At 45.3% G+C, this 288,358-nt stretch overlaps 1 protein-coding gene across 1 annotated transcript; it reads right to left on the bottom strand.

The window, feature by feature from the left end:
- Positions 1-62,544: 62,544 nt before the first annotated feature.
- CRISPLD2 (cysteine rich secretory protein LCCL domain containing 2) lies at positions 62,545-206,121 on the bottom strand. Its single transcript, XM_085638618.1, has 15 exons — positions 205,865-206,121; positions 182,483-182,799; positions 151,413-151,531; positions 148,935-149,067; positions 146,816-146,931; positions 142,104-142,204; positions 139,108-139,260; positions 131,818-131,878; positions 123,629-123,695; positions 122,040-122,170; positions 120,767-120,810; positions 117,594-117,666; positions 116,106-116,181; positions 91,619-91,752; positions 62,545-63,749 (listed from the first exon to the last, which is right to left on the bottom strand). The coding sequence occupies exons 2-15, from the start codon at positions 182,720-182,722 to the stop codon at positions 63,695-63,697; spliced, it is 1,503 nt and encodes a 500-aa protein (XP_085494744.1). The 5' UTR covers positions 182,723-182,799; positions 205,865-206,121; the 3' UTR covers positions 62,545-63,694.
- Between the last annotated feature and the right edge of the window lie 82,237 nt (positions 206,122-288,358).

Here is a 288,358-nt window from a genome sequence, read left to right as displayed (position 1 = left end):
CACGGCTAATCCGTGCCGCAGTGCAAGTGCTCCCTAGGTAAAGTGTACCTGTAATTGATGTCCATGATTGGTTTATTGGATTTACTGTCAGTCCCCAGTAAAGTGCACCAGGGGTGCCAGGGCTTGTGAATGCCAATGCTGCTGGTGGGCTTGCAGCGCTGGTTGCGCCACCCACAGAAAGCGGCCTTGTAAAATGTGTCTAGGGTCTGCCACCGCAGACCCTGCGCGCGGTCTGGGACTGTCGCGCTGACTGCGCAAGTGCCCCCACTTGCCAGTCCCTAAACCTTCCCTTACCTACATATTAGCCACCCCTCTGGTAGGCCCAAGGGCAGGGTGCATTGTAGGCATAAGGTAGGACATGCCCTGATGTGTGTGGCATGTCTTAGTAGTGAATTACAGCCATTTTCGTTTTTCACTATTGAAGGCTACCTGCTCTCCATAGGCCAGCATGGGCTGCTGGAGTCACTACACGCTGTGACCCCAGTGGACTCAGAGAGCATGGTAGAATGTCAAGTTTAGTATGCCTGAACTCAGAATAATAAAATACTTCTTGTAGTCAAGTTTATTTTATTATCCTGGGTTTGTAAATACTACTTTTAGAAAGTTAGTATTTACTGACCTGGCCATTTCAGTCCGCCTCTGCTGTGTGTGTGTGTTCTGCCTAGCAACAGTAAGGAGCAGGGTTGGGGAATCCCCAGAGACAGGTTGGCTGCCAGGTAGTGGGTAGAGAGATGACACCAGGATGGGTGGGAGGAGTACACCTTGACTCTTGAATAGACCTGCGCTCTGCCACCACAAAGCCGGCGCCGCCCCCTGTGGAGCGGCTGATGTCTCTGCCCTGCTGCTGAAAGGAAAGAGCAGAGTCACCATAACAAAGTGCTCCAGAACTGGACTGGGCCAGGCCCAGGCCCCCTGGCGCTAAAGAACAAAAGAATCACTGTATAAAAGTAGGAGCCTGGCTCCTAAGAAATCAGAATCCTGTTTACCACAAAGAACCTCTGCCCGACTAGAAGGAGAAGAAGACGCTGGGAGGACTGGCCTGCTGCTTGCCTTGCTGAGAAAGGAGAGGAAAAGACTCGCTGTAAAGACTTTGCTACTTTGTGCTTGAACATTCTCCAAGGGCTTGATCTGAGCTTGCCCCCTGAACTGAACCCCAGGACCAGTGGGTTCTCTGTGCTTTTGCTCGTCCTCCAATTCGAGCCGTGTGTGCATCCCGCTGGAAAGAGACTGCGCCCCTCATCGCCCCTCCTAGGGCCGTGACACTCAGGAGCTTGCCTGCCTCAACCCCGTGAGAGCCCCGCTCCGTCCGGAGCCGCTCTCTGTCCCCGGCTAGGTTGCCTGCACCCCTGTCACCGCCTGCCACTGGAGCGCGCTGAACGCGCTATCACCCCTCCCGCCGGAAACCGTCCGACGACTGTGATCTACGCCGGGTCACCCAGCTGCACTGACCGTGCCCTGTGACCCCGCTTCGCTATCCCCGGACATCTCAGGCCGCGCCGCCCCCGCTGTGGAGACCCCCCCCTGCACCGCCGTGCTGAGGGTCGCTGGCCGCGCCTGCCTACCTGCCCACACCCGCTGATCGAGGACCCAAGACCACTTCCCAAGCTGAGAGTCGCACCGACCTGTGCCGACTCTCCACATCACTAAAGGAGTTCCAGTATCGGGCTCGGGGCCCGCAACGCCTTATTTCCCCGTTCGCAGGAGCCGATCTCTGTAAGTACTGGAACCACAAGTAACATTTGCAAGAGACTACAAAGTATCCATTTGAAACTACGAACAAAGAACATTTGCCTGCTTTATAACCTGGTGGCATAGCGAAAACGTTATTGGTCTTGTGATAAGTCTGCTGAGATATATATACCTATTTTTACATAAAGAAGCGTATTTTTCTACATATCCAAGTCTGGTGTCCGTTTCTGGGGGGATTGATGTATTTACTGTGTGTGTGATTGTAAGTGCTTAACCAACAACGCCTGAGGAATCGCCTTGGCTGCTCACGCCACGCACCTAGAGGGTGAGCAAGGGTCATTCACAAGGGGTTATCCTGCGCCCTGACGTAGAGGAGAGGTTTCCTGCTTGACACAAGGACAACCTTGCGCCAACCAGAGACCCCCAAGTCTAACATTGTTGGCAGCGGCTGGGATTTCGGATTTGCATTTGTAATTTGCATACAGTGAATTATTAATCACCAGATAAAGAGAGCAGACCAAGTAACGCAGCCACAGGTTTTCATTTTTGAACTTTGTTGAGACATCTGCCATTATTGCAACCATGCCTGGCTCACTCTCTGCTGGAAGAGCACACTCTGTGATTTCTGGAATGGATGAGGTGGATTGGGAGGGACTGGAAGGCTACACGATAGAGCAATTCAAAGGCTACAGTGTAAAATTCAGAGTTCCCCATACTGGATTCAAGAGGAAGAACCAGTACCTCAAGGCGTTGAAAGCCTGGAAAGAGTCAAGAGACCCACAGAATGCGGGGGACATCGTTCCACCCGACAACCTTGGGGAGCCCAGCAGAGTCCTGTCGCCAGAGGAGCTGGCAGACAGGGCAGCAGACAGGGCGCATGCAATGGAGATGGCAAAGTTGGCAGGACAAATGGAAATGGAAAAGCAGAAGTTGGCCCTGGAGGCACAACAACGCCAAATGGATCATGATATAAGATTGAAGGAGTTGGAGCTGAAGGCGAAAAGTTTGGACAACGCTCCTTCTGGTGGCAGCACTCCACCGGTGCAGGTAGAGTCCAAGGTGAACATCCCCAAAGATGTAGTAAAGGAGTATTTTAGAAAGGATGACATAGGGCAGTGGTTTAGAGCCTATGAGGTGGCCATGTCTTCACACCGGGTCCCTGAGAAAGACTGGGGAGCGGGGTTGTGGGGAAGGTTCCTTGCGGAAGGGCGTGACACACTGTTAGATTTACCCTTAGATCTCCAAGCCTCATACCCACATATGAAGGAAGCTTTAATGACCAGGTATGGGTTAACTCCTGAGCTATATAGACAGAGGTTCAGGGAGACTAAGAAGATCCCTGAGAGTACGTATGTGGAGTATGTAACTTTTTTCTGCAGAGCACTGGATGGTTGGGTGAAGGGTAGCAAGGTGAGTGATTATCAAGGGTTGCTTGATTTAATTGCATGGGAGCACTTGTCCAGTCAATGTTTTCCTGAGCTACGCCAGCACCTGATTGATAGCAAGCTGTCCAACCCGAGGAAGCTTGCTGAGGAGGCGGACCGCTGGCTCAGCACCAGGGTCCACAAGGGTCAAGTGGGAGACTCCGCCAAAGGTGGGCAGGGTCCCCAGCAGAAGAGTGGGGGGGACAAGGGTAAACAGAAAGGGTTCCAAAAAGGCCCCCAAAGTAATCCCCAAGGGAACCAGCAGAAGGGTTCTCAGCCTCCCCCACCCCCGTAGCAGAACGGGGCCCCGACAGGTAGGCCTGTTCCAAAGGGGCCCTTCAATTGTTACAGGTGTGGTGACCCGGGTCACATTGCCTCTGATCCTAAGTGTCGCCTGTTTGGTAAGACAGCACCCACTGGTGCTCCACCCCGGCAAGTAGCTAATGTTAATTTTGGGGAGGAGGTAGCAGTCCAGGGGGGTGGGGGTCCCGCGCATATGACCCTAGTCTCGCTAGGAGACAGTGAGATGGTCCCTGAAACCTACTTACCCTCTAACACTAAGAAATATGGGCAAGTAGTGACCATCAATGGAAAGAAGGTTGAGGCTCTTAGAGATACAGGAGCCAGCGTGACCTCGGTGAGGCAACACCTGGTGTCTCAAGAGCAGATTGTACCCAATGCCTACTGTAGGGTTGTCAATGCTGACAACATAGAGAGTCGTTGTCCAATGGCTCAAGTTCCCTTTGAGTGGGGGGAGGTCTCTGGTACTCTACAAGTCGCTGTGAGAACTGACATGCCTGTAGACTGTCTGCTAGGGAACGACCTGGAGAGCTCCCCTTGGGAAAAGGTGGAGAAGACCACGCATCTGAGGATGGTGGGTCTACCCGACTGGGCGTGCGTGACCACCCGGTCCATGGCAGCCAGTAGGGGTGTTGAGAGGGTCCTGGAGCCTGAGGGAGAGGTCCAGGAACCGGCCTTAGGGAGAAGGCGCAGGAAGCGCGGGAAACCGGCCCCTGAAGTTCCCACGGCCCAGGAGGAAGCAGACCCTGAGGGGGATGCTCTGGAGCCTACCGGGGAACAGATTGCCGAACTGGGAGACCTGCCTGAGCTGACCCATTGGCAGCAAGAAGGAGGTCCCTCCAGGGAGGAATTCTGCAGGGAGCAGAAAGAATGCCCTTCTCTCGTGGGTATGCGGCAGCAGGCTGCAGACCAGGCCAATGGTGTTCAGGCCAAAACACACTACGTGTACTGGGAGAGTGACCTCCTGTATTCCGAGCCTAAGGCTGCTGAACCTGGGTCAGCCCGTGTGCTGGTGGTACCCCAGAAGTTCAGAACCTTCCTACTGGGGCTGGCTCATGATGTGCCTTTAGCAGGACATTTGGGGATGGACAAGACCTATGACAGGCTTGTCACCCACTTTTACTGGCCCCAAATGCGCAAGAATTCAGATTCCTACTGCAGAACCTGTCAGACTTGCCAGGCAAGTGGTAAGAGCGGAGGGAAGCACAAGGCTCCTCTGCAGCCCTTCCCCGTGGTTGGTACGCCATTCCAGCGAGTGGGTATTGATATTGTGGGGCCTCTGGACCCCAAGACAGCCCTGGGCAACAGGTTCATCCTGGTCTTGGTGGACCATGCCACCCGGTACCCTGAAGCCATCCCTCTGAGGACAGTGACGGCCCCCGTGGTGGGACGAGCACTGATGGGAATTTTCTCCCGAGTGGGATTCCCTCTAGAGGTGGTGAGCGACAGGGGGACCAATTTCATATCCACATATATGAAATCCCTGTGGAAGGAGTGTGGGGTAACTTACAAGTTCACCACTCCTTACCACCCCCAAGGAAATGGGTTGGTTGAGAGATTCAACCGAACCCTCAAAGGCATGATCATGGGCCTGGACGGTCCAATGAGGCGTAAGTGGGACGTCCTCTTGCCATGCCTGCTCTTCGCTTACCGAGAGGTGCCACAGAAGTCTCTAGGGTTCAGCCCCTTTGAGCTTCTGTATGGTCACCCGGTAAGAGGACCTCTGAGTTTGGTAAAGGAAGGCTGGGAGCAATCTCCCAGGAAACCTCCCCAGAATGTATACAGTTACATGCTGGCCTTCCGAAACCAGACTAGGCGTTTCAGGCAACTTGCGGAGGCAAATCTGGAAGCCAGCCAGGAGGAGATGAAGCGGTGGTACGACCGGAATGCCACTCTGGTAGAGCTTCAACCTGGACAAAAGGTGTGGGTCTTGGCCCCAGTGGAGCCTTGTGGACTTCAGGATAAGTGGACAGGTCCATTTGAGGTTGTGGAGCGCAAAAGTCCTATCACCTACTTGGTGGACATGCAGTCTCCCAGGAACCCTTTGAGGGTCCTACATGTTAACCGCCTTAAGCCCCACTTAGAGAGGACCGAAGTGGGCATGCTGCTGGCCACTGATGATGGAATGGAAGAGGAGACCGAGCCTCTTCCTGACCTCTTAGTAGCCTCTGAGAAAGATGGGTCAGTGGATGGAGTTAACCTCTCACCCACCCTGACGCCCGAACAACAGGAAGATTGCCGCCACTTGCTGGGGCAGTTTCCCGATAGGTTCTCCCTGGTTCCTGGTGTCACAGATTGGTGCGTCCATGATGTGGACACAGGAGACAGCTTACCTGTGAAGCACAAGGCTTACAGGGTAACTGACAGGGTCAGAGCTTGCATCAAGGAGGAGGTCTCCAAAATGCTTGCGCTAGGGGTGGTTGAGTCCTCCAGCAGTCCTTGGTCCAGCCCCGTGGTCTTGGTCCCCAAAGCTGCTGCGCCGGGAGCCACACCTGAACTCCGGTTCTGTGTGGACTACAGAGGACTCAATTCAGTAACTAAGACTGACGCGCACCCCATCCCCAGAGCTGATGAGCTCATTGATCGGCTGGGGGCTGCCCGGTTCCTCAGCACGTTTGATTTAACGTCTGGGTACTGGCAGATCGCCTTGACCGATGGGGCCAAAGAGAGGTTAGCATTCTCTACACCAGATGGGCACTTCCAGTTCCGAGTCATGCCATTTGGAATGAAGAATGCCCCTGCCACCTTTCAGAGGTTGGTCAACCAGGTACTGGTTGGGGTGGATGCGTTCAGTGCCGCCTACCTGGATGACATCGCAGTGTTCAGTGCCACCTGGCCCGAACACCTGCGCCACCTCTGGGAAGTGTTGATGGCTCTGCGCCGAGCAGGCCTCACGATCAAGGCAAGCAAGTGCCAGATCGGGCAGGGTTCCGTGGTGTACTTGGGACACCAAGTGGGGAGTGGCAAGGTGGCACCCTTGCAACCCAAAATTGAGACCATCCTGGCTTGGGAACCCCCCAAGATGCAGACCGCAGTGAGGGCCTTCCTGGGGCTCACTGGGTACTACAGGAGGTTTGTCAAGGGCTATGGAACGATTGTTGCCCCCTTGACAGAGCCGACTTCCAAGAAGCAGCCCAGGAACGTGATCTGGACTGACACCTGTCAGAAAGCTTTCGACACCCTGAAGACTGCCATGTGCATGGGGCCCGTGCTCTTGGCCCCTGACTTCTCCAAGGAATTCCTAGTGCAGACAGACGCTTCAGAGCATGGTGTAGGGGCTGTTCTCTCACAGATGACTGAGGAGGGCTGGGACCCACCCGTAGCCTTCATCAGTAGGAGGTTACTTCCACGGGAAAGTAGGTGGAGTGCAATTGAGCGAGAAGCATTTGCTGTGGTCTGGGCGCTGAAGAAGCTAAGACCCTACTTGTTTGGGTCTCACTTCCGGGTTCAGACGGACCACAGGCCCCTCAGATGGTTGATGCAAATGAGGGGTGAGAACCCGAAGCTGTTGAGGTGGTCCATCTCCCTACAGGGTATGGACTTTACGGTGGAACACCGTCCTGGTACAGATCACGCCAACGCTGACGGTCTGTCCAGGTATATAGAACCAAACACGAAGCTAGCGGTGGCCCTCTAGAACAGCACCGGTTTTGAAAATTACCCCATATCAGTTATGGTGATATAATGAAATCACCGCAAGTGTGCAAACTTGGTCGACACCCGCCAGCACAATGTCGTTCCAAAAAACTGGAAAATACATGTACAAACACCAAAACCAAATGCACCACTTAAACACTGTAAATTAAATCATATACAAATTCTTGAGTAGTTTATGTCTTTTACAAAAGATCAACTTTTATTTTGCAATAATTTTTACACTTTAAAAGTTAAAGTTTTCACAGAACAGCCGGAACAGCCGACGCGTTTCGTCCATCAAAGGACTTCTTCAGGGCTGTAACAGATATATACAAAGACGTGTTGAAAACTTTGTTTAAACTAACAGAAAACACATAAGTTGACATTACAAAACTTGTTAAAGATAACATCTAGGTGTTATCAGGCACATATAATACTATAATCTTAAAAAGGCTACTTTAGCCCTCACAAAACAAACATAACATGCTAGGAATGAGCCATTACATGGAAAATTTCATAAGTTTACAAAATGCAACAACAATTTATATTAAAGAGAAATGCATAAAATCAGTGTACATATAATTATCTGCGTAAGGTTTGTGATCAAGAGACATTTTTTATGTGTAAGAGCACTTCTCCTACAGTGTCTCAACCCTAATATGGTTAAAATATCAGCCAATACAAAAGAGGAGATGACCAATGGGAAGGGAATAAAAGAAAAGAAAAAATAATAACAGCAGTAAGTATGAAAACAGTAAAAAAATGAAAAGAGACAAAGAATATTGAGAGTTGTGGAGAGGTCACGCAGGAGAAAACAGCCAAATGTTGGAATATCCAAAAGGCTAAACAAGCATGACGAAAATATATAAAATCTATACACACCGAGATAAATAAATCAGTGTGATGAAAAAGGTGTCTCAATCGGTAGTTCTTGATCATATGTTTGTATCACTGGTGCCGATATCCCCGGTGATGAGTTATAACGTCAAGAATCTAAGGAGACAAGTACAATGTATGTACGACCATAGTTAGATCAGATGCCCGATGGAGACATATATAAGCAAAATATGGTCATGTAACCCAGGCAAACAATACTTACTTCATATCTGGGAAATCAAAATTATGGTGATAAATCCAGTAAATCTATGGAAAAGCACATATCCAAATTTGGACCAGCAATTGATGGTCGATCGAATTCAAATAACATCCAATCAGTTAGGCTTATGTAGATAAACGAAGATACCTATAACGAAAGGTAGGAAAAATGTGTATATCCTAACGTGACCATGAAGACAAAGAAATAAAGATGAAAATTGAAAAAAATTCTAATCAATTGGAAAGTATACATATGCTCTGAGTAAGGGAGGGAGAGAGGAAGAGGTAGCAGAACGATAAAGGGACATTCCTAATGCTGAGACCGCCATCTTTATACAATCCATAGGATATTTAATGCAACAAGAAGCGGTCCCAGTATAGCGGCCGCCATCTTGGAATAGTACACGATACTTGTGCTAGTATATCTATGATCAAAATAACCTATTGTTAAGCTACACATCACGCCTTATTTCGGGGATATATAAACCAAAACAATGGAGGCACAAGCGGTAGGACCTACACACACCACCCACACGCTCATACGTCCCTTCATGCCGTTAACAAAAGCGTGTTCAGCGGCTGGGGTTATGTCAAACGCCATGACATTGTAAAGATTAAAAGACGTTCTTTGCCTATGTCTACCCAAATACACAAAAATGTTCGTGTACCCATTCGAAAAGCGTCTACTCAGCCTATGGCTGGTAAGCCTTCAGCCGAACGTTACTATTAATGGAATAATAAAAAAGTAAGTCCTAAACCATCATGCAATTGAGTAATTCGTGAATAAAAAAAGTATCTACTAAGAAATCGAGCGCTTACCAGAATCCGTATCTTAAGAGGAGGGTCCAGCATCCACCCAACCAGTCAGGTAGCCGTTAGGTCTCCAATAGGGGGGTTCCATATATATAGGCCGTGTAATTGGGCAACATTGAACGCACCTGGTTACTCAAAATTTCCACTCAAAGGTTGCCGGGCGACGAAGATAACAGAGAAGCCACCAATGTCATGGGCGCCATCTTAGAGATATCGGGACATAATGAAAGGGGATCTGTATACTCCGCAAATGTTTAAAATTATCCTTTCAACACAGATACATACTCCACCGGGGAGATTCTTATTGTAAAAAACGTAAGTCAAGCATGGCGAACGTACCCCCAGTGTATTAGCTAGACAACCAAAGGAAGTCCCTGTTAAGACAAACCACGACGCGCGGTATTATAGACAATATTAGCTCAACGATAAAGTCCATGGATGTAAACGTATGGATGGAGATGAGAATGAGAAAGAGAAATGAGTAATCACTCGTGTTATAATTTCCATAATCGGAAAGGTCTGTTGACCCAACTAAAAAAATCCCTAAATTCATGCCGCCATCTTGGAATGGCCAGTGGGTCCCTTTGGATTATAAAATAGCCCGTGTTGAACCGTCCCTCCTTGTCCCCTCGATATGGCCGTGTCCAAATTAGAACAAACCATATCCCTTAATACGAGAGGTAGAAGTGTATCCATGAAAATGCTGAGAAAAAGCGTGATGATAAGTGTATAATAATGCGAGATGCTTGCTGACAAGAATATGTATACAACGGAGGGGTCAGAAAAACGATAAACCACGTGACCCATCCCCGCGTAGCTAATATAATATGGTCAGCATAGGAGAAGTTCGAAAACTGATATCTCTTCAGATCCACCAAAGACGATAAGAGAACTACCTCATGTGTTAAGAGGGGGGTTCATGAAAGTGCTGCGTCAAATACGTCATAGTCAATGTGTGACGATACGAGTTGCCTGGTAACAAAACATATCCATGTGTACGTCGGAGGGGTCTAAACCAGATTAATCAGTGTGACCCATCCCCGTGTGAGCGATAAAGCGAAGAAAGAGAACCCCTCACAAGAAGAGAGGTGAAATGAGTTCTTGTAAGGACAGGTAATAAAGCGTCAAAAGAGTGTGGAAGGGGTTGAATTAAAGGACGAAAGAAACCATGTAGGGGTCCAAATGATAAGCACCCCATAGGCGTGGAGATAAATATCAGGTTGCAAAAAATTGCATGGGGGTTCGATAGTAATATCGATAGAAATCAGGGAATATGACATGTAGAGGGAGGTGCTCTTTAATAATATAGAAACATTCCAAAACAACACACCAACCCACTGCAACAGAGAGTTCAGACATATCACTCTTACATAAATTCGAAAGGGGAGGTGTACCCAGACTACTGATGACCAAATATGTACTCCTAAATCCTCTTGTGATGTTAGGGTGGAGGTGTCTCCAGAATGAACAGAAAAAGTTTGAGGGCATTCAGAGAAAATAGTGCATCTCTGATTCGCTATTGTGGCCCATTTCGACACAGCGGAGTTTACAGATCCAGCCAGCCTCGTTTCTTCTCAGGTGTGTGTGGCATGTCTTAGTAGTGAATTACAGCCATTTTTGTTTTTCACTATTGAAGGCTACCTGCTCTCCATAGGCCAGCATGGGCTGCTGGAGTCACTACACGCTGTGACCCCAGTGGACTCAGAGAGCATGGTAGAATGTCAAGTTTAGTATGCCTGAACTCAGAATAATAAAATACTTCTCGTAGTCAAGTTTATTTTATTATCCTGGGTTTGTAAATACTACTTTTAGAAAGTTAGTATTTACTGACCTGGCCATTTCAGTCCGCCTCTGCTGTGTGTGTGTGTTCTGCCTAGCAACAGTAAGGAGCAGGGTTGGGGAATCCCCAGAGACAGGTTGGCTGCCAGGTGGTGGGTAGAGAGATGACACCAGGATGGGTGGGAGGAGTACACCTTGACTCTTGAATAGACCTGTGCTCTGCCACCACAAAGCCGGCGCCGCCCCCTGTGGAGCGGCTGATGTCTCTGCCCTGCTGCTGAAAGGAAAGAGCAGAGTCACCATAACAAAGTGCTCCAGAACTGGACTGGGCCAGGCCCAGGCCCCCTGGCGCTAAAGAACAAAAGAATCACTGTATAAAAGTAGGAGCCTGGCTCCTAAGAAATCAGAATCCTGTTTACCACAAAGAACCTCTGCCCGACTAGAAGGAGAAGAAGACGCTGGGAGGACTGGCCTGCTGCTTGCCTTGCTGAGAAAGGAGAGGAAAAGACTCGCTGTAATGACTTTGCTACTTTGTGCTTGAACATTCTCCAAGGGCTTGATCTGAGCTTGCCCCCTGAACTGAACCCCAGGACCAGTGGGTTCTCTGTGCTTTTGCTCGTCCTCCAATTCGAGCCGTGTGTGCATCCCGCTGGAAAGAGATTGCGCCCCTCATCGCCCCTCCTAGGGCCGTGACACTCAGGAGCTTGCCTGCCTCAACCCCGTGAGAGCCCCGCTCCGTCCGGAGCCGCTCTCTGTCCCCGGGCTAGGTTGCCTGCACCCCTGTCACCGACTGCCACTGGAGCGCGCTGAATGCGCTATCACCCCTCCCGCCGGAAACCGTCCGACGACTGTGATCTACGCCGGGTCACCCAGCTGCACTGACCGTGCCCTGTGACCCCGCTTCGCTATCCCCGGACATCTCAGGCCGCGCCGCCCCCCCCCCTGCACCGCCGTGCTGAGGGTCGCTGGCCGCGCCTGCCTACCTGCCCACACCCGCTGATCGAGGACCCAAGACCACTTCCCAAGCTGAGAGTCGCACCGACCTGTGCCGACTCTCCACATCACTAAAGGAGTTCCAGTATCAGGCTCGGGGCCCGCAACGCCTTATTTCCCCGTTCGCAGGAGCCGATCTCTGTAAGTACTGGAACCACAAGTAACATTTGCAAGAGACTACAAAGTATCCATTTGAAACTAGGAACAAAGAACATTTGCCTGCTTTATAACCTGGTGGCATAGCGAAAACGTTATTGGTCTTGTGATAAGTCTGCTGAGATATATATACCTATTTTTACATAAAGAAGCGTATTTTTCTACATATCCAAGTCTGGTGTCCGTTTCTGGGGGGATTGATGTATTTACTGTGTGTGTGATTGTAAGTGCTTAACCAACAACGCCTGAGGAATCGCCTTGGCTGCTCACGCCACGCACCTAGAGGGTGAGCAAGGGTCATTCACAAGGGGTTATCCTGCGCCCTGACGTAGAGGAGAGGGTTCCTGCTTGACACAAGGACAACCTTGCGCCAACCAGAGACCCCCAAGTCTAACATTGTTGGCAGCGGCTGGGATTTCGGATTTGCATTTGTAATTTGCATACAGTGAATTATTAATCACCAGATAAAGAGAGCAGACCAAGTAACGCAGCCACAGGTTTTCATTTTTGAACTTTGTTGAGACATCTGCCATTATTGCAACCATGCCTGGCTCACTCTCTGCTGGAAGAGCACACTCTGTGATTTCTGGAATGGATGAGGTGGATTGGGAGGGACTGGAAGGCTACACGATAGAGCAATTGAAAGGCTACAGTGTAAAATTCAGAGTTCCCTATACTGGATTCAAGAGGAAGAACCAGTACCTCAAGGCGTTGAAAGCCTGGAAAGAGTCAAGAGACCCACAGAATGCGGGGGACATCGTTCCACCCGACAACCTTGGGGAGCCCAGCAGAGTCCTGTCGCCAGAGGAGCTGGCAGACAGGGCAGCAGACAGGGCGCATGCAATGGAGATGGCAAAGTTGGCAGGACAAATGGAAATGGAAAAGCAGAAGTTGGCCCTGGAGGCACAACAACGCCAAATGGATCATGATATAAGATTGAAGGAGTTGGAGCTGAAGGCGAAAAGTTTGGACACCGCTCCTTCTGGTGGCAGCACTCCACCGGTGCAGATAGAGTCCAAGGTGTACATCCCCAAAGATGTAGTAAAGGAGTATTTTAGAAAGGATGACATAGGGCAGTGGTTTAGAGCCTATGAGGTGGCCATGTCTTCACAGCGGGTCCCTGAGAAAGACTGGGGAGCGGGGTTGTGGGGAAGGTTCCTTGCGGAAGGGCGTGACACACTGTTAGATTTACCCTTAGATCTCCAAGCCTCATACCCCCATATGAAGGAAGCTTTAATGACCAGGTATGGGTTAACTCCTGAGCTATATAGACAGAGGTTCAGGGAGACTAAGAAGATCCCTGAGAGTACGTATGTGGAGTATGTAACTTTTTTCTGCAGAGCACTGGATGGTTGGGTGAAGGGTAGCAAGGTGAGTGATTATCAAGGGTTGCTTGATTTAATTGCATGGGAGCACTTGTCCAGTCAATGTTTTCCTGAGCTACGCCAGCACCTGATTGATAGCAAGCTGTCCAACCCGAGGAAGCTTGCTGAGGAGGCGGACCACTGGCTCAGCACCAGGGTCCACAAGGGTCAAATGGGAGACTCCGCCAAAGGTGGGCAGGGTCCCCAGCAGAAGAGTGGGGGGGACAAGGGTAAACAGAAAGGGTTCCAAAAAGGCCCCCAAAGTAATCCCCAAGGGAACCAGCAGAAGGGTTCTCAGCCTCCCCCACCCCCGCAGCAGAACGGGGCCCCGACAGGTAGGCCTGTTCCAAAGGGGCCCTTCAATTGTTACAGGTGAGACAACTTGACCCAGTTCCTGAGGCGGAAGCCGGGAACTGGAGGTACTCTGTTCTTTTAAAATTTCTCTGTGTGGTGTCACAATTTGATCACTTGTATTTTAAGACCTAAGCCTCATACCTCACTCAGCGCTCGCGCACAGCTGATGGAAATAGCTGCTTCGCGCCCTTCCTGGCTCTTCTAGCCTGCCGCCGCCATCACCACCGGCGTGCACACTGACTCCGCCCCTTTCTGAGGCCACGCCCCCCGCTCAGTGTATATAAACAGCCGATTCTCGAGCTGCAACCGGAAACCTTTTGACCCAGTTCCTGAGGCGGAAGCCGGGAACTGGAGGTACTCTGTTCTTTTAAAATTTCTCTGTGTGGTGTCACAATTTGATCACTTGTATTTTAAGACCTAAGCCTCATACCTCACTCAGCGCTCGCGCACAGCTAATGGAAATAGCTGCTTCGCGCCCTTCCTGGCTCTTCTAGCCTGCCGCCGCCATCACCACCGGCGTGCACGCTGACTCCGCCCCTTTCTGAGGCCACGCCCCCCGCTCAGTGTATATAAACAGCCGATTCTCGAGCTGCAACCGGAAACCTTTTGACCCAGTTCCTGAGGCGGAAGCCGGGAACTGGAGGTACTCTGTTCTTTTAAAATTTCTCTGTGTGGTGTCACAATTTGATCACTTGTATTTTAAGACCTAAGCCTCATACCTCACTCAGCGCTCGCGCACAGCTGATGGAAATAGCTGCTTCGCGCCCTTCCTGGCTCTTCTAGCCTGCCGCCGCCATCACCACCGGCGTGCACGCTGACTCCGCCCCTTTCTGAGGCCACGCCCCCCGCTCAGTGTATATAAACAGCCGATTCTCGAGCTGCAACCGGAAACCTTTTGACCCAGTTCCTGAGGCGGAAGCCGGGAACTGGAGGTACTCTGTTCTTTTAAAATTTCTCTGTGTGGTGTCACAATTTGATCACTTGTATTTTAAGACCTAAGCCTCATACCTCACTCAGCGCTCGCGCACAGCTGATGGAAATAGCTGCTTCGCGCCCTTCCTGGCTCTTCTAGCCTGCCGCCGCCATCACCACCGGCGTGCACGCTGACTCCGCCCCTTTCTGAGGCCACGCCCCCCGCTCAGTGTATATAAACAGCCGATTCTCGAGCTGCAACCGGAAACCTTTTGACCCAGTTCCTGAGGCGGAAGCCGGGAACTGGAGGTACTCTGTTCTTTTAAAATTTCTCTGTGTGGTGTCACAATTTGATCACTTGTATTTTAAGACCTAAGCCTCATACCTCACTCAGCGCTCGCGCACAGCTGATGGAAATAGCTGCTTCGCGCCCTTCCTGGCTCTTCTAGCCTGCCGCCGCCATCACCACCGGCGTGCACGCTGACTCCGCCCCTTTCTGAGGCCACGCCCCCCGCTCAGTGTATATAAACAGCCGATTCTCGAGCTGCAACCGGAAACCTTTTGACCCAGTTCCTGAGGCGGAAGCCGGGAACTGGAGGTACTCTGTTCTTTTAAAATTTCTCTGTGTGGTGTCACAATTTGATCACTTGTATTTTAAGACCTAAGCCTCATACCTCACTCAGCGCTCGCGCACAGCTGATGGAAATAGCTGCTTCGCGCCCTTCCTGGCTCTTCTAGCCTGCCGCCGCCATCACCACCGGCGTGCACGCTGACTCCGCCCCTTTCTGAGGCCACACCCCCCTTGGTCTCCCATAAATGTGCCTATACAAGACGCGCAGCGGACGAGCGCAGCGGGAGCGCCGTTTGCGCGCCGAAGGCGCGCCTAAGGCAAGCCCGTCTGCGCCCGTCCGCGACAAGACCGCGACAGGCGCAGGAAACTCTGCCCATCTCACCTCCCACATCTCCTACCATTCTAATGACCTCCTTCAACTACAGGTCACTAAGCAGTGTCCATGTATACTCGACCCAGCCGCACTTTCAGGCCCAGTCAGTTGCAAACACTGCCACTGGTCCACCGGGCTCTATTTAGCAGTTCCACCGGCCAATATGCCTCAGGCCCCTCGGCCCCCCTTCAAAGGCGGCCTGATCAACGCGCGCTCCATGTGCAAACACAACCAAGATATACACGATCTTATCTTGGAGTCCGACCTCGACTGCCTCATGATAACTGAGACATGGCTAACAGCAGACAGTAACCCTGATATTGCTGTCGCTCTTCCCCTGGGCTACTCACTCTTCAGGGAAGACAGAGCCAAGGGCCGTGGCGGAGGTGTTGCAATCATTCTCAAAGACACCTTCTCCTGCCACACCTTTAGTCTAGAGTCCCTAAAAAAGACTGAAGGACTAGGCTTCTCCATTAAACTAAACGACCATACTTCGTTCTCAGGCGGACTCATTTATCGCCCACCTGGCAACGCATCTGAGTTTCTCGACTCACTGCACGACTCTTTAGGACAACTTTCACTCAGATACCCTTTCTTCACCCTCCTTGGTGATTTTAACCTCCATCTAGAATCGACAACAGACATTCATACCATCAATTTCGTTCAAACCCTCGATATATTCAATTTTAAGCAATTTGTCACCTCACCCACCCACTCCCTAGGTCATACCCTCGATGGAGTCTGCACAAACTTCTCTCTCTTGACCACACTATCGCCCTTGCCCCAGATCTGGTCTGATCACTTCTTGATCCCATTTCACATCCTGAACGAAAACCTATCCAACCGCAACAAATCTGTTTCCCTCCCCGCCAATCACATCAATTGGAAAAAGGTCCAGGATAACATTACTCTCAATTCGTCAATACAAACTCAAGCACCCACCCTCTCCGGTAATATTGATACCGACGCCGATCTTTTTCACAACTGGATCACCCAAGAAATAAAATCCAGAATCCCGCCCTCACGCCCCCGCACCTCCCGGGGCAAAACTAAACCCAATGCCCCCTGGTTTACACCAGAACTCGCTAATGCACATCTGCTTTGTAAAAAGGCAGAAAGAAAATGGCGGAAGGCCTACGAGGTTACTTATCGTACCTCTTATATCGCAACTAGGAAAAACTACCTTTCGGAAATCAAACTGGCAAAGAAAAACTACTACATCAACGCCATAAAAAACGCAGGCCAAAAACAAAAGGCGCTGTTTGCGATAGTCAAATCATTTACGCCACCCAAGGCTCTTTTGCCTGAAATCCCCCCCTCCCAGAAATTCTGCGATCAAATTTCTGACTTCTTCGAGGAACAAATTGCCTCGATCCAGATCAACTTTCCCCCCCCCGCCACTCTCCCAGTGCCCCCCCCACTGGTCCCCCAAAGCTGTACGCTAAGTCGCTTCTCCCCTATCACTCTTGAGCAGTCGAAAAAAGCCATCCTGGCCTGTAAATCAGGCTCCCCGTCTGATCCTTGTCCTTCCAAGATACTTCACCAACTAATCGACGAGGTTAACCCGACCATCAACAACCTAATCAACTCCTCGCTTAGCTCAGGCACAGTTCCTAGCCGCTGGAAAAAAGGAATCGTCAAACCCCTTATGAAAAAGGCGAATAAACCCCCGACGGATCTCACCAACCTCCGCCCAATCTCGTTACTCCCGGCCTTGGGAAAAATCACGGAACATCTAGTCCACAATGAACTGAAACACTATCTAGATGAAAACAACCTTCTCCATCCTCAACAATCCGGATTCCGCCCCAAGCACTCGACAGAAACCGCTCTCATTGAACTATCTGACACTATAAAAACCCTGCAAGATCAGAGAAAAAACTCCATCCTCATCCTTCTCGACCTAACGGCGGCGTTTGATACTGTCTCCCACACCATCCTTATCAGCAGACTCAGGGACATCGGCATCTCTGACTCTGCCCTATCCTGGATCTCGTCTTTTCTCTCCGACCGTTCCCAAACCGTTTCTTTGGGTCCATTTCACTCCAAAGACAAACTTGTCTCCTCAGGTGTCCCGCAAGGCTCCATCCTGAGCCCTCTCCTTTTTAACGTTTACCTCATTCCCCTCCTTAATCTAATAGAATCATTCGGCATACCTGTTACCTCCTATGCCGATGACACTCAGCTCATTGTGCCGTTGGACAAACTATCTACCAAAGCTGAACTCAACCTAAAACACTGCCTGACTGAAGTATTTCGATGGATGGACAATAACCACCTGAAATGCAATTCGAGCAAAACGGAGATCCTTCCGATCGGTACAAATATCTCCTTTTGTCCAGCACTTTGGTGGCCGGACAATTCTGTTGCCCCCCCCCAGACAGTTTCGTCGGCCAGGAACCTCGGTGTTACCTTTGACTCCGACCTCTCCTTCGATCAGCATGCCAGAACCGTCGCAGGCAAATGCTTTGGAATGATCAGATCCATGAGAAAGTTCTTTGACTTTCTTCCCATCGATGCCAGAAAGACGGTGACAGTAGCACTCATAATCTCGAGACTGGACTACTGCAACGGCTTGCTCGCAGGAGCCAAAAAGAACACCATCCAAAAACTGCAGAGCGTACTACACACAGCCGCCCGTCTTGTCCTGGGCCTTCCCCGCAGATCCTCTATTTCTGCAGCACTTCGTTCACTTCACTGGCTCCCCCTTCACAAAAGGATTCTCTTCAAGATCCTGATTATAGCCTTTCGTGCCTACAACAAAACAGGCCCTAAATACCTCACCAAACGCTTCCCCCACTACCTGCCCAGCCGTCACCTTCGCTCAACCAACGACAACCTCATTCTTCTCCCCAAATACAATCTGAAAACGAAGGGTGAGAAGACCCTCAGCTTCCTTGCAACTAAAGCCTGGAACAAACTACCCAAAACCCTCAGACAACAAACCCAGGAAAAACCTTTTCGAAAACTGCTAAAGACCTGGATCTTTAATCTCCCGGACGATCACTCCAAAGCCTCCATCTAATCCTCTTGGACTGGCTCACTTAGGTTCCCTAGCGCCAAGATGCTCCCTCCGGAGCGAACGTCGCGCTCTATAAATACCCCACATAAATAAAATAAAAGGTGTGGTGACCCGGGTCACATTGCCTCTGATCCTAAGTGTCGCCTGTTTGGTAAGACAGCACCCACTGGTGCTCCACCCCGGCAAGTAGCTAATGTTAATTTTGGGGAGGAGGTAGCAGTCCAGGGGGGTGGGGGTCCCGCGCATATGACCCTAGTCTCGCTAGGAGACAGTGAGATGGTCCCTGAAACCTACTTACCCTCTAACACTAAGAAATATGGGCAAGTAGTGACCATCAATGGAAAGAAGGTTGAGGCTCTTAGAGATACAGGAGCCAGCGTGACCTCGGTGAGGCAACACCTGGTGTCTCAAGAGCAGATTGTACCCAATGCCTACTGTAGGGTTGTCAATGCTGACAACATAGAGAGTCGTTGTCCAATGGCTCAAGTTCCCTTTGAGTGGGGGGAGGTCTCTGGTACTCTACAAGTCGCTGTGAGAACTGACATGCCTGTAGACTGTCTGCTAGGGAACGACCTAGAGAGCTCCCCTTGGGAAAAGGTGGAGAAGACCACGCATCTGAGGATGGTGGGTCTACCCGACTGGGCGTGCGTGACCACCCGGTCCATGGCAGCCAGTAGGGGTGTTGAGAGAGTCCTGGAGCCTGAGGGAGAGGTCCAGGAACCGGCCTTAGGGAGAAGGCGCAGGAAGCGCGGGAAACCGGCCCCCGAAGTTCCCACGGCCCAGGAGGAAGCAGACCCTGAGGGGGATGCTCTGGAGCCTACCGGGGAACAGACTGCCGAACTGGGAGACCTGCCTGAGCTGACCCATTGGCAGCAAGAAGGAGGTCCCTCCAGGGAGGAATTCTGCAGGGAGCAGAAAGAATGCCCTTCTCTCGTGGGTATGCGGCAGCAGGCTGTTGACCAGGCCAATGGTGTTCAGGCCAAAACACACTACGTGTACTGGGAGAGTGACCTCCTGTATTCCGAGCCTAAGGCTGCTGAACCTGGGTCAGCCCGTGTGCTGGTGGTACCCCAGAAGTTCAGAACCTTCCTACTGGGGCTGGCTCATGATGTGCCTTTAGCAGGACATTTGGGGATGGACAAGACCTATGACAGGCTTGTCACCCACTTTTACTGGCCCCAAATGCACTGTGGTAAATTTAAATTACCTAGACTTAATTTATGCGGTAAAATTCAATAAGAATAACTCAGTAAAAATAAGAGGCAGAATCCGTGGTATTTGAGGTTATAAAAGGGAATTTATTCCTTACAAAGGAATTATGGTTCGAACCAGGCAATCGGGTTCCGTCACCACGAAGGTTCAGGAAGGGATCGGCAATACATTATTGACAGGTTATAATATATATAGTAAATGCATTACAGTAAAGACAGATGCAGGAGGCGTAACAGCTGATAGGAAAGATAAGAATACACATACGTAATGAAAAAGGCGTTACAGTAGGCGTGCATAGAGGCGTATACTAGAAACGTCATTAAGAGGATGTCACAGGTGGGTGGATCCATAAGAGAATCCTGCAATGTCAGCAGAAATACATGGCAGAGATGCGCGCGCAGCCGCATGACGTGTGATTGACGTGTAACTAGAGGGTGAAGGGGACTTGACATTTAGCCCTACATGAGGAGACAGAAGTCTGGGACGTCAGGACAACCTAATCCCAAATCGTATCTAATATCTTGTGTTTAAGGAACTATATTATCTGGAAGGGAAGGTCTCTCGGACAGAGTCTATTCTATACTGACTGCTAGTGCGTGTACAAGCGTCTAAGTGTCTACATGAGATGCGAGGGGGCATGGGCCTACCATGGAAACAGAAACCATGATTTACTTGCACGGAGACAGTGAGGCCGGGCCCTTTGCTCTGCAGCTGGAAGAATGTTTACCTAAACTACTAGACAGGAATGTATTGGATGAGGAGCGGAGCAGATAACTTGAAGGCTGAATACAGTCTTGGCAGGCAACAGGCCGGGCCAGGCACCGTTAGCCGCGCAGGAAGTAAGACAAAGGTCATGGATACAGATACAGGTCCAGGCTGGAGCATTCAGAGGCAGAAGGCAGGAAAAGGCTCGATGGCAGAATTCAGGGCCTACCTTGCCAGAGCTGGAAAACGTGAAAAGTATACCATATAAAGACGGTGGCAAAGCATACTTAGGAACGGAATATCTGACCCATTCATGGCAGATCTGAAAGAGGACATGTTAACGTTGGACGCACATGTATTTGCGTCTTCATAGCTTGAAGTGGAGGGAACATACATGTACTTGTAGCATGTACATGGAGCCGTTGGGGTCTAAGATAGGGGACACAATTGACCATAGAATTCATATTTCCTCATTCCCTCCTTGTCCCCTACGGACCCTTCATGAAATATCGATCCTCAGGAATCCATCAATCTGTTCATGTAACATCATTTGCTCTTCTTTCTTCTTCCGGGATTTTGAATGAGAACTTGAACGTGGAATACATGATGTGGCACACAGGCCGCAAATCGCTGGTCCACATTGTAGACACAGGCAACAACTGAATACTATGAGAAGGCCAATACCTAGGAAGGATAGGACTTTCCATCCCCAGGCTGACAACACGCTCCAGAACCAACCGGACCAAGTCCAGGTGCCTGGATTCTGGTGTATCTGGCTTACAATCTTATGAAGACGAGTTATGGCTTTGTATACTGATGGCGCGTTTTCTGGAATGAAAACACAGCAACTCGATCCGATGACCCTACAGGCTCCGCCCCTATCGGCTAGGATGACGTCAAGGACAAGACGATTTTGAAGAACAACAATCCGCATCGCAGACTGCTCCTCTGTTAAGTTGCCTAGGGCAGAGGTAGTTTCATTCACTACTGCTTCAAGGGTTCTGGTTAATCTACGTATCAGTTTACTATTAGTGACAACACCTATGTAGGGAAAGAAACCTTTATTGAAATCTGTATATTGTTCCCATGCTGTTTCAGTGTAGTCAACAATCGGGATATCTCTCTGGGGTCTATTGTGTACTAAATGGGTATTTCTATGATAATCGGGAGGGGCTAGGAAAACAGGTGGCAGAAGGAATGCAATGTAACAGGTACCATCCCAATCTAGAGGTAAGCGTATATATGCGGTATGACCACAAATGAAGTAGGAATGACGAGAAGCTCTAAATGTAGACTTGCCTTTATCACTGAATTCGATCACAGTAGTACATTTACTATGACCCAGGTGTACTGAACCATTCTTTCTTACACATAATTCACCTTTAACTGGAAATACTGACATAGCGGGCAAGACTGGTGCAGCTTCGGATTCAACATTCAGAATCATGAGGTTGAGTGTAAAGTTACCTAATCCATATACTTCATTTTCTAGATCAGTTCCTGTTCTTTTGGGGAGTCCCTCCTTGTTAGGGTAGCAGACTTTAAGCAAGACTAAGTTCAGGTTTCCCCATACCCAGTTGCTCTGGAAAACTACAGTGTTTGAATCTAAAGAATTAATCAAACTAAACCATGCTCCACAGGAACCATTATGTGTGAATGGATACGGAAAGAGGGGCAGAACTCCTTTGTATTTCTGATAGGGAGGGAGTCGGCCACATATCCAACAATTTGTAGCATTGCTGGTCTGATGGGAATGATGTAACATACTAATGAATGTGTTATTGCGCAGCGCAAATCTGTAGGACAACTCATGTGGAGGTAATTCACTAAAAGAATGTTCGGCAGTAACATTGTAAGCAGAATGAGCACGCTTAAAAATAGGATAGTACATGTGCAACAGTATGCTTGCAGCAATAATCAAAAGACTTAGAAAAAACATAATCAACAGTGTCACTATACAGTGACTATGAAGTGATTTACAATATGCACGTTTCTTGAGCTGTTTCTGTCTATCTCTCTCTCGATTTCGGTCTAGAGGATACATGTCAGAGACTAATTCAACCGATTCACCTTGGAGAGGACTTAAACAATCAAATTGTCTGACTTGTTAGACCTTAGTTTCAGTTTATAGTTTTGTGATTCGGTTTTCTCAACCAGGGGGAGTTTTGAGTCAGTCTGTGGAAGGGGGCAGGGCTGAGAGTTCAGATCAGACGGTAGTCCATGAAATTTCTTAATATGGCTCGAGTGTAGCCAACCCTTGCGACCCTCGACCTTCACTGCTGTCCTCGTGGTCAGAAGTACCAGTTTTGGCGTTTGCCAGCGAGGCTCCAACGGGCTCCTCCTGTCGAAATTTCTTATGAAGACAAAGTCTCCAGGAACCACTTCATGGGGCTTCACCTCGGTGTTGTCGGGAAAGGCTGCAGCTACCTGTGAACGGCAAGATTGTAGTGCAGACATCAAGGAAGCAAGGTAATCTGTCAGCATATTACAATCAACATCAGTGATTTTACGAGGTATAGGCGTCCCCCACATATTTGGTGGCCTACCGAAGACCACCTCGTACGGGGATAGCCCTGTGCGAGAATGTGCTACCATTCTCATGTAAAATAGTGCAACTGGTAAGGCTACTATCCAGTCGACGCCTTTCTCTCTGCAGATTTTAGAAAGTCGAATTTTCAGAGTTTGGTTATGACGTTCCACGAGACCTGCTGCCTCGGGATGCCGGACACAGTGGAATTTCCATTGATAGCCTAACAAGAGTGAAATGTGTTTCATTAGCTCGGATGAGAACGGCTGGCCGTTATCTGAGTACACGATACGGGGCAAACCATACCGTGGGAAGAATTCACGAACTAACTGTTTGGCAGTAGTCGGGGCAGTGTAATCTGAGACGGGATATGCCTCTGTCCAACGGGAAAGAGCACATACAACTACGAGGACATATTTGAATCCTCGACATCGTTCCATCTGGATATAATCCATCTGGAGGACTTCAAAAGGGTGATCAGGAGGTTGAAATCCACCCTGCTCTACAGGTACACCTTTACCTGGGTTGAACTGACAACAAATCATACAAGTACGGACTTTCTGTTTAGCTGCAGCTCGTAAGTGTTTGTTGAACCAAATGTTTTGAATACTATCTAGCATAGCTTTTTCTCCCAGGTGCGCTGGACTATGTATTGTGTTAATGATAACTTGAACCATGGAGTCGGGGAGAAACCATATAGATTTTCCCTTTGTCATCCATCCCTGATCTGTTTGGATCCCTCCTAATTCAGTCCATTTCTTTATTTCCTCTGGTGTAGCATGTGTCTGTATGTCAATTACATCAAGGGCGGGATCCTTAACTGTCATGCAGTGTGTCGATGTCGGAACTATTGTCTTGGTCACGTCCGTTGCGTGATTCCGATTCTGAGCTGTCTGTTTAGCTGTTCGGTCTGCTAGATCGTTACCCTGGGAAATAATATCGGTGACTTTTGTATGGGCTTTACACTTCATGATAGATATTGAAGTAGGCAGATGTATTGCATCTAACAGAGCTTGAATGAGGGGACCGTGTTGAATGTTGGCACCATGAGAAGTTAAATAACCTCTCTCTCGCCAAAGGACTCCGCAGTCATGGACAACTCCGAATGCATAACGTGAATCTGTATATATGTTAACTTTTTTATTTTTGGCTTGAATACAGGCTTGTGTCAGAGCGATGAGCTCTGCTGCTTGAGCTGACAAAGTGTTAATACAATTCGTTTCAATGACTTCAGTGTCTGTCGTGACTGCATAAGCGGCCACTAACTCTCCTGTACTTGTTCTCATACATGAACCATCTACATAAAATGTCAGGTCTGGATCTGATAATGGAATGTCTGTCAAGTCTTGTCTGGGTTTCGTCGTAATAGTAATGACTTCAATACAATCATGTGCCAGTGGGTCTGTTCCACTTAATGGCAAAAGTGTGGCAGGATTTAATGTACTACAACGTCTGATTTCTATGTGTGGCTGGAACAATGTTAGTTCATAACCCGTCAGTCGTGCTATAGTCAAGTGTTGTGTTTGTGTCCGGTTCAAGAGAACCTCTACTGCGTGTGGTACTTGTACTGTCAATTGATGTCCTAATACTATGGAATCGCTTTGTCTAATCGCTAAAGCTGTCGCTGCGACTGATTTTAGGCACGCAGGAAGAGCCTGAGCTACGGGATTTAATGTGCTAGAAAAGTAAGCACATGGTTTGTGTGATCCTGCTTGTTCCTGAGTGAGTACCGACAAGGCAGTACCTTCACGTTCTGTAACAAAAAGTGTAAAAGGCTTACTGTAACATGGTGTCGCTAAAACAGGTGCTTGGCATAAGGCTTTCTTTAAGTCTTCAAAAGCTTGTGTATGTTCTGGAGTCCAAGGGAGGACAGTCGATGTCGCTGCCTCCTGGGTTGTCAACTGAATGAGTGGTTTTGCTAGAAATGCGTATTGGGGGATCCACTGCCTACAGTACGAAGTGAGACCTATGAAGGCCCGCACCTCCTTTTGTGTCTTGGGTGGTGGCATGTTTATAATTAACTGGATGCGGTCAGGTGTGAGCTGTCTCCCCCCCTTGGACAGCAAGTGCCCAAGGTACACAACTTGCTGAACACAGAATTGCAGCTTCGAAGGGGACACCTTGTGTCCCTTGTCGGCCAGAAAATGTAAAACCGTCAGTGATGCTTTTTCACATTCGGGTTCGCTTCGGGCGGTGATCAGCAGATCATCGACATACTGAAGCAGGGCAGTGTTAACTGGCATGTGGATACTGTCAAGTTGTCTTTTCAGTGCTTGGCTGTAGATGCTGGGACTTTCTGTGAATCCTTGAGGTGCGCGTGCAAATTTAAAGCTTCGTCCATTTAAACTAAATCCGAACAAATATTGGCTTTCCGGATCGATTGGGACACTAAAGAAGGCGTTCTTGAGGTCAATTACAGTAAAGAACGTCGCTTCTGAATCAATAGCTGTCAGTAATGAAGAGATATCTGGGACCACGGGATATTGTGGTACAATGCATTTATTCAATTCGCGCAGATCAATAACTAATCGATATACTAGGGGTGCTTTTGGATCAGTTCGTTTAAGAATCGGAATGATCGGAGAATTACATACATTGGAGTCGGTTTCCACAACCACTCCTTGTGCAATGAGCTCGTCAATGATTTGCAGTAAAGCCACTACAGCATCTGGAGGTAACTTGTATTGTCGCATTCGTGGTAATACCACTCCTGCTTTGAGTGTGACTCGATATGGTGTAATGTGCATACAACCTACATCAGTGGGGCCTTGTGCCCATAAATGTGCAGGTAGATTCTGTGACCGGTGATCCATGTCTCTTGACACGTAGTGACCTTTAAAGTCACGTAAAAATAGTCGTACTCCGTCCGGAGAACAACATATTATAGCTCCTAGAGCTTTCAATGTCTTTATACCTAACAAGTTTTCTGGACATGACTTAGTAAGCAATAAATCTGTAGTCCGTGTCAATGGACCAACTGTAAGAGGCAGAGGTTGCGATACTTCATTAACAATAGGTTGTCCGGAAAATCCAAGGGAAACATTTTGTGAGCCTGAGAGGGGTGCCCCTGGAACCTCGTCGTGACTTATAGTTGTTCTGCTTGCCCCTGTATCAAGTAAAAACTTTCTGTCTTTCCCTAATACTTGACTCTGTACATAAGGACCCTCTTGATCTACGGGAACCTCAATAAGGGGTAAGCCAACTTCCCTCTCTAGGCTATTTCATGTGTATCGCTGATAATCTGGATAGTCATTTTGTGCATACTGGTACATCTGTTGTGTCGTGTTTTGTGTTGCGGCAATAGGCTGTGACTGTGGTACCGCTACGGTCTGTTGTGCAGCTTGCATAGGCTGTACATTCTGAGGTACTTGTTGTTGGATCTGATCCTGTCTAGGCGGACGTGGTCTCTCCTTAGTTTTACCCGTAGAGATATTATGTTTCAGAACTGCACAATCGTTTATATAATGACCTGGCTGTTTACAATAGTTGCATGTCCCTTTAACGGGAACCGCTGAATTACTGGACTGTGTCGCACCCTTTTTATGACCGTCAGCTGGAACTGACTGGGCGACGAGCATTTTCATTTTCGTGTCTTTCATACGTCTTTGTTCGTGGTCTTGTTCTTCTCTAATTCTATTCTGGTGATACTGTAACATTTGTAACCTTTGTGAAGGAGTGTTAGCTTGCCAAGTGCTCTCAACTTTCAATACTCTGTTTTTAACCTGGGGCAGGGAATTCTCGACTAGTTTTGTTACAAAAAGATGTGGATATGACTCGCTATTTGCTTTTAGGCCGCTATTAATACCAAAACATTTTTCAAATCGGGAATAGAAATCACTAGTGTCTTCATCGGGTTTCTGTTTACAAGCTGATATTGCTCCCCAGTCTTCCTTTTTCGTAGTTAATAAACGTGGCAATACTTGTACTAATAATCCTGGTAATGCTTTAATTTTGTCCCCAAGCCCTCGGCCTGCTGTTCGGGCTTTTTCTTCACTTTCTAATGCGGTCCAATCAATCTTTTGGTCTCCCACCTCCCATTCCTTTTCTTTGAGTTTCTCGTAAATACCGGCAGGCAATAATACTTTTAATATTTTCATAATGTCAGGATAGGTATAATCACCCATGAGTAACATGTCCTTTAGTTCACGGTGAAAACCTGCTGGATCTTTGTCATGGCTGGGCACTAATTTTTTCATTTCCAATAGTTCTATTTTAGTTATGGGCGTGTACACAATCACGCGCGAAAAAGAATCATCCACATTTTTAACTGGGTGTACTTCGCGTAAGGGATTCTGTCTGTCTATGTAATACATTTTTCTTTCCTTGGAGGGAGCTGGATCATGTTCTGGACATAGGAAGGCACTGTATCGATGCCGATGTTCTAGAATTTCTTTAATTAGATCGGTACCCATACCTCTCCATTTATTCGTGAGTAATTCTATCAGTATATCAGGTAGGGGACCAGGATCGGAGTGCTCGTTTTTATACAATATAAGGAGGTGTTGTATCATGTATATACCAGCTAAACGCTGTTCGTCTGGTGTGAGATTCAGAAACGTGTGTGCTAGCGCATCATCACTGTATTTTTCAGAACTGTCAGCCCATTGTACTGCTGACCTGGCTAATTCTTGTTCATCCATAGAATCGAGCACATGGTACCCCCTTCGTTCTCGGAGTATTTTATCAGTAGCCTGGAATAAGTGTTCAGGGGTCCTTGGATTTGAGATAGCTGCTTGAAAAATTCTGTTACATTCTGGACGTATCGGACGCATTGTAGTATTAAAAGATCTTCCCTTACCTACATAAGCTATCATTTCTCTAGCTGGTAATTCTAATTGTCCTGTGGTCATTTCTGACTGTTCCTCCTCCTCTCCCTCTGATTCAGTTTTATCTGCCTCTAATCTTCTTTCATGTATTCGTTCTACTTCTTTTCTGATCTTTCGGTGCATAACTTCTATACTCTCATGATGCAATCTGCATCCCATGTCCCAGCAGCGGGCCATCTCTGACTCTCTGCTAAATCCTTGGTGTAGTCCACCCATAAATCAAGATATAATACAGCATCTAGACCATGTTTATGGTACATAAAGTACCCTGGAGTGTCCCTAGGTGGAATGGGAACAGCTTCCTCGAGTATCCCTTTTCTAGTTTTTATCTGTCTTAATTTCGAGAATAGCGGCATCTTGAACCTTGCTACTTGGGTCTTATTCGGACTTGAACACAATTAATACAATAACCACAGTAATGAAGATCGAACAATCACTCATACCACGACATTTAAAACATATCAAAACATTTTAGAACGAACAATAATAATTAGAATAAAACTAGTCACTGACATAATACTAGATATACTGGATGTACTGCTAAACAGTACAGATACACTGCTGAGACAGTGCAGACCAGATCTGTGTACCCAAACCCGTCTTGACCGGCACAGACTAATGTGCACGTCTAGATGCGTCCCCAGCAACGGTACTCACCGGGAAGCACGGAACGGAAGGCCTCGGAAACTGGACTGGACTGGATCGGACTGGACTCGACTCGACTCGTGACTTAGATACTTCGGAACTTCGGAATCTGGTGGGCCTCTGTATACCTCGGATCTTGCTCTCTCAGCTAGGCTCTGGTCGGGATTCTCCGCACTCCTCACCGCCTCGTCTGGGTGTTGATCGCAGCCTCAGTCACCCCCGTTGGCCTGAGGGAGATACAGGAAATCCTGCGGGTACGCGTAGTTGTCCGTCCGGCTGTGGCAGGAGACCGGGTCTGCAACGCACCTCCGGCGCGTGGGGTGTGAGAGGTGTCCCTGTTCGGGCGCCAATTATGTGGTAAATTTAAATTACCTAGACTTAATTTATGCGGTAAAATTCAATAAGAATAACTCAGTAAAAATAAGAGGCAGAATCCGTGGTATTTGAGGTTATAAAAGGGAATTTATTCCTTACAAAGGAATTATGGTTCGAACCAGGCAATCGGGTTCCGTCACCACGAAGGTTCAGGAAGGGATCGGCAATACATTATTGACAGGTTATAATATATATAGTAAATGCATTACAGTAAAGACAGATGCAGGAGGCGTAACAGCTGATAGGAAAGATAAGAATACACATACGTAATGAAAAAGGCGTTACAGTAGGCGTGCATAGAGGCGTATACTAGAAACGTCATTAAGAGGATGTCACAGGTGGGTGGATCCATAAGAGAATCCTGCAATGTCAGCAGAAATACATGGCAGAGATGCGCGCGCAGCCGCATGACGTGTGATTGACGTGTAACTAGAGGGTGAAGGGGACTTGACATTTAGCCCTACATGAGGAGACAGAAGTCTGGGACGTCAGGACAACCTAATCCCAAATCGTATCTAATATCTTGTGTTTAAGGAACTATATTATCTGGAAGGGAAGGTCTCTCGGACAGAGTCTATTCTATACTGACTGCTAGTGCGTGTACAAGCGTCTAAGTGTCTACATGAGATGCGAGGGGGCATGGGCCTACCATGGAAACAGAAACCATGATTTACTTGCACGGAGACAGTGAGGCCGGGCCCTTTGCTCTGCAGCTGGAAGAATGTTTACCTAAACTACTAGACAGGAATGTATTGGATGAGGAGCGGAGCAGATAACTTGAAGGCTGAATACAGTCTTGGCAGGCAACAGGCCGGGCCAGGCACCGTTAGCTGCGCAGGAAGTAAGACAAAGGTCATGGATACAGATACAGGTCCAGGCTGGAGCATTCAGAGGCAGAAGGCAGGAAAAGGCTCGATGGCAGAATTCAGGGCCTACCTTGCCAGAGCTGGAAAACGTGAAAAGTATACCATATAAAGACGGTGGCAAAGCATACTTAGGAACGGAATATCTGACCCATTCATCGCAGATCTGAAAGAGGACATGTTAACGTTGGACGCACATGTATTTGCGTCTTCATAGCTTGAAGTGGAGGGAACATACATGTACTTGTAGCATGTACATGGAGCCGTTGGGGTCTAAGATAGGGGACACAATTGACCATAAAATTCATATTTCCTCAGCACAAGAATTCAGATTCCTACTGCAGAACCTGTCAGACTTGCCAGGCAAGTGGTAAGAGCGGAGGGAAGCACAAGGCTCCTCTGCAGCCCTTCCCCGTGGTTGGTACGCCATTCCAGCGAGTGGGTATTGATATTGTGGGGCCTCTGGACCCCAAGACAGCCCTGGGCAACAGGTTCATCCTGGTCTTGGTGGACCATGCCACCCGGCACCCTGAAGCCATCCCTCTGAGGACAGTGACGGCCCCTGTGGTGGGACGAGCACTGATGGGAATTTTCTCCCGAGTGGGATTCCCTCTAGAGGTGGTGAGCGACAGGGGACCAATTTCATATCCACATATATGAAATCCCTGTGGAAGGAGTGTGGGGTAACTTACAAGTTCACCACTCCTTACCACCCCCAAGGAAATGGGTTGGTTGAGAGATTCAACCGAACCCTCAAAGGCATGATCATGGGCCTGGACGGTCCAATGAGGCGTAAGTGGGACGTCCTCTTGCCATGCCTGCTCTTCGCTTACCGAGAGGTGCCACAGAAGTCTCTAGGGTTCAGCCCCTTTGAGCTTCTGTATGGTCACCCGGTAAGAGGACCTCTGAGTTTGGTAAAGGAAGGCTGGGAGAAATCTCCCAGGAAACCTCCCCAGAATGTATACAGTTACATGCTGGCCTTCCGAAACCAGACTAGGCGTTTCAGGCAACTTGCGGAGGCAAATCTGGAAGCCAGCCAGGAGGAGATGAAGCGGTGGTACGACCGGAATGCCACTCTGGTAGAGCTTCAACCTGGACAAAAGGTGTGGGTCTTGGCCCCAGTGGAGCCTTGTGCACTTCAGGATAAGTGGACAGGTCCATTTGAGGTTGTGGAGCGCAAAAGTCCTATCACCTACTTGGTGGACATGCAGTCTCCCAGGAACCCTTTGAGGGTCCTACATGTTAACCGCCTTAAGCCCCACTTAGAGAGGACCGAAGTGGGCATGCTGCTGGCCACTGATGATGGAATGGAAGAGGAGACCGAGCCTCTTCCTGACCTCTTAGTAGCCTCTGAGAAAGATGGGTCAGTGGATGGAGTTAACCTCTCACCCACCCTGACGCCCGAACAACAGGAAGATTGCCGCCACTTGCTGGGGCAGTTTCCCGATAGGTTCTCCCTGGTTCCTGGTGTCACAGATTGGTGCGTCCATGATGTGGACACAGGAGACAGCTTACCTGTGAAGCACAAGGCTTACAGGGTAACTGACAGGGTCAGAGCTTGCATCAAGGAGGAGGTCTCCAAAATGCTTGCGCTAGGGGTGGTTGAGTCCTCCAGCAGTCCTTGGTCCAGCCCCGTGGTCTTGGTCCCCAAAGCTGCTGCGCCGGGAGCCACACCTGAACTCCGGTTCTGTGTGGACTACAGAGGACTCAATTCAGTAACTAAGACTGACGCGCACCCCATCCCCAGAGCTGATGAGCTCATTGATCGGCTGGGGGCTGCCCGGTTCCTCAGCACGTTTGATTTAACGTCTGGGTACTGGCAGATCGCCTTGACCGATGGGGCCAAAGAGAGGTCAGCATTCTCTACACCAGATGGGCACTTCCAGTTCCGAGTCATGCCATTTGGAATGAAGAATGCCCCTGCCACCTTTCAGAGGTTGGTCAACCAGGTACTGGTTGGGCTGGATGCGTTCAGTGCCGCCTACCTGGATGACATCGCAGTGTTCAGTGCCACCTGGCCCGAACACCTGCGCCACCTCTGGGAAGTGTTGATGGCTCTGCGCCGAGCAGGCCTCACGATCAAGGCAAGCAAGTGCCAGATCGGGCAGGGTTCCGTGGTGTACTTGGGACACCAAGTGGGGAGTGGCAAGGTGGCACCCTTGCAACCCAAAATTGAGACCATCCTGGCTTGGGAACCCCCCAAGACGCAGACCGCAGTGAGGGCCTTCCTGGGGCTCACTGGGTACTACAGGAGGTTTGTCAAGGGCTATGGAACGATTGTTGCCCCCTTGACAGAGCTGACTTCCAAGAAGCAGCCCAGGAACGTGATCTGGACTGACACCTGTCAGAAAGCTTTCGACACCCTGAAGACTGCCATGTGCATGGGGCCCGTGCTCTTGGCCCCTGACTTCTCCAAGGAATTCCTAGTGCAGACAGACGCTTCAGAGCATGGTGTAGGGGCTGTTCTCTCACAGATGACTGAGGAGGGCTGGGACCCACCCGTAGCCTTCATCAGTAGGAGGTTACTTCCACGGGAAAGTAGGTGGAGTGCAATTGAGCGAGAAGCATTTGCTGTGGTCTGGGCGCTGAAGAAGCTAAGACCCTACTTGTTTGGGTCTCACTTCCGGGTTCAGACGGACCACAGGCCCCTCAGATGGTTGATGCAAATGAGGGGTGAGAACCTGAAGCTGTTGAGGTGGTCCATCTCCCTACAGGGTATGGACTTTACGGTGGAACACCGTCCTGGTACAGATCACGCCAACGCTGACAGTCTGTCCAGGTATTTCTGCCTTAGTGACGAGGAACCCCCTGGGCAAGGGTAGTTCTCCCCACATTTCAGCTGGAGGGGACACGTGTTAGACCTGGCACCTTGGCGTGAGTTTCCCTTCCACTTTTTAATGGTGTGCCTCGATTGTTTTGCTGGTGTTGTCCGCTCAGGGCACTGCGCCACGGCTAATCCGTGCCGCAGTGCAAGTGCTCCCTAGGTAAAGTGTACCTGTAATTGATGTTCATGATTGGTTTATTGGATTTACTGTCAGTCCCCAGTAAAGTGCACCAGGGGTGCCAGGGCTTGTGAATGCCAATGCTGCTGGTGGGCTTGCAGCGCTGGTTGCGCCACCCACAGAAAGCGGCCTTGTAAAATGTGTCTAGGGTCTGCCACCGCAGACCCTGCGCGCGGTCTGGGACTGTCGCGCTGACTGCGCAAGTGCCCCCACTTGCCAGTCCCTAAACCTTCCCTTACCTACATATTAGCCACCCCTCTGGTAGGCCCAAGGGCAGGGTGCATTGTAGGCATAAGGTAGGACATGCCCTGATGTGTGTGGCATGTCTTAGTAGTGAATTACAGCCATTTTCGTTTTTCACTATTGAAGGCTACCTGCTCTCCATAGGCCAGCATGGGCTGCTGGAGTCACTACACGCTGTGACCCCAGTGGACTCAGAGAGCATGGTAGAATGTCAAGTTTAGTATGCCTGAACTCAGAATAATAAAATACTTCTTGTAGTCAAGTTTATTTTATTATCCTGGGTTTGTAAATACTACTTTTAGAAAGTTAGTATTTACTGACCTGGCCATTTCAGTCCGCCTCTGCTGTGTGTGTGTGTTCTGCCTGGCAACAGTAAGGAGCAGGGTTGGGGAATCCCCAGAGACAGGTTGGCTGCCAGGTGGTGGGTAGAGAGATGACACCAGGATGGGTGGGAGGAGTACACCTTGACTCTTGAATAGACCTGTGCTCTGCCACCACAAAGCCGGCGCCGCCCCTTGTGGAGCGGCTGATGTCTCTGCCCTGCTGCTGAAAGGAAAGAGCAGAGTCACCATAACAAAGTGCTCCAGAACTGGACTGGGCCAGGCCCAGGCCCCCTGGCGCTAAAGAACAAAAGAATCACTGTATAAAAGTAGGAGCCTGGCTCCTAAGAAATCAGAATCCTGTTTACCACAAAGAACCTCTGCCCGACTAGAAGGAGAAGAAGACGCTGGGAGGACTGGCCTGCTGCTTGCCTTGCTGAGAAAGGAGAGGAAAAGACTCGCTGTAATGACTTTGCTACTTTGTGCTTGAACATTCTCCAAGGGCTTGATCTGAGCTTGCCCCCTGAACTGAACCCCAGGACCAGTGGGTTCTCTGTGCTTTTGCTCATCCTCCAATTCGAGCCGTGTGTGCATCCCGCTGGAAAGAGACTGCGCCCCTCATCGCCCCTCCTAGGGCCGTGACACTCAGGAGCTTGCCTGCCTCAACCCCGTGAGAGCCCCGCTCCGTCCGGAGCCGCTCTCTGTCCCCGGGCTAGGTTGCCTGCACCCCTGTCACCGCCTGCCACTGGAGCGCGCTGAACGCGCTATCACCCCTCCCGCCGGAAACCGTCCGACGACTGTGATCTACGCCGGGTCACCCAGCTGCACTGACCGTGCCCTGTGACCCCGCTTCGCTATCCCCGGACATCTCAGGCCGCGCCGCCCCCGCTGTGGAGACCCCCCCCCTGCACCGCCGTGCTGAGGGTCGCTGGCCGCGCCTGCCTACCTGCCCACACCCGCTGATCGAGGACCCAAGACCACTTCCCAAGCTGAGAGTCGCACCGACCTGTGCCGACTCTCCACATCACTAAAGGAGTTCCAGTATCGGGCTCGGGGCCCGCAACGCCTTATTTCCCCGTTCGCAGGAGCCGATCTCTGTAAGTACTGGAACCACAAGTAACATTTGCAAGAGACTACAAAGTATCCATTTGAAACTACGAACAAAGAACATTTGCCTGCTTTATAACCTGGTGGCATAGCGAAAACGTTATTGGTCTTGTGATAAGTCTGCTGAGATATATATACCTATTTTTACATAAAGAAGCGTATTTTTCTACATATCCAAGTCTGGTGTCCGTTTCTGGGGGGATTGATGTATTTACTGTGTGTGTGAGATTGTAAGTGCTTAACCAACAACGCCTGAGGAATCGCCTTGGCTGCTCACGCCACGCACCTAGAGGGTGAGCAAGGGTCATTCACAAGGGGTTATCCTGCGCCCTGACGTAGAGGAGAGGGTTCCTGCTTGACACAAGGACAACCTTGCGCCAACCAGAGACCCCCAAGTCTAACAAGAATTTTACATGAGGACCTGATATTTAATGCAAATGTAATTATGTCAGGAATTGATTCTTACCAACATAAATAGCTGAAGGCTGGTAAAAAGAGATAATCTCCAAATGTGCTTTGGCAGAGAACAAATACCCACTACATCTGAAACATTAATAAAAGTTTGTAGTGAGATTTAAAAAAAAATATTTCAAGTAATTAAAGAAACAGCTCACATTAATTGTTTAAATGAGCATGTCTCATTTACGTTTCTGTGGGTTAGCTTATTCATTTGTGTGAAAGTGAGCAGACAGTAGACCTAAAAGACTCACGGTCTAGAATTAATAATGCTTTAAATGTAGTGGAGAAAAAAGGATGCATTCTTTTTTCTGGGAATTATAAATTGATAAAACAGACCTACAAATAGAAAGTAATTCAGAACATAAGAAAAAGTTGATATATATTGTGCTTCTAAACAGTGGGGCTGAAGTGAAAAGAACAACTTGAATAGTATGTGTGGATTCACAAACAACTGCAAATTGATGCCAAAACAGTTCATGTCTTAGTCATGAGTGCACACAGGCAATTGTTGTGAGGCAAATAAAATGGTGGTACCCATGTGGTGCATGTCAAAATCAACTTGAATCAGGATTGTTTCCAATTTGGAATCTAAATGAAGAAAATAATTCTGAATGTAGCAATGTCAAAATAAATAGAAATGATTGACATACCTCATCTTCATCAACTGTGGTTCGATTTTACAAAATCAAACGTGACACAATATTCATCCATGCTATTAAGCACTACCCCGATAGAACTGTTCTTCAGTATACGGCTGATCATCTGTACTGAACATTCAAGTTTGTGCTTAGCTACCTATCAAATACAAAAGCAAATAAAAATATTAAAATTAAAGAAGCATGCTCTTCAGGCGTGTGGGTTGTGGATTGCAATAAACTCCTTGATGCCACTCTTTATTTATACATTTCATAGGATGGGCCCTAAGGTAAAAGAATAGGAAATGTTTCCTCTCGTGAAGAAACAACTCCCCGAGTATACAGTCTGTGATATGGATCTGGTACCGGGCTCTCTGAATGGGCTTTCAGGTAATGGACCCTCTAGTAGTGATAAAGAACTGATTGGCACACAATAGCCATGTCCTGAATCACTTGAGGTCAGATCAGTAATACAATACCTAGACCTCTTACCTTCCTGTTGGTTAAGCTACAACTTTGGCATAGCTCTACAACACGGGTACTCACAAACTTTCTGTCGGGGCCAAAATTACAGTGTGGTTTGTGGCCGAGGGCTGCACCGGTAGGGGTGGGGTCAGTGGGGGACAGTGTCAGTAGGGAGGCGGGGCTAGAGTAAAAAAAGATTTAACTTGTTTCAAAATATTAGACAATGCGACAATGCTGTATTTCAAAAGCAGATGTAACTACAAAGAGCACATTTTGATACTACATTTCTATTAGCAGACAATAGCAATCTTAAGAGGCATTGCTTAGCTTCATACACACTTTGACCCCAATTCCATCACAGTCTCTCTCTCTCTCTCGGTCAGTCAGTCTCTCTCTCTGTCAGTCAGTCTCCCTCACTCTAAGTCAGTCAGTCTCTCTCTCTCTCTCTCTGTCAGTCAATCTCTCTCTCTGTCTGTCAGTCAGTCTCTCTCAGTCAGTCAGTGAGCCTCTCTCTCTCTCACTGTCAGTCAGTCAATCTCTCTCTGTCAGTCAATCTCTCTCTGTCAGTCAGTCTCCCTCAGTCAGTCTCTTTCTGTCAGTCAATCTCTTTCTGTAAGTCAGTCTCTCTTTCTGTCAGTCTCTCTCTCTCTGACAGTCTCTTTCTCAGTCAGTCTCTCTCTCTCTCTCAGTCAGTCAGTCTCTCTCTCTGTCAGTCAGTCTCTCTCTCTCGGTCAGTCTCTCTCTCTGTCAGTCGGTCAGTCTCTCTCTCGGTCAGTCTCTCTCTTAGTCAGTCTCTCTCTTAGTCAGTCTCTCTTCGTAAGTCAGTCTCTCTCTCTGTCAGTCAGTCTCTCACAGTCAGTCAGTCTCTCTCTCTCTCTCAGTCAGTCAGTCTCTCTCTGTCAGTCAGTCTCTGTCAGTCAGTATCTGTCAGTCAGTATCTGTCAGTCAGTATCTCAGTCTCTCAGTCAGTCACTTTCTCTCGCTCCACTCTCTCTCTCTCCACTCTCTCTCTCTACTCTCTCTCCACTCTCTCTCTCTCTCTCTATCCACTCTCTCTCTCTCTATCCACTCTCTCTCCCTCTCCACTCTCTCTCCCTCCACTCTCTCACTCTCTCTCTCTCTCCACTCTCTCTCTCCACCTCTCCACTCTCTCTCTCTCTGGGGGGGCCATGGGACCATTACCTGCAAGGTCCGCGGGCCACCAAGGAAGGCCTACCGGGCCGCTGGTGGCCCGCGGGCCGTACTATGAGTACCACGGCTCGACAAGGTGTGCTTTCCCACCCACAGGTGAACTTGGCTCAATGCACCAATGATGAATGTGAAAGACAGATTATTGTAGCCCCGAAAAACTCTACTCAATGTGTTATTGAGGACAGGGGTATTGCTTTTGGGTTACTAACAATCCCTATGAAGGGATCAGAGGCACATGGTAACACTACCTAACCTATTTCATCATTAAAAGTATCACACACACAAACATTGAACTAAGAAGAATGAACACTTTTAGGTAAAAGTATTTATTACTACAGGAATAATCTGTTTCTTAGTACATCTAAAACAACTACACAGAGTAGTATAAAAACAGCAAAACGACAAGTCATAAATAACGAAAATAAAATGAAGTTTTGTGACATGATTAAAATGTAATCTAGACACCCTAGAGTCTACTTTTATGGGTTACACTAAGAGAACATGAAAGTGAGTGCAACTTGCAGTCTAGAGTTTCTAGGGAGAACAGACACACTGCATACCTTGTTGACAGCAAAGGTTGTCTTTATCAGCGGAGGTGTGAGGACAGTTTTCCTGCAAAGGGCAAACACAAGCTGCCGCTTCAGGTTTCAGGTGAGCTGTAGCATCTGCAAAGTGTGCTGGTAGTAGGTGGGACCATCTCAGGCAGAATCTCGTGTGAGAATTTGGGCAAAGAGACCTCTCCTTTACTACCTGTTAAGGAGCAGAATAATAGAGGCTGTGAGAAGAGGAACTCTGATGACCAGGTGCCGTATTTGAACTGTTGATGATTAAACAAGAAACTAGGGGCCAGATTCACTAGGGTTCCCCTTTGCATTTCTTAAAATACCAACTCCATAGGAATCGCTATTTAAGAAATGCAAAAGAATATGTACAAAATTTGTGATTCCCTAAAATCGATTCCTACGGATTAGGAATCGATGCTAGGGAATCGTAAATAGGAAATGCCATTGCATTCTCAACCTATAGGCGAAAAGGGAAATGGTTTGCATTTCCTAAATTGCGATTTCCTAATAGGAAATCACAATTTAAGAAATGCAAAGTCAAGGGTGCCCCTGGCCTTAAGTCCCCCCCCTGGAGGCACCCCTAATTTCCTACATATGTACTAAGGGCATATGTGCGCTTTATGTTACAATCAAAAAACAATTTTTTATTATTTTGAATATTTTTTTTTTATTTTGCACATGGTTATCATCGACTTAATGTTGATGGTAATTACATTTCTTAAATGCCCAATTCGCATTTAGGAAACACTTTGTACATGTGCTTTAGGATTCGTAAATAGGTAATCCCTATTTACGATTCGTAAATCGCAGTCCCAATTTGCGATTTCTACCATGTATAAATCATAAATTGTGATCGGTTTTGGCTTTTTGTAATCTGAGACAGATATTTAGCATTTCGAGCGAAATTTCGATTTGGCCCATTAAGAAATGCTAAATGGATTCGCACATCTGGTCCTACGAGTTCTAAAAGTGGTCCCCTTCACCGTGTGATTATTAGTGTATGAGTAGATTGTTTCTCCTTTTTTAAAATGTTTTTATACGTTTTTGTACAATAAACTAGATGTGTTTATTCAAGTGAATTTGAAATTATTTTGATATTTGCATTATTTGATATTAACTCTCACAACACTCCGCAAACCAGGATTTAAGATGCTCTCTGTTCAGTAGGCCTAACTGAGTCCCTGCGGCCAGCCTGAACTTGTGACTTTGTCCCAGTCTGGCAAAACCAGATATCCACAGTTGGCGCTTTTTGCCTTTTTAGCGCTATTTTTACCAGAATCGTTAAAATGTAATATCTTCGGTCCTGCTAATTAGATTTATGTTGTCTTGTGTTTTTTGATTGAAAAGGATTGTTTTTCTAAACTGCTGGCAGGTCCTTATTTGGTGTATTTTAACTGTGTTACTGTGTAAAGTGTTGCGCAAATACTCTACATATTGCCTCTGAATTAAGCCTGACGGCTCTGTGCCAAGCTACCCGAGGGTTGAGCACAGGTTAATTTAGGGTTGCTTGTGACTTCATCCTGAGAAGAATTGTGGTTAGTGCTTGAGAAGGACTTCACCCTCCTCAAATAGTAACCCAATTTCTTCCACGATGGTTCCCAAGAGTACAAGATACGTTCCTTACAAGTCCAATCTAGTAATTCTGGAGTAGTGGTATGTTTGGATTGCAGTATTTTGATAGTGCGATATTGAAGGGGATGGTAAGGTGGTCACTTGATCATGTTGGCAGCAGACATTTAAAGGTTTGTTGTGTTACCGGTGGTGCCAAAAATTTCACTGTTGTGTGAACAGCAGAGTGTGCTGGATCAGTGATTAGTTGTGTGAGCATAACTGTTCCAATTAAGGAAATTAGTTCCCTCATTGATGTTTGAACCAATTTTTCAAGCCATATGCACGCCCCACAGAATTCTTTGAACTGGATGCTTATACTCAGAAAATACTGAGTCACATAACATAATGTTGTTCAAATGTAAGTACATTGTGGGCGAGGATGGTAAATTCATATGAAGGAAATTGTGAAATGCGGAAAGGTTGTGTTAGACTAAGAAAGCTCATAAATTATAAATAAAGAGTATCCCTCTTGGCCTATATTTCTTTTCCGCAAGGCTTTATAAGCTCATAAGTGAGGCACAAAAAAAAACTACTCCTATTGTACACAATGTTACCATTTCTTACTTTCATATTTTATTTCTTTTCGTCATTTTTTTTAATAGCAAATTATTTTTTCATTTAAATATGTAGTTGTATGCAAAACGATACGACATATGGCAAGCTTTACAATTATACTTTTTTTTTTATATATACACAAAACATAATATGACATGTATCACTTGAAACCAACAAAGGGATATTACAATTGATTAAAATATCCAAAATATCCAAAAAAGATTTTTCCTCATAAGACCCCCATACTCATATGTACCTCATCTCACTTCACATCCATGTCACTATCACACTACACATACATACTACCCGCCCCAGAGCCAGACAACATACACAGATGAAACCATAAGGGGTGAAAAGATCAACCCTCAAATGCTGTGCTGAAAGCTCGGGCGTGTCATTCAAGCTGGTTGACGTGCGTTTCGATGGCTTGTATCACCTTGTATGCCACCTTCTTCAGGACCTGTTACTTGTAAACTTTGTAACGGGCAGGATGGGGGAGAGAAGCAGTATATATATAAAAAAAAGTATAATTGTAAAGCTTGCCATATGTCGTATGGTTTTGCATACAACTACATATTTAAATGAAAAAAAGATGAAAAAATAATTTATTTTCAAAAAATTACGAAAAGAAATAAAATATGAAAGTAAGAAATTTTAACATTGTGTACAATAGGAGTAGTTTTTTTTTGTGCCTCACTTATGAGCTTATAAAGCCTTGCGGAAAAGAAATATAGGCCAAGAGGGATACTCTTTATTTATAATTTTTGTTCTTTTTCCCCCTTTTCCCTGGCCTTCAAATCAACTTGTTCTAGGGGGTTGCCTTACTTCTCCAGACTAAGAAAGCTCTGCATTCTGTTGCTGAGAAGCTGTGCAGGTGCAAGGTGTGTGCTCCTTATGTATAATTGGAAATGCTCTAGCTTCTCATGATAATTCCATATATCCTCATGCTATTGCTTCATGTAGGATGGTGGATGGATCAGCGGATAGCAAATCTATTATTAGGTCACGTATATATAGTCGCTAAAGAGGTTGAATCTTTGATCTTTTAGCACCAAAACAGTCAATCGTCAGAAGTGTCTGTTATACATATTTTATTTTATTATTCTAATTACGTGACTTGCAGTAGCGGCCGTCACGGATCAGAAGGGGGAAGGGAGGCGGTAAAGAAAAATAAAAGTACACTTATCTCCTCGCCGCATCTCTACTCGTTGTCCCTCCGCTCCGGCTGTAAAAGGAAGCACCCAGGCTCCGCTAAGCCAATCACAACTCTGCAATGCAGCATTGTGATTGGTCTGAGCGCCGTGGTTCGGCGCTCAGACGGGGACTGGGAGCCTGGCCATGTCCTCCACCCAGGCTGTAATGCAGCCTGGGTGGGGAACTTGCAAAGTGCGCATGACTCTTTTTCAGGCCCAAGACGGCCGGCCAAACTTTCATGTGCACTTACAGAGTGCCTACCACTCCTCCCCCTGCTCATCTTGCAGCAGAGCAGCCCAGCCCTGCCCCACCGGCAAAGCTGCCACAGCAGAAAAAAAATAAAATGATGATAACATTGAGTTAGTAGTATTACATTTTTTCTTTATTTACACTGCTGAAGTGTGAGCCTGCTTCTAGTGACTTGAGATCTCAGGCTACAGTTTTTTGATTAGGAAAATAGAGTTTGAACCCCCTCGATGGTATTGAGTATAATCTAACAAATTTATAGAATATAAGTTTATACAAGATTTTGAATTTTTATGGATAGGATTAAATACAAAAAAATAGTAAATGATGTATTTTGGTAATGTATCCATTTTGTAAGCTTTTTCTTATTTTGTAAATGTTATTTCTATTTATGTGGGTTATTTTTCTATTTTTCAAACTATAAAATAAAAACAAGTTCAGTTGTCCCTTACTAATCCTTAACCTTTGAGTACTGTGCTCTCTTACTCAGCACTCTTTACTTTGATTTATTTAGTAACAGTTTTAATGCATCATAAATGGTGGGGGGATTCTGGCTTCTTAGTGCAGTACACAGTTTTTACAGAAAAAAATTTGCCCCAATAGTAGCAAATTAAACATTAACAATAGTGAAAACTAAACTATACCAGCATCATTGGGGGAATTAAGTCAGAGAGAATAAATAGGGGAGAGGTACACTGGGGCACAGGCTGGAGGATGCGTCTAGACACGCAGACGTACTGGAGAAGTGATTGTGAGTTACTCCTGATTGGTGGATGGTCAATATTCTGCAAAAGGTTGCAGGGATGGTAAGATCATCTTTTGTCTACTCTCGTTTGGATCACTCAAGGTTTTTGTCAAGCCTACCTAAAAACTTCCTTTGCAAACTTTCGGTGGCCCAGAACGTCATCATGCATGTCACTTTGAAATTCATAAGAACCAATATGCTTCATTAGGCTAGGCTGCACTTCTCATGTTAGTAGGGATCAGATTGGAGTTAGCGTGTCCAACATCTGCTTGCTAGGTGGCCACAGCTCCCACCTACCTCAGCTCTAAGAGTGTCATTCATTGAGGGCTGTGCCGTTGCTCGCGTGGAGCGGAACCATTTTGTGCTGCATCCAATGGCTTTTATAAGTGGTGGATGCTTTGCGTCTGTTTATGCCATGTGAGCAACAGCACAATACCTCAGTAAATATTAAATAACCCCTACATTTGGAACCTACATCAAAAGACTCCACAAATGAACATCCAGAGACACATTATATTGTGCATGGATTGTAAAAGCCACTGAAAACGACCAAGATGCTGCAGGATTTCTCTTTGGTGACTTCAGCATATCCTACAGCATTTGCGCAAAGGCTTATGTACTGCTTGGCTCACAGGTACTGCAGTGATGTCTAAGTAACTAGCAGTCACAAGTAAGTCTTTGGTAAACTAAAAGTTTGGTTTGCAGGCGAAGTTAGTGGCAATTGGTATCCAGATACCCATCCACCTCTCAATCTATTAGGGGCCTGTTGATCTGTCCCAAGCAAACACACAACAACCTTGATTCAGTGGCCTGTGCAGGGAGCGGCAAGGGTCCAAACAGTACAGAAACACCCACTGGAACAAAGATAGACTGCAACCTCAAGGCCTTTACGGCCTAACATGGCAGTGCAGCCTCTTGGGGATATGTCTGAGACCCCCCAACCACATACACACGCCCCTTTCTCTCTTCATCAGGGAAAATCGAAGTTCGCAGTCACGCGAGACTTCATAAATATTTTTGTCTGTATGGTTGATTCTCACGTGTGTTGTGTCAGATCAAGGATGCGGGGCCTTTGCAGTGAAGTTGGGCAAATGAAGTTCATTCTTTCTTAATGAGGGATTTCCCTTTCAGTGGTCTTTAAGGGCAAATCATCTAGAGGGGATGGAGTGGCCATAAGGGGCACAAGGAAAATCCACAGGATACTGGGGGGGTAGGACGGTAGAGGTCTGATTTCAGGGCTATAGTGCCTTGGAATTACTTAGGACATCTAGCCATGAATTGAACTCTGTGGAAGGGAGGCACAATTTTCTTATAGTCACCTACAAGATTTGCTACTGTGGCAGATTAATGCTTCCGGGTGCTGTGCCAGAGAGCTTCTGCAATTATGCCATGTGTATCTTTTGAGAAATGGCAACTTGTCTGTATCGCCTATGGTGTTTGGCCAATGCACTTAGAAAAGTGTTAGCTATTTGTCACCATTTAAAAAAAAAAAATTCTTGGGTCGTATGAACATCAACCTACCCTAAATCCTCAAAGAGTGGATAGTATTTACTCCCTACGCTGGCTTTGTCTATGTAGTATTAAGTCTGATATTGAAACTTTACCCAGGGTTGCTTTTATTGTCCAACCTAGCGTTGTACAGCAGTTTAATAGAAAGAAGTCCACTGTCTGCCTGTTTTTGACCTTTGCAATGCATGTTCCCTGCGCATTGTGTCCTAAGATTCTGGATGAGGAGATGAAATCTTCCATTCTTGGAGCAAGAGTATTCATGTGATTTCTTTGATAGTTATTTATTTTATCCATGTATTTATTTTGTTTAGTTGAAAACTGCATTCATGCAGGTGGAAGCCGGGCCACCGCACTTAGGATAGTGAATAGAGGCGGTTATAGTTGTTGATGAGAAAGCAAGAAGGCTGTTAAATATAATTCTCAATACAGCAACAAGGGGGAAGCAAAATACTCATACCTCAGTTTTAGCCAGGGAGGAGGGTCGTTGTCTGACCTGGGATCTATGATCAGACTATGCTTAATGGTTGAAGTCTCAGATCAATAGGACAGAAGTAGGATCTTTCTCATAAGTTACACACATAAATTGGGTCTTCGGCCCTTCGCAAAACTTCAGGAAGACTTTTTAGAGCCATATGAATGAATGAAAACATTTATAAGGGGAACACTACCAACCATAGGTCTCTTGATGTGGTGAATATTGGTATAGAGTAGATCCCTGTACATGAAGTGATCTAGTCCAAATCTATTATATCTGTAGGGAAGGTTATCAAGGAAGTTAGGGTTTGCTCATTCCAGATAGGCTGGGATGATTTAAAGATTGAAAAGAGATGCCCAGGTGCATGTCTGGGCAATGCCTTGTGGACAAGATATTTCCTTGACCTGTAGTGATGTGGGGTCTGGTGGTGTATGGTTTGGACACTCGGTTCAGTATGAGTTGGGCAGCATGGTTCTGTGCTCCTTTATGTTGGACACCCCCATCAGAACCAGCTCTATGTCTTGGAGGAGGATCGGCAGCTTAGGGGTACACCACATACTTGTTGCAAGACATGGAACACCTGCATAGTGGCTGCCTTGACTGATCGTAAGGAGAAAAGGTTGCTCTCGAACAAATCGTATATGTTACAAGTCTTCTGTGCTGGCATTAGAAGACGGCTAAGAGTGAAGGATCCAATGGACATGGAAACAGGATTAGAACTTAGGTCTTTTAACCATTAAGGCAAAATGAGCTGAACTTCTTTGAGTGCAGGGTGCGTTATGGGCCATTAGCCCCTCTGTAGAAGACCCTAGACCCTTCCTGAAATTTGAGGTAGATTTGGGGCAAGTATGCAAATATACTGTGGTCGATGTGGTGAGTGTCCTAGAAAGGGGCAGCCAGAATCATGTTGATTTTTAAAAAGCCTTGATGAGGTGGATCCTTGAGGTACTCCACAATCAGTAGTGGAGATGTGACACAGATGCGTGCATTACTTGACATGTTCGGTCTGATTACTCAAAAAGGATGTGAACCAGGAGTGAGTGGTCCCCCTATACTCAAGTGTGTAGTCAGATGATCAATAATGTGGAAGGCCAAGATGATTGTCAAGAATCAAAGCACAGAGGAGGAGCCTAGCGCGCAACCAAGATGGCCGCGTAGGTGCGAGGCTCCCGAGGACCTCCGCGACCTCCTGAATTAATCCTGGCGATATCCTGTCCTTGTTGAGGGGACTGTGTCGGTGAACCCGAGCTGAGGCGCCACCCGTTTTTTGGGCTCGAATCGGACCCCGAACACCGGTGGGAGCGTCGATTGAAGGTTGCGGCCTTCTCCTCGCCGGCCCCCCGGATTGGAGTAGTGGGGCGATCCGGGGACGAAGTGAATAACAGCGGCGAGCGGGGCTGGGCGACTCGCGTACCCCGCACTTTCACTTTCGCTTTTGCACCCTCCTTGCCTCAGGCGGGGTCGGGCTGCGGAGCGGGGTGCGGTGGTGTTGCCTTGTCCAGGTGCCCGGCTGACCCGCCGGCGGTGGGTTGACCCGCGGCCCGGTGGTCGCCCCCGCCCCCCCCCCCTGACACCCGTGATTTGGTGTGGCGGCCCGTTTGGAGATCTTGGCACGACGGTGGAAGGGCCAGCATGTCCACCAAACAAGATGGCGACCGGACGAAGATGAAGACAACCCGCCGTGGCACGGCGCACCAGGCCAATAGTATGGATCGCTATACGCTCCAGAAGGGTTCTCCGGAGACATCGCGGTCATCCCTGGTGGGCCCGACGGAGGCGCCTGCCCAACCGGTGGATCTGACCCTCCGGGACGTCATGGGCGCCATCGCAGAGATGAAGGCCTCAGTGGACCAGCGTTTCGATACCCTGGCGCAAAAAATTGACTCGGTCCTGGTGGATGTGGGCCTTGTGAGGGCAGACTTGTCAAAAACGAACGACCGAGTTGACTCCCTGGCCCACACCACAACGAGTCTCACGACGGACGTGGTGGCCCTCCAGAAGGAGGTGCGCCGGCTTGGCCAGGCGAGCGCCCTGATGGACCGGCGACTGGAGGATTCCGAGGGTCGGGCCCGGAGGAACAATGTTCGCATTATTGGTGTGCCGGAGGGCCGGGAGGCGGAGGCGGCCGATCTCTTCGTGGAAGAATTGATCCTGACCCATCTCCAGCCCCGGGGGCTGAGTAAGCTTTTTGCGGTGGAGCGTGCCCACCGGGTCCCTGGGGGCCGCCCTAAGACCGGTGCCCCGCCGCGGCCTATTATTGCCCGGATCTTTAATTTTCGGGACAGAGACGCCATCCTCCAGACCTCCAGGCAACAGGGACCGGTCAGGCTGGACAATATGGATGTACACTTCTACCCAGACTTTACTCCGGCGGTCCAGAAGCAGCGGCAGAGCTTTCTTGGTATTAAACGTCGCCTAAGGGACCTAAACCTCAAATACTCAATGCTCTTTCCGGCTAAGCTGAGGGTGGAGGTGGATGGCCGTACGCACTTCTTCGACCGGCCCGAGGCGGCTGGGGACTGGTTAGATACTTTGCCTGGAGATCGGGGTGGGGGGGGCGCGGCTGGCGGGGAGGGCCCGCCGGATCAGAATTGAGGGGTGACTGTATAGGCCTTGCTCGGGATATTGTTCCTTTACCATATATTGCTTTCGTATGTTCCCCTCCCATGGAGGTCGGGTGGGGTCTGCTGGGGGCTTCCCTCCTCCTCTGGGGGACTAGTTAGTACTTAGCTATGGGGCGACAGGCACACTGCACTTTGGGGGGGCTGTCTGGGCTCATGCAGGGGTGCAGGGAGGGGGGAGTTCTGTTGGGACCGGGGGGTGGGGGGGTGTGTTGTTTGTTAACACCGCAAGGCAAACCCGCAACTGTTTTGTTGTTTTTAAGATGCTCGGTGGGGGGCGACCGATTGTTTTGACGTATGATGGGGGGTAGGGATTTGATTGTGTTGTCATGGAATGTCAACGGCCTGGGGGATAGGATTAAGCATGGTGTGGTCCTGCAGTATTTAAAACGTATTTCACCAGATGTTGTCTTCCTCCAGGAGACACACCTTATAGGTAACACCTTTCATGCAATGAATCGGCGGGGATATCGTTTGGCGGCCCACTCCGGCTTCACTTCGGGCTCGCGGGGGGTGGGTATTATGGTCAAGAACTCGCTCCCGTTGGAGATTGACGAGGTGCGCCATGATGAGAGGGGACGTTACACTGTTCTGGTGGGACGAATGGAGGGTAGAGTGTTTATCTTTATATCAGTGTACGTCCCGCCTGGGTTACAAGCCACTACATTTGCGGACCTGGGGCGCCTCCTTCTGGACCTTCCGGGTGGCCTATTGGTGGTTGGAGGGGACTTTAACGCGGTTGCCTCTGGGTCTATGGATCGCCATCCCCCTAGGGACCTCCCCCGGGCACAGGCGTGGCTGCCCGGCCTTTTAGACACGCTGGGCCTGGTGGATTGCTGGCGCTTAAAGCATCCCGTATTGCAACAGTACACCTTCCACTCGGGGGCCCATGGTAGCCTCTCGCGGCTTGATTACATCCTTGTCCCGGCGGCCCATGCAGGGAGGGTGGGGGAGGTGCGCCATCTGGCACGGGGTATCTCAGACCACTCCCCATTGTTGTTGCATTTCGATGTCTTCCCGAGGGGGGATGGCAGGGTGGCCCCGATCAATGCATGGTATTTGCGCGACCCCACCATTCGTGCCGACTTGATCAAATCCTTACAGCGCTATTTCGATGAGAATGTGGGGTCGGTCCCGTCTGCCATCTCCCTGTGGGAGGCTTTCAAGGTGGTTCTTAGAGGGGAGGCCCTCTCCTTTATCTCCAATGCCCGGCGGCGCGAGCGGGAGGAGGTGACCCGGGTTGAGGCCGAGATTGCAGAACTGGAGGGTGACCTGGGGAGCGGGGTAACAGATGCTAAGTTACATGTTCTGCACCTAAAGCAGGCGGCCTATCGGGCCCTCGTCACGGAGGCGGCCAGGGGCCTCAGTAGAGAGCAGCAGGGGCGATTGTATGATGTGGGTGACAAGGCTGGCAAATTGATTGCGTGGTTGGACAAGAGGGAAAGAGCGAGCCGTGTGGTGCCTTTGATTGAGAGCGTGGATGGTGTGTGCGTCACTGAGCCGGAAGCCATTGTCTCCTGCTTCGCGGATTATTTCCGCGAAGTCTACTCCCCGGTTTCTCCCTGCTCGGAGGAAGATTCCCATGCCTTGCTTCGGGACATCGCACTGCCATCCCTTACGGTGGAGGACAGGGATTCGCTGGATGCCCCGCCCACCTCGGACGAAATTGCCTCGGCTATTCGCTCGGTTGCATCCGGCAAGGCCATGGGCCCCAATGGTATTCCCATTGAGCTATACAAGCTACGCCCGGATGTGCTGGCACCCCACCTGCGCGCGATGTTCCTTGCGGCCCACTCGCAGGGCTCCCTCCCGCCGGACCAGCGTCTGGCTACAATTGTGGTGATCCATAAGGAGGGGAAGCCCCGTGAGCGGGTCACATCCTATAGGCCGATTTCGCTTCTGAACGCGGAGCCCAAAATCCTCGCCAAGGTGTTGGCCAACCGGTTGGTTGGCGTGGTGGGCAATTTGGTCCACCAAGACCAATCGGGCTTTATACCACATCGCAACACGGCGCTTAATCTGCGGCGCTTACACGGGGTGCTCGCACGTGTCCCGTTTGTGCGGGAGCCGGCCATCTTGGCGTCCTTGGACGCCACCATGGCGTTTGATACGCTCGAATGGCCCTATATTTGGGCGATGCTGGCGAAGTTTGGGTTTGGCCCGGGCTTCGTCAGCTGGGTCAAATTGCTATATTCGGGCCCGTTGGCGCAGGTGGTGGTGAATGGGCGAGTATCTCCCCCATTTGCGCTGGGGCGGGGCACGCGACAGGGTTGTCCCCTGTCGCCTCTCCTGTTCGCCCTGGCCATGGAGCCCCTGGCGGAGTGGCTGCGGTGGCACCCTTCTATCCGTGGTCTCCGCTGGACCCCCGAGCATGAGGACCGAGTGTCCCTCTATGCTGACGATATCCTTTTGTATCTCGCCTCCCCGCGCAAGTCACTGATCGTCCTGGTTGATGTTTTGCGCTCCTTCGGTCGCAACTCAGGCCTGGTCATCAACTGGGCGAAATCCTGTGTCTATGTGCTCTCCGGGGAGGCCCCGGTCCTGCCACGGGACTGTCCGATCCAGATTGCCTCCCAGGGTTTCCGGTACCTGGGTATATATATCACTCTTGACCCGGAGGCCCGCTATGAGCGGAACTTGTTGCCCCCCCTCCAGCGTCTGCGGGAGGACGTGGTGCGCTGGTGGCGTCTGCCGCTCTCGCCGCTCGGCCGAGCGGCCTTATTTAAAATGATGTCCCTGCCGCGCTTCCTCTACGCCCTCCAGAATACCATGGACTTGCTCCCGGCACGCTACTTTCGCGAGGTGGAGGGCCTCCAGCGGCGCCTGTTCTGGGACGGGAGGCCGCGTATTGCTCTTGCTAAATTGACGCTCCCGTGGTACGATGGAGGGGTCGCCCTCCCGGACATCAAACGGTATTACTGGGCCTCCCAACTAGCTGCAATTAACCATGGCCTTTACGGGCCCGCCTTGAACCCGGCATTTGAGATGGACAGGACGCTTCTGCCCGGTGGCGATTATAATCGAGCGCTCTACTCTGGCGCGCCCGACTCCCGTTTGACGGGACCGACGCGTGTCATGGTGCGTGTCTGGCACGCGGCCAATGCAGCTATGGGGTGGAAGGACCGTTTGACCCGAGCGTCTCCGCTGTATGCATCTGAGAGGTTGGGCTCCCTGTGGACGTCGAAGGGCTTCGAAAAGTGGGACACGATCGGAATCAGCACGGTGGGAGATCTCTGGACGAGGGGGGGATTCAAAACTTTTGAGGCGCTGCAGGCGGAGTTTCAGCTGCAGGGCAGTGAGTACTTTCGGTACCTACAGGTCCGCCATGCGCTGGGCTCCGTCTTCCCGGATGTTGCATCCATTCCGGAGTCTTCCCCCCTGGAGGACAGAGTGCTAGATGGCCATGTCCCGGACAGCACGATCTCCCTCATATACAAAAAATTGATTAACGATAGATCGTGTCTGCTGAGTAGTCTCCGCGAGGCGTGGGTTGCCGACGGGCTGGAGCTGGACGACGAGGATTGGATTTCCGCGGTGGCCTCTCCGAAAGAGGTGGCCATCCCGGCTCGCCTTCGTTTCGTCCAGCTTAAGATCCTTCACCGGGTCTATGTGACGGGGCCAAGGCTTTTACGTATGGGTTTTGCCGGTGATGGAATGTGTAAGCGTGGCTGTGGTGCGTTGGCGACTTTCATGCATATACTGTGGGAGTGCCCGAAGGTGGAGCGATTCTGGCGTGGTGTGCATGAGGTTCTACGAATGGTTACGCGTGTCGCGCTGCTGCCTGAAGCGAGGAGATGCTTGCTGAATGTCTGGGAACCAAATGACTACTCGGTCCCGCAGGCGCGGTGGGTGACGCTGGGATACATGATAGCCAAGCGTGATATTGCCCAATTGTGGGGATCCCAGAGGCCCCCTGCGGTGTCTGCCTGGAAAGAACATATGGATTGGTGTATGTTTCGTGAAAAGGTGGTGTATGTGGCGAGGGGTAAGCCTGGGGCGTGGATGAAACTCTGGGGCTCCTGGAACGCCTACCGCGGGGGTATTTGTGAGCCGCCGCTGCTACCAGCGGCCTCGCCGGCTCCGTCTCCCTAGATGGTGCCCCTCCCTTGGCCGCGGGCGCGCGGTCCCCCAGTCCCTGATCTACTCCCGTCCCCCTCTTCAGAATTTTGCTGCTGGTTTGGATCCCCCACTTATGGAGCACGTGTTGTCACTTTGGATCGAGGGTTGCCTTGCGGTTGTGGTTTGTTTATGTTGTTTTGTATTAAGAAAATGGAACCGTACTGTGGGCATGGAGCTGTGAGGCCTGCACCATTGATCACTCCTGTCTTCCTACTGTGCACCGCTGAGAAAAATTTTTGCTGTATGTATGTAATATGCTTTTGATGCTCTAGCGGCCGGCCGGGTGGTTGTAGGCCCATACCTGTAACTTCTATAAACTGCAATAAACGGTTTCAAAAAAAAAATAATTTTTTTTTTTTTTTTTTTTTAGAAAAAAAAAAAATTTAAAAAAAAGAATCAAAGCACAAAACAGAACAAAGAAATAGGCAGTTAGGAATTTGTCCCTAATGTTGAGTATTGTTTTTTCTGTCCTAATGTGAGGCTATAAACATTACTGATAATTGCTTAATAGTTTGAGTAGTCTTTAACGCAAGTTAAGTTGTGGACATACCAATGTCTTCAAAGCCTTTGAGATGCATGGTAAGCCTGTGATGAGACAAATGTTTGATAGGATTAATGGGTTCGAAATGTGTTTATTATCAAGTGGATTGATGATTGCATATATGTGTTTATAAATGATGTGGCAAGAGGATAGCGAGGCATTTATGAAGTTATTAATGATGGGAGCAAGTGTAGTGACAAATACAATTATGTGTCTCATGTTGCAGACATAGATAGATGATGAGCCTTTTTGAAGGATGAGAGAAACTAGATGAGGCCTGGCTCTTGGATGAGGGTGTAGCCACAGAATGAGGGATGGCTAGATTGCTCTCTTGTTTTTCCTGAACTAGGAACAATAATTACTTGTATTGTTAACTCTTGTAATGCTTACTTTTTTCAGAAGAAGGAAATACAGTTTTCTGAAGGGCCTGGAGATCGTCAGGTAAAGGCAATGTAGGTGTTTTAAGAAACTAGCTCACTTTCAATTTTAAAGTCTTCTTTAAAGGAATCCTGTGTGCCATGGATGCAGACTTGGAAGAGTAATTTAATCCCTTGTATTTAGGGTTTTATATCCACGGTAGCGCATCTGGTAAAGCATGTGATCACTTGGTAATCCAAACTTGATCCAACTCTGTTTGTTGTGTAATAAATGTACTAATTTTAGGCATACTGTACTGCCAGTGTGTGGTTTTAGATTAGTCTTATATTGGTGCTTAGATGGTACACCTCGTAGTAAGGATTGCATTAAGAAAGAGAGAACGTCAGGGTAAAGTAAGCATAACAATGGTACTCACCATTACTACTAATCCTTTTCTTACTTATGTGTGACTCGCCTCCCAGGAGGAAAAGTACCTCGGACTTTTGGATCTTCTTCATTAGTAAGACAATTATAGGAGAAAGCGTGTGTTTCGGTCACTCTGTGAACTTGTTCGCAACACATCTTTTAAACTCTAAGTCTTTGACCTACCAACCTTAGGGTGCTATTCATCCAATCTTTCTGCCTCCACATGTTGTGTCATCTTTTTATTGCCCTTAGGTCTCTGAGGACTTTACCACTACTAACCAGTGCTAAATTGCATTTGCTTCTCCAGTAAACATGGTGACATTAGTGTATATCTGAGTGGCATATTTGAATTACTAGCTCTTTTTAAAGTGGTATAACATATACCCAGGGCCTGTATGTCAAATGCTAGCAGTGGGCCTGCAACACTGATTGTGCCACCAAAATAAGTAGCCTTTCAAACCTGTCTCATGACTGCCTATTGCAAGGCCTGCTGTGTGTGAAGTTTACTGCCACTTCGACGTGGCATTTAAAATCACTTGCCAAGCCTTAAACTCCCCAATCATTACACACAAGTCACCCCTAAGTTAGGCCTTAAGTAGCCCTAAGGGCAGGGTGTTGTGTAACTAAAAGGTAGCACATGTACTTTTAAGTTTTAAATGTCCTGCTAGTGACAAACACCTAATTAGCTTTTCACTACTGTGTGGCCTACTCCTCTCATTGGCTAGCAATGGGAATTCCTGAATACACTTTTAAGCTGCAATTCCTAATCAGAGACAAGTAGCTTTTTCATGCTTCATATCTTTGGAATGGTAATGATAAATCCTCCTCACTGGTGAAGTTGGATTTAACATTACTGTTTTAGAAATGCTACTTTTAGAAAGTGGACATTTCTTTGCACTTACTACTCTGTGTGCCTGACAGCCTGTCTCCAATACATGTCTGGGATGGGTGACAGCTACACTTTTGGCATTCCCTCTAGAAAGCCACGGCACATGAAGGATAGGTATGTCGGATACCCATCTACATACATCTACATTCTGATGGCCTTGCCTGGGCAGGATGGAAGGGAGCGGATAACACTTCACTTGATAGGCTGTGTCCTGTCCCCAGACAAAGCATTGATTACCCCCCACAGACATCCTGGCAGACAGGAAGGGGTTGAAAGGGATCATTGTGCACTTCAGCGAGTTACTTTGAAGTCACTCCCACATCAAAGGCACTTTTGGGTATAGGTACTGGGCCTCTAACCCCCTAAAATGAGATACTGCTGGACTTGTAACTGAATCTTTGCCAGAAGAACTGCTATGCTGCTTAAAGGACTCAACTAGACTGCTGATCTAGGCTGCCTGCTTTTTTATTTGTTGCTCTGCTGCTCTCTGACTCTGATGAAGGAGAGCAGGACTATGTCTTCACTCCAAGTGATCTCCAAAGGCTTGTTGGCTTGCCTCCTGTTGCCTGAGACTCAGGTAAATCAAAGTCTCTACTCCTGCTCCTGTGCTTAGCTCACTGGAAGTGTTCCAGAGACTTGCAACACGGATTTTGACCTATCTCCTGTCTGTGTGTAACAGAACCGGTGCATCTCCCCAGTTGCGAGAGTAAAAATAGCATATCGCTCAACGCCTCGAGACACCGGAACCAGTCTTTGGAACTGACGCATCTCCTTCACTGCATGGAGAAGATCGATGCATCTCATTGGTTGCAACCAGGAAAGGTACTTTGTTCACAGGGGCCTGTGTGGGTCCTGAAGCCGGCCTGTGCTTCCACGAGGTCAGCCCGAACTTTGACTTTGCCCAGGTCCAGTGCGACCTAAAGTAACCTTTTCTAGCGCTACTTGCTTCTAAGAGCATTATTGCATTTATTCCTTTAAAATTCAATATCTGAACCTCTATACATTGTATTTTTGTCATTTTGTTCTTGTTTTGTTTATAATAAAATATGCTTTTTTATAACGTGTGGAGTCTTTTTGTGGTGTATTCATTGTGTTACTGTGTGTGGGTGTTGCACAAATACTTTACACATTGCCTTTTTAGTTTAGCCTGACTGCTCTGTGCCAAGCTACCAGAAGGTGAGCACAGGTAAACTTTTAGTGTGTATCTTACTTACCCTGACTAGAGTGGTTGCTCCTGCCTGGCCTGGTTGCATACCTCAGCCAACCAGGAATCCCATTTCTAACACTAATTTAATAACGTTCCAGTCCATATTGTGCATCTACCTTATAGCAAGGTCTGTGACAAGTAAGTGTAGAAACAGAAGTGATAGGGATTACCAGAAAGTAATCTAGGTATTAGAACTCAAACCTCTGGCTCTGCAGTCACCAATTTCAGAACTAGACTACATCTGTTACACGATATGTAACTAGGTCTTCCTGGTGATCATGGATCTTCTCTGTTATATACTCAATGCACTAAATGAGGAGCCAAGGCAGGCAAATTTTAAAATTCTTTTTTTTATTTTTCAAATAATTCAGATGCGAAATAATCAAATATATATATATATATAAATGTGCATAAAAATGTATTAAGTAGAAACAACTTACAAAAGGTCCTAAAAAAGATCATGCAAGGAAAAATATAACATTTACATGAACCATTTGTACACTTTGAAGAAATAAAATACATATTTTTTCATAGAAAAAAAGCCAACACAAACTGCAGGCTGAGGTAGCCAACAGAAGACGACCAGTGTTGGCTTAACAGGAAGAGCAGAGGGGAGAAGATGCCATTAGCAGTGGGTTGGGTATGAAGAATGCTGAGCCGGCTTTACTTCACTAAATTGCTGCTCCCATGTTCATTGTTTGAGTGAGTGAAATGTCAGGATTTAAACCATTTTAGACATACATGTCAGTTGTTTCATGTCACGCAGTTGACAGACAGTCAGTCAGTCCTGACTCTTCAATCACCAGCACCAAACATGCTGGCACTTGTAAGTTCCTTTTTCCCATTCTAAGGATGAGTAAAAATGCGGCATCCCTCTTACCACTGCTGGCTTACGAAGGGCTGACTGAGATTCACCTTCATGACATGAGGCCCATTCACTTCTATGCTTGATAAGGTTTAAGAAAGAGTTGATGCCAACCAATGGAATTGAGTTTTCATTGGCATGTTAAGGTTAGCCATGGATTGGAATGAAGTGTATGTATGAAAAATGCAATCCTAGTTATAAAGCAAACAGGTGCATAGTTAAGGGGATCAGATACAATGCAGAGGAGGTTGGGTGGGTTGAGGAAGTACTTTAAAGACTGACTGCAGAAATGGGTACACATTGGATGGGGAAGAGGGCAGGGGACAGAGCAGCACAATGCAAGAAAGAGAGGCTAGCCTTATATGGAGGCGTTCAAATGAACTTCCGGGGGAGCGAGGTAGGCTGAGAGTGGAGAGGGGATGTGTATAATACTTTAAAAATACCTTTATGCAAAGTACCACTAGACCATTGTTGGTGCTCGTTTCCGTTGATACGTCTATAAAAGCGTGTCTTTGTCAAAGAGAGCAGCCGGTGGTGAGAGTTGCTCTCCAATGCTTGAAAGTACATCCCATTTAGTCTAACTATGCTTGACTGTGGGGGACCGTGCTACAATCAGTGAGGCTGTACTTGAGTAAGTAAGACTGCACTCAAATGAGTGAGGCCATGCTCCATTTGAGGGAGACCCTACTCTATCTAGTGTGGCTGTTCTCCAATGCCAGCACGAGACTGCGCCCTGTATGTCAAACATTTTGTTGCCACTTAAGGGTTAAGAGACCATGCCATAATGTCAAACACTGTTAATATCGAAGACTCCATTTTGGAGGAGTAAGAGTGGGCCTCATTGCTATGGAGGAAGCCATTTTGAGAAGTGTGTGTGTATCAGTCATGTACTGAAGAGTAGGCCCACCCATCGCTTTGGGAAGATCTTGAGTTTATGAACCAGATTACAATATCACAACAGTCAGTCCTTTTTCTCACTAATATCCAACAAATAGACACTAAAGTAGATGCATTTCTCTGACTAGTGGGGTAAATGTTTCTTCATAGGTGGGGGCAACGCACGCGTGCAGAAGGTTTGCATCAAGCTCAGAAGGTGCAGACAGCTGTTTGGCCCTCCTTCAGCTGTGGAAAATCTAATTAATACCAATCTGTCGCAGATAAACAGACTGTGTGCATACTGTTCCTGCTCATGCACGGCTGCTTTGGATTTGACTTTACGACTCTGGCACAGGCCCATGAAAATATTTCCAGAGTAACTAGAGGTGCACATTTTGTGATACTGTGTTGTCTAGGTAGTTCGCAGAAAGTTACCATGACAGTTCTCATAAATGACAACTGGTCACTTGTCACGATGGCAACGGCTCAGCAGTCCTAGTTTTGTAACCAACAGAATCCTGGGAATTGTGGTTTAACTTTTCATATTCTGCCAGAGTGTTCTATTGGACAGCATGCAGGCATGTGTCCTGAAAACAGCTTTAAAGCTTCTTGTGCTGCCATGTACCTGATGGTCTTTCTTATAGGATACAAGAAAGATATTTGCATGTGTAGCCTGTCTTGGGTCTGGTTTGAGCGGCCATCCCTGATAAATAAAAATGTCCCTTGTCATGGGACACGTTGGAATTTGCTCTTGTCCTGTGACACTACAGCCAGTTACACTCTCATTCGACTTTATTTTTTACGTTTGAGCATCTTTAGGTAAAGGCTTAAAAATCCCAGTAGGCTTAGTCTTGCTGGCTTAAATGGCAGAATTGGTGGACTAACATGGGGCATTCAGCACCTACGTGTTTACGCAGTCCTCATTGGACCAATGTTCTTCATTGTCACAGAAAACAAATCAGTAGTGCTGGGAGCCACTCTGAGCTCAAATTTCAACTCCACTGCCTACCTCTGCCTCTGTGTCAAAACACCAAATACACTGCAGGCCAGTGGCGCTGAATAATACAACCAAGCCTGCAGAACCTGTCCTGTCACTCATACTGCGGCAGCCCTCCACTGACTCCCAGTGCATGCCGCGTGACAATCAACATCCTCACCATCGCGGACTCCTAACAGGCCTTAGTTCAAATGGCATTGGCAGCCACACAGACAGAGAATACTCATCTACCCAAAGGATGTATTTTTTTCTACAGACTTAGGGCCTGATTTAGATGTGGGCGGACGGGTTACTACGTCACAACTGTGGCGGATATCCCATCCGCTGAAATACACATCCCATTAATCCCATTATATCCTATGGGATTTATATTTCGGTAGACGGCATATCCTTCCCCGTTGTGATGGAGTAACCTCTCCACCGAAATCTAAATAAGGCCCTTAATTGGTACTCGCTTTCCTACCGCAGGCGACTTTTCCAGGATTCAATCGTACAACTTGCAGATCACACACAGCTCTTAACAGAGAGTGCTCGGCTCGCTGAGCTGTTTGCTGGCAGAATATACCACTTTTCCCGCCCTTTCAAGAGGTTTTTCTCCAGTTGAGATGCAAAACTGTTTTCTTCCTTTTTAACATCTGCCGACTTACATGGTTCAGCTGCTTTTCACATTAAGAAAAGCATAATATATAAATCAGCCCAATATTCCATGCTCATAAATTGCAGACTGAAGTAGCTTGGCATGGTGTTTTATGTTTCCAGTGAAGTGTTCTTTTTTAAACATATTGCCAACCAGTTGAGGTTTGAAAAGTAAAATATTGCCCATGGTTGATGGCATGACAAATCAGGAATGTTAAACTTTTTAAAGAAGAAACTAATCGAGAATTTTTAGCATGCCCGCTGGTTGGATTGCATCTCAGCTGCTGGAGAGGAAATGCTATGCTACATTCTGTATATTAGAATATTAAAAATAGAGTTTACTTATAAATAATATTCACAGTGAAACAAATCAGGGTTGAATTACATGAATTACACTGGTGCAATTTCAATTTGGCATAATATTTGTACTGCCCAGAAACACACAAACAATATTTTGCACCAACACTTTGGTTAATTGATCCAAACGTTGCATTGTTGTTCTACCGAGACGGTTAGGTCTAAGAGGTCAGTTTTACCATAATTTAGGAGTATTCCTGGCACTACTTTTCCTACCCTTCCTGAGAGAGACAAATAGCAAACAGGGCTCTGAGAACTCAGTTCATGTTCTGCAGTTTGCACGCCTTGCCGCCCTCTAGACTCTCAGCATTAAGTAGGATGCCATTGAAGGGCTAAGGGAGGAAGTGGGAGAGGTCATCCCTGTGAGATCATCAAGGGTTCCCTATTTGGTCATCTGGGGTCAAAGGATGCATGATGCCATTTCTTTTCCAATAAAATGCCAGTTTTCTTGCTCAGCCACCATTATGGTTGCTACCTTGCCTTCCCGCCTATGCAGGGCTCCTCTCTCACTGCATTTCCCTCCCCCCAGATATAATCACTTCTCTTCAGTTAAGTTGGGACCCCCTAGGACCCAGTCATATCCTTACTCCAGCCTCTAATGTTGTGGGTCCTCCCTTGATGAATGTATGCAACTGCTTCCTTGAATACGCCACCATTCTGTCAACATTTAAGCGGGCTGTGGTCCTCACCTTTCTTAAGAAACCCACTGCTGACCCAACACTCTTAGAAACTATCTCATTCCACCTCTCCAGTACCCTGTCAGAATATTGGAGAAACATGTTAATGTCTAACTTGCACAATTTTCTGAGAAATCATGATCTGGACCATTCCCGATATGATTAACTCCCCACCCACAGCACTGCCAACCCGTAAGGGTCTCTGAAAAGCTCTGACAAACTCATGGAAGTTGGCAGCAGCACAGCCTTGATCATACTGGACTTGCCGGCTGCTTTTGATAGAATGTACCATTCCACTCTGATTTAAATGCAGGCCTTCCATTTGCTTGTCTCTTTCTCACTGATAGGTCCCAAATAGTCTCTCCCTCCCACGTTCCACCCTCACTCACAGGCGGGGTTCTGTGTTAGGCCCCCACACTTTTTTAACATTTATATATCTCCTCTTACCCCACTTGTTAACTCATTTGACTTTGATGTCGTACCCTATACCAATGATACACAGATCGTCCTAACACCTCTGCCAACCCTATCACCGCTGGATCAGCCTTTAGATCTTGCATAAATTCAATGGCAGCCGGAAGGGCCACTAACAGCCATCCGCAGAAAAGCGGAAAAACTCAAATCTATCAGAATCTCGAACAACCTTCTCTATGGTCCTCTACTGGTGGCCCTCTGAACTAGGACTTCCCCTTGCTTCGGTTTCTTTGGCCAGAAATCTAAGCTTGCTCTTTGACCATAAGTTGTCATTCACCGACCAAATCAATTGGGTGGCAAGTGGCACCTTCACACTCATCAGGATGTTAACAAAGAAAACTTTTGTTTTCTTCCTCTGGATGTGTGGAGGGCAGTCACCCACGCTTTAATAACCTCACACTTGGACTATGGCAACTCCTTATACGTAGGATGGGTTATTTTTTTATGCCTTTCAAACAGTTAAAATCCTGCAGTGCATGTCATATTACGACTACCACCTTCAGCCTCTGTATCCATCTCTCTTTACAAATTTCACTGGATCCCTCTACTAAACGCCCTGTCTATAAATCAGTCAAAAACATATGAACACAATACCAACCTTCACGCTTTCCTTGCTTCTCTTTTTGCAACGTGCTGGTCCTCCCCCGTCCCTGCCCTAGTGAGATGTGCTTCTCCTACCTGGCAGTCACATCTTGGAAGTCTCTCCCTCTAGATATAAAAAATGCACCTGACTTGGCTAGCTGAGATACCCAGCTCTTTCAACAATACTGAGACCTTTTAGTGTGCACCTTCCTTAGCGCCAAGACGCCTGTCTTACTGGCAACAGCTACGCTCATAAACTTATTAACAACTTCTTCTGCCACTGGCATTTTATTGAATCGATATCTGCAATCTAACACACATTTACCCATATTGCGTTTCTGGTTAATGCGGAGTTTACTGAAATTAGTTACAACTGTCAATCTCAATGTTAAGGTCGTCGGCGTACTTTGGCTTCTAAGTAGGCACCTTAGCATTCCTTCAGGTTGTCCTTTAGCAGTTTGAGGCCATGTTAATGACTGTGGTGGACTAGAAAAGCACTAGGACAGCACTTACATTTTGAAATGTAGAGAGACATACACTATCCTCCTACACATACTGAGCTTGGTCAAACATGACTGCGTGGCTGCCAGGGTCATTGAGCGTACGCCTTGCGCATCACAAGTCAATGGCTAATGGGAAAGCAGATAAGATAGTTAATAACTTAAAGGCATGTACTTCTGGGCTGACATGTTAAAAGAAAAGATATAATAAATTGGATAAAAATATTGGAATTTTGGGTTCAAGGCTAATTATCGGACATGTTCCCTTCATGACTTGTTGACATTGCGTCATCACGTGCCAGGGTGTTCGGTAAAGCATGACGCTGTACTCTCAGGTTTTTTAAGCTTCCTGGTTTCTAAGGAAGCTGTGACTTGCAGCAAACTATGGACTAATGGAGCAGAATTTGACTACCATTTATGGATATTTGCCTTACAAACTATACCTTTTTTTTACATGGTTTCTGTGCACTGGAGGCACTGTGAGTAGGGAAGACCACCTTTTGCGTAATAGTTTGGGGTCACTGGTGGAGGAGAGTGACATGAAAGCACAAACTCTATCCTGCTGGCCAACTGATCCACAGGCTGTCGGTAGTAAAATTCATTCATGGAGGCCAATGTGCAGTTTTTCCCACTGCGGCAGAACTTTGCAAAATGCCGACTCTTCATTTCTGGAACTAGGTTGTCTTGTAATGCTGGTGCGTGGCATTTCTACTCCTCGTTTGAGGCAGAAGCCATTAAATCTCCAGATGAAGGAAAGTTGAGAGAAAGTTAAGTTTAAAGTTGAGTTAAGTATGGTTGAGGGTGCAAATGATGTTGTGGGATATGGTAGCTGTAATACACTGAACAGTCATTCTAGTCAGAGCACCATGAGGCTTAGGAGAGGAAGGTCTTTGGTGAAACATGGGTTATGGAGGTCCAGAGAATAAACAAAACACCCAATAGCCAGAGAAGTTGGCCAGGGGGTGGAGGTTTTAAGTCTACTTTGTGTGGGTTGATTTGTTTAGCATGCAGCCAAAGCGTACCGAGATCACTGTGTTAGTCTAGGCTGAGACACTGCTGTACCAATTCTTTTTGCTGATTGCACACATGCATTAAGATGCGTGTGCATTCAGATTGGCAAACTCGACATGGGTTTTGATTAAATGATACCCATTCCAAGGTGGCCGACGATACACAAACTTGCATTGGGACTCATGCCCACATGTGCTCCATGACACATGTGTGCGCATGACAGGTAGCCATTTTTAATTTACTGTTGTCACATGACAGATAGCCATGTTAGAGTGGTAAAAGAAGAAAAAAGTGCAGTGAAACACAAAAATAGATTTGAACGGCCTGGCATTTCTTTGCAGTTGCTGAGGCTTTGTAACAAAATAATTTATAAAGAAATTATGTTCAACATGGGGAGCACTCAGGAAAAGGTTAGCGGGGAATGAAGACAGCACAGTGGAGAGACAGGAAAAATAAGGGATGATAGCAAGGAAACATGCTTGCTGCCAATGGATAGCTAAACGTAAAATAAAAAAAAGAATCCTCTCAAGTGCGCAGTGGAAGGATGCAACACATCCAGTTAGAAATCTGTGAGATTGAGAAGCTACCCAGTAGGACAAACAAAACAATAAGGAGTAAAGCCATCGAATCAGAAGCACACAACTGAGATAGACAACAGAACCCTCCAATCATAAGCAAGGGGCTGACCAAAAGGCCACCACTCTAAGTATATTGGACACAATATGTCTGCAAACAGACCGCTGAGGTTATCTGTAGCCAAGACCTATAAATACTGTGAACTGTTTCTGTTTTGGCAGTCAGCTCCAATTCAGTACATTCCTAGAAATCAGCAACATACGTGCATTGTATCAGTTTTGGCTTGGTTGAAAATAGTGTACATCTTTACAGGAACTTCCATTGCGCTTCCTTATAGAATATTATGCAATACAATCCTCACTGGGACCCTAGGTTTCAGTTTGTTTGGTAGCAGGGATGACATTCTTGTTCCTGGAAGTAAGTGGCAGGGAGCCCCAGTTCCTCTTCCACCATGTACCCTGCCAAGTTGATGTACAAGATGCCACACTGAACCCTGCAATGCCTGACACTGTCACCACGAGGCATGTAATGGCACCAGCTCTGTGGCATAGATGGGCACATTACAGAGAGCATATAGGAGCTGTTCAAGGCCAACATTAGGAAGTCTTTTGGTGGAGAGGAGGTGACAAGCTGATTTCCTATAAATGTAGATTTACTTAGTAACATTAACCTAAGCACCTAGCCATCCTCCCCCAAACTGTGGTTAAACAGGCAGAGATAGAAGTGTCCCACTGAAATGGCAGCACCACAAGGAAGTAACAACGGTATATACAAACAATCTCAAACACCCCTGCACATCACTTAAAACATTTCAATATACTGTACAAAAAGAACATGATGCATAGGGAAATCAGACAAGCTTCAACCAACACTACAACATTTAACAAAATAAGATCTGCTTTTAATCACTGCTTAACTATAGATAAACCAGCACTGCTGTATAGAATAACTTGTACAAACTGTAATAAAAATAATATAGCAACATAAATGTGAAGAATATAAAGTCGCCCCAGGACAAGAAAAAGTTGCAGTTGAATTTAGATAAATACCCCTGCTCTGACAGTGGGTGTACAGAGCCGAGAGTCACCAGATCACAGCTCTTAAGTGACACTTTGTGTGGTTTCCTACAATCCATTTTTTCTTGCCCTGTTCCAATGGGATTCATTGTATTTGGTTAGCGCTAACAAACCGGCTCTGCCAGCATAAAGCACACCTTATTGGGTTGATCGAGTAATTGATCGACTGTTTGGCATATTAGGGGATATTGGCAATACACTGAATGCCAAAATTCAAATCTAGGAAACTTGGCCTTGCAAGTTGGTCTCTGGTAGGAAAATACAATGATAACAACAGGAACGTGTAGAAGCTGCTATGCTTTTGCCACATTTTCCGCTGATGGCATACAAGTGGCCTCGCGGTAGACCATGACAGTCATACCATCTCATTCAACGGAGGGCTGCCTTCCCTAACATGGTGACTGCAGACCAACTCAAAGCCGACAAATGTCTAAAGTCATACACCCACAGAAGGACTCATTCAACATCTCCACTAAAGAAGACACTGTGTGGACAAACAACTTGTTATACATTGCATGATGGCTTCCAAAACACAAACACACCATTCAAATTACTGAGGACCACAAAGGGATTAGAAACGGTTTAGTGTCTCCAAAATATGAAGACAATCCGATCTCTTCCGCTCTACTTGGGCACATCCAGCTTTGCAGGGACCCACTGCTCCGCTGTCTTTCATCTCCTGTCTCTATTATATACAGAGTCCATGCATCGATTGTCAAATGCCCAGACACGAAAGCTGCAGCAGAATTCCTCACGAGATGTGGACAGTTCAGTCCCAACATGGCTTGTTTGGCTGGAAAAAACATTAGTGATGAAACTGATGTTAAGGAGAAGATTAAGGCTGGTTGGCAAAGATGCAGCTCATAAAAAAAGTCCTCCTCTCTGCATATCTGGTATGGAGCCCTTCTCTTCTATCTCAGGGTAAGCCGCGTCTTCTCCTGGTCAATCAGCTCTTACTGTTTCACGGCAAAGATTCTGAATGCTTTTCCTTCTGTGACTTTCTTTTTACTGTGGGGAAAAAAGAAAAGACAATTGAAATATTTGTAAGCAAGCACATCTGAAATGCTGATATTGTTGACTGGCCACAATTTTTGAACACGTTGGTGACCAACTGATGGAAGTGCTTCACCAATTAGTGTTTGCAGCCCCCAATGTACCACCACATTTCTAGAGCAAACCTTAGATGTAACACTGCGCATGTCAACAGCAGGCTCCAAACCTCTTTTATTGGGTGATTTCAATGTATGGGTCAACAGCAACTATGACAAACCTGTAAGATTTTATTCTCAGTCTAGATCAGCTATTCTAAACATTTACACAACCAGGAGGGAATATAGAACCCTAAGCAGACATTACGTCTCACCTTAGACTTGAATACACACACACCATGCTGATAGAAAACAATTAAAAGGAAGTTCTTAAAATGGACAAACTCGGCAGAAAATAAATGTAAGAACCTTTATGGGTAACGCTCATCACAAATCCATTAATTTATATGGAACAAAGAGAACCAAGGAAAATACTAACTATGTCTACAAAACTGCATATTCTAATACAGTAACACACAATGCCTCAGAAAAAGCGGATTTGGTATTAGCCACGGATTAGGATGAAATCATCAATTTAGAGAAAACACCAACTCTGAAAATTCAACAAAATCCTAGCTATCCTCAAAAGGAGAGATCTCAAACTGGAAAAAAGATAGCATGGAATGGTTAACAAGGGTAGACATAATTAATACATCAGCAAGATCATTGAACAAATAAGCAGTTAAACACATTGTTGATCCATTCTGAAAACGAATGAATGAATGAAGGAATTTGAGATTTATATAGCGCATAGTTACCCTAGGGCATCCCAGCGCTTGTCCAGGGCGACAACAAGAGCAACAGACGGGTCAGCAGCGTCAAACAGGAAAAAGATGAGTTTTAAGAAGTTTCCGAAACCGACAGGTACAAGTCTCTGAGCGCAAACTCATAGGAAGCGCATTCCACAGGTAGGCTATATTGACCGAGAATCTACGCCCACCCGCCCGAGCCCTTTTCACTCTGGGAACTTGAAGGTATTTGATTCACTTGTAGGCGTGTTCCAGCTAGGAATGTGCAAAATAAGCTTTTGCGTAATTAGGTAAATGTTTGGGAAAATTATGCATAATTATGTGGAAGGAAAAACGAATATGTGGCACTATATTTTAGCATGAAATACATCCTTGCATCTAGTTTGGATTACAGGGCCCATTTCACTGCAAAACAAGAGGACAAAAAACCACAATTGTCGCAAACAGCAGGAAGTCGCGTTCTGGTCATATGAACTGGTCGTGGGTGCTCATGCTACATTTTTGCCACGAACAGCACATAATTATGAGGCATGGCATATTAGCATAATTTCAGGAATTTTATGTAACAAGAGTAAAGTGGAAATATCAAAACTATAAGAATTGTGCCCACATCACAAGAATTTCATTCCAGCCTAGTTCTAACTATTTGCAAGGATGTGAATTGGGATGAAACACAGAATCAGAAGCTACTTCCAGCAGATGATTCTGGCTATAGCCAAGGGACTGAATTAAGTGGCTCGCAGGGTTGCTTGGAAACCACAAAAAGAAAGCATTACACAAAGCAAGAGCTCACAAAGGAGGCATGCCTGGAGAGGTTTTGAGCTATCTAGAGAGTAGAGGTGTCTTAGACGGTCTTAAAAAACAAAGTTTGTGGAGGGTCCTTAATTTGGCTGCCAACAATCTGGATGGTGTGTGAAAGGAGAACTGTATGTCTGACTTTGGATAAGAAAGACCATTTGCATGGCAAAGTTGAGGTTTTGTCTGAGAAGGAGGGAAGGAATGAATTAATCATGAGCAAGGCCAACTACATTGATGCAACCTTAGTCAAGATTGCTCATTACAAGGATGCAAATGAGGGAACTGGTTATCGTGAATGGAAGTTAAAGGCAACTCTGTCTGATATCCCGAATCTGCAAATTGACTTGTGGTGTGGATGGGTTACTTCTGCATGCCAGGTGATAGATAGTGTCAGTCTTAAAGGAGATGAGCATGAGAAGGGGAAGGGCCATCTGTGATGAAAAACCTCTCCGATAGTCTGAGATTGGAGTCTGGAGACTAGAGGTGATGATACTGAAGAGAAAAAAAGAGGCTTGTGAGTCATTTGCATAGAATGATAGAAAGTTTGAAATGAGAAGATGTGTCACTGCCTTGAGGACTCCTGCTGGTTCATGTTTGGGCAAAGTTCAGAAGTAAATAGAAATCAGTAATAGGATAGTAACCGGTTCAGCAGTGTACTGTTGATGGCTAGGGGGAAGTGGCTGCCAGGTTGAGTGGGTGATTGTGTCAGATACCACAGAGAGGTTAAGGGGAAAATGGATTGATAACAGAGAACTGTGCTGTACAGTAAGGATGAAGTTCAAATATGAGCCTGAAAGTAGCATCCATGGATTGGAGCATGAAAAAGCCAGACTTACAGGGATCTAGGAACGTGTAGGTAACGTCTGCTGAGTAAGTCATGAACACCAGGTGTTCAGGTGCCTTAGAAAAGGAAGGAAAGAAGGGAAGTTGGGATGCAGGGCCATATTTGGACAGAGGAGAGGTATCAATGACTGAAAGGAAGAATGATGGGTGTCTAACATATGACCCTTGCCAGATTTCCAGGACATCCACACCAGACCACCTGTCACTCAATTAACCTGAAATCAACACATTTATATATCCTTAGTTATCCTGAAAATATGGCAATGAACTGGCCCACCTGGACCACACTGAAAACCCCTGCCATACACCTTAGTGATGTAGAGAACTATAAAGACTATAGATCCACTGTAACCTGAAATAGAAAAGAAACATTCTGACAGGAAATGCATACACTAGAAAGCAACACTGACACATGCCTCATTCCAAAAGGTGTTGATATGCAAATATCCAATGGGAAACAAACACTTTTAGCTTCAGAGATTTTAGGCAAATTCATCTTTTTTACAGCTATGACCAACTGCTCTAATTGAATCTGCCACTGCCAAGCCAAATGTATGATTGGCTAATACAACCACATTTGAGTTTCAATTAAACAAAACCTTCAATTGCATTGTATTTTAATGTTTTAAACGCATCTATTTAGAGGGGTTGCTGGCTTGGCTCAGAATTTCAACAAGAATTTGCAGAGCCAATATGTCTTGCCTTTATAATGTGAATGTCAAGCCATAGGCTTAACAAATGTTTTCTTGTGAAGCATTGTTAAAATACAAATTGAATACAATATTTTCAGTCTTTATAAACAGCAGGGTTTGTCATTTAAATTCTTTTCATGCTGGAAACTCTGAACAGACATTTACAAAAATAAGGAAAAAAGGAAAACAGTTGCAAGACCTGATTTACTTTCCACTGGACTCAGAACTCAAACAGATGCTCCAGCCATTTGCTGCTGCCCAGGGAGCACATTTCCAGCCTCCAAGAGATAAAACATTTCTTTTTCTGTCATGCTAAGTACACCTTCAGCCACAAATGCCAGCAGAGCCAACACAGCAGCTCGCCTCCTACCCCATAAATGCTGCCTTTGTGTGAAAGGACAAGGTTTTTCATGCAACATATTAATCACAGGGGATCAAACAAAACCACCCTAACAGACTACTTTTCAGTCAAGCCTTTGCAAAAATCTACCTGTTGGTGTCTTTTTAAGTACAAGTTGGGAGGTGTGGGGAACACCACTGACAGCACGGTAAAGGGATTTTATGTGGAAGAAAAGGCGAGTAAGAGAGCACGAAACCACATGCACTCCCATGGAGTGCCCAAAAAAAGAAAAAAGTACTTATCTGTTGTGAGTCGTAGAAGGATACAAGTCATCCAATCAAAAAGATGCTAAAGAAGCTATGCACAAGAAGAGGACGGAAAGCTAAAAAAAACAAGACTGACAAAACCCCTAACAATGATAAGCAATGGGCTAAACCCAAAGCTCGCTCTAAGGACTGTATTGTACACTATAGTTCTTCAACAACAGACAGCTAAAAGCTAAACGAGAGACCTAAAAATGGTTTAATTAGCAGCGAATATATGACCAAAATCGCACCACTTCTGAGAAAAGTGTAAAAATGTTTGCACATTAACATAGAAGTGTCATTTCACTAAAATCATGAAGGTAGCAGACTTGGACTTAAACACTTTTTTACCCTCAATATGTTTAGAAAGGAGTGACATCAGATCATTTTCACCCCCATGATCTCACAATAAGTGACATCCCAGGACCTTAGACCAGGATTACGGTTCATAAGTGAATGAATGATTACAAACATTAGTAAAGTGTCAACTACTTCCAATCACTAACTGCACAAACATGTAGATAAAATACAGAAATAATATTGCTATTTACAATTAAACTTAAACACACCACAAGTGAGTTGACTCCGACATCTCCATTGTAAGTGTTATTATTATATAAGTAAATGATACTGTAGGGCAGATTTATCATAAAGTAACGCAGTGCAACAAGACAACTTCCTGTGATGTGTGACAGGAATGGGCCAAACCTACTATGATGGGGCACATTCCTGCCATCTCCTTGCGCTGGCCTAGTACTAACGCAGTCAACCTTGTGCCAAGGTGCTCTTTTCTGCACAAAAGCAATCCTTTGAGGCATTTTCCCCTTTCTATGTTTGCTTCAGAATGCAGCACAAGCAGAAAGTGGAAATAATGAGGAGAAATAAAGATTGTTCTCCTTGTTAAGCCTCTTTTGGGAAGGCATACTATTTAAATGCATTCCTGGGTTTACAAGTCTTTGTAAATCTGGGAATGTGCCAAAATCCATGGTTGGAAGCATGGGAACACCCATGCTTTACCCATGGAACTGCTTCCCAACATAGAGTGAAGCAAGGCAGCGATTTGTGTTAACTTGCATTACTCTGGAGTTACTTAGCCACACATGGTAACTCTAAGCTCCTGGAAGCCCAACAAGCTATTTTGCTCCTGATCTGGTAAAAAAAAGGTGTTGCAAAAGTTACAAGCCAGACGTATGTGGGATGCAAATGGGTCGTTCCTGTAACCGGCACCAATAGAAGAACAACCATTTGAGAGCCACTTAATTTGTTTGTTTTTCTATCAAGTGAACCTGTCCTGCAGTGAAACAAATAGCAGATGATTGTTTTATAGAGACAATGCATTTATGAGCATAAGAATTGAATGCGACAAAGTATGATGTCACTGTAGATGACTGACTTTACACTGCGTAAAATAGTCCCACATACATTTCAATTGAAGAACTTCCTAGGAAACTGAAAAGCACACTGAAAAGTCAATTGCATTAGGTAAGAGATGCATACTACTGGCTTGATCCAAGATGTGATTGATACAGTCTCAAAGCAATAGCTGATGGGAGCTGAACCACCACATAAGCCAATGGTTGTAGGTAACTGAGCTAAAACACACTCAACATCTACTGTCAAAAAACAAATGTTGCAGACAGATGCTCTGTCAAGCCAGACCTACAAATGGATTTCAATAAAGCAGGAGCCCCCTGAAGTGTAAAACTAACACAAATAGAGCAGGTACGCTGCTTTAGCCGCTGCCTTAATGTAGAGTCTGTGGCTTTTCCTTTTTCCTACTGGTGGCAAATTTCTGTCATATAATATATGTGAAATATGAATATTTGCACTGGCCCCAATCAATTCTTCGCTCAGAGGGTCAAGCCCGGTCATTTCCGCGGGCACTCTACTTTACAATTGGCAACACTTCAAAATGTACCACAAGTTAGGAACATATTACATAGAAATTGAAATAAATGTATTCGCCATGTAAATATTTCTACAATCGTGTGAAATGCACACTGTAAGGCTGCACGTGGTTTTGGAACTACATATCCGAGTGAAGCATTAAGTAAATTCCATGTGTTCTATTATGACAAATACATCAGTCATTTTTTTTTATCAAAGGAATGATGAGTTGCCAGGGTTATTGCCCTGTGTGTTGAAGTATCTCTGCAAAGCTATGATTTGGTACTAGTGCATTAAATGTAAATCACCCATACGCCTTGCAAAGAACAGAACCACCTCCTGCAGCAGGACTTGGAGACATTATTTCCTCCCCATGAACTTCTCATGCTTTCCAGAAGCTTGCCAAACACGCATGCACATGCAGGTACTTGGGATAAAGCATGATTTTCTTTTAATAATGTGGAAAAACGATTGCCCCACTTTCCACAGTTTTTTAAACACGCCAGTGGCCCAAATGAGAGCTAGCTGAATGTAGACTTGAGAAAAATGTTATCACGACACGTTTGAGTTTTTCAGATGTAATTATCTTTTATCAATGAGCCAATTTCAGGAAAGTGTGCTTGCTGTACTTAAAAACGTGTTTTTAGCTGTTAAGTGCTTGGCCAGTGCTCGCCAAATTTCAGTAGCACATGCCATTTCCATGAGGCTATTCGAAATGTAATGATCTTTTATCACAGTTTACCAAAGTTGAGGTGAAATATCCTTTTTGAGTCCCGTATAGAAATTGCAATGCAATATTACATTCTATCTGTTATTTTGAGGTTGCTTACCATACAACTGTCAGTCTAGTTTTGTAACGCTTGTAAAATGTGTTTCCAATAAAGTTTATTTGAATTGAGAGCAGAGTTGGCGGTAGCAACCTTTGAGCAGCAACAAAGACCAGTATCTCAAAGAGCTAAGCTTGTGTCTGAGAAAACAAGGTTTCTTTACAAAATGGCCCCCTGTGCGGCAGATACACATTCCACAGACTGACCAATCAAACGATGCATTGTCCAGCACATTACAGATCAAACATTGCCTGGTATTGTTCTTTCGCTCCCTTTAAATTCCGAGGCTAGACTGGGGGGTTCAGAAGTCTTGGCCAGGGCCTGCCTCGAGAGGCCTGCCTGCTCTCCACAGGCACGGTAGCAGCCAAGGCTGACGACTCTGCAGACACTTCACCTGACAGCAAGAAAATAACACAACACTGAATGCTGTGAGGTCTCTCATTCAGGGTCAGGGTAGCCTCCCGACGGCCTGGGCTGACTGGTCAGTGCGTAGGCTGTTTTTTGGGCTGCCTGTGGACTGTTTTATTCTCTACTCAGCCGGTTATTACTGTTGATGTAATAATAAATCCTATTTGTAAAGCACGAACATATCACCCTTAATGGCTGCTGTCGGGGAGATTAAGTGAGCAATATTGCCCAGAGTCACATGATGCTGAGCTGCCACCGGGGATCGAACAGTGAGCCCTGCGCTCCGGAGTTAACCGCTCTGGCTGCTGCGCCACACCGGGGATTGAACCATGAGCCCTGCTTTCCGGAGTTAGCCGCTCTGGCTGCTGCGCCACACCTCTCCCACCTGACGTCCCTGATATTAAAACAAACTTTGCCTACAGCAAGCTCAAATCAATGCAAACTTCCTTTCCCTGCAAAACATGTATACAGCGTTTCCTAACAAGTTTAAAACTGCCCTAGTTTGCAAACATGGGCCACGTTTTTAGCTTTCTAATTAACTAATGGGGGCCCAGTCCAACCCTGCTCTCAGTTCGTCTTGTCAGCTTCCATGCACATGGTTTATAGTTGGAAGATGCTGAGCATGTTGGCCCCTGTGAATGATGCCACTTCCGGATGAAAATCTGCATGCCTTAAATATGGGGTGGAATGCCACGTGAAGGTAAATGGCCAAGGTTGGAAGTGGGAGAAACAAGTTTGAATCCCTCTATGGACAGGAGCAATGTAACAGTGAGAGGATGTGGCCTAACGGCTAGGGCAGTTAACCTCGAAGCTGGGGAACCGGGTTCGAAACTTTTCAGGGATGCTCAACATCCTGTGATTTTGGGCAAATCACTTCATCTCCCCGTGCCTAACAAAAACAAATGTGTCCGTCTGTAAAGCAACTGGTGTTCGTGTAAAGTGCTCCAATACCTTCGGGTCTATTACGCGCTATTTAAAAATCCACAAAATTAAAAACAAACAGTGGGTGCTTAGTGCAAATCCCACTCCCCCCCAAGCATTACACCTCCAATATGAAATCCATAGGGAGGTGTTTTTTAGTTTGTGTGATGCTCTTTAAATGAAACAGTATGTATATTAGAATACAGTTAATTTGTGTGAGTAGTTGCCAGTGGACGCCAGTGGGACCCTTAAGTTATTCCTGCTAGCGGCGGTCCCACTCGCATTTTTAAAAAGTCAGTGGGCTTACTGTGCATTCAGGCCCTTTAATTTAGGCCACCAAGGCCCAGACCCTTGACCCTGTTTCCAGGCAGGTCGCTCCCCACGCCCGCAGCTCCACCTATCTGTGCACGTGTCCTGAGCCCAGCTGCCGCTGCTGACTGTGTTCGAGGCCCGCCTCCACCCGCAGGCTGCCACCTGCACCTCATCCCTGGTGGCCAAGTGGTAGGCCGTAGGTTCTGCTCATTGTATTGCATTTACTGTAATTGTGCTGTGTTTGTTCTCATTTGCTTCTATTGGTTCTACCGTTTTTTGTCCCCTCCTGTACTTTACTGTGCCCTTTTGCCTTCTGTTTCCCTCGCCGTTCCTCCCTCCTGCTTTCCTACCGCTGCGTCCCCTGCGGCCCCGCCCCCCGCTCGCCCATTCGTCCGATCCCAACTCCCAGCTGCTGCTCCCACCCACCTCCCCTTCTTATGGCAGCCTCTGCGCAGCCGAGCCAAAGGCGCACCTAAAGCAAGCCCGGCTGCGCCCGTCCGCGCCTGGACCGCGCCCGGACTGCGCCCAGTGCCAGAACCCCTGGCCCCCGCGACCGCCACAACACCCGACACCGCTACGATGCCAGCACCCTCCACGCACTCAACACCGGACGAACGCACACCTGCTTCCTGGCCGCCCTGAAGCGCACCCAAGGACCCTTCTCCTGCCGGAACTGCAGCTTCCCCAGCATCCGACCCGCCAATCCACCGACCAGGAAAGAACCCAACTACCTCAGATGCATTCTTCTCAACACCCGCTCCGCCCGCAAACACGCCGTTGACCTACTCGACTCATACTCCCCAGACGTCACTCCCCAGACGTCACTCCCCAGACGTCACCTTCCTGACGGTGACCTGGCTGAACCCCTCCTCGGCACCCGACATCGCCATAGCCATCCCGGATGGCTACAAGATCTCCCACAGGGACCGCACCAATGGAGTAGGAGGAGGAATCGCCATCATCCGCAGGAACACGCTCAGAGTCTCGACCAACTCCGACGACACCCTCAGCACTGCCGAATACCTGCACTTCCAGATCCACACCGATCCCAACACCACCCTCAGAGGCACCCTCGTCTACAGACCCCCCCGGGCCCCGACCTCAGTTCAGCGACTCCATCGCCGACTTCGTCAGCACACACGCCCTCTTCTCCACAGACTACATCCTCCTCGGGGACCTGAACATCCACCTCGTGAACAACAACGACACCAACTCCACCACCCTGATCGACAACCTTGCCAACCTCGGACTCAGACAACTCATCACAATACCGACCCACTCTGCCGACCACACACTTGACCCCATCTTCTCCGCAAGCTCCCACGTCTCCTTCAACCACACCACAAACTCCACTGGACCGACCATCGCTGTATCCACTTCACCTTCCGGAAACCCACCACACACCACAGCACCCAACAGATCCCCCGCCGCTGCTGGAGCAAAGTCACCGAAGACCAGCTAACCAACACCCTCGCCCGGAGCCCACCCGCTGACCCCAACACCGCCGCCCGCAACCTCAGACAGTGGGTCGATGACTGTGCCAACACCCTCAGCCTGATCAAGAAACCCTCCAACAGTCACACCAGCAAGAAAGCCAGCTGGTTCACTGAAGACCTCCAGGCCTCCAAGCAAACCTGCCGAAAGCTTGAGAAGAAATGGCACCGTGAACGGACACCGGACAGCTACGCAACCCACAAGAACACCACCCGCAGACACCACCACCTCATCAGATCCGCCAAAAGGGCCTCCTTCAAAGACCGCCTAGACAACAACGCACACAACAGCAAAGAGCTCTTCAACATCGTGAAAGAACTCTCCAACCCCAGCTCCAACACCAACGACATCCCACCCTCGCAAGACCTGTGCGACTCCCTTGCCACCTTCTTCCATCACAAGATTGCAGACATCCACGACAGCTTCAACGCCACGACTGCCCCGACAACCACTGAGACCTCCGGCCCCATGGCCACCATACGCAACGACCCCCTGCTCTCCTGGACCAACATTAACGACGACGACACCATCAAAATCATGAACACCACCCACTCCGGATCTCCGTCAGACCCTTGCCCACATCACATCTTCAACAAAGCCAGCACCACCATCTCTCCCCATCTCCGGAAAGCCATCAACATCTCCTTCGAGACAGCGACCTTCCCGGAGAGCTGGAAACACGCCGAGATCAACGCCTTACTCAAAAAACCCAAGGCTGACCACAAGGACCTCAAGAATTTCCGGCCCATCTCCCTGCTCCCGTTCCCAGCGAAGGTCATCGAGAAGACCGTCAACAGACAACTGACCCGCTACCTCGAGGAAAACAGCATCCTGGACCTATCCCAGTCCGGGTTCCACAGCAACCACAGCACCGAAACTGCCCTCATCGCTGCCACCAATGACATCAGAGCCCTGCTAGACAACGGGGAAACCACGGCCCTCATCCTCCTGGACCTATCAGCCACCTTCGACACGGTCTGCCACCACACCCTGTGCACACACCTCCACGATGCTGGGATCTAAGAGAAGGCCCTGGACTGGACCACCTCCTTCCTCTCCGGCAGAACCCAGAGCGTCCTCCTCCCCCCTCTCCGCTCCGAAGCCACCAAGATCATCTGCAGCGTACCCCAGGGCTCATCCCTCAGCCCAACACTGTTCAACATCAACATGGCACAGCTCGCCCACGTGGCCCGACTGCAAGACCTCAACATCATCTCCTACGCTGACGACACCCAGCTGATCCTCTCCCTCACCAAGGACCCACACACCACCAAAACCAACCTCCATGAATGAATGAAAGCCGTCGCCGAGTGGATGAAGACCAGCCGACTGAAGCTAAACTCGGACAAGACGGACATCCTCATCCTCGGATCCACCCCCTAGGCCTGGGACTACTCCTGGTGGCCGACCGCACTGGGAACTGCTCCAGCACCCACCGACCACGCACGCAACCTAGGGTTCATCCTCGACTCCCCCCTCTCCATGACAAAGCAGGTCAACTTCGTCTCGTCCTCCTGCTTCAACACCCTCCACATGCTCCACAAGATCTACAGGTGGATCCCCACTGAAACCAGAAGAACAGTCACCCAGGCCCTCGTCAGCAGCAGGTTGGACTACGGAAACGCCCTCTACGCAGGAGCCGCGGCCAAACTCCTGAAACGACTTCAACGCATCCAGAACGCCTCTGCATGCCTGATCCTCGACATCCCTCACCACAGCCACATCACTCCCCACCTGAGAGACCTGCACTAGCTCCCCGTCAACAAGAGGATCACCTTCAAGCTCCTCATCCATGCACACAAAGCACTCCACAACACCGGACCAGCATACCTCAACAGACGACTCAGCTTCTACACCCCCACACGCCAGCTCCGCTCCGCCGTCCTCGCCCTCACCACAGTCCCCGCATCCGAAGAGCAGCCTCCGGCAGCAGATCGTTCTCCCACCTTGCCGCCAAAACCTGGAACACCCTCCCCATCCTCCTACGGCAGACCAAGGACCTGCTAACCTTCAGAAGACTCCTCAAGACCTGGCTTTTCGAGCAGTAGCAGCACTCCCCCCCCCCCCCGCGCCTTGAGACCCTCACGGGTAAGTAGTGCGCTTTACAAATGTTCTGATGGATTGTCGTGTTAGTGGCTACCTTTATGTTGTGCCATTTGGATGGATGGAGTGTGTCACTGCACCTCTGCCTCATCAGTCTGACTCTCACACAATTGTTAATAGGATATGGGTAGGGTAGGTTGATAATGCATTGAGTGCATGAGCCTGTTTTCTGAGCGAGTCCTGCCTACATTAGGTGGTGGGTATCGCCACATTGCCTATGATAGTCACCTTGAGTCACGACACCAAGCTGCCGGTGCTGCCCACCCATCTTGATAACTTCCAGGGCCTCCACGTGACCGCAGTGGCCTGAGTCTGGACTGGTCACCATCTGAAGCCTGTACTCAACAGACCTGTGACGCTTGTGACCACTGACTGCTAGTTTCCCCCGCTGGCCAGTAAGCAGTACCATCATTGAGGGGTGGAGGAATAACCTCTAAGGAAATATTTTGGACATCAGCACATATTTATGTATTTCTTTTACAAATTAACCCCTGCTATCAGACAAGACCAGTTTCCTCATCATGTGCCCAAATGTGACTGCATCTTCAGCTGAGTGAATTTATGGTTTGACATTCTGCAAGTTAACAAGAAAGTACTTTGGAAAGATATGTTCACTTGACCAATACTAAGAAGGAACCCAGGTCTAGAAATGTCAACAACACTGAGCTTGGGGGAGCCATGTCCCCAAAGAAAGTAGAAGGAGGATTTGTAATAAGCAGCTCTGGGAAATAGATATCTTCTTACAGTGGCTGTGAGAAGGTGGTTCTGACCATCTGAGGTGCCTGGATTTTTCGCTTTTTGAACACCTGATTTTTTTGCTCTTACTGTGGGAGAGCCTCATAAGCTGGGACTCACACACAGTAAACTCATGATAAAATGGACTGCATGTGGGTTCCACTGGTGTCGGCCTTGTGACATAAGGCAGCTGTGCTGCAGCCAGGGTTAGGGGCACTGGGCTGGTTATATGTGGACATGTGTGCACACATGTGTGCACCCATGTAAGGGCTGCATGGGGGAGATTCCTGTTGTGTGCAGCCCAGGAGCTGGTACAGATAGAATGGTGTGGAAGGGATTATGCAAGGTTGGGTGGTGACATGGAATAGGCCTTATAATGTGTAGAGACACATGTAAGGGATACTCAGTGTGCTTTACTGTTTCACTTTAGGAACACTCCATTATTCTCCTATGGAGACAGGGACGACTTGGGGTAGTTTCAGTTTCCTAGGGCCTACAAACACCAAAGTACACTAAGTTGTTTGAAAAGAATTATTCCGCTGAGTCCAAAGCCATATCTGTCCTGCTTATGGGTCATCCCGAAATGTCATATTCCTCTGACTCAGCTCAGAACCAGATCCCGGCTGGGTGTGACCCTACTAGGCTGGGTTAATTACCTTCCTTCCCAAGCTGTAGCATCAGAGGCCTAGCCCTTCACTGCAATCATTCCCAAGGGCAAAGGTCTTTGAGAGATGGGGTGAAGCTGCAGAGCATCAATTAGCAGCTGTCACCCGGGGCCAGGCACTAGGCCTGTTCCGGACGTGGGCCATGAAGGCAGCAATGGGGAAAAGGGGCTTTGCAGAGACCGTGTGGCATGAGACCCCTAGATGGCGCCATCTTGAAGTATCCCAGAGGCCTGTGCAGGAAGGAGGGATCAGGGGCAGAGAGGTGATGTGTCACTGCAGGATAGGGCAGAAGTGCCTTCCTGCCAGCCCCCTCCAATTTCTCTTAAACGTCTTGCACAGAAAGAGGAGCTCTCTCTGTGGAGTGGTCTTGCTGAGGAAGACTGGTGATGGAGACTGGTGCCATGGGCAGTTGGAAGGAGGAACCCCATGACTGCCAAGGTCTCTGGACTGCGCCTTTGAGGGAGTCCAGGGCCAGTAAGAGGAAGCCCGGGGCCTCTGCGCAAGACGAAGGGAGGCCCAGGAGAGCCAGGTGAAAGGCTGGCGCCGGGAGCCAGTGAAGACAGCTCCCTGCTGAGTTCACCCTCTTGGAGCCCAGAAGGGTGAAATTGCTCCAGTTGGCTAGGGCTGGCCACCAGGAGCGAGAAGAGGCCAAGATTGGCGAAATTGGCCCCATGGGGGCCGAGATATGCCCCCAAGAAGGTAGGCGACCTTTGACTTTTATTCAGGCCTACGAAGCATGTGGGGTTCTGCCGCCGGTCTCCGATGTGCCCCCGGGGTGTGTCAGGTCCCGGGGGCTGCCCCCAGCAGAAGGTTATGCTGGGGAGTGCCCAGGTTCTCAATACTTGACCCCCGCGGAGTAAAGTCAGGGAGCGCAGTTGCGCTCCCCGTGAAATGGCCCTCAAGGGTCCAGGACCCCATCTCCGGGCCCCGCAGAAGATGAAGTCTGAAGGGGGGTGGGGCCCAGGAACCTTTCCTGGGCCCATGGTGTTGGTGGTAAGGAGGGGGGAGTGCCATCACACTCTCTCGCGGCAGGAGGAAGGAGGGGGGAGTGCCGTCACACTCCCCTGAGGCCTCACCCGACCGGCTGCCAAGTCTGTCAGAATGAAGAGCCAGCTCCCGCTGCAGCACACAAGGTTGCTGGCTAGTCCGGGAGCCAGCAAAAGCAGCCGGGGTGGGCTCCCTGAGCTGCCCTCCCACTTACCTGGATGCGAGGTGTCCGGGTGGGACCGGGCCCCCGAGGAAGCGGAGATGCTGTGTGTGGCCACCATCAGAGGCAGCGCGACTCTCACCAGAGCAGCGGGAGAGCCGCTGCTCCGATATTCATGCACTGGAAGGAAAACGCCCATAATGCCCTGCAGGGCATGGCTAAGTTTGAAAGCAAATCTGCTCATTTTCAGCATGTGGTGACCCCAGGAAGATGGGGTCACCACCACTTCATTGCCAAGGCGCAGGGGGAGCTGCAGGAGCAACGCAGACTCCCTCAGCACGAAAGTGAAAAGTTCCCAGCCTAAGTCTCAGGAGACTTAGAGGAAATAACCCCTCAAAGGTTCATCCATGTTTGCAAGCCCAACTAATGATGGAACTTTTGTTCTTCAGCCGGAACATGGATTGTCTTCGTTGGAGACATCCCATAGGGATGGAAAAGTGCAATTGCACAGGTGGTGCATTTACGCTGTTCCTTGTGGGGACTGGAGATCACAGGCAATATGTGAAGTGAGAAATAACTTGGAAATATGTTCCCAGGCATCCTAGCGAGGGTGATTTTTTGTAATTGCATAATCATGTGATCATAAATGTGATGCCTTTTAAGGGCTAAGATTGACTTGCATTGTTCATGTTATCAGATATAAGTGCCTGTCATTCTAAGTGATGCTTAGACATGTATTCTTGATACTGCATTATTTGAACAACCAAACTGTCAGCCACTGTGATTTAAGTGTGTATACTGTATAGTCAGTATGAGATGCTCTCAGTCAGGGTTATGTGTCACTATGGCAGGTGTTCCCCTTATAAATGCTTGTTGAAATAATGGGGTGGTGCCATTGGGAAAGGCCCTCACTCCAGGTTATGGTCAACCAGTTGCATTTGGGGGCAAGATGATGTTCATACATGTGAGTGCTGATCCTAGACAATGTCCAGAAGTATTTCCAACTGCTTATGTATATTTGTAAATTGATGCATAGCATTGAGTAGTGTGTGTGTGCAATAAATGTTCTCTTCCTTTTTATAAAGAAAAGTACAGACTGGACAATCAATTGTTGAGTGGTATTTCTGCGTACCTGTGAATGGCGATTACTAGCCGACACCACCTCCCTTGAGTAAGCCTCAGACTGCTCTGCAATGCTACCCTATCAGAGTCCAGCGCTACAATGAGGTGTTAAATTCCCAGTGAAGGACAAATGTAGACCCATTATTTGTGCAGGCCTCACACTAATGCCTCGTTTTCGAACTGTCACTTATTCTGGGCTGTAAGTTCATATTAATATTCTCTTCTTAATACCTGAGGACTTCGTATAGGGAAGCGGTTGGAATGGTGGGATGGTTAGGTTTGCTTAGATTGCTTAGATAGGGAGATAAAATTATCAATATGGAAGATACAGACTGGCTCGCAAGCAGATGAACAGACTGAAGGAAAACAAAGCCATACATTTACGACACAGACAGATGCATAGATATATGAATATTGACAGTAATCAAGACAAAGTCCGGACAGTAGTCTCTGGCACATGAGAGGCAGGAAGGGAGCAGCTGAGGTGACAGTGAACTCCGCTCCCTCACCCTGGCTCAGTGCTCCTGTGAAATGGTGAAATGTATTCTGTCCCAGACAGCTCTCCACCACACCTACTCTCATCCCTCCCTGAAGTGAGGGTTTCCATCCAACTGCGTCAGCAACTTATCATAAAATAGGCAAAGTGACATGAACTTGGCAAGAATTTGTTCAAAGGCATTTCAGTCTTGACTTCATAACAGAGTAAGATACAAACAATAAGTGTAAAGTGATACTCTATGACCCCGATATCAGTCGCTCCTTCTACCAGTGCGCCGGGCTAGCATGCAGAGTGTGCAACACGTTTATGGGTTTGCGTAAACCATGGTAGCATAGATAATACTGATCTAATCATCTTCAGCCGCGCCTGTAACAGCATTAATCTGTTGTGGCAAAATTGTAAATCAATCTGGTATAGACAGGATTGGACTGTCCATGGGGTACAATGAGAACTAAATCTCTGCTAGACCGAGGGGCAGAGGGCTGCTGTCAGGGCTGGAGCGGACTACTTATTTCTTTCAGCCTGGAAAGCTGCTGAGAGGAAGAAGTTCACAATATTTCAATGCAAACACATATGCTGTTGCAGAGTAACAGTGCTCCTAAATATTATGACAGGCCTTCAATTATTCATGGCCGGCCTACAGCAGGTTGGGCACAGGGCACCACCATAGGCCAGGCCTTGCTGTCAACTCTGGCTGCCCGCAGACAAAGGCTGAGTGCAGCAGAGGATGGCCACCCATGGTGGGTGAAGTAGTGTTCCGCCATGCATGGCAGGGGTTGACTAACCAAGGCAGGTGGAGCATACAACCTGGACACAGGGCAGGCCCTGATGCCAAACAACACTGTGATGGGCCAAAGGCCATGTCCAGCATGGTTCGGAATATATCATATCATAACCAATCCCCTAGAAATTCAATGACGACACTACAGACAAAACCTGAGTTATGGCTCTGGCTCAAATAAGCAAAATCTGAGTATTAGAAATTGTGTCTCTATTTGGCAGAGGTTTGCACCCTGTCCAAGTAGGGACCACAAACCAAGTAAGAGGAACTCAGATAAACAATCTAAATTAACATGTGCTCACCCACTGATATTTTTTAGCACAGTCAGGCTTAACTTAAGAGGCAATGTGCAAAGTATTTGTGCAACACTTAAATTACAGTAACACAGTGCAAACACACACAAAAAACTCCACACTAGCGTTGAACAATAGAGAATAAGTATCTGAGTAACACAAGACCAAAGTGAAAAAACTCCAATAAGTAGAAGTAGAGATATTACTTTTTAAAAATTAAATCAAAATATAGTGCTTAGAAGTTATAGCGCTAAAAGGTTACTTGAGGAATGCTAGACTGGGGTAAAAGTTCAGGCTGACCACAATGGAGGGCATGCTGGCTACAGGACTCACGCAGGGCCTGCTGAAAAAGTACCTTGATATGGAGCAAGCCTCGACGTCTCGATGAGTCCGTTCTGATTCACTCAGCCAGGTCGTGCCTGGCAGCGCTGCGTCTAAGTCGAGACTCACAGAGTCATCTTCGGATCGGTTCTGCATTGTCATTGAACATCGCAGTCAGAACCCGAGTCGTCGTCGATTTGGCACTGCATCAGAGGACAGTCCATTCATTCAGATCGGTGCAAAGGGGTTAGTGTGTCGATTTCTGCAGAAAACAGCTGCAGAACCCAGTTCTGAGGCCCAAGACCGGAGGGACAAGGGTAGGACTCACAGATGGAAGAGTTCAGCAGAACCGGCAGAGTTGCAAGAAGGCCTTTGTGACCCTGAGACTTCAGAGAACAGGAGGCAAGCCAACAAGCCCTTGGAGAAACTTTGGTTCAAGGATGTAGAGAACAGGTCCAGTCCTTCTCACTCCTAGACAAGAAGCAGCAGGCCAACACAGGAGCAAGGGCATAATACAGGCCCCCGCAGTGCGGGGGGCCCCCGAGCTGCAGGGGGCCCCCTCAGCACTGTACTCACACCAGAGAGCTCCGGATTAAATCCGGAGCGGGGGCCCCTCTGTGTACTTTGCAGGGGGGCCCCTTCAAATTTCGTTACGCCACTGCACAGGAGAGCAGGAAGCAAAGTGGCAGTCTCTCCTCCAGCACAGCAGCTCTTCTTCCAGGCAGAATGTCCTTGGTTTCAGAAAAGTTCTAATTTTGTGGGGTTCAGTACTTATACCCAAATGTGCCTTTGAAGTGGAGGAGACTTCAGAGGGAAGATTACAAGGTCCCTGCCTTTGCTGCCCTGGCTCCAGACTCACTACAGGGGGTTATGCAGCTCTTTGTGTGGGGACAGGCACAGCCCTATTCAGGTGCAAGTGTCTGCTCTTCCCTCTCAATCCACCTCAGGAAGGTCTATCAGCCTGGTGATGGGCTATCAGGATGCAAATGTCACACCCCAGCTCCCTTTCTGTGACTGTCTAGAGGGAATGCACAAAGCCCATCTGTCACTCAACAGAGACATGTATTCAGAGAGAGGCAGAGGCACAGAATGATTAAAGTATGAAAATGCCAACTTTCTAAAAGTGGCATTTCCTCACAATTTAAATTCCAACTTCACAATAAGTTGTGATTTTAAATTGAGAGTCCAGAGATACCAAACTCCAAGTCTCCGTGTTTTCCAAATTTGTGCTTTCACTTATAGGATGTTTTAAGGCAATCTCAATGTTAACCTATGGGAGAGATGGGCCTAGCAGTAGTGAAAAACTAATTTAGCAGTTTTTCACTACCAGGACATGTGAAACTCAAATGTACGTCATACATTTTAAATACATGGCACCCTGCCCATAGGGCTGCCTAGGACCTACCTTAGGAGTGACTAATATGTAATAAAAGGGAAGCTTTGGGTCTGGCAAGAAGGTTAACTTGCCAGGTGGAAAAGGCAGAATAAAACTACACACACAGGCTCTGCAGTAGCAGGCCTGAGCCATGTTTTCAATGGTTTAATGAATGGGTGGCACAATCAGTGCTGCAGGCCCACTAGTAGCATGTAATTTACAGGCCCGGGCACATGTAGTGCACTTTACTAGGGACTTACAAGTAAATTAAAGATGTCAATTGTGGATAAGCCAATGTTACCAAGTTCTGAGTACAGAGCATATGCAGTTAAGCACTGATTAGCAGTTGTAAAGTTCCCAGAATCCTAAAGCCAGCAAAAATGAAGTCAGCAAAACAGGAGGTCAGAAGGCAAAAAGTCAGGGGAAACCATGCAAAGGATGCCAGGTCTAACATCAGAAACTTGCCTCTAGTGTTGGTATGCAGTGCACACAAATTCCATAACTCACATCCCCAGCCATGTTTTCTCTTGCCAGAATATGTTTTAGATCTGGCTTCACAGTGCAGCTGTCACAAGACCTTATGAGACCAACCTAAAAGAGAACTTTCAGGAGTAATAAAGAGGGAAGCTTTGACTCCACCCACATATTGGTGGACATGGGTACAATATTTTGATTGGTGCAAACGTGTGCTTACACAGAAAATGTGCTTCTCCTTGTAGCAGCTCCTATTATTTTGTTTGTTTATCCATCTGCATGAGCCAGAAGCGTCCCGGTGCACCCACTTGGCAACGATAATTATGGTGTATATTTTTCCCTGCAGCAAGGGAGATCCCTCCTTATCCATCTTTACCTTGAGACTTCAGAGTGCAGTTGTGTGTTTGAGAGCAGTATGGGATGCCAAGGGCTAGAGTAATCCACGTGCATTTTTAGGTTTTTCATGACAGCACAACTGTCACTGAACTCTACGCGATCCACAAAAAAGAGCTTTTCAGAGTACTACAGACAGAGGGGCTTAAGGCCCTACTTACATGTTGGTTTCCCTGAGTAGAGGATTTGATTGGACCGAAGTTGTGTGCCTCTACCAAAAAACAATGTTTGTAATGCACTTTTTGATTTGTGGCAAAGCTTATACTCAATGCAGGGGGACAGAATTGGTTATGGTGGTAAGACAATAATCACAGCTATAGGTCTGATCTTTTTACTAAGAAAAAGGCATTAAGGCTGGTGTAATTATTGTGGAAAGCATATGTTAAAGTCAATATGCAATTGTGGGTGGATTGTTAGTAATATGTTTTAAAGCCTACAGATAGTTATTTTGTTATAGGACATTTCATACATTAGTGCAGGAGCCAAGAGTTTTGGTGTTGGTAACCCCGCTAACAATAGTAGGTTTAGAAGATTTCAACTGAGACAACTTGTTAAGTCCTCTTGGGAAAGATATTATTTTGCTTTTACAAAACTGCAATGTCATATACAATTGTAATTTTATGATTGTATGCCTCACGACTGGCTGCCTTGTGGGTAGACTTATGCGCAGTACAGTTGGCCATAGTTGGTTATGGTAACAAGCCAATGATAACACCTTTAGGCTTGATTTAGGCCCATGAAAATGTTATGCCAGATGCCATAGGTCATGTCTATTTATTATTAAAAGTAAACGACAAAGACAGTAGAGGCATATGAACAGCATTTGAAAAGCCAATAGTACTCAAACAGTGCATTTTTATCTAACAATGGTTTGCGTGGTGGACAGGAATTGGGCTACATTTAATCACACATACTATCATAGTAGGCAAGTATTTTAGAATTGATCAACCACTTTGACAAACCCTGGAAGTAGCAGATTTTAACTGTAATGATTCTTGTTAAACCCTATTGAGAAGGCTTGTATATTATTTTTACAATTCTGTGCATATTTGTAATTTTTTGTAACTGTATGCATGATGATCACCAGTTTATGTGCATCTTCATTAAGACTGTGTTGGTTATAGGCCTTAGTGGTTTTCTGTGAAGCGTTATATCAGATTCCTCAGGAGTCCTCTTTTTATAATGAAAAAAACAAGAAAAACAAGTAGGCCTAACTTTGAAAAACTGGTATTACAAGCAATAGGCTTTTACGGAGGGATTATTACCACACAATGCTAAGGCCTGCAGGCAGGTATTTTGTTATACTGAGTATCAATGACCATAGTAGGCACGGGTTTTGGTGACTCACTTGAACAGACCATGGGGATTTAAGATTTGCACTATGGTGATAATCAATAGGCTCTATTCGTATGGATTTTATATTGTATTCACAACTGTAAATTTATACAGTTTTTTAATGTCGTTTAGGTATAACTGATAGTTGCCTTGTGGGGAAAGCTTATGCCTAACACAGTAGTCAGAGTTGGTTACCGTGGCATGCCAATGATAAAGATTATAGGCCTAATTGTTTATAATGAAAAGTTAGGAGAAAGGTAGTAGTTCTGACATAATGATTGTGAAAAGTAATAGTTAATGTCATTTGGCATTTGAAGGTGGATTGCTAAAGCCTACAGATAGGTATTTTGTTATGTGAAATCTCACAGATTGCCTTTGTATGGAAGGATTTTGAAGTTAGTGATCTCCTCTGACAAACCCTATGAGACGAAGAGATCCACTATAATAACTTTTGCTAGAATCTCTTTGGAAGACCCAACAGGCTCAGCTGTCTACCAGTGTTTTCTGATAAAAATTCATAAAATTATACATATATCTATATGATCCCTAGACCTACATAGAGTACCTTCGGGTCAGCCTTCAACGACCATTAGTCTGCCAAAGTTTCATTTACAGTCTGCTTCTACCCATGACAGCGTACTGCCTGGGGTAATGGTTTGGTCTACATCAGACATTGGCTCTTGTCCTATGAATGATGACAGTTTCTGATCACATGTGCACATTTACCTGAAAATGGGTGCTCTTCAGTGTCAGAACTAGTTAGCCAGTCGTTTAGTTTTCAATTGTTTCCTTTTATAGATCCCTTTAATTTCTTTGCTTCTCTTTTTATTTCATTTTTTCCTAAGTGGATGCTAAAGCTCTCTCTGCAGTGCTAATGGTTTGCTTGCCTGCCACTCATTTTATCTGCAGTGTGATTCATCCCGAGTGGCCACTTCCTCTAAACAAGGAGCCATTATGGAATGCTGCTGTCCATAGTGTATCATTGTTTCACCATTCTAAGATAGCCAACATGTTGGGTCTAAATGTGGCAGCCATGTTTGAACTTTAAAACAACGATAGACTATGTTTCATACTTCTGCAAGATGGACTTCCACTGCTATATTTAGTTTCATTATTACAAGCATATGTCCGCCATGTTTAGACAGCAGAATATTTTTTTCTACTAGTATATTTTTTAACATAGCTTACAATTGATGTTAAGTGTGTGTTGTATTGCAATTGTGCCAGAGGGTGAATGCAATAATGAGTCAATGAAGCCAGACTACTGGCTTTGCCAGGGTTTACTTTTCCTCGCCATTTGCAAATGTGTCTATTGAGCATGGTAGGCGTGTGTTTAAACTCAAAACAAAACTTATTGTAGGTCAATATTTGACAGCTAAAGAATGAGTAGGTAAAAATTGGCATCTAAACAAGAAATCATAGCAGAGCATACAAGGAAGGAAAGAGTACTGCTCAAACCCTCGTAATAATAAGCTGTTTGGGTGAGCACCATCGGCAGTGTGCCGGAAGCTCTAGTAGATGCACTATAGATTGATGACATCCTTCGTAACAACAAGAAAGGGTTTCTGATGAGAGAAAGGTTCATCATGACTTGAGAGAAGATGCATGCAAGATGAAGGACCAGGACACACAGGCATGTAAGCCGCGGGGTAAAGAGAGAAAAGCGGTCCAAATACAGAGTCTAACAGAAGAGGAAGGTTGAGAATGCAAGAAATCCACATGCAGTTGAAGTGGACTTCCGGAATGACCTCGATTCATCTTTGATGGTGGCTATGATCTTACCGTGGCTCACGGTGAGCTAGTCCAAAAGGTTTTGAGCACAAAGGATTGTGTTTCAAATGAAAATGGGTAGACTACCAGCCAGCAGCACAACCTCAAGGCAATTTTGGTGCAGAGAGTAAAACCCTCTGAAACTAGTGAACTTGCAAAACGTTCAAGGATAATGTCCTTCTATGCAGATTTTCTTCACTGACTCTTGCATCCAACAAAACCTTCCATCTGATGAGGGTCTCAGGATAAGGGAGCCTTTTCTACCTCTTTTACTTTTACCATTGAGTATGCCACCATTAGCCATGGGAACCACACAGTATCAATGGGTGTTTAGAATAACCTAAAAAACCCCACCGCTTTTTAAGAGTGGCTGGTGCATATAGCTAAGCACAAACAAGGTGAAAGCATGGATAGAAAACTGACAATTTCGAATATTCTTTTTATTGTTTGTCCACACAGCGCATCTTATTTCGAGGAGGCCTTCAATCCCACATACCTGTGCAAGTCATGTCTAGTCCATTCCCTCAAAACAGTTTGGAATATGATTTCTTAGGTATTTTGTTTTAGATATTTTTTTTCTTAAAGATTATGGGGATCTTGGTTGTGGGGTAGCGATTTTTACAATGTGCCATGTGGAAAGGTCTGTCTTCCCCTAGTACCTGTGTGTATGTCCCTTTTCTCTTGTTCCAAACACTCTAATGCCGCTTGTGGTGGTGTCCAACAAAATTGGTATTAGGATGCTGTCACCCGTAGATGGACTTGTATTTATAGAAATTAAATTTGCAGCCAGATAGGCTTGTTGTTGGGTTAATGTAGAGTCTAGCATATGACTTACTCTCCTTAAGCCCACCTGCTTTCATAAAACCCATAATACTTTCCGTAAAATCATAATTTCACATTGAGCAATTCTACATCTGCTCTCTCCCACGTTAGTCTTCGATACCATTTCCTGGACATGAGAATTCCAGTTTGTCCAGATATCCTGGGTGAGTCCCTTAGTGTTAGAGATAAAAGACTTGAGCAACAATTATGCAGTGATTCAGCCAGGATAACACAAGCCGGCCCATGAAAGACTATAGGAAGGGTGTAAAAGTATATGCATCTTGGGATGCAAATCATAACTCTGTCATACAATATCAAAAACTACATTCGCGAACCTGCCATGTCGTCTCCCAGTACGTCACTTTGTGCGTACACAGAGCTTCGGTTTCACAAACCAATAAATTCAGGAAGCTGGAAGACAGTTTACTCTAAAAGCTTTTTCTTCACAGCTCTTTACAGTCATAAAATATATTCCAGTATTGTGCACAATTAATCCTTTGTGACTAATGTATGATTCATTTCTATGTTTCCAACACATGAAGTTGAAGGCCCGCTATGCAATAAAGAGATCTTTCTCGAAAAATTGAAGTAATAGTTTGGGACATACTCTAAGATTTACAGTTTTTAAATTATTAAAAAGAAAATATTTTCTCTGCTTTGAAATGAAAAAACAATGCAGATTCCCAGAGCCTAGAGAGCGGGACAGAAATGGCTGTCGTACCACACAGCTGGTGCCAGGACTCCTCGATTCTCAGAAGAGCGTGATGTGAACCAGTTTGGAAGCCCTTTCTCAGTGAAATGCTCCAGGGTTTCAGTAGGCTTGGAAAATAAGGTTCATTAGGTCGAAGCCCAACAGACGGCACAGCTGTATGGTGGGGGAAAGACCTAATAGGGACATGTCTATGGTTGACCTGGAAAGCAACTCCATCGGCTTTTTGCTTTTTCATTCTTATTTTCTTGCTCTTTGGTGGTGGTTTTAGTTGACAAAATGACACAACCACCAGCACAGGCTATTATTCCTGTTTATTAGCCATGCTACGCAGTATCATCGATGCTGTGCAGCATAACTAAAATGATTAGCAAAGCCAACGAGACCTATTGGTTTTACCAATGTTTATTTTCCACTACCGTTAATTAGGAACAACTGAGTTACTGCTGTGCCCCAAAATGAAGCATACGTGTGTGTGGGAGTGGTTGTGTACGTGTGAGTGCATCTGTGGAAGTGAGTATATGATGCATGTTTGTGTATCTTGCAACACAATTGTGCATTTGTGCAGTGTGGTAACATAGCTTCCGCAGCCCCCACGATGCGGGGGGGGGCTGAGCTCCATGGGGCCCCCTCAGCACAGTACCCTGCCTGAGACTTTTTGACTGAGTCCAGAGTGGGGCCTCTCTACACTTTGCAAGGGGACCCCTGAAGCTTCGTTGCACCACTGCATTTGTGGTTTCTAACTCATATTCATGTGTGTATTCTTTTCTGAGATTTCTGCTTCCTCTTGTTTGTGGAATCTGGTTCTACCACACATGGCAGATGTGGTCTTTCCAGGAACACCACAACATTTCATACACTCTGCGCTGGGGCTGGCTTACTCTACGAATGTACAACTGTGCACTTGAAGAGAAGCCAGCAGAATCCATGACCGCAGTCTACTGGGTGGCATCACCGAACGTAAGACTCTAAAACCTAAATAAAGCTAGAGAGAGACCACAAACAGCACAGTGTGTTCAATTAGGAAACTGGAAAAGTTTCTGAAGCAAGTAACGAAATTAATTCAAGGGGTGAAGATCTTGTGTTGTCATCACAACCTTAATTGATTGGGGAGGCTTTTAAACATATACTATAGGCATCACACCTATACTGTTCTTTGGTAAGATTCATTAAAAGGCAGCCAACGCTCAGCTCCAGCTCATAAACATTGGCCTCCTTCAGGACTACCTGCCCGTATTCAGGCCACACTCTGACTTCTATGCTGCACTAACACAGCCAACATCAAACTGGATGACAATGCACAACAGTATGCAACTTTAAATAATAGAGCGATCTGATCGGCCAGGGATCTGATGCTGCTGTGGGAGCGAAAAGCTCCTATGATTTCTGCGGGAACTAGTGCTGTGATTGGCTGGCGGCAATATGAGAAAAAATGTTGCAGCCACCATTTTAGGGTACGAGGACTTAGTGCATGTGTCCTGAAAATATATATATTTTTTAAAGTAAGGTATTAGGGGGCAGGATTAGGGTAACCTGACCCCCTGGCCCAAATTCTTTTACAAGATGGTCTTATGGGTTGCCGTGATCCCTGGACTCCCTTGCTCCCATGAGAGTACCACAGAGTGCAGGGGCTGCGCTGACTCCTGCGAGAGTCCCGTTGGACCAGAAAACCATTCACAAAAAAGGGGGAGGGGTGAGTGTCTCTGCTGGGTTAGCCGCGTATGGATGGTTGGCCCGGAGCTTCACGCACTGCTTAAAGCTGTGGGTGGTGGTGAGGTCTGCTGCTGGCAGGAGGTTGGGTCCAGGATTGGCTGAGCAGTGGGTGGGGGGTTGGGGGAGGGGTTGGGCACTGGGCCTGGTCTCATTATTTATAGCCTCACATATTAGATCACTCAAGACATTTGTATCACAATATTGATAACATCAATACGACATTAAAAATGACATTATTTTGTGTTTTGACAAAAGGAAACCGTATTGTTGGTTTGGAGTTATGTGGCCTGCACTACTGATATCTCCTGATTTACCCTTTTTGCACCGCCAAGAGATTTTTCTGTATGTATGTCATGTGCTACTGCTACTCTAGCGGCCGGCCAGACGGTTGTAGGCCCATACTTGTAACTATTTGAGATTGTAATAAACGGTTTCAAAAAAAAAAAAAAAAAAAATGACATTATTGATGGCGAGTCTGTGCATGGTAGGGCCGTGAGTTATAGTTACTTGAAATAACTATAGCTGGTGAATTTCAGTGCTTTCTTTTCACTTTAAACTGACATTTTCACCTAACTATAACCTTTGGTTTTGTCAGTGAATTTCTGAGACATTTTTAATGCAAAGTTAGATATTACCATACCTAGCTATAACGTCACTTAAACTTTGTAATATTTATATGGTATTTGTTTGTATGAACTGTATATTGCCAATCCCTCCCCCACCACCACGGGGGGTATGTTTTTTTTTCTTCAAAATTTAAAATAAAATAAAAAAAATAAAAAAAAAACTTTGTTTTATCAGTGAATATATATATCTGTCAAATTGTTTTACCCCTTCGATCCTCCTCTCATGGTAAAAATAGGACGTCATCTGAGTTTTTTTAATTATATTATTCATCAACAGTGCATTTTACAAGGACACTCGATGCGTATCGGCGTTTGCCTTCCACAGGAATATATATATATATATATATATATATATATATATATATATATATATATATATATATATATATATATATATATATATATATATATATATATATACATATATATATATATATATATATATATATAGATAGATAGATAGATAGATAGATATGTGCCTTTGAGGAGTTTTGGTAACATCTGGAGATAGCAGTATAAGACCACATGATACCAGTTACATAGTCTCTATATTACAAGTTTATTTTGGGGTAGGTAGGTTGAAAAAGCTGCTTCCTTCAAGTGTAGCTTATAATAGACATCCATTGCAACTTCCTTGAACAAATTGCTGATAACAAATGGGCAATTGCGAGGTCAGTGGGTTTAAGCAATTATTGGGCTTCAGTATTTACCTCATAATTATGAATTTACAGCATTTACCACATAATTTGTAACATTTGGATATTTCCCCAAAAAATTGTTTCTTACTCAAACTGATGAATATAGGTTTTGCAACATTTACATTTTTCTACATCAGTTAGATAACCTTACTGCTTAATTTCATTCTCCGTGCCACAAACTCCTATTAGCCCAGATAATGTTAAAGCTGCAGAGTAGTTTGGGTGCTGTCATGATGAATATATATATATATATCTCAAAACATTTAACATACAAATAAATCAACCGAGGACTCACCTGTTCTCCTAAACCCCATCCTACTACCCTTCAGAAAATAGCCTAAGGCTGATCAAACCCATCCTACAAGAATTCACAAAGCACGCTATTCTTATCCGATGAAGTCCAAACCACAAGCCTTCAGAAACCAATACAGGGCAAGCTGTTTACACATAATCCAACCTACTAGTATTTCAAAAGAAACTCAGTCCTCGTACGTAGCCCTAATGTCACAATGTCTACGCGGAGTCCAGCAGTTGCCTCTCACTAAGTTTCTTCTTTGCCCTTGTGGTAGTTATTGCAATTTTAACAAATATATTGTACAACCATCACGCAATATAACATAAAATTACTCTACCTCTCCGACCGCACTCCATTCTTGTTTGAGCCCACGTAGTTGTTCTTCTTTTCCACAGGCATTACGTCTACATAACCTCCAGTTGCATCATTGATGACGCCGGCATGCACCGCTGTCCTACAGATGCTGGAGCTCTGAAAAACAGCAGAAAGAGGGAATTGGACCACAGTGCTCTGATGAAGGCAGGACAATTCCAAAGAGAAGGTAAATGACCAAAACGTCAATGTCAGGGAATCACCGGCTCAAGCACTGGTATCTGAACTGGAGACTTTCCCTTCATGCACGATTTATATTTTCGTGGCAAGGAAATGGCTCAGATCAAATAATATATTGATCATAGATTACAATATATTGCAAGCAGCATTTCATTGAGTAATTTAGCACATTTAAATATCTCCTATTGACAAACAATAACTGCTTTTATGGGCTCCCCCTGTGGTTTATACTATATGAGATACAATATAGCACGACATGTCGCCAATGGCTGCCTCGGAGTGCCACAGCAAAGAAGGAGAAGACTAGAATAAACATGAAGACAGCAGAGATTGTGCATTCAATTGCAACCATATTAACAGTGTTTACTCAGGGAACCTTTTTATTTATTTCTGTGGTGCTTCACTTCCATTTGTATTGTCCCATAGAACCTTCAGAATCGGGGGGGTATTTAACGTTTTGGGGTAATCATGGACAGGGGTTGACGTGGTCTTTTGTCATTGTGTTTGGGTTGATTTGATTTATTGTAGGAGTGAGTTATATTCGATGTTGGCCAGGGAGGTTACAATAGTCTACGGTATTTTTAGTAATGTAGTATACTGAATGGTGGATGGCTCAATTCTTACATGGATCCGTGTGGATCATTGGGTCCATGAATGCCGGTGTCGAAGGAGATTGCCGTGCTGTTTCTGATTCTCCTGGAATGTACAATTTCCATTGATCCTTCTCGGGTGGATGTTATGTCTTGAGACATTTTTGACAATTATGTGGGTATGATGCACAGCAATGTGGGTGTGGGAAAATTAACTACATCTCTTCTGAATGGTTGATTTGTTGAATGGTGTAAGGATATGGGTGTGTTGTTGTGGTGGCAAATACTTAGCCGACTATATGGCATGGACTATAATGCTTTCCTGAATATTGTAGATTATGCTGCAGAGAGGTTTGCAAAAAATATGGAGCAAGTCCATTTTGTACCAATTTTTCTCCTTGAGTTATGAGGGATTGAGTAAACAGGTGTTACTCCAAATCATATATTATCAAATTTTCCACAAAGCCAAGAGATCGGCTCATTAAGATTACTTCTGCTTGATTGGGTGATCGAGTGAGGCTCAAGTTGCTGTAGTGAATGTGTCAACATCTGAAGCACAGAGCTCATTCAGTGTTGCCCTCCATGCACTGACTCGCTAAGTAGTCTCTTGTGTCTGGCCACTGTGGTTCGAAAAAGGCATTTAAGGAATGGCGTAGTGGCTCTCTGGCCCGCTTCTTCCTTCGAATCATAAGAAAGAAGTCAGCTCTGAATGAAGAAGTGATATTTTTTGCACCTTACTTCAAGAGCCTTAGGCAGGCTCAGGGGCAGGGTTTGTTCTTGGGTTTTATTTCATTCTTATATGGGTTTTTTCACAATGCGTTGTTCACCCAAGAGACCCCAGAGTAAGAAACACTTATCTTCAAACGTTTATTGACTCGATTAAAATCAAATAAAATGGTAGTTGAAAAATAAAATACTTAAAGGATATTCATGTTGTATAAATAGAAAACATATTAACTCATTTAACTTGTAAGTAACACTACACATTTTTTATCTAACAATTAGCAGCTACAGTATTAAGTAAGTTAATCACAGCACTGTAAAAAAACACCAGCAGAAGTGCAATAAGTTACTTTTGGGGCTACTTAGGCGTCCTAGGCAAAAACTAAGATGACACCGTAAATGGCACTAAAACGCATAAAGAATCTAATATTTACTGATTGAAAGAAAAATTCAATCAATAATGGGCCATGCGGATTTGGATGTGGGAAGCACAACATCTGTATGTTATACCCTGTTTTCCATACAATAATCTTAACTGGGTGCTGTGCTGATACAGTACAATTGATGACCTTCTGAATATATGTGGTACAATAATGATGGTGGTCTTTTCCAGACCATCCATAATCAGGGCCTGAGTCACAACATCTAAAATTCCTACACACCCGCCATCGTAAGGTCAACGGCCTCTAATATGGCGGACTCAGGATATGGATCATGCTGAAACTCCTGGACCACTTCAAGACTTCCACATAAAGACTACAAAGAAGACTTCCACGCACCACAACTGGAGTGAAAGCGACAGCAAGACTCATGGCTGGCATGAGGACACAGCAAGACATGGCACCCTTGCTTCTCGGGTTCTGCTGTCTCCACCTGAGCCAACCAAAAACACCAGTTTGAAAACATAGATCAACAATAGCCATACATCTCGAAATGTAAACACGGAAACGACCCACTGTAGTATTCACTACTTAATACTGGCAGCTGGCATTTAATCTTCGCCTCCCGAGACCTCCACTCCACCCTACTGCATACTACTAGCACACAGTAGAAACACTACAAGCAATTCATAAAGCATAATTCCTAAAAACAGATTTTAAACATATCTATAATAACCACCGAGAATGTAAAACAGCTGCACTGCTGCCCTACATGAGTCACCCAGCTGCCTCACCCCCTGAGCTCTAGCCCCCATCTGTCCCCCATGTACATGGTGTGTGCCCAGGTTTGCACTTGTTCCTGTCGGACGTGTACAACCTCACCTACTGCATAAAATCCAAAACAATGACGTCAAATAGTTCTCAGGGCTATGGAGGCCAAGAGGGTGGACTTGGGCGCAATAGCTGCAAGGGAGAGACTGGCGATACCAAAGGGGATGATGGACGGAATGTTTGAGCAAATCAAACACTCACCCCCAGCCAACTGATCTGGGTTTAATCCATCATCATTCTTTATCTCACTCCACCACCCCAGTTCGGACATGGCCATATGACATCAAACCTACTGAAATGAAGAACTGGGGCAGGTGAGAATCGACTCTGAAGAGAGGCAGGGTTGGTGCTGGGCAAGGCAACTGCCTAGTGAGGCAACAAACTGGTGCTACCTCAATCCAACGAGGTCCCTTTCTGTGGACAAGATCTTCCCTTGCTTAGAGCTCCCGTAGCCTGGCACCAGCCATGAGCAGCGGTGTGGGGCACGGGTATCAAAGCTGTGGCCTGTGATTGGAGCCTGACAAAGCTTCTCTAATCAACCATGTCCTCTAAGTCCCGCACTGCCTTTGGTCTGGGCCCGTGGAGGCATATGTCTGAGCCTGGCCTCAGCCCACTTCCCACACAGCGCTCGCTTTGCATGGCCTATCTCTTGGCAGCCTTCGAAGTTGCAGTTTGCAGTTGGACTTTGTTTCTTTATATGGTCATGGTAACAGGGGAGTGCTATATTTGGAACTACACATCAAAAAGCTTTTTCGTAAAGTGCAATCTGTACCTCTAAAATTGGCTTCTCTCATCTGCATCTATGGGAAAGACGTCTTTATTCTAAGTACTTCGTATCCAGTGAGATCTGCGGGAGTGGCACGCTGTCTTCTTGCTGCTAGGAATCCTTTGGCACTCGTCTGCATGCTCCCTCTGTTACCCATGTGCAGAGTGAAGCCACTGGAGTATCCCTACACTTAGCTGATAATAGGACAGGAGTATCAGCACATTCCATGGTAGGACGCATTCTGATGCCCCTGGGGTATATTTCCCCACATGCATCAGAAGGGCAGTGGAGTACTGATCAGTGCATTCGACAACAGGGTGCAAAGTGATGCCACTGGAATTCACTGCATGCATCCAACATCAGGGCAGTGGAGTACTGATCAAAGCATTCAACAGCAGAGTGCAATGTGAGGTCACTAGAATGTCACTGCATGCATCCAATAGCACAGTGCCATCTGATGCCACTGGAATGTCACTCCAGGCAGCCAATAGCAAAATGCAGTGTGGTGTCACTGCATGCATCCAATAGCATAGTGCCATCTGATGCCACTGGAATGTCACTCCATACAGCCAATAGCAGAGTGCAGTGTGATGTCACTGCATGCATCCAATAGCATGGTGCAATCCGATGCCAATAGAATGTCACTCCACGCAAGCCAATAGCATGGTGCAATCCGATGCCAATAGAATGTCACTCCACGCAAGCCAATAGCAGGGTGCAGTAGGATGAAATGCAATGTCACTTCAAGTGTCTAATAGCAGGGTGCAATGTGATGCCACTTGTTTGTCGCTCCATGCATCCATCAGCAGGGTGCAGTGTCATGTCACTGGAATACCAGTGCATGCATCCAACAGCTTGGTGAAATCTGATGTCACTGGAATGTCACTGCATGCATCCAACAGCATAGTGCAACCTTGTGCCACTGGGATGTCACTGCATGCATCCAACAGCATGGTGCAATATTATGCCACTTGAAGGTCACTGCATGCATCCAACAACATGGTGCAATCTTATGCCACTTAAAGGTCACTGCATGCATCCAACAGCATGGTGCAATCTTATGCCACTCAAATGTCACTGCATGCATCCAACAGCATGGTGCAATCTGATGCCACTGGAATGTCACTGCATGCATCCAACAGCATGGTGCAATCTGATGCCACTGGAATGTCTCTGCATGCATCCAATACCAGGGTCCAATGTAATGTTGCTGGAATGTCACTCCATGCATCCAATAGCAGGATGCAGTGTCATGTCACTGGAATGTCACTGCGTGCATCCAACAGCATCGTGCAATATGATACCACTGGAATACTGCTCATACATCTGATAGCGGGAGCAACATGATGCAGCGGGTCTATCATTCCACGCATGCGATATTTGTGCACATTTTGATGGCGTGTCGCCACATGCATCCAATAACAGGGTGCAACACGATGCAATGGGAATATGATTCCATGCCTGTGACACTTGTGCACATTGTGATGCCATAAGAGTATCAATACATGCATTCAATGACAGGGTGCAATATAAATGTTGCTCCATGCCTCTGATAGTTGGGCACATCTTAATTCCACTGGAGTATCAATACATGCATTCAATAATAACAGGGTGCAAAGTGACACAATGGGATTAAGGCTCCACGCATACAATAGTTGGGCACATGTTGACGCCGTAGGAGTTACCAATACATTCATCTAATAACAGGGTGCAACGCGACGCATTGGGATATTCACCTCAGGAATGTGGTACTTGGCCTCGTTTTGATGCCACTGGAATATCACTATACATATCCGATGCCAGGGCGCATTGTGATGCAACTAGATGGCGGCTCTATGGATACGATAGCAGCGTGTACTGTGACGTCACTACAGCATCCCTCCATGCATCCAATAGCACGGCACATTGGAATGACAATGGAGTACAGCTCCATGCATATGACAGTGGGACACATTGTGAAATTAAAGCAGGTCCTGTCTGTCACAGCACTTCGCCAACTTACATTAAAAATCCGCCTGAATACCCGTCCAGCAGAATAAACCAGCTGTTCCAGTGACAAACCTCTGCACAAGTCAAGGAGGTGCACTCAGTTTACACTTCCAGGGGAGGAAGGGTTGGCTCCAAGTATTCATAGAGTGACGTAACTGCTGATTCTAACAAACTATCCAGTGTCATTAAAACCAACTCTCTGGACCTATGGGGCCAAATGGGGACCCGTTGTATGGATGCACCAGATGAATGAGTGGCCTGCATGGATGAATTCATGGACTGAATGTACACACATAATGAGTGAATGAATTGGAAGGATAAATTAGAGGAATTGATTAGAGAACTCAGTGGATTGAGTGGCTTCTTGGAACTGAATAGAGAAATGGATTGGAAGACTTTATGGATTGAAGGAACGGGTTGCCGATGGTTACAGGAAAAGACTGAGAAGAGGAATGTGCTGGAGAAATGGATGGATTCCAGGAACTAGCTGTAGAAACAGAGTGAAGGAATGGATATTTGAGTGGAGAAGATGGATTTCAGGAATGGATGACAAGCATGGATAGCCGGGATGGAGCAGAGGTTCCAGAGTGGTGCCATAAATAGATGGATTGATGTCACGTATCACAGAGCAATGTGAAGTACTTCACTTCTGGTTTGGAGCAGTGGGCGTGCAGCGAGATCAGAAATGGTAGGCCTTGAGGTTTTTATTATTTTATTTATTTAATGATTTTTGTAAAGCGCGTAGTAACTCCGAAGAGCATCCCAGCGCTGATCTGCTTCTCCAGGGGTTTTAGCCAACTAGTGAGATTATATTTGCGGGAAAAGGAGGGTCTTTAAGGTTTTTCTGAACTGGAGATAGTTCGGTTCTGTCCTGAGTTTTCGGGGTAAATGGTTCCATCGTTTGGCCGTGTGAACCGAAAAACGACGGCCACCGGTCTTGGCTTTCCTCACTCTAGGGACTACAATGAGATTTTCTGTATTGGACCGGAGATTTCTCTCTGCTTTGTATGGGATTAGAAGTTCTCTCAGAAGTGGGGGACCGTTGTTGTTGAGGGTTTTTTGGGCCAGACAGAGGGCCTTGAAAACGACCCTTTCTCTGACTGGGAGCCAGTGGAGAGAGTTGAGGGCCGGCCTGGCGGAGGATCTTCCGGGTGTGCCCGTAAGTAGGCGGGCTGCGGCGTTTTGGACTTTTTGCAGTGAGTTCAGGGTGGCTTCAGGGGCTCCCAAGTATATAACGTTACAGTAGTCTAATCTTGCCAGGATTAGACCCTGAATGAGGAGCCTCCTTGCGGTATCCGGGAGCAGGGGAAAGATCTTCCTGCAGGCTCTAAGTAGCCCAAAGCATGTCCCTGCGGTTCTTTTTGCCCGGGTTTTAAAACTCATGTCCTTCTCAATCCACACACCAAGGCTCTTGACCTCTTCCTTGGGTGCGGGAGGGTCCCCTAGGCACTTAGGCCAAAGGTGAGATGGTATAGAGGGCCCATTGTGGCCCATCAGGAGGATCTCAGTCTTGGACCCGTTCAATTTTAGTGAGGAGAGATTGATCCATCGGTGGACTTCGGAAAGGCACTATAAGGTGATTATTCTGAGTGTTGGTCGATATAGGGAAGATGGTCCACCATCAAAGTCCTTGTATTCATCTTTCCTGTTCGAGGTCAGTGCATTTGGGAGACCTGGAGTAGGACTTTGTTGGATGAGTGTAGGACGGCTCATGAGGCAAGGCACTGTACCGTGGATGTGTTTATGGGTGGGGCAGAGATCCTGGTTAGTGTCCACTTTCGTAATCGGGGAGATTTTAACACCAGCAAGTCCACTACAGACATGTAGTAACCGATGGGAGCACTGCACGAGGGAGACGGATGTTTCCAACACCCAGTTTGTGGGACAAGCATTGTGGCATGACTTATTGAAACGTTATTGACACTACCCCTGCCCGAACAGACTTTTATAAGCATCATCTTACAGGGAACAGCCCAAGTTTCCAGCTGCCCAGTCTGGCTCGGTGCAGGACGCCATTTCGATGCAGCTCTCCGGGTACAGGGTGTGAGCACAGTTCACCCCATGCTTCGAATAATGATGAACTTTCGCTCCTGTCAGTATCTACAAGCCTCTGCTTGGGCTTGGTGCTTTAGTCCAGTTTCAGGATACATTATCCAGGATCCAACAATGCTTCATCCAGAACAGTTCTCCTTACATCAGAAGCAACTCTTCGATGAATTAGGTGACGTCCCTCTTCGACAAACCGACTGCAGACATTTGGGCCCAGTGTCAAGCTTCCCAAACAAGCTGGAGGCCAAATTGCTCGACCGCGGAGATGCTGCCGCGTCCGTGTTCTCGGTGCCTAGCAAGATGTGTTGACTCAAATGAAGAGTCGACTTATCATTGGTCAATGTGCCAAACTCACCCTCTTGGAAAGAAAACATTGTTGATCCGGGGCCCATATGTTCTTCCATTTGCTGCTTGAATATCAAGGTCCTAAACCTTCATGTTTTAATAAATTTTTATTGAACTAATGAAAATTGCTTCTAAAGTGGTAACTGTAGTGTAGGGGCTTCCAGTGACCCACAGAGAGCAGGCGAGATGGACTTCAAATGCTTCTGCACTTTAATGGAAGCATTTTTATGAACACATGGTTCTATTCTCAAAATAAAGTAACATCAAAAATGACTCACTCCGCTCACTGGAGCATGTAATATGGAGGCAGATCAGGTTAAAGATGTTGTGAAACATCAGGCTGCAAATGCATCCCGTTGTGTATTGGATGCAAATAACTCGTGTTGTTTAGCTTGCTTGTTAATGGTTAAACTTTTGGCAGAAATAGGCACGGAAACATTGGACGAAAAAGTGTTTTGTCTAAGATAACACATGTTGACCACATGAGGAAGCTGGGATTCGAACTCGTGCTCGCTAATTCCAGAGTCAACAATGTAGTTTATAGACCACGTCCTCATCCCCAGGGGATCCATATGCATGACTGGAGACTGGAAACGATGCACGACTGACAGCTCCGTGAATCCCCTTGAACTGCCTAGGCACAAGAGTCAAGTCTAGCGCGTAGGGCCGTAGGGCCGTAGCTATCACTAGTGCAGCAGGTGAAGTGGCACCGGGGCACACCTCATCCCAATTAGAGCGTTTTTCCATATCTGGCGGGGGAAGCAAGGTGAACCCTTTTTCCTTTCTTGCATCAGAGCCCACAGCACCGCTGCTTGAGAGCTTGCCTGAAAATACCAAGAGCAGGAGATGCAGGCTGGACCAATAACCAAGATGCTAACACAAGTGGAGAAATGACCATGTTCTCTCAAAAAGAACAGCAGAACAGTAAATTTAAACAGCTTGCGGGAATGGTATGTACGGATGTATAATAATAATAATACTTGGATTTGTGTAGCGCGGCTAATAACCCGTGAGGGTCTCTAGGCGCTGTCCTATCTGTATGTATAGTGCAGCCCTAGCCAACAGGCCGTGAAGTGCCGTACAGGGTCAAAGGCAAAAATAGAGTCACCGAGCGAGAGGACGGGGCGCATTGGGATGCAGTGATCTCTAATGGCGCGGGAAGATCCTCTGAGGGATAAATATGGGACAGAAGCAGCCTTTTAACCAAAAAGTCTCACAATATTAGCGCATGTTTCATGAAGTGATGTTCAATGTCATAACAGCGAATAGAAGAGATTGTCCACCTAGAAGCAAGTTTTAAGATTAAACTCCACCCACGGCCTCAAACTAACCTCTCGCCGCCCCTAGGAATGGCGCGGTAAACTATTCTATTCCCCAGACAATATGACAGGGGTGCCAATCCAGAATGAGGAATAACTCTTGTAATTGCTAATAGATAATTGCTAATAGATAATTGTGAATAGCTTGTATTCCTGTGATCCAATAAGCTGGTGACGTACATGTCACAAAGGAACAGCTCAAGAGTCTGAATCAATATTGCCCTGGCCCAACTGGGATATAAGTATTACAGTTCCCAGACCAACATGGCGGTGATGCTGTTCCCAAGGAATGAACAGCATCTATAATCCCTAAACCAATATGATGTTAGTGCATACTCCAACTGAGGAACTGTTCTAACAGTGCCCAAAAACATTATGGTGCTGGCGCCTAGTTCGATGGGGAGTAACGTGTACAGTCCCAAACTAATATGATGCTTGTTCGGTCCGGTGAACAGTACATACTATCCCTTGACAAATATGGTGGCACATGATCTGTCCGGTGAACAGTTCCTACAATCCCTGCAACAATATAGTGGTGTGAATAGAATAAATTCTGGAGCAATATGGCGGTGAGAATTGGGTCATCTGTCTGGTCACAGGAGAGGACCACTGAACATTCACCAATAGCAAATCACTAGTTGCATGAGCATATTGTAGTGTAAAGCCAACAACACAATGCATGCCAAGCAGTGTAATGCTCATGCAGGAAAGGATTGGCTTTAATGAGAATAAGAAAAAGAGGAAAGTTGGTCCTATCTGCATTAGCAAAAGACCCACTGCATGTAAACAAGACGCTATATATCCAAATAGTAGTCAGGCTTGAGATCATGTGTTGGTACTTAGAAGAGCATTAACATTGATCCCAAGAGGTAGTAACACAGACACTGAAAGGCGTGCTGTCTGGCTTGGGAAGGAGGATGACCCATGGATGCATAAGCGTACCCTGTTTTAGACACTGGAAGTGAAGTGATGGAGTAATACCCACCCAATTAAAGACTTGGCTATCTCATTCAGCCTTGTGTAGTGATATATTGTACAATGCACTTTCCAAGTGTCTGTTCTCAGATTTTCCTAAAAACCGAATTGAGTCTCATGACCCAGTGCCCTAATTTCTGTCCAGGACTCAGTGAAAAGTAATCTCTCCACTTGAAATCATTTTATGGGATTCTGAGCTATTTGGCGGGTATTTTGGCTGTTTTTATCCAATGCATGTTTTTTTCCTCTCCACACCCCAGGCGTCCATTGGTAACACACACATCTGTTCCATTTTATGGTGTAAATTGGATTCATTGGCTTTAAAGATCAAACCAGTTTTTCAGGTGTTTGCACCATCTGTATTTCCCGAATATTCCTTGGCTCAAATCCTTAGGCTTGTGAAAGCTTTAGATTTGGGCCACATCGAGGTTCATACTGCGCTGCAAGCAGATATTTTACTTTATGTATTCAGCATTTGCCACCTGTGCCTCTCATCAATCACTGTTTATTGATATTTTCCAGCCTAAAATTTCCAATATTGTATAAAAGTAAAGCATGTAATATCTCTGCCATTTGAGTTCAAGGGCATTTGACATTAAATCCTCTGTTTTCCTCAGGGTAGCAAAGGTCAGGTGATGCGGCTTCTGATACTTTGAATGATGTAATGAATTAACATCTCTGGGAGCTTCGTCCCTGCATCCAAATGGTACCTCAATCCTCATTCCCTAGGCACATACCCAGCCTCTCAGTGTGGTCACGCCTTGAAATACCTTTAATATGCAGGCTCTGTTTGGGCAACTTTTCTACCAATGAGAGAGTGACACAGGTTTGATGCATTAGATATAGGAATCTAGACCTGTAAAGGGCAAAACCCACTGACTAATTTTAGCAACTGCTTGTGCTTTTGATCTAGATTAAGAGGGATAAAGGCGGGAAATGGATAAAGAAGGAGAAGGAGAAAGGAAAACAGTGCCAAAGGGAGAAAGCAGGGATAAAAAGCGCCTGCAAGAGTGAGATAAAGAGGCAGGAAGTAGGGTGACAGAAGAAAGAAAAATTAAGTGGGGTCAAGACTAGGCCGCCTTTGTATTTGACAGCCCTTGCTTCTATAAACAAGCATTTGTAATGCAATAGGTCTCGCATTTATGCGAGTTTGAGCTATTGACATTGTAAATGACAATGCCTTTTATTTTTGTTTTCGTTTTTAAAACATAAATAAAAGGCATTGTCATTTACAATGCCAATAGCTTAAACTCGCGTAAATGCGAGACCTATTGCATTGCAAATGCTTGTTTTCTGTGGTGCCCAGGCCCATGTTCTATTCCAGTGCGAATCCGGGCACATAATACCAATGGCAATTCTTTTACAGGATGTATGTGTGTCTGTCTGAATTAAACACGTAATGCAATTTATGCATTGTTTACAGTTTGTGTCTAACTTCAAAACATATGATAGAACTAATGCAGTGTTATAGTTTGCGTGTGTGTGTGTCAGGTTGCACCATGTACATGATAAACATCTTGCATTGGTTGGAGGCTGTCTACATGTCCCTTTAGCACATCATACACGCAGTGCAGTATTTATAGGTTATGTTCAGGTGTCTGGCTGCATTGTGCATATGATGCTCAAATTGCAGTGTGTATTATTTGTGTGTCTAAACTAGGCACATTATAAAATAGTGTAGTTTTTACAGTGCATATGTCTGGTAACCCTGCACAGGCAACACCTAGTGAAATGTTTGCTGCCTCTGTCTGTCTGCACTGAGCATATCATAAACATAGAGCGCTATTTACAGATGTCTTTTTGTGTCTGCACTAAACAAGATACAAACAGTGCAGTATTTAGGCGTATGTCTGGTGCTCTAAGCGTGACACATAGTCCAGTGTGTGCTGTCTATGTCTGACTGTACTAAGGGAAAACTTTAAACGATGCGTTGTTTACAGTTGTGTCTGGCTGCACTGAGCACATGATACAAATTGCGCAGGAGTCAGTATCCACGTGGCTACACTACGCACACAACGCTTATTACCATCATACACATACAGAGTGACCTACTGTCTCCTTTGTAAACGTAAATACAATGAAAGGTGGAGGTGGTACATGTGACGTCGTGAAATGTTTGCAGTCGCATTTTCAGTGTTCTGAAGAGAAAGAAGGGTGGGTGTATTGTGAAAGTAACACGGGGAAGTAGTGGAGTGTGCGAGGAAAAGTGAAGGAGCGGAAAGAAGCCATTCCCTGTTTGTTTGTGTGCTTAGAAATGCCACGATGGGCGGAGCCAGGCAGCACATAGGGCAATTTGTGTGAGCCCGGGAGCCGAATATGCTATCAGGATCTGCACCGAGCGGTATAAGACAATGCCAGGGCAGAGGCAGAAGGAACAGGGGCATTTCCAGCATTGTGGTCGTTGTCACAATAACACACACCGTGTGACTAGCGTCGCACGGCACAGGATGAGGAACGTGATCTCACTGGAGTAGACTCGGTAGGGGATCGTGGCCACTTACTGCTTGGTGGTTCCACAAAATGCTTGTATGGCGTGCCGTGCATGCTCTTGTGGAAAGATAGCTCACTGGGTCGATGGTTGCGCTGCAGCGATCGGTGAGTAAACTACATCATAGTTTCCAACTCCATCCGAAACCTTGTATGCTTCCGAGGTGGGTAAAACGCGCCCAGAAGCGCCTGTTGTTACACTACTTGCGTATGTACCCTAGGGTCTGGCTATTAAATGAAAAATATGATGTTTCATATTTAGAAACGCTAGCAAAATGGGAGAAACGTGGACCCAAGATGCAGAGGTGAGATCACGTGTCTGAAAGCTTGCAGTAGTGTTTCTGCAGAAAGGCCTTCTCCCAGGTGCCGCCTGAAGGCTGAGTCCCATGTATCGGCCCCTTTAACAGATAACCCACCCTTACGCAGCGGGTTATTGTGCATGCTGCAGAGAACAGTGTACTTCATCCCCGAGGTCGGGTCAGCCTAAAATGGCAACACGCCATCACCCTATCAAAGCCGGTGACGTGTGAAAAATCTTTGGTGCCCCCCGTTAGATTCTGCGTCAGAGCTAGGCGTTACTGTTAATAAGAAATAATTCCACACGTGCAATAGAAGTGTGTAACAGTTTAAATCCTGCCCAATGAGTAGTCTTAAAACATACCATAAAGATGTTGTGCTTTTTTGCGGTTTGTTAGCTAAATAAAAGGAAAGCAGCTTGTTGAAAGTGCTGATTTCACATTTAAAATTTTCTATATCATGGTTAAGTGTTTCTTACTGTAAACAAAGCAAAATAATGTAATGCAATTTGTCCGGCATTTTCTGGTGCACAATTTCAGTTTGAAAGAAAAAGTGTTAACACTATTCCGTATGACATAAGCAGAAATAAATTGTGCAAATTAAAAGGCACTTTTTTGCACCGGTGCTTGTAGTAGTGCCATTGAGTGCCGATAAAGTGCAGATGAGATAGCTATAAAAACCTCTGCATGCAGCGCTGGGTCCTAAACGAATGCAAATAAGCAGAGTTGATAGCCGTGGACTGCCACGCCACTAAACCACGCTGTCTTCTCACCGTGAGCTTATTCAGTCATCCTTCATTTAAGCCGCGCCCTCCCAGATACTGTGCGTCCGAGGAAAAAATTACTTTCTTCTAGGGCCCTTCTATAGAGCAAACAGGTAAGGAATACGGTGCGGCCGGGCTGTGAACTATGCACAGTCCCAAACAGACAGAGTGCACATTCTCTGTCTAGCCCAGTGTCAAGCGAGGCAGCGAGCGACGCTTTCCTTCAAGGGTCAAGGAAGAGGATTTCCAGGCCGCCTACAAAACAAGCAAATATATATACACACGAGGGAAACCATTAAACCATGACAGTAATATAACTAATTTGGCTTCTCAGTGTTGCTTTGTGTTTTCTGTTGTACTGAATTCTCCTCTTCCAACAAACACATACTTTTGCACAGAACTAAAAAAAAACAAGCATCAATCTGTTATCTTTATGGGGCCATGTGTTTCTAATTAGCGTGGTCTTGACGAAACCAAGATTTCCTTCGAGAGGTCGGTGGCAGTGCGGTCCTTCACCCTAATTAGAAACACATGGCCCCATAAAGATACGAAAGTGCTTTGTGACAGCCGCAAAGCAAACGAGCCAGTCCCGATCGGCCGGAGGAAAAGGCGAAAGTGCGTTACCAAAAAACCCTCATTTCCAATGGCAGGCCACCGTTTAGCATAAATGCCAGCCAATGAAAATGAGGGGCGGGGCTTCAAGTCCCCTTCTCAAATCTACTCTCCTACAAAATCTCTCGCCCAGCGAGCAGCGCTTTGCGCTGCAACGCCAGGCGGGACCTAAAAAAAAGTTTGGGACTGTGCACTTTTCTTTCCAAATTAAGCATCTGGGAAATTGTTTGACCGTGGAACAGTAGAGGAGAAGATACTGTTAGCATTTAGAGTGCCATTGTCCCTAAAGGAAGATAGGAAAATGGCCGTCGAGTAGTAAAAGACAGCCTTAGTTCCAGAGCAATGGGGCACCCTGGTCCACTAAACCAGCTACACTCCTGCTGTCCCAAGAGCATTTAGACAAACTATGCACTAGGTAGGTATTCTTTCTGATATTCTGAGAAACATTCGGCCACAATCAGAGTTTCCTATCCAGATTCTGAAATAAAAAATAAAAAAATATTGTATGCTTCACAATTTTTGCTGTTCCCATTCCATTCATGACTAAGACAGGGGGATAGTTGTTCGAGCATTCAAAATGAAGTTCTTCGAGTTGTGTTCTTGGACTGGCTTTGTGGCTTCCAGAACTACTGATGCTAAGGGGCACAGAGCAAATTCAGCATCAAACCACATGGGTGACGTATTGTCTGTCATGGTCCAGCAGAAGCCCTCACCACCTAGTAGGAGAGACGACTACCCCTGCATGTGCCGTAATGAGTGGTTATGGGATGAGCTGGGCTCACCCCACCACAGGCAGTGCAGTGCTTCATCACAAAAGCTGGCTGCAGATAAAGATAGCCCTTGTGGAGGTTAAATTCCCTTCCTCTGAGGTCCTACCAAGCCAGTGGTTCTTCACCGGACTTCTATAGATGTCAAGATTCCTTTGAAGGCACAATTGGGTCTTGCAGGCCCATGACAGCTTAAACAGTGTTCCTGCCCAGCCAGAATCTCTACACCAAATTCCAGTCGTTACAAGGTTTTTCACTAAAATGGGGAATTACTGATGAGACCCGGAGTTACCAGTTCCTTTTAAAAACTGTTTTCCCATAATTCAGCAACAAAAAAAAAAACATTTTTCACCTGCCATAAGTAGGTGTAAAGTGTATGCATTAAGGGGTTGCAGGCAGTGTTTAATTTGAGCCGGTGGTTGCAGATGGGCCTCATCAGCACTCATTTTTGGGAACCAGCTCATATTTTTCAAAATAGGACTGACATAAAGAAAGAGTGAAAAATACACAAGGTAGAAAGAAAGAAGATGGGAAAATGTAAAACATGTGAGAAAGAGAATGCAGGGTAGAAAAATGACCTGCAAGAGGGAGGTAAAGGAGCAGGAGTGTCTGGCATTGGATTCAAGAGGACACCAGCACTGGACTGGCTCTTTAATCTACTGGGCGTTTCCCCAGTGGGATGCAGTCATTGGAGGCCAGATCTGAAAACCCTGGGACGCTACTGGTGACAGACTCTTCCCACAGCTCTCAGAGGTTAATTACAGCAAGCACAGGGCACTTCAAGAGAGAGAGAGAATAAAATAAGGGAGAGATGGATGGAGAGCAAGAGATCAGACAGGACGAAGGAGGGATAAAAATGATGCATTATAAGAAACAGAGTGAGCAGAGGACCACAGAGGGGCTGATTTGGGCATTTTTGCCAAGGGTGTTTTTGGTTCGAAAGGAACAGGTAAAATAAGACTACACAGCATTGGGGTTCGGCACCCCCTGGCTGTGGTTTCTAAACAATCCTTTGGGGCCCAGCAGTTATTGTTTCACAAATTAAGCACTGGCTGCAGAGCATGCTTTTGCATCTCCTGAGTGAGCATTGCCAGATTTCCTGACCCTGATCATGGGCAGTGCCAGCCAACTGCTACCTCTGACTACCCCAAATTGACATAGACGCCGTAATTTGGATTTCATTTGAGTCAAAAGACACAACATTTCTCTACGTTACATGACATTTAATAATCTTCGTAAACCATTGGTACTCGCAAACATTTTCTCAAAGGCCACAAAGTATGGTCTGTGGTGCACCCGAGGGCTGAACTGATGCCAGCATGGTGGGAGTGGGGCTTTGTAGTGGGGGGCAGTGGGTTATGGGTTTTAGGGGAAGTGAATCATGGTGTGGTCAGTGAGTCGTGGAGTTGTTTTGAGTGTTGCATTCCATGCTGTCCTCTAAACGTAGCCCCTGGTGTCTAATAAGTCATAGATTTGACAATACTGTGTTATGCTGTCTTTGAATGGATATCCCTCTTCCACACCTTGGGGTTAGCCTTCTCTGCTTGCTATCGTTATATTGAGAGAGTCAAGTGTGAAAAAGAAGCAACTTGATTATTGCTTTGGAATGAAGTAGAATTGCACATGTGAAATCAGAAAAACTAGAATCAATCCCGGCCTCCCTACTTGACTAACTTGTGTGACCCGAGGCAGTTGTCTAATTTTATTTTGCCTCCTTTTTAGGTCTCGCCTGAGCCAGCTCTTTGGCGCTGCTCTGGCGAGAGCTTTAGTAAACGGGGGATTTGGAAGTGCAAACTAGTGCTTTTCAGGCCTCCAAATGCAGTGTATGTGCGCCGGGCGGGCGCGCGCACCATTTGGCAGCCTGCCTGATCACTTTCGCAGCAGCTTTCATGTTCTCAGTGAGCCGCGCGGCCACTGAGAACATCAAAGCGGCTGCGAAAGTGATCACCATTTGCCACCCCCTCCCTTATCCCACTTCTCTTCTCCCTCGCATACTTGCCTCGTTCCTCCGTTGTCCCTTTGTAGCCCTAACGTAAAGTTCACTTAAAACCCCACTTCTCTTCTCCCTCGTCAACACACTACTGACCCTCTCTTGTTTATGTAGTAGTAGTATATCCCGCTCTCGAGTCAGCAGCGCCATAGCCTCTCCACTAATACTTGTTTAACTTTACTTCCTGGAATGACTCGCTTAAATTGAAATAAATGAGCTTGAGAAAGAAACGTGTTTTCCGTTTTCTGTTGAATCTAATCTAACACCTGCACACATGCATTTTGGGGCAGCTGTCACTTTCGCAACGGAAGTCCGTTCCCCATGCTCTAACGTTGTGGCGATGGGGTACATTCCTGCAAGTATAACACAGCTACAGTTTGATTCGATATTATACAATTAAACTTAACTTTTGAGGAAAGATATTGACCAAAACAAACTTTTAGTGAAACAATCACTTTCCCTTGCCTTTTATGTTGTGTGATTTATGTTATAATGTGTCTCACGTAGTGTTGCACGTTGCGTTTCATGTTGCTTATCGTTTTATGCTGTATTTCAATACACACATGCTCAAATCACACATTTACAGTGCATCATTCAACCTAATTGTATTCACATCACGTCTCAGTGTTTGTTTTGCCTTTACGACTTTATCGGTGACCCATGGCACTGTTAATGGGAGTGACCAACAAACTGGAATACTACAAAACAGATATCTACGTTTCATGGCTCCAAAAAACAATACAATACCGTTAAAAATAAGGTACACTATCAAAACCAGCTACAATAAATAATGTCACGTCGAAAGCTAAATGTCTAACTTACTACTAGTTTATTATAGAAAGCATTACTGTTTAGTGTAGGTATAGTTTCTGAAGTGTGATCCAGCAGTTAGAGGGTGGTGAGACCGGCTGCGGCTGGACAAGAAAAGGAGCAGATGTGTTTCAGCAGCTCCCCAGCTCTTTTACATTATGCTGTGTTGGCTGTATAGTTAATGCAAAAAGAACAACTGATGGACAGAATGCAGAACAATGTCATACATTCACCTCAATACAGAGATCTGGGCCTAAATCCATTGTTTTTTTGCTCCCCATGCCTTTCCAGTTCAGACCCAGCCATATGCAATTCAGTCTTGACCCTGTTCCCCATGGTAACAGTCCAGCCCGAACTACCAGGCCAGGTCCTCCCTGTACTGAAAACAAGCATCCTGGAACTGGTTTCGGGTCATCACCCCTCATCAGCCAGGATAGCTTGACTCCAGTGGCATGGCGAGCACGGAATCCACCTCTGGGCATACCTGTCCCACTCCGGGTGACAAATGCAACAAGCATTGGCATAGCCAATAGGTCTCGCCTTTGGGACCTTATAAGTATTTAGTTATGCAGCACAATATCCTTGGTGCAACAACATCAACTGTTGCATGGCTAAACACTTATAAGGTCCCAAAGGCGAGACCTATTGGCTATGCCAATGCTTGTTCTTCATTGTGACATATAAGAGCACCTTGAAATACATGAGTTCAAGATATACACTGTCTCTTGTGTTTGATCCAATACCCTATAATGTTGTCCATGTGTAATAACAACCAAGGCCACCCAGAGGTTTCCATGTGACAAATGACCTGCCTCTTAGTTCACTTTGTTGTGCAAGTGGGAGGAGGCATGAACGTTTCTTCATTTATCAGTTGAAAACTGTCAGTTTAAAAAAATACTTCTGAATGATGTACTAAGGTGAAACGTGTCTGTCTGTTCATTAAAAACACATTTTTGTTGAATTCTGAAGAAACTGCATTGTGTTTTTGGTTTCATGATTTCTTTAAAAATTAATCTCTTAAAGTTAAGTGGTGAAGGACCCCTTATTTGCTGCTTCTCTTTTCCCTTGGTTAACATGTAAATAAACGCGTGCCCCTTTATTTCATATCCTTCTGAATGTTAGTGCTGTCTCGAATAAACAGCAGTCCAGTGCGGTCTATCAGCTGGGGGCCGTATGTGAAGGTCAGGAGGGCCGCGTGCGGCCCCCGGGTCGTACTTTGACTATCACTGCGGGGTAAGAGTTTACACAAGATATTGAAACCCATGCTTGCCAGCCTCGCTGCAGCGCGTGCTCAGCGGGTTCGAACGGCGCAGGACGCAGAGCCGTAGAAGGCGCTTGTGTTACGCACGCACACTTGTGAAGTTATCACAGTCAAGTGCGGTAATGGCGTTACGCGTCAGGGCTTCAAACGGCTTGAAGGATTCTTAGCAACCAGACGACAAATTGTATCCCTGAAATGCTGTTCCAAGAAACATCCGATAAGTACGCTGAACTGGGCACCACAGTTTGTGCCAACACAAAGCTGGCATGGCTTTGAAATTCCACTGCGCCGCTCAGACTCAACATGGAGGGAACAAATTGACTTTCCACCCGGTGAAAATAACTACAGAGATCGCACCAGTGGCGACGGGAGTTTGGAGTGGCATTTCGGAAAGGCACAGTCTGCAAGGGTGCAATGCCTGCTCCACCGGACAAGTGTGAAAACAATGCTACTGATGAGAACAAAATTAACTAGCCGCACCAGTCGATCCAAATGTTTGTGCATGTTTTGGTGAACAAGTATGGATGCTAGTGACAGATCAACATCTGTGCCACTACGGCATGAAAAAGGACAATCATCTACGCAACCAGTGTCACACAAAGGGGGCTGTTTTGTGTGGTGCCTCGTGTGACGCAGAGCATTCCCTTGGTTTAGGTACCATTAGAAAATCCCGCTGGAGGAGTGGGAAATTGTGCTGCACAGTGCAAGCGGCACGCAATCCTTAGAAAATCTAGGCCAAAGTGGGTGTGCAACATGCACCAGTTCAATGTATGCCACTCAAAACATCAGTGCAAAAGTTCACCAATGTAGTCTATATAATCTGACATTTGTGAAATTTCACCAATTGACACACGCTGTTTAACTGACTATTTCGGTTTTCACAAGCGCAAATATGATGCTAAATCATTTTTCCCACACTGTTAAGCCTTTAGGCCAGCCAACAAGTTTGCTAATGTAAGACAGGCAGCTCACAGTGAAGTTTTACACAGGGCTTTAAGTGGGATTGAAAAACTGAGGGGTCTCTCAAAGGGGCTTTATATATAATTAAGGGCATGGCTTAAAACATTTATGCTAAAAATATGTGCTCAGCATAATGTTCCGCCCGACTGGTGTTTTGCTGCTTCTGTTATTGCCTCCACATAAGTAACATTACACCTACAACAAGCCAGGACTATTGGCTTTGTCAAAGGTTGTTAGTTGGATAAGACATAGGTACTACCTACATGCATACATACAACTTTGGCTTTTTTGTATATAATATTGAAAATGCTTTAGTTCTTGCGCGAGAGGTTGTGGCGTAATTGCCAGAGCTGCCAAGTTTGGAGCTGAGGCAGCAGGTTTGAGCCTCAGCATCGGCTCAACATCTTGTGTTTCTGGGCAAACCACTTAATCGCCCCTGCCTACCGAAAAATAAATGAATATGTCCTTGTTGGTGCTCATGTAAAGCACTTCGAGTTTTGTAACATAGAACTGCAAAAACATAAAAGATACATCAAAAACAGTGAACTGCTGCAGAGTTAAGATTTTTTTTCATTCTGAGAGTGAAGGCGGGAATGGAGAGCCCAATAGGGACCCGTCTCGGCACCTGATTTTGACAACTGCCGATGCTGAGCCCCGGCAGGACCCGGCCCACTTAAAAGCCCTGGTTTTACACATTAGGTATTTGAAGGGATTCATCACAGAAAAAAGTGAATTAAATATTAGCACAGCTGGAAGGGACATGTGGAGCAGCAGCTCCTCCACTAAGGCAGAGGTGTCTGCTTTTCAGCAGCGCAAACAAATTAAATAAAAATAAAATGGTAAAAACGCAATGTTATTATAATTTTATTTTTCCGTACTGACTCAGTGCTAGGTGCTGGCGCAGGGCTGGGCTGTCCAGAGCAGCGGGAAGAGTGGTAGGCACTCTCTAAGTGCGCATGATGGTTTGGCTGCCCATCTTGGGCAGTCAGTCATGCACACTTAGCATGTTCTCCACCACCCGGCTGCATTGAACAACCTGGGTGGAGAACATGCACAGGTTCTCAGTCCCTGTCTGACCATCGAACCATGGCGCTCAGACCAATCATGACGGTGCGGTCATGCTGGTGACAGCAGCGTCGTGATTGGCTTAGGGGAGCCTGTGTGATTCCTGCTTCTGGTACTCGTCAGGATGGAAGAGGAGAGACGACAGAGGAGAGACAGCGGCCATTAAGAGGTAAGTGTAATATATATATTTTTTCACCTCCCCCTCCCGCCTCGCCACCCCTGGTCTGTGTTAGCTGCCACTGGCATATGTCATATGTGGTGTACGCAGTACTTGGTGCAAAGAATATGGTAAGCATGTGCACACTGCCCTTGTCATGGTTCAGACAGTACACTACGTGCCTAGAAACCTATATCGAATTAGAGCTATACACTGCGTTGTAATGCCCTGGAGTAGGGGAAAGCTACTTAGATTTACAATCTTTCCTGTCTCCATGTCATATACGGACCTGCCAAGAGAATTCTTCACCAAATGCAGTGAGTCCTTCTAAGGTATTTGTCTGTGAAGCACTCATGAAAGAGGGCCAGGTAATCTTTCTATTATTATAAATAGAAATCCTAGAAACGACGTGATAGTTTATAGTAAAAATTCTAATCGCTCCATATCATATGACACTAATTCAGGATCAGTATTTAAATGCCTTAGAAACATGAGACATCCTTTCACGAGTTGTATTAAAAAAGATATTGTTTATGTACCAAAGCAATGCATCCTGGGTGTTGTAGTCTTGGCTGGTCCCACAAAATGTTACATTACAGTATCAAATTGCAATGATTTCTCAAAAACTACAGGAATGGAAACACTGTGTCACCCTATTCCATCAGTACCACTTTAATCTGCCTGCCTTATATTAGCCACTTTGAACTAAGGTCTTGCCTCACTCCAGGGCCTATGCCATGATGGGTGGTCCATTGTAGGCAATGGAATGAGGGCAACCATTATTTGTAGCACGAAGGTGGTTTGCATTGCTTGTGGCCCCTCTGATTGCACAGGAAGCATATGGCATGCTGGTGGAGTGAAAAAGACCCCAACACCAGTGACACACCCTAAATGACGGCGGATTACAGAGATGCACTATTCTTCGAATTCCGAGCTGAGATGCCAAGGACTGAATGGGACTGCAGCAGTAAGCTCTCACACTAGTTATGACAACAAGAGGGCACAGTGAAGGGATGCCGTGCGCAGTTAGGTAAGAACCAATCTGGGCATTGTTACAGGTTCAACGCAGCATGTATAAGTCAAGCTCATGATATATTATGTTATTTTATATTATCAGCATTTGCAGATCCCCTTCCACTAGTAATATTGCAAGTAAGCACTTTCCTAATTTGGGCACTACTTGTATTAGGCAGGAACCACACTTAAGAAAATATTACAACCAGTAGTTGGAGGTTGTAGATGACACCACATCTAGAACCCTTGAGGATAGGTAGCTTTATCAGAAGGATCGAACAGTGTCTTCTTCGGATAGCGCTATAGGGCCACGCTAACATTTTCTAGCAGCAAACTCCGCAGTCGGAGAGCACAGTTGCAAATGGCATGGTTTGCAGTTTTGTCTTTTTTCACTTTTGGAATTTCCTCATTTCAGAGAATGTCACTTGTGTTTTGTACACACCGTTTCCCGCAGTTAGTTTGGTCATGCGGGTACGTTGGTCATAAGAAGGATGACTTTATCCCATTTTCTTTTGGCAGACAGTGTATAGTGATCGGAATAGGTGTGATAAATCAGGGGCGGCTCCTCCACTTGGGCGGAGGAGCGTTGCCCCACTGCTCTCTCGCACTGCGAGAAGCAGAAACATAAAATGGTATTTTAAATACCATTTTATGTTTCTGCTTCTCGCACTGCGGAACGCAGAAGGGTATGCCTGGTTGGGGGCAGGTGGTCCTCCAGGAGTCCATGGAAGTAGTGGCTTGCCCACTCTGAGTGCGCTGACTGTTTGGTCGGCCCCAGGGCTAACCAAACCAGTCATACGCACTCTGCATTTTGTCTATGTAGGCTGCATGCAGCCTACATAGAGAAAATGGCCTACCCATAGACGCCTGTGGGGTCGGCGTCCTAGCCAATCACAATGCTGCCATTGCAGCATTGTGATTGGCTTAGGGGAGGAGAGGGAGGCTGCCTGCTTCCTGTAAGGCGGCGGCGCAGAGAGAGGAGACGCAACGCGGGACCAGAGGCCAAAGTAAGTTTAAATGTATTATTATTATTTTTTAATTACACCCCCCCCTCCCCGCGCGACCCCCCCTACCCAGAGAGTCATGCCGGACGCAACTGTGTGATATAATCCATGCTTTTGGTTAAAGCTACCAACATGGCAGCTAGATGAAGGCCATCTTTTAATGGAGCACTGAAGGTTTGGGGTGGACCCCTCAGAATGGATTTTCACCTACCAAATTGAGATACACGCATGGCTTATATTTTTCAGTAAGTGCAGTTTTTGTTGCATGGATTTAAATAATTTCAAACTATGGTTCTGCATGTGGCAAAGTATCGAGGGGTTTTGGTATGACTTAATTATTTATGTTAATCTTCTAGGTTTTTGTCATTTCTAGATGTTAGGAAATCTCTGGATTTTTCCGTTTCAGCGGCCCTTTGATACAGTGAAAAGTCATGAGAATAGCCTCACAGAAAACGTTCAGAAATGGGTGAACAAAATGATATACGGTTTAAACCAAAAGTCGAATGAGGATATGCATTAGAGTTTAATTTGCATTCAGAGGAGGAAATGCGAGACAGAGGGTAAATAATGGAGATACGCAAGCCCTTACAGGAAATAAACAAAGAATGAGAGGCTGCCTTTGTCAGAAGACTGAAAATCATAAGATAAGACTACAGGTAGGGAAAAGGGAGTAGCAAATGTGAGAGAGGAGATCAACACAATAAATGAGTTACAAAAATCTAACACATCAGAGACATGAATAATAAAACCAGGGTATATGAGGACAATGGTGGGTCTTCGAGAAAAGAGCAGGCCGGTCTTCTGCAGACTAACTGGAGTCTGCAGAAGACTAACTGGAGCCAGTTTTGGATTTATAATCCTGGTCTGTGGCTATTTGGGTGACTTCAAACCATGGAGTTGGGATCTCACTCTCACATTTATCAATAACCAGTGGCAATGCTTTCAGACCTCTTTAGCAGTCGCACATGACAGACGGGTAACTCTACTTTGTTGCTGGGGCGCCAGTGGTATGGAATTCCTAGTCAGCATAAGGACACACCGTCCACTCCTGGAGAAAGGCTCTACTTTGCTAGCAAATACCCCAGGCCCAAGGCGTACAAAGAATACAGAGTACTTACGTCTGAATAGATATTGGTGCCGATGACAGGGGCCCAGTGCGCTGGTTCACTTTTACAGTGTGCAGGACAGTAAATTCTGAAAACAGACAAAACATTGATTTACTCTTTATAAAAGTCATCATTACATTTGTGAAGGAAGTTCACCAAGGGGATTTCTTCTAATACCGGCAGAAAATGGAAAAAAGGATCAGATGGAGTACAAGAGGGGATCTCTAAGTCCATGGTAAACTGAACATTACCAACTCATATTGCAAGCACAAGCCTAAAGCACAGGGTGTAGCCAAGAGATTGTTCATTGTTAATTCAAATTTTTGTACAGGGAAATAGCTTTAGTTTAACTCTTCTAATTGCATTACTCTGAAATTAAATGTTTCCTACAAAAATCAATTAACTGGGTTGTTACTGTGGAAAGTACCGCTTTGTATTATACAGATAAAAATAAATGCAACACTTATCAATGCATGTTTCCTACTAAGACACCAAACAGATGCAATCATAGTGGTTAGCTCTGTAGCTTTAACTTTTAACCTCCCAATTCCTAGTAAATATACCACAACTCTTAACCATATACTATTGACGCTATAGTTAAAAAACTTAAAATGTATATGCTCAATCCCATAGACTACACCCTTCACTTCTAACCTTTAAATTCAAAACCCTTAACCCACTCCCTTCATCCCTACACCCTTAAGCTTGTTACCCAAAACATCAACCTTTAACTCTATATCTACACCTTCAACCATGAACACTTAACCCCACCTCAGAACTTCTATACCCTTTCCCCTGCACCACTGTCCTTAACAATTATTCCAAATCCTAAACCTTTAAACCTGAACCTGACACAAACCCCTTTATCATATTTCCATAACCTTTCACCCAAACCCTTAATTCTAAACCCAAAATCCTGAAACATTTTTTCTTATCTCCTACCTTCATACTCTTGATATCTATAACCCTATAACCTAAACCTGATACCCTTAGTACTTAGCCCTATACCCTGAATTGTTAACGCATAGCCATTTAGCCCCAACCTATAACCACTATGCCCAATGCACTTAAATCATTATTGTGGTCCCTTTCATGCTGTCCTTACTTCAGTACATTTAGGGAACACACGTTTTGGGGATTGTTCCTTTTCAAAGAAGTAAGGTTTAGAACTATTAAATAAGACATGTTATTTTTAGAAGTGTTGCCTTTGAAGTTTTGTGGCAATGTTACCCACCAACATTAAATGTGTATCATGGGTGGAAAATAAAAAGAGAAGTGGGGAAAGAAAAAAGAAAAGGTAGATTTTATAACTGCAAGAAGTAAAGAGAAGGACAGAGAAAGAGAAAAAGTAAAAAGTCTGAAAATTAACAAAGGAGAAAGCTAAAGAATGAAAAAATAAGTAAAACAAAGAACGGAAAAAAGAAAATAAACAAAGGAAAGGGGGAAAAGGGAAGCAACAAAAGAATGAAGAAAGAAAGCGAAGAAGTCAACAATTCTTACCTTGGGCAATGGGATGCTGGTTTTTTGAATTGGCACAGTTCAGCTACAGTGGTGTAACAATCCAATGACTGCACTGTAAGGAAATGGAGATAGGAGTGAATTTAGAGGGACAAACCCCTCTCCTTCGTATGAAGAAGCAGTTGGTGAAATGCAGAGTTGATTAGAGGCCTCATACATCGGGTCTAGCGGGCCCTAAAGTCATGTACAAGTAGGTAATAATATAAGAGTGGACAGCAATTGTGGCCATACTCTTGTCAACAATGACACCCCTTTCAGGCTGATTCACTGCTGTTGTCAACAGTTTTGTCATGCAAATGAGTTGTGGGATTAATCCAACCAATGGTTCCAACAAATAGGTCCATCTGATTGAATTGGCGCGTAGGGGCCTATATTGAATAGGAGACGAAAACAAAAGACCGGCTTGGCTCAGCGTGGAATAGTCATTGTTTACTTCTATCAACATTTTTCTAATCTAAACGTTAAAAATTAAAAGAAAACTTCAGTTTTGGCGAGTGCTATTCAAATTCATCGTTGGGTCAAAATATCATTCGTTTTGTCCCCTTGTGATATGAGATCTGCCCCATTTAACTTCTGGTAGATCCTACATCAGCTTGAAGTGCACAATACAAAATGGAAGATGGTAAAAGAAGAACTCAGTAAAGAGCAAATAAAGTTACAACATCAAATTCTTCTTTTAGAAAATATTGATATAATAATGTAAAGTAAAAAAAAGAAGACAAACATGTTTTGGGATTGTTAATGGGGTTAGGCTAAATGTTATACTTAATGTAAGGGGTAGGGAGTGATTCGGAGTTAGGTTTAGCCTAAGAGATAGCACTTGAGTTACTGTCAGGCATTTTCCTTATTTTCTTCATCGTACTTCGTGATTGGTTTCTTTTACTGTATTTCTTCTTTGTTGTATTGTTTATTTTCATATATACACACAGGTTTCACCGTCTCGTGGACTTTGATGCTAATCCCCTTACTTCTCCAACACACCTTTGGAAACGAGAAGTACATTATCACTGAGAAGTGTTAGGCTGCATAAAAACATTTAGCAGCACCCAACCTTTTATGCAGGTAAAGCAGTGCACCTTTAGAAACTTCTTTAGAGTTTGGAGAGAGTGCAAAATTCTCAAAGTTTCTAGAGGAAACTCTAAATACCGTAGGGCTAGTGTTGTGGAGGAAATACAGCGGGTGAATTCAGCTAGCTATTTAGAAACTGGTGTTTATTTTCATCTCCCTCCAAAACTCTATCTGATGCACTCAGTCCACAAGTCTTTTTTTATTCTTTATTTATCATTTAATGTGTTTGGGTCATTTTGGAATGACCCAAATCTTTAAAAAAAAAAAAAAAAAAAACTCAAATAAAGAGGAGACTACTAGGCAATTGATTTTGATGAGTTTAAACTCCTGGTGCACAATCTCTGCAGAGTAACTCAGAAACATTCTTCACTAAGTGTAATAAATGCATAGAGCTGCCTTCTGGTGGAAGTGTCCATTGGTGGTCTGTGTGTAGTAAATTCAAACAGATATAAGACAGCGACTGGGTAGAAATTGCTGAAGAAATCCAAGAGAGATGGTGAGCAGTGTGGATATCCAGGTAATGTCTATCTATATGCAAACAATTTCAATATAAATCAGTCACCTGATGGCGTTTCTGAATATCAGGGGCCGTACTATAGAAAGTGTCCCGGGGGCGCAATGGGCATGTGCGCCAGCTTTGCTCGCCCGAGCATTTTGGTATGCAGAAGGGGCCACAGGCACTTGTGCGGCCTCTTATATAATACAGATAGCACTGGCGCACATATAGCGCTAGCGCTATAACCATAGGGAGTGTCCTCATTTGCATGGGGGCGTGGCCCCATGCAAATCAGGATATCCCTTTGTCTCTGTGATGTATTATAGATGCGGGCGCAGAGGCAAAGAAGCTGTCAGGAGGCGTTTTGACAGTGTGCCACCTCAGGAGGGGCACTGTCAATGCACTACCTGATAGCAGCCCTCTGGAGGGGGAAAGGGGGATCCTATGGGCCTCCGAGACATCCCCTTGCAGGCAGGTGCAGTCACTCACTGCGCCCGCCTTTAAGGGGATCTCTAACCCCCTTAAAAGTGCAGGCGGGTTGCCACCTGCATAGTGAAACATGGAGTGGCTTTGAAGCAGCCGCTCCGTATTTCACCTGAACGCGCTGCCCCTAGGGCAGCACGAGTTCGCGGCTGGCCTGTAGGCAGAAAATTTAATGTAATATGGCGCATTCTCCCTGTTAGCGCCGTGCACACCTTTTGAAAGGTGCACCTGACGTCAACAAGAAAAATGCGCCGCATTACATAGTACGGCCCCAGGGCGGATTAATCCATCTAGGACCTGTGTTGGATACTCTTGAACTATGGAGTTAATTACAGCAGGGAGCACAATGGCAAGGCTAGGTGTGCCTGATGGCCAATGTCTGCCTGTGACAAATGCAGTGGGGAAGGTTACTTCGAGAATGCTATCACTTTTGTTGTTCTCAGTGAGAGGCACTAGGTGACACGAGCGTCCCTGTACATGGATCCTCTTGCTGGCCGCGCCATAGGACGTCAAGCTGCCCCTCGCCAACAATGTGTAATAAGGATGAAATGCACTAAGGGCCGCCTGGATTACTGATTAGTGGACCCTTGGCCTAGTAGGTTGGGCTGGACTTCGCCTTTCAGAAAGGGCCATGCTTTATTTGTACATAGCTTGTTCTTGTCTGTGATTGGACAGATGAGGTTAAAGTAATGAGACAGCATGCACACTGAGTGATTATCAAAGTTAAGATTGGTATGATTAATTTGAGCACTTCATGCAGCACTTTTGATTTTCTCAGACCACAGCTACCTTTAATACCTGTACCTCTGGGTACGGAATCTTTGACAATGAAACTATGTTAGGAGCACAGACTGATTCTTCTCTGCAGCATGTGATACCATTTCCACTGATTAAGTTACACATTAAAAAGGATGACATTTCCTGCAGAGAAGCTGAACCATAATGGAAAGGGAAGGGGCAGACTGCCAGCTTTCCATCAATAGGAACAATGGAGTCTCAGAGACTGGAATAATGACCGAGAAACCAACATATGGAAAGTATAGGGTGATGCATGTAATACCCATGCATTTCTAAGCAATATCATTTACCCTTGCAATAACCATCTTACCTGTCACCTTGGAAACCATGAACGAATTGGAAGCTTTGTATTTGCTGAAAAAAAGACGAAAATAATTCAATTAAAACTGAGAACTTTTAAACCTGGAGATATTATGGTGAACTGTCTTTATCCTGATTATAGGGTGCTCTTCTTCAAAACAAATTAGATGTTTAAAGTATTACTTATTAAGAACATGCTCAAAAGAACCACTGTGCAAAGCATATGTGTGGCAAGATGATCCTTAATCATTACATCAGGAGAGAATAGAGATAAAGAGATGCATCCTTTAGCCAACAGAATATTAAATTTTCCAGAAATTACAAAAATCTGCAGTAATGTGCTACAAACATCATGTACCAGCATATTGTCTGAAGGCAGGGAATACAAGGATCTGGAGATAGGAGAATACATACAAATGCCCATTTTTTATGTATTTTCTCTGTATGGAAAATATGGGCCTGATTTAGCGTTTGGCGAACACGGTGTTCTCTCGCAAATGCGACGGAATACTCTGTTCGCCAAACTCTTGGTTTGTCTGCCTCATTTAGAGACAGGTGGACCATAAGGTTTCCGTCGATGGAACCAGTGCTGGATCAGTCAACAGAAAGCTTCCGCCGAAATCCTGATAGAATAGGGGCGGTTGGTGGAAGAGCATTACACCACCCGCAAAATTTAAGGTGGAGAGTGTCGTTCAATGACTAAGTCTGGGTGATGCAGGAGTAAATTGGAGTAATTTCGCATTATTCTTTTGAAAAGAAATTACAAACAAATTATGCCTGTTTGCATAATTATGAGGAATTTGGCACAAAAATCCTACAGGAGGAGCATTAGAACAATGAACTTCGCGATTGCGAGCCGCTGCAGCTTTTTGAGTTCTATTACATTTTGCACTAATTTCTTATTGCAAAATACATTCTCAGGTCCAGTAACACTAAATGATGGGTTACAATTGTAATTACGCACAACGTTACATAATTTTGCTGTAATTTTGCATAATTAAGATAGAGAACACCAGTAATGACCTAGTGGTGAGGGAGTGAAAAATATAACAATGACCTGCGGAGTGGGGGGAGGTAGGGGGGGTCGTTCGCTTGTTTGTGTTTCAAAAACAAACTCCCAAATGCTCCTTTTGAAGGCTAATTTCCATGTGAACTTTGATAGTAGTTGTGTCACTTCCTAACATGGGCAAACACCAACACGTCCAAGAGAAGGTACTGAAGCAAAAGTATAAGGTTCCCACCAACAGTGTAATGGTACACATGCACTCGGAGTATAGCAGTACCTGAGGGATTCTATGCCGTTCCGCGTGGACTTGACGAAGAACGGTAGCCTTCCCTTCCTGGTGATGTCCACTAGGCCGCCATTGTTGTCCAGGATGCCGTAGTGGATAGCAGCACGGCACAAACTTGAGGTCTACAAAGGACACAGACTGTCAATAATGCACATGATTCATGTTTACAGATCCTGTCACTGCAGCTTCCCGGCTTCCTTCAACAAAGTGAAGTCTTATCCTGAAAGTAGCTGCCACGTTGAATGAGAAGTGTCTTTTTGTTTGTTTTTTAATTCTTATTTTATCCATGCCTCTGTAACCATCCAATATGAAAAATTCATTGTAGAAAGTACGTGTGTGAAACTTTTATGGTCTCTAGAACTGAATAAAGTTATTTTGACTTGACTTGAGAAGTCTAATATAAAGATATCCATAATTAAATATTTCAAATCGAAAACTAACTGTGAAACAAAACCACTTGGGTCAAAGACCTGACAACTATGCCGCGAGGGTCAAAGACTGGGCAATAGCAAGGCCATCTACTGCAGTTTTGGGGGTTAAAAGCATCCGCCTGGTAATACCAGCAACTGTCCCTTAAATATTTAATGAAAGTGAGGGCTATCTTTCTTTTTTATGTTCCATTCTGCTTTGGTTTTCTAAATCATTGCAGCTGAGATCTCTGGACAGGAAAGCAGGCATCTTTTTTTTCCCTATAAACATATTTCAACCACCTTCATGTACCAGCTTCCCTTGGGGCGACCCGGAGGAGGGGCTAGCGGAGTGCGGTCCATTGCGGTTGTTTATATTTCAACCAGCAGCCTGGCTTTGCAAGTAACCTACACTGATGATTCCTTTCCACAGAATACATTTCTAATTGTTTTAGTATTTCTGCGGCTTGATGATTCTTGCATCAGAGAGAGCATGGAACTCTTTTAGGCCGCCCTGGTAATATTTCAACCCAAAAACTTTGTTTGCGCCGAGTGATTGGAGTTCTGGTGAAGGGTTGAGCGTTTGTCACTAAAAATGGCGAATAACAAACAGAAATCTATCTGCTTGGACTCGTTCTACCCTTGTTGTTAATTTATTATTAAAATGTTGCGCCCAGATGGCAGCCGAAGTCGAAACCAAGTGCAAAACTAGAGACAGAAGACTTGGCGCCCAACTCATGAATGGTGAGCACTAATAACACATGCAAAACCATTTCTGTTCATTTTTACCACTGTGCGGATCTCTAAATGAGAATAAAAGTGTGTTAGGCGGCTCCTGACAGAAGTGTGGCCATGTATTATAAGAAATAAAGTATCCCCTACTTTCTGAAAAAATAATATTGCAGGTGGCATTGGCGTTCCCATGACCTTATAAACTCAGCCCTTTTTCTCTGCGATGAGAACACTCTAGGGTGATTCGCAGTACCCATAATGTTCACAGTTTATCCCTAATTACTAATGGATGCTTTTTCAATCAAGATTCATGCAGCGGACAGTGTAAGCAGTAGTGACGCAGGGTTGACTGCTCTTACTACGCGCCAAGAAGCTATTTTGTACACACGTGCTCTACAGGTAGAAAATAACATACCAAATAACATAACTTTGAGTACTTACAGTGTCATAAAAGAGGGTGCCGAAGATTTTCGCCTTTTTGGTCATGCAGCCAGCAGGGCACTGGTACCTGGAAATAGAATCAAAGTGTTACATTGTTAAAGAATATCTTCACAGCATTCATCTGTAATTCGAACTGGGAGACAGTTTGGACTGACTCCCTGTGCCCACTTTGGACAGACAAACTGGAAGGGAGTTAGAAAATAAGCAGAAAAAAGGATGGATGGATGGATAAATACAGGCATATGTTCAAACAGACGACCAGACCGGTGGACTAACAGATGGACAGTTGGAGTCACAGAGACAGAAATGGCCCATGCCTAGGAGCCACAGACTGGAGTGTGGCAAGCTTCCAAGTCTGGTGTCATAGAGAACTGGGCATCTGTTTTGCATCCTCATCTGGAGCCTCTGCAATAGAATCTGAAACATCTGGCATGTGTTGCGTGTTCCAGACTAGGATGCGGTGTCTGCACTTCTCTCATTGCTGGAGATCCCCTGTATAGTGGGGAGTTCTTCATGGGCCCTCCCTACCACTCTGTCTGAGGGTCACTGGTGAAGTCTTTGTGAGTCAGGCTGCAGATCCAGCCTCAATCACAGAAGAGTCAAGGGTTGTTAGCCACAGGAATGTTTGTATGAACATCACCATGGAAACAGACTGCCGGCACAACACCGCAAGGCACCATCATGGACATAGACAGTCAACACAACACCACAAGGCATCACCAAAGACACAGACAGTCATCCCAACTCCGCTCTGCGATGTGTACACCACAAGTAACCATATTGGATGCAGAGGGTCAACACAAACCTCTTTTGCAGGATGTCCAGTGAGATGAACCATCATGGACACAGTCAGTCAACGTAACACCATTCTGCTGTATGTGCACCAGGAGGCAACATCAATGGGCATCGACGGTCAACACACCACTGCTCGGTGGTGTGCGCACCTTAAGGAACCATAATGGACACAGACAGTCAACACAACTCCACACTGCAATGTGTGTGCACAATGTGAACTATGATCTGCAGTCATGAGGAGTAGAGAAAGCATGCTTGAAGCTTTAAGCAGCTGTGTCGATTGAAGGGCGCCTCCGTTACTAGCCCATCACATACTCCACGCCAGCAGACAGGCTGTGCTGGTATTACACGATTTAGTGTTGTGTGGAGAGCCTTCCATTCCAACAAGCATGGCTTGAACCTTGACCTCGAAAGGTAATTGCAGTATTTACCATGTGCTATGAGTTTAATAGGCCCATCACAGTCCCTGGCTGATGTGTTATCCCAACAATATTCTACCACCAGCATCTGGCTTGGCACATCCAGTGGTGTTACTAAGGAACCTAGTTTCAAGGGTCTCCTGTGGATCCACTTGTTGCAATCGAAGATGGTAACAGATCACCTAACATTTCCCAGGTTAAGTCTAAATATCTCATCTTGTTGCATTTTCCGTTGCCTGCTGGTATCTGTACTCTTCATCCCCCGGTTCATTTCCGGATCTATGGGTACCACAAATCCAAGAAATAGAACTAGATGCAGTATTCACTTTCTTGGGGAAGGTTACTTGAGAGAGGCCACTGGCAACTGTCATAGCAATGAGAGAATAAATAAACTAAGAGACAGTGAGGAGTGAGGGTTAACATACTTTCGAATTTCCCGCTCTTTGGTTGTCCCAAAAAATCTGTAGGAAAAAACATTAAAACTCAAATGCTATTTTAGTGTGTTTACTGAGAACATGCAGGCCAAAAGGTTCGAATCCTTTCACAGGGCCGACTCAATTCATCCTTCGGTGGTAGACAATATGATTAATATCCAATAGGATAATAATAACAAATTCTATCAACATTTTGAGACTTTGGCGATATAGTGCTATGAGTCAGGTCAATTTTATTACTATTTACAAACATGATGATGTATCATTTTGGGCATGAAGCGTGGCCGCTCACTGAAATGCTGCCGATGAACCAGCGCCAGTTTGCTTCACAGCTAATCAGTCCCCACAACCTCTCCTGCTCTGGTACCCAGAAATAAACGATAAACCTAAGTGCCGAAATCGAAGATTAGTCTCGCCAAGATACCTAGTTAAAATGCAGTACCCGGAAAAGCGCTCTTGCGTAGAAAGCATGAATGTTCTCTTTAAGAGGCGTGTCTCTTGGTTGTATGATACAATGACGCATGCCTACCCCACGCATGCCTTAAAAACATAGTCTGAACTATGACCGCCTCTTCATGATTGATAAAGAGATATGCGAGTTAAATTGCATATTCCAGTCCACCTGCCCTGCGCTGTAAGACTTGATGCCCCAGTCCTGTAATCTACCCCACCACAGCCCATAAAACTACCCTGATCCCTCACCCTAAGCCCTAACACTCCGAACCAAAACGACCCCTTCACCCCCCCTCCCCCAGCCCTAAAACCCTGCCACCTACCCCAGCCACCCCGCCCATCCGGACATCTAGACCACTGTCTGCCTTAAGATGCGTGGCTCAGGCAAGCACTGCTCTGCTTGCAGGGAATCAGCACGCGTGGCTCTGCCCGCGTTTTAGAGACCGTTTCCCGCGCCTCTTCAATAACAACATGGCATTATATGGTACCTGACTTTAGAACTGCCATGTTTCTTTTCCCTGGAGGACACAGTTCCTTTTTTATTCCTAGAAGCAGATTGACCTTGGCCCTTCAATAAGTTCTAACTGGCCTGGATCAGTGCTTAATTTGTAAATTCATAAAATAAATACATAAATAAATTAATTAATCAATTAATTAATTGGTGCAGGCCTCCAAAAATGTGTTTTTTTCTCCGGAGCCCGCAAGAGACAAGAGTGTTAACCAGGACGGCAGGCCTTACCTTCGTGTTGATCACCTGCACCAAGCACCACTCCATCTTGAGCCCATATCCTCCTTGGATAAGCTGCTCACCCATAGCCTCAACAATCAGCCTGGCCGAGCATACATGTGGACAGTGCTTTAATGTGAGTAAGTGCTCCATTTTTAGGTCTCGTCTGACCCAGCGCATGCGCTGGTCTGGCGAGACTTTTTGTGAGGGCTCAAAAAAGTGCTACCACTGTAGCCTAGAGCTACAGTGCATGTGCGCAGGCGCACGCGCCTCACTTTCGCGGCCCACGGCCGCTTTGATCGCGATTACTTTCACAGCCGCACGGCCGCTTTGATGTTCTCCGTGAGCCAGTTTTTTTTTTCCTGTTTATTACTTCTATGTAGTAATGGTGGCACCCGTGCGCCGCCATTACTACAGAGCAGTAATAAACAGAAACAAGCATTGGCATAGCCAATAGGTCTCGCTTTTGGGACCTTATAAGTATTTAGTTATGCAACTGTTGCATGGCTAAACACTTATAAGGTCCCAAAAGCGAGACCTATTGGCTATGCCAATGCTTGTTCTGATTGTGGTTGTGGAAATAGAAGAAGGGCTGTCAATGCTCTAAATGGATCCGTGTATTCGCTGTCCTCTGTTTCCATGAACCTTAGTGGATACAAAAGAGGCACTCATTTGCAGACTGCACTACAGTCCTGGAGGTTGCAAAGAGGCCTTGACCCTTCAAATAAGGCATGGTGGTGCCCACCAGTAAAAACTAAGTGGTGGCCTCGATGTTAGACCAGACACTCGGATATCCACCCCAAACATCGAGTGCGGATGCCGGTAGATTCCCTAACTTTATCATCGTGGCCAAAGTGGCAAAAGCACTTGGGTAACAACATACAAAGAAATAGTACAAGCCCCCATTTGATACCATCAACTACCCTAAAGTTCACTTACGTCCAAACATCTGGTGATTCCCCCTTGACGATATCCCATCCTAAACCACTTGGTGGATGCTCGGCATATCTGTGATGACTTTAACAAGTTTTATGGGGTGGTAAAACCAACAGCCCTTAGAGGGTAGAGATGTCCTCTAATATGAGGTTGGAGGGATACGTCCTCCCTGTAGTATACTGTTAAACAAAAAGTATCCCATCCAGACCGAGACCGGGTCCTTTGGAAAATGAAGGTGGGGGACCACTGGTACGCCGCACGATGGCACACCCACAATTATGGGTGGGAAGGGAAAGTGACCCTTTTCTTTATATAACCCTCACCCTGACTCCTACAGGTCAGGGTGGGCTCAACCATATTCCTGGGAGCACTTATGAAGATAGGGTGTATGGGGGCATAACTTTAAAGATAAAATTCCTCACACACTCTAAAGGTATCCTTTATTAGTAGAGTGGGAGGGAAGAGTAGAAATATATATATCTCTATGAGAGTGTGAGGATGCGATGGTCCTATGACCTTAAAACACCAACATGTTTCAGCCCTGTTCTACCAGCCTATATGAGGTCCTGGGCTTTCGTCAGGGTTGGTAGCGAAGAGGTCACTCCCCCAATGATGTGACTAATGTGTGGTTATTATAGATAGCAAGCAATTAGCATTCAAAATATATAAAGATGTACTTGCCGCTGTTAGGAATTACCCAAATCAAATGGGACATGTGTTCCCACAGGGGCATGAGAGGGAGGCCTTGTAGTGACCTTTCATCAAAGGTCCCGTCCCTTCTGAGAACCTATATTCAGCTCAGCTCCCTTGGGAGACTTTGTGCGGCGTACTAGTGGTCTTCCACCTTAATTTGCCAAAACAGCCATTCTCGCTCCGGATGGCATACAAATCTGTGATGAAACAGTTCAAGCATCTCGTGCAGATAGCAGTCAGCACCCCCAAACTACACTGCTTGGCTTATCTTAGACAGGACCATGATGCTGCTGCACTCTAACATTCGATGCTGTCCCCCGACAGTCCCACGACCACTTGCATGAGTCTTATCTTGGGTAAGAATAGGCCATTTCTTTATTCAGATTATATCTGGTCTGTCCCCATTTCACACCCTAACTTCTTAGGAGATGCAGATGTGACTACATAAAAACACCTGGAGTCAATAAATCTAACTAACCTTTAAAACTTGGCAGATGTTTGACGTAACAACGATAGGGTGACAACGTCATCTTCAGTCGGCGACACCGACCTCTTCGTCTTGGCTGATGCCTGACGTAACACTGTCATGGCTGAACTCAAGCATCTGGGTGCTTACTTCTCCCACTCCACCTAAGAAGTTCATCTTGACTGAAGCTGGACATAAAAATGACGTGGCGGCATTCAAGCTTCAAGTAATGTCCCCTTGTGGTACCCCTACCTTCACCACCTTGGTGTATGTGGGACAAAATGTCACAGCTGCATTCATGAAGACGGCGCCGGCTCGTGTCGGTCGCCCACACCATCCACCTGGCTTCAGAACGCAAGAGATAAATCCACTGAACGTGGTTTGTCAAGACTGCATATGAAACAACACACCCCATGGAGATATCTCCCTCACACGGGGAAAGAATGCCTATGTGTTTTCATCGGTGAGGGGAGCTTGTCACCAACAGCACATGGATTTCTTAGGGTTGGGCGAAAATTCCTCAGTGTGGTTTATTGCCAGAACTCTCTTGGAGAGGAAAGGATATAAAGAAATTGAAGGCACGTGGAGGGCTCGGCGGGTTATCACTGTTGTGTCTCGTTCCTACCAGAGCAGGAGTAATGAGCCAGCCTGCCGTGCAAGCGCTTAAATCATTGCTGATTATGACATGTTAATGCAGTTCAGAAATGCAGCCAACCACAGTGAGGCAGGAGGGAACATTCCACCTCGTCTGAGCTGTCACTCAGCCTGTGGGAGGTGCAGACACAGGCATGCACTGCTCTACCGGGGGGGTTGGGAAAGTTCCCAGAGGGTCGGTGTCTCAGGCCTGACATGGGACTGACTTTCCCCGGGCCAGGCCAGGAAATCTCACGCTTTCTTTATCAGCCAGGATACTAAGATCGGCCCTGGCGGATTCCTGTTGTAATCTGAGCAATCCTAAACAGATGTGACACCATAGGACCCTGCAGTCTCATTGAGCACGGAACTGAACTCAGGGTACTGTCTCCCTTGGTCAATGTTCAGTTATTAAAGCCCGTTTTGGGGCGTTCTCCGGGTCAGCAGGAGAGGGATCCGCGGTACAATGAGGTGAACGGCACATTCACTCATCTTCACTCCAGTCTGCACGTGCACGTTGCATGCTCGCGTTTGCACAAGGGCTCAATGTGTGCATTGTCTGAGTCATGTGCCATCAGGGCATGCACGGTTTGTGGTGCAGAGTGGCCACCCTGTGAATAGTGCCATGAGACATCTCAAACCCCCAAGAGACATCATGAAACAATGCAACATTCTAAGCGCCTAGTTGTGGCGAACGTTGGAGATGAAGGAGTGGGCAAAGAGACACTGGGTGACCCCTTTGAAGGGCAGGATCAGGGATGCTCTCAGTCCATAAGCACATGCATCCCTGATTCTGGAAGCAATCCACATACAGATACCTGAGCATCAGCCTTTCCGCGTCCCTCGAAGGACACAAATGTGAATGCACTCCAAAAGGTACACACCGCTTAACTTAGCTCTGCCCGATTATTGGGAAAGTTGTTAAGTAATGCACCCTTACACTCTGTAGAAAGGTTGGTCTTTTAAATAGTAGATTCTGTGGCACACACTCTTGCTGCCTGGGTGGGGGGGGAGGAGGAATAGGGCTGTTTTTAAAGCAGGCTTATGTACCTTCCCACCAAACCCATGTCGCACAGGCATCAAAACCATAGGCATGTGCGAGTATCGAACACGCGCCATGCATGAAGCATCAGATTGACTATCACTTTGATGTACTCAGGGTCACACAATTTGCCTGAGTGGCGAAGTCATGATTCAAAGTCATGTCATATACTTCTAACGTTGACAACTTAATATATCACTTATCCGCAAGAAAATCCTTACTTATAAGCATTAAAGAATTAATTTCTTTACACGCACTGTGCATACCAAAATTAAAAAAAACATTCCTACATACAAAAGTAGCAGTCCAGGGACACAAAGGATATTGCAGAATAACTGAAAGTTTGTGCTTCGAAAAAAACCCTGAAAGATGTGCAAATTCGCACAGTGACTCAGACAGGGCGCAAAATTCAACATTCTACTATCAAGTCCTCATGCTAATAAGTCTCAAGGAGGAACTAATGACAGATCTGGAGGTCTACAAGCTCTGGTGCCCTTCATGGTTTGAGTGAATGTGCTCCTTGTAATAAGGTCTTTCACCGAAAACTATGCATTAAATTTGTATGATTAACAGCTTTGTACACTTATTTTAATTGCCCATAATTGGCTCCAAAATTACAGTTGGCTGCAATTATATTTTCCTTTCCCTACCACAAAGTTTTCTAAATCAATCCCTCCATATCCAGGCGCTGGATGACAGCGAGCTATGGTGGTCATTCAAGGGGCACTAACATTCAGCACACTACCCTCTCCCCACCACAAATCTAGCTCTACCACTCACAAGACATATTTGGGAACACGTCGTGATCTAATTGGGTCAAGGCCTGCAACTTCTCAGCCCTGACAAAGCAGAGAAAAATTAACATTGAACCAAGACCTTATGGGTGTCTGCATTTCTGCCCTTCCCAGGCTGCAGGCAAAGATATGCACCAGTCTTTCTGTTACATGTAGACATCAGAACACCCCTTCTTGACACTGAGATGTTCACTCTTGTTTACCATGGGAGTGTCATGACTCAACAAATAATGTCATTCCAAATAACTAAGTTATCCCCTAGGTACACCTGATTCTTCAAGGGTAGTGACAGCTAGCTGCCAGGGCGCCATATGTATCAAGTGGAAAAGTACAAGAGAAATAGTATTGGGATGACAGACATCAACTAAAAACCAGCATATTTCCATGCATGCTAATGAAAACAAGTAAAATCATCCAGAACCAGAAACTGCTTTCAAAATCTAAAACAGATTAACAAATTGAAGGTTTACTGCTTAGGAATGGTTGTACAGCGAGGGACTTTCCTCTTTAGAAAGGCGGCAAACCACAAATATCCAAAAACCCATTCGATGGACACGCACAAATCCATTTATATTTGCTCAGCTAAAATTTCCAGCAGGGTAAACCCTCACTGAAAGACAAATACCTAACATGTACGTCATGGGTTCAAACCCTATTGGTTTGCCATCTTTCTGGGGTAGATAATGTGAGAAACAAGGTGATGGGGAATAGTAGAACCTACTGTATCCTCCAGGAGAGATTTAAGCTTGTGACATGCACCATAGCAATGGGTTCTTTCTTTCTAGAGTTCCTCTCACCTGTTGCACGTGGATCCTTTGCATTTGTCTCGCATTTTAGTTTCACACTTGATGACTTGAGCTGGAAAAAAACAAAAAAATAGAAGTTCACAAAGGTATAAAAAATGTTTACGAGTACTCAGCGCCTAACGAGCAAATTGGGTTTTCTTCAGTTTCTGGTCGCAGTTGGGTTATTTAATTTTGGTTTTATTATGAACAAACATCACTATAAAGGATGTATCAAAAAGATGCATCAGAAGTGACAGCTAGTTTTAACAAAACAGGTGATTTTTTTTTTTTAGGAAGCATGACTGGACTGAAATGAACTTAGAATGTAAATTCAAATTACAAATCTCTGTTACTTTTCTTATTTTTGAGTTACGGCCTTGTTGGAGAGGAAAAGTAGGAGTGTGTGCCTTTTAGTCCTTCCTTCTTTGCTATTAACTTATCATTACCTCATTGCATACTTACAGTCCGATTTATATCTTGGTGGGCGGAGGTAGGTCAGTCTTTGGTCTGTTGTGTGCACACGAAGCCGGAGATGATACAGCTTTGAGGATCATTATTCTAGATCAACCCAAACCAGTTCTGATCATGCAGAGAGAATAAACATTCCCTTTCTGCTGTACCTGTATAAGAGTGCGAGCTGTTGACTAACTTGTTGCTCCAATTCGAAGTTCTCTTTGATCAAGGAGGGAGTGCTCCGCAAAGTACCCAGAGGACTACTGCACAACCAGGGCTGGTGTCTCCATGACAGTCAGCCTCCCCAGAAGTGAGGGGACACCACTTGAAGTCGGACTTATAAGAAGCTCTGTTACTTGTCCTGGAATGCCTGGAGGATCCTGCCTATTAGACGAGGAAACAGTAAGCCAATCCCGCAGGAGGACTATTGGTATGGGAAAGAGCAGTTGACCCTGGTGATGTGCGTTCGTCTCACAGAGAAATGTGGAAGCATGACTGGCATGCTCGAAACTCAAAGTCAGTCACTATCATTGAAGTGGAGCATTAGCAGCACTGCCATAGCTTGCCGGTACAGATCACCCTGTTAACTATGCTGTCACAGTGGTGGCACTTGCCCCAAGTATGCCCGAACGGTCTGTGCCACTAAAGAGACTATTGCTAAATTGTGCCATTCCCCACATGTGCCTGAATTGGTTTTGCTATTGCAGCCATGGCAATTGTCCTAAGAATACCTGAGCAGTCAGCATCACTGATGAAGAGACATGTGTAAGCTGGTGGTACTTGCCCCCAGTGTGCATGAATGGACTTGGACCATGGCACTTGCCTAAATGCCCCATGGAGATGCCACTAGACATGAAACTGCTGCCTCAAGACACATGCCACAGTGTGCCAGAATGAATGTGCAGGAGCCAGGGGGCTGTCTGGATGTGCATCCAACTGGACCAAGCTGCCAGTGCTGCACTAAAGTGCCTTGAAGCTGCTCAGCTGCCGTCCTCCTGTGGGCTTATCTGCGGCCAATGCTGTATGCCCGAAAGAGAGCCGCTGATTGAAGTCAGCTGCTGCCTGCCACTCCCTTTGGACACTGCTGCACAGTCCGCATCTGGTCAGAAGGATTGAAGCTGCCCGGTGCATCTTCCCCGACTGCAGGAGAGCCATGACTGACAACAGGAATGCCAGGGAAAGGCCTACCGTGTATTTGAAGTGTGGGTGAAACAAAAGCTTAGAGACAGAGGGGCTGATTCAACAAGGTAAATTACACTTTTGAGTAAGTATACACTTTGTAGTAAGTTTACTACTTTTGGTATTCACAAACTCAGTGTAAATGTACTAAAATAGTGTACGGTACAGGTCTCCACCCCCAGAATAAAGTGATTGGCTTGTTTTTGTGTGGGTGTGGAACTTCTCTCCCTAAACCACTTCCTGACCCTCCCTAAACCACTCTTACTCCTCTCTAATCCCATCCCCTTTAGTAGTAAGTCTGACCCTTTTCCCAACCACTCCCCTGTGTCCCTCCCATATTTACTACTAAAATGTATGCTTCCATGAGCGGAGACTTCACAGTCCAGACAGAGAACTCTGCACATTTAAGTGTAGGCAAAACTTGCACTTTGTAGTACTTTTGTAGAGCTACAAAATATACTACAAAGTACAGTGTGAGTATCAGGCCCTCAGTGCCTACCAGACCAAAGGAAGGGAGCGCTGCACCTGTGCTGAAATCTACAACGTAGTATCTTAGACTAAGGGAGGTGGAAGTGTGCAGAGGGGCATGTAGTAATCCCGCAGCAGAGAGGATGAGTCGAACGGCTAGCGTGGTCGACCTTGAAGCTGGAAAATTGGGTTTGAGTCTTGACAGGGATGCTCAACATTCTGTGATTCTGGGCAAATCACTTAATCTCCCCGTGACTACCAAAATGAATGTGTCAGTCTGTAACGTAACTGGTGCTCATGTGAGGTGCTCCGATACCTTCGGGTCGAGTTTGTGCTATATAGAACTCCAAAGAAAAAAGATTCTGAGTACCTTGCATTAAAGCAGATCTCTGTTATAAAGATAAGCAGTAAGCTGGACAACCACATTATTACACTGCTGGGTGTCTATTGAGTGGTGAGACTGTTGTACCCCCACATTTACCCCCGAGTAGCCTGTGACTGCTTGCCATCACTACCAATGAGTCAAGTGCTGAGGTGGTTGTACTTGGCCCAGTTTGCAGAGCCATTGTAGGACAGACTGCGCAATATGAGAGGCAAAAAGCCTCAGCCCACACAACTGTGGACCGGTGGCCTGTTTGCCCCGTAGCTTCCCCACACGGGGTCTGACAGTCGTTTGGCAATCTTCTAAGCAATGTTGTTATTGACATGACTATTAAGATGCGAAAAACATTTCTAAGTATCTCTTCTTAGTACTGACCCTCCAATTGTTACGATTAAGGCCCATACTAAAGCAGTGAGGTGTAGAAAACACTGTTCCCACCTGGCAACTGTTGCTGGAGATTAAAACATTGTGTATGTTCTACATCCTTATCAAAATATTTATGATTCATTACCAACAGATCACATCTCATATTAAATGCAATCCAGCCGCAAAGATATGACGAGCGCAGAATGAAATGGGTGAAGCATACACGGTATCTACAGGATAAACATTCCTTTGCCTGTGGAAGCCACACAGCCACCTCCACATCCCTGTATGGTGAGATCACAGGCATGGACCAAGACATCAAAAGAGACTGTGCATATGCAGATACTTATAGAGAAGACTGACTTTATACTTCAGAGATTCCAGCCAAATGCACAGAATAATGTTATTTCCAAATCTTGCAAACAACAACCTAGATTCTCCTGCTGAATGTTTATTTTCAACTGCACATTACAGTGCATGTTTTTTTACACATTTTAATTCTTCTGAATAGCTTTAAGCTGATGTTCAATCTACTTTATCCTTGGAGCTTGCCCATTAATGCTCAGTATTTACTATAAGACCAGTTCCTTAAACTTCTTCTTACGCGCCAACCGTCGGTGCTGCCAAATGCCAGAGTTGAAAACCCCAATGCTTCCTAGTTCTGATTCCACCATATGACTCTTTTGTCCAATCCCCTACACTGTCTCCTTATCTCAGACTTGTTGGGTTTTTTCAGCCCTACTTCTTTGGTCTCAGCTTAAAACAACTTTAGCTCTCCATTGTCGAAAAAACTATTGTTGTTATATACTTCAAGTGTGCTCTTGTCAGTACACTTCAACCACTGGCTTATTCAGTCCCGCCTCTTTCAGCCATTGACATGAGATAGTGCCAATGACATCTTAGATCAGCCCACAGGCTACTGGCCACTGCCCCAAATGTTATTGGCTGTTTTTATGAGTCCTTCCACGTCTCATGGAATGCTTGCACTGCAGTGGATAAGGGACAATTTTATTTCCCTCTCTCTCTGCCTGCTGTCCCACACTTGTTCTTGTTTTTGTGACTCTAGGCTGCACAAAAGTGCATCCCATCTCACCCCTTACCGCCTCTGTGCTTGGTATACTATAGGACAAAAATCATTCCAGCTGTCTGACTGTACATGAACATGCTTCAGCACACGTAGTTGGAAATGTAGGATTGTTTCTTTTTTTGCCATAACGTATGTCAAAGCAAACAAGCATTGGCAAAGTTTATAACCCTGCTGGCATATGTTAAAGACCGATTGGCTTTGCAAATGCTTCTTTCCGTTGTCACTGTTTCCTAAGTTTCTCAGTCACCTTTCTCAACTGTCCGCCTTTCACCTCTCTCCTTCTGGGTAAAAATGACCACCAGCACAAAATTAAGCACTGATGCCCACTATATCATATTGAGGAGTTAAAGCGCTGTAAATACAGCTAGGGTGGTTAAATACCTCTGAGAGATGTTTCTACTTCTTATTAATATTAAGGTCGATTCAGGCATGGTGCTGGCCTCTTCCTTCGGCTCGTGTTATTTCAGCACGCTTTCTCATCAGGAATATTTGTTTAGTATTAATGTACATGCTTTGAATAATCTTTACTATTTATGTCGGATGAGGTTTGCTGTTTTTCTCCTAAAGCATCATTCCAAGTGGTGTGTAAAGTGTACAAACGGTTCTGCGTCTGGTTTCACACTTTGCACCAATTGTGAGATTAGTATAAATTGCACTCACTGTCGAAATTTTCGTGTGCAATTCCCCCCATGCAACATCCAGACAAAATAGTGCAGGCAAAACAATGCGGCGGGGATATACCATCGTGCACAAAAGTTGTCGCAAAGACGGGCTCTGCACTGTTTTGTGTTTTCCCCTTTTGAAACCACAAGACATGATACCGTGTGCAAACGGCATTTCATTACCCGGTGGTTTTGCGTCAATGACCATCACAGCTATCCAAGTGAACATTCGTTCAAATCCGGACAGTCCAGCTCATTGATTTTCTGCGCCCCCCCCCCCCCCCCCTGTTGTCATCAATCTCTGTTCCCCTCCCTTGGTGGTATTTAGACCGAGGGCATCCGCAAGGCGCTTCAAAAGCCATATATTCCGGCTGTGACAGGAGGCAGCTCAGAGGCCAAACGAGTCTGTTCTTTGAGTGTTTCTCCATCTGGGTCTACTGTCCAACTCAGGCGGCATCTGTCTATTTTTTTCTCTTGCTCAGTGAACCGGTTCTGTTTCCGATTCTCGCTTCCTGTAGCTGACCATTCTGAGAAATCGTCACTTGTCTACAGTGTAAGCAGCAAGTGGCTTCAAGAGCTTCCCAGCGACTGATTGACGTCGGTCGTTCCAGGCCAGCGCCATCTCCTTCCATATAACCTGCCCCTTGACCTATGGCCTTCTGCTCAGTGTGTTTTGTATTGCGGCCGTGTCCGGATATCCCGGAAGAGGCCACAAGCCAGGGCTATAGCCTACACTCTGCACCTCGTCTCTATGATCCAGGCCGTCACAAATGCCCTCCCTCCTGACAGGCAGCCGAAGGCCCCCACACCCTCGCCCTTTTGACCCCGAGTAAGCGCATGACTTCCAAGTTCATTTGTAGCAAAGAATTTGACCTTAACTTTTCTCTGTGGAATGGGTAAAAAAAAACACAGAGGCTCCCAGTTTCAAGCCTTATGGTCTCGCAATATTGGTGCCAATTCGGGGCAGTTGGGTAGCAGTCAGCACCCCTAGTTTGGCCCTAGGCACCTCTAGCAATCACCTTAGTGTGAGCTCAGGGTTCCTGAAGTCAGTGGCAGGAAGAGAGGAACAGAAATTAACAGGACTCCAGGCTACTCATTGAATGTGCGCGTAATTTTCGGAAAGTGAAATCATTGGGGAAGACAGAGACTACAGTTACTGTATCTTTTGGTTTTTTACCGGGAAGGTGAAAGACCACCTTGGTGAGCTCCAGATTCTGAGTTTTTAGGATAAAATTAAAGTTTAATGTGTAGGATCAATTTCACCCCATGGAAAAACATGGCTTCCCTCTTAACAGCTAAATTCCTGTTCAATTTCCTCTAACTGCAGGAGTTCGCATAGAATAAAAAACAGGTTTAAGTGAAAATTTCTTTCAACTTAGCATCAGAAATAGGGGTTTGACATTCCGATTTGAAATGAACCATGAAACTCAGAATGGAGTTGCTATTACCTTAATCCCTCACAAGGAAATAGGAGGATGCTGACGGGCAAGAGAGACAGACAAGAGGTAAAGTCTGTGATGCCATTGGCTGTCAAAGGATGTATGATGTCACTATTAGTACCCATCCAGGGCCGGACAGGCCGTAGCAGGCACCGGGCATTTCCCCGGTGGGCCACCAGGGTTGGGGGACGGTCTGGGCCACTGGGGGCCGATTTTATTACATGGCCGTTTTTGCAGCATAGCCGCAATATCGGCCACTGTAACGAAATCGTCTGCAACCGGCCGTGGCAAACAGCTCGGCTGCAACCCCAACCCGGGGTGGGGGCGGTGTTGATTGGCCAGGCACTCTGCCACGGCCGGTTTTGGTTCCCTGTCCAGCCCTGTACCCATCACATTTTGGGGACTCTGCTCCCATGCTCCCCAGAAATTCATACTCCCGCCACAAACTTGTGTTTTTTTAGGGGAGGGTGGCATTTCTGAACATTCATGACAGATGCCTTGATAAGTAGTAACCCAAGAACAAGATCACCTGAACGTGAGTAGAAATACCCCGGCTCTCATTAGACCCTCCTCAGCCAAGGCATGAGGTGCACGACTTCCAACCTGAATGGTGCTCTGATGCCTTTCGGATTGGTCTGCGCTAAACAAATACTGCACACAGTCTCAGAAAATTTAACTGCAAGGAATCTTCAATGGAATCCCTCATTACTCATAGTTGGGGCCTAGGTCTTTGGAGCTAAGTTCACAAAAGTGGTGATGGGGGAGAGGGCAGGTGTAGAATGTTCTTGGAACCCTCCTCAAGGAAAGACAGAAGATTTTCAAGGCAGGATAGGGTCATGAGGTGTAGGTAGGGAAGTGCCAGGATGGATGTGTCAGTGTCTATTTCCTTCCTAATCAGAAGTAGAGAGGCCTACAAAACAGACCGGGGGCTGTGGCATTGCCATTGCAGGTCTAGAGTAACATTAGGAGACCTATTTCTAGCCCCACAGGTCCTTCAGATGACGTGATGTACCAGTCTCTTCCCAAACCTAACCAGCCCTTCTATTCCACTGGTCTGTAGAGCAACATTATAAATTTCTCCATTGACCAGTCAGCCTCTGATATTTATAATTCCAGTAAAGTAGGATCAGTGGTTCATACCCTTTGCTTTTAGACACTTTCTCTTTCAGAGTTGGGTTAGTAATCAGTGTGCACCGTACATGGTTGACGATTATTACTCAACAGCAATACCCCCCACGGCGATCCATACAATGCGGGCGTGCTTACTCATGTAACTGGTGGTAGTGGTTTTCTTGGGCTTCGTCACTTTCTCCTCCACCCAGACGTGTGTCTCCTCTGGCTGTTGTGGGGTTTGTGGGACTTGCGGCACTTCCACCTCATTGTTCTCATCTCTCTCGGTCTTTGAAATGTGCCTGTCATCTTAAGGACAAAACAACATCATTTACTGATTGAACACAGTGTCTTGAGTTCCTGCTACAGATACCTGGGCACAACATGTTTGGTACAGCTTCCAATTCAACAAGGTATCTCAAATAGTTAATGCACATGCACCACAGATCAACCTCTAAACCCGCAGAATGCAAACTCAAATCATAACAGGGCCTACTCAGTCAATGATACGCCCGAGGTTGTTAAAATCTATTCAGTTCCACTGTTCAAAAGTCCCAACATGCCATCAAGGGGTAAAGAAACAAATCTGCTTATTCTATAGTATTTCTCCAGGTCATGGCGCCTTTTTGAATAAATCAAAATTAAATGCTGAAATTGTACAATGCAAATATTTTTTAAAAAGCAACAGTCTTCTCTTTCAGATAGAATTTAGCACAGATTAAATAGCATCCCAAGGTAGCCTTCTTTGGGCAACACAAGCAAGCACAGGCACAAACCCAGTTTATACGCATGGCCACTGGAATGATGTGATAGGGGAGGGACATATTATGCAGCATAGTTGAGTAAATTATTTGTCAAGAAAAGGGCATTATGCAGCGAAATGTGGCACATTATGTGATAGTATTATTTTATTAATGTGTCATTACACTTGTTAGCATTGTCTGGGCATGGGCTGCACCTCATTGGCACCAGATTAACACCAATATATAGCAATAAGCAACAGAAAGGTGACCAGTCAACCTTTGTAAAAGGCCTTGCACTGTGCAGCAACGTGTCGCTGCGTTTTTAGTAACTTTTTAACTGTCTGACCTAGAAACAATTTTTTTTAAATCTGAAGATTATGCAGCAGATGATGGATTATCTGGCAAATGCGGCAAATTCAGAATTATGCGGAAAATGCCAAGGCTGCACAATCGCATAATTCCAGTGGCCCTGCTTATATGTGTCTTCGTTGGTGTAATTGAAACAGAAAGGCATACAAATAAAAAGGCGTGAGCTGTGCATGCATACTCTCGCGAGATGTCCACTCCAACTTCATAAACCTTGAATAAGAGTCTAGCTGGCGGCATCAAACTTGCAGAGAAATACAGTTTTGAAAGTGTAGCATGTCAGCTGACGATCAAGGTGTTTTGAGAAGAGGAAAAAGCTTTAAAAGGCCTCAGGCCACCTCGAGGTTCCACAGTGACCAGAGCAGCCACCAGACCAGGAACACATTCCCCGCAGAACATCACACCCCTACATAGAAGGTTATCAAGCCACACACTAATCATAACAACAGATGAGCTTAATAACTCTGAGATCTGTGTGGCTCAAACATACTAGACTTCCTGTATTTACAGATTCACCTGCTGACAGCAGCAACGAAATCCAATTGTAGTGTTGAAAATCTAAATCTTTTTAAATAGATCTTCTAATATATTTCTTGAATGTCAGCAGATCCCGAATATTTCAGAGTATGCAAGAAATGAAATTTGTATACCGGAAGCCAAGGCCAGAAATAGATTGCTTGGACATGGTTTGGTGTATTAGGGTGTTTATTTCTAACATTTGCAACATTTGTCACACCTAAGTGCCACCTTTCAGAAAATTCTGTGGCGCGCTTGTCACTTAAGACTGATCAGCAGTAGGCAGGACTATTATGGAGAAGAAGATGAGTGAGCCATTGTCTTTCGGAGGCAAGTTGGGCTTGAACAGAGTCTGTTGCATGCATTAAAACATTCACTTTCTGAATACTATATAATCACTTCCTGAATACTGTATAATGATAGAGCCCGTACCAATATAATACTAAATACTCCATCAGAGTGTGTAGCAGTTTCATAAAGCTACTATCAGATCTAACGCTACAACGTGCATCAGATATACATTTTATTTCAATATAAACGGGAATCATTTACAGGCGAGTTAACCCAAATTGCATTTAAAATTAACTGGAAGGACAAGGAACAGGAAAAAAGATCTGATAACTTTTTTTTTTGGGGGGGGGGATATTGCCTATGATCGACTGTATTGCCGATGTAGATACAAAGTGTGGAGTTTTTTTTACGCCTGTTACTGTGGAAAACAATATTGTGAGCATGCAAGAAGATACGAGTTATTTCATAATCATGTAGGACATAGATAGTGCTTGGCTCGGGAGGTACGCGTAGTAGTGGTGTTTGTAAATGATGTTTTATGGAATACTCAGGTTGTTTCTGAAAGTTTATGAATTTACGGTCTAATATGTCTTTAATATTAGGAACAACACTCATTTTATCAGTCTCAGAGGATAAATGGCTGAGCTGTCTGAACTGTAGGGGCGTGTACAGGTAAAAACAGCAAGCAACTAAAAAGCGTAATATAAAACTGGGGGTGATCTCTACTACATAAAATAAGAATGCATTAGAAGTAAAATGTCAGTATAGTTCCAAGGAACAGGTGGCTGGCTAGAGTGTCTTTCAAACCCAAAATAGGAAGTACAGGGACTGATTGAGTTTGTGTCTTCTTGCTACCTTATTGGGTCAGCTGCAGCATATACTTTGTTCCTGCATTGCTTTATTGTCCAGTGGCCCTCGTCATAGGACACTTTCCTCCTGTTTCCTCTTGCCTGTGGTTTTCATAAACTTGGCTGTTCTGAAGCAGCAATTAATGCTCATATCTGAGCCCTACAGCGCCTGTGTCAGACGTATGTACCCAGGGTGACGAGCAGCCATTTTAAGCGACTGAAGTCAAAATGCTCATTTGAGGGAAGTGGGCCCTGTTTTCATTAGGTAGTTGGTCTCTGGATTTGCGTCAGAGGCATGGCAAGCTATTCGTGCAGGAGCGACTTTAATCCTTTTCACATTAACTGAATAGGTAGTAAGAGTAGATATACAGATCCTAACACACCGTACCTTTGTAGCAAAGGTTGTCCTTGCAGTTCCCGCCATAACTGGGTGGACATTCAGAGCATGGGCGGCCATTCTTGTAAGGAGCTTCTCCAATCCAGTTTCCTCTGTGAAAATGAAATCACAAAAACATTGCTCAGATGCATAGATTTTGACAGAAGGCACGGAATTACAACTCAGTCCAGCGTGCCCCTTTCCCACAGGCATACAAAAATATGCTTCTTGTTCTTCTTAGTGTACAGTTTTTTGTCAGCAGTCAGATTTTGCTTTGCAGTGCATGAGGAATTACTTTCTCTCTACCTGTATGTCACTTCCTGACACCCTCTTTCACACCCCCATTGCATCGCTCAGCACTTGCTGTCCTCCCATCCCCCTCATGCTCAGGCCAATGCAGCTCTCAGTGGGAAGCCATGTTTAAATGGTTTCTAAACCATTCCAAGATGGCCACTTGTGCTTTCCCAGGTTCATATGCAAGTTGACTTTCTAGGAAAGGATTGTGTTCTGGTTTAAGAAATATAATTCATGGATTGCATACGTATGTGCTGCAGCCGTCTTGGAATTCTTTTTCTTAAAGAAAAAACATTCAGAGATGGTTGTCATGCATGTGTGCGCACACCCAGAGGCCAACATGGACTATTTTGTATTGAAGCAAAATATAAACCATTCCAAGATTGCTGTTGCACATGCGTGTCCACACAGGTTAGCCATCTTTGACTGAATTTTCTTTTACTTTAAAAAACATCATTCCAAGATGGCTGCCATGTATAAATGTCCACACAGGGTGGCTTTCTGACTAAAAGCAAGCACCGGCAAAGCCTATATGCCTGCACTGCTGTGTCAAAGGCAAGCCTTATTTGCTTTGCCAATGATTGCTGTACTTTGTTAGTGTTTTTGTTTCTCCGCAACTACTGCTTGAGCATGATTGTTTGTGTGTGCCATTCTTTCTAGTAAGGAAAACTTCCTTGTGTTACTCCTGAGCCTATTCTCGACTAGTCTTCTTGTCAAGATCTCAATAGTAACTTCTAAGCAGAAATAGACTCATTTTCTGTACCCTATAAATACCCAAGATGTACTTTAATGTGATATATGCATCCTAATTTCTAATCAAACTTTCCTTCCTCTTAATGAAAAGGTTTGGCTATGTGCTACCCCTTCCTCCACACTTCTTATGAAAACTGTAAAGATTAGTGTCCTTGCTTAACAGCAGTTTTTCTACAAATTCCACCAGAGCGTTTTGGGGTGTAAGTTAGGCATTTAATCAAGTGTAGCCCAAACATGCCCAATCTTTAGGGACTATCCACAAATGTACCATTGTTTTGACAATCCCTTGGGTTTGCCATCTTTGGAACACCTGTCAGGACATGGCATGTTCATAATGTACCAAGAGTTAGTGCACTTTACACACATAGAGAATATAGTGAAGTACGTATATTTTACCTCTGTGAATTGCAGGCAATCTTGTATTAATTCAAAGCAGCATTTCCATGCATAAGTATCATTGACATAAACTTGAAAAGGGTTAGTGCATCGAACCCTAAATGTGCCATGTCCTAATGTCAACAGGGAATGTAGATGTGTGCATAGGTGTTTGCAAAGTGGTTTACAAGGGGAGCCCTGAGAGGAGTTTTTTGATTGTTACAATGGGGAATAACATTAATGTGTGGCAAGACTTATTGTCACTGCTTAATTTGAGCTGGTGGTTGCAGGTGGGGCCTACTAAAAGTAATTTTTGGGTTTGGCACTTATTTTTTCTCAACAAGCTTTGATTCAGAGGAAGCGAGAGAAAAATATTAAAGGGCGAAAGAGAAAGATGGAATAACGCTGACAAAGGGAGAAAGCAGGGATGGAAAATAGTCTGCTAGAATGAGATCAAGACACAGGCAGTGTCTGGTGGCAGTGGTGTAGCAAGGGGGTGGCGGACCATACCGGGTGACACGAGTTTGGGGGCAGCGGCATCCTCCTACCCCCCCCTCGTACCGTCACAGGACAGCAGACACGTGGGAATCACCAGCCCCCCTCTTACCTGCGGCTGTTGCGGGAATCCGCCAGCACCCCATCCCTGCTCTTACATGCCCCCACAGGCGGCAAACGCCGGGCTGTCATGGGCGGCCAAAGGTCTAGCTTACTCTACTGTCTCAGTTGTGGATTAAAGAGCATGAGATGGAATTAAATCTATGCAGCATTGGTATCTGGTACCCCAACCTTTAATAGTGTCGGCTGCAGGCTTCTGAACATAACTTTGGGCCAAGGCACTTATTCTTTTACAAATTAAGCACTCCATATTGTGCGGAGATGTTGTGTTCTCTGAAGAGGTCAGATACTTTCTGGCTAGCTGGAGGATTGGGGCAGCTCTAATGTTAACAAGGTTTTTGTTCCAGAGGATGGGGCAGAGACCGAGAAGGCCTTTCTTCTATTAGTTTGTTGCTGTTTTTTGTTTGCAGCCTGGTGATGTCCTGGCTTCTGATGTGCCGCTGTGCTCCTAAGAGGGGTCGTTTCTCTACCGGGTATGTTCACGGTCCCTTCCTGAGAACCTTGGAGATGGTGGTCTTGGAGATGGCAATTACACGAAAATAAAGATCGGGGAAGTCAAGGAGACATTATTTTAGCACCCTGGCACCCCTCTTTTGCTACAATCTCAAGAAATGAACTGGAAGTTAGCATGAAAACCAGACACGCCTTGCTGAGTTCAAAATTAAGTTACCCCTGTACATCCAAGCTGGCACACATTTGACTAAGGATGTACAGACATAGGGCTGTGTTTTCCATGAGCATACCCTCCGCAGTAGAAAAAAAAGTTTACCAAACTTAAGTCAACTTTGCAAAATACAGTGAATGCCATTAAGGGGCGAGATTTGCATTTTATTTTGGCTGCTGCGGCCTCATCGCTGCACGCTTCTCTCTCAGAGTATCCGAACTGTTCTCACTGACTAACAGCGTCCATTCTCAAACAGAAGTCCTCCAAAGACACAAAACAGAAACGAGCTGTTCCATTTTCCGCTGGGAGCCGAAAAGCGGGGATGGATTCCGCAAACTTTCCCTGGCATGACTCAGCTTTTCTCCAGAAGCTCGTCCAGTTTCCCGGACCTGATAGAAGGTCGCCTCGCGGCATGGAAGGCGAGCGCCATTGGCTGAACACAGAGCTTTTTAAAGGCTCTTTCCATTGGGCCCCCTGCGTCTGCTCACATGAGACTGGATAATAGAAGCACCATTCACTACGGAGTCTCAGAAGGCCATTTTCAATTTCTCACGTTTGCTGTCTAGGTAATGTCACCACGAAAAGCCGTTCTGCTATTTTAAGTTATGTATTTTGCTATATGTTATGTTTTCTGCAGTGGCCTCTGTTATGTTCAAGGGAACACCCCCACGCCTACGCAGAGGCACGCGTCTGGTTATCCCCAAACAACAGCCTCTTAGTACAAGCTACCACTGTACAAAACAAATAAGTTATGGTTTGTTATGTTATGCCTTAAGTTAAATTATTTGTTATGTGATGGTTTATGCTATGGGTTGTGTTATGCTTTATGGTATGTTTCGTTGTTTTATGTTATGTGGCATTACTGTTTTTGCTGTTGCATCACAGAAGCCCAAAGCCCGAATACTGCACATGCAGAGTGTAAATTGCCAGAAATTGATTACATTTTGCAAATTGTAGCCGCCTGCTCTTGGCATTTGGTGCCCATCATTCATTACTGTGCACGAGTGGGACACAAAGCATTTGTACATTACCATGCACGTCACGTGGAGATGTGACTGTGCCTTTTAAGCCCGCGACTCCTGAGACTTTGCACTGTGGACACTGCGATTTGTAATGACCCGTGTGAGTTATAATGCACTCTTATGCAGTTGGAATTGGTCTTATCCAATCATGTGTCTTTTTAACGTTATCCAGCCACAGTTATTGTGGGAAATTGACGCCTTGGGATCCTGAATTGTATGGATTTCACCATTGGGATGGTGATTTATTGTTTTTCTGGTTTGTTTGTTTTCATTGTCCTGAACCATTGCTTACCAGTTTGTGGGTTGTATCAGTGGAGGCCTCCATTGGTTTTGTGGCCTACCAACTGAAGCATGCCAAAATGTGTCACTTGTGTGGTTTGTTGATGCGGATGACAGGTTGTTCGCTTCCTTCCATGGGTTGATGTGAGTGGTTAAAACATGTTCTTAGATGAGTGTTGTACGCTAGGCATTCTATCTCTGTGCTGTCAGTATGGGCTACTTGGCGAATGGGGTTTTTCAAAACATTAAAGCAAAAACAAACGTCAAAAACTGTAGCTGTAGCCGGGAAACCAAAAACTTTCATATATAGCACTGAAATGTTACTGCTGCGGATGGAACTTCTGATGAGGTTGGGTGTTGTTTTATTAGAGGACTGGAAGCATTTACATGCGAATTGTATGAATTTTAAATGCATTTTTTAATGTTGGTATATGTGTTACTTGCTCATAGGGATCAAAGGGAGGAGAAGGTGGACTTTTTAAGGATCGCGGTGCCCGGAATATTCACTAGTTTTAGTATGAAAAGAATGTGGTTTGCATTAAGAGAAATTCACAGTGGTGGAATATGTGTGATAGAAAAAACAAACGTGGCATGATAGACCATAGACAAGATTACCTTGATATACCATGATATACATTAACAGAACATACCGTGATCTACCATAGCATGCACAAGAATAAACATAACATAATTCAACCCATGTCTAGGTCATGTATTCTTACTTTGGGGAGTAGTTGCACACCAAGTAGACAGCATTTTCCCATATCTCACCCCAAACGCTCATTTGCTTGCAGACATTCACAGCGCAACCTATCTTGGTGGTTGTTGCCCAGACAATCTGCAAATGAAATGCGTAGAGTCACCATCAAGGAAATGTAAATAGTGGTCAAATAAATTAAGCAGTTCGAAGATCAATACCAGGCAAACGTCACTCGTTAGAGGATGTTTGAGGTTTTGGAATAAATGGCTGAGTTAGGATACACACACAACCATTCCACACAGACCCCTAGACAGGAGATGTCAGTTGTGAGCCCACAGTCTCTGTTAGAGATATTTCTTGGTTGGAGAGCTCCATAGCTGAAGAAATAGTTTATTGGAAAATATCATTATTTTTTTATCCTACAAATCAGATGTTGCTATGGCCTCACTATTTTGTTTGACACAACACGAAACTGTGTTGTTTTCGGTGTACTACACAGGGAGAACACCGTGCATAATATGTCAAGGGACACCTAAGGCTCTCGTCACCCATGGTGTAACTGCTCAACCATAAAAGTGCACAATTTAGCAAAACAACCCTCATTTGTAATCGCAGTGGGATTGCGGCATTTTTGTAAGACTTTGGGGCCTCGGAGGGACTACTTGGGGAGGAGGGGGGAGGGTGCCCACAACTGCTAGGGGTAGAAGGGCATGCAATACACTTCTATTTAGAACATAAAAAAACATGTTCCAAGCACATCTGGAAATGAATGCCCATTTCATACAGAGAATTAGGAAGAAGAGGAGGTAAGTGGAAATAAAGGAGGAAGAAGACAGAAGGAGAGAGGTAAAAAAAAAAGGGACCTGGAGAGAGGAAATGATGAAGGAGAAATAAAATACATGGACTGGGATAGGGGAGAAGGGATTAAATGACGGAACAAATGAAAATAAAATTGATGAAGACTGCAAACACAGGAAATGAAGCGGGAGAAGAGGAGGAAAGAGTTAAGTGGAAGTAACTATGAGTGGAGAAAGTGATGAAGGAATGAAATTGGGAGGAGGAAAGCTAAAGGAACAAAACATGTGACAGGAATGTACTGATTCCTGGCAAAGGAGTTAAAATATGAAATAAGGGGCCAGCAATGAAAGAACGGGATTATGGGTTATTGCAGATGGTATAAGAGCAAACCAATTAAAAAAAAAGAGACGAAACGAGGGTGAAAGAGAGGAAGAGTTGAGAGATAACTGGGGCAGCAAAGGAGGAACAAGCTTGAAGGACAGACCAAGAGAGGATGAGCAAGGAGAAACTGAACAGGAGAGGAGGAGACAGCAAAGAGGTAAAGGGAAATAAGGGGAGAGCAAAGAGAAGAAGGGACATAAGAAATTGGATATGTTGGAGGAACCATGAATGGAGAAAGAAATTAATGGAATGGACAAGAGGAGGAGGAAGGAGATGAAGGGAAAGGCAAGGAGGCAGGAAATGTACGAATGGCTGGGAAATGGGAAAGGAGGACAATATGAATCAGAGGGGACATCAGTGAAGGGGAGAGGTGATAAATAATTGCACCCAACATACGTGCAAAGAGATGAAGAAAGAGACTAGCAAATAATGAAAGAGGTGAAGAGGCGGAGGAGAGAGAGATAACTAGGGTAGCAAGGGAGGGGCAATTTGAAAGTTGGAACAATGTAATTTGAATTGGATGCAGAAAATGAACAAAATAAGAGGATGGAGCTAAGAGATGAAGAGAACAGGAGAGAACTAAAAGAATGAAGAGTGAAGAAAATAGATTAAATCATTGACCAGAGAAGTAGGAGATAGATAAACAGAGGGGCTGTGATTGGGAAACAGGAAAGAGTTGAGAGGTAAAGAAGACATAGACCAGGGGAGAAGAAAAAATAAAGGGAGGGACAGGAGAAGATCATGAGGTAAAGGAATGGCCGAGGTAGAGGCAGGAGATGAAGGGAGGGCCACAAAAGAAGTAATGGAAAACTAGAGTGGCAGAGAATTGCAGGGGGAGCTAAAAGAAAAAGGTGAGGAAATAAAGGGGATGTGCAGAGAAAGGTCAATACCACACCATGTACCCCACTGGGCATGTAACACACGAGAGGACAATCTAGGGGTAGATGATTAGCCAATCTTACCTGAGTGAAGTGAGTGCACATGGGTCCAGAGCACCTCTCCGGGCACCATGGGTTACATTCATGAGGATAGGGATAAGTATAGTCTTTCACCTCATCGTACCAGGACTGGACGTGGAAGGCAGGAGAGCGATACCTGGAATTATGGAAACGCAAGAGGTCACAGAGCCAGCAATGGTGGTAGCATGAGAGTAATGCTCAGTGTTACTGTTCGAGTACAGAACATGCCCATAATTTCACACTAGACATTCAAAATATGTCTTGCTGTTCCATTCATTATTAGAAAAGGCTAATGCCTAGGTTGACTTTTTGGCTCTTATCCAAAGGTATATCATACTTTCAATCATGGACGTTCTTTTTTAACAAACCAATGCAATCTACTGCTCTAGTCTGATTATCTCACTTGATGTCCAATGAGACTGCTCAGCAATCCAAGAATGCAGAAGTTTGAGCAAGAAATGCCAGTGCTGATGGCTCGTGATAGGAAGTTATATGATCCCTCTCTGATAGCATTCAGCTTATCAAACTCAATCAATTATAACATGATGATTAGCCAAACTTTGTATTTAAAAGAACCAATCCAATTGGCCGGGCTGGTGAAATCACACTAGGATAGTGCGGCAGAGATCCTTGAGCAAATGACGCTATTATGGAACCAATGCACTGGGCACTACCTCCGATTTCAAATTTCACGTTGTGCATTCTTTGATTTCAACTGTGAGCATTTTATGATCATTTGTGTATCTGGCCAGAGGACTGCACAATGACTGTGTACCAATATTCTAAGATTCTATCATTCCCATGCTTTCTTCTCTTTACTCACGTCTGTGTTTTTTCAGGATCCTAATTTTCATTCATTTGCATTACAGCATTCCTTGCAATCACATCATAAAATTTGGATGCCACTTTTCTATTCACTCTGCAACTACCAAGCATAGACACCCCCACACAAAAACAGCCTGGATCCTTCTCAAAAGCATGACCTAGCATTGGGGGTAATTGGACATTTTGGAAATGAGCAAGCAAAGGGAGAGATTGGACACATAAAGGAAACACCAACATTGGCACAGTAATATATTTAACCAATAGCGCAAGCCATGTCTTACATATAGAACAGGGATTCCCTGGAAACATTACTAAAATATGTTTTTCAGCAACATTTTGATGAATATGCTTCCATCCAGAGAGGCAAATCTTCAGATGGTGGACTTCAACTAAGAATGACACTCTAAGATGTATCTGCATATCAACAACAAGCTAATGAATGGACACACTGTCTCCAGACAAAATCCCCTCCCCAATCAGCTCCCAAAATGATCAAAGCAATCTGTGACTCTTAGCACTTTTTAGGTCTAGCCTATCCCAGCGCATGCGCTGGTCTGGCGAGACTTATTGAGAGGGCTCCAAAAAGTGCTACCAGGCCAGCCTAGAGCTACAGTGCATGTGCGTGGGCGCGCGCGCCGCGATTACTTTCACTTTCGCGGCCACACGGCCGCTTTAATGTTTGATCGCGATCACTTTCGCGGTCCCTCGGCCGCTTGGCATAGCCAATAGGTCTCGCTTTTGGGACCTTATAAGTATTTAGCTATGCAATTGTTGCATGGCTAAACACTTATAAGGTCCCAAAGGCGAGACCTATTGGCTATGCCAATGCTTGCTTTGGTTAGGGGGACAAGACAGCAACATTTAATTGTAGAAAATCCCAAGATTTGTGCCGTGCTTGGCCATTTGATTTGAAACTCTGAAAGGCATGTTCACTGTCCGCACACCCTCATCAGTGAACATAGGCAACACACTAAAACCAAGTACTGTTTTGTATTATATGGCAGCATTTGTATTTTGCCTCATAAATCTACCAAAGCCATGAAGCACTCCCATCTGTATTTGGGTCCTAAGTGTCCTTTTGGGGTACTTGGTTGGAAAAGTGTTGGATGTAGTATGTCCCATACGGGAGGTGATGGTGAGGTTCAAAGACATGATTCAAACACGGTGTGGCATATATCACTGTTATTAATCATGAAGTGTAAACCGAGTGTGAGATTGGAACCAGTTGTGTAAGCATATACATGTATGGTCATAAGGATGGCTTGTATCATCCAGTGCAACAAACCAACCATTCATGAGTATCAGTGGGATCAACACATGATATAGTAAATGCATAGGATGTTTTGCATTCAGTTCCAAGGTGGAATCCAATCCCCTGAGAATCTCACCTATTGCTTCTTTAGGTGAAACCTTTTTATCAACCCCTCAATGTTGGATGTAGAGTTTACGCTTCCTCTACCATGACAATCTGCAAGATTAACTGAGACTGTCTGACAGGAGCTAATTCTTCCCCCCCCCCTTTTATACACCTTAAGTAAAGCCTTTAATGTCCAGTCTACTATACTAACGGATTCCCCTTTCATCGTTTAGTTTCCTCTTCCACATAATTTGATTTGTGTTTCAGTGAAATTCCTTACTAAAGGGGTAGACTCTTACCTGCCCCAGTGGACTGCGAGGTTTTGGCCAATAGACATGATGAGGCCGGCCGGTCCATGCTCCCATTTGCACTCCTGAGCCCAGGCTTCGGACGAACGCTCCAGCTCATCATCCCAGGTCTGTGTCAGAAATTACATGAGCATCGTTACACCACATACTTCAACTCATTAACAAATTACATAGACACAAAGTTACTGCTAACTTTAAATTGGAAGAGTTTCATTTCATAAGATCACAAAACCAGTGAAATAAAACCATAAATCTAAAATATATGATTAAGTTAAAATAATAATTCTAAACGACAACTTCTAACAAGTTAAATCAACTAAGAAACTAATCACATTATTTATATTAATGATTGAAAAGAAAAGGGAAGATTAATAGAAAAAGAAACAGAAAGAAAGTATAGTCAGAGGAGTAAAGTTGTTTCTGTCTTGTAACATTTTTAACCATGAAACATAAAAATGATAAACACAATTAATTGATTTGCCACCATCTGAAATCAATATGTATAGTTTAATATAAACGTCATACAAAATGCAAGTACAGCACTTACACTATTTTTAAAGACTTCAGTGAGGGTTCAGAACTTTGACAAATAAAGGCTTAGTAAAATCGATTAGCTCACATAAAAGTTTAGATGAAAAGTAAATCAAGGGTGTCCACAGAATATCATGTTATTCCTGATTGTACAGATGCCTAATCTACAGTTGTGCTGCAGCAACAAATGATGGACGGAATGTTGAATGTATCCATTCACCCCCAGACAAGAAATCTGGGTTAAAGCCATCATTCTTTTGCGCACTACCCCACCCGTATGGACCCAGCCATATGCAAATAAGTCTTGACCCAAGCTAGCCTGGCTGATAAGGGTTGATGCCCCGAAACTGGTCCCAGGATGCTTGTTTAGGGTCCTGGCAGGATCTGGCTTGGTATTTCAGGCTGGACTGTTCCTATAAGGAGCAGGGTCAAGACTGATTTGCATATGGCTTGGTCTAAACTGGGGTGGCATGATGAGCAAAAGAACGATGGACTTAACCCATATCTCTTGACTGGGGTAGAATGGCTGATTAATTCAGCATTCAGTCTTTCATTTGTTTGTGTAGCACTTTTCACCCTAGGTGGGATGGGTATGCCCAGACATGGGTCCCTTGCTCACTGTGCCACTGGATTCAAGCTAGCCTGGCTGATGAGGGGTGATGCCCCAAAACCGGTTCCAGGATGCTTGTTTCCAGACCAGGGAAGACTTGGCTTGGCAGTTGGGGCTGGACTGTTCCCACGAGGGACAGAGTCAAGACTGATTTGCATATGGCTGGGTCAGAACTAGGGTGGCGAAGTGAGTTAAAGAACGATGATGGGTTTAACCCAGATCTAATAGTGAATGGGGGTGAGTGTCTGAAAAGTTTCCACGCTCAGTCCTTCATCTCCTTGTGTTTGCTTTGTTTGCCCTAAGATGGCAAGGTATGCCCAGACATGGGTCCCTAGCTCACTTTGCCACTGGATTCATGCTAGCCTGGCTGATGAGGGGGTGTTACTCCAAAACAGGTCCAGGATGCTTGTTTCCAGTCCAGGGAAGACCTGGATTGGCAGTTAGGGCTGGACCATTCCCATGAGGAGCACCGTCAAGACTGATTTGCATATGGCTGTGTCTAAACTGGGGTGGCATTGTGATCAAAAGAATGAAGGATTTAACCCATATCTCTTGACTGGGGGTGAATGTTTGATTTATTCAGCATTCCCTCCATCATTTGTTTGCGGAGCACTAATCTACAGTTGTGGTACACCCAATTTCACCAAGCTTTAAAAGAAGTATTGACAGCATTTTCCCAATTAGAAGTATTAATTTCCAAGTTAACAACCAACAAGAATTCCACTAATTTGCCCTTCATTTGAGAGCCAGGCAGCATGCTATTATAATTACTGATGCTAATGAGTGAAATGAGGCGCCGGGAGATAAAGAGATTTACCAAGAATCAACAAAGGGCTCAATTGTGCAACTTGACTAGATTTCATCCTGCCATGTCCAACTTAGATCTGGGTAATCATAAAATGTATTAAAATGTTGGCAACTCCACTTAAGATGATGAAGCGTCAGACCATAAAGATTCGATATTTTCATGTGGCACTTAAAAGAACTGCAGATATCTGAAATGTATCCTGCTCACCATATAAGAATTTTCCCTCTGCTTCTTTTCATTAATTAGACCATTCTGCCCATGGCTGGTAGAATGTTCTAATATTCATACGATAGGATACCACAGAAAGAGAGTAAGAGATTTTCTTTTTCAATTTTCACACAGCTTCCTTAATATCAATCACAAAATACAATGGTGTATCCTATTGTCCCTACTGATAAGACAAGCATTAAAGGGAACCAGTTTTGTTTATAATGGAAGAGAAGTCCTCCTCACACTTTTGTGGCATGCTTCATCACAGGCTGACTCATCCCACCCTGATAAGATGATCAGTACCGTATTCATTTAAGCATGCTTTGTACATATGACTGCATACATACTGATTTTTGGTCACTGTGAAACATGTTCTCGTTTATATCCTTAAAGGTATTAATAAATATCAACTAATTTTGAAGGTAAGAGTTACTTCTACCTCAGTAGGAACGGACAGACAGAAGTTAGAGTAGCGATCCCAGTTGCCCTGATAAAGGTCCGAGACCCATTGTGGGCTAACTTGGAACCAGAAACATGTTGATACTTAAAAGAATGACTGAGTATAAATCTGAGGTTCACCCCATCTTTGATTTTTAATCCTGCCCAAAGTAACTTTGAATACAAGAAATTCTTTTAGCTATACATAGAAGCAGTTTTAGCAGCAGTCTGGATCCCTCGTTTATTCAGTTGCATTTATCGGACATTCATATACCCTAAAAGAAGTGGAACTCCTGTTCGAAATTCCTTTCCACACAACCATAAGTGGGCTGGTGTCCCTGTACCTGGATTTCCAGATGTGGGAACACTGGACCCCTGGGCAGGAAAATCATATAGGGAACAGGTTGTATTACAACCCAGACCCATTCTTCAAACCAAACACCCAACCCTCACCCAGGCAACCTTTCCTCTGACAGTCAGCATTGTCCTCCACTCTCCACCACCCTTACTAGCCTCCACTTCACAAAACCTGCTTGAAGAACGTGGTAAATGTCTGTGAGAAATCCCATGAAATTAGGAATATCATACTGAATTCTGACCAATTATTCTGACTCTGCACAGTTATTCCCCATTCTGAGGGGGTCTAGCTTGTATTAGCAGGACGTGTATGTGGAGCTTCTGGCTTGTATTGGTAATTCTGACCATCTGGAGTTTCCAAAAGCCATGAACCTCACAAGAATTCCTCACTAGTCCAGATCGGCTCCCTGGTGAGCAATTGAGAATTATTGGACGTTCTTTTATTTGGGAATTCTCTCCTGCTTACTGTTTGATGAGATATCGAGGACTTAGAGGCGATTTAAGATTTAGCTTTTGACGAGCTATGGAAGCTGAAGGGTTTCAACAGGCTCTCCTTGTGCTCAGACAGGACCTCCAGGGCGAGTCTTTATTAATTATTTCTAAGTTTGCATTTACACAGTATAAACTTATTCCACAAATTCTTTATTGATTGCCTTACAAAGGTGTATAGTATAGCGTTGCAAGTCGCTTTACGGTTATTTCAAATCACTGAACTATACTGGAAAACCATATGCACTAAAATGGGGACGAACCCCCATTGTTCCATACAGGAGACATGACCTGTGCCAGACCACCCTTGAGTCCCAGGGAATGTAGGATCAAGTTCTGAACCTTGGAAAAAGGCGCACCCTTCTATTATAAGGAGTAACACCATTGCTTGAAGCACACACAGTGGCATGGAACTCTATGCATCATCCGAAAGGAGCATCAAACAAGAACTACAAACACAGGGACCTATGGAAGAAACCAACAACTGAAGCAGAAGATCACAGGCAACTAGTGCTGATTGGTCAGGCTGCAGCTCATTTGCCTGGGGGGATGATTAATTAAGCAGTTGTTGCATTTTGTGTTAGTTGGGCTTTCATCAAAAAACACACAGAGCCTCTTGGCACACAGGGCATTACCACAGTCCAGTGGCATTGGAAGTTTCCCAGGTCCATGCAGGATTAGCCGATTCGGTCAAGGTTTTTGTAATGCATTTTAGGACTTGTAATCTTGTTTATACCATTTAAAGGTCAGCGCTTCAAGCCTCAGCATGCAAAGCAAAAAGAAAAACAGTACTGGATGAGCTGATTACACATGGACCCGGGAAACTTGAGAGTTGTGCATGGATTCCAACGGAAGGACCGAGCTCTTAGGGGCAATCAGGAGGTGCTGCTCATTTCTAAGTGTTTTTAATTTTATTACTTTAATTTATTCGATTAACCTGTAAAGTGTCAGAATGAGGGCTTCTGGCCACCTCTCATTATTGCAATACCAGTAAGATGTTTCGAAGTGAGGACGCCTCTACCACGGTTGGAAAGGTGTCCGGAAGCCTGAGTCGTGCTGGTTAGCAGGGCAGACCCAAAAGAAAGTTCAAGGAGAGAGAAGAGAGCTTCATAGTAAGAGAAGACTTGAGGGACCTCCCCTGAAGAGTGGCACCCACATTTTATTGTTGACGAGTCCACACTGGGAGAAGATCCCGTGTGCCCGTTAAATAAGTTTCAAACTATGGTGTTGGCTATCTTGATGGACTTCATCGAACCTGCAATCGAAGCAGTCCTGGAGCTGCTACAGCCTGAAGACTGCGACTGATTGCACAAGCAGGCTAAGACTGCGGTGGAAGGGGATACCGCAAACCTTGGCTACATGGCATAGAGCTTACATCACACGCTAGCGCATGGGGGCTCAAGACAAAAGAATACATCAAGCCGGTAATAATTGAGGAAGAATCCGAGCACCTGCTATTGCACAGTCCACACTGTGAGTTTTACTGTGATGACCGAGCTGAAGTCATGTCTTTGCTTAAGGGCCCTCAATGGACATCCAGCGTTGGGAGCTGGCAGGGCTGTAACTAGAGCAAACCCTCCCATTGTTGCTGTAGGAGTTCAGCACAATAAAATCCTCTGCTGGGGGTAGCAGGGGCTGTTTTATAGCTAAAGAGGGATCTGAGAAAATAGCCCCAATATATGTGGTCTTGGGTTGGAGCCAGTCGCCAAACAAGAGCAGGTGGCGAGAAGAGCCATGAGCGCCATTTTTACGAGCGTTTGTCTCGATTTTAATACATTCCATTGCATTTTCCTTCGCTATTTATTTTTCTTTATCCCTACGATAATAGTGAGTTCTGGGTAACACTGCCTCAAACCTCTGCAGAGGTTTATTTACAGTCTGGATGCTTTGTGTGTTCCTGTCAGGGGTATTCTAAAGCACTTAGAGCATTCAGAGATACAGGAACAGCAGTGGGATTCTGGGAACGGAGACAGGCTCAGCAAACACGTGACCTCACTCACAGTTTAGCAGAAGGAAATTCTCTCTCGTTTTGGGCAGTTACTGCGGCTAAGGAAACTCCTACCCTGTCTGTCTGTGGAGATTTTTCCAACAAATGATATGTATTTATGCATTCATTGTGAAAGGAACCATTTTGGGAGAGAAGGCAAACGCTGACAGTGCATTGTACACACCAAATGTGGGCACCGGAAATGTACACCCGGGAATATACATACTCTCCTTAAAGTGCCGGGGTGTTTCCAAGGTTGTTAGGGATGCTATCAAATCTTATACAAGTGAGCCAGCTATTTTACTGAGCGATGTCAGCCAGACTTGGTGGTGGGTCAGCCACTTTAAATCGAGAAGTTGAACTGTGACCATTTCCAGATGGATGCCAAGGAGTTCCTACAGCAAGCATCTAACACCAAATGGGACGGATATACCGCTGGCGGCGTGGATAAAGAATCTGCCAGTATCATGGCAGATGCTCCATTACCAGCCATCTGTAAATCAGGCCTGGTGAGATTATAGTGCTACCAGAGTGGTAAAGTTATGTGCCAACATCCTGGCAGAAAACAAATCAGTGAGGTCTGCCCAGGAACCTCCTTTGCAGGGATTACATAGTTTACACCAGTGCGATTTTGCCCCAACATTTTCAAATTATACAAACTGCAATTTTGCCACTAGAATTTTGCACTGATTGGTGCAAACTATCATTTTTTCAATGGTCAGTTGGTGTAGATGTATTTTTTGCAACTATTGCCATCTATCTAATCCCCTTTCACATCTAGAACCTTAAATACTCTTCTAAACCAGTCACTAGAACTCTTGTGTAAATACTGGTCACAAAAACGTCCCAGTGCAAATATGTCAGATTTTCATCAATTTAAACATTAGTGCAAATAAATGGGGAATAACTACCAAGGTTTTGCATTTATTTTGTACGCATTATCATCACTTGCACATTGTTTTACACAGAAAACTATGGCCCGATGAAGCTGGAGTCACTACTTTCGCAGACACACGAGCAAGCTGTTCACATGCAGGAGTGTTAAAACCGACACAACATCACTTTCGCCAAGGCACGGACCTACATCACACTGGTCACTTTGCGGCCTTATCCTGGCTGTCCACAACAAGTTTTATTTCACCTCCGAGCAAAGGTGACTGGACCTGGTCTTCCTTTTACACAAATGCTTCGCCTTCTACTTGGAAAGGCGAAATCATGGCCATGGTCCAGGCGACTTTTTTTTTTTTAACTGGCGTAATCCTAGGTAAATTCCGTCATTTTGCAGTATACTTGTCACACGAAATGCCCCAGATAACTCCACTACGTCACATCGCATCATTGAGATTTCTTTTGGGTAAACATCCTATCGCAAGAGGCAGGAACGATGCAAACAAACCGAAAGTTGAGCTGCTGTTTGCATAAAATACAATTTTGCGCTATTTATTTAGAGCTACATTTTAACTCCGATCCGGGTGAGGATACATTTTGCACTAAAAATAGTATAAAATGCCAGACCAACATTTCATGTAATACAGGGGCGTCACACGGGCCCCTGCAGCCCCTGTGGTGCAGGGGCACCCCACAACTCTCCAAGTGGCCCCTGACTCTTCCAGGGGAGCCCCTAATAGGCCAAAGGCCAATTAATATCTCTCAGATATAGGAAACCCAGAGGAGCCTCATATTCCTCAGGGGCGACATCATCTTGTCTTATTTCACTGGTATAATAATGCATAATTTTGCATAAATGTTACACAGATTTGGCCAGGGATTGCAATAGAAGGAAGGATTGGGGGGGGGGGGGTGTGGGGGTGGAGGTGCTTCTATGCTTCTCCCTTGCTGATTTGGAACAGAAACACATGCAAGGGTAAGATTCACAATCTACAAAAGAAACAGAACGTTCCCAGAAAAAACATAACATTACAGTGCGCTGTAGGCCATGTTCAATAATACCGTAGACGTGAAAATAATTACAGGCTGCATTCCTGCGGCCTCTTAAATACTTATAGAAATGGGCACTCGTACAATCCAAACACCTCACAGAATTCTGCCCGGCACAGGGCCTACACAATGAATTTTATATAGGCGAGGAGACTCCATTTTGTATGCACAAAAAGCTGGTGTAAAATGGAAGAGCTACAGATGTTTTTTTTTTTCTTGGTATAAATTTTTTATTAATTTTTCAATAACATACATATATCAGTTAGCAAACGAGCACATTAAACAGTCTTGGCCACAGCAGCCATGTGCTGCGTGATCGCATGAATGGAGAGTGTGTTTGGTGTCGCCGAGCTAGCGTGCGCTGCTTCTGGAACAACGCAGTATAAAGAGTAATAACAATAACTGGAAAGTACAGAAAGAGGAAGAAAGAGAGGGAAAGAAAAGGGAGGAGGGGAGAGGGGTTTTCTTAGATGCCTAGTATTGCCCCATGCGTTGGGGGACAGCTGGATTGGGCCTGTTATTAGGGGTGGCTGGGGAAGGTCTGAGGAGTTCTCCTAGAGGTGAGATGGGAGAATGCAGGGGCGGTCCCAGGAGAGGCATGCGTTCCTCTCCAGACCATCGTCAATGACAAAGTGGAGGGGACCACGCTGGAACCTCAGACGGTGTTGAGCTGCTGGAGAGACCATGGGGAGGCTAGGGAGACACTGGTATGCTCTTGTGTCACTTCGCAAAAAAGCAGCAAGGCCTGGAGATGCTGAGATTGAAAGCTGCGGAATCCCAATCTTGCCATGCAATCTATTAGTGGTTGCAACACTTGGGTACATTTATATTTCTGAATGAGTGATTGTGTGAGTAATTCTTTCCATGGCAAGCACCTGACATATTTTATAAAACCAGAGTGTCTCTAACGGGGGCTCTTTCTTCCTCCAGTTGGGTGCGATGAGTTACTAAGCTCCCCCTTTTATGTGGTAGATGAGTGTCTTATCGTTTTTCGTCAAACCCTTCATGGTGGAGCGTAGAACGCCTAGGAGTGTGGTGCGGGACGGAGTATCCCAAAGTGCCTCTGATGTGTCCTAGGATTTCCTTCCAATACGTCTGTTAGAGCGCGCTTTCCCCCAAAATGTGTAGGAAAGTTCCTTCTGCCTGCCCACATCTCCAGCGAAATGCTGGGGTGTTAGGATACATGTTGGGGAGACGGCTGGTCTCATGATACATTATTTTATAGAGCTGCAGTATTTTAAGTTTTAATTTTACTTGACTTAGCATGTCTTCCATGTTCATTATACATTTATTTAATTATAACGTGTTTATGTTATGTATTTAATTACATTTATTGCAATGGCTATTTAAAAAAGTATAATTATTCTCTGATTTACATGCACCGATAAAAATCACTTACAAAAACAATTATATTTCAGCAAGGCCGTAGGAGGAATGTGTTGTCAAGTGTATAATTTAAATGCTATAGCACTAGGAGAACTAGGTTTTAATACAACTACTTTGACTGTTAATTTGCTCTGCACTATAAAGCGTTTTGTAATTAAAGGCGCAACAAGCATCTCAAGTCTGGCAATTCAAATATTCAATTGTTTTTTTAAAGGAAATGCGTTTCGCTGTCAATATAAATGCAGCAAGCACCTATAACACTTTAAATAAGTACTTCTCAGTTCGATGCTATAATGTGCCTAGTAGTGTCAAAGCTTCCACATTAAAAAAGGGTAGATGTTGCAGCACCAGGATAATGTGCTGAATGGCTAAATACTTCTACTGTCCCAAAGGCGAGACCGATTGGCTATGCCAATGCTTGTTTTTAATACATTCAATCAATCCATTAACTTACAAAGCAGAATCGTATTTTAGAGATAAATCTTTAACATGGTGAGTGTCTGAAAAATCTCTTATGTTACATTTTAAAAACAATCTTATTACGGTCTTTTCGCTGAGTGTAGAGTGCTGTTTACTTCACAAATGTAAGTACAATGTAAGAAAATCTGCAAAACATTATCAAAAAAAGTGAAAGGAGACTAAAACAAGAATATAAAGGATTATTATATGGAATGAAGGTGAGTACTAGGGAGTGGCGGATGGTGACATTTTAAAGTGGTGAGGCGTTAAAGCTCAGGACGAGTGCTCTGTTGCCAGCGAGCATAGCAAGCAAGCCCGACTGCTGTAAAGAGGTTTCCAGGGGTTCTGTCCCCCGACATAATTTTGAAAAAATAGTGGGTGTATGGTGCATTTTCAAGCAAATTTGAGACCGCAAGATGGTTAATAAAGCAGTTGTGAAAGTGTAGTTCTGACATCAATAAAGAGATTTCGTATGATAATGACGTAGGTAGCTGCTTATTCAGTAAACCAGAGAACTTCATAACAGACTTCGAGATAATGCAGTGAGCACCTCACAGATTTATTTATTGATATACCTCAACAAATTAAATCTACTGTAGCAATACAAGCTATTGTGATTTGCCAGACTGGACACGAGACAACAAGCAATAAACATTAAAAGGCAATAGGAAACCCTACGAGGTACTTTACGTCTCATTCAGGTGATGAAGAAATATGATCAGATCACCCTCATCCTGATCCTGCTGGAACTCCATTAACTACCCATGTAGGCAAGTGCTTCAGCGCCCCTGTTGTTGTTAGTAAGCGCTATGTAAATGTTACAGCACAGTACAATACATATAACGCGATCAAGTCTGCCTGCATTGACTGCTGGTTGGGAAGTACAATCTAACACTATATTTTGTAAGAGCAGTGTGGCATTTTCCAGGTACTTGAACATACTATTGCTGCCATCCGAAGGAGTGTGTTGGCTCATTCTACCATCTGAGAAAATCATTTTTAGTAGTTTCAATAAAAGGTATAACAGCCTGGTGAGTTCTCTGTGTTCAATCACTGATAACATATCATTATTATCACCAAATTCAATGGTATTTTTTTAAATCGGCAACTGAAGGATGAAAGGCTATGACTGCCGAAACTTTAAACTGTGCTTGGTGTTCACAGACAGGTCTCTGCAAGAGGTCACTCTAGCTGTTCTGAATCGTGTGGAGTGGATCACATGTGTTTCAGGCCCATATCCATTAGTTTCTGCTACTGACATCTTGGGAGAAGAGTTTGGAGATGTGAAAGGGTGTCTGTTGTCCCTATAGTCACTGTCGGCATTTGAGGCCCCGCGAGATGTGAAAGGGTGTCTGTTGTCCCTATAGTCACTGTCGGCATTTGAGGCCCCGCAAGATGTGAAAGGGTGTCTTTTGTCCCTATAGTCACTGTCGGCATTTGAGGCCCCACGAGATGTGAAAGGGTGTCTGTTGTCCCTAAAGTCAATGGCGGCATTTGAGGCCCCGCTATTCACAAGGACACGCCCCCTTAGGCCCGCACTGGCTTCTCCAGTGCCCGCCCTCAGGCGCTCGATACTGCAAGTGGCCAGTGGCTGAAGGCTGACTGCTGCGGGAAGAATGCAAAACACTTTAAAATGTTTGGTATTATGCTCACATTTAATTGAGGGGCCATGGAGACCAAAATATGAGGGGGGTATGCCCCAACACCCTAAGGGAGGCACCGCCCCTATTACTTGGTGGAAATACAACCATTAAGCATCTATCGCTCTTTCCTGCACAGGAATACGACTTCCATGTTCAGCCTCGCTTGAGGAAGAGCAGCAGGTCATGTCAGTGTAATAGTAGAGCTTTCTAGGGGTGTATGGGGGCAGCAGAGTGCAGTGACTAAAAGTGTGGGGGGGAAGGGAGACATTGTACACTGAACCTGAATCAGGAGTGTGTCTTCTTCTTCATGCATCAAACCATGGATCAGTTCAATGGACTAGTTACCTCATCCACTGTTCTCACAGGGTACGAATCCAAGGACATGGCTCCTTCTCAGCGGTTCACATAATGTTGATGATTAACGGGCTCATCCCTCGCTCAGCCACATAATACACCAGTATTTGAGGCCTCCCTCTCCAGTGCATCACACTATGTACCAATATGCTGTGTACGCCTCCTTCTTCCTGGATCACATCAGGGACCAATAAGATGGGCTACCACCTCGCATGGTGGTTTAAAACAGACAAAAGTAGGGCAAGTGTGCATTTACTTTCCGTGCTCAGAAAAAGTACCAAAATGACCCCAACACCCCCTTTTCAGGTGTACATGTCCAATGCTGATGGGCATGCCCACAATTCTCATTGTTGACATTTCAGCCATAAGATGGGCATGCTCCGATCTTGTTAAGTGACATCCAGTTGAAAAGGCAGAGGCCTAATGTGAATCCCACCTTTGTCTGGGTGCACACTTTGTGCCACTACAGTGCCATGACTAACAGCCACAGAATACGCTTCAGCAATAGGTTTTCCAGATCTTGATTGGTTGAATTTCACTGAGCTGCCAGTGGTTTTAGGGAAAGAAAAGATCTGAAAAGTTTAAGGCATAAACTAATTTTATAACCCATGATAGCAGAGGGGACATTAGTAATGCACAAAAGGTGTAATGTTTTTGCTCCAATATATACGTCTCCTCTTTTACAGTGTATCCCAAGGGATGGGACCATTCAGTTTTCGTAACCAAGAACAGTGCTTAATTTGTGCCATACCAAGGCCATTGGGCACAGGTGGTGCCACTGGGACTTATTTTTCATCTCCAGACTGAGAGAGGTGTGGCACAGCGGCCAGAGCGGCTGACTCAGGAGCGCGGGGATCACGGCTTGATCTCTGGCGCAGGCGGTAGCTCAGTTCATCATCATGTGGCTCTGGGCAATAACTCACTTAATCGCCCCGACAGCCCCCCAGCACCTTGAAACCTTAAGGGGTCATATGTTCGTGCTTTACAAATATGGATTATTATTTATTAGTTTCACCCAGAGGAAGAGAGAGAAAGGCAGATAAGAGAGCAACCAGAAGGAAGAAAAAGATCGAAAAACAGTGGCAAATAGAGAAAGCGAGCATGAAAAAGAACTTGCAAGAGTGAAATAAAGACACAGGACATGTAGAGCTGTAGAAGGAAGAGGCATGAGGTGAACTCAAGCCTGGGCAGATTTGTTATTTGGCAGTCCTGGCATTCAGCAGCACTGAAAATAAGAAATAACAATGGGCCCTAGCACTTCCTTTTATTTTTTTATTTCCAAATTAAGTTCTGCAGGTCTGATCTCAATCATTCACAGGGCTATTGTGAGCACTCCACTTCAGACTGCTGGCTCAGCAAGACGGGGGCACTCTGCTTCCTCCTTTTGGCATCCAAAGTGCTGAGGTTTTTAGCCAAAAAGACCAAGTCTGCTTGTTTTTACTTTGCTACCTCGTAGGGCCGGTCATTATTGAGACATAAAAAAGGTTCTAACAAAGAAAATGTGGCCCTTTCCAGACGTGCTTTCAGTTTGTCTGTTTACAGTGGGTGTGATTTGGGTACAACTTGACAAACGCCTGATGTCCTGTGTAGCAGCCTAAGCAATTACTCAAACATACTCTGTTAGATGAACCCAAAATGTGCTGAGCTGTACATTTTGCACCATGGTTTGGGTGTTTATTGACCACTAAGGGCCTCGTTTCTCAAGCCGTTTCATTCTGAAACACAGCACCGCCACATCATCCACCCTAAGCACTAATTACACATCACTCATCAACAGAACTCTGATAGCCCAACACACCTCATCACTCAAAAAGCAGATCTCTAGCACACAATGATTGTACATCAGTCTCCCATTGCACATTTAATGCACACCCCATTAATCACACACTGTACCAAAAACATTCATTCATCCATCCGGATATGGCTGTATACCCATTCACCCATCCATTTGATAACTCCTACCATCCTTGCAGCTATCCACCTAGCCATCCATCTATGAATCCATCCATCCACCTGAGTGCATTTGTACATGCATATGCATTCGGTCCTACTCAGTGCGAGTTCCTAGGTCATCTGTGTGCGTGTACATTAATAACTGCATGCGTTTAATTTGTGGAAGCATCCATGCAAATATATCGTGCAGCAACATTACAGGCATTGCAACAAAACTACACACCCTTCAAATAAACCAATCCTATTGGCGTTGTCAGTGCTTGTTCGGTTGTGGAATGTAGTCAGCTGCAATGGTCCCAAAGTATCTAGATCACCAGGTCTTCCACAAACACGGTACGGTTTAGATGCCTTTCCGTTCATCCAGCAAAGTCAGCCACGCCCCTTTGTCCTTTTGAACTGAATGTGCCCAAAGTGCATGGAAGTCGAGAGTTCCAGCGCTGGCAGTTGGGCTCTGCACTGCCCTCACATACAACCAATCAGGCGCGCGACACCCATTAGTCTCAAAGGGCTTCCGCCCCCCCCCCCCCCCTTCCCTTCCCCCGTCGTGTGTGGCAGCCCAGGATGAGACCGCTTCCCGAGCACTTCACAGGTCTTTAAAAGACCATTTGCATGTTAATGAGGCCTCGCTGTTGTTTCACCCCTTCTAAGAGCCCCTGCAGCTCCACTCTGCCTATTGCTTAAAGATTCAGCCCCCCCCCAAAATGTGGCTCTAGTTGCGCAAAAACAAGCATTGGCATAGCCAAAAGGTCTCGCCTTTGGGACCTTATAATAAGTGTTTAGCCATGCAACAGTTGCATAACTAAATACTTATAAGGTCCCAAAAGCGAGACCAATTGGCTATGCAAAGTGGCCGTGCGGCCGTGAAAGTGATCGCGATCACGATCAAACATCAAAGCGGCCGTGAAACCGAAAGTAATGGCGGTAAAGCACGGCGCGCGCGCCCGCGCACTTGCACTGTGGCTCTAGGCTGGCCTGGTAGCACTTTTTGGAGCCCTCTCAATAAGTCTCGCCAGACCAGCGCATGCGCTGGGTCAGGCGAGACCTAAAAATGAATACCAGGCACTTCCCATGATGCACTGATGCAGCAGAGATGCTACATGTACTGCACTCACCCGACAGTAGATTACCCGGCTAGGTCTGTTGGCACTGAAGAGGTCGCCATGAGCCAATAGAGAATTGTGACAGTGGAAGTACGTCCCGGGGGTAACCTTTACCCTGGTAGGAAGGCTTACATTGACAGTTTTTACATCCCCTGCTGAGAACCACCCTTTATGTATAATTCTTCTTTGCCAGCCAGCCCCAAAATTTCTCTTCATCAAACCTTCTCCTCATGCCCCACCTGTAGTCTGGATGGGTGCCAGACTTTGAGTGGTCGTGGTTAGAAAAGCACAGGGTTCAAAGGGTTCCTCAGAGATGTCCAGGTCAGGCCCATTTCCATCCCAGTACTTAGCCTATCAGGTTGAAGATGAAAGCAGTCAATGTCAACCCTGCAACCTAGAGCTTTAGTGCCCTAATTGTGCTTCAAATTCTCCAAATAGTATAGCTCCCAAATCTAAGTCCTAGCCTTGACCATTTAAAAAAAAAAAAATCTGTGTGTATTCTTGACTCTGTCTCCTAAAGAAATTCACACTGGCTCATTCAGTGCAGGAGGACATGAAATCTGCCCTTCTTCTTTCCAGCCCCAGATGTCCTTTCTTTCAGCTGCGGGGGTGGGAGGTAAGAAACAGTAGACTTAGAAGCAGGCACCACCTCGGTGAACAAACGTGCCAAGCCAGCATCCTTTTACAGTGCTTGGAACAAGGACGTAAAGTGTCATTTCTACACCTATAAGAAGTCAGGAAACCTCATAAAATGTCCGACATTTCCAGCTGCTCTTGTATACGGTGCTGGACGGGCACCAGGAGCCATGGTTCACTGAAGGATCATTGTGCTCGGAGATCCCCTCGGATCCCCCAGAGCAGGGGCACCGCAGACCAGGCAGCCCTAGCAGCAGAGCGCAGCCCTTCAGGACCATATGCTATACTCTGCTAGTGATTTTCCACCAGTGCGCGGCTGAGGGTTGGCCGGGGTCCACCGACCTACTACTGTTCCCTGTACAGTATGTATACAATAAAATTGCAACCCGCAGAGCGACTCTCCTCCTTTCGGATGATTTACTTTTGGCTGGCCTTCTCTGCGAGAATGTACACGGATCACATCTGGCTCATAACACAGCTTGCCAAACCCCGCCGCCCGCTCTTTTTCCATTAGCGCCAAATACCACGTTGGTCCATACAGTCCTTAAATAGTAATGGAGACTGGCCCTGATGCACAGGTCACCTACTGAGCTCAACTTTCCCCTCTGCCCCCTGATCTCTTCTCTCTCCTTTGGCTGAAAACATCCCTTTTACCATCAATAGAGTGTGTGCTCAAACACAACCACACACACACACACACACACACACACACACACACACACACATCCACAGCGCCTCCTATGAGAGACAAATACAAAAGCACAAATTCTATCTCTCTGTTATAGGAGTTACAATCCACACAAACATTCATTTGATGTACAGCCACACAAACACCCTTTCATAGGGGTACAACCCCACACACAAACCCTCTCAAGGATGTATAACCGTGCAGGCAAGACTCTCTCTAGCAGCAGGTACAATGATATATGCACACTCTGTCTCCCTGGTAAAGGGACAACCACACAAACTCTTATAGGAGGTACAACCACTCTCTCATAGATGGGACAACCACACACACTCTCATGGGTGGTATAATCACAAAACTCCTGAAGAAACTCTCTCAAGGAGGTACAAGGTAGACAAACACACCACCAAAAGCCTCTCTTATAGGAGGTACAGTCACACACAAACACACACGCTGTTTCTCTTATATAGAAGTTACAACCACACAAAAACAGCATTGTACAACCACACAAACACATACTCTCATATGACTTACAGCCACACAAACACACTCTCATAGTTTGTTCACCCACAAGTTCTCATAGGTAATACAATCACACACAAACTCTCTTTTCAAGGCGGTGCAACCATATGGAAACGAAGGCAAAACTCTCTCACTGTTACACACACATGGACACACACACAGTCTTTCTGTTATAAAGGTTACAACCAAACAAACTCTCATAGGAGGAACACTCACAGAAATACCCTCTCATAAGTGGTACAGCCACACACACCATAAACTCTCTCAAGGAAGTACAACCATAGAAACACACACACCCCCAAACTTCTCTCTAATAGGAGTTTCAACCACACACACACACACACACACTCTCTTTTATAGACGTTAAGCCATGGTAAAACAAACTCTCATAGGAGGTATAACCACACAAATACCCTCTCAAATGTGGTACAGTGTCACAGACTCATAGGTGGAACAAGCACACACAGAGGCAAACTCAGTCAAGCAGGTACCACTCGAAAACTCTCTTGTATGAGTTACAACCACACACACAAACTCTCTCTTTCTGTTCCTTAGAGGAGTGACAATCACCCACACAAGACACCCTCACTCGTTTTCAGGGTACAACACACATAGGATTTACAACCATGCACACACCAACAATGGCTCTGGTATAGGTGTTACAAACACATGCACACTCTCCTTGGCGGTACAACCCACACTCTCATAAGTGGAACGACCACATGCAAACACACTCCCAAAGAGTTACTACCATACACACCTGCAAAACTCTCTCATATGAGTAACAATCACACACACTCTGTCTCTGTCCCTCTCTTACAAGAGTTACAACCAACCACACAACCATGTTCTCTTACATGAATTACAACCAAACACACACTCATAGGATTTACAACCACATACAACTGTGCTGTGTTTCCCCGTTATAGGTGTTACAACCACACACACAAATATACTCTCATATGAGATGCAACCACACATCCAGACACACACACTACTCTCGCAGGATGTACAACTGTGGATTTGGGCTCAGGGTGCATAAGTGGCATCAAACTGTACTGTACTCCAAACTGTACTTTCGGTGAGGATGGAGGTTTTCATTTACCTGGAGTCACCTCAGGCCTCCTCAGGTCATTCTTGAAATAAGGCAACCTGGCCAGTCACCTTGCATGGCAAACATTTACCTCCGGATTGCCAAGACCTCGGCTCTCCTGTATTTTTCCATGCAGTAATGCAGCTTTATGGACGCTGGCTTCTACAGAAAATAAGTGCTCCAGCCTTATTGACACAGGAGTTCCTAAATAGACGCTAAACCCCCTTGCGGGAACATAGCTATCTCTGTACTCAGGCAGGACACCGGGCATAGGGTGGGAGGGGACTTACCTTGGTGTAACTTTCAGTGATGAAAAAAAACTAATGGCATAAAATGGCGCCACCATTTTATTGCGGCTGCTGCTTATTGGAACGATCGCATACTACTGCTAAAAGTTCAGAAGTAACTTCTTAGCTAAGGGTTTGCGATGCTACTTCGAGAGTTTACTGTAATGTTTGAGGGCACTGCAATCAATTATGGGTGAGTAGTCGCGCTTTATAAGATTACTGATTGATTTACTACCTGTGGTTCCCAAAGTATTGTGCATGTTAAGTTAAAACAAGAACTTTAATTCCCTTTTTGATAGAATCTTTTTCAAAGTTTATAAACATGTGCATTAGAAAAAGAAACAAAATGGCACATCAGCAGCTGGTACTTTTGAGGTGCCCAATACTCCTGCTGGGAGGGAGGGAGGGAGGGAGGGATGGATGGATGAATGGATAGATAGATAGATAGATAGATAGATAGATAGATAGATAGATAGATAGATAGATAGATAGATAGATAGATAGATAGATATTAGCAGGAGTATAGAGTCCCTCTAAAAGCCCAAGGCCTGGGAAAGAATAACTCTTCTGCCCCATTGCCTGCAAAACATCCCCTTTCTGGTCGAGCTAGACCTTGTGATCTTGGACAGAAAACTATCCTGTATGTTGGGCTTTAGTTATATTTGTAACCTTAGAATGTTTGTAAAGTGCAAACCACATCTAAAAAAGCACAACCCGGTGCCCCTGGACGGCATTTATTTAGCAAGAGGTAGCAGAGGGTGGAGTTAGGGGTCAGGCATAACTCCAAAGGTGAGGTGGATGAACATTTAGATGAATTAGGCTGGTTGGGATAAAGATTGGGATTTAAAAGCAATATAGCCAAAGCGCCCTAAAAGGCGATTTTCAGTATTTCACAATTACTAACCCAGGTGTCTGGCCACCTATTCGGAATGTGTGATTATTCGAAAGAGAACATTGTGGCCTATATTGACGTCTGGTACAGCCCTAGAAGGCGGGGGAGTACCAGCATGCAAACAAAAACAATGCTGGATGAGCTCCTCACACCCGCCATTGCCAACCTTGAAATCTCTGGAATTGCCCCTCTGAAGGCCAAAAAGCACACTTGCAACTGAAAAGGGCTTGCAAGAGTGGCTTGTAAGGAGATAATATTTTTTTATGAAGCACTTCATGCTGCACCATATTTTTATGAAATTCTTCCTCTGGAGTATTTTCAGTAAAACATAATAATTGAAACACGTTTGAACTCCGGGCATGAGTGCACCGCTTCTGTTTGTAAATATTGTGTATAGCAGAGGTTTCAATGAGCTAATTTTCTGGTGCTCAAATTTTCAGCCTTGCAAGGAGGGCTTAGGCTCTACCATGATTCAAACTCTTGACCTGCAGTTCACAGCAGATGGCTCAGTGAGTTAAACACTAGCTGCTGATCTCTTGCCAGACAATACCAGATGTTTTAGCTCTATTTTGGAGTTAGAGTACTTTAGAAGATGCCTGAGCAGTTCTGGCAAAAGATGCCATCTTAAGTGGCCAAAGAACTGGCTAGAAATTTCCCACATGCAGGCATAAGGTAGTTATTCATTGAGAGGGAATGCCAGTCATTTTGGTAAGAAAGATCCCATTTGTTTCTCCTTGTCCCGAGGGTGTTGTTAAATTTGTCAACAGACCCCTTAACAAGAGTAATAACTTTGTAAACTTGCAGTCATGAAGCTGGCATCGTTCTGTATCAGATGCATCTAGGTCTGTGGTGGATATTGCGGACATGTGTCATGGCAAATTTGCAAAGAATCCCTCTGCTAACATGACAAGTGTTATGTAAGAGTAACAATAGGGTGTGGACTCACCATTTCCTGACCTCTGCTCCTTCCCTCCTCTGCCCCAATGATCTGAGCTCCCACAAACATATTTGTCCCCACCTAAGTGCTGGAAAAGAGAAGGGCCTTGGAGAGGTTGGAAGGAAAGGGAGTCTCCAATCCAGTTACAAAATGCCTAGTGTTCCTCATCAGTACCTCAAATGACAACTCACATGCTTTATTACCAAAATACATCGCATGCTGGTCTCCAGAGGCGAAATCATAAATTTACACAGACAATAATGACTTCTGGCTCCCAAAGTTGTGTTCCCGACCAGAGAACATACTGTCTCACCGCTAATATCAATTTTTATTTCCCCTCTATTTACTTGAATGTAAGAAAATAAACTGTGACATCATTGCTTTGAGACAGGGTGTTCTTGGTTGCAGAGGTTGGGGGTCCTGTTTTCTTTTTTTAGGTCTCGCCTGACCCAGCGCATGCACTGGTCTGGCGAGACTTATTGAGAGGGCTCCAAAAAGTGCTACCAGGTCAGCCTAGAGCTACAGTGCATGTGCGCGGGCGGGCGCGCGCACCGCGCTGTACCGCGATTACTTTCACTTTCGCGGCCGCTATGATGTTTGATCGTGATCGCGATCACTTTCACTTTTGCGGCCGCAGGGCCGCTTTGCATAGCCAATAGGTCTCGCTTTCGGGACCTTATAAGTATTTAGTTATGCAACTGTTGCATGGCTAAACACTTATAAGGTCCCAAAGGCGAGACCTATTGGCTATGCCAATGCTTGTTTTAATCGCTCTGTGGACTCTGTGGCCAGTGTTTGCACCTGCATGGTTTATCCCAAAGTCAATTTGTAACAGGCCTGACATTCTCAGCAGCTGAAGTTCTTTGGGATGGAGTTCAGAGGGTTCTGGCGGCTAATTGAAAATGTATATCTGGGTAAAAGGAATGGTCATTTCCCACAGGTGGGCTGCAGTCACTCCCTTTGGATACATTCTTGGGGTTTAACTTTGAGACCCCTTTCTCCATGAGGCGGCAGATTCAACAGGCAGCTGGTGTCAGTTCAGCATCAATACAACTCTGCCTCTCCCCACTTGTTCTTTCACTGCATGGTCCCCGTGAACCCTGACCAGGCCTATGCACCACCAAGTGCCCAAGGGCACTCTTCTGAGATGGACCCATCTGGTTATCAGCTGTTTTGCTCAAGCCAATGGCTCTGGAATTATCTTCGAGTGAGAGTGATAACATCATAATTGTAGTGATATAAATATAAATCATCAGGCCTCAAGTGTTGTAAGAACGAAGGTGCTGAACCCCTACTTCCTTCTCCCCTCGCATTTCCCAGACTCTCGTTAAAGCCCCATACCACGGTCTTTAAGTATCCTACTTCACTGCGCATCAGTGACCGACTCTCTATCACAGCTTCACTCCGCTAGCCGCATGTCACTGTCCCGACCATGCGCTGCCACTGGCGTTAACCCAACACAAGCACAGGACTGTCACCCACCCAAGACTCTATCTGCAACCTCAGTGGTGGAGAAGTATTGATTTAAGGTTCCATTGCATAATTCTGGGCCATTGTCCCAGGTCCATTTCTTATCATCAATAGAAAACACAATAGCTAGGCCTCCCTTTTGCAGCTCATTTTTGGGCAAGCATCAGGGAAAATTAGTTATCTCAGTAAGAATGTTTTATAGAAAAGAAACTATGTGCATAATAAAGTATTTGCCTTTATAGTAATGTAATTTTAAGCATAACAAGTATGCAGCAGGAAACAATTTGTAAAATCTTATTCATATTAAAAAAAAAAAAATTCAACAATCACGTTTTAGCACAATTTGCTGTTGTAGTAATTGCATTTATCATATTCTTTTTAATAAAGAAAATAAGGGCTTGTTAGAGATCATTTTTGACTTAGTGGATGCACATTTTATAAATGCAGCAAGATTAGAAGGATCAGAAAAGAATAAATAGAACAGTCGCTGTGTCCATGATTAGAAATCTGCTTGTAAAATGACCTAATTACTGGTTTTGGGAAAGTTTCATTTGTTCAACTTCCAATCTAGGGATTGCAAATCGCAGCTCATCATCTTGTATGTCTTAAAGTGTGCACACAGTACAACAGTTCTTACTGAATCACCTCTTTGACCCAACCAAACTACAGCATTGTTTTAAGAACCCTAAATGTAAGGTACCTGGATATTTGGTGGATACGCTTTACAAGATTCCAGCAAACAGCCATCCCTGTAAAAAGCAATGTGTGTTTGATAAATTTTATATTTATTTTAAATTACGTTTAGCGTCTCTGGTGCCTTACACAATATATAGTTATGTCCTTATTCTGTGGATAGAAAATTGTGTATAAAAGTCACAACAGCAGAAATATCCATCCTTAATCCTGGGGTGGCCACACATTTCAATAATCCTTTCTGCAGCCTTAATATACACAACAATTCCCATGGAATTGCTTGAAAACTTTAACATTGCCAGGATAAAATCAATAAAGCTGCCACACAATTTAAAATATGACATGGTGATACATTTTTCAACAAGGTAGGAAGCAGGTAGAACATGTTATATGTTAAAAATGTATTTCAAAACCCGTTGCCTTGCACACTACCACCAAACTTTCTTCTGTCATCTCAAGATTGTTTTGGTACATACTTTGTCGTTGTGGTCAAGTAGTGACATTAATTAAAAAGATTTTGGATCCATGTTTTCTCTTATTAAATGTTCAGTCCCTCGCCATACCAAAGAAATAATATTTACCTGCACAACTCAATCATTTATTTAGTAGTAAAGTTCATTAATAAAGCTTGCCTTCCACAGTTTTTGGGGGAAGTGGGTATGGGATTTTGTTTATATTTATCGACACAAGTTAACCCCTTCAGCGCGGCGCGGATTACCGCGCCGTGCTGAAGGTTCTATTGTGCGGGCGGGGCCGTGACAGAGCGGTTCCGTCATGCGCACAGCGCAACCGACGCGCATGACGGAACCGCTCCGTCATGCGCATTGAAGGGGTTAATAGAACTTTTTTGCAAAAACTTACAAAATTGATTAGGGGCATATGTATCAAGCCCTTTTCTCGTTCGCAAATGGGCTGATTCTGAGAATCGGCCCATTTGCGAACGAGAAATGGCCTTTTGGGATGTATCATCCCAAAAGGGCATCGCAAATTAGAGAATCGCAAAATTTGCTATTCTCCATTTTGCGATTGCATTTAAGGAATCGCAAATTGCGATTCCTTAAATGCAATGTATGAAGCCTAGAAAAAGTGCAATTTGGCCGTAAGGAATCGCAAATTACCACCAACTTCAAGTTGGTGGTAATTTGCAATTTCTTTGAAAAAATGCAATTTTGGGTATTTTTCAAAGTGCCATGTGACGCACAGACATGCCCTTAGGGCATGTATGTGCGCCACATGTGCACACATACATATTTCAAGGGTGCAACAGGGTGTCCTTTTGGCACCCTTGAAATTGCATTCTCATTTTGCGATTCTCAAATTGTGAATCGCAAAATGAGAATGTCTTCCCATTCATTCCTATGGGCCTCGTAGCCCATAGGAATGGATGGGAAGGTATTCCTTAATTGCGAATAGAAATTTGCTAATCGCAATTAAGGAATGCCAAGGAATCGCAAAACATTCGCAGGTTTTTTATTACATCCCGTTTTGCGATTCTCAAATAGCTATTCCCTAAAAATCGCTATTTGAGAATCGCAAAAACGGAATTTGATACATATGCCCCCAGGTGTCTTATCCACTGCTGTGGCTTTATCATTGCACTGCAGACAACTGAAATTATCAGTCCCTTTGTTTATAAATATCCATATTATTTGTGATTTAGACCAAAAAATTGTCTTTTAGAACCACCTTTTCTTCATCTTTAACAATTTCTATCTTATCAATTCATGTAAAGAAGGCAAGTGGACATCTTATATTTGAAATGCCCAAGTCCACCTGCTAATTCCTAATGTGAGTGCAAGTACGTTCTGGCACTCTTCAATTTTGCATTTTCATATTTTCATCACCACCGTTGAGGAAAGTATAAATGAATAGTCCCCTAACATGTTTCACACTTTTTACTGCTCACCAGAGGGCCTGCAATGTGTCTTTTTAAGGTGCAGTTCCATGCTGCCTAATGAGGTAGCACAGTGGTGCATCTTGAAAAAGGTACATTTCATCTCTTCTTAAGTTCGGTAAATATTATGAAAAATATGTCTAAAGATTACTCATATATTTTGTCCACAATTACTATCATTTTTGTGAGGGCTCAAAAAAGGCCGCTTTGATGTTTGATCGCGATTGCGATCACTTTCACTTTTGCGGCCGCTTTGATGTTCTCCGTGAGCCAGGTTTTTTTCCTCCTGTTTATTACTTCTATGTAGTAATGGTGGCACCCGTGCGCCGCCATTACTACAGAGCAGTAATAAACAGAAACAAGCATTGGCATAGCCAATAGGTCTCACTTTTGGGACCTTATAAGTATATAGTTATGCAACTGTTGCATGGCTAAACACTTATAAGGTCCCAAAAGCGAGACCTATTGGCTTTGCCAGTGCTTGTTTTTTAATGTGAGTTTGAAAGCTTCCATGGCCTTGAATCTACTCACGAGGTCACATTACGATCCTAGCCATGTGCTGGGGTATTTCACCTGGTACTAACTGGCCGAAATACCACAAGTTGCAATTCTAGAGCGGGTCAGAGAAATCTCAGTGTTTCTGTTTTTTGGTCAAAATAAAGAAAAGTGGCCCAGTAAGGCTCAAAGTAACTCCGGGTCCAAGCAGTTATTCTCAATTTTGGAGAAACAACTCGTAATGGATGAATTTTGGTTCAGAGATACCGGCCAGTAATGTATATTTCGGCCAAATATCTCCACACCAGATTCATGCCGACTCATTACGAGGGCCTAAAATCCAATACTGATGCAAAAATGGTGAGTCCTGTTGCATTCGGACAACGACCCAATTCAAGAAGATATTTTATTTATTTGAGAGTTTTATATAGCGCTAGCTTGACGGGAAGGTATCAGAGCGCTTTACAATGTCTTGTATAGACTTGTTTTTCTAGGGCTGGTTGGTTTGTACCACTCTTCTTGGTAGTAATGGAACCTAAACGATTATGAAACAACATGGCGGCACACTGCAAGAATGGTACATTTAAACCCATTCGATAATTGTTTTAGACTTTGAAACACGTGTATTTTCCATAACAACTGAGTTGAAAAATGAAAATGCCTATTTAAACACTATACGTACCAGGAAACAAAGCCTAGGTCATATTAAGTAGCAACACCTGAGCAAATATTTGTGTTGTCATGGCACAGAGCCACTGCTCACTTCCAAAAAGAGGATAGATTGTATTATCAACTTGCAAATGTATGCAATCCATTCATTGATAAAAATTGCCTCTTTCATCTACTTTTTTAAGACTTATAATTTAAGTTCCTGAGGGAAGCTATGGCATTCACTCGCACCCATATTCTTGTTCTGTCAGGTGCTCCTCCCTGCCTGAAATAATGTTGGTGTGTGTATAAGGCCTATATGCAACTTAGTAGCTTTGGGGATTCTTCGGACTCTGAACATTTGTCCAGTGTGTAGACCCCGCTCTAGTCCTTTTGGCCTATCATGCAGCAGCAACATGGTGTCAATTTCGGGTGTGCGGGATGTGGTTTCTCTTCATTTCCTGAGGCACTCTAGAGAATACTCTGTTGTCTCGAAGATTAGTTATTGCAGAATGCCCAATTAATGAGCACGAGCCACACCAAAATGTCAGAATAGTCACTCTATCAATGATAACCATTTAGGTTAACTCAGAACACCAAGGCACAATAGCCAGTCCATCAAAAACCTTAGACGTTTGGCCAAACTGACATGCACACTTAGAAATGTTTAAACTACAGTTGTGTGATGGAACCACGCATGCATTCGACCACGCATGCCGGTTCCACGAGGTCTCAGCAACGCAAGTCTTAACCACGAATATGCCTTTACCACGCATGCCTTTACAACTCATTATGCATTGTTAAGGCATGTAGGGTAAAGACATATCCATGGTTAAGACTTGACAGGTAAGTCTTAAGCCCCCGACCCATGCCCCTGCCCTGAGCCCTAAAACTACCCCTTCTCTCCTGAAAACCAACCCACAGTCGTAAAAACTACCCTGCCCTCCCCTAAGCCTAAAAAACTACCTGACCACCCTGAGTCCTAAAAACTACCCCTCCCTCCCCCTAAGCTCTAAAAACTACCCGAACCCTAAAAACTACCCTGCTCCCCTAAGCCGTAAAAAGTATTACGATCCCTGCCCCCCACCCTGAGCCCTAAAATGCTCCCCCAAGTCCCCGACCTGACATCTAAAACTACTTCATCCCTCCTAAGATAACAACCCCTTCCCCCAACCCTCAAAACTACCCCGAACCCCCAGCCATGAAAACTACCCCGACCCCCCAAAACCATGCAAACTAACCTCTAAAGCCCCACATACCTCACTGCATCACGTCCTCTCCCAATCCTTTCTGCCTCCGTCAGTCAGCAACTAGAACGTGCACTGCCTTAACCACACATATGCGTGATTAAGGCATATGCGTGGTTAAGGAAAGCGTGGTAGCGCTTGCAAAGTTGGAACACGAGTGGCCCTGCCAGCGTTGTTCCAAATGTTTCCCACATACCTTCGCCTCCCATGGTCTGGACCCTCCCTGCACATGTTGGCTCAGCCAGCAGCTGAAAATAAAACAATAAGAAAGTATTGCTTAATTTTTCAGTTGCTGGCTCAGAGCCAGTAGGGCGATGCTCCTCCGCCATTGCAGAGGGGCCGCCACTATTTACAACTTGTTTTGAGAGAGGAGCCGTAGCAGAGAATGTCATAGATCTACACCTGCAGAACTACGACTCACATAGATTCAGATTTACAACTTTCACAAATTCACAAAGGTTGCCAGAAGTATTCCTGGGCATTCATCTGGCAAACTTTATGATTTCCTGAAGCAGTACTACATGCATGGTTGCCCATTGTTTATTAAAACATGGTGAAATGCCATCGCCTTTGTGCAATGGCACAATAGATATTTTCTATTTTGTTCCTCAAAGGGAAATGCTCTTCTTCATGCAGGAACTGTTTCTTTTAAACCCCGCCATTTAGGAGGCATTTCCTTCCCCTTCCCAACCTGGAATAGGATTTACTCCGGTCCCTGATAGAAGTAAACCTTCTGCCATTTTCAGGGTGGGAATGGGTTGGGGAAGTGTTTGTGAACACCCACAAACTTCTAAGTTGGTATTCACAAAATGTCCAGGATGTTCCTGCACTGGAAGGCACACTGCCCGTCTTTGAAGTGGGATTTACTTAGGCACAAAATCACACCTATCGTGGGGTAATGTTGCAGATGAGTAAAAAGGTTTACAAGTCCAAGGTCACCTTTTGTGACTTCCTTGTCTTCCTAAAACAAGCCATTTGTGATGAGTAAGCCTGGTTCACAGGCACAAATAGCTCTGTAAATCCGGCCCACGGCGTGTTGGTAAATATTGGACCAGGCTCCGCGCCCGCCCATTCGCACATGTAGGAAGGACAACACAGACAAAGGACTCAGTAAGCCAGACTTTATGTACGCTTCCTAAGCAGCGCCCATATTATACATCATTGCTCATTGCACAGAATATAAGGCCCTTTCATTTGCTGCAAGCCTCTCGTGGAACCTCTAGAAAGGGACATTCAGCCAAGCCAAGGACGGAGCCTTACCCATCCCTCCAAGTAAACACAAGGCAGGCAGTGAACACTGGGCAATTTCAGCAGTTGCATAGCCCTAGCCAGTGAAAACAGACTTCGCTTTCCTACACCAGTTAGTGTTTGCTTTCAGCCAGCTCTTTATTTCCAGGCAGAGGCACTCGAACGTATAGAGGTTTAGGGGAACTTCTTAATAGTATAGAACTTGTGAACGTGGTAGGGAGGGCTGGACAGAGTCAGTCGCAGATCAGTACCTCTGAAAGTTAGAGCTTCGGATGAATCAGTCACATTACCTTCTTTATAGGTTTTTGTTTATAACACTTAACCTAAAATTCAATACAATAAACTAGCAATATCCAGTGCTTACCTCTGAGAGCACGAGCCACACCTAAATGTCAGAATAGTCACTCAATCAATAATAACCATTTAGGTTTTTTACATGTAGTCTCTATCTTGGGTAGTTATCTGTAAAATTCCACTAGATACAGAAGCTTGGGAAGGGATGAGGAGAAGTCTGTGTCTGAGGGTCTTAACTCTCAACTGGGCCATAGGCCACTACGAAATGGTTCATTTTCAGCAGTCTTTAAAAAGCCAGTTACAAATATTCAATCAATCAATCAATCAGGGATTTACAGAGCGAGCTACTCACTGGTGAGGGTCTCAAGGTGCTGGGGGAGGGGAGGAGTGAGCAGCTCTGGTTCAGTCGAAAAGCCAGGTCTTGGGGCTCTTCCTGAAGGTGGGCAGAGTAGGGGAGCATCTGATGTTGACTGGGTGCTCGTTCCAAGCCTTTGCTGCGTCATAGGAGAAGGCTCTTCCGCCTGCTCTGGTTCTGAGGATGCGTGGGGTCTCTGCCAGGGCATAGTCAGCGGAGCGGAGGTTCCTTTTGGGTATGGGGAAGGATACTCTCTTGTTGAGATGCTTGGGTCTGATGATGTGGAGTGATTTGAAGGTGTGGGTAAGAAGCTTGAAGGTTTCTCTTCTCAACGGGGAGCCCGTGGAGGTCTCGTAGGTGCTGGGTCATGTGCTCGTGTTGTGGGATTCCGAGGATGAGTCTGGCTGCGGTTTTCTTGGATGGTTTGGAGCCTGTGTAGCAGGGTTCTGTTGATTCCAGCGTAGAGGGCGTTGCCGTAGTCCAGTCTGGTGGTTATGAGTGCGTGGGTGATGGTCTTTCTGCATTCGGGGGGAATCTACTTGAAGGTCTTGCGGAGGATGCAGAGGATGTTGCAGCAGGTGGAGGCAACGGTGTTGATTTGGTGGATCATAGTGACGCAGGAGTCTAGGAAGAAGCCTAGGTTTCAGGCCTGGGCTGTTGGTGTGGGGGGGTTTCTGAGGGCGGAAGGCCACCAGGTGTTGTCCCAGACGGTGGTGGAGGGTCCAAGGATGAAGACCTCGGTCTTCTCTGAATTGAGCTTGAGGCAGCTGTCGTTCATCCAGGCTGGGACATCCTTCATTCCTTCCTGGAAGCAGAGTCTGGTGTCTTCGGGATTTTTCATGAGGGAGAGGATGAACTGGGTATCGTCGGCGTAGGATACAATGCTGAGCCCATGCTGTCTGACGATGGGGGCGAGCAGGCCCATGTAGCTGTTGAAGAGAGTGGGGCTGAGCAAGGATCCTTTGGGTACTCCGCAGTTGATCTCTGTGGGTTCGGAGAGGAATGGTGGGAGTCTGATCCTTTGGGTCCTGCCGGTGAGAAAGGAGTGGATCCAGTCCATCAATATTAGAGGTTGGAGAACTCTGACTCTAGTCCAGTCCTACTGGTCTTTCAGGGGTTCTAAGCCCCTTGAGGAATCTCCCCATTTTCATCTCACTCCTTCCACATAATTCTCCTTAATGTATGTCATTGTTCAAAGTTTTAGTTGTTGGTGTTGGCAAATATGTCTCAATGATACTCTTAGAGAACCAAACTAGAATCTAGCGGACAACAATTCACCAAAAGGCCACAAATGCGTTGTGTGACCTGCTGTGTGTGCACCAAACCGCTTTCTATCATATGGTTAGTTTGTGCCTGTGGTTGCAGGTGGTGGCACCGGTACTCCTGTTTTGTGGCTGTGACTTATTTTTTATCAGACTTTGACCAAGAGCAACAGAGTGAAAGGCAGAAATGGTACAAAGAACGAGGAAGAGAAAGATATTAAAATAGTGATAAAGGGAGAAAGCCGCAATAAAGAAAGAGCATGCAAGGGTGAGATAAAGAGGCAGGAAGCATGGGATGGTGGAAGAAATTGATAGGTGGAATCAGGAACAGACAGCTGAGACACGTAAGGTGAAATCAGGAACAGCCAGCTTAATATTCGGCAACCTTAGCATTCGTCAGACTCGTTTCCTAAGAAAAACTTTGGGTCCTTGCACTTATTATTAATATTTACAGATTAAGCACTGACACCGAGAAATAGCAGGTTAGAAGCAAGTGGTGGGGACTGAAACTGCACAAAGGAACCACCGACAATGCACCTTCTTTGAGAACAGAAAGATGCAATAGGAATTAAAGGTGCAGAAAAGAAATAGCCATAGAAGGAGTGAGATAGAGATGCTGCATGAGAGGGAACTTTAAGCATAAGGAGGGAGAACATAGACAAAGAGATATGAGGCAGTTGGAGAGGGATGAGCAATAAAGCAGATGCCACAGTATAGACGCAATGAAAGGTGGCGGCAGCCGAAGAGAGCGGAGGAATGAGAAGGAGGCTGTGGGGGGGTTGAAAAGGAGGCAAATGGAGAGAGGTAAGGATTGAAGAAAGAACGCCAGTGCCTGGGTACCCTTGTGGGTGACAAGAAGCGCATTACAAATCTACTGATTGATTGATTGATTGATTGATTGATTGATTGAACGTTTGGGAGAGGATTAGACAGCTGTAGCAAGCCAATAACCAGCGCCAATAAGCAATCGGCCATGATCATGCACTATATACATACTTTCCTTCCTTTTTTACTTCCTTCCTTGAATTCCTAACTGCGAGGAAGTAGTGTATGCGGGCAAATCTCCAAAGGACAGAGGGACAGACTGAGGAATGGGCAGGTGTAGTTTCGCAGCAGAGTCAATGGCAGTCTAAGGATGTAGGGAATCAGAAGAGGGAAGTAAGAAATGAGGGAGTAACAGCCTGAGAGAGTTAACAAATGAGGTGGAAACAGCAGAAGAGAGGTGAAGTAAGAGGTGGATGCTCCGTTAGGCGAGGATCAAAGGATAACAGAGGTGTGGTAATGAGGGTATGTAAGAAGTATTAGAGGTATTGTAATTTGGGCGTGGGAATGATGTTACAGGTATGGTAATTTAGTCAAGGAAGGAAATTACAGGTATGGTAATTTAGGCAAGGAAGGAAATTACAGGTATGGTAATTTACACATGGAAGGAAATTACAGGTATGTTAATTTACAAAAGGAAGGAAATTACAGGTATGGTAATTTGGAAATGGGGAGGAAATTACAGGAATGGTAATTTGGAAATGGATGCAGGATCGACATCATGGCAAAGCAGTCTTGCTCTTAAGTCTAGGTTGACATCAAAGGCCAGCTTCCCTTCTCTGGCCACTGTATTTTCTGAAAATGTAATTCTGTACGTTAAAGTGTACATGTTTGATTGCACTTGTCATTCATTTTGGACTTGTGCATTGAGCACATGAATATTTCCCTACTTATAAAGTTCACTTACAGTACTGCTTATCGACTTTAAACACAATACATGTTTATCAGCTTACTATGAAGGAATTTAATTAATCAGGTAAGTGTCATTAAACTAAAAAGTAATATCCCATGAACAGTGTATTGCCTTTAAAGTATACAGAAACACAGGTGCGGCCAGTACAGGTAAGAACGGTGAGGTGGGCAGGGGGAGAGGGGGAGTTTATATACGACCTATCCCGTGTTATGTCGACTCCCTCCGCCCCACCCCCACCCTGCCTCACCAGTCTTACCTGTACGGGCCGTGCCTGCAGAAATATTGATCAATAAATGTAATCAGATGGAAATTGCATCTCTATAACAACATATGATGATGTGGTGGTAGGACCTGACCAGCCTTAGGGAGGGCCCTTGTCACGTCACAGTTGAGGACCAGACTCACCATGTATTCCATGTTGGAGGCGGAGGGGTGGACCTGACCGCGCAGTTTATTGTGCAGCAGCAGGATCTCCTCTCGGTCAGACCTGGAGATGGCCCTCTTGCCCCTGGAATGGGGCTCTTGCTCTTGGTACTTGCTCATCAGGTTTTCCAAGATGGTGTTGTTGGCCAAAATGAAGGCATGGGATGCATGCATCAGCAGCACGAGTCCGAGAGGAAGAAGCCGATACGACGTGGGGCTCATGGCCAAGCTTGTCCTACCAGGGGCCAGGTGAAATGAGAGCTGGAGGCCGAATCAATGTTCTAGGAAGACCTAAAAATCTGAGGCAAGAGAAGAAAGAGTTCAGAGCATTGCAGAACATTTAAGAGTAAGATCATTCAAGAGAGGTTAATGCACCCCCTGCAGAGATTCCTATGTAACCTGAAGGTTAGTATGTGCTGGAGCAGTTATGACAAATGCCATTGACTTTACAATTTAGAAATGCATAAAACAACACAAATCCACATTAATTAAGACTACACACAAGATACTATTATGGTGACAAAAGCGGCTGGTACTTGTGCATTGTGCTTGCTGAAGGCATAATTTGTGGTAATATCAGGAAAGTAAATGGTAACAAACCTTGGTAATGCATCAGTTTCGCCTATATAATTAATTAAGAGCTGTTTTCATCAATCATCGCCCAGGCTCCCTGACAGATAACAAGGGAGTAGAGAGGATGTGGCGCAGCGAGCAGAGCTGCTGACTCACAAGCTGGGGATCCCGGTATGAGTCTCGGTGGCGCAGCGCAATATCCTGTGTTTCTATGCAAATCACTTAATTTCTCCAGGTGATAAATTGTTATATAAATATGCTGCAATAGTAAAAGGCAAAACTTTATGGAAAGATAGTTCAGTCAAAGCGGATGCTAACAGTATTTTGGCTGCGGTAAACTGATGAGAAGCAGACAAGAAACAAGCATTGGTAAATGCAGGAAAATATGCTACAGCCAATAGAAATGGAGGAAAGGTAAATGGCACGCAGAGGAACCAATGAGTAGCGAGGAAAGAGAGGAGGAGGGATGTAAGTCCCTTTTAAGTTTATATTCAAAACAATAGATTTCACAAGCACAGCGCTGTGCAGGCGAAACCTAAAAATTGATTCGCCAGACCACAAAATAGGCCTAGAAGCAGCCTAAAACCTGGCTTGCACACTGACCTCTCAAACCAGCTCTTCAGGCACTGCAAGATTGCTCATAGGCCAGTTCGACCGTGGGGCAAAGTGATACCCCTTCCGAGGCATACAACCTGTCTTTCATGCTCTTGAACACGTCTTCTAGCCAGTCTTACATATTTCTGATCCCAGCTACATATATGATGCACCCTTGTGTTGTCCCTGATTACTGGAAGTACCAAGCATGTAAGGAATAGGAAGAATTGTAGTCACCTCCAGGTCTTAGTAACAAGTGCTTCTTGTAGAAGGCCCTAAATAAATACAAGCATAAACTCCTCACTAAAAGCTCAGGGATGGACATCCCTCCCCATGCACTAAAACAACTGAGCAGATGGTCAAGAATAAACCAGTATCGCAAAACTACGCACTTATCATGGAATTTGTAATATCACTGATGATGTCAAATGTCACGTTCTTGTAAATAAACGCTACTTGGCAGTTGTATATCACACAATCTGGCACTAGTCATGTGTGATGTCACTGGTGTTATTATTTTGGATGCCATTTCTAATGATACAGGTGATCGTGTGTGACGTCACTGATGATGTAATTTATGCCTTTGTTGATGTCATGTGTAATGTCATTGATGTCACTGGTGCTGTCATTTGTGAGGCCATTTTTGATCCCATGACTGGTATCATCACTGATGTAAAGTGCATTATCAGTGGTGACATCATTGGTAAGGCCTTTTCTGAGTTCTTCTGTAACGACATGTGTGATTTCCTCAAAAATGCAATGCTGAGTTGCACAACCCAGGAGCCTCCTAATTCACAGACAGACAGAGAGAGCCGCTCTTGGTCCTGGGTGTGGGCAGACAGAAATGTGGCCCCTTGCTGATGGTAGTGAATTAAATGAGGCAGCAGGGGCCCCTTTGGTGTTCACTGGTCAGTACCTGGATGAGGAGGGACTAGCCTCTGAACACAAACATCCCCGGACTACCCCAGCTCTCCTAAATCACTGATAGCTCAGCTTCCTCATGCACACAGATGATGGTTTTGTTGATGTGTGCCAACAGGGATCAGAGGGCGGAGGAGGGCAAGGAAGGGGGCTAAAGGGGTGTTAAAAACAAAAAACATTGCCGCAGTATAACAATGAAGGACGGAAACCACTTTAAACTGGCTGAGCACTCAGACGCAAACAGGCAGGGACAAGGGCAAGGCTGCAGCAAGAGGAGAAGGGAGCTGTTGTGGGCATAACCTTAATACACACAGCTCCATGCGCCCCTCAGAAAATTGGCACCCTGGGCCCAGCTCCCCCATGCTAAAGGCCGACCCTGCTCACAGAGTTACCAAAAGAACAGTGCAACAATGGCATTCACACGTCTGTGGAAGTGTATAGACACGTTTAAGAGTAAGGGACCACCTCCTCTAACTGGGAAAAATGCAACACCCAACTGTGCATCTGTGAGCGTTTAACCCACCGTGAAGCTGGAAGGCGCGGTTTCAAAGGGGGGTAAAAATGCCAACTGTTGGCACAAGGTCATGGCCTGCCTGTGTATGCCTGGTAGTTCTGCATGTGTCCCCTCTGCAGTAGGTCTGCCTAGGAGCCAGTAACATCCTGTGTTTGACTGTATTGCTCTCTCGGGCACCACCTTGTGGTTGCTGCATGCCTATGCAGTCAGCCTGTAGTCTAGGGAGGATGTCGCCTGTGCCATGAGAGTGCAGTGCATGAAGATTGGCTGGAGCTGTGTTTGATCCTCCCATCTCCTGATTGGCTGAAGTGCATGTGAGTGCCAGTGGTGATTAACGTCTGAGTGGTGTGATTGCCCGTCACTCGCCTGCAGGCAAATGTGTTGAGTGAGTGGCTCAGATAGGCTGTCTTTGGTGTCTCTGATAATGGAATCCCCGTGTTTTTGTCCAACGAGCCTCGGGCAAAAATGATTGAGCTTTACAGCTGCACATTGTTGTTTTGTTTGAGGCTTCAAGGCATTCGCGTTGGTGCATGCATTGTTCTGTCTTATTATTGAATTGTAGAAAGCACCATATTGTTTTTGTTCTACATGTCTGCACAACTCACCCTGAGACATGGGGGGGGGGGGGTGCTATATGAAGAAGACAATTACCCCCTCACCAGCTCCTAGGAGGGTGGGCTAAACTGGGGCCCAGGAAGCTCCAAATGGGAGGCAGCGATTTCTAGCCTACTGTATTTTTGTAACTCACTAAATCTTAGTGATGTTCGTGCTGACCTTCAGACAAGTCAAACCAATCACAAGCAGGTATTGCCACCGGCCAGGAGCAGGATCTATACGTAGGGCGTTTAGCATGCTAACTGGAATTGGTTGAGGTTCAAAGAGTCACACATGCCCATATGGCTGCTAAGTCTGGTCATCTTCATGTTGGTGACTTTTTTTAATTATACTTTTTTGGGTCTGGCTGGACCACGAAGCTGTCTCTGCAAGACCTACTGTAACCAATTCTATAAAATATAGAGTGGGCTTTACTTATACCCAAAAGAGTATTTCTCTCTCACCGCATGCTGTTTGCTTTATCATTCAACTCTCCAGGAATTACTTCCAGTGGGATGCATGCGGGATTGTTTTACATCTGAAAAGCACATTGAATCGTCACAGTTAGTCACATTACACTACTCCCCCCCCCCCACTAGTGCCCCGGCACCTCATACCTAAGTCTGCTAAAGCTGTATGTCTGGCTTTAATGTGCGAAACAGCATTTGTGCGTGCAACATATGCAACCAATATTTGTGGATGCCTGTATCGGCACTTGAAAACCAGAGCTATTGGCTCCGCTAATGCTTGCTAATTAGTATAGTTTTCTTTTAATCATATATTTAATCCTCAACAGAGGAAATTTAGAGAAATGCCCTGCGCTAGTTCCCAGATCCCTGTTTTCCTTTCAGGGAATAGTCACACATTAGGTTATGCACTTTGCATCTTAAGTGCCCATGCAAAATTATTTTATTATCGTCCATCCTTGTTCAGACAGGTAACAAGTTGTCTTCAACTTTGATAGAAGTAACATTTGAAGTACATCATATGCTTGATCACAAAATTTCTGGTACAGAACAGCCAGGCCAACGCGTGTTTCTCAAAATTAATTCGCTTCTTCAGGGCTTCAGAATTACAGTTCCTTCATACTAATAGTCTTCTCAACTCTTGATAAAGGGATCCCAGATTCATCCTGGCAATAGGCACTGTATAATATAGACTTCCAGAATCAGGAAAAACGACTATAGTCTCCCATCGATACGAACACCAGTCAGTTACACTTTATTTTTCACCGAGCATGAATGTTGTACTTACCTTTTTCATTACAGTATGATTTTGTACTAAAAACGCAATGCAGATCTTTGCTGAAAGCTGAAAGGTTCTTTTCCCTTTTCATTTTCTATAAATAAACCATTTCTTTTGTGAGCGTGATTACAGTTTACACTTATTGATTTTACTCAATGTAGTAATTCATTATTTTTTAGGGTCAGTATCGGGATTTGAAATCAAAATATGAATAGTTAACACATGAACAAAAAAAAGTGGGGGCCGTTTTTGTCATTCTGTTCAAGAAATATCGAAACTCATTTCCAAAACAAAGCATTGACAAAGCCAATAGGTCTGGTGTTGACCCCCAGCCTTTTTGATGTGTCATGGATTATATTATCATGGTTTTTATAAAACGTTATTCTACTGGCTAAAAACAAAAATATGTTTTGCTCTCAAAAAGCACACATTGCCATAGTAGTCCCAGACTCTTAGTGGAACAACTTTGTGTGGGGATGTGCTTGTTGCAAAAGAACAGAATGCGGTCACTCACAATGAGGTTAGCAAACGGCTGAAGTGGGCCGACTCACTGCCCCATGCTGTATGCAGGAGTGGGCAGATGCAAAATGGGAATGACACAATAACCAATGGATGAAGAGGGCGACTGAAAGCGCCTGTATATATGTATTCTATACAATATAATTTTAGAAAAGCCAAAAGATGTTGGCTAGCACCAGACCCCAAAAAAACACCCCTTCTCCTCTACTGACCAGAATTTTTTTTTAAGTATGATGATTGTTTTCTCAAATAAGGGGGAGGGAAATAAAATTACAACCCCTTCCCATTAACGTTTGGCAGGGTACGCCTGGCTACAGCTGAACACACGGGAAACCCTAAGTGGACTGTGGGACAAGGGTCGTATTTCGTGGCCAGGTAAGCTGAGGAACCTCATCCTGTTCAGCTTTGAAAGTAGCACTTAGGATATAGAATACATTTTTCTTATATCCACATACATGATTTACTGCTGCTGTGATGTAATGCTCTTATTTTCTATGCTAGACCATTAAGTGCGTACAAAACACAAGTTTTTGGCTACTGTATTTGGGAAACTGAAGTACAAAATAAATAATACACACCCATAGTTTAAAATATGGGAAAAGAGACCCCATTTTTCATGGAGAGGTTCAGGCTTGCTTGTTACACCCAGGCAGCTCCATGCAAAGCTGGTTTCACCTCTGTGTGAACAAAGGCTTGATCAGGGGTGGCCCGTGCAGGTAAGAGCGGTGGGGTGTGGTGTGGGTGAACTCGACAGACGACGACGAGAGAAAATTAAATAAATAATTATTTTTTCCCTCATCGTCATCTGTCGAGTCCTGCGCCTACCGCTCTTACCTGCATGGGCCGCTCCTGGGCGTGATGCAGGACTTTAGGAGAAGCACATAAGTACTGCAACTAGAAAATCAATTAAAAAATATCTGGAACATCTAAAGCTGCCTCAGGCTGTGGTGGGAAGGTCAGGCGTGATGGATATGTTTTTAAAAGGTTTACCCTGGTTGCCAGCACACAACAACTTCCGCTACCAGTTTTTTAAAACCTGGAGAGGCAAATGTTGAAGTAATATATAAATAGGTGTTCACATAAAATGTAATTTCCCAAAGCCACAAACTGCACATGACACACTACAGTGTTCTCTCCAATGATTTCACACTGACTATTTGGATTAGCCAGCTGTTCGAAATATAGCTCCTCCCATGTCCATTTCACACATGCAGTCGGGATCTACCTAACATACAGAGAAGCACTAGAGCTGATATTTACTGCCCCCTAGTGTCCAACTTTCCTTTATCCCTTCCAGTGCCTAATTTGTAAAAATAAAATTGTAATAAGTGCTAAGGGCCTTCTCAGGAGGTCTCGGGACATTGCACCCCTCATTACCGCTTTCAATGACAGAATCTACACAACTAACCATCACATTGTTACAAGTTTGACAATTCAGATTATTCGAGGCCCACAAGGCCATAAGAATGGTTTGGACAGCAGGTATTACTTGTTTTAAATGCATATTGAATTAATAAAGAGTCATTGTTCTGCTCATCTTTACATTTCACAAACAGCCCCACCATGTGGCAGCTGTCATAAGTGCAGCTGTTGACAATTAAGTGTTGGTGACTTAAATTAAGCAGAAGGGGGATGGAAGCACACAGCCTCACATTGCAGCAGAGTTCATCTCTTTGCATTATGGTGACTGCAGTTCACAATTAGCGCTTACTTGAATATTAGAAGTAGTATTTCACAAAGTTGGTGCAGGTAGTGATGTTCATCTCTAGACATGTTTTTTATGGATTTTATTCTCAGGGGTTGCTGAGAATGCTGCCATAGTCCTCTCAGGTCTCAGTTACTCTCACAGGGGCATTTCCAAAACCTTGCCACCTCACTGGCTCCGGGGAGCCTTTTTAAACAGAAGGGGGATGGGAGCACATTGCCTCACATCTCTGCAGAGTTCACCTCTTTGCATTATGGTGAATGCCATTCACAATAAATGTTTACTTGAATATTAGTAGTAGTATTTCACCCGAGTTGGTGCAAGTAGTGCTTTTTATTTCCAGACACGTTTCTAGATGTTATCCTTCATCAGTACAGATCAAAAATGAATTGTGCTAGGATGAGTTGCAGTGTGCTCCAAACCCCCATTTTGATTAAAAGGCTCCCTTGAGCCATCAAGCTGATGAGCTTTGGAGATGCACGTGTGCCTGAGAGTGGTACTGTAACCTGTGAAGATTTTGGCAACATTTCCAGCAACCCCAGATGAAATTTTGATGCTTACTACTGATGAAGACCAAAATCCAGACACATACACGTGTGTCTAGAGATATACAGCACTATCTGCACTAACTGGTGAAAAACTATAGTCAAATTTGAAGTAAGAGCAAATTTTGTACTGCATTTACCATAATGCAAAGGGGCCAACTGTGCTGGGATGTGAAGCAGTGTGCTCCCGACCCCCCTTCGGCTTACATTAAGCACTGATCCCTCCAAAAAGCAATGCAGGAGCAGAAACAAGATATTTGTTGAGGAAATATGAGTCACAGAGTGCATTTTTGGGGGTTCACCTCCTTCCTAAATCAGACCATTTTAATAAGCATACCTTTTATGAGCCTGAGGGTAATTACATGTCATACCATGTTTGAGTTTCAATCCCTTTACCACCTTCTAGAATTAGCCTTGACTGCTCGCTATCGCTACTTTAGAAGGGCAAGTTGAGAAAAACAATCACTGTTCTCTAAATATCATTACACACCAGTGATATACAAGAGTGTTCACAATGGATGTTGCCCAGTAAGAACCTACTGACCCCAGACACAAAGGAAAGTTCTCAAAGTGCACATCTCTCCTTTTCCCATGACATCAAAATAGTGGGGGATCATAGAAAGCGGAAAAAACAAGTAGTAAAAGTTACTTAAGAACAAACTTTTGTCAGGACCCCAAACATAGTGGGCAATTCATTGGAAAAGACAGACACCGCCTCCAGATGTGGTCCTGTGGGTGAATTGTACCACAAAACAAGGAGATTTACCATATAATCCTGGCATTACTACTTTTCTGGAATGTAAATGGAAATAAATGTATTCATAAATCTGGGCAGGTCCCACAACAGAGTGACCCATCCCTGGGAAGGGTAGTCCTTTACCCCACCATCAGATTTTCTGCCACTTCAGTTGTGTTGTAGCAGGCAAACTTCAAATAAACCAAGAGATGGTGGGTCTGATTCACAAACTGCACTTTGTAGTATGTTTCGTGGTACAAAAGTAGTACTACAAATTGCTATTCACAAACTGCACTCTGTAGTAACTTACACATTGGAATAAGTTTACCTTTTTTCCATATTCACAAACGTACACTTTTGTAGTAATTAAAACTTTTAAATAGGTCACTGCCCCTATTATTAGGTCTTGCTGAGCCCAGCGCATGCGCTGGCACGGAGAGACATTTTGTAGGTGAATTTTCAAAGTGCTGATGGCTGGCCTAGCGCTTGCGTTCACGCGATCGTGCACACGCGAACCGCCAGGCTTTAGCCGCACTTTGAAAACTGTGCTTTAGCGCGTCATCGCGATCACTTTCGCTTTCAGAGCGATCGCGATGACTTTCGCTTTTACTGCCGCGCGGCCAATGCTTGTTGATCTTCTGTCTTTGTGCTCTGCTGGCGCGCGACAGAGTGCGCAATGCCAAGGCCTGGATCAGCCCACCGTTAGGTTGTGCCAGGGCAGACTACATGATCGCCGAATAGCAGCCGAGCAATTTCATATTTAATAGATCATCTGAAAGATACAATTGTTAGCCTCAAGAGTGTTAGGCAACTTTTGACCATCCGTGGGTTCCGTTTCCCACTGTAACTCATTTCCATTAAACGTATGATGAACTTCCCTGGCACTTCGGTAAGGTTGCTTTAGCCAGTCTCAAGCTGCCATCACACAGATGGAATTCAAACGTATGCAATTTAGCGAAGACATTGGAAGGCCATACATAAAATCGAGGGTAAGCATTGCATTGGCCTCGGCAGTGTGCTATTAACATTCCCAATAGAAATACAAACAAGCATTGGCATAGCCAATAGGTCTCGCCTTTGGGACCTTATAAGTGTTTAGTTATCCAGCATCAAGTGTTGCATGGCTAAACACTTATACGGTCCCAAAGGCGAGACCTATTGGCTATGCCAATGCTTGTTTTTCTATGGCTCTGTGTTGCAGTACCAGTGGTTGGCCATATATGTAGTGCTGGACTTACTACAAAAGTGTACGTTAGTGTAAAAATGCAGTCAGTCTTTCAATACCGAAAAGTAGTCAACTTACTAAAAAGTGTAAAATTACTCAAAAATGTAAATTACCTTTGTGAATCAGGCCCTTTGTTTTTGATCTTAACTTTCATATTTTGCCAAATTGTGTGCTCTTCACCAAACACTCTTTGAAATTTTTCCTCTGCTCTCATTTTTTACCAAGATTAGAAATATTTGTAATTAATGTAATAGCTGTTATATGTGTGTGGTAAATAAAGAAGTACATTGGCAAATTCAGTAGGTCTCTAGTTTGGGACTTATTGGCTTTGCCAACGGTTTTTATCCAAACCGCACAGCATCACCGATGATGTGCAACATAGCTGAAGATTAAAAAAAGCCATTGATGTGGATGGCCACATAATTGTGTGGGCATGTGTACCCCATGTGTGCCTAAAAAATGACGAGACTGCATTTTTTATAGTTGGATTGGTAACTATAAATAACAAACCATACAAAAGTGTTTCATTTTTTACAAAGTGGGTGGTGGAAACAAAACAGGGGTGAGCGCAATGGGATTACTGTTAGGGGATAGAGCAAAATGGAGGGTGCAGATGAAGGCAGCAACATAGGGAAGGCGGAAGTAGCACAAAGGACGTGAGTGGGGCGGAAGCAAGATGTACGGTGGGGGCAGAAGTTTAGTCAAGGTGTAGGTGGGAGGTGGAAGCAACATGGAGGGTGCAGGTGTGAGAAAAGCAAACAGGTGAGAGACAGTAATGTGGAGCTGGCGTGAAGAAGCACACAGGTGAAAGAGAGGGACAAAAAGCATGGCGAAAGGAGAAGAGAATTACACAAAGGAGACAGCTGGAAAACACATGAACTCTCACGGAGTGCTTAAAGAAAAGAACGCAGCAGTGCTTGGAAAGCAAGCAATGGAAGGACCCAAGGAATGCATCCATGCTCCAAGGGAAGGACAAACTCAAGAGGAGGAAGGAAAGCCTACACAAAGTGACGAATCAGAAGCAAGCAAAGGAGAGTGACAAAAAAAGCCTATCAACGGTAAGCAATAGACAGATTCTAAGCCCACTGTAAGTTAAGTGCACGTGCCATCAAGTAGGCAAGACGTAAAAAAAATAAAATACAGGATTGGATCTTTTTAACTCAGGTGGGGGAGGGAGTGAAACAGTTCCTACATCCTTGGTCTATTCACCATAATGTAATGTGGTGGTAACATTATAGCCTTTGGAGCAAGCAGAACTGCCTTGCTGTCATGGATCACTTACTGTGCCAAACTGTATGATATTTTGCAAATCCTACTCCCCTGTGCTTCTATTTTCTAATCTGACAACTGTGAGCACTTTGAAACTTGCTTAACAAAGAGAATACTCACCAAGGATATATTCCCATTAAAGGCCCAGGTTTTATTCAGGCTGTTGCTTATAAGGTATGAACCTACCCTAATAGAATCCTAAAAGCCAAATGAGTTCTAGAGTGCATGCTCATGACCCCTCCTACGGTGCAGCTTGTCCCTCCCAGCCAAGCAGTAAACAGATGTTAGCCACTGGCTCACACCGCTTTACAGCTCATTGAGTCTGATAGAGTGCGGTACCTTCCTAGCCTACTCCCAGTGTGCATTCGGACCTTCAAATAATCTTGTTGAGCCTTTTGGCTTGTAAAAATTGGGACATTTGGTGTCCCTTGCCAGCTCAGTGTTGGCAACAGGACAGTGCATCCAAATGTGGGACAAACCCACAGGAACAAGGACAGTTGGCCGCCCTACTTGTGCATCAATGTGAGAAACATGTATTGCTCATGCCCTTTGGCGTCTAGGTTGTATATGTAATGGACACATGGTCGTTGGCATTAGTCTGTGTGACAGTGGAAGACGTTTAGGTGCAATTGTTTTCCTCTTTTCTCTCTTGTACTACCTCATAAGATCAAGGGCCGGGGACCGGGATTCAAAACCAGCTAACGTAAGTGCCGCCCTGCGCTGGGCAGTGCGAAGACATGTAGCAAGTGGACCTGATCCTCTCCAGTCGATTAGAGGGGAATATCTTCCCAAAGGAGATTTTCAGAAAAACATGGGTCTGATCATTGTATATTACTACACAATTTTTAGATCTTGCCTACCAGGCAGTGCAAGGCGTATTGTGGGCTTACCAAGACCTTACTACAGAAAATAATACATTGCTTACCATTGGTTGGGTTTATTGTCACTCATTTGCTTACTTCTTACTCAAAGGTGTGCCTTCCCTTTCTTGTGTTTGTCCCTCACCTGAAGCAATCCCTCTTTACCATCCTTTTGACTGACTGACTTGTATTCTTCACTTGTGCATTTTTTTCGTTTTAGGTGAGCACTCCATTAGAGTGCATGTGTTTTCCATGCCCGTCTCGTATGTGCTTTTCAATCCCGTCAAATATCCCTCTTCGAGGGTCATGTTGCTCTCTCTCTCGTGCACTGCTCGCACCACCAAACTCCCCCGCTCATCACACCCCATGTTGCTCTATCCCTTATGTACTGCTTTTCCAATCCTCCTCTCACCCAGCTTTTTTTTAGGTCTCGCCTGTCCCAGCGCATGCGCTGGTCTGGCAAGACTTATTGAGAGGGCTCCAAAAAGTGCTACCAGGCCAGCCTAGAGCTACAGTGCATGTGCGCGGGCGCGCCTTACCGCGATTACTTTCACTTTCACGGCTGCTTTGCATAGCCAATAGGTCTCGCTTTTGGGACCTTATAAGTATTTAGTTATGCAACTGTTGCATGGCTAAACACTTATAAGGTCCCAAAGGCGAGACCTATTGGCTATGCCAATGCTTGTTTATTTTATCCCCTGAGCCCACTTTCCATGGCATCCCTCCACATGCCTCTGCATTGCACCTCACAGTCTTTCTTAAAAAAAATATGTAAATGTATTTTCATTTTTTTTAGGCATGGCAATGCAAAAAACTGTGGCCCTCTCCTCTGCCTTAAAAAGCTAAAAATTAAAAAAAAAATGTGTTAAATAAAAAATGGCATTATTTCATAAGCGGACACATGCGTGGTGATGCATGTGTGCACATACGCCATCACACATACACATGCCCATTAAATGGCGTAGCAGCCATATCATCACACCTTTTTTATCATTTTGTCTGATACTTCACAGCATCGGTAAAGACAATATGGCCAACAGTCGCGACCTATTGGCTTTGCCAATGCTTGTTCAAATATATAGGCAAAGTGCACTCAAATAAGGGTCTTTGTAGCCAATTCAGCTGTAAGAGCAGCCCCTGGCTTGTGGCCCACTGGGAAATTGCCACAATGCCCATATACCTGGTCATGCCATGTTCAGACTTCATCATACACATATTAGAGAGGGTGGTATGCTTTGAGAGCACTGAATCGAGCAAGCACTGGCATCCAACCTCCAAATGACATAGCCCCCTATGACTCATCACTGGTTTAACTCCACTGGTGGAATACATCGTCAAGCAATCTCAGATGTAAAGGAAACCTTGAGCAGCCCCTTTAATGTATTGCTGCCTCAGAAATGTCTTCCAAAACCTCAATACCCGGAAAAGGTCCTTATTTTATTTTATTTTGAGTATTTGCAATGCTTTACTAACCGCCAAGTGGAACCCTCCGATCACTCAATCTAATCAATACTACCAAATAGTCTTGTAATTTGTTGATGCCACAAAAAGTCCAATATTGATTCGATACATTGAAAAGATCTCATAGTTAACACAAAAACGTCCAATAACTGATTGACAACATTAAAACGTCCTAAAAAATTTTGATACATCGAAAAGGTTCTATAATTCATCAATAGCCCGAAAAAGTCCAATATTTCATTGGTGTGTCGTAATCGTACAGTCATTCGATTATTGATACAGTGAAATGGTCGTTTCATTCATTGATAGCCTAAAAGGTCCTAGAAGTGATTGGTACCGCAATAGGTTCCTATAATGAATCATTATCCCCAAAAAAGACCTGGGAATGACTATTGCCACAGAAGGGCCTGGAAGCGATTGATACCATGAAAAGGGCCTATCATTTATAGACACCTAAAAAAAGTCCCATAAGTCATTGATAGCAGAAAAAGGTTCTAAAAATGCATCGATGCCACAAAATGAACGCCCAGTCCTGAATGTTTGTTGGTCTATCCAAACGCGGTACCCAGGTACTGCTGGCACCAGCCCGTCTTGAAATCTCACCGTGTCGCTATGCTGCCTCCACCACTGGAACGGGGCGGCCTGGACGGGCCCGCGGGTCTGTTTTTGCCCTCATTTTCTATGTATCTTTGTCAACAAGTGTCAGGGATGATGTACACTGTGGCTTGGAGGGCCGGCTGCGAGGCCGGCCAGTTGTCGGTATAAGGATGCTCTGTGCTTCCAGACTGTGAGCGGGCAGTCAGGCCCGTCAGGCGCGGCGAGCGCCGAAACTGGCCTCTTCGCCTCTCCCGCCTTTTTTCCGACGCCCAGGATTGTGCAACAGACGGTGCATTCTCCTTCCACGTATTCCTCTCTCGTGGTTATTAATATGTAAACAACACTTTTCCCTCAGCTGAGATGACGAAAGCGAGGATGATAGCGCTGGCCCGAGCGCCCGCCCAACCCTCCTCACTCGTCTGCCTCCTCCTCACAAGGCCGACATTTTCCCAAACTCTGAAAAGGTCTCCTCGGTGGAGGGGGCGCTTTAAAATCTTCAAAATAAAAATAAATGAATAAACGAGTGCTTTAAATGGGAACGTCGTGTCGAGGCATTCAAATTAAGACCACAAGTCTCTCAGCAGGGCTGTGATACTTTTTGGGAGAGGACCAGCACTTCTCAGTAGGGGTGTGTGATATTTCTAATGGAAGAGTACCGGCACTTCTCAGTAAGGGTGTGATATTTTTAATGGAAGCATACCCGCATTTTTCAGCAGTGGTGTGATTGTTTTTAATCAGAAATCATTATCACTTCTCAGTAGGGCTGTGACCGTTTTAATGGGTCAAGTTCGCGCTCTATAAAACTCTGTAAAATAAATAAATACATTAAATAATGGGAGAGGGCCAGCACTTTTCAGCAGGAGCGCGATACCTTTGATGGGAGCATGCCAGCATTTTTCAGTAAGGGTGTGCTACATTTAATATGAAATGACCAGCACTTCTACGGATGGGCGCGATACTTTTAATCGAAGCGTACCGACACTTCTCAGTAGTAAACAGGCACTCTGGGGTAGTGAGTAACTAACTGCACATCTACATTTCTGTTTCAAGCACTAGATTTAATTGGAACCAGATGTGCAATAAATCACGTTAAATCAATATCTCACAAGAGATGTGAATTGAGGAAGCGGATCGGGCTGATGTGTTTTTGAGAGGATGTGGGCTCAGAGGGTAAGTCACAGGGGTCAGGTCATTCTCAGCCCCAGCTGCCTCATAGCCGGCACTAGTTCAGTAAACTGGTGGACATATGATCCTTGTGGACACACTATCCATTCTTGGGCCTGAGCGCCACAGTAGCCCACGCTCAGTCATAATACCACACCTCCTCCATAGACCACACCTCCTCCATAGACCACACCTCCTCCATAAACCACACCTTCTCCATAGACCACACCTCCTCCATTGACCACACCTCCTCCATAAACCACACCTCCTCCATAGACCACACCTCCTCCATAGACCACATCTCTTTTATAGCTCTCGCCGCCATGAAAGGCCACATCTCTTGCTTATATAACACCTCCTCCTCAGTAGGCTGCATCTCCTGCCGCATCCCACGTCCTCGAAAGCCCAACACATCCTCTACAGACCACACCTCCTCCATGGACCACAAATTGTCCATAAGTCACCCTTCCTCAAAAGGTGTTGCCTCCTTCATAGCCTCCACACTTTCAATGGACCGCACTACACCTAAAATACAACTCCTGCATAGATAATATATTTTACTGACGCCACATAATCCACAGCCCACCTAAACTTATTCCAACCACATAGTCTGCACGTTTCACAGACCATTGCTTCTCCACAACACACAAACCATCCTCACATGCCACCTTTTGCAATGATAAAACTTTCTCCACAAACCCAACCTCCACCAACATATCATACCGCATCCAGAGCAGCATGTCTCCATTGGTCCACCTCGCTGACGCTCCCTTCACAGACCACACTACCTCTTTAGATAACTCACACTGTTTGCATTACGCGTCCTCCACAGACCACGCTTCCTCACTAGGCCTCACCCTCTCCAAAGCACCCACCTCCTCAAAGGCCAATCACCCCGGGTTGATACCTTCTCCATAACGCTAGTCTCCTCCTTTAACCACACTCCCTCCCTAGGAACCATCTCCTGGTTAGACCTCAGCTCTTCCAGAGCTCCCATCCGTACTAGCGCTCTTGTTCTGTCAAACTCTGCCGTTCATATCCACCCACTGCCATTCACACATCTCAAAGTAGACCTGAGAAGAAGAGAGCTTCAAGCAAAAGAGGACTGGGCAGTGTAGTAATGTGTAAAGTGGGGAATGCCTGAAAGCAACAAGCGACAGCACTGGTGAAGTGTGGGTGGGTGGATGGAGCAGCGGCAGTCAGCAGGGCTGCTGTAGACTACTGAACCCGTACCTGCTCTTGTCAGCAGGGCTGCAATACTTTTATTGTGGCAGTACCAATACTTCTCAGCCGGGCTGCCATACTTTTACTGGGACAGTATCAATACTTCTCAGCAGGGCTGCCATACTTGTACTCGGACAATACCAATACTTCTCAGCAGAACTGTCATACTTTTACTGGGACAGTATCAATACTTCTCAGCAGGGCTGCCATACTTGTACTCGGACAATACCAATACTTCTCAGCAGAACTGTCATACTTTTACTGGGACAGTATCAATACTTCTGAGCAGGTCTGCCATACTTTTATTGTGGCAGTACCAATACTTCTCAGCCGGGCTGCCATACTTTTACTGGGACAGTATGAATACTTCTCAGCAGGGCTGCCATACTTGTACTCGGACAATACCAATACTTCTCAGCAGAACTGTCATACTTTTACTGGGACAGTATCAATACTTCTGAGCAGGTCTGCCATACTTTTATTGTGGCAGTACCAATACTTCTCAGCCGGGCTGCCATACTTTTACTGGGACAGTATGAATACTTCTCAGCAGGGCTGCCATACTTGTACTCGGACAATACCAATACTTCTCAGCAGAACTGTCATACTTTTACTGGGACAGTATCAATACTTCTGAGCAGGTCTGCCATACTTTTATTGTGGCAGTACCAATACTTCTCAGCCGGGCTGCCATACTTTTACTGGGACAGTATCAATACTTCTCAGCAGGGCTGCCATACTTCTACTCGGACAATACCAATACTTCTCAGCAGAACTGTCATACTTTTACTGGGACAGTATCAATACTTCTGAGCAGGTCTGCCATACTTTTATTGGGGCAGTACCAATACTTCTCAGCAGGGTTGCCATGCTTGTACTGGGACAGTATCAATACTTCTCAGCAGGGCTGCCATACTTGTACTCGGACAATACCAATACTTCTCAGCAGAACTGTCATACTTTTACTGGGACAGTATCAATACTTCTCAGCAGGTCTGCCATACTTTTATTGGGGCAGTACCAATACTTCTCAGCAGGGTTGCCATACTTTTACTGGGACAGTATCAATACTTCTCAACAGGGCTGCCATACTTTTACTGGGACAGTATCAATACTTCTCAGCAGGGCTGCCATACTTTTACTGGGACAGTATCAATACTTCTCAGCAGAGTTGACATACTTTTACTGGGACAGTATCAATACTTCTCAGCAGGGTTGCCATACTTTTACTGGGACAATATCAATACTTCTCAGCAGGGCTGCCATACTTTTACTGGGACAGTATCAATACTTCTCAGCAGGGTTGCCATACTTTTACTGGGACAGTATCAATACTTCTCAGCAGGGCTGCCATACTTGTACTCGGACAATACCAATACTTCTCAGCAGGGCTGCCTTACTTTTACTGGGACAGTATCAATACTTCTCAGCAGAGTTGCCATACTTTTACTGGGACAGTATCAAAACTTGTGAGCAGGGCTGCAATACTTTTATTGTGGCAGTACCAATACTTCTCAGCAGGGTTGCCATAATTTTACTGGGACAGTATCAATACTTCTCAGCAGGGTTGCCATACTTTTACTGGGACAGTATCAATACTTCTCAGCAGGGCTGCCACACTTTTACTGGGACAGTATCAATACTTCTCAGCAGAGTTGACATACTTTTACTGGGACAGTATCAATACTTCTCAGCAGGGTTGCCATACTTTTACTGGGACAATATCAATACTTCTCAGCAGGGCTGCCATACTTTTACTGGGACAGTATCAATACTTCTCAGCAGGGTTGCCATACTTTTACTGTGACAGTATCAATACTTCTCAGCAGGGCTGCCATACTTTTGCTGGGAGAATACCAATACTTCTTAGGAGGAATACTATACATTTACTGGCACCGTGCCAATACATCTCCACAGGACTACTGTACCTTTACTGGGACAGTGCCAATACTTCTCCGTAGGACTGCTATATTTTAGTGGGACAGTACCAATAATTCTCATGATGGCTGCAATACTTTTACTTTGACAGTACCAGTTCTCAGCAGGATTTCTACACAAATACTGGGACAGTGCCAATACCTCTCTGTGGGCTTGCTACACTTGTATTGGCAAGTCATCAGCACATTTCTGCTGGGCCTCTATACATTTACTGGAACAGTAACAACACCTCACCAAGGCTGCTATAGTTTTACTGCAACAGTACCAGCACCTCTCAGCAGGACTGCTGTACACTTTACGGGAAAGTATTAGCACCTCTCAGCGGGGCTGCTGTACGCTTATGAGACAATAGTACCACCTCTCAGCAGGGATGCTTTACTCTTTATGGGACAGTACCAGCACCTCTCAGCAGGACTGCTGTACACTTTACGGGACAGTATTAGCACCTCTCAGCGGGGCTGCTGTACGCTTATGAGACAATAGTACCACCTCTCAGCAGGGATGCTTTACTCTTTATGGGACAGTACCAGCACCTCTCAGCAGGACTGCTGTACACTTTACGGGACAGTATTAGCACCTCTCAGCGGGGCTGCTGTACGCTTATGAGACAATAGTACCACCTCTCAGCAGGGATGCTTTACTCTTTATGGGACAGTACCAGCACCTCTCAGCAGGACTGCTGTACACTCTACGGGACAGTATTAGCACCTCTCAGCGGGGCTGCTGTACGCTTTTGAGACAGTAGTACCACCTCTCAGCAGGGATGCTTTACTCTTTATGGGACAGTACCAGCACCAGCACCTCTCAGCAGGACTGCTGTCTGCTGTACACTTTACGGGACAGTATTAGCACCACTCTGCGGGGCTGATGTATGCTTATGAGACAGTAGTACCACCTCTCAGCAGGGATGCTTTACTCTTTATGGGACAGTATCGGCACCTCTCAACTGGGCTACTTTATGGGACAGTATCAGCAGCTCTCAGCAGGGGTGCTTTACGGGTCAGTATCAGCACCTCTCCGCAGGGGTGCTTTACGCTTTAAGGGCCAGTATCAGCCCCACCCAGCAGAGGTGCTTTATGGGACACTATCAGCCCCTCTCAGCAGGGGTGTTTTATGCTTTATGGGACAGTATCAGCACCTCTCAGCAGGGGTGCTTTACGCTTTATGGGACAGTATCAGCCCCTCTCAGCAAGGGTGTTTTATGCTTTATGAGACATTATCAGCCCCTCTCAGCAGGGGTGCTTTACTCTTTATGGGACAGTATCAGCCCCACCCAGCAGAGGTGCTTTATGGGACAGTATCAGCCCCTCTCAGCATGGGTGTTTTACGCTTTATGGGACAGTATCAGCACCTCTCAGCAGGGGTGCTTTACGCTTTATGGGACAGTATCAGCCCCTCTCAGCAGGGGTGTTTTACGCTTTATGGGACAGTATCAGCACCTCTCAGCAGGGGTGTTTTACGCTTTATGGGACAGTATCAGCCCCTCTCAGCAGGGGTGTTTTATGCTTTATGGGACATTATCAGCCCCTCTCAGCAGGGTTGCTTTACGCTTTATGGGACAGTATCAGCTCTTTTCAGCGAGGTTGCTCTGCTAGTAATGGAGCAGTAGGGCTGCTGAACATTTATTAGGATAGCCCAGAGCAGGTGGGCTCTGCTGCATTACAACAATACTGGCTCTTGTCAGAATGATTTAGATTCTCGCATAGGGACAGTGACAACAGTTCAGAGCTCTGCTCTGCTGTAACCTTTACTGATGAGGTGCGGGCACTCATCAGCAGGGCTGCTGCAGTGTAGTGGGACAGTGCTGCAACGTCCGCATGTTCCATGTACCTTCTTGGCTCAGTACCAGTGCTCGCGTTAAGCATACATGTTAAACATGTATAGGGGCAGAGCTGACACCTCTAAGCAGGGCTTTTAAAGGGACAGGACTGAAACTTCTCAACGAGACTGATATATTGAAGAGGAAAGTTCTGTTCAACTGATGGACTTCAGCCTTAATGAAAACCGCAGTAAAATGACTTCTAACCCACAATGCATTTTTCCTTGACAGCGCCCCCTTTACCCCATGGCCCCAACCCCCACCTTCTGAAAAGGCTTTCATGTGGGCTTTTTTTCTTTTTCGAAAAACAAAGCTTTCTTGAATACACTTCTCCTTGGTTAATTCGCTCGCATGCCAACCTTGGCCTGGCAACATCTGGGACTGATAAGCAGCCGGTAATTCTAGGAAAAAATGGCAAAGGTGCAGACAGCGCGGCTCCCCGCAAACCAGAGCGAGTCACAGCAGAGGTGAGGGCCGGCTGGGATTTCAGGGGTCCCGGGCTGCAGCGGCTTTCAGGCAGGCTTGGAAAGGGAGCCCTGTCAAAGCCAATAGCACTCACTTGTACATGCGGTGCAACGCTCGAACGCAGAGTACAAACTCTGGCATGGCGCCAGGGCAGCTACTGCATGCGGCAAGCTGGCTGGGTGACTTAAACGCTCGCCGCTCACACGTGCGGTGATCTGCGGGTCACTCTTTGAATCCCGGCATGAATGACTCAGCCTTTCAACCTTAGATAACAAAAGCTGTTGTTTATAGTGCTTAGTAGCAGCTATATTTACCAAACTATGCGTCGGATCCATTGTAGATATCTCAATACATCAAGCAGCGAACATCCAATGCAAACACAATTCAGAGAACATCCAGCTGAAACAGTCAGAGGACTGTTGTTATTACATTAACGCAAGGTTTGTAAACATCATAGAGATACGGTCGTCTTCGAAAGACCCAAAAAAGCCTTCTATGTAAAGAGAACCAATGTCGCATAAAGGGAGTAACTCTTCCAGTGAAGGAAAGCAAATACATTTAATAGGGGGGGGGGGCAATGTAACGAATTACTTTTTCGCGTTTAAATATGCTTCCAGGGCACTCGGTCTCATATAGTGTAAACAAGAACTCTCCCTATTGCTGGGCTCGGTGGTACCCTTTTCCGTGCTGGGAGGTTGAAGGGCTGAGCAGGCGCCTTCACTGACTCGAATTTCAGGTTTGCACAAACATCTCTTTAGCAGCTGCATTGACCTGCTGAGCTATCTCTAGAGCCCCTGGACCATGTGAGGTCGCAGATAAGGGTGCCTGGAGGGTTTGTACTTCGCTGCGCAGGATAAATCACAGGAACTCATCAGCTCAGAGATGGACGGAGGATTTACAGACCAACAGAACTTATCAGCTCGTAGATGGACGGAGAATTTACAGACCAACAGAACTCATCAGCTCAGTAGATGGACGGGGAATTTAGAGACCAACATAACTTATCAATGCAAGTGAGGGACGGGGGCTTACAGACCAAGAGAATTTATCAGGTGTAGAGAGTGAAGAAGAACTTACAGACCTCGTCTGTTTAGGAGAGGGATGGAGGTCTTACAAACAAATAAAACTCATCAGCCGAGGAAATTAGTATTTACAGACCACCAGGAATCATCGGCTTCTATGAGTCGTACAGAGTGATCAACAGCGCCACCTGCAGGAGAGGGAAGAGAGGGAATTTAGGACTTATAGAGCAACAGCACTAAGCAGCTCAGGTGGGACTTAACAGAACTCATCAGCGCAAGACAAGAAAGGAGGAATTCTCCGAAGAGAACTCATCAGCTCCACTTGAGAGAAGGAAATTACTTAAACCGAGCAAGTTCAGCTAAGGGGGGGGGGGGGTACAAAGACCAGCTGAAGGCTTCAGGTCTGCTGAGAAGAGGGAACGCGGACTTCGATAGCATCAGAGCTCGCATCGCCTGAGAGCGCAGCCAGGGGGGCTTAAGGCAAACAGGACTCATCGGCTGCGCTAGGGAGAAAGGAGGAGACGCGCCGGCCTCATCGTCTCAGTGCAGGAGAGGGTCTGGCTGGGCTGTGCAGAGCAGCGGCTCCCACCGCACACCTGGGGAGAGGGGCTCAATGGGGGGGCGGGGGTCAAATGCACCGCATCAGCACAGAACAGCAAGGGGTGGAGGGAGTTCAGACGGACCAATGACGCTCGTCAGCACAGCTGGGGTGGGCAGGACTGCACCGATCAGATGTCGTCCGCACAGCTGGGCTGTCTACAGGGAGAGAAGAGCGGCAGAGCTCACAGCACAGCGGAGGAGAGGAGGCTGCGCGAGGCCACACGGTGCCACACCGAGGCGCTATTGGGGGTTCTGAAGATAGGTTCCTGACCAAACCGGGCTCCTGGGGAGCAAGGGGTCAGCATGGGTAAGGTGGCTGAGGCCACGCCCCCTGGAGGACAGGGTACCCATCCAACTTGGCAAGAGAGTGGGGTTACTGTGCAGGGCATTTGTGGAGGGCAGGGCACCAAACACAGCATGTTCTGGGGTGGGGATACGAAACAGGGCACCCCCCGTAGTGCGAGGCACCTGTGGAGGGCAGGCATGTATTGAAAATGGGGTGAGGGTACCAAACGGAGCATTAATCCTGCGCAGGGTACCACCGGGGCAGAGCCACTCGAGGAACGGGAGCGTGGGCACCAGCCCGAGCCTATGAGTGGGGACAGAATACCGAATCAGTGGGGTACCAGAGTCGCTGTTGGAGGGTGGCAATTCTCTCTGGGGGCAGAGTGCCTCACTGCCTCCAGTGTGGGCGCAGTGCCTGCCTCGATTCTGTAAAGTCATCTCGTCATTTTGTGGGCAGTTAAAAGGAGGAGACACCTTCAAGAATTGAAGAACCCCAGGGTGCGAAAACACGGAGTCCAGTGCGTATCACAATGATGACGGACACGGCTACCGCACGCACCGCACGCACAGTACAAACTAGTGTCCACATCGTGGTAAAACAGCGATTTGACTGGTGTCCAATCAAAGGAACCTTCACAAATAGATGACGGGCGGGCGGTGTTGGGCGCTTATTCGACTCCTACCCCAGACAAGTGCGCCCTCATTTCAGAAGCAACAATCTTTAAACTACGCTTTCTCCTCACAGGACCGAGGACACCCAGCTATAGCAGCGCGCACCAGCACAACACACAATAGCATACCATGCTATTCCCTAACACCTTGGAGCGCTACGAAGCCACCCAGCTAGCAGCAATGCACAAGAAAAACGCTGGCAACATACCATTAGTATAACACACAGTTGCACGCTGTACATATAACATAAAATATGACGGCTGAATACTTCGTAGGATAGTATCACAACAACGCAGAATATAACAAAGCAATAGACTAAGATGTTGTGTCTGAAAATAACACAACCAAAAATAAACAACACACAGCATCACCCAGCATCGTGTAATATAACGTTGCATACCGGAGCATATAAAATGGCATAACATGGCCCACTGTAGCATAGCACAGCACAACAGTATACACACTGCTACAACAAAGCAACACATGTAAAAGAATAACATGTCATAGTGCAACATGGCATGGCAGTGCATAGCAAACATACTACAGCATAGCCTCCCATACTGTGATATAATTTATCATAAAATAGCGTAAAAGCACGATGACGTGAAATTATAGTGCAAACCATAGTATAACATTGCATCACACCACAACCCAGCATATATACAATACAGCACTAGGAGAAAACATGCCAAGGCACAGCTTACAGCATAACATAGCAACCTTACAGGACCTCTACTGTAGCATAAAACATCACAGCGTAACATGACACCACGTAACGTAACACAGACGAGTAGAAGCTTCTAGGCGCTTGCCTTACCTGCAAGCCCGGGTAAGGTGCTCCTGAGTCACTGCTTGCAAGGGATGAGGTATGCGGGTGTGAGTTATCTAAAGAGTGCAGGGCAGGCAGGACACGGAGCGTCTTCTTGGCGCTGGAGCAGGAGGGCGCTTGGAGCTCACAGACAGCACATGCTCTGACTGCCTCCGGGCCCGAGGCAGTATTTATAGGTTTGGGGAGACGAGGGCTCGCGCAGCTCCTGGAATCCGGCGCACTTGGCAAGTGTTCTCGTCTCCTCTGACGAAAGCAGAGGCAGTGTCCTCGAGGTCCGAGGAGATACGCTCGCATCCGAGGGAGGGCCCGGCCCGCGGTGTGTAAGAGGAGCAGGAGGGGGGCTGGAAGGGTGGGAGGGCCGGGGAGGATGGATGTGGGACTGGCAAACGTGTGGGAACCAAACCCTCCTCCCCCTGAAGCCACCCCGAGAGGGGGCAGGAAACCCCTTGCTGTGGAAGGACGGCGGGCCACGGCGAGAACGGCCCAGGACGTTTCAGAGTCAGGTTAGCAAACAATGCCAACGGTGCGAGCCGTCAAACAAAAAGAAAGCGCTGAGAAGCAGCCTTTGAAATGTAAACCACAGCATGTTTGCACCAGCATATGCTGCCTGCTGGCGCCTCGAGGGCACTTGTGGTCCATGATGTAGGTTGAAATCACTTCATGAACGAGGATAACACAGCACAGCATCACACACAAAACTTAAAATCCGAACACCTTAACTTAGTACTGATCTGCAAAGAGCCTAAAGTGACTTCAGGCTAGCTTCTGAGCGCTAACCTACGTGGCCAACATAACCAATGCAGACTGAAACTTCGTATTTATTGTTTTCTATAGCGTTAATTGAGCCCGTCAGCGCTTCAAAGCGCTGTACAATTCATTGTGATACAATAGTAAGAGATGGAATCGAGTGTACCCATCTGATGAGTGACATTACCACACAGAGTATCTAATGATTGATTAAGACAATAAGGCCCTATAAAGACAAGAAGGAGGGAACATGAGGGCATTATCTAACAGTAGCTAGGCAAGTGAGGCTAACATCAAACGCTCACATATGTAGGTTGACACAATGAGAACACAGTGCAAGTAACTGAAGTGTGAACAATTACTAGGAGTTAAAAATAAACATACACAAATCAATTTAATAGCATAAAGAGAGAGCAGTTAAAGTTGGATGTTGTGTGTGTGGTACTTTTAGAGCGCACGATCACCGACGCTTATTGGCTCTAATTAAACCCACATGGAACTAAAAGGTTTTACTGTAATCTGAAAGCAGTTTTAAACAATACGCTTTTAATTCCTTTTTTAAACCGAACCAAGGGGGGTTGGGATCAAAGCTCTGTTGGCAGTGAATTCCATTCTTTGGCTGCTGCATGTGAAACGCCTTTTGTCATACGAAGCAGAGCGAACTTTGGGCGCATTTAGCAGAAACGTGCCCGAGAACGCAAATTGCAAAACAGGGAATGGTTGTTAAATTTATTGGACAATATCAGTGCTTTAAATGGACCGGTGCTGTCCAGTACTGAGTACCAGCACTTTTTTATTTTGAGAGGTAGAGTAACTGCACCTCTCGAGAGTGACGAAATACTTTGAATTGGAAAGTACCGCACTTCTCAGAAACAAACAGGCACTCTGGCACAGGGTACCTGCACTTCTACTTTTCTCATTTCAAGCACTAGACAATACTAAAGGAGCAGCACCAGGGATGACCCTGTGAACAATGAGAAGTGATATAAATAAAATCCCCTGGGCTCGTGGGAACCAATCAATTTGCATTAAAACAGGAGTGACATTCTCCATAGAGGTAGGCCTAGCAATGGTGGGTGTGCACCCTGAATATTGACCCCAGAACATCGAAGGGAAACCATATCAAGGCCAAAATGTTAAAAAAATATAGCGACAGGTATGTCGGTATTGAGTTTCTATACCTAAACCCATATATATGTACCTTCGTGCTGCATATATTCTCAAGGTACACAGATGTGCAGTTGCGATTAGTAAATCTGTACTTCCCTATATGCACTTACCTTTTGATATTTTGTACCTAAATATTCTGCCTTTGGCATTCTTGTACCAGAATATTCTGGGTGTCGGTCGGTATTCAGGAGAACAATCCAGTGGTGCAGGAGGTCGCATTTGGAATCAACTGGATGTGATTGACTTCTTAGGCAAAGCCATACAGCAAGAATTATCATAGTCAAACCATGAACAGGGTTGGACTGGCCTACAGGGCAATCAAGCGGTGCCCAAGGGGCTCGTCCCGACAAGTCCATGTGTGGGATATATTTTTGGCCATTTGTAGGCCTGTTTTATGGTCTGCTGGGTCGGTTTTTTACTGTTGATTTCCCTTAAAAATAACACAAACATTACCTGCAGTAAGCTCAAATCTATGCATTCTTCCAACCTGTGCAAAACAAACATACATCATGTCTGTACAAGTTTAAAACTGGGCAAATTTGCAAACAAGGAGCACTTGCTTTAGCTTTCTAATTCAGTAATGTTGGCCCCTTTTATTTTGGTGCCTGGGCCTATTTTCTGTTCCAGTCCAACCCTGACTGTGGAAGAAAGTGAGGGCTACCTGCTTACGAAACTCAGCAGGAATAAAGGGTGGGCTTTCTTCATAAGATACAGGTTTCCAAAACAGAGGCTGGAAGTGGCACGACAATGTGTATGTGAAAGAGAACTGGTAGACCATGTTAAACTAATGATAGGGTCATAGACAGAGTGTGCGGAGGCTACATAGAGTAGATGATTACTGTGAGTGTCACTTTACTAACTCAAGAACAACAATCCGAATTTGCATCAGCAAGCCATACCTTAGTGCAGGTAAAGGGTATGGGATAGCTTACAGTTAACGCATAGCTTTGAATGTTATGGCCCAGATTTAGTTAGATCTTAGCCAGTGCCCAGCCGCGGCCCGTGCAGGTAAGAGTGGTGGGCAAGGTGGATGGGGAGGGGGGGATTTCGAGGGCCAATGATGAGGAAAATTAAATAATTAATTTTCCCTAATCATTGTCCGTCGAAATTTGTTCCGGTTTTTTCCTGGCAGGCTCCAACGATGGATCCAGGAAACTGCAGTAACCAATCCTGGCACTGCTCTCATGCAGGATGAAAGAAGCGCTAGGATTGGAGGGTGCGGCCTCCTTCGGCACTCCCAAGGACACTAGAGCCCTATGCTGTCTCTAACCCAGCTGTCAAAGACAGCTGGGTTAGAGTGCTTTAGAATGCGCATGTCCGGCTGGACGTCGCAAGATGGCCGGCCAAAAAGACATGCGCACTTTAAACTTAAAGTGCCCTGCCCTGCCTCTCACTGCTTTCTGTTGCTGCCTGATTGGCAGCAGCAGAAAACAGAAAGCCCCGCCACCCGTCCTGATGCTCAGCTCGGGGTGGGGTTTTGAAAATAAAATGGTAATAAATGAAGTTTATTTCCATTTTATTTTTCCATCTCTGGGGGAAATCTTTTAGTGGGGCAATGCTCCTCTGCCTTAACGGAGGAGCCACCCATGTATACATTACAGGGGCCTGTACCATTAAAATACACTATAAGTGATAATCGGTCCAGAGAATAACATGGGCTGGCATCCGGGCAAACCTGGGGTCGCTAACTCCATTATGGTACCACCTAAATATGTCATGTTTGGTATCAAACAATGTGTCTCCTCACTCCTGGCACAAATCTTGTGTTGAGGGCGATGTGGCATGTACCCAGGTGGCTACTGTAGAGGGCACCCACCTGGTTGCCCCAGCTTCTCTGTGCTCTGGCTAGCAACTTGCGCTTGCTGCCACCAAGACAGGATTCTGACCTCCTGTCAGGCAGTGTGAACACTCCCTGGAATCAGAAGCAAAGTCTGGAGCAAGGAGGAGGTCACACCTCCTTCGTCTCAGGATGTCTAGTGAAGTGGTACTTCAAGGTGGTGAGCTTCAAAGGCTGCACCGCCTCTGACATTCATCCAGGCTGTCTCCCAAAGGAGTAAACAGCCCTCCCTTTGCCCCAGGCACATTTCCTCTTAGGCAGACAGGAAATTAGGTATGCAGGAGGGGTACACCCCCAGAAGGATAGCTACACCTCTATGGTGAGCTGCCTGGTCTGTACACCTAAGAAAGACTTCTGTCATTCTTAAAAGTGGTAGAAATAGTGGGTTCTGAGTAAAAACAAAATGATCTACACCGCCATATGTGTTCACCTCAGAGGCAGACTAGCTGCAGGGACTAGCAGTCCATTGGCTACTTGCTTCTACACCCCCTAACTCCCTACCTCCCCTAAATCTAGTAGTTAAGGGACCACCCTGGCACCAGAACCTCAGTTCTGAATCAACTTGCATCGAAGAGGACAAAGAAGAGACCTGTGTCTACGACAACAGGACTTGCACAAAACAAAAGAGGGATACTTAGCACCTGAAGCAATGCTCTTGGAACTCCCTGTTTGAGATTCATCCTAGGCTAAGACTCAGTTTTCCCAGATAGAGAGACTCCTGCGAGAGCCTGAAGCACCCTCAGACTCTCCTGGAATAGTGGCAATAGACCCTGCAAACTACAAGTACAACAGTGCTCCGGATCCAAATAATCGCTGGCCATTGAGCCCTCCGAGGGATCGCCCAAGTTCAGATAGTCTAGTGCATTGTGGGAACTGTAATCCTGCCTTCCATGAAGTTTCAGGCCACTACTATGTTCCCCGGGACCACCAGACATCGAAGTAACCATCTGCTGTGCTTACCGCTGCCAAGTTTTATTGGTCACCAGTCCGTGGACTGACCTCTTCACTCAAAGATGCATCTAGAGGGAACTTCATCTGACTTTCATCCAACGTCAGAGTTGGCCCCGTTGTTGTATTTTTGCATCTTGCTCCCCGCAGTACCGTGTTAGCCATAAAAAGCAACTTCTCTGTGGCTTCTGTTCATCACCGTGGACATTCAGAGCAACTCTGCACCGGGACTCCACAGGCCAGGTAAAATTGAACTGAGTGTCATGGCTTGTTCCTGTGACCCGCATTACCGTAAAGCTCCTTGAGTTCCACGCAAATCCACCTGCAAGTGACCGATTGTGACTGGTTTTTCCCATTGACCGCAATGCAAAAGTTCTGCAGTATTGAATTACTGTGTTTTTTGTTTTCTTCTAAAATTCATCACTCCAGTTATGTGTATCTGAGCACGTTCATTTTGGTGTCTAACGTACGATAAAAAGACACTTTATTTTTATAAATTGATGTCAGATTTCTATAGAGTCGTGTCAATTACTTATCATCCATGTATGTGCTCTGAAATGCTTCACACATGTTCCGCTAGTAAAGCTTGACTGCTCTTTGCCGCTCTAACAGGTCTGAGCTGTTGATTTATCATTGTGAATCCTAGGACCATCTTTGGGATCTGTGAGAGCTTTGCATGGAGAAGCCTAACCAGCATAATCACATAATACTCCACCGTCCTACAGAGAAAGAACAACTTTCCCTCAAATATTCCAAGGGGCTTATAAATTATTCTAACTCCAGTCCTGGAATATGTTGGGGAAAGTTATACATTCGCAAGTAATTTTAGGAAGGGTTGGAAAGTAGGACTTTTGAATTTGCAGAAAGTGCTGCCCTGAGCAAAAAACTAGGAATATCGCATTGGATGTTTGTCAGGATATCGAGTGGGGGACCCTGGGTAGTACCCAAGGTTCAGGTGGAGAGTAGCTCCATTATAAGGAACACTCTACAACACCACATACCCTCGTCATCTGCTAACCTCAAATGTCTGTTTTCCTAGCAGAGTTTTTAAGCATAGGATTAGCACAGTGTCATCCATACTGAGCTATAAAGAGGCAAATCCTTTTGACATTTTTACAGCAACATTTTGAAGTATAGGATTAGCTAGTTCCATCCATAACGAGCTGAAAAATGTCAAAAGTCTTTTACTACTTCAGGAACAGTATTACAGCTTTAGTTTGGTAAAATACGGGGAACTACCTTTACAACGCAACTTTTACAACGCTATGCTATTACAACGCATTTTTTACAACGCAAAAACTTTTACAACGCATGCTTTTACAACGCATGCTATTATATGGTAAGTACTTTTACAACGCATATACCTTTACAACGCATTCTTTGAAAATGCCTTTACAACGCATGCATTTACAACGCATGCATTTACAACGCATGATGTTATATGGTAAGTACTTTTACAACGCATATACTATTACAACGCATTTTTTAATGTTGGTATTTTATTTTAAATAAATATATATATCGTATAATTAATTTTTATTAAATGAAATATAATTTTTGAAAAGTGAGTAGTTTTACAAAATATTAATTTTTGAGTATTTTGTCTAATAGAAATGTTTTTTTGGATAGTTAAATTAATACTAGAGTATTTCTCTAAATAGAAAGAGTATTTTAAAATTTAATTTGAAACATATTAGAGTTAATAGTGAGTTTGTAAAAAGTTAAATTAATACTTGAGAATTATTCTAAATAGAAAAAGTATTTAATATTTAAAATAAAAAAAAGAGTGAGTAACTAAATATTAATACTTGAAAAGTGAGTAGTTTTTCAAAATATTAATACTTGAGTATTTTGACTAATAGAAATGTTTTTTAGGATAGTTAAATTAATACTTGAGTATTTCTGTAAATAGAAAGAGTATTTTTAAATTTAATTTGAAACATATTAGAGTTAATAGTGAGTTTGTAAAAAGTTAAATTAATACTTGAGAATTATTCTAAATAGAAAGAGTATTTAATATTTAAATTAAAAAAAAGAGTGAGTAACTAAATATTAATACTTGAGTATTTTTAAAATTTTAAAGTCTATTTTTTACATTATTTTATTACTTGATTTTTTTTTTGAAAAAAAAATTATATTATAAATTTAATAAAATAAAAAATTAAGAGTACTTAATAAGTAATAAGAATGATTAATACTAGAGTATTTTTAAGTTTGTAAAATAAAGTATAATTATTTTCAATAAAATGGAAGAGTACTTTTTGACTTTTTTTAAAAATATTAAGAGAAATTTTAATTTTTTTTTTTACATATATTAAATTTTTTTTAATATTTAAAGAGTAATAAAAAATACATTTTAAAAATAATATTATATTAAAAAAAGAGAAGGAAAAAAAGTACTTACTTTTAAAAAAAAATTCCCACGGTTTTGCATTGAAGTCTATGAGCTTATTTGTCCTTCATTTATTTTGGCAGCTTCAGAATATACAACCCGCGGAACAAGAAAAGAAGGATCAGAAAGAGAAAGTTTTGAAGGGAAAAGACAAAAGAGTCGAGGTAAGGAACATATTTAGTAAATTTACATTTAAATAGTTACAATTTTGAAGTTTAAATCACTTTTTAATAAATAATAACAGCAAATAATTATTGTTTTGAAAATATTTATTTATACAAAAATAATGAAAAAATAAACCATATTTTTATTTAATTTTGCAATGTAAGTAACATTTTCCAAAAAACATATTAATATTTTATTTACATTTATAAACATTTATTAACAGATTAGTTAAATAAAGTAGTCCGTTGAATATTTTGATGCACGCGATGACGTAATGACGTGAGCGTCGACGTAATGCGCCATTTTGCAGAGCATCGGTGGAGGAAGCAGCAGGAAGCTGATCTGCGGTCAGGTAGGAAATACTTTCATTTGATATTATAGATTAAACCTTTAAAAGGGATACATATATAGTGAGGAAAGAATAAGGAGAGGTTGCGGGAAAACTAATTGATGTCTTAAATGTTTTTAAACATGTCCACATTAATGTCATTAATGTATGCCTAAGTCGGGTCGCGAAAAGTTATTTTTTTATTTAAAAAAAGTTTGTAACTGTTAAAGAATTTAAAGTTACTGTTCAGAAAGTTGATTTCTTTACTTAGGAAGTAAGAAAAGTAATGTCGATCTTCATTTCGAATTGAAAAAAAGTTGCGCACTTGTAAAATTTGGAAAGTAAAGATTGATTAAAAAATGGTGATTAAGCAGCAAAGTGCATTTTGGATTATGGTTTGACGTGTAGAATTTAGATATGTTTGAGTTTTGGTGATTTCTTAGGACGGAAATTATAAAGGAAGTTATCGGTAATTATATTAATGGCGTTCCGATTTAGAAAAATTGTTCAAATACTATGGGACAGTAAATTTGAACACATTGGTAGTTTTTGCTTGAAATGAAGATTTGTTAAAAAAAAAAAAGGACCCGACTTGTTTGTTTGTAAAAGTTTTTAGAAAAAAAAATTGTATGCCAATTGTAATTTGAAAAATATTAAATTTTGAAGCAAAGCAGGAAAGTAAGTTAATACATTATTTTAGAAAGAAAGAATGTTAGAAAGATTTTCCAGGTAGTCTATAGCCACACACAACGAAAATTGTTGTAGAATTGCCAATAGTCTCTCAGACATTTCCCTTGTTTTGACTGTTACTCGTGGGTTTAGACTACCTGCGAGTGTTTGGGCTATTCTCATTTCCTGAAAACTTTGCTCCTTCTTCAAAGTTTCCAAAAAAGAGTAGAAGTTTGGATGTGGTTTGCCAATTGTGTGGTTGAAGGAGTTATGCCATCCCTCAATGGCATTGTTTGTTTTTGCTTCTCCCTCTAAACAGCTCGTGTAGCAGTTCCACCACTCCACATGGAATCGTGGCTTCCTCCTGCGACCCGATCTGCTTAGGTGTCCAATCCATGTGTCCTCAAAATAATTTAGAATGGGTGCCAATTTTTCTTCGTTACTCGTATAATAAACAGATTCTATAATTGCAGTGTAGTACTCGTCCACACTATCGGGAGGAACAAAACAAAGTGCAGTTAATTTTTTTAGTTCAAATTGTAGTTTGCTATCCCGAGAATATTCTGCAACTAGGGATGTTTTCTGTAATTTACGTCAAAATGCCTGCGAAAAATGAAAAAAACATCCCTGAATTTGGGTATCCGTGTACGTTTTAGTGATCACATTGATCATGCTCAATTCAAAATCAATAATTATTTTTCGAGGACTTGAAGATGTTTTACTTTTAATCACTGATAAAAGTTCAGTGTATGTTGCAGAAGTCTTATCAGGTAGCAAACTATAAACTAAGGGAATAACACTATTGTTAATTTTAGCATGTATAGTGTAAATTTGAGTGAAAGGATGGGGTGTACTTTTAAACGTCCCATCCATCATCCAAATTTCACTACTTTCTAACTTAGCAAGGTTACGTGGGGTACTAAAAATGAGAATTCGTTTCTGAGGGTTTTCGTTGTCATGCAGAAGGAAAGGTTCATCAGAAAAAGAAATAGAAAGATCATGAGGAATTCTAATGTCAGAGAAAGAATGTGGTGTAGATAATTGAATGTTACTTGCCTGCTTTTGTCTCTGAATAATTCTTCTCAAATTAGGAATTATAGGCATGTTACTAACAACATGACTGGGGACATGCTGTGCAACCTCTCTTAAAATGGATCCTGTAGAATCATTGGAGGTGCTTGCAATAGCTTTCATTTCGTTTATTGTTTCTCTAATTTCTACCTCCATTGCAGAGGCAGAGTGGTTATGTTCTGTAGTTTTCACAACTAAATTATCAACAGTAACCGCTCTGCCACTGCAATGGGTAGTGTAGTATTGCACACACCTCCAATGATTTCTAGTTAAACTTATTCTTTCCTTACTATATATGTATCCACCATGGTTTAATACATTTTTGCCATCCTTGGATTTAATAAACTTTGCAGCTTCCAGACTAGACATTATCTGAAAAGAGAAGAGAAGAAAAAAAAATTAGCCTGACAAAATAAATGAAATACCAAAAACATAACATTTACACCATCCAACACTTTGGAGTTAGAATAGTAAATTACACCCCTACACCATCCAACACTTTCTCTACTGCTGCACCTTCCTGGAGTTAGAATAGTAAATTGCACCCCTACACCATCCAACACTTTCCCTACTGCTGCACCTTCCTGGAGTTGGAATAGTAAATTGCACCCCTACACCATCCAACACTTTCCCTACTGCTGCACCTTCCTGGAGTTGGAATAGTAATTTGCACCCCTACACCATCCATCACTTTCCCTACTGCTGCACCTTCCTGGAGATAGAATAGTAATTTCCACCCCTACACCATCCATCACTTTCCCTACTGCTGCACCTTCCTGGAGTTGGAATAGTAAATTGCACCCCTACACCATCCAACACTTTCCCTACTGCTGCACCTTCCTGGAGTTGGAATAGTAAATTGCACCCCTACACCATCCATCACTTTCCCTACTGCTGCACCACCCTGGAGTTAGAATAGTAATTTGCACCCCTACACCATCCATCACTTTCACTACTGCTGCACCTTCCTGGAGTTAGAATAGTAAATTGCACCCCTACACCATCCATCACTTTCCCTACTGCTGCACCTTTCTGGAGTTAGAATAGTAATTTGCACCCCTACACCATCCATCACTTTCCCTACTGCTGCACCTTCCTGGAGTTGGTATAGTAAATTGCACCCCTACACCATCCAACACTTTCCCTACTGCTGCACCTTCCTGGAGTTAGAATAGTAAATTGCACCCCTACACCATCCATCACTTTCTCTACTGCTGCACCACCCTGGAGTTAGAATAGTAATTTGCACCCCTACACCATCCATCACTTTCACTACTGCTGCACCTTCCTGGAGTTAGAATAGTAAATTGCACCCCTACACCATCCATCACTTTCCCTACTGCTGCACCTTTCTGGAGTTAGAATAGTAATTTGCACCCCTACACCATCCATCACTTTCCCTACTGCTGCACCTTCCTGGAGTTGGTATAGTAAATTGCACCCCTACACCATCCAACACTTTCCCTACTGCTGCACCTTCCTGGAGTTAGAATAGTAAATTGCACCCCTACACCATCCATCACTTTCTCTACTGCTGCACCTTATAATGTTGTTTAAAAATACCTTGTTTTTTTGAAATTGGTTTTCTTGCTGAGTCTTCTTAAGTGGGAATGGTCTGTAGGCTGGAGTAGACACTTATGTATTGATTGGAATTGTAAAACAAAAACAATTGTCTGCAAAAGTGATAAAAGGAAAAAATGAGAAAAATGAACGTTGTAGAGAAATGCAAATTTACAATAACTTTTTGCAAAAATTAAATTCATTTTAACATATAGTACATAACACTTTCCCTACTGCTGCACCTTCCTGGAGTTGGAATAGTAATTTGCACCCCTACACCATCCATCACTTTCCCTACTGCTGCACCTTCCTGGAGTTGGAATAGTAAATTGCACCCCTACACCATCCAACACTTTCCCTACTGCTGCACCTTCTTGGAGTTGGAATAGTAAATTGCACCCCTACACCATCCAACACTTTCCCTACTGCTGCACCTTCTTGGAGTTGGAATAGTAAATTGCACCCCTACACCATCCATCACTTTCCCTACTGCTGCACCTTCCTGGAGTTGGAATAGTAATTTGCACCCCTACACCATCCATCACTTTCCCTACTGCTGCACCTTCCTGGAGTTAGAATAGTAATTTGCACCCCTACACCATCCATCACTTTCCCTACTGCTGCACCTTCCTGGAGTTGGAATAGTAATTTGCACCCCTACACCATCCATCACTTTCCCTACTGCTGCACCTTCCTGGAGTTAGAATAGTAAATTGCACCCCTACACCATCCATCACTTTCTCTACTGCTGCACCTTCCTGGAGTTGGAATAGTAAATTGCACCCCTACACCATCCAACACTTTCCCTACTGCTGCACCACCCTGGAGTTAGAATAGTAATTTGCATCCCTACACCATCCATCACTTTCCCTACTGCTGCACCTTCCTGGAGTTAGAATAGTAAATTGCACCCCTACACCATCCAACACTTTCCCTACTGCTGCACCTTCCTGGAGTTGGAATAGTAAATTGCACCCCTACACCATCCATCACTTTCCCTACTGCTGCACCTTCCTGGAGTTGGAATAGTAAATTGCACCCCTACACCATCCATCACTTTCTCTACTGCTGCACCTTATAATGTTGTTTAAAAATACCTTGTTTTTTTTAAATTGGTTTTCTTGCTGAGTCTTCTTAAGTGGGAATGGTCTGTAGGCTGGAGTAGACACTTATGTATTGATTGGAATTGTAAAACAAAAACAATTGTCTGCAAAAGTGATAAAAGGAAAAAATGAGAAAAATGAACGTTGTAGAGAAATGCAAATTTACAATAACTTTTTGCAAAAATTAAATTCATTTTAACATATAGTACATAACACTTTCCCTACTGCTGCACCTTCCTGGAGTTGGAATAGTAATTTGCACCCCTACACCATCCATCACTTTCCCTACTGCTGCACCTTCCTGGAGTTGGAATAGTAAATTGCACCCCTACACCATCCAACACTTTCCCTACTGCTGCACCTTCCTGGAGTTGGAATAGTAAATTGCACCCCTACACCATCCATCACTTTCCCTACTGCTGCACCTTCCTGGAGTTGGAATAGTAAATTGCACCCCTACACCATCCAACACTTTCCCTACTGCTGCACCTTCCTGGAGTTGGAATAGTAAATTACACCCCTACACCATCCATCACTTTCCCTAATGCTGCACCTTCCTGGAGTTTGAATAGTAAATTGCACCCCTACACCATCCAACACTTTCCCTACTGCTGCACCTTCCTGGAGTTGGAATAGTAATTTGCACCCCTACACCATCCAACACTTTCCCTACTGCTGCACCTTCCTGGAGTTAGAATAGTAATTTGCACCCCTACACCATCCATCACTTTCCTTACTGCTGCACCTTCCTGGAGTTGGAATAGTAAATTGCACCCCTACACCATCCATCACTTTCCCTACTGCTGCACCTTCCTGGAGTTGGAATAGTAAATTGTACCCCTACACTATCCATCAGTTATCCTATTTCTGCACTTTAGTGGAGTAACAATAGCAAAAGGAATGACTATTAAATTGTGGAAATTTTTTACACTCATAATGTAAAATACCTTTTTCAGTTGTTTTTTGTTCTCGTGCCTTTAAGGTAATGCTTGCTGCAGGATAAAGTTATATTTTTTGTAACCGATTTACTGTGGAATTTTTTTTTTTTTTTTAAATTAATGTTACTTAGCCAACGTTGGTTTAAAAAAAAAACTCATTTTTGAAAAGTATGATATTTGACAAATGAGTATGAGTAAAAATTGGTTAAGCAAAACATAATACACATTGAATGCATTTTAAAATAAGAGTAATAATGGATACACCTACACTATCACTCAATTACTCTACTGCTGAACATTCTGGGACTTAGAATACTAATAGTTACCTCAGTAACTTGAAACGCTTTTTCAGGTGTTGTACCTAACTGAAGTCTTATTAGTAATTGTTACCCCTGCACCATGGTATAATTTCGTTTATGATGTAGTGAGAATGAGGAAAGAAAAAAAATCACCTTTGCCATTACAACACTTTAGCTAATGCTAAAAATATATTTTTAAACTAAAATAATTTAAATTAAATTACATTTACCTTCACAATACTAAAGGTGAGTCGTTTATGTGGAGGTGAAGCAAAATTAGGTACACCAATTTTTGATTCTCAATGTATTGCAAGTTTCTGTTTTTGGAAAAGAAAGTAGTTGTTTTTAGTTGGTATATATTTTTAGTCATAACAAATTACAAACAGTACATTTTAAAAGTTAATATTAAAAATTTAAAAATATATTTTGTATGGAAAGTAGACATATTTTACGCAAAACCATGGTTTAAAAATATTTTACTGACTTACTAGTAGTTGTCTACTAATAATGGTTTTCCGAAGGAATTCAGTGCTCTCTCTGAGGAGGTCGCAGTGGAGGTGACAGAGGGTCAGGTTTTGACGTCTGGTCTCTCTGGTAGTTGATAATCAACTGATTGCAAAATGGTGTCTTCCTGGTATTTATAAGTTTTACTCTGTGTCAGTATTAATTTTTTTTAAAACTGAGTTCGATGTTTTTTTTTTTATACTTTATTTTACTGTGGAAAATGATAATTTAAAAATGCATTTTAAAATGTATTGTTTTCACTCATTTGCTCCGTTTTGGCATCCATTTTGGAACATGTCTTTTGGTATTGTTTTCATAGAAAGTGTTGTAGGACAAGTTTTACAAGTGAGATGGTTAAAATGGCGCCTATGTGTATGTGTCTTCTGTTTTACTATGTTTACTTACTTTCCGATTTAATCATGATAAAAATGTGTAAGCACTGTTGTTAATTCTATCGTTCTTTTTGTTAAACTTTGAAATGTGTGAAAACGGAATTTTAGTGGGGATTTTGAGTATTAATTTTAATACTCGAGTATTAATTTGGTTATGCATTTCAGTAGATTTACGCTCAGTTTTTCTCCACATTGTAATACACTTCCCCACCCTAAAACCCCTAATTTCCCTGCATCCCGTGCCAGATTTTATTGTACTTTTAATTAAAAAAAAAATAAAATCGCGTTGTAATGGTATGCGTTGTAATAGATTTCGTTGTAACAGCACTTTTCAGTACTTTAATAGGTTTTGCGTTGTAAAAGTGTTCGTTGTAAAGTAATGCGTTGTAGTAGTACTTGCGTTGTAAAAAATGCGTTGTAAAGGTATGCGTTGTAATAGCATGCGTTGTAACGTCATACATCCGTAAAATACCATCCAAAACAAATTGGAATGAATAAACACAACTATTGACACCTGTTTTGCTCTAATTATAGCTCACCAGAGAGGTATAGCTTTGTCCAGATACAAGGAAGCGACCACTATAATTAGAAACCATGCATTTCACGCTTAGAGGGCCACATGAACTATGCAGAAAAGAGCAGGGAACCCTGTGTAATTCCAAAGTTTGAGTCAGGTGGAGAGCTGTTCCTCTACATGCAACACTCGGCACCACCAAGAACACTCCAAATCGGCTCACCTTCAACGTCTGTTTATCTAGCAGAGCTTTTAGGCATAGGATTAGCACAGTGCCATCCACACCGAGCTAGAAACTGAAAATGACGATTGCCATTTTTAAAGTAGCCTTTAAGCATAAGATTTGCAAGTGCCACCCATGCCTACCTGAGAAAGAACACAAATATTTCACCACTCCAGGCAGTTTTACAGCTTTGGAATTATAAAATAATAATTGTATGTGTTTATTTCAAGGTACATAATGGAGTTAAAAGTAGTAAATCTATACTTACCTCCATGATATTTTTGTTGTCAATATTCTAGCAAGATATTTTGATATTTTTGTAGCATGATATTTTGGACTCAATATTATGATAGTATACAGAGCGTAAGTGAACAAAAGGATCAAAATCACGTGCCTTTTGGGACACAAGTGTAAATTTGTTCACTTTGGTAGAGACAAAGGTCTTCTGTGGTGAGCAGAGGAGGAGAATACTGTGATCAGCGGCAATATGAAAATAAAAGACATAGGAACAGAAGTAAAGTATAGGATGTAAAAGTGGGTTGAAGCCTCAAGTATTGGTAAAGTAATGTCATGAGCAGAAAAAGGAAGTATGATTTTGATGAGATATTTGAAAATAGGAAAACACAGTTCCTCATTGGTACCAGAAGTTCATTCTAGGTGCAGTCCCCGAAAAGGTTCGACTCAAAGCATAGTTCTTCTTGAAGCATGGAGTTCAGCGATAGCTTTTGTTATTAAATCACAGGCATAGGTCACTTACAGAAGGATCTAAAAAGGGAAATCTCATTGGAGCATGAAGGAAAGCACTTAGCAAGTCTGTCTTTGGGGAGCCAGGTAAGATGGGTCAAACCATAGTCAAAGTAAGAAATTGTCAGAGCCGGACTGCTAACTTTAGGTCTTGTACAGAGTTGCCTTTGGACATTTAAAAAAAAAAAAAAAGATTTTTATTTTCCAATTGAACAATATAGCACAATACAGTTCTTATATAGTACATCTGCAATAATCAATCGCATACAATAAGAAACGTGGTCGTCATCAACATAGCCACTCCCCCACCCCCTTTGATTTGTGTAGGTTTATATTGGCCACCAGTGTCTTCACATTTCGGTTGTGTGGTTTCGTTTGGGACCAGGAAACAGTAGTGGATAGTAGATAGCTGCCAAGTGTGTGTTCTAGGGCTGTTCTCTCTCAGGCCCCCTTGCAAGCGTTCCCTGTGTTGTGTGCGTTACGGACTGTTGTGTGTCATCTCCCATGTCCAGCCCAAAATATCTTCTCCATGGGTCCCACGTCCTGTGAAATGTTTTGGGACACCCCCTTCTACGGTACGTGGTTTGCTCAGCCGTCATATATAGGTCCATTCCTCGTCCACTCCTGAATGGTAGGTTTGTCAGCCACCCCCCATCTCCTGTCTATATCCCTATTGGCTACTACCAGCCCCAGGGAGGTGAAAATGAACTGTGTTCTGGTGAAATCTACCTCACTCGGTATCCCCAATATCACAAACCATGGCTCCATCGGCAACGTCACCCCAGGACCGTTCCTAGTAACTCAAGTACCTGCGCCCAGTATGTCTGCAGCTCGGGGCATGGCCAGACATGTTTGAAAGCCATGATGCAAGTCAGCCAGAGTGGTGATTCTGCCCTTACCATTTTATGCAACCTGTCCCTGTCATAGTATGTTCAGTCTAATATCTTAAATTGAATGAGACATAGCCTCGCCTTTATGGCAACTTCTCTGGGGTGCATTAACGCTGCTTCCCAGTCTATGTCCTCCACGGACCCCACCTCCTTCTCTCACCGCGTTCGGAGCCCTACCAGCCCATCAGGGATGTTGTTATTGGTAGTTTTATAGGTGCAGGAGACCGCCTTATGTGTTAATTCTTCTTGCAGGAGCCTGCCCTCCAAAGGTGCGTATTCCGGAAGTTGTTCACTTTGAATATTCTCCATCTGCCATGCATGACGCAGTTTTGCGTATTTGAGGAATTGGGAGTTATTCATGTTGTATTCCTGCTTTAGCTTTCCCCATGCTGTGAGCGCCCCTTTTTCAATGATATCTCCTAATGTGGAGATCCCCAGGAGATCCCAGGTCCCAAACCCTATGAGCTTATGTAGCTCCTTGAACCAAGTCCCTTCCCAGAGCAGCGTGTTCTTCGTGACCCGACCCGTCCAGCCCATGGTCTTGGTCACCCACGCTGTCAGAGTCAATTGTGTCGCAGGCAGCAGGCGGGAACCACCCTTCCCCCCCATAGAGATAGTGTAGGTGTGTGTGCGGTAGCATTTCTTCCCTCTCTAGGCTGTACATAGGGAGGTCTTTATTTTTGTCTATCCATTCATTTATGGGCATCAGGTGGGACGCCCGGTAGTAGGCCTCTATGTCTGGGAGTGCTATCCCCCCATTGTATGGATTGCATTGCAGTGTCTTGAGTGCTATTCTAAGGCCCCCCCCCCCCCGCCACAATAGTGTTCAAATTTTGCTAGCTATTTCCGTAAAGGTGACTTTGGGTAGTGGATGGTACATATTTTGAAGGGCGTATAGCAGTTGGGGCAGGGTAATACTTTTAAAAATGGCCGCCCGTCCGAGCAGGGTGAGAGGGAGGTCCCTCCACCTCTCCACGTCTGACTTAAATTATTCAGGACTGTCCCTAGGTTTTCCTTCATACAGACCCCTGGATGTGGAGTAACGAATATTCCCAGGTATTTGAAGCCCCCTTGCACTACTTGCAGTTCTCCAGGCAGGGGCCAGTCTCTTTGGGCGTTAGTTGGGCAGTAGAGCGTGGACTTATTCCAATTGATTTTGTAGCCCAAATGGCAGCTATAGTCAGTTATCTTTTCAAACAGGGCCGGTATTAATCTTGGCGGGGTTCGTGATGTACAGCAAAATGTCATTGGCAAATAAGGACGTTTTTTCCTCTCCGGTATCTGCAGGAGTACTACGAAAACCTCGGATGGAGGGATGTAGCCTGATTATGCAGGCCAGAGACTCAAGGTTTAGTGCGAAGAGGAGGGGCGAGAGGGACAGCCCTGCCGCGTCCCCATCTCAATGGGGAAGGACGCCGAGCACTTACAGTTAACGCTCACCACGGCCACAGGTTGGTTATAGAGCAGTGCTACCCAACTACATAATTTCGGCCCAAACCTGAATTTAGCCAGAGTGGCATCAAGGAACAATCCGTTTATGGCGTCAAATGCCTTTTCCACGTCTAGTGATAAGAACACCTTCATGAGCCAGTTGTGGGTTCGCCTAAGGTTTAGATGGGTAGATCGGCCTGGCATGAATCCTGACTGGTCTTCATGGACAAGGGCCGTGACGACTCTTAGGAGACAGGTCGCCAAGATGGTGGCCAAGATTTTAACTTCCGAGTTTAGCAGTGATATGGGTCTGTGAGAGCTACATTGGTCACGGGGCTTACCCTCTTTTTGTATGACCACAATAGTGGCCATCTTCAGGTCTGGCAGTAGGACACCATCTTTATGGGAGTCTGTAGAAAGCCGAAGTAGTTGGGGGCTCAGGATGTCAGTGTAGCACCTATAGAATTTCGCCAGCAGTCCATTGGTGCCAGGGGTCTTCCCAGGGCGGAGTTTCGCCACCGTACCTCCTGAATTTCTGTCAAGGACAGATCTTCCTCTAGGCCCTGAGCTTCCTCTTCTCCTAGCACTGGGGTGGGGATTGCCACCAGTAGTCCCTTATCTTGGCATGTGATTTAGGCATTTGAGCCCAATATCGGTCTCTGTAATACTCTGCGAACGCTTTTGCCACTCCCTCATTAGGGGATTGGTTGATTCATTAGAGGTCTACCACCTCTCTCACCCATCTGTCTTGGACCTCCCATCTGCTAATCCAGGCTATGAGCTTTCCGGCCTGGTCCCTCAGCTCATACAGGCGGTGCAATGTCGCTAAGTGTTGTTTTTTAGGGATTGTCCATGGCCAACTCCTTGTATTCAAGTCGTAGGGTGCTCAGCCTACGAGTCAGTTCGGGGTCTCTTCTCTGGGCGACTTATGTATCACGCTCACTTATTTTGTGCTTCAATGTGAAAAGACATTTGTCTTTCTCTTTCTTCGCCCAGGCTACACGGTTTTGGGTTCTATCCTGCAACACGGTCTTAATATGCTTCCCAGACCATCACCCCGGAGGGGACCACATTTTTTTTCCCAGGAAGTAAACCTCTGTATCTGCCCTATTCCCATTTGCTATTTTGGCGTTACTCAGGTCCCATGGACTCAGTCTCCAGTTACGGGCTCTGTCTTGTTCCCTCTGACCCATCTCAACTAGGAGCGGGGAGTGGTCAGAGAGGTCTCTAGCTGTGTATTCTGCACGTCCTGCCTTTGGACATTTTTTTACTTTAGAGTTGTAATCCAACAGTTTTAAGCATGGTTTAAATGAGTTGCTTATGGTTAAGGTTCTCTTCCAAGAAGGACCCCAGGGATTTAGAAGTGGTGACAAGTTTGAGAGCAATACTTGCATTCTTGATGAATTAGAGCCAAGTTATGTTGAAATCTAGCAGATTTATCCATGGTTTGAATGTGTTGCTTACGCGAAAGGTTTTCTTCCAAGAGGAACCCCAAGGATTTAGAAGTGGTGGCAAGTTTCTGAGTAATACTTCCATTCTTGATGAATTTGAGCCACATGCAGCTGCTATTAGGATTAGATATAGGGAAGCATTACATGAATACAGTCTTTAGAGATTTAAATTATTTGTATTTTGATTCCATCCATTTGTGAACGTTTTGCAGGGCAGATTTGATTGTGGAAATAGTTAAGGGGAATCTAATTTTTTATTAACTTGAGTGTCTTCAGCGTGGCCAAACCATTTGAGAAAAGTTACACAAAAACCCATCATGTTTTCGAGCATGACTATAGTTAGGTGATCTAGAGGGCCAAATGCTGCTTTAACTTACAGCTGTAGAGTGAGGTGTGGGTAGCCTTTATCGAAGGTGTGGAGGATGTCACCTAGTACTCAGAGTGTTGTGCGAGTGTTATGAATCCAGATTGTGGAGTGTGAGGCAACACATTTCTCAATGATCCTTGCGATGACAGAAGCCAGCGATAGTCTGATCATTATCAACAATTGCAGGTTCGGGGGAGGAGCCTAGCGCTTGAACAAGATGGCCGCGTGAGCTTTGAGCTCCCGAGACCCTCGTGCCCTCCGTCGTCTATCCTGTATATAATCCTGTTTGTATGCATGGCATCGTGTAGATGACTTGTCAGGGAGGCGATCGATGCCACCCGAGGTCGAATCGCCCTCCGGGAACCGGAGTTATGCATGGCGGAAGATTGAGGGATGCCAGGGGCTCGAGTTGGCAGGATGCCCGACCTCTAATTGAACAACAGGGGCCAGGCGAGGTGTGAACTGCCGGACGGAGGTCCCTATCCTTTCACTTTCACTTTCTCGCCCTTTGTCTGCCCAGCCCAGGGAGTGCTCGCGTCTGCTTTATTATCATTTGGACGCTCTGTATGCCACACTGGCGACCCATCGTAAGACGGAGCACTCCTGATCTCTCTCGCTGAGAGAGGGCAGTCCTGTTTGAACCGACTTGCTTGAGCCCACCATGTCGGGCAGAGCAGAGGTGGACCGCCCGAAGCCCAAGGCCACCAGGCGGGGAGCCTACACTCAAGCCAATAACATGGACCGCTATGCCCAGCAGAAGGGGTCACCGGGTGCACCGAGCCAGTCCCCGGACACACAGAAGACTGCCTCACCCTTGGCCCCAGAGCTCTCACTGCAGGATGTCATGGGTGCACTCGACGGGCTGCAGACTTCGATTGGGAGACAGTTTGATGCCCTGGCGCACAAAGTGGATACCATCTTGGTGGATGTTAATCTGATCCGCGCGGATTTGGGCAAAACAAATGAACGGGTCAAATCCCTGGACATCAAGACCACGGGCCTCGCCGATGATGTCTCGGACCTGCAGACCGAGGTCCGTAAGTTGCGGACCGAGAGTGATCTCGCCGCCCGTCGGCTGGAGGACTTCGAAAGCCGGGCCAGGCGCAACAACGTGCGCATTATCGGGGTCCCGGAGTCCTCGGACGAGACTTCAGTGGACCTGATCGTGGAGGACTTGGTGCTCAATCATCTGCAGCCTAAGGGTCTAGGGAAGTTCTTCGCAGTCGAGCGGGCCCATAGAGTGCCGGGTGGGAGGCCCAAGGTGGGAGCCACACCGAGGCCGATCGTCGCCCGGCTCTTTCATTTTCGAGACCGGGACGCTATCCTGCAGGCCTCGAGGGTAACGGGCCCGGTCCCCTTCCAGAACGCGTCAGTGAATTTCTATCCTCACTTCACCCAGCAGGTGCAGAGGGAGCGGCAGGGCTTCCTGGGGGTGAAGAGGAGGCTTCGGGAGAGGGAACTGAAATATGCCATGCTCTTCCCTGCCAGACTACGTGTGGTGTTTGAAGACCGAACATTCTTCTTTGAGTCGCCTGCTAGGGCGGATGAATGGCTGGACGCTCTGCCTCGACGACGCACGGAAGAGGACACTGCCGTAGACGGGGACAGTGGCCGGGATGAACAAGGTTGATGTCTTCGGAACCGGACTGACTCGGACTGACTTTAGATAATGACTTGCAGTAAATACGGAGGTTGTGGGAGGACGAGGGGAGCTCTTTCCTCCCTTAGGGTACTTTTTGTAGATTTTGGGTTTGGTAGGGCGACAGGCACACTGCAAGTTGGGGGGGCTTTGTAAGCTGCAGCAGGGGTGCAGGGTGGGGGGGGTTTCCGGGATTTTGGGTTTGTTGTTGGGGGGGTTTGTTTCCGCAAGGCATAATGATTATTTCCAGGACTGTTCCATGGTGGCTCTTCAGGTGTGGGGTGGGCCTCTTTACGTTTGGGGATGGGGGGTAGGGGTTTAAGTGTTATAAGCTGGAATGTTAATGGGTTGGGGGATCGCATTAAGCGCGGGATTGTTTTGCAATTCTTGAAACGGTCATTGCCGGATGTTGCCCTGCTGCAGGAGACGCATCTTATAGGTAATACGTGCTATGCCCTGAATAGGAAGGGCTATAAATTCATAGCTCATTCGGGATTCTCCACTGGGTCCAGGGGTGTGGGCATCCTAGTCAGAGCCTCGCTACCATTTGAGGTGGACTCCACCATTGTTGATGATAGGGGGAGGTTTGTGGCGGTGGCGGGGCGGTGGGAAGGAAGAACTTTGGTTTTAGTTTCGGTTTATGTCCCGCCGGCCCTGCAGGCCTCCACGTTCACAGATCTGGGTAGGGCCCTGCTGGATCTCCCGGGGGGTATGCTTGTAGTGGGAGGTGATTTCAACGCTGTTGGTTCCGGCCTGCTGGATAGATACCCGCCCAGAGACACTGGGGGGGCTCAGAAGTGGCTTCCAGACTTTCTAGATACGCTTGGCCTGATAGACTGCTGGAGGCTCCGGCACCCCACACAGAGCCAATACACTTTCCACTCCGGGGCGCATGGTAGCCTTTCCAGGATTGACTACCTACTCACTCTGGCTGCGCATGCCTCATTGGTGTCTGAGGCCAGGCACATGGCGCGTGGTATATCTGACCATTCGCCGGTGTGGGTTAGGCTGGATCTGGGTCGAGAGGGAGGGGGAAGGGTGGCCCCTATCAACCCTTGGTATTTCCGAGACCCCAAGATGCGCAGCGCGCTGGTAAAGACAGTAGATAATTTTTTCAAGGACAATCAGGGATCCGTGGACTCGGCAGTGTCGCTGTGGGAAGCATTTAAGACCGTGCTGCGAGGGGAAGCCCTCTCCCTCGTAGTGGCTGCCAAGCGGCGGAGAGATGGCGAGGTTTTGCAGGTTGAGGAGGAGATCGCGGCTTTGGAGGGAGCGCTGGAGGAGGAGGTTACTGAGGCCTCACTGCATGAGCTGTGCTTGAAGCAATCCGAGTATAAGGACTTGGTGACGAATGCCGCTAAGACCCTCGGTAGGGAACAGCAGGGCCGTCTGTATGATGTTGCTGACAAGGCCGGGAAACTCCTGGCTTGGCTGGACAAAAAAGAACGGGTCAATAGAGTAGTGCCGGAGTTGACGGGAGAGGGGGGAGAGGTGATTGTGGAACCTGAGAGGATTGTGCAGTGTTTCTCGGACTATTTCCATATGGTTTATGCCTCAGTGTCGGACAGGCCGCCCGAGGACTCGCGTGACCTCCTGCGTGATATCGCATTGCCCTGTCTCTCTGATATAGATAGGGACGATCTAGATGGTGACATAACGGTCGATGAGGTGGCGGGGGCTATCCGCGCGTTGAACTCGGGCAAGGCCTCGGGTCCGAACGGCTTGCCGGTCGACCTGTACAAGCTGTTTCCGGATAGGGTTGCCCCTCACCTGCGCGCCATGTTCGTGGAGGCGCGGGGGAGTGGGGCCCTCCCGTTGGATCAGCGACTGGCGACGATTGTGGTTATACACAAAGAGGGCAAACCCCGAGATAAGTGCGCCTCATATAGGCCTATCTCACTCCTGAACGCAGAGCCAAAAATTCTGGCTAAAATCCTGGTGGCCCGGTTGATTAGGGTACTTGGTGACTTGGTCCACCCGGATCAATCCGGATTCATCCCGCACCGTAACACAGCGTTAAATCTTCGGCGCCTTCATGGTGTAATCGCCAGGGCGGGCACGCTGCGTGAACCAGCTATTGTGGCGTCTCTCAATGCCACGATGGCCTTTGACACGGTGGAATGGGCAGATTTGTGGGCCGTGTTGACCAAGTTCGGCTTTGGCCACGGTTTTGTGAGCTGGGTGAGGTTGCTGTATGAGGGCCCTCTTGCGAGTGTGGTGGTAAATGGCCGGGCGTCGACTCCGTTTCAGCTTGGGAGGGGTACTCGGCAAGGTTGTCCCCTGTCGCCATTGTTGTTTGCCCTCGCCCTTGAGCCGCTGGCTGCGTGGATACGCTGGCACCCGGAGATACGGGGACTTAGATGGTCGCCTGAACACGAGGACCGTATATCGCTCTATGCTGATGACATCCTGTTGTATCTTGCCTCACCCAAGAAATCACTTATAGTGGTCTGTGACGTACTCACATCTTTCGGTAGGAACTCGGGTCTCGTTATCAACTGGAGTAAATCGTATTTATATGTTCTTAGTGGCGAGGTTCCACCGATCCCTCGAACTTGTTCGATCCAGGTGGCTCAGCAGGGCTTCGTGTATCTGGGGGTCTTTATCTCCATGGACTCTGCCGTGCGATATGAGAGGAACCTGCTCCCCCCCCTAGCGCGCCTGAGGCGGGATGTGGAGGGCTGGCGGAGGCTGCCGCTCTCCCTCGTTGGGCGCGCGGCCCTGTTCAAAATGATGTCTCTTCCCCGGTTCCTCTATGCACTGCAGAATACTTTGGATTGGGTACCGGCCAACTACTTTCGGGAGGTCGAAGGCCTCCAACGAACGTTGCTGTGGGACGGGCGGCCGCAAATTGCTATTGCAAAGTTGACGCTTCCATGGTACGACGGGGGTATTGCGCTTCCAGACATCCGACGGTACTATTGGGCCACCCAGCTGAGTGCGATTAATCATGGGTTTTATGGCCCTGCCCTCAGCCCTGGGTATGCCATGGACAGGTGGTTGCTGCGGGGTGGTAACTATTACAGGGCGTTGTATTCGCGGTCCCTGGACTCGTCCCTCATGGGGCCCACTGGTGTGGCGGTGCGTGTGTGGAAGATGGCAACTGACTCGCTGGGCTGGAAGGATAGGCTCACCCTCGCTACCCCGCTGTTTGAATCTGAGAGACTGGGTAGGCTTTGGCACACAAAAGGCTTTGACAAATGGGACTTGATCGGCATCTCCAGGGTCGGAGATGTCCTGATTAAGGGGAGGGTGAAGTCCTTTGAAGAGTTGCAGAAGGAGTATGAGCTGGGGCCATCCGAGTTTTTCCGCTATATTCAGGTGCGTCACGCCCTCCGATCAGTCCTCATAGAGGGTGAGAAGGTGCCTGAGTCCTCTCCTTTGGAGGACCGGGTCCTTGATGGCCATATGCCCGAGAGCACGATCTCGCTCATCTATAAGAAACTGTTCAACGTCCGGGCGGATATGCTTCTGGGGTTGAGGGACCAGTGGTCTAGGGATGGCCTCGAGTTGGATGACGAGGATTGGCAGTCTGCTGTTTCCTCTCCTAAGGAGGTTGCGATCCCGTCGCGTCTGAGGCTGGTGCAGCTTAAAATACTGCATCGAGTGTATGTGACGGGGCCAAGGCTGGTTCACATGGGATTCTCGGAGGACGGCCTATGCAGGAGGGGATGTGGTATGGTGGGTACTTTCCTGCATATCATTTGGGAATGTGGTGTCATCACGGAATTCTGGAGGAGAGTCCATGCAGTGATGGGGGAGGTGACGGGCATTGCTATGCAGCCGGAAGCGCGGTGTTGTCTCCTGAATGTCTGGGGGCCCACTGATCATAATGCGGCGCAGACCCAATGGGTGACTCTGGGTAACATGGTCGCTAAGAGAGATATAGCCCGATTGTGGGGATCCGTGGGGCCCCCCACATTGACCGCGTGGAAAGAAAATATGGACTGGAGTATGCTTAGGGAGAAGACGGTATATTGCGCTAGAGGCCGCCCTCGGAAGTGGCACGCCATCTGGGGGCGGTGGAATCAATACAGGGGGGGAATTTGTCTTGCCCCTGATTTGGATCCCCCCCGAGGAACAGCTTTCCTCCTAACCTTCTTTCCAGCTCAGTATGGTCAATGAACTTCTTTGGCCTCTGCTGTCCCCCTTCTTCCTCTTTTCACAGTACTGTAAATGGTAGATGATTGGGGTCCTGCCTCCCCTGGGGGGCTATCACCATGGGCATTCAGTGTTCTTGCCTTGCTGGGGGTTGTTGTGTGTTTTGTGTTTATTTAAAAAATGGAATCTTTGCACTCCTCCTTCACTGTACTGTGGACGCGTCTCTGTTCCTCTTTATCGAAGCTGTCGAACCTCCGGGTTGTCGGCTGAATAGCTGTGTCCAGACTCTTGAAAATAAAGGTTTTTAAAAAAAAAAAAAAAAAAAAAAACAATTGCAGGTTCTAGGTTTTGATTCAATGGAGTGGTTTGATACATTACAGTAAACACAATTTTTGAAGGAGGTTGTTGGGCCTGATACTCATCAGGTAGCATTTCCTATAACTTTTTAAATGCTTTGCATTCTCTGCCTGGGTTTTGCTGATTCTCTTATGTGGCCTCCAGACTCAGGGCACTATACGTGTTGGGAAGTGGCGCTGACTCAGTGTTCTTAAACACAGGCCAATCAGTCCTCGCCGACCGGAGGGTGCGCACTGGCTTCTATTGTGAGTAAATTCATGAGCATCTTGGCACTGTAGGCCACTGTAAGCGTGCACCCGCACCTATGGTGCCCATGATTGCGTGTGCCTCCTGCCAACAAAAACTTGTGCGTGCGCACAGACACACATATTAGTTAAACCTGTGTCCAGTCTGTTGTGCAGACTCGGGCGGGCGCATTTGCACCCCTGGTGCTGGGTACTATGTGTCCCACCTGCCATCACAGGCTGGTAAGCGCACTAGCACACGTGCACCCAGGTAGTGAGGAATACCTATGTGTGTTTTCATTACCTCTGAGGCCTGCTCTTCGCATAGGGTAACATGGGAAAGTGGTTGACATTACTTTGGACTGCAACAGTGGATTTCAGTGGAGCAGCCTCATAATGTTTCATATCAATGGATTCGCAGTGCCAAACCCTTTCCATTGGTAAAGGGGGTTTCGGCAAAGCTAGCTTAGAAATGCCACTTCTAGAATATGGACATTTCTATGCTCTAAGAGTCTTGTGAACCATGGTGCCTGGCTCAAATGGACACCAGGGGTTGGGGGAGCACATCTGTGCATTCCCCACGTGCCAGCCAAAAACCATGGGTATCCCACGAGATTGACAGACCTCTGCCATTTGAGGGCCGAATGGGATATATTGTTGAGAGAGGTTTTGACACTTAGCCTCTAGGGGCTGGATCCTGGTGATTAAAACCTATACGAAAGTCATTTATAAAACCTTTTATTAAGACTATATTAAAAACATCATTTTTAGGGCCAAAACGAAATTGGCAGGTTATGTGTATGCAACATAAAACCAAGATCAAGATTATAAAATCAATGTAGAAGAATATAAAAAGCACAACATTGGAAAACCAAACAAGATTAGCAGCATTAGAATGTGCAAGGGCCAAGTATTGTGGGTGCAACAGATAGCTCCAAAAATTGTGCTATATGGCCAGGCGTTTTAAGGCATAACCAGGCATGCATAAAGCGGTAAGGTGCATGGGCGTGCAATTTTGCGCCACAGACATAGAATTGCCTTTAAAACCCATTCAATTATTATAAATGGTTGTTAGTTAATATGCCTAGACAGTCAGCATTCACCACGCGTATTCCCAAATGTGCATTGAGGAAGGATTTAAAAACACATGTATAAATGCTTTTATGTTCTATTCAGTTTTCATCAGTTTTATTGTTCTGAATTTCTTTCAAAATACCATTTGACACACATTTGTTGAAATTTTCCAAATGTTCCTGTATCACTGATCTTTAAAAGGCACCGTTTTCTACCAGTCATCACAAATAGTTTACCAAGGTAGAATAAAACCAATACTTTACATAATACCTCAAAACATATTTGTTCTTTTAAAATCTCACTATAGTGTGCAATATTTGTATAAGATAATTGTGGGTGGGGGAGCCACACCTCTGTCAACCTGAACCCCCTTTTTTTAGGTAATTGCCTCACGTTTCCAGGTCCCCAAAATACATACTCCTGTTTAAGGGCGTTCTGCACACTGGTGCACTGTGGGCAGTGCAGGACATTTATGCTTATGTCTTAAAGAAGGTTTTTTTTTCTCCTGGAAAGAGAGGGCAAGCAACCAAATTTGATTTTAAAATGTAGGCTGATCTGTGCTTACTCGCACTATGGATTTTATTTTTCACCATTGCAGCGGCTGTATGTTTCAAATGAAATCCGCTAGAAAAGAAACCGATTATTTTTTGCTAGACCACCAGAGGGCGCTACATGAGTTTATTTGCAGCGAACCTACTGCTAGGCCTGGGCTAAATTTCCGTTCCGCTCGCGGAAATTGCGATAATTTGACATTTCCGCGTTCCGCGGAGAGCGCGAAAATGTCAAAATTTCCACATTCCGCAGCTTAGCGATAATTAGTTTCTTGCTCGCGCTGTAAAATAATACATTCTCGCGCGCGATCGCCTTACCTGAATCCCCGCGTTCGCCGACAAGTTTTCCCGATCCGGTCGCGTTCTCCACGAGATGTTGGATTGTTGGTAGCCATTTGCGCTGTCTCGCGACAGTTCGCGCCCGCATTAATGTTATTGGTCGCGCGATCACATCTTTCTTCTCGCGATCATGCACCGCGAGAAGAGTGAAAACTGGAGGGCCGCGCCCACGATCAACCGCATGGGTAAGTTGGCGAGCCGCGACCACGCAGAAAATACCGCGAACGGGCGATATTTCCGCGTGTTTGCGGAGATTTTTAACATTTTCGCGATAATTTGCGAAAGTCACTTTTGCAAATTCCGCCCACCCCTACCTACGGCCCAAAAGCTACGGAGTTCCCCTCTCTATAGTATAACTGGGCGAAAATGTATAAAAGTGATCTGTGATCTTCCTGTGCTTGACCAGCGTTCATGTGTGATTCGGTAGGAGCCAACTGGTGTCTCTACAATTGAATTTTAAGGGGGGGGGGGGCACATATTAATACATGCCAACATTTTAGAACAGTAAAGTGGGAGATTTTGAGAGAAAAGAAATTGTGGGAATGTATTTTCCCTATTCACTGAAGCAGAGGTAATTTTGGGCAAAAGACAGCTAAAATAATGGCATTTTTTGGCTTCAAGAATCTGGAGTCTCCTACCTGAATCGGATCTCTTGGCATGTATGATACATATGTAATGGATGGGATCCTGCAATCTCTTGTGTAAAAAACGAAACTCTACTTTCTTTATAGTAGGTGACCTGTGACGCACCCAGTCGCTTATTAGAAAGAAATGATGTCACCACTCAACTGTAATAACTTATTTATTGCACGTGAGTTCCAACATCACAATGCCTGCTGGTAGAGCCAGTGGCTGAGGGGAAGGCAAAACCAAAAATGTTGCTTTTCTTTCTTCTGCTCTGTTTATCTAGCTGTATAGTGATATGCACAAAGGAGATATTTAGGGCAGCGTGTTTATTTTTGGCACTCGGTCAATTATAGAACAGTGAACATTTTTCTGGATGTTTCTACACATTCCAAGCTGCTGCACCTGTCTTTTTTTTATAAAACTGATTTGTATTAAACTAATTCTATATTTTTGCAACCTTATGACACTACACTCTACAGACCCTCCAGCATTTCGCAATTTTGCGATGCACAAAACAATCGTGAAATCCGCTGACAAGCGCGATAGCCGTGATATTTACTATTTCGGCCGCAAAAAAAGGTCTCCCGGCAGGCATAAAAAAATGATGCCATTTTATTGCCTGTACGCGCATACGTCACCACGTGAACAGCGCTGTACAACCATAATAGCTGGAAACAGGAGAGCGCCCTTCTCTGAATTACAAAAAAAGGGACTGTTTACAAGGGGTCAAAAGGTACTTTGTAAGGGAACAGCAACCGAGAACACAGTTCAGATTCTGGTCACAAATCAATTAACGAAGATCAGACTGCAGAGCCAGGGTGCTCAGGGCTGGATTGGGCTTGGAACAGAAGTTAAGCATGCCTAGATTGTTCAGAGGCTGTGAGCACACAGCTTCTAAAGGGCAGGAGGCTGTAATATTAACATACAGGGGAAATTTGGGATTGTTCTTTGTCGAGACCAATTACTGAGTGCCTATGCAATACTTAGGAGTGTGACTGAAACCAGAGAGTAAAGGGGCTGTATGACTGAAATCAGACAGAGAAATGGGCTGTGTGACTTAAACCAGAGAGTGAAGGGAGGTGCATGACTGAAACCAGGGAGAGAAATGGGCTGCATGACTGAAACCAGAGAGAGAAAGAGGCTGCGTGACTTAAACCAGAGAGTGAAGGGAGGTGCATGACTGAAACCAGGGAGAGAAATGGGCTGCATGACTGAAACCAGAGAGAGAAAGGGGCTGCGTGACTGAAACCAGAGAGTGAAGGGAGCTGTGTGACTGAAACCAGAGAGAGAAAGAGGCTGTGTGACTTAAACCAGAGAGTGAAGGGGGGCTGTGTGACTGAAACCAGGGAGAGAAATGGGCTGCGTGACTTAAACCAGAGAGTGAAGGGAGCTGTGTGACTGAAAGCAGGGAGAGAAATGGGCTGCGTGACTTAAACCAGAGAGTGAAGGGAGCTGTGTGACTGAAAGCAGGGAGTGGCAAAAGTGGTGTCCCGGCAGGGGTGCATAGATGGGTGCTAAAACATCCAAGGGAGAAATATGGCCCCCTCCCACGAGGTTAGTAGATTCGAGCTGTGCTTCCGTAGAGCTGCAGAAACTTTAAACATGCCTATTTCAAGGTGGAATACTCTGCTAAAACAGGTTCCATTGATTTAGGGCTGAAATGGAAATGATTACAAATAAAATAAAGTGCTGCAATAATGCCGCAAAATGTTCATTTGTGTGCCGCTAAATTTCCATTTTTGTGTCGCTAAATTTGCAAATCTATGCCACAATATCCTGGGAGGTCTGACTCTAACCTATCCATCCTTGGTGACCTATACATATAGTTTGACAAACCCAAAATGCCCCATCCAAGAACTATAATCACTTGCCTAAAGACAATGAACCTACATTAGATCATCCACAAACCCACACACATCGCTGGACACATCCTAGATGTCATTTTTGCAAATCCAGAACTAGTTACTTTTCAAAGGATTAATCCAGTCACATGGTCAGACCACCATCTGGTAGCTTTCCAACACAAAACAACAGAAATCACCACATCTAAGGTTACCTTACATGCAATCACATACCGACAGTGGAACAAACTCAATTTTGAATTCTTAGAAATACAACTAACATCCAACATGCATCTGGACACAATAAATGCAGTTCAAAAACTTTGAGTGGCTCCAGGGGGGTGTGGCCTGGGAAGATGGCCAATCAGACGCTCTATCCTGAGCTCGGTTGCCCCGGTTAATAATCCTACAGCATCCTCCCCATAGGAGTGCCAATTTAATGAAATAATAGCATACATACACTTCTAAACCGAAGCACATCATCTTGTCCCTATTAAGGGAAAGACTGACGGCGGAGGGCTGAAATTGTCTGAGCTGTGATGCCTGAACGAGCTGCCTAAAGACAGGGACCGCGTTGGCGACCGGTGTATCTGAGACCTCCGGAAGTAGTAAGAGTCCAGCGAAACGGTTGAGCTGGGACTATTGAAGTGGCTTTGATGGCGCGGAGGCCAGGGGGACTACACAGACCTCCAGATAAACTGTGGGGCTTGGACTGGAGGAGCGGAAGCTTGCGGTGCCTCAGATGTGAAAGGAGAACTCCGTGATTAGTGGGTGCCCCAGTACGCTGCGAGGCTGGTGGCAGGAGCTAGGCCCAACAGGAGAGGGCCGGAGACACTAACTGCGGAGGAGCTCTGATGTCCTGGGGGCTCGCGGTGTCTGAACTGCCGGTGCAAAAGGCAGAAGAGGAGCTACTAGTCCAGCCTGGCCTAGTAGGCCTTGAGAGTTGAGGCCTGGGACTCAAGCGCGCAAAGATCTTGAGACAAAGGCGCCACTGCAAAGTACCCCCCTTAGTATATGGCCGGTTGGGGTTGGCCTCGAAGACAGTGCTTACTTCTAAAATTTGAAAGAAGGGTGAGTGCGGAGACCGCTGCGGGACAGAGCGGCCTTTGCTGACGCTGCCGGGTGGGCTGGGAGCCTAGCACCGAGGAGCTGGGAACGGTGGGCTGCCTGTCTGTGGTCCCCCTGGCAAGGGAAATAATTGCGGTGGATGACTAATGGATCTTTTGCAGGGTCCCGACCCCACATGTGTTGCTGTGGTCCCAGACTGAACAAGGGCTTTGGAATGCATTCAACATGCCTGGCTGTTAATGTATGAAGGAGAAGAGCCCTGGGGCATGTGGTGACATGAGGAAGCACTGGAAGTAGCAGGCACATGGTGTCCGGCAGTAAAGGACCTGAGCCTGAAGTGAGGGGATATAGGGTGGTGGCAAAGGTGTGGTGGCCTGCCTCACTGGAATAATAGTGCTACAGAGGTATCTGTTTAGTGAGGAGAGGGCGCCTGGACGTTGCTTGTGGCTCACCTTGCTTGACACCTGGATGGGTAGGGTGCAGGCTTGTTTCTGGTCATCTTGGAGAGGAGCACGCAGGGGGTCCTTTATTGGCCGCTCTGACCGCGAGGTGGGTCTTGCTGTGACACTGCACGTGGTAGGGGCTGGAATTACACTCAGGTCGTCTGCCTGCTTTCCCTCCCGGGTGCTGTATGTGGAGCAAAAGAGGAGCACTTGCAAGGTGTGGAGGATTGCGGGACTGTCTTAGCAGGCTACACTTTGACGCGGACAGCCTGCTCGTGGAGTTGAACATGCAATGGTGAGCAGAGGTTGCCTGAAGGTGACAGTCGTGTGCTTGTTTGAATGAACTGTGGCGGTCCGTCACTTGCAGTGCCTGTCAATAGTAAAGGGCAGCGTGGACCAGGGATGGTCATAGTGGACGATGGGAAAATACAAGGCACCCACGGGATAGCAGAGCAACACAATTACGCAGTATGTGTAGCTGCATGGTCTCCCACAGTGAAGTACATGCCAGTCGGAGCCCTTAAGGGTGGCATTAATGAAAGTGATTCAGACCTCCTGCACTATACTGGAGGGCAAGATCAACACGGTTTCCATTGAGTTGGGTCTGCTGTGTTCAGACCTCAGGAAGGTGTTGGAAAAAGTGACTGTCATAGAACAAATGATTGATAAAATTGGTGAGCTAGACCGGGATGTGGTTACTCTTAAGGAACAAGTGGTCAGACTCACATCTACTGTGAAGATGCTTGAAGAAAGAGCAGAGGATGCAGAGGGCTGCTCCCGCCACAACTACTAACAACTGGTTGGGTTCTCGGAGGGGGCCGAGGACTCATCTATAGAGTCCTTCCTGGAAAAATAGATCCTTGATGTGCTTTAGCCGACGGACCTATCCCACATGTTTGCGGTGGAGAGAGGGAGCAGGGCATTGGCGGAAGATCCTCCCAGGGCCATCATTGAAAGGATATTCAATTATTGGGCAGGGATTGCATGCCTGAAAAGACCCAGGAGGCAGAGGTGATGATGTTTGAAAACCGCAACATTGCTGTCTTCTCAGATTATACCAGAAAGTGCAGTCGCAGAGGAAGTCATTTGTGGAAGTTAAACAATAGCTCTGATACATTGGATTATCATATATGCTGCTTTTCCCGGCATGTCTCAGAGTGGTGGTACATGAAAAAACTGATTTTTTTGAGCGGCCGGGAATGCCTGGGCCTGGCTAGAGCAATGGGACAGGGTGCCCCGAGGAGAGAGTGGCACACAGAGAACTGGTCGGAGTGGGTGCATGGGACAGCAGAGGATGACACACTGGACTATATCCCCAGAACAATCAGCGGCGTAGAACACTACTGATGAGAAAATTGAGGTGCAGGAGGACGACACACTAGCAAAGGCTCAGATGGAAGGTGATGGCCAGGTTGCTGCACAGAACAGTGGAGAGGAGGACTTGGAGCAAACTCGATCGGGGGTCTGTTGGGAGTTCAATCAAATGACATTGCTGCATTGATCCTGAACTAATGGTCAGGCCCTGGTCCTGGTTCGTGAGTATGCAGAGGGATGGGAAGGGGAGAGAAACATGCAGTGGGGCAGCCACATGGGTCTCTGATGTGACATGTACTGGGACTATACAACTATTATGACTGTTGAGTGTAATGGCGTGCTGATGTTTTCTTTTTAATGATGCCACCTATGGGGGGATTATGGCAGGGTATAGCTTGGTTGGCTGGGGTGAGGGGAACTGCTGTTTGGACTCGCTCCTTGACTACGAGAGGTTTAGTTTAGTTTTGTTCACTGTGGAAAGGTTGAGGTCTGAAATTGGGGATGGCATACCAGCCAGTCAATACACAGTGGGGTGAGGATTGAGGGTATCTGGGCTAATATAGCTCCGAATGGTGGGCGATCTAGACAAGTATGTTCATTGTTGTCTTGTGATTGTCTTGGATGGGGAGAGGGATGTTGTTGCTGTTTTTGTTCATGTTATGGTACAAGTCATGCTATGAGAAGAGTGCAGCAAGCTTACAGACAGGGTCACAGATGAACATGGACACACAGGACCCTGCACATGGAAGGAGAGGAAGGGGTGGGATAATGTTTGTCGCCATAGTACAGAATTATAAGATAGTCACATGGAATATCAGGGGCCTGATCAGTTATGTGAAGAGGTATAGGGTGCATTCCCAACTGAGAAGAATTGGGACAAGCATTGCGTGCTTGCAGAAAATGCACCTCACAGGTCCCGAGACAGATAAAATAAAGAGGAGATGGAGGGCAGCTGCTCGCATACAATTTTTCATCCTAAGCCTGAGGAGTGGCGATCTGGGTGGCACTTGGGGTCCCCTTTCACATGCTCTACATGGAGGCAGATACACATGGTCGATATATACTGGTGCAGGGGATGTTAGATGGGGTGGATATCACTATTTTGAGCAAATGCCCCCAATGTATATATTAGGGACTTTTTCCTACCCATACAGTCCTTGGTAACACATAACATCTGCTATGGGTGGGTGACTTCAACTGTGTTTTGGATGCAAGTCTGGACAGATGAGCCCCAGGGGTGTTGACTAAATCAGGATTGGCGAGTGCATTGGCCAAAGTCATGAATAATTTGGGTTGTGAGGATTTGTGGCGGGAGCGTTATCCCATGAGGATGAAGTATTCCTGTTTCTCAGCCACTCATGTCGCATATAACAGACTAGACTGGGCTTTTGAGGGCTGATGTGAGGTAAATCTGTTATCTGGGCAGGTTCCCCCCAGCTTGTTGTTGGCAGGACTAGATTCATTTTAGGAGGTGCCGGGCCTATGCATTAACAGGGAGAAGTCGCTGCTGTTCCTGTTGCACTACCGAAGGGGAGCTTGGACCCATTGGGACTGAGGTGGCATTTTACTTCCTTTTACTATCTGGGTGTGGTAGTGGAACCCACAGTGGAGGACCAACAGCGCTACTGTGCGGAACCGTTGGTGGGTGGCCTGGAATGGTCTGTTCATTTTTGGAATACATTACCCCTTTCAATGGCAGGAAGAGTCGCACTTTTGAAAATGGAGTTCCCCCCTAGATGTCTATATGTGTTACAGAATGCTTTATATACATTGCCTTGTAGCCTTTTTAAGACCTTGGACAGTTTATTATTCTCATTGGTATGGGCCAGTAAGCCGAGCAGAGTTGCATTGCTGCAGCTCAAGCGAGACATCACGGAGGGGGGTTTGGGGCTCCTGGACCTGGAGCTCTATTGTTATGCATCTAAGCTGCAGCATGCTTCACATTGGGCGGCTGAGGAATACAACTGGGAGACGAGACTCCTGAAGGGCACTTACGGTGCGCAGTCTCTGATGGCATTAATCATGAATTGCTCGCGATCGGTGCCGGATTACTTATCAGACAGGTGCCTGGAGTGTGGGAGAGGAGGGTTTCGGAGGGTGGGAGAGGAGGTCGCATTTTGTCTGGGAGATGAAGGTTTGGATGCTGCTTCCCTTTATTCGTATCGGGGAGGACATGTCGGTAGTGAGCTGGAGGGAAGGGGGATGCAAGACTTTGGGTGACCTGTACCCAGGAGAGAAACGTCCTACTTTTGATGAGGCAAGGGAGGCATTTACGGTCAGGAGGGGACCAGTTTCTACAGAAGAAAGGCAACACTCAGGATTTGGGAGATCAGGTGGCACCAGGTGCTGTGGAGGAGCGGAAGTGAAAGAAGGAGAAATAAATATATCACCTGCTGACAGTTCTGAATGCATGTTTCCATGAACACCTTTGTTCTGTTCCTGTGATATGATAGGGAGTGAGAGAACTGCTACTAAGGAACAGGAAGTGGGAAATAGTTAAGAGACTGTATTCCTTGCAATGCATTGGGGATCTAGATGTTGAGAACGAGCAGCATGATGAGTGTCCCATAGAAGGTTTTTGTTTTGATTTTTGCTTGCATTCTTTTTTTTTATATTTGGTGACGATTTCTGCATCACTGAGTGCATTTGATGTGGTCATTATTGAGCCCTGATGTAGGGCACAATGTAAACTGAAAACTTAATAGAAAAAGAATGCTAAGCAAAAATGAGTGGATCCAGGAAACATTTGATATCCTAATACCACTAAGAACTAAACAGGACAAAAGAAAACAAGCACCTTGGATGACTGCAGAGCTAAAAGAGATAAAACAACAAATTGCAAAGCTGTAACGCACCTGGCTTGAAACAAATAACAATCAAGACAAACTCTACGTACAGAAAGTGAACAGAATATACAAGTCAACTATCAAAAAAGCTAAAAAGGGAACTATTCAAACAGAATTCAAAATGCTAAATGTGCAAATAAAGAATGTATAAAATTGTATATCTCAATGCACAGAAGGTATTAATTTCATTTCTCAAGAATTTACTGACAAACTGGCAAATCATTACACGACCACAACATTCATTTTGGACTCCTATTTACATCAAAGGAAAACCAACATCACCAACCCTTTTACAAGAATCCCTTCCAAGGGTAGACTAACCCAGAGTCTACATGCTTTTAAACAAGCACCAGGAACTAAATACATGGATCTTGTCAAAGCAAACAGGCCAATCGACTGCCCTTCTGACCCTTGTCTACCACAAATCTTCAGGAACATTCTTTTAAGTACCTCTGCTTCCACACCAGTCAGAACAATCATCAATCATTTTTTAACCTCAGGATTCTTTCCAGAAGACTTAAATGAGTCAGACATACCTAGACCCAGATGACCCAAACAACCACAGACAAATAGACCTTTCCCGAGCAAACTGATAGAAAGAGCAGCATTCAACCAAATGTCACAATTCATTGAAGATAACTCCATACTTTTAAACTTCCAAACAAGATTCAATCGAGGAAGAGGCAAAGAATCTGCCCTCATCACCATCTGGGATGACCTTGAAAGCACTGTAGACCAGAACGGGGTCACTGCACTACTTCTCTTGGACCTTTCAGCTGTCTTTGACACAGTTCATCATGACACTCTAATCCACAGACTATACGAAGTTGGCATAGAGGGGACTGCTTTCAACTGCATCACATCCTACCTTCAAAACAGAACAAATGTCATCCATACTCCCATTTTCTCATCCAAATCATACTTCACAAAAGCAGGGTTTCCTCAAGGTTCTATCATCTCATCCATGCTTTTCAACATCTACATTAAGTCATTACCAGTAATGTTAAATGAATTTCAGCTCACATGCTATAACTACACAGATAATATACTTGTTGAACTAAAAGGCCCCAAAGACATCGCAAACTCACAAATCTTCAGTTGCCTTAGAGCCATTGATCAGTGGATAACATGGAAACATCTCAAATTGAATGTTTCCCAAACTGAAATACTCATGTGGCGATAAGAAAAATGATGACCCGTTTAGCGCCTGATCTCACAAGCTGGGAACACCTGCTGAAGAATCTAAGGAAGCAAGAAACTTTAAAATGACCATGGACTCTAAGTTTTCTCCCACCTAAGATTTCAACACAAGGTCCAAGCTACTATCTCTTGTAAAACATGATTACGCCAAAGGCCTCTACCACAGATTATCTATATCAACTGTAAAAAGACTACAACAAATTCAGAACTCTGCTGCCAGACTAGTCCTACCCGTAAAGCCACAAGCCCACATCTCCCATGCCTTGCGGGCCTACCGGTTGCTGGAAGATTCACCTTCAAGCTGCTTTCTATCACCCAGAAAGCAATACATGCAACAGGGCCACTTTTGATCAGGAATAAAATCACCAATTACATGCGACAAAGGAACCTCTACTCTAGGTTGGCCCTCACCTCAAAACCCCCAGCATACAAGAACAAAATGGGTTCTACATCTTTCTCTGTTCAAGCAGCCAAACTATGGAATTCATTACCCCCAAACATAGCATCCACGGTTAACTATCTGATCTGCAGAAGACTACTCAAATGTTAGCTCTTTTCTAAATGACTAACATACTCAAAACACAAATGTACAGCATATGCTTGTGCTTGTAAACATTTATAAATTGATTATATGTGTGTGTATTTAGATATGCGCATTGCTCTGTACAAATGTATAAACAACTCGTGGTTTAAAAAGATATAGATATTCGTATAGTTCTGCTTAACAAACATATATAATACTTATGGATAAAATATGTATTATTTTATTCTTAAAATGTATTGAGGTCACTGCATAGTTTAAATATAGAATGTTTGGTTATATGCTTATGGGTCTCTGCTTTATTTTATCACAATCAGTAAATATAATCCTAAGAATTTGTATCTATAGTGATTCAATATTGAAATATTGGAGAAAATATAAAATAAAATAAAATAACCAAAAAAATGCATTAAATGTCCACCCTCCCAAAAAAAGCAATACAAATACTCAAATAAATTATTTTTATGTCCAGCAACACTTGAAAGTCTGAGTTTCTATCTATTTATCCATACATGCACATATGGGACTTTAAGTAATACTATGTTGTCTCACTTTATTATTTTCCATGTATATGTATACGTTTCTATGTAATGTATCTATATATTTATAACTTTCCTCCTACTGTAGAAATAAAAAAAGGCATTCAACTCTCTCCAAAGCACTACTGTATTTCTCATCCTATACCGCCCTTAATATATCCTCTACCTCCACTCTGCCTCATCCCAAACATCATCGTACTACTAAATTCTCCCTAATAACCCTTTGAGACTCTTTCCTCCTCTATTCCTCCTTTGATTCATCCCATAGCTCCATTGACTACTATGATCTCCCAAATTACCACTTTCTAGACCCTTCGATCATCTATCCCTCCTTTGACTAATTCCAAACCTCATTTTACTACTATCTCCCTAATAATCCTTTCTAGACTCTTCCCTCCTCTATCTCTCCTTTGTTCTATTAAATCCAACTAGCAGACTCCCATGCCCACCGCTCGAATTACAAATTTATATTTCTCTTTACAAATGCACCACTAATCCATTTTGGGTTTCGGGGTAGCGTGCTATGCTCCGAAAAGCTCTTCAATTACTTATCAGGGGTAGTAAGCGATATATAAATACAATTACAAATATTTAACAGCTTTTCAGATGTTTAATTTTGTACTACATATCGTATTTTTATTTTTCATGTTTGCAAACATGTTCTTTCTTTCATATGAAAGACCTACACACAAAGGATTGGTTTGCGCGAAAAGATATGTGACCATGTATTATAAGGAATAAAGTGTTACCCCAGTTGTACATAATAAGGATATTGCAAGTCACCTTGGAGTTTCATAACCTATATAGTCATGAATCTCCTCCGTGACTTGCAATATCCTTATATTTGTACAGCAGGGGGTACTTTATCTCATACATAATATACATATGTTTATTGAAATTGTTTAAATCTGACTTTATGTGTATATGTTACAGTCAAAGTGTGAAATCCCGCATTCTATAGAATGTCTAGGTAATGTATAGAATGCCTGAAAATGCCTCAAAATCCAACGTCAAAGTATGAAATGATTGATATTTTATACATTGCCTAGGCATTGTATACTTTGCCGAATTGTCTGCCGGCAAAGTATATAATACGCCTAATCCCGCCATTTTATTCCCGCCCGGCAATGTGTGAAATCCGGCATTCTATAGAATGGCTAGGTAATGTATAGAATGCCTGAAAATCGAACGCCAAAGTATCAGCAAGCGAGGGGCCGAGACAGCATAAGTTATCAGCAAGCGAGGGGCAGAGACAGCAAAAGTTGCCAGCAAGCGAGGGTCAGAGACAGCACAAGTTGCCAGCAAGCGAGGGGCAGAGACAGCACAAGTGACCAGGCAAAGAGCAGGTGGCAGCCGTGCGGTTGTGTGGGGAGCGACCTGCCTGCAAGCGGGTCAGAGGTCGTGTATAGCATCCGGCTGAGGTTCCACAGACGTTCTGCCGTCATCCTTTCCCGTGGTTCTTGTATTACCATGTCGGAAGGGAGTGTAGTGCCAAGACAGGAATCACGCCATGCTGACATGCAATGACGGTTCTGTGATGAATTATCTCAAGTAAGAGCCAATGCTGCTAAAAACGGTGTATTCCTAACCGAAACCAGTTACCAAAAGTTAGTGGACGATGTGAAAAAGGCTAAGACGACCATTAAGAAGGAACCACTGGACTATTGGCTGGTGAAACACTATGACGTAATGATGGTCGAGAATACGACTAAGTTGATCTATCCTGTTAAAGAAGGTACGAGTGCTATTCAGTTTTACGTCGCGGACTCAGAGTTATTTGACGTACTCCATAAGGCCTATTTGGCTATTGGTCATGGAGGACGGGACAGGATGTTGCAAGAACTTTCACCCAAGTATAAGAACATTACCCGTCATGATATTGAGCTGTACATTCACCTTTGTGAGCCTTGCCAGAAGAAGCAAAAAGGTGTTAAAAAAGGTGTTGTGGTCAAGCCAATGTTTTTTTCTGAATTCAACTCCCGTTGTCAGGTTGATCTCATCGATTTTCAGTCCCATCCTGACAGAGAGTACAAGTTTATAATGGTGTACCAAGATCATCTCACTAAGTTTGTAGTTCTCAGGGCTCTGAAATCAAAGAGAGCGGAAGAAGTAGCCTACAAGCTCGTCGACATATTTACGTTGCTTGGTGCTCCAATGATTCTACAGTCCGATAACGGCAGGGAATTTGCAAACAATGTGGTAAGCAGCCTAAAGGAGTATTGGCCCACCTTGAAGATCGTCCATGGTAAGCCGCTCCACTCACAAAGTCAGGGGAGCGTCGAAAGAGCTAATCAGGACATTGAAAATATGCTAAGTGTTTGGATGCAAGATGAAAAAACTAGCTGCTGGAGTGAGGGATTGCGGTTCGTCCAACTTATGAACAACAGAGCTTTTCATTCTGGGATTAGGAGGTCACCATACGAAGCTCTGTTCGGCTGCAAAGATAGAGTAGGTCTCTCAACGTCATCCCTGCCGGACGACGTTTTACAAGACGTAGAGACTGAGGAAAAAATAATAGAGAGCGTACAAACAACACAACAGCAGGAAGAAAGACGAGATGAATCAATGCAAGAGGCACAGCTCCCTGCAGAAGACATAGCTGAGAATGCAATCCAGGATGGAGGAAACCAAAACAGTGATGAAGCCATGGTTATTGAAGAGCCTTCCATTTCCGTGGTTACCGAAAATCCTTCTTCTACTGCTATCTGTTGCGTCTGCTTAAAAGAAACCAGCGGTGCTCATACATGTCGAAAGTGTGGCCGAAACATTCATGCCATCTGTGGACATTCTCCTAAAGACGATGACGGCGACGAAGTAGAAGGTTATGGGGTTATCATTTTGTGCAGTGTTTGCTTCAATATTGAGAAAGCTATCCAAAGTAAAATGGAATCGAAATCGAACCTTGAGATTCAGGCCAAAAAAATGAAAAGGGATTCTGACAAAAAAATTCCTACTTTGCCTTTGGGTGCCACTGTGCGAGTTCCGATTCCCGACGTCGACAAAGGGTGGGGTGACTCACGCAATCTCTTGGCAGTTGTTATGAACGTGACGGAAGATGGCTTTTACCGACTTGGAACTGCACAAGGAATCTTGAAGCAACTCTACGCCAGATCACAATTCACTGTATGTCAAAAGAACTTAATGAGAATTGAAAACGTTCTCTGACCACGAAATACCTCTCCGATCTGCAGCTACTTCTCAGTCCACAGGAAGCGGCCAAGGATTCGTCAGGTGTATGTGCAAGACGAAATGCCAAAATATGAGGTGCCTTTGTGTGAAAAAGAAAATTAAGTGCAATTCAAAATGTCACTCTAGCCTTCCCTGCTGCAACAAGTAGGTCATGCCAGTTCTGCTTTGTGTTTCACCGGTAACAATATTCTGTTCGCATTCTTCTTTAAGTCGTGAAATGTATGTACAAGATCAAAGTGCCAAAATAGAAGGTGTTTTTATGCTGCAACAAGTAGGTCATGCCAGTTCTGCTTTGTGTTTTACCGGTAACAATATTCTGTTCGCATTCTGTAGGTCATGCCAGTTCTGCTTTGTGTTTCACCAGTAACAATATTCTGTTCGCATTCTTCTTTAAGTCGTGAAATGTATGTACAAGATCAAAGTGCCAAAATATAAGGTGTTTTTGTGTGAAGAATAAAAGTGAGTACAATTCCACGTGTTACTCCGGCCTTTCTTAGTGTAACAGGTACTTCAATCTCAGTTCTGCTTTCATTGTTTTCCGGTAAGAATATCCTGTGCTTTATTTCGTAGTTTTGTTCTTTCAGCTTCAAATGCGTATTAATTAATAAAGCTTCTCATCTTGTGCCCTTTTAACACTTTGCATAAATGGTACTGGTCATTCTGTATAATGCCTAGGAATTGTATAGAATGCCTAGGAAAAGTATGTAACATTTTCACCCAAAACTTATATTTCATAGTTTGCCTCTAAACCAGGGGTACTCACAAACTTTCTCTTGGGGGCCAAATTTACAGTGTGGTTTGTGGCCGAGGGCCGCACCTTGGGGGCGGGGTCATTGGGGGCGGGGCTAGAGCAAAAAAAAAAAAACTGTGACCATGAGGTGGAACACAGGTCCCTGCAGCGGACGCATTCGTCCACTGAGCCACCGGACCCGGCATACACATATCTCTCTCTCCCTATCTCCCTCCCTCCCTCCTCTGTCTCCCTCCCTCCTCCGTCTCCCTCCCTCACTCCTTCTATCCGTCTCTCTCCCTCTCTGTCTCTCTGTCTCCCCCTCTCTCCCTCTCCCACTCTCCCTCTCCCTCCCTCTCTCTCCTTCCCTCTCAGTCTCCCTCCCTCCCTCTCCCTCCCTCCCTCTCCCTCCCTCCTCCATCTCCCTCCCTCCCTCCTCCATCTCCCTCCCTCCTCCATCTCCCTCCCTCCTCCGTCTCCCTCCCTCCTTTGTCTCCCTCCTTTGTCTCCCTCCCTCTCTCCTTCTATCCATCTCTCTCCCTCTCCGTCTCTCTCCGTCTCCCCCTCTCTGTCTCCCTCTCTGTCTCCCTCCCTCTGTCTCCCTCCCTCTGTCTCCCTCCCTCTGTCTCCCTCCCTCTGTCTCCCTCCCCCTCCCTCTCCCTCCGTCTCCCTCCCTCTACCACCGCCTCCCTCCCTCCTCCGTCTCCCTCCCTCCTCCATCTCCCTCCCTCCTCCATCTCCCTCCCTCCTCCGTCTCCCTACCTCTCTCCTTCTATCCGTCTCTCTCCCTCTCCATCTCTCTCCGTCTCCCCCTCTCCATCTCCCTCCCTCTCTGTCTCCCTCCCTCACTCTCCCTCTGTCTCCCTACCTCTGTCTACCTCCCTCTGTCTCACTCACTCTGTTTGTCTCCTTCTCCCTCCGTCTCCCTCCCTCCGGTCTCCCTCCCTCTCTCTCACTCACTCTGTTTGTCGCCCTCTCTCTGTCTCCCTCCCTCTCCCTCCTTCCCTCTCCCTGTCTCCCTCCCTCTTGTCTCCCTCCCTCTTGTCTGTCTCCCTCCCTCTTGTCGGTCTCCCTCCCTCTGTCTCCCTCCCTCTCCCTCTCTCTCCTTCCCTCTCCCTCCCTCTCTCTCCCTCCCTCCCTCTATCTCTCTCCCTCTGTCTCACTCACTGTGTTTGTCTCCCTCCCTCTCTGTTTCCCTCCCTCTGTCTCCCTTCCTCCCCCTCTCTGTCTCCCTCCCTCCCTCTCTCTCTCTCTCCCTTGTCAAAGTGGCGCCTTGGATACATGTAGGTTTGCACTGTTTTACAGTATGTCTGGAGATGCGCTCATAGAAGAAAGGGGGAATAGGGTCACAGCAAGTATAATAAACTCAAGACACCAACATAAATTGAGATAGTCATGACAGAAAGAGCCAGGCCTGCTCTATGTGTAGCCCCATCTCTTTTTTACACAGTCTTCTTCCTCCTGTCTTGGCGACCCCTACTCCTCTTTTGGCCACATGTACCCACATCCTCCCTAACGCTCTTTTCTCTGCTATTCACTTTCTCACCATTTAATTCCCATTCTTCTTGAATCCTCCCCCTCAATGAGCCTACCCCGTCAGCAGCAAAAAGCATTCGGTCCGGGCCTACACCAACCCTCATAGTTCTTCCTCACCCCACCCTTCCTTATTTCCCCCCTCATTGCCCCTCCCCGTCCTCGTTTCATCCAACATATCCTCCATTCATTTTCTATCTTTTTGTTTGATGTCCGGAGACTGTGTGGAATATCAACATGGGCGTCTGAAGGCACAGTTCCTATTCTGAGAGGGGAGGAGACCAACGTGAGCAACAAATTGAGGGTCCCCCTGAACTCAAAGGTGCGCTTTCATGGGAGACTAGACTGAGCTTATTTCAATTCTCTTAACTTTTTTAGCTCTTGTTCTCGAGTGTACTGTAGCACCACAGTTCCAGTTTAATTGAGAAAACAGCACTTTAACCATTGAAGTGTTGGTCCTTGCTTCCCTGGATCACACACAGCCGCCGCTCCCAAGTACTTTACAGGTCTTTCAAAGACCATTCACTTGTTAATGAGGCTTGGTTGTATTTCACCTCTTCTTAGCGCCCCTGCATCTCCACTCAATCAGAGTGGAGATGCAGGGGCGCTAAGAAGAGGTGAAATAGAACAAAGCCTCATTAACAAGTGAATGTTTTTTTAAAGAATCGCCCGGCCCCCATAGCTCCGCGCGTCAACCTCCGATATAAAAAAACACAGAGGTATGTTGCCTGCAAGGCCGCGGGCCGCCAAGAAAGGCATGCCGGGCCGCGGGCCGTACTATGAGTACCCGTGCTCTAAACCATCAGGCATTCTATACATTACCTAGGCATTCTATACAATACCGGGATTTCACACTTTGACTGTAACATATATATCTATATCTTACATGCATACAAAGTCAGATGTACACATTTTAAAGAAAAATCACTGCTTAGTAGTGAAATGTATTTGGACAAACAAATGAATGAATGTGGCAAGGTTTGGTGGCAGTTTTTCTGGCACATTCAACAACAGTGGTGGTAATGCCTGGGGGGAGGAGGCAGGCACACAATGCCCATTAGGTTGCATGCGCTTTAACCCCCCCACGATCAGTTTCTGTGGGCTGGGCTGGCTGTGCTGGGGGACTGCATAATCATTCCCTTAGCAATGAAGATTAAGAGGTGTCAAGAGGGCAGCACAGACAAAAGCTGCTGTAATTAAAGCCCACCTATTTAACAAATACGCAGCAGGGGTACCCTCCAAGATGGCCTCTCAGTGGCGGCCACCACAAACAAACAGTGATGGGGTGGGTGGAGAGGGAGTGGGGGTATTTAATATTAATAATAAAGAGAGACTTAGTGAAGCTGCCAGCTGCCTACCCTGTCGTGCTTCCGGGTCCCAGCAGCCCTTGGGACAGCATCACAGACTCCCTGTGCAATCCCCGCGCTGCCCTCATTCTATGAAAGCAGCACTTGGATTGGCTGAGTGGGCTGGTTTGATGCTCCACTCAGGACAGGGAGTCTTTGCTATTTCGGCCAGTCAAACACACATGCGCACTTATAGGTGCACCAAACACTCCTCCCATGGCCCTGCCCCTTCCTACAGTGCTGGCTTAGAGCCAGCAGCTGGAAAATAAAACGATGATAGTATATTGTTTTATTTTACTGGTGCTGGCTCTGAGCTAGTGGAGCGACGCCCCTGCATCCTCTGCAATAAAAGCCCAGCAATTCATCCTCAAAACAAGGCAATGTAGACAGTGAGGAGGCTGAAGGATTTTGCCTTGTAAGGAAAATGTTTATGTAGAACTACAGGGTGCATGAAAACATTTCAATCAGAATCAGTTTGTTTTACTTTCTTAGTAGCCTCAACCTCTTCGCAATGTGCATTGCCACTGCGTAAGTGGGAAAATTAATATAACATCCTGACATAAGAGGTAAAAAAGCGCTATTTAAATGTCAATGGAAAACACACAAAAATGTGCCTCTGTACACAGATGGGCCAATGTGACTTCTGAAAGACTTTAAAGTCCCCACAACATAAGTTTGATTTAGAGTGCAGGCATGTCAGACTTTCATCCTTCTGGTATTGATAATATGGGTAACACTATAGAATGTTTGTAGTCCTGCGCAACTATTCAGAAGTTAGAAATATAAATTATAGAATTAATAAATCAAAAAGACAGATTTCAAGTAAAGTTAAAGTCACATTGTGTTCCATACTACACCTATAAATAAATACTCAAAACTATTGACAGGCATCAGTTAAGTTGGTTTTTAATATCATAGCTCTTTCCTCAAAAGAACTGTAAATCTTCCTGAAAAGATGCATAGAGCTATGTAGCGTGCCGTGGAGTAATGGTAGTCAAGTCTAATATGCAATACTCATGATACAGAACATATCAGAATTACGAGTTTTGCGCCTAGCAACACATGTTGTAAGTTTCAACATGTCAAGCTGCCAAAATGTACCCGGGGAGAAAAAAGGTCCAGTAAATAGCAGGATATAGGGATCGGAGAGAAAAGCACCAAATGCCACCTGATATGCCCCATTTTGGGGGGCACAATCATAATAGGTGCTATTAATCACACCCAATAAATTCAGATCTTGGGACTGGATTTTATCAGATGTTATAAAATCCAGTCCCAGGATAAACTGTCCTCTAGGGCATTTAGAATCTGAGCCCAAGGCCAGCACTGTAGTGCACAGTACAGAGCTGTGCAGGCTGAGGACACATCATTTTCCATCTTTGCTGAGGTGGGAATATGTGCGTACAATGTGTTTTTCAGAATGTCCATGGCTTCTTTTATGCTCTATTTATTCTTTATATATTTATTGGCCATACAGCAAAAATACACCGAAGCACACCTCGTCGTAACAATTAATCCAAATCGTAAACAATCAGTCTTGAGATAGAATTGATAGTTCTTCCTTCATAATTTCCTTTTTGTTTTTTGGTAAAGAACTCTAGAATCAGATTCTTCTCATTGACTTTGTTTTATTTCACAACCAATAGTGAGCACCAGCATATTTATTTGCCATCATCTGACGAAGGTACCCTCTGCCAGATTTGGTAATTACCCCCAAGCGGCCGGTAATTTTTAAAGCTTGCCAGAAGTACTGCCGTCACAGTGGTTCCGCTCAATGCTTGTTGGAATTTGGTGCAGGGTTCTCTCAACATGGCGGAGCCTTGCATCAAACAGTGTTTTTTTTATTTTCCAATAGAAATTCCCAAAGCAGGACTTTCTTTTTCAAAATAAAAATGAAAATGCCCCCTTTGCCATGGGAGTGATCTCCCAAGGCAAGGGGGGAATGATTTGTTTTCTACTGTCCTTTACCGCCAGGGTTTGCCTAGCAGTGACTGACAGTAAAAAAAAAAAACATGGGTATATGTCTGTGCACCTTATTTAGGCATACAAACATATAGTCAGCTCATTGGGCTTTTTGGAGAAGTTTGGCTACGTCGGTGAGGGAGTAGTCACCAATGTAGCCAATCCTAAGGTCCACCCGCATTTAAATAGGGTGGGGTGGACAACTGTGTACAGTCGCAGCTCGCAACTCTCACGGGGTTCACGAGGGGGGGGGGGGGGTAAAATAAAAAGAAACCTTACCTGACCGGGTCCCGTGCCGCCTCTGCTCCTGGGCCGAGTCCCGTGCCTCCTCTGCTCCTGAACAGGAACAGGCATCCTCCCTTCCCTCCTGTAAGCCAATCACAATGCTGCAATGGCAGCGTTGTGATTGGTGCGGAGTCCCAGCAGCGCCCAGCCGGACACCAGGTAGGGAGGCCATTTTCTCTATGTAGGCTGCATGCAGCCTACATAGAAAAAATTTAGAGTGCGCATGACTGCTTTTGCTTTGGTCAGGGTACTCAGAGCAGTGTAAGCCACTCCTCCCCAACCCATCCGCCCACCCGGCCGCCCCCAACCAGGCATACCCTGCCTTCTTGCAGTGTGAGAAGCAGAAAATAAAATGGTATTTAAAATACCATTTTATTTTCTGCTTCTCGCAGTGAGGCGGCGCTCCTCCGCCCTAACGGATGAGCCGCCACTGACTGTGTTGGTAGGGAGGGAACCCTATTTGCACTGCGACGGAGTTCCATCTTCACAACAAAATACTCAGACCCACTGTCGGTGGCCTATAAACATTGTCAAACATTTTATAAATATTTTTGTAATTATATTCAGTTTGACAAGTATGTTTAAAATGCACTATTTTTCACTCTAGTTTCTAGCATTAGCTTTAAGGATAGCTCCGCCCCATTGTCTGAAGTATTAACCCTACCTCAATTGGTTGACATGTTAGCCCCCCCCGCCCCCCGAAGTTCGGGTCTAGTTACACCCTTGGGAAGAAGGGCAGAGAAATCAAGCTCAGGCAACACTCACACACCTGATACACCAGTGAAGGAGCCCATGGGATTATTTGGCTCTTTAAACTTGTCGTACGTGTTGCCGGTATGACGGGTTAGCTTGTATACCATTGAGGAGTGCACGTGTAGTTTAGATGGTTTTGCCAAATGAGAGCATGGTTGGAGCAGCCTAGCCAGTTCCTGTCTTGGGATTTGCTTAGGCTACAGGAGTGTGGGTAAGAGAGACCCACATCTGGAAGTGTTCTTTATCCCGCAGAAGGCTTAGGGTACATTTCATTTTTGGGTTTAATGTTTTTTTACCCTTCTGTGTCACTCAAAATAAAGGTATCCATGGGAACAGCAGTAGCAGGCATCACCACTCTGTTGGTCTGGCTAACCAGCCCTCCACCTGAAAGCGATCACTGACTCAGTGGAGATCAGCGGACGGATGCTCCGATTGTAGAGTTAGTGCAACCAGTTGTGTTTTGCCATAAAATGCTTGGATGTGGTTTTCATTCTTTGAGTTGTATGTTAGTTGTTCCACATGAACTATACAGATGCTTTGCCTGTGTTCAGACGTGGGAGCACCTGCAGCCCTATAAACTCAGTACTGTAGGAAGTGCCTCTCGGTGGCCGCAGGGATGAGTGATGCTTGCCACACTGACTTCTTGGAGGCAACTTCGGTCTAGGCTCATAGAGCAATCAAAAGCTGAACAGTGATTCCCTCTAGGGCCTCTGTGCCACAGTTGTGCATACATCATGAGTTCCCCATATACCCAACAACACGTGGAGTTGTGCACTGAGAGTGAGACCCGCCACATCACAGAGGGCGCACTGTGGTTGGCTGTCTTTTACAGCCCAGCTTTGCAACCCCCCTACTCAACCTCTCCTATACATTATAGCATGTTCTACCTAATTCATTATCTCCTTAAATGTCTGGTCTCAAATTCAGCCCCTTTCACCTTAAAATGGGGCTGGGATAAAAAGAATCTAGGTTTTGTTCCATGCACTGCATACAAGGATGAAAGATGGACATCAGACGTCTAACCAGTTTTGCAAAACCTCTCATCGCCCCCCAAGGGACAAGTTTAATCTTTATCCATTTCCTACTTCAACCCTTAGGCTGAGGAGCCCGTGCCCATGAGTGTCTTGGTGTCTCAACGTTCAGGTCTGACGGTGCTCTTAGAAATTCACTCCAAAAGACCAGCGGCCGCAGGATCCAGTTACCCCAGGGTGACCACAGCCACAGTGGCGTAGCAAGGTCAGGTGGTACCGGGTGTGAAAAATTTCCTACGCCACTGCACAGCCATCCTAAATCTAGGCCGCATAAGAGGCATTTTTGATTCCTCTTATCTACCAATCTGTTTGTTTGAGAGAGGTGGATTATTCCAAGGCCCTTGGTAAGGTCCTGAGGGCTGACCCCACCTCAGCCCTGCAGGCCTTTCAGATTGTTTATCCTCTCAGAATATCTCTCAGTTTATCCTTAGGTCCACCTGCCTTGGCCAGTAGGGGGAGTTACACTTGGTGCAAGATGAAGCAAAGCCGTGTGTGTCACTTAAAAGTTTGCATCGATTGTCTTCTGCGCCATAAGGTCTTGTACGTCACTATCACTCAAATGTTCCTGAGGGTAACAACTGCTCTCAGGACATCTGTGAGACATTACAATATTTCATACTTTGTTATGTTACATAATCAGTTGCAGATAAAAAAAAAAAAAAAAGAACGTGCGTCCAAAAGACTGGAAAACATACTGCTTTGTCGAACAGCACAGAGATAGGGCTAGGCACACGCACTGCTGGCCAGATAAAGACAACATCCCCTAGTATCCGCATGATTTAGCAATGATTGCAACACTGCCTTGCACAAACTTCCACCCTACAAAGAACATGATGTTTATTTCCTCACACTCGTGGCTAATTTGTTGTAAGCAACACAATCTCGTTTTTAAAGTGCCCAGGAATGAAATGGCGAGGGAGCAATTGGAAGCGGTTTACAGAAGTTAGTCACGTGACATATTTGACTAAACATAGACTTGCTCACGATGGATTTTCAAATGCTGGAAGCATCTACCATCATTTCCTCTAGATAAGGCTGGATGACTTAAACAGGAGGTGAAAGAAGGTGACATGTTAAAGAACCCCACCTTAAGAACATGGACAGGACTATGACCTGTTGTCACTACATGGATGTAGGAAGCTGGCTCTGCATATACTATACCAAAATGAGGTATAGTGTGCACAGAGTCCAGTAGAACCCCAAAGGTAGGCAGAGGTAAAAGTAGATAGCACCTTACTCTCTGTGGTAGTGTGGGGGCGAGCCGTAAGGCTGTATCAGAGGGTAGTGTCAAACATTTGTTATACACACTCAATCAGCAAATGTCGCACACTCAAAGGCTGAACTCAGACCAGTTTGTCTTGTATAAAAATATTATTTAGTTATTTTATTTCTAGAACTAAGCCAAGCCTTGTGCAGGCAAGTGAAATAAAAACTTTGCAAAATCTTATGCAGTGTTTTACAACTGAATGCAGATTCAAATGCAGTTGATTGAAATACAGGTAAGTCAAAAGGTCGACATTACTTTTTAGTTACTTTACAGATTACTTTATGTGTTACTTTTCAGATTACTTTTAAGTAACTTTTTCTACTCAGTGTGATATGTCTAGATATCACACTGGGACATTTCCTAGAGAAAAAGTAAGTAAATCAGTTTTTGTACAGCTGCAGTTTCAGGTTTTCATACAAATCTACTCCACACTTAAAACATTTTTTCAAGGAAAAACAGTCAATGTATTCCTATGGAGAGAAATTATGTTATCGGTTGACAGGTGTCACCTTGTTGTGGGAGTTGGTATTCTGGGTTTGGAACCAGGGTTACCCCGGGGTCAAGGATGCATTCTCAAGCACCCTCAGCAGCAGTAGGGCAGCTGCTTCCAGAATGCTGAGGTCCAATGTTATCCAATGGGGGATAGAGGACCTCCGGTTGGTGGCTGCTCACGAACAGGCCACAGGGTTGTGGGAGCAAAGCTCCTAGGGTTTAGCTCAGGGAAAAGAGGGATCCAGTTTAGCACAAAAAGTGCACCCACAGCAGCAGAGGGCCGGCTGCATTCAGGGTGCTGTCTTGCCGTCGGGTGCCCTGTTTTCAATAGGGGTTGCCTGTTTTGGATTTTGGCAGCAGGCTTGGTCCAGGAAGACTTCAGGGAGGAACCAACAGCTGGGCAGGTAAGTTGTTGGGCTCGGGGACGTAGGCGCACCTCAGGTTCTCTCCTCTCCAGGGCGCAGGGAGGCAGGATGCAGGAGTGTCGTTTGAGGTCGGATTTCACCTTACTGGGCCACTCGCGGTTGGGGAGGTCTCCGTGCAGAGGCAGCAGGCAATGTCGGGGAGTTCTGGAGTGGTCAAACTACGGTGGACTCGGACTCTAGAGTGATGGGGAACCTCGCTGGGACCAGTGGGCCACTCAAACTCAGGCCGTAGGAGACGGGTGCAGTGGTGGCTCCAGGCATCGGGATTCTTTGTCTTCAGCAGTCTTAGAGTCTGTCTTGGGAGATTTCTTTTGAACAGAGCTGCTGTTCACAGGAGATCCGGTCTTTTTTGAAGGCGGTCAGTCCTACCAGGGGTCTTGGAGGTTGCTGGCTGCAGGACAAGTTGACTTTTGGCACAGGATTCTCTGGAGTATATATGTGCATACACCTCCCACTCAACCAACACTAACTATACTCTGGCTATATTAAGCTCTATTGGGCTATCCCTTTGTTTTGAAATATCAAAGAGAATCTACAAAAATACATCAATTCTGTTTTTAAATATATTATTTTCTCATCAATTTTTTCAATCATCATTTTTCAATTGGTAATAAAACACCATAATTTTTTTCTGTGTCCATATGTACAATACAAATCATAAGTAATGCAACATTAATATAATTCTATTGAATATACAAATTTAACGTAATAGTGCACTATATACATACAAATTAACAGTCTTAAAATTGTCCCCATACCATAATCACATTTGCACTAACCTCACATACAGTCATTACATACCAAACAAACTTATACACACATCACATTCAGGCCCGATTTCTTTCCAGATGGCAGCATAACCATGGCTATTAATGAAGAAATTTCACCATGAGTTTTCTGTTGCAAGCCATTTTTAAGCTGGAAAATAATGAATGTGATGTGATGTGTGTATGAGTATGTTTGGTATGCATGCACATATATACTTCTGTTTTCCCCTTTTCTCCCAGACCTCATAATTAAAAACTATGGGGTGCCTTTGTTCTCGTGTGACAGGATTCTCTGGAAACTGCAGACGGGCTGGAGCCAAGTCAGTTCTTCTCTGCAGTCTCGTCTGCTGGGCGTCTTCTTTCGTCCTTCTTCATCTTCTTTGTTTACAGGAATCTGAGTTTTTGGTTCAAGGCTTCCCCCTAAATACTGTATTTAGGGGGCGTTTTAGGGGTCTCGATGTCAGTAGTAAATGGGCTACTGACCTTAGGCTGACTACACCCTTGGTGTGCTCATCCCACGTGGAGAGTGGGCACAATTCTTAATCCTGATTGGGGAGTGCCTGCCATCTGCACTGAAGGGTGGGCTTCACTTCACCTCCCCCACCTGAGGCAGAGGTGGGCACACCTTCTGGGCTGTCTAATTTTTCCCGCCTGTCTTCCTGCCTAAAAGGAGGGGAGACAGGAAGGGGGACTGCTACTGATAGCAGGAGAGGCTGGGGGTTGCATTACAAAGGTGTCAAGGCCTTTGAAGCGCCCCTGCCACAGATGGCTCTTCCTGGCCTGGGAGAGGTGTGAACACCTTTGCCCATGAAAGGATTTGTTTCTGGGCTTAGGGAGTGAAGGCTCCCACCCCAGGGGTCCAGAAACATGTCTCGTGGAGGCAGGCTGGTGTGTACCAGTCAGGGAACCCACCAGAGGCTAGTCGTTTTTCAGGGGGCATCTCTAAGATGCCCTCTGAGTGTATTTTTTAATTAAATTCCATACTGGTATCAGTGTGGGTTTAATGTGCTGAGACATTTGATACCAAACTTCCCAGTTTTCAGTAAAACCATTATGGTGCTGTGGAGTTCGTAATGACAAACTCCCAGCACCATATACTCTTAATCGCATTACTGCACTTACAATGTCTAAGCATTGGCCTAGACACTGTAGGGGTCCAGGGATCATGCACATGTACTCTTACCACTGGTATAGTGCACCCAGCTAGAGGGGTGGCTGGCCTATACCAGGGCAGTGGGTTGTAGGCATGGCACACAGGGATGTGTTCCATGTCGACTCTTCACTTTGTTCTGCACCAAAACACACAGCCTGCAATAGCAGTGTGTGTGTGTGTAAAGGTACAGGGCCTCTAAGTGTGGCACAATAAGTGCTGCAGCTCTTAGAGGCCTTCCCTGGCCACAGTGCCCTTGGTACCCATGGTACCTTTTACAAGGGACTGACATGTGGCCAGAGAGGTGCCAATTAGGAGTACAAGGTACAGTTTTGGGGGAAAACACAGGCCCTGGGAACCTGACTGGCAATGACCCAGGGCACATCAAGTCAAAGTGCATCAGTAGTATGCCAAAAAGTGGGCGGTTACTGCAACAGAAACCCAGCTTCCTATAATGGGCTCATTCCTGTTCAGTGAAAGAGCCATTCAACACGTATATGCTAACGCTGAGGAAAGTGATCGGCCTGTGCATGTCCAGTTTTGATGACCATCCTTATGAGATAAACATGCATGTATTAAGACTCATAGAAATGCTATGTCATGTGTATGGATGCATGGCTTTTATAGAGTGCAAAACTAGCTATAAAGCAACAGAACACTCTACAAAGAAGCATTTGCAAAACCTACAGGTCCTGCTTTAAAGCACCTGCAAACACAAACATTCACAAATGTTGTTTACATCTGTTGCTTGCACATTAGTTTTGGTCACATTTAAGGTAGCCCAGTTGACTTTGTAAAAAGTAGCAAAACGGATTGGTTTCGGTTTATAATTCATATAGGCAGTGCTTAATTTTTAAAGGAACGAGTGCCGGTGCCCAGATGGCTGCTCAGAAGCCCACTGCCGTGGCTATTAAATGTCAGTGCGCCAAATACCAGGGCTGCGTATTCCTGAGTCCACCCAATGCATCTTTAATTCAATGCCAGACACTCGACCCCTTTATCTCACTCTTGCAGGTTCCTGCTTTCTCCCTTGTTGAGGGTTTTTCCAGCTTTCTCTTTCTCCTAATTTCCCGTTAGCTTGTTTTCCTCTTCCTTGCTGTCGGGAATTGCCTGATGAGGAAAAGTAAGTGCCAGTCTCCAAAAATGAGAACTGGTGGCCACCACCGGCTCAAATTAAGCACTGCATGTAGGAGATAAATAACTGAATGTGACAAACAGTGTGGCGATTGAGTGAACTTTTCAGATGTAAAACATGCAGTCCTATGCAAACACTTTCAAAGGCAGAGAGATATATCAAACAGTTAATAGCATATGGTGAGAGACAAATATATACTGCTTTGGAATGAACTAGACCTTTAATTACAAATTGTAATTGTATTTTTATAGCACTTACTACCCCTAATGAGGCGTCAAAGTGCTTTTTAGCGAGTAGCATGTTACTTTGGAACCCAAAAAGGATTAGTGGTGAATTAGTATAGGGAAATGTCAAAGTCAGCTTATGCTCATACAGAAGATAAACCCACTCTTTTCATACATAGACTGGATTTCATATCATGTTAAACCACCTCCTCCAATTCCTTACTCCCATCTATTTCTGGATCTGTTATTTCTCACTTTCTGTCACTTCACCGATTTCTCTTCTAATTATTAAATTTTTATTCTTATTCCTCTCATTTTTGTTTTTCTTTGTTTTTGGTATGAGCATGCTATTATTTTGGAATGCCTATGTTATTTCATATTTTTCTGTTAATGTTAGGTCAAATAACATCTGTAACCCACTATCAGAGAACTGTGAGCACCTCGTAAGAACACAATGTAATACTCTGGCATTTTTTTAAGCTTTTGACAAATAAGCTGCTGCAGGAATCCTTTGCAGTGTCAAAACTGACATTTACGTTTACTGCAGGATCAACACTTTGCTGAACCGCATATCTGCAACAGCTAGTAATTGAAAGACTCAACCATGTTGCAATTGCAAAGTCTGCTCAAAGGAAGCAGGAGAGTTGTGTTACTGTCCCCAGTGCCCATCTCAGCCAGCCTTGTGTTTTCCTACTTTCATTATGTTGTACCATACAAAAGTGAAACACTGAGAATTTGGCAGAGGTGGAGATGCCATACTATATACCTTTCAATGGCTTTGCAAGAATACATCCCTTCCATGGGCTTTAACTTAACTAGGCAAGCAGGCGTACATTTTTTTCCTCTACTTGAGGAAATCATGGAATTGCTTATGGCCTGCTTGTCACCTTTATCCGCCGTCAGAATGTGGTTGGCGTTCTGTTCATTAAACGAAAAGTGCATTGTAGTTAAGGCTCCCTGTTTTCCGTTTTTACTCATTTTTACAGATGAATACAGACAGAAAACATTCATTTTCTTGTCTGTATTTATTTTTAAATGTGGATAAAAATGGAAATTGAGTTGCTTTTTGAGTAATTCAAAATACTGTCTGCCAGGCCAATAGATGTGTGGATTGATAGATAAGGGGGTTAAAAAAGAAAGGCATTTTAGTAAAGAGGCTTTAACAGCAGTAGATATGCAGAAGGTTGATACTAAAATTTGTATATTTTCATATAGTGCACTGATTTATGTTCTGTGGGTGTTCATAGCACTGCAACCTTTCAGACATTCAAGCATGAGTGTGTAATTATTGGTTAAATAAATGTGGAAATATCTTAATTCCAGCTCACTTTTTCCACAAAACCCAAAATAAATATGGATAAATATAGATAAAATTTACAAAAAATAAATATGGATAAATATAGACAGAAATGGCAAAAAAAAATAAATACCATAAAACCGGGAGCCCTAATTATAATTACCATACTGCACAGAAAGGTGGACGGAACATAAGTCACATTGTTGCGGATTACCCTGTGTGGCAAAACCAGTCTTTAGTCGTTTTTGAAGGTGCTCTTTAGGGAACTTAGGCAGTCTTCTGCAGCATGTTTGCCATAGTTTCAAAAGTAGATGTGTTAACTCAGTTCTAGGACTGTGGGTCTCAAGAACCCCAAACTTGCATCCTCAAACTGGAATGAGTTTGATTTAGCACAGTGAGTGCACCGAAGGTGCATGAAATACATTTTTTTGAGCTTCATGTAGGTAGGATACTCACATTGACCTTGGTTTGATCCGTTCATGTAGTGGGAACTAGGCCGAGCCACACAATTGGTAAATCATTTTAAATCGGCACAAGTGGGGTAAGGCTGGGTGGCAGAAATTTTGAGGATTTTTACTGATTCCATAAGTTTCCATCACAAAAATATAAGGAAAATATGTGATTTCATACAGAAGTGGAGGTTTGTAGAGTTTTGTGGTCATGAAAACCTCATGGGATCGATGCAAGGCACACCACCCTGGAATCCCCTAGTTGTTTAGTTTTCAAAAATGTCTATGGTTAGTAGATTTGCATTGGTGGTGCCACAGCACCTCCCCAAATACCACAGCTACCCCTATTGCTCATCTTTCAACATAGCACTTTAGGGCATTTTGTGTCGTGGTCTCTTGACCAACTCACACAAGTAGGATACTGTTGTTATTGGGAGACATGTGGGAACTGAGAGTGGTAGGAACTGTGTGGCTCCCCACAGATTCCAGAACTTCTTGTCACAGAAATATGAGGAAAATGTGTGTTCGTGTGTGTTTTTTAAACCAACGTTTGATGATTTGCAAGGGCTTCCGGATAAAACTACCTAGTGAGAGCTACACAAGTGTTGCACCCCTGTACTCCCCTGGTTGTTTTGTTTTAAAAATGTGCAGGTTTGCAATGTTTCTCTAGGTGCAGGCTGAGCTAGAACCTAAATCCACACCTATCCACATTTTCAGTGCAAAAATGTGATGTGTCTATGTTGCATTTTGGCCCGTTTCCCATCACGGTCACTAGGCCTACCCTCACAAGTGAGGTACCATTTTTATCGTGAGACATGTGGAAACATAGAATAGTAGAACATTTGTTATTATCTGTTGGACTTTGCTGCATTTGTGCCTTCCAAATGTAAGCCAATGTGCAAGAAAGCCGACATTTTGAAACATGTCCTTCCATTATAGGATCCCACAAATTCTGAGATGTACAAATAACCACTGCTCCTAAACTTCATATTGTGTGCACATTTCAGAAATGCATGGGTTCCTTGATGCCCATTTTTAACTTTACATATTTCACCATATGAATTGGTCTAAACTCGGTACACAATGAAAAACCATTGTACAGTGCAGCTGAGTTGTTGGCTCTGTGTACTTAGGGTGCTTTGAGAATCTACAAGCCCTATATACTCTTGCAACCAGAAGGCTCTAGCGGATGTAACAGTATATTGCTTTTGTAAATCAGCCATCATGACCAAAAGTTACAGATTAAAATGTCGCAAATGGCAGTTTTTAACTACTAATTTTCAATATTTCTTTATTTCAAGTTAGTTTTTGTGGGAAAACCTTGAGGGATCCACACATGACACCTTCCTGAATTACTAATTGTGTCTAGCCTTCAGCAATATAGAGCTTTCCTGGATCACCCATCAATCAAATAATTTGTAAAGCGCACTACTTACCCGCAAGGGTTTCAAGGCGCTGAGGGTGGGGAGTGGGGGGGGGGGGCTGTTGCTACTGGTCGAACAGCCAGGTCTTGAGTCGTCTCCTGAAGGTTAGAAGGTCTTTGGCTTGTCGTAGGTTGAGGGGGAGGGTGTTCCAGGTCTTGTCGGCGTGGTGGGAAAAGCATCTCTCTCCGGCTGTGGTTCTACGGATGCGTGGGACGGTGGCCAGGGAGAGGTCTGCGGAGCGGAGTTTCCTGTTGGGTACGTAGAAGGAGAGTCGACTGTTGAGATAGGCTGGGCCGGTCTTGTGGAGTGCCTTGTGTGCGTGGATCAGGAGCTTGAAGGAGATTCTTTTGTCGACGAGGAGCCAGTACAGGTTCCTCAGGTGGGGGGGTGATGTGGTCGCGGCGCGGGACATCGAATATCAGGCGTGCAGAGGCATTCTGGATTCTTTGCAGTCTGTTGATGAGCTTGGTTGGGGCTCCGGCATAGAGGGCGTTTCCGTAGTCGAGTCTGCTGCTGACTAGGGCCTGGGTGAATGTTTTCCTTGTGTCTGTCGGGATCCATCTGTAGATCTTGCGGAGCATACGGAGGGTGTTGAAGCAGGTGGAGGAGACAACGTTGACTTGTTTGGTCATGGCGAGTTTCGAGTCGAGGATGACTCCCAGGTTGCATGCGTGGTTGATAGGTGCAGGGGGTGTCTCCAGTGATGTGGGCCACCAGGAGTCGTCCCATGCTCAGAGGTTGGGCCAGAGGATGAGGATCTCCGTCTTGTCTGTGTTCAGCTTAAGGCAGCTGTCCTCCATCCAGTCGGCGACGGCCTTCATTCCCTGGTGGAGGTTGGATTTGGCGGTGAGGGGGTCCTTGGTGAGGGAGAGGATCAGTTGTGTGTCGTCTGTGTAGGAGATCATGTTGAGGTCGTGATGTCGGGCGATGCGTGCGAGAGGTGCCATGTAGACATTGAACAGCGTCGGGCTGAGGGAGGATCCCTGCGCGATCCCGCAGATGATTTTGGAGGCTTCGGATCAGAACAGAGGGAGGGGGACTCTCTGGGTTCTGCTGGAGAGGAAGGAGGAGGTCCAGTCCAGGGCCTTGTCTCGGATCCCTGCGTTGTGGAGTCGTGTGTGTATTGTGCGGTGGCAGACGGTGTCGAAGGCGGCGGAGAGGTCCAGAAGGATGAGGGCCGCCGTCTCACCGTTGTCCAGTAGCATCCTGATGTCGTCTGTGGCGGCGATGAGGGCGGTCTCGGTGCTGTGGTTGCTGCGGAATCCTGACTGAGAGGGGTCCAGGATGCTGTTGTCTTCGAGGTAGCGGGTAAGCTGGATGTTGACTATCTTCTCGATGACCTTAGCTGAGAACGGAAGCAGGGAGATGGGCTTCCATACCCATGGGTTTTATAGCAGTTTTTACCACAAACTAGAAGTAGGTTGGTTGTAGTAGGTTGGTTGTAGTAGGTTGAAGGCACAAACAATAGGATAAATGGGCTACCTCTTTAAAAAATGCCAAAATCGTGGTTAATTATTATTATTATTATTATTTTTTTAAATTAATCTCTGCACGTTTTTGATGACATTTGTAGGCAAAAACCAGAAGCTTTTTACTTAGCCCTTTTTTTGTATCCTGGGTACCTTTATAATTCCCAGGATGTTGGGGTGGGGGTAAAAAGGATGCAGATTTGCCATGTATAGCTTATATGGACAAAACCATATAGCCAACAAAGGGCTCAGCATGGGGTGGTGGTGTGGATTAAGGGTTTAAGTTAAAACATAGATGATGGCTACTCATGCACCTCAAAGTCCTATATACCCGGTGTCCAAGCACATGAATCTGTTCCGAATATAGCAGGTGCCCTGCCCACCAACCCAGACATATTTCAATTACTGACCATACCCTTGTAAACCTGGCCTTGCCCCATAATCCTCCAGTTGAAGTGTACTTACTGTATCAATCCATTTGTTTACTGTTGGAAAAAATCAACACAACAAATGAATTTTTGAAAAATAGATTTAATCAAACTTGAATTTGACTGAAAACAGTACAGTAAGTTTCACCTTAAGATTCTTGAGACATTACAAGTAAAGCCCAAGAGGTACACCTATATGTGCAATAATAAAATAATATTTTAACAGCCATGTATCAAATGCAGTGCTATCCAATAGGGTGACCAACTGGCATGGGTGCAAATTCAGGATGGTGAGTTTAAAAATTCAAGACAAAGGGTCAAAATTCAGGACAGAAGGTCAAAATTCAGGACAAAAGGTTAACTTTACAGACACATCAGTGCCATTGTGAGATGTATAGCGGCACGCATTGAATGTAGCTAATTGGGACCTGCAGTGCTGGACTAGAGTGCAGTCCTCCAAGTGGCCAGCTTTATGCGTCCGATCGCTTCAAGCATTCTATTTCTGTTCAGCTGGTGATGACTTGCAGAGGGGCTGGTACAGTACTGAGTAACGGATAAGACCCATAGTGGACAGGTCTTGTGTGAGGGTAAGAGCATGAAGCAGGAAAAGGGAGTTATTTACCAGCCTGCATGAGCTATAATTGGCTGCACACTGCTGAGCATTATGGTATTATTGTGGGTCAGAGCAGTTAGATAGGAGCTGACATTACTATACAATGACCTGGCTAGTGGCTAGCCATATATAAGAGCTCCTTATTTTACCTGTATATTGGAAATAGTATACTGCTTGGGCTGTTTCATTACTGTGAGCTGTAAACTGCAGATTCTCACTGATTCACAGAAGTTTGCTACAGACTAGAAACTGTATACACTGTTAAGGCATAATTGTAGGGCAGACAGAGGCACTATCTTTTACATACAGAACAATTTCTATTGAATGGAATTAAAATGCCAACATGCAGTCTTACTGATGAAACTATATAACGCACAAATACTAATGTGTGGAAATGTGGTTTCGGCAAATATGTATCATTCAAACATCACCAAGTAAAGTGTCTTGATTGTTTTGATCCTATTAAAACTCTGTTTCCAGCACACTTCTGTATTATAAACAAGTGGTCCATTTGTAGTTTCCTAACAGCTAATACGTTTAAAAAATATTTGCACAGTTCATTTGCAGATATTTAAAAGTTGTGTGTTACAAACAAACTGACAGCTTACAGCATTTGTTTTCGCACCCGCAAGATAATTTGCGAAAACATGGAGCATTCAACAACACATTTGTCATTATATATAAATTGTATTAGCTTTTATAGCCTAGTAAATGATGACTTTACTGTGCATCAGGATACGACAATCTTTGATGGGGCTCTTCAATGATTCCCTCACTATCACCAACTGTGCCTCTCTCTCACATGTATTTCATTTGTTTTATAGCGCCTCTCATACCAGTGTAGGGTGCCAGAGCACTTTACATCACACACACATACAGAGACAATGCATCATACGTGTGTAAATCAGTGAATAGAACATTTTACATATGGCAACAGTGACTACAAGGTGTAGGATGCACGTCACCCAACCTGGTAGGCATTTTGTAAGAGTGGTTGGTCTGAAGAAGCTCAAATGGAGGACTCAGAATATAACACAGTAGTTAGTGTTGACTTTAATGATAAGAATTTATAACAACCCAAACAAACCTTTTTTTAGCAACATCAGGATAATGAAAAACATAAGTTTGTAACCTGTACCATGCAGGTTGCATGCAGCTCTTTAATGGCCATTCATAGCTCACTGTGCTAGATTACGTATTTAACTTATGAACTGCACATTAACAAAAGAATTTTAGTGACAAAAATAGCAACCCACTGAGCGCAGCCCATAAATACTGTTCTTTGATATGCATGGTACACATTCTTTGCTGCAGGCATATTAACCCTCTGTGCTACCTTAGATGATTCAAAACTGCCACTAAACAAAACTCTCGTCTCTCTCCAGCAGGTACATCAGTCACCAGAGTTATCGTGACACTTTTATTGTTGATTGAAAACTGCTGGATATACAAGAAACTTTGAAGTGCTAGCCCCCATTAACAAAATCACCCCCACCCTTCCAGGGAAATACCGGATGTCGGGTACGGCCAGTCCGGCCTTGCTACCAACCTCCAGTGGTGCCCCACGTCTTCACAGAGACCCTCTCTCATGTCTATTAATTTATTTTATAGTGCTACTCATCTGAAGTATGTAAGGGAGGATGTCAGAGTGCGTTACATCACACACAAACATTATATAGAGACAATAACTCATAAATGCGTCCGAACTCTCTCAAATCAGGAAAGATTTTAACTCCCTCTCCTCTGAGATCCTCCTGAACCGCACAAACTCCCCAAGCCCTGGCTCACAAAACACCACTAACCCTCAACATTTGAGAACCTCTCCCCTCTGCAACTGTTCACATAGATCCCCCGTGCCTCGAGCCATCTCTCCCCCTCTGACCTCCTCGACCTTTGTAACTCTTACCTCCCTAACTCTCCTATCTTTGACCCTCCCGCGACCCCACTCAACCATTCCTGTGATCCTGGGGACTAGCAGAATCCCTTCCGCCCCCGTCTCACCCAGACACCCAAAGCAACTTACCGCTATCCAATCATGCCCTCCCCCCATAAACAACCATAAACCCCTCGCATGCATGCTGGTTAACTGCCGCTCAGCTGTCCGGCATGCGACTGAAATAGCTGAAACCATCCACAGCGAAGCCATTGACATCGCCTTCCTTACGGAAACTTGGCTCAATGTCCACTCTACATCTATCCTTGACTTACTCTCCCCCCCCCCCCCCCCCCGGTTACTCCATACTCAGAAAAGATAGACAAGACAGAATAGGAGGTGGTCTGGCAGTAATCTTTAAAAACAAACTACAACTCTCTCTTGTTAAGAACTCTGACCCTTCTACCTTTGAATACCTCGGAGCGGAACTTAAAACTCAGGGCTCCCCACCTATTCGCCTACATAATATCTACCATCCTTCTGGCAACCCTCTTCCCTTCGCAGAGGAACTTTCCGACCTCCTCACCCAATCCTCACTTTCCAAATCTTCCTTGGAGACTTCAACCTCCACTGGAATGATATCTAGGACCCTACAGTTAATCTCCTCACGAATCTTCTGGAGATTAGTGACCTTAAGCAACTTTGTCATTCTCCAACTCACACCAAAGGGGCCACTCTTGATGCCATCATCACAGATAATGATTTGGCCTCCATTTCCAACATCATCCCCATCGACTAGTCGGACCTTCACCTCATCCTCTTCATGATCACCACTATGACCCCACCCCTCCACACCAAAAGCATCTAACACATGAAATTGACCAGAAACCTTAATCTTACCTCCCCTGGCGAACTGGAGACTAAACTCAAAGCCCAACGTCTGCTCACTCCCCTCTCCCAAAATGCTAACGCCCTCACTGAACAATTTAATAAATCAGTCACCGAGGTCCTAGACCTAATGGCTCCTCCCAAACTAAAAACCAAAAGAAACATACCCTCAAAATCCTGGTTCAACTCTGATCTCAACAGTGAAAGACGCTCTCTTACACTGACTGAAAGAACCTGGAGGCAACACCTGTCCCCCTCCCACCTAGCCCTCCTCCGATCTGCTAGTTCCAACTACAAAAAAACACATCCTCAATGAAAAGGCCTCCTTCTTCCGTGTACAACTTGATAGGGCCAAAAGTAGACCTAGAGAACTGTTCAGCATCATCAAAAACCTAACATCCTTTGCCCCCCAAAGTTGACGGCCTCAATTGAGAAATGCGAAGAAATTGCGAATTTCTTCTCTGATAAAATCACCAAAATTGATCAATCCTTTCTCTTAAATCCCCTCTCTCCCAACCCACTATTTTCCTTTGACATTTCTCCTGCACCTCCATCCCTATCAACTCTTCCCCCTGTCTCTTCTCATCTCTCTTCCATTACCTTCCCACCTGAATCCAATCCTTATTTCCCCCAGCAAAAAAACAATGCCTCCTGGCATAATTTCCACCCTGCTACTGAACACGAAGTCTATAACATCATCACTAACCTCAAACAATCCTCTCACATCAAAAATCCTCTTCCTTCTAACCTATTCCAAGACCTAAAACATATCATTGCCCCATATTGGACCACCATTAACTCCTCCTCCCTGGCCATGGGGTGTGTCCCTGCCTCCCTCCAACTGGGTCAAATCGCGGCCATCCCCAAAAATCCCAATGCCGATCCCAACGACCCAAATAACCTCTGACCAATCTCTAACCTCCCTCTTCTCTCCAAAGCCCTTTAAAAATGCGCCCTGCTCCAACTGGATAATCAAATAAACACCTTCAACCTCTTTGACTCACTGCAATCTGTCTTCAGAAAAGGCTGCAGCACAGAATCTGCCATGCTTAATATAGTTGACGACATACATCACTCCCTCGACAATGGCGAGTCTTGCCTACTCACTATCCTCGACCTATCTGCTGCATTTGATACAGTTAACCATTCTGCCTTACTTAACACTCTTAAAGTCCGCTTTGGCCTGAATGGCCTTGTCCTCAACTGGTTCACCTTCTTTTTCCAACACAGAACTCAAATCAAAATCGATGACTGCCTTTCTAACTCTACACCAATCTCCCTCGGTGTCCCTCAGCGATCCATTCTCTCTCCTGCTCTCTTCAAACTCTTCATGGAACCCCTCACCCTCATTCTCAAACAAGCAGGAATCAATTACCACCTCTATGCCGACGACACTCAACTTTACTATAAGATTAAATCCCACTCTGATGTCCTTCACCTCAATGACACCCTTACCAAGATCCAATCATGGTTCCACCACAATCATCTCAAACTCATCCCTAAAAAAACTGAAATCATTCTCTTCTCCCCTAAAAACAACCCACTCCCCTTACAAGACTGGATCTCCGACCTCAATGCTCTCAACTGTTCACTCACCACTTCCAACTCCGTTAAATCTCTCGGCATCACCATTGATAACAGCCTTACTCTTATTTCCCACATAAAAACCTCAGCCAAAGGAGCACTGTTCACCCTCCATCATCTCAAGAAAATGAAACCCTTCATCCCTGCTGACGACTTCAAATCGGTTGTCGAATCGCTGGTCCTGTCGAGAATCGACTATGGCAACACTATCCTCCCTGGAACACCTAAAGTCCACCTTGCACCACTCAAATCTGTGCTCAACCTAGCTGCTAGACTTATCTCTGACTACAAACGTTACAACCACATCTCCCCCGCCCTTAAAACCCTCAAATGGCTACCCATCGAAGGCAGATCCACCTACAAGATTGCATGCATCACGCACAAAGCCCTTCATGAAAACACCCCACGTAACCTCTCAGATAAACTCTACAAAGCGGGCTGCGCCCGACCCACAAGGAGCACCAACGCCCTCGTTCTAGTCCCCCCCTGTTAAAGAAGAAATGCACACAAGCTCACTCCTTCTCCAGAAACGCTCCTTCCATCTGGAATACCCTGCCTAAAGACCTGCGCTGTAACCTCTCCTACTTCAACTTCAAAAAAGACCTTAAACTGTACCTCCTCAACAAATATTGGGGTCCATAACACCTACCTCTGACACTGACTCCCACTCTGCTCCCCCGTCAGGTTCCCCACTATTGCCATCCAGTCGCTCTCCTCCCCATTCTCCCTCTTAACTCCCCTCCCTCATGCTACTCTCTCCCCTCCTCTATCTATACATCCTATATCTATCCTTACACACGGCCTCCCGCGGTTCCTCTCCCTCATGCTAATCTCTCCCCTCCCTGCCTCTATCTCTACATCCTATATCCATCCTTACACACGGCCTCCCACGGTTCTCCTAACTCCTATTCTTTTTCCTCCTTCCTTTATCTTTTCTTTTTTTCCCCCACCCACCCTAGCCTAATTACTCACTGCCCTCTTTAGCCTAATATAGTACTCATGTAAATAGCCCTTGTATTTATCTGCTCTCTATGGTTATTTTTGCTATTTCATTGATAAAATGTTTTTTACTACCGTTCCTCCTTACACTCCTGTAAAGCGCTCTGATACCCCTGGGTCTAACCAGCGCTATATAAAACCTTTCCAATAAATAAATATAGGAAATGTTACTTAAGGCAATGAGGGTTACAAGGTGTAAGAGTCAGAAGTCATTCATATACTGGTAGTCAGTGATGTAGCGTGGGCAGGGCCACAGGGGCAGTTGCCCCGGGCACAATATTCTAAAGGGTGCAAAATTTAAAAAGAATAAAGATTTGTGGTGAAAGACTCTGATCACGTCGGTGCTGTTGTCTGTAAGTGCAGGTTATGATGTCTTGCTCGCCTTTCCCCAGAGAAAGGTTGCGCGGACCGTGCCCTCACACATCTCTTATGGCCTCAGGGCAGGAGGAGGGCTGCTTGTTCTGCTTCCTGGTGGCATGGGAGCAGTGCCGCCGAGTGGCACTACGGAAGATGTCTTGTGGTACCACAGCGCTGTACAAGGAATTCGTTTCTGCTTTTTGGCAAGCAGAAGGACCATTTCAAGCCTGAGTTCCACGCTTAATGCCTGAAATCATGTGTCGGTTTCCGATAGCAGGTTGAGTCCCCCGGGGGTGTGGCATGCATTTATTCTTTCATCCATCAATCAGTCTTTCACCATTCATTCTGTCCTTCCATCTGCGTGCCGATCCATATCCAAACCTATTCAACCATCTCCAAACCTATCCATCATCTATCCTTCCATCCATCATTTCACTCATCCATCCCTCCATCCACCTTTTCATTCATCCATCCGTCATCCATCCATCCACTCATGAATCCTTCCATTGACCCTACCACTCAACCATCCTTTCACTCCTCCATCGTATCTCTCATCCATCCATAATTTCACTCATTGATTCATCCTTTTGCCCATCTACCTTCCCTTTCACTCACTCACCCACCCATCCTGCCAGCCACTCTTTTACACATCTGTCCATCCATTCACCCTTTCACTTATCAATTCTTCAATCCATCCATCATTTCACTCATCCATACACCCATTCACTCGCCCATCATCCACCTTTTCACTCATCCATCCTTTCACTCATCCATCCACCCTTTTACCAATACAATCCCCTTTCCACCCATATATCCACCATTCCACTCATACATCTATTTACTTACTCTTTCTCTCATCCATCCATCCACTCACTCATCCATCCACCCATTCCTTCACTTACTTACTCACCCCCTTTTCACATTAATTACGAGCTGAGCCTTTGTCTGCAGAGTCGCAGACAGAAGAGGCCCATCAATAGCTTCACCCTACAGCAAGGTGTGGGGTGGGGGAGGGTTCACTATGCCCCTGCACATAGGCAATCTGAAAACTTGGAAGTCATGAGTCATGCATGATGCACAGTGCCAGGACATCAGGTGACTGTGACACAGTGTTGTTTCCAGGGATTTAAGTGAGTTAAAAAAACATGGGGGTCTCTCCGAAGGGGGTGTTCAATGTAATTAAGGGCGTGGCTTAAAACACAAAAGCTACAAATCTGTGCTAAGCATAGTGTGCTGCCCAACTGGTATTCTGCTACTTCTTGTATTGCATCCAGATATGTAATTTGTTACACCTACAATAAGCCAGGACTATTGGCTTTGTCAATGGGTGTTAGTTCCATAAAATAACAAGCATTTGCAATGAAATAGGACTCGCATTTATGCGAGACCTATTGCATTGCAAACGGTAGTCATAACAGACAACTGGAGGGAGGGCGGGGGGGCACAAGAAACGGGAGTGCGGGCGGGGGAGGGGGGAGAAGGTAAGGACAACGGGAGTGCAGGGGGGGTGAGAAGGCATGGACAACTGGAGTGCGGGTGGGGGAGTGGGTGAGAATGCCCGGACAATGGGAGGGAGATGGGAGTATAGAAGGCAGTAGGAGAACCTCATTAAAGAAAATAGTGCTCAAAGTTTAAATAACACGTATGGTGTAACTCTCGAAGTAAAGGGGCCAGTAGCCATTGGAGGATACAAATGACGACATGGCTGAAATAAGGAGGGACTAACAAGCCTATAAACAAATCCGAAGGCAGCATTTACGAAGGACAAAGAAACAAGCCAATGAAAAATATGGGTGGGGAGTGGGCGGGGCTTCCTTCATGTACTGAACTACAGCAGATCTTCACCACAGCAGTGCTTGCACGCTGACTCTAGGCTCGACCTAAAAAAGCGGTAACTATGGCTTTTGTTGTATATAACATTGAAAATGCTTCAGCTCTGAAATGATGATACTGTGAAACAACTATAATCTCTTCATTTTAACTTCTTTTGACGGCTTCTTGTCATGAACTGGCACATAGCAGCAGCATGGGCGCTTTTGTTAATTTGTTTTGTACTTTTCTATCATCTGACAGAATGCCCTGCCCTAGACCAAGGCAGGAGGAGGTCCACCACATGCTGTCACAGCCCAGACTGGCCCATTGCCATTCTGTGTGTGACAATCAGCCGGCATACAGAATGACAATGGGCAGGGTGTGACTGCTCTTGTCAGGGGCGGCTCCTCCACTAAGGTTGAGGAGTGTAGCCCCGCTACTTCTCGCAGTGCAGGAAGCAGAAACATAAAATGGTACTAACTTTCCGTTATTACCATTTTATGTTTGGTTGGAGGTGAGCATGGCTGCTCTGAGGTCGAAGGAGGGGAGAAGTGGTGTGAATGCCCACTCCCAAGTGGGCAAAGACTGTTTGGTCGGCCCCTTGGGCCACCCAAACCAGCCATGCACACTCTGCCTTTTCTTCATGTAGGCTGATTGCAGCCTACATGGAGAAAAAAGCCTCCCCATTAGCCCCTGGCTGGTCGGTGTCCCGACCAATCACAACGCTGCTCAAGCCTTGTGATTGGCTTAGGGGAGGGAGGGAGCCTGGCTGCCTGCTTCTGCTTCCAGGAGAGCAGAAGAGCAGAGAAGACGTGGGACACAGGACCGGGCTGTCGGAAAGATAAGTTTAATTATTTAAATATATTTTTTTACATTAATTTAACCCCCTTCCCTGTGCGACCCCGCACCCCCCCACCCGCGAGTCATTCCGGCTGCGACTGGCTTTTGTGCTCCGAGGATGACTATAAGGCAGCCCCATCAGGGAGCTGAGGCTTCTCGCAGAGGAACAGCGCTGCTCCGTGCAATGCCCAAAATTACAGACAAAAGGCATCTGTAAAAAGGGTCATCACGGACAATGGACGTGAGGTCCAAATCTATGAGGTCTGTGAAATTTATGGACTGTTAGTCACCCTACCAGCCAATAGCAGAGCTTACATTAACACTGGACCGGCATGTCAATGTGATTTGTAGAACTGTTCTAGAAATCCTACCCCTCCAGCTCATCCTCTGGGTTTCAGATAAAATTGAGAAAATTAGGATTTGATCCGTTTGCTATGTTTCTGCTCCTAAACTTTTCTTTTTTGGGTATTTGCCATTGTTAAGTTCATGTCCCTGAATTTTCTTAATTTCCCAGTACTTGTTGTTTCTTGATAGCTCAATTTTCTTCGATGCTGCCTCTGCAGTCAGTCAGTCAACTTAATTTTATTCGATCTCAAGAAACAAGATGATAAAAGTACAGTGCATTATAAAATACATATTTGCTCATACATTTCAATAAGTTTAAAAAACAGCACAGAAAAACATGATAAAAACCGTATTTTTAAGCTATAACTTTAACATCCATCCAAATAAATGTGCAAAAGGTGCCAAAATCATTTAAATAAGAGTTCAATTAAAAGCCAAACGATCTCCTATTTGATAGGGTCATACATAAATAAGAGGCAAGAGTAAAACATACATAAGGGTCAGGGAGCATTTGTAAGAAGGTCAATGCTGGGTGGCACTGTTCAAAACGATATTTCCGCAGAAGGGGATTGATGTACTTTTGCCGTTCATACGTGAAAAATGTACAGAAAAATATAAAATGTAAATTTGACTGTACGGAAATAGCATCACATGGCCAAAGAGGCAATTCACTAGTTGTGTACAAAGTTGCCGGATGGTCCAACATAAACGGGATTAAATTCAGCCTAAAACGCACCAATACATATCGGTGCTGCATGTTAGTTACAAAAGACAGATAGGAATTTGCCCCATCCGGAATTGTGGGTAGCCCCAAGTAAATGGCTACCATGGTGTTGACCCTGCTTTGAGAGTGTCTTTTATTATCCATATGTAGTTTTTGTCAAACTTTAATTTCAACTTTGGAAATTAATTGATATGTGAGTGGCTCTGTGAAGAGGGAATCGTAGCCTGATATCGGCAAGGTTTCTTTAACATTTTCCAGCCATGAGATGTTATGGGCATGTTCAAGGGTCAGACAGTCCCTGATTATATCTTGGGTTAAACCAACTGCCTCCCTTCGCATAGCCGGATGCCAGAGTCATGCGGGTGCTAGGGATATCACATCAGAGATATAGCGAACATTCAATTCTTGATGCATGTGAAAATTTGAGCAGCTGTTTGTAAGAGATAAAACCTTCTTATAAAAACCATCTTCTAATCTTTGAAGGATGTCAGCCTTTTTGCTCCCCAGAGCCCCACCCCATAGGTAGCTGATGCTACTGCTTTAGCAACGTAAATATTTTTTATTGGGTTTATCGGTTTTGTACCTGGCTTTTTTAGAAACGAGTGTATAGCCATAATGCTCTTTTCTAATGCGTTGCCTCTGTTTATTATCATATCAGACCATGTTCCTGCACTGTTAAATAAAACGCCCACATATAAAAAGTCTTTGTAGTTTCAATCCTACGGGACGCAATATTAAAAGCGGGTAATCTTTTGGGTTGTTTCCCCGTAATTAAAATGTAGGATTTGGTTTTGTTAACCTGGAGATCCAATGAAGCCATACAGGACACATAGTTATCTAGGACCTTTTGTAAAGCTAAACCAGTCCTGGCTATTAATACAGCATCATCTGAGTGAAGCAGAATAGGAATGCGTTTTTTGTTAATCAAGGGACATTTTTATAAAATGAACATAAAAAGGAGGCCAAGACGCACCCCTGCATGACATCCCGGACAATAGGAAAAGACCTTGTACATTCCCCTGGCTACCAAATCTGACACATGCAGAGCACTGAGTGTATAATTGGCGTATCAAAATTATTATATTTACATCCACGCCCATGTCCTTCAGGATACTCCATAGTTTACTATGGGAGACACAGTCGAACGCTGCCGTGAGGTCCATAAAAGCCATACAAATATTACCTTCCTTAGCTTGGGTTTATTTAGCTGAGATCAAATGCAAATTTAGACACTGGTCTAAGGTCCCCATCCCTTTTTTAAAATCATATTGTACTGCCGGATCTGGTGGCTGAGTGGACTAATGCGTCCATTGCAGGGGCCGGTGTTCGAACTTATGGTCACAGGTTCAAATCCCAGGGAGTCCACTCAGCCTTTCATCCATCTGAGGTCGATATAATGAGTACCATTGAGTTGGGTAACAATGAACGTCTGTTATTCAGCGCCAAGAGACATCTGGGTGAACGTGCGCTTTACAAATACACCTGTTATGTTATGTTACTGGTATTAGTATATTTTTTTCATTGCCCAATCCTCAAATTTGTTTCATAACAAACGGCCCATCAATTTAACTGTGCCATCCAAAAGTGAGATTGGCCTATAAATTTGGGAAAAGACTTGTCCCCTTTCTTATGTATTGGGACAATGATTGCCCTTTTCCATGAATCCGGAGGACCCGCTACTGTGATTGCATTAAAAATATTTGTTAATAAAGGATCCAAAAGTCAGGGTTTTCAAAAAAAAAAATCAATTGGATCCCAGTCTGGGCCTGGGGCTTTAGAGGTGCTTCATTGCAACAGGCCAGCTTTTACCTCCGCCATAGAAAAAATAATCGGAGAATACAGGTTCGTGATCAGAGGATCATCAACTAACATTTCTGTGAGAAAATGCACGAGGGGCCCACCTGTATAAGGCCATGGGAGGATCTTCCCTGTACGACCCATACTCCTTCCAACGATCGGAGTAGGAAGGACCATGAAAGGCTACGATATCCATTCCCCTATCATGTCTCTCCACAGCGAGACGTCGACGTGACCCCGGAAGTAGGCGGGTACAACCCCGGAAGGTCTGGCAGCCGCCCAATGAAAAGGGCGGAAATCATACAGGAGGGGGCTGGGACCGGTGACGAGGAAGCAGCAGGAACGGAGTCAGGAGAAGGAAGGCAGAAGAAAGAAGACGGACACGACGGGAGAACGCCAGGAGGAAACCCGAAGACGCCCTGGAAGAAGTAGACGAGGAACCGGACGAACGCTGGTGTGAAGAGTGGTGGTGTTCTCCGGAGGATGCTGGAGAGCGGCCGCAACTCACGAGAGTTGCGGCAGGGCCGGTGAGTGGTAGCGTCTCGAGGGACCAGGGGGAGGGTGCGAGGGAGGCGGGTGGCAAGCACGGAAAAGGGCACGGGTAGCGGAGGGGGGATCCTGCCTCAGTAGTAACCGTGTGTGTGTTGCACGCCCGTATACTTATGTTTTCCCTGCATAAGTGGCACTTCCATTACTAGCGGGACTTACTTTACTAGCGTGCCTCACTTTACTAGAGTGCCTCATTTTACTAGCGTGCCTCACTTTACTAGCATGCCTCACTTTACTAGCGTGCCTCACTTTACTAGCGTGCCTCACTTTACTAGCGTGCCTCACTTTACTAGCGTGCCTCATTTTACTAAGCATGCTTCATTTGTAATAGTGTGACCTACTTTATTAGCGCGACTTAATAACGTGACTTAGCGTGACATGTAACAAACCTAATTTCCCGCTGCACTTCAGTTATGGCACTAATAGACTTCCTAGGAGCACTGTAACCCCCTCAAACCCAGCACAAGGAAAGACGACTGAAAGCCCTAGTTTGTAAAGCACTTCCAGGTGTGGTGACGGGTACTTGGCACTAACTGATTTTCAGAACAGTAACTGACGGCTCCCTCTTTCCCTCTCTTATGAGCCTCCGGGGAAAACACCTTTGTACTGAAGAGGAGGAGCCGGGAACATCAACCTCTGAATCCCCATCAAGCTCAGCCAAATCCAGAGAGGAGCAAGAAGAAATACATCTCGAACAACCTACCATTTCTACCTTTGCTAATAAAAAACGTTCTTTTTGAACATATATTCAGCCTCCTCGCCTGCTTATCAAACCTGCCCTCCCACAAGTGGTGTCTGAAGTGGGATTGAAAGGCAACATGGAGGCGGCCCTAGCAAAAATGGCGGAAAACCAGGAACATCTGGGAAAAGTGATGAAACGCTTCCTGAAAGTGGTCGAAGAAGATCGGGGCAAGTAACAACAAGCAATCGCGGGACAGAGTCAAACCCATGGAGCGGCTATGGACAAAATCACCGAGGCCCTTGGACATCAGAGAGGTCCCACCACCCTTCCCTCAGTTGTCCTACAATGATACGTGAGTGGGGAAGATCCGGACTATTTCTTCAACAATTTGAGAACGGATGGCAACTGCAGCATTTTGGCTGGCCGAGATGTGGGGCCAGTACTTAGGCCCTCTCCTGTCAGGGGATTTACAGGCAGCCTATCAGGCAGCTACAGTTCAAGGGGTGGTTCCCTATGTAGAAATAAAGCGATGCATTATGGAGAGGTTAGGCGTAGATGATGAAACATACCGGCTGAAATTACGACAAATGAAGGAAGGTCCCCAAGAGACACCCAGAGCTTTGTACTTCAGGGTAAAATATATGGCTGATCGCTAGTTAAAACCAGCTACCACAGATAAGGACAGGATTATGGGCAAAATATATTTGGAACAATACCTGTCCTCACTCCATCCACCGATTCAAAAGTGGGTACGCCAACAGGCTAATTTAACCCTTGAGACCGCAGTGGAAATCGCCAGTGCATATAACAGAGCCTAAGAGATTAAAAAAGGGCGAGAGGAACCGACAGGGAAAACAGGGGGCCCCGGAACACCTCGTCCTCCTCGTCTACCGCTAGCTAAGAAACCCGAGCCCCTAACCATCGTACCCGGAACCCCAATTCTCTGACCCCCTTCTATGGGACACCAATGTTTCCAGTGTGGAGGGATGGGACATATCGCCTGATTTTGCCCCCAGAAAGAAGAACCGATGGAAATAGGGATGGCCCGCAACTACTATTGCTCTCCTTCAGAAAAAAAATCACGCCCTTATCGTTGCACAGTATCCGTGAATGGACATCCAGTGACCGCTCTGGCTGATACAGGTTGTCCGCACAGCGTAGTCCCACCTCAAGACCTGGGATCCTGTGTTGGCCCGATCGATGGAATTGTAGCTATACGGTGTGTCCATGGTGATACAAAACCATACCCTACAGCACAAGTACAAATACAGCATCCCCATGACCCGGGAACCACCCTAACGGTTGGCCTGATACCATGTTTGCCTGAACAAGCTATCCTCGGGAATGATTACCCAAAGTTGTCGCAGTTATTGCATGGTGCCAGTTCCAAGGATGAAGAGTGGTGGTCAACCGCACCATTTTCTCAAGACGTGGATAAAGAGTGGCCACTGGCAAAATCAAGAAAGAGCAGAAAACAAAGGAGAGCCGAAAAAGGGAGGAACCCATCCTACAAGACGAGAATCCCTGGGAAACTGATAGGAGTTTCCATGCTGCGCAAAGGGAAGACCCAGTGTTGCAAGAAGCCTGGAACCGGGTCCTAGAGGACGTGGACCCACACCACGAAGGTCCTTACTTCTTTAGGAAAAACGGGTTGTTATATAGGAAAGGGAATCCCTCTCAAAAAGCCCAACTATTGATTCCCGGCTCATTTAGGGAAAAAGTGTTGTACCTAGCACACAGCCACTTATTGGGGGGCATTTTGGTGTAAACAAAACAGAGAAACAGATTATGGAACGGTTCTATTGGCCAGGGATATACCAACACGTAAAGAAATACTGTAGGGAATGCCCGGTATGCCAGAGAAACAGTAGATACCATCCTCCCAGAGAACCTCTTCAGCCACTCCCCATTATAGACAAGCCTTTCCGTCATATAGGTATAGATATCATAGGCCCTTTGTTGCCTTCCCGTAGTGGGTGCCGGTATGTCCTCGTTCTGGTAGACTACGCCACTCGTTTTCCAGAGGCCATACCCCTGCGACGACCAGATGCCTCTAACATAGCCAAGGCCATGATAACTGTTTTTTCAAGGGTAGGATTCCCAAAAGAGATCTTAACCGATCAAGGGACTCCCTTTGTGTCCCGATTGATGAAACAGGTCTGTGTGCAGTTAGGAGTCAAACAGATTAGGACAGCGGCGTATCACCCGCAGACAGGCGGGTTAGTTGAAAGGTATAATGCCACTATCAAAACTACCCTTAAAAAGCTCTTAGCACTGGAGTCGAGGAAATGGGAAGACATGCTGCCCTTGGCCTTATTCGCTATCCGGTGTAAAGAACAATAAAGTACCGGATATTCACCCTTTAAACTGTCATATGGCCATAAACCACGTACCTTGTTGGAAATGACCCAAGATAGATGGGAAGCGGAACCAAATGATTCCAAACCTCTGACGGAATATGTGTCCAAATTACGTACCCACTTGGCCCAGATCAGGGCTATCATTCGAAACAACTTAGAGGAAGCCCAGACAGCACAAAAAGGGCAATACGATAAAAGGACTAAAGAGAGAACTTTCCAAGTGGGGGATTCAGTGCTACTTATGATGGCCTCATCTGATCATAAGTTATTGGGGCAGTGGCAGGGTCCATACCCTATTGTTGAACAGGTAACTCCTGTGACTTACCGCATCGAGACTGATCCGGTTAGACATACCTCCCAAATATATCATGTTAAGTTGCTGAAAAAGTGGGAGGGGCCTTTGCCGGCATCCGTCAACCTGGCAGAAGTTCAATCTCCCTTGTACAACCAAAGTATTGATCCGGAGCTTCCTCCTCTATTACGAAACAGTCTATTAAAAGTAATGCAACCCCTTCAGGACACTTTCTCTACCTCTACTGGCAGAACCACACTTATTGAGCATGCGATAAAAACCCCTCCAGAGAAACAGGTTCGCCTGAAACCCTACCGTATCCCTGAGGCTCGTCGCAAAACCATAAGAGAGGAAATCCAAAAGATGTTACAGATGGATATAATTGAACCTTCTATAAGTGAATGAAACTCACCCATTGTTATTGTACCAAAGCCAGATGGCTCGGTGTGATTTAAAATCTCCGAATTTGATACCTATCCCCTTCCCAGGGTGGACGAAATGGTCGAGAGAATAGGCCAGGCTAAATATATCAGTACCTTGGATTTATGTAAAGGGTATTGGCAGGTTCCCCTCAGAAAGCAGGATAGAGAAAAAACTGCGTTTTCTACCCCGGATGGGTTATATCAGTTTAAGGTGCTACCCTTTGGGTTACATGGGGCTCCCGCCACGTTTCAGAGAGCTATGAATGTGGTATTGCAACCCCATGAGAAATAAACAGGCGCATATATTGACGATATCATCATCTACAGCGATACCTAGGAACAGCACCTAATGCATCTCTCCCAAGTGGTACAGACCTTAGAGCGCCACGGTCTTAAAATAAATCCAGCTAAAAGCCACCTAGCAGCCCAAACCGTTCGATACCTAGGGTATCTATTAGGGGAGGGGGTCATAAGACCACAAGTTTCTAAACTGTCGGCAATCTCCCAAATACCATTTCCATGATCCAAGAAGGATCTAAGAGCTTTCTTGGGGCTACTTGGATACTACCACCGGTTTATCCCTAGATTTTCACAAACTGCAGCCTCTTAAACTGATCTGCTACAAAAAAATGTTGAAACAGAAGAGATACTAAAACATCCACCCTCGGGCGTAATACAGGCCTTTGAGTCTCTGAAAACCTCACTGACCTCTGATACTGTTTTAGCTAGTCTGGACTATTCTCTCCCCTTTGTGCTTCAAACCAACGCCTCAGATCAAGGACTAGGGGCTGTCTTATCGCAAGAGACACAACAGGGAGAAAAGCCAATCCTATATATCAGCTGCAAGCTTTTCCCAAGAGAAAAGAATTATGCCACTATAGAGAAGAAGCACTAGCCATTAAATGGGCCATAGATACATTACGTTATTATCTTGAAGGCCGGGAGTTCACCATATATACCGATCATGCCCCCCTAGAATGACTAGCCAGAAACAAGGGCCACAACGAGAGAGTCCTCAGATGGTTTCTGTCCCTGCAACCATACCGATTTCAAACAAAACATTGAAAAGGGAGTGAACAAGGAAATGTGGACTGCTTGTCTAGGTTTCCCCAAGAACCCAACCCTAGTAGAAGGACAGCAAGGGAAAGGGGATGTGAGAAAATGCACGAGGGGCCCACCTGTATAAGGCCATGGGAGGATCTTCCCCGTAGAACCCATACTCCTTCCAATGATCGGAGTAGGAAGGACCATGAAAGGCTACGATATCCATTCCCCTATCATGTCTCTCCACAGCGAGACGTCGACGTGACCCCGGAAGTAGGCGGGCACAACCCCGGAAGGACTGACAGCCGCCCAATGAAAAGGACGGAAATCATACAAGAGGGGGCTGGGACCGGTGACGAGGAAGCAGCAGGAACGGAGTCGGGAGTAGGGAGGCAGAAGAGGGAAGACGGACACGACGGGAGAACGCCCGAAGGAAACCCGAAGACCAAAGACGCCCTGGAAGAAGGAGACGAGGAACCGGACGAACGCTGGTGTGAAGAGTGGTGGTGCCCGCCGGAGGATGCTGGAGAGCAGCCGCAACTCAGGAGAGTTGCGGCAGGGCCGGTGAATGGTAGCATCTCGAGGGACCAGGTGGAGGGTGCGAGGGAGGAGGGTGGCAAGCACGGAAAAGGGCACGGGTAGCAGAGGGGGGATCCTGCCTCAGTAGTAACTGTGTGTGTGTTGCACGCCCGTATACTTCTGTTTTCCCTGAATAAGTGGCACTTCCATTACTAGCGGGACTTACTTTACTAGCGTGCCTCACTTTACTAGCGTGCCTCATTTTACTAGCGTGATTTACTTTACTAGCATGCCTCACTTTACTAGCGTGCCTCATTTTACTAAGCGTGCTTCATTTGTAATAGTGTGACCTACTTTATTAGCGCAACTTACTTAATAGCGTGACATGTAACGAACCTAATTTCCCTCTGCACTTCAGTTATGGCACTAATAGACTTCCTAGGAGCACTGTAACCCCCTCAAACCCAGCACAAGGAAAGACAACCGAAAGCCCTAGTTTGTAAAGCGCTTCCAGGTGTGGTGACGGGTACTTGGCACTAATTGATTTTCAGAACAGTAACTGACGGCTCCCTCTTTCCCTTATGAGCCTCTGGGGAAAACACCTTTGCTCTGAAGAGGAGGAGCCGGGAACATCAACCTCTGAATCCCCATCAAGCTCAGCCAAATCTAGAGAGGAGAAGAAGAAATACATATCGAACAACCTACCATTTCTACTTTTGCTAATAAAAACCGTCCTTTTGGAACATATATTCAGCCTCCTCGCCTGTTTATCAAACCTGCCCTCCCACAATTTCCTTATCTGAGGCTATAGCAAATATGCTGGTGTAATGATCTACTCAAGCGTCCTCTCCCACATGGGTGGCTAGAGTTGGCCCTGTATCTTGGTTTAAAAACGGAGTATTAATTATATCTCAGAAGTCTTGAGTTTTTTTGAAGATGCCGCCTGTTGTAATTTATTCCAAGCATCCTCTTTCAGGGTTTTTAATCTGCATCTCCTGGCTTCCTTATATTGAGTGCGAAGGTGGGTAACCAGTGCCCTGTCTCTTGGATTCACCCTTAATGCCGTGTTTACTTTACTGAGTGCCTTGGAGCAACTGGCATCAAACCAACGGGGGACAGAGGTTTGGTGCTTCATCTTACGAGTCCGTAAATTGCTTTCCAGAGCACGCAGAACCAAAACGAAAGCCTGGACTATGTCTGATGGATTATTATAGGGGTCTAGGCAGGTCCCCATTTCCAGCTGTGGATGCCCAACTATTTTTGTTACTAGAACAGTTTTGTTTATTTTGGCCCATTTAAGGACTATACCATGCCTTCTCGTTATGGTAGTGGCCGGAATTATCCTCTCAGATATATTAAAACAACATTTCCAAAATATTTGATAAATGATTGCAGCATGTTTACTAAAATCTGTAACAAGGGTTTCTATATGATTAAAAAAATATTTTTAAAGGTAACGCGACCAACAAGAAATCAATCGTAGTGCCATGTATTATATTTCCATAAGGTTTTACCAAGTTTCCTGTTACTTCATCAGTTGGGTTTAGCATCACCAGATTTCTTGTAAGTGAGAGCCTATTCATTTCCATATGTAGTGTGGAATAGCAGTACCTCGCCATCTTCATCCATTATGCCACATAGGGCAGATGTTAGCCTAGTACAACTATGGACATTAAAATCGCCCAGCCAGACTACATTCAGGGGATTATGATGGCTCTTTATTGCCTTATCCATTGCACACTCTAGTGTCCCAATTAACTGGGACATGCTGCCCTCGAAGTTATTACAACAAATGAATGAGCAACATGTCCTCCACACCCGGCCCATTACAGACAATAAGATGGAAATAAGGTGACTCCACATCAGTTCTAAAGATTTCAACACAGTGTGTTTCGGATTAGAGTCAGCAATCCCCCTCTTGCTCGCCCTGATCTAGAGGGAATTGCTGGTGTTTGTATTGAACAGAGCCCCCTCGACCCACTCTGAAGGATAGCTAGAGGTATTCATCTAGACATCACGACTCCTCACTTTCCCCCCGTATATATTGAGACCCCTCCCCCCCGGCCCCCCCATTGAACACTGATGGAGATTCTTAAAATTACAATCGTATCCTAGGTGCCCAGACCTCTGGTGGTTTAGGTTTACACTTAGTTGTAGTCGAAAGTTTGTTTTGTATGGTTTATCTTTTTGAGTGGCATCTTTTATCAGCTTGGCACTGATTGAGAGTATACTGCAGAGATGGAAATGTAGACAGCAACGATAGGTCTATTCACAACCAGCTCCAAAGATAGATGCTCACCAATTCCCCACTGAATCGGGGTTAATAGCAATTGACTATTACAAAGATGCTTGTATCCACCAGAAATAACTGCTTCAAGTACTACTGCATTTATGTGCGATACTGAGCTTACGACTAACCATTGCCTTGCAGGAAGCACCTGAAATATTATACCAGATGTAATCCAAATGTACTGTAATGGACGTGCTCTTGCTATACTCCAGTAACTGTGCTGATTAGCTTCTAACTATATATATAAATGCCAATAAAAAAGATATTAAAAAAAAAAGAGCAGAGCCCCCTCAATATGAACAGGCGGTACTTCCCACGTCTCTTGCATGCAGACTAAATCATGTTGTGCTATCAAATGTATGAAAAAGTGGGCGTTTGGTTCTCTTAGCCTTCAACATTTACATACTTTTGTTTTACATTATTGTTGCAGTCCACAGGATAGAAATCATATCTTAGTAGGTGTTACCTGTTCAGCAGACTGACTTTTGCAGTGACAGTTGTCATTTCTTGAACAAAACAATAACAGGTTAAAAAATATATACAAAACACAATTAGCTGTACTAAAACTTGATTTTTCTTCTTTGCCATTTATAAGTGTACAATTAATATTTGTGTCGCTTTAAGGAAGACATATGGTAACAAGCTAATATTCTATTTAGCTTTTTTGCTGTTTTTCTTTCTAGTGGTCAAAGATGAAACCACAACTCTTTCCAAAGCACTTTACCGTTATACATCTTTTCTTTACAGTGTCGAAAACATTCATGCAACTCTTAATTGCCTAATGTATTACGTTTTACTAGAAGAGATATTTCCTGTGAAGTTTCCTGTTCGTGTTGCTTCCTATTTTTACCGAAAACTCCCAATTCGGAACAAAACAAAAAAAAATCTGAAACACGGTTCAAATGCATAAAACATGAGGAAAAGAAAGGGTTAAAGGCAATTTAATTGATCCTTACTAAAACCACAACCTACATGTTACAAAAAAAAACTATTTTCCTAAAATCATGTTTTGGATGCAAATCATAGCCTTACCCATAACTCACCAATCCACTACTCAAAACATCACAAATGCCATTATCGATTACTCCACTGAGGTTTGTGAACACTCCTAGCCCCAGAGGCTGCTGTGGTCAACATCTGACTCTGCCCAGGCCAACCCCAAGCACCCCTGCCCACGCCTCACTCTGCATACAGGACCTGGCCTTTACACACAGTTGGGGCAGTAATGTCAGCACCTAGATGCCCTTATAAGGAATACATTTAGCTGCAGTTACCCACTAAAAATGCCTCGTCTCACAGCAAGGTGCAGTTAAGAGGGTGCATTGCCACTTACAGTATAAAGATCTTGAATTTTCTACAAACATAAAAAAATAGACAAGGCCTATATTTCTGCTTTTAGAAAACAGACGTTTAAAAGACCATAATTTGCCCTGCCGGTGATATCATTGATGTCAATTTATATATTATTTCTTTAAGAGTTTTCTATAGCGCTGGCCAGAGTCGAAGGTATCGGAGCGCTTTACAACAGTCGACATGTGAGAGACATACAATCTAGCAAAATAAAAAAAAAACAATTCAAAGGTGAACTGATGACACTGTCAGCATCATTTGTGATGTTCTGTGTGACATTCTGAATGACCAATGCATTGAGGAGGAGCTATGGTTGCTTGGCTCACCATATCTGCTGAGTGCTTTTAGACTTTGGATCACATTCGTACCATCCCTTAACGCAGTGTCCTGCTGACATGGAGCAAGGTGCTCAATATACACAGCAACTAAATGACGTGCTTTGCAGGTTAGCCAGTGAAACAACCGGTGAGCGCACGCTTCTGTGGACCCCATAAAGCACCGCTACCCTCATACTATGCAACAGACCCCACCGACGAGGTGATCCATACTGCACACAGTGGCGGCTGGCATCTACAAGAAAGGGGGAGCAGGCAAATAATATATAAAAATAAACCAATTACCTTACACGAACACAACCTCCTCCAGCCCGGACCACTTCTTTCGCAGGAACTAGAAACAAATGCAGCAACTCCCTTGGCCAATCCTGACGCTGCTCTCACCAGCATGAGAGCAGTGCTAGGATTGGTGGAAGCGACCTCACTCGGCACTCCACAGCGCTCTGGAGGCTTTGGCTTGCTCTAACCCAGATGCCTTCAGACAGCTGGGTTAGAGATGTTTAAAGTGCGCATGTGTGTCTGGTTGTCGCAAGACTTCCGGCCAAAAAGGCATGCACAGCCAGCCCACCCTCCTCCCTGCTGCTGTCACTCAGCAGCGGCCCGCCCCTGTACTGTTGCTCTATTCAGGAGGGGGCATAAAAAATAAAATGGTAATATGTTCACATTTTATTTTTCATCTCTGGGACTTGGGGGGGTTATGTGGGGCGACGCTCCTTCACTCCAACGGAGGAGCCGTGCCTGATTGCACGGCCATTGTCAGCCTTCTCTGGATGTTGATCTTGTGAAAGAAACTTCTTGCATATCTCTTTAAAATCTGCTGCAACATATCTGGGGGTTACAAATAACTGATTGTTTAAACTTCATTCCAATACGGAGTACGATCATTTACATGTATCACTCCTGTATTTGTCTGGTTTCCAAAACTGCAATTACTATCCAAGGTGAAACGTGTACACGTAACACCCCTTTTTAGGTCTTGCCTAGGCAGCGCTTGCGCTGTCTCT

Source organism: Triturus cristatus, chromosome 12 (genome assembly GCF_964204655.1).
Source record: "Triturus cristatus chromosome 12, aTriCri1.1, whole genome shotgun sequence".
Taxonomy (NCBI): Eukaryota; Metazoa; Chordata; class Amphibia; order Caudata; family Salamandridae; genus Triturus; species Triturus cristatus.
Note: the sequence above shows the minus strand (reverse complement) of the source record. Positions and strands in the feature narration are given on the sequence as shown.

Bases quoted from the DNA above. Each gene is read 5' to 3' on its own strand.
- CRISPLD2 (XM_085638618.1), bottom strand. From the start codon at position 182,722: ATGAGCCCCACGTCGTATCGGCTTCTTCCTCTCGGACTCGTGCTGCTG. The intron at 151,532-182,482 runs GTGAGTCTGGTC...TTTCTGACACAG, and splicing joins CCTCCAACATGGAATACATG to ACCTGGGATGATGAGCTGGA. The intron at 146,932-148,934 runs GTAAGATTGGCT...TTTCATTTGCAG, and splicing joins TGTGCACTCACTTCACTCAG to ATTGTCTGGGCAACAACCAC.